The sequence below is a fragment of the Aptenodytes patagonicus genome, chromosome 3, assembly GCF_965638725.1.
Source record: "Aptenodytes patagonicus chromosome 3, bAptPat1.pri.cur, whole genome shotgun sequence".
Classification (NCBI taxonomy): Eukaryota; Metazoa; Chordata; class Aves; order Sphenisciformes; family Spheniscidae; genus Aptenodytes; species Aptenodytes patagonicus.
Genome location: NC_134951.1, coordinates 39,461,935 through 39,750,292, shown reverse-complemented (window position 1 = coordinate 39,750,292; position 288,358 = coordinate 39,461,935). Strand labels below are relative to the sequence as shown.

Genomic DNA, 288,358 nt, shown 5'->3' with positions numbered 1-288,358 from the left:
CTGGGGGATGAAGGGATTGAGAGCAGCCCTGCCGAGAAGGACTTGGGGGTACTGGTGGATGGAAAGCTGGACAGGAGCCAGCAATGTGCGCTCGCAGCCCAGAAGGCCAATGGTATCCTGGGCTGCATCAAAAGAAGCGTGGCCAGTGGGTCAAGGAAGGTGATTCTGCCCCTCGACTCTGCTCTGGTGAGACCCCACCGGGAGTACTGCCTCCAGCTCTGGAGCCCTCAGCATAAGAAAGACATGGACCTGTTGGAGCGGGTGCAGAAGAGGGCCACGAAAATGATCAGGGGAATGGAACACCTCTCCTATGAAGAAAGGCTGAGAGAGTTGGGGTTGTTCAGCCTGGAGAAGAGAAGGCTTTGGGGAGACCTTCTTGCAGCTTTCCAGTACTTAAAGAGGGCTTCTAAAAAAGATGGAGGCAAACTCTTTAGCAGGGCCTGTTGCAACAGGACAAGGGGGAATGGCTTTAAACTAAAAGAGAGTAGATTCAGACTAGATATAAGGAAGAAACTTTTTATGCTGAGGGTGGTGAAACACTGGCACAGGTTGCCCAGAGAGGTGGTGGATGCCCCATCCCCGGAAACATTCCAGGTCAGGTTGGACGGGGCTCTGAGCAACGTGATCTAGTTGAAGATGTCCCTGCCCACGGCAGGGGGGTTGGACTAGATGACCTTTAGAGGTCCCTTCCAACCCAAACTATTCTATGATTCTATGATTCTATGATGAGCAATATCTCTTTTGTGGCTGCAAAATAAAGAAGAACTAGGTCATTTTCTTTACTATAATGCACCAGAAAAATAGTGGTCTCTTAAATACAATAGAGTCTGAAAAGGTTAATGACAGAAGGACCAAGAGGCTTTATTGAGAAATTATCTGTAAAGGCAAAAATAGAATGACTGCAGAAAGAGATCAAAAGCAAGAGCACGGACAAGAGGAACACAGGAAGGCCAGGGAACAGAAAATGTACTGAACTGTAAATACTGAACCAAGGAAAAGAAAATTATCTACAAATGGAAAAGGTAAGAGTGGAGGAGAGCTGACACGTAAAATATTATAAATAAAGTATATTCAAAAGATGATATTTAAAAATATCACATAATAAAGAGGCTTTTGAGAGAAGATGCATTAAAAAACCCAAACACTTAATGAGCAAGAAAACCCATCAAACCGGAGGCCAGAGAGAGATTGAGAAATAGGCGTGTCTGAAGCAATGAATGGTGAGAAAAGACATAAGATAGGTTATGGATAGAGAGAGGGAAAACAGGATTTTAGACAAATACTGGAGGACTTTTACTGTATACAGGGCAAATTACATGACAGGCAAAGGAGCAATTAGTAGAAAATAAGCCTGTCATTTAATCCTGGGAGCTGGTTAGAACCCAAGCGGATGAGAAATGTGGTTTAAGTGGTTTCTCTAAGATCAGCATCCCAGAAGCCCAGCGAAAGAACATAAACAGAAAGATGGTGTCAATCATGCTTGTTGGAAGCGAAATGGCACAGAAATGGTTTAACTTCATCCCTGAGGGTTAAATGTTGATTCCAACTTTGTTTTCAGGTTTCAGCCTACATTTAAGAAAACCCCTCTGTTCCATTTGCTGCCCAGAGCCTTTGACATTTTACTTCTTAACTTTCTTCCTTTTTTCATAACTAAAAGGATCACTGATCAAACCAATTTCAACAAATGTCAAAGGCATTCTTTCAAAGCCAGTATGTGGTCTCAAAACATCTCACTTCTTGGCAATGACTGAGAGCAAGAAGATTGGGCCTGAGACAAGATGTTCATTATTTTTTTTAAGGAAAGGTATTCATATTTAGTCATACATTCCATCTAAGACATCCTATTCAAAGGTTATTTGTAATTCCAGTTGGCTGTGCATCACTAGCTCCCATGGGAACCTCGGAGTTTAAGTGTCATGTTTAGTCACTGGAAAACTCTATTCCACACAGGCATCTGGTGGCCCATGCAACTAAACAAAGGCATAGCTTTTTACTTTTGGGGGAGATATTGTGCCAGAGCTTCAGGCTACAGAGCGTGTCAGGATACTGCTGGCTCGTGTTGGTAAGGATCGCCACAGATAGAGGGCAGAAATGCCTTGATGCCAGCTACTGCTCTGTGAACTCCAACTGTGTTTCATAAAAGCAATTAAAAGTATTTAGTTATAAATTAAAAATAAACAGTAAGACCTTATCTGAAAAGATAATCACAAGTAAGTGTGCATGTACGTAAGAGCACATATACACATGCATACACACACAGTTGTATGTACATCTAGATGTCTGTGATAGATATGCTACGGCATCAGTCAGCACAGTTGTGTCACCACATAGGATTAGCAATTTTATAGGGCTCAGAGCTGTTTATAACCAGTGGTAATCTTCAGGATCAAGAAAAGCAGGAGAAAAAATTTCTTCTCTTTGGAGGTACACTTTCTTAGTGGTAGGGTTGGCTTAATGCAGCTGCATACTGCACCTTATGCTGATTTAGGACTGTATGCAAGACTAGACCAAAAACAATTTTAATGGGATACATGTAAACTATCAACGTGATCTTTCCTCTCATAGAATCATAGAATCATAGAATCATTGAGGTTGGAAAAGACCTCTAAGATCATCGAGTCCAACCGTCAACCCAACACCACTATGTCCACTAAACCATGTCCCTAAGTGCCTCATCTACTCGTCTTTTAAATACCTCCAGGGATGGGGACTCCACCACTTCCCTGGGCAGCCTGTTCCAATGTTTCACCACTCTTTCAGTAAAGAAATTTTTCCTTACATCCAATCTAAACCTCCCCTGGCGCAACTTGAGAAAACACTTGGCTTGAGTGAGGAAGACAGAATAACCCTCCGAAGTAATTTTGAGTCAGGTGTGTTGAAGAACATTTTGGGTGATTGTTTTACTGCAGGGACCTGGGCCATCTGGCTTCATTACTGCTTCATTACAGAGCTTTGGCCAGCACTGTCCCCTGTAGTGGCTGCCTTCTTCATATCACTAAGGACTGCAAAAACAATCTCTACACTTTTTATACATGTCGATCTTTCTACGCCCAGACAAGGTCCAAAAGCCTGACTGCCTGCTGCACCACAGTGCCACGCGCTGTTTTCCACATGTGCAACAGTGCACCCGAAGTAGTTCAGACCCACTGCACAAAGACCTGAGCTTTGTCCGCAGTGAGTACCAAGAGCCTGAAACACCCCAACTCCTGATCCTGGACCTCCACACATCCAGAAAGGCAGGTGAGCTGGTGTCTGCTCCCAAAACCAAAAGAAGGAGGAGACCTGGTCCTGCAGGCAGACTCCTATCTACATCTCAACTAATACAAAGGAGTGATTTTGAGATGTTAGTATCTTGTAAACAAGTCAGTGCAATTAAGACTGAGCCACATTTTTTCACCTTTTCTTATTTCCAGATTTCTATCTCCCATTGCCAGTTTTGCAGTTGTGTACAGTGACTGCTTTCCTGTACAGGGATAGTACCACAAAATCCCTTTGTCTGTACATTTGTTTCTGCAGGCTCACAGAGCTATTTTTTTGTACACATCAGTGACAAATGTAATTTACAAAATGTTTCCTTTTTTTTGCATTATTTATTTCCTAAGTCATTAGTGAATCTTATTTATCTCCACCACCTTAGTAACAACACGACTGAAGCTGACATAGGAAGAGACGGGCAGAAATCCTGCTCTTACCACACAACTTTATTGATGTTTCTGCACCAACTGTGATTCTTGGCAATCCAATCCAGCCTTTCCCAGCCTCGGTCAATGAAGTCATACCCACGACATCAACAAAGAGAGATTCAACTTCTCCTCACTCACGTTAGGTGGGCTCTTCAATGTGCTCTTAAGAGAAGGTGATGCCTCCAGAAACCCTGTGAGAAATAGCTCGAGTTTATTTCCCTTGTCATTGCTAGCATCTGTGTGCCACGTACTCCCCGAAAAGAAGGCAAAGCACTGCTTGGGAGCTTGGGATCCTAAGGGTAGATGTGTTTTACATTTCTCTAGTTCACTGAATGCCACATGACTAGTGCCGATGGTTAGGTTTCCTGGGTAAGTGTGGGAAGCAGGGCTCAGTGCCTTTGTCCCCTCCATCTGCTTTCCCAGAAAAGCTAGGGGGAAGATGGCTGGGATTTCCATGCTGCAAGTTTATTTCTTAAGACTTTTAACACTTCAGTAAGTTTACTACAACAGTTGACAGTCATTGCAACACATAGCAAAGAAAAAAAGTAATCACAAATTACAAAGAACAAGTGTTCTTCTCTGTGTTTATTTTACATTCAACTTGCATGTACTGTGTGCATGTATGTTTGCCCGTCTACTGAGGGACCCACCAGCCCATTCTTCCCCAGTCCAGTAGATTTGAAGCTGTTGGATTGATCTCAGTTAAATTTGACAGAAGACCGGAGCTCCCAGCTCTCTCGCGAGTGTTTCCACAACACATAGGCTAAGCCCTGGTGCCTGGACCAAGCGGTACAGGATAGCTCACATCTGCTCTTACTATAGGGCATGGTCCTCAAGGCCACTTCCTCCCTTCTACATCTCAATTTCTCCTACCCTCTTTGTCCTGGACTGGAGCCTGGCAGTGGATAGAGCACTTTAAAGTGCGGGTGGGTGCCCAGTTATTCAGTTCCTACCAGCTTCCCAGGAGGTGGGTGGAGAGATGCAGTTGGTGTCCTCAGGGAGAGAAAGGCTGCAGGCAATCACACTTCTTCCTGTACCAGGGCACTCAGCTCTCCTCGCTCCAGGCCATCTGCTTCAGAGTCTATTCCTGTTGCCAGCTTTCCCTTACTTTCACCGATGGCCTCTGTCACTGTAAAATATTCATATGTATCCATTTCCCCTTCCTTTCTAAGATGAACAGAAAATAAGTGAGTTCCGCCTTAATATTTTTTAATGCTGCTGGGATTGTCACAGGTCACAGCAAATCAACATTATGCTATTGTAGGTACAAACTTTCAGTGATATTCAAAAAAATGTTCACTGTTCCAGCAAAACCTGCATTTTTATCAAGTATGAAATATTTGGGAGTTAACTTTGACAGCTTACAATGGGAGACAATAAAAATTAATAGTACCAACTCTTCTTTTCTTTTCAGGTGTCAACAAAATTTATTTTATTATGGCAAAATTTTGCCTTTCAACAATTTTTCCATTATTTCATTTTAACTTGTAGATCATAATTTTAGTATTATATTCCTATACATATTTCATTTTTTGTATTGCAGTTTTGACATTATCCGGGTGAAATATTGCAATGTCTCTAAACATAATTTTTTCTGGAACAACAGGCCTATAACTCACTTAGATTCTCTTTATAAACTACATTCTGTAGAGCTCAGCAAATAATAGAGTTTGTAGTCTGGAACTGAACCAAAAAAGTTAAAAAAAAAACTTCATTCAAGCCAAATCAAAACAGAAACTGACATTACAAAAGTAAATGAAAAATGGGATAGGTTATTAGCAGAAATGAAGTTTTTCCTTTTCTTTTAAGGATGTTAATGTCTCTGCCCTTAGATATCTTATTAGCCATTGATTTGCCACGTTCAGCCCAGCATCATAAATGGTTTCTGTCCATGCAAAACCTCATTTTTGGTGGACATAATGGGAAAAGACCTTCCTGGCTCAGACTCCCTTCTCCAGGAGAGGATTTGTCCTATGCCTCCCTTGCCAAGTAAGACCTCTGGTCTTTGGAGGCATTCAAGTATGGGCTAGGATGCTCCTGCTTCCTTTTTTTTTTTTTCCTCATGTTTAAAATTATTTGGGAGCCCTGAGCAGCACTGGTTTTATGTAAGCTTCTGGCCTGCCACCACCTTCATTGCCGTCACCATCCTTGGCTAGAAAAGCCACATCTGCTTAACTTGAAATGACAGATTTTGTGAGTGGGGACACAAGGGGTAGTTATCAGCCATCAGGTCCTGTGAAAAAAAAGAAGGTTTAGGAACTTCCCAGGTCCTAAAACGACTTGCCCATCACCAGAAATCCTTTTGGTCTCTGTAGAGATCAACATGGCACCTTGCTCTAGTTACTAACATTGCTCTGACCAGCTGAAGAGTGGGACTTGCCTGAAAATGAAGTTCTCAAGGGAAAAATAAACAACAGAGGCAAAAATTAAAATGTAAAAGATTTGCCCTCACAGGACAATGTTGCCAATACAACAAAAACAATTAATTCCCTGGGCACTGGTGCTAACGAACACCAGTTTCCCATGTTCTCTTGTCTCAAGACTGAATTCTCTGGTGTCCCCCAAACTCTAAATGCTCCATTAAAATACTGTCCAGTTTGGGAGAGCTGTAATGCTACTTTCTTGTGTGGGCCTCTGGTGTCTAATAAACACAGGTTGACAGAAATGTTGAGGGGTCTTGCTTTCTCCTCCATCTGGCTGCTTATCTTTCGGAAGGTCACAGGAATCTTTTGGAGTTTCCGTTACATTTTGTGAAACTAGCTAGGGAACTGGGCTAAAACCAGCAGCAGATGCCAGAAGCCCTAATTCTGTCCTTTCCTCTGTTTCTATTGTTGGTTAGGCTGCAACATAATACTAAGCACTAAGAGCGAGCTTGAACAGCATCTTTCTGATTCAGGCAATCCTTTTCTTGGTGGGTTTGAAGTCTAATCTTCTTTATTTTGATGTTCTCCATTTCTGGCTTTTCTGGTTCAGATTCTCTGCCTTATACAAGATAGGTCATCTTTCTTCCACTGACCTGCTGGCTGAGCTCCTCATAACTAAAAAAGCAGGCTTTCACATTTGCCATTATCTTATGTGAGACTTTTAGTAAAACTAGGAAGAATTTGGTATTTCCTGGGATGCTGAAATCAAGGGTCAGAGTCTATCTTCTGCAAGACATTCAGATTCAATTCAAATTTTTGTGAATGCTCTCCTTTCTCCTGAGACCCATCTGAACACTGCTTTGAAAAACACCTGCTTTGAATGGTCCTGCAACCAGGTTCTGTTCCCACCAAAATTATTGTAACCTTTTTACTGCTTATTTGACAATGCCCAGGAGGGAGCAAGGTGCTTTAAAATATGGATAAGAAAAGCCAGATTGCTGCCTGCAGCAGTTTGCAAATGTGACGTCGTGATGGGGATGACAATAGAATAGGGAAACTCAGTGGGAAGGAAAAATCAAGTATGAACAGTGAGACTGCACTACTGTTCCCTGAGACTTACTGTGCAGCATGAAGGGGTAGAAAAGCAGGCATTTCTAAACAATTATGATTTAGTATCCCATTTTCTTGGAAGCATCATCATAAAGTCTTGATTTTTAAAGAAGTCTAAATAAAAAGAGAGCAGAGCTCTTGTCATGAGCTCAGAAAAGTATTTTGATTTAGCATTGACTTCAATGGCATCTTGATCACATTAACTCTTATTTTTTTTGCCAGAATGGCAGTAGGTATGGAATAAACTCTGAGCCAATGACTACTCTGGAGATCCTGGCATCAGAAAAGTTTTATTTCTCAAACATTTTACCATTTTGAAATTTAATGACAGCATTGCATTTCTAGAATATGAATACATTACTGAAGTTTTTTCCCCAAATTAATTTTTCTAAAGATATCATTTTCAAATGGAGCTGTTGTTGCTGCTTAGCACACTGTAGACAGAACAAAATAAGAGCACCTTTCTGAAGAAAAATGTTGTGGTTTCAATAGATTTTAACATTATTCTACTAACAAAAGAAGTGTTTGACTGCAGAAACTACTTTAGGCTGGTCACGCCCCTAGCCTGGCTTGGGAAAACAAATCTAGGAAGCTCTTTATTTTCATCTATTTTTCTAAGCGAAAACTGCACCAATGACTCCATAAGATTTAAAACTTGTTGTGGGGTGAGCCACAAGACTTTCTGCAGCTAGTTATAGTGTTATTTCAGTCTGAAACATCACCAAAAATAACTAGTATAAACTCATTATTTTTAAAGAAAACAAACTTATTTTTTTAGAAATTCAGAATACATACATTTTTACATGGACTTGTAATATCAGCTGAAGCCAGTGCTAAAAATTAAACATCCTTTAAAAATATATGCCTTGTTCCTGTAAAGAATTTGATGAATCCATGCAGCAAGCCAGCTTGGACTTCTCCAAAGAATAGCATTCTAATTGTTATTATTCATATAGCAATAGCATCTAGATACTTCAATGATTTTCAAGCCTCAGGGTGTTAAGTAATGTGCAAGAAGACAGACAGTGCTCCAAAGCATTCATGTTTGAGATGAACAAGCAGCACAAAGGATAGGTGATGGGGAAAACAAAAGACACAGAGGGAGGAGTGACCTACACAAGACATGCAACTGAGACAAGATGAAATTAAAATCTTAACCCTCACTGCAATGCCTTGCCCAAGCAGATGTGTTGTCTGTATGGTGATGGCACAATAGCAATGCTGAAATCCTACCCCAGTAAAATCAATGGCAGAATTCCTCACCAGTTTCAGACTAAGAAAATCTCTCGTGAGACCCCTCCTGGAGTACTGTGTCCAGCTCTGGAGTCCTCAGCACAGGAAAGACATGGACCTGTTGGAGCGAGTCCAGAGGAGGGCCACGAAGATGATCAGGGGGCTGAAGCACCTCCCCTGTGAGGACAGGCTGAGAGAGTTGGTGTTGTTTAGCCTGGAGAAGACATGGCTCCGGGGAGACCTTATAGCGGCCTTCCAGTACTTAAAGGGGGCCTGCAGAAAAGATGGGGAGGGACTCTTTATGAGGCAGTGTAGTGATAGGATGAGGGGTAATAGTTTTAAACTGAAAGAAGGTAGATTTAGATTAGCTATTAGGAAGAAATTCTTTACTGTGAGGGTGGTGAGGCACTGGAACAGGTTGCCCAGAGAAGTTGTGGATGCCCCATCCCTGGAAGTGTTCAAGGCTGAGTTGGATGGGGCTTTGAGCAACCTGGTCTCGTGGAAGGTGTCCCTGCCCATGGCAGGGGGGTTGGAACTAGATGATTTTTAAGGTCCTTTCCAACCCAAACCATTCTATGATTCTAAAAGGAATTTTAAGACTGTGACACTTCATCCATCAAAGTCATTGCCAAAGTTCCTATCGACTCAGTGATGGAAGCCTTGTATTTCAACTCTATGCAGCATATGTCAGCTCCCAGCACTTGTTTAATAACTCTTTTTGCAGTTTTCTTCTACAGAGTTACTGAAGAACTTTTATCAATACTCAGTGAGTCTCTCTAATCTCTCAAATTTTCTGCATTTGGAGTTACTGAAAGTTTTGAATACATGGAAGGAAATCTTGTAAGAAGTATGTTTAGTCAGGCTTTCCTAAACATTGAGTTCCTGTGAATTCAACTTCTTAATTTATTACATACTTTAACATGTGTACAATTATGTTTCACTATCCTAAACTGTTGTATTCTGAAGTCTGTGAGGTATATTCTGAACACACCGACACAGATTTTCTAATTCTTTTTCAGTGACACACTCTTTGTGAATACAATATATAACAAAAAACTAAACACAGGTTTAAAATCTCTTGGCAGACACTGCCTTCAGGTTCCAGATTCAGAGAGACGGAGATTCTAGAAGAGTGAAAAACTTGTTACAACCAGAAGTATGTTAAATTTGAACTGATTCAATTATTCATTTGAAAAAATATTGATTGCATATGCAATTATTTCTTTTCACTGTGAACAGCTTATGGACTAACGCACTAGCTCATTATTAAATTGGTTTTTACTCACAAATATTCATAGAATAATCAAGATAATCTTCAGATTCAGAATGTTCACCAGATGTTCACTCTGACCACTTTTCATTGTTATTTGTGCTGTGATTGGCCACTCAAACCATATGGCGTTGTTTCTAATCCCTGAATCAGTAACAAATGCTTAAATCTGGATACTGATGAAAAACAAAAGTTCACTTCCATGATGAATCTTCAAATGAGAAAATCACGTCCCAAAAATCTTTCCTTTTTCATGAATTGTGAATATTTTCACCCATTCCATGTGGACAACCAAATAAAGATGAATAACATAATACATAAATTAATCCTAGGGCATTGCTTTTTCTCACAGTTTGCACAGAACAGTCTTTTCTCATTTGACAAGCTCTTACTTTTCCCCAGGGTCTAAATTTTAATGACAGCTACATTGTTTGGACTTTTGTTACTATCATCATCATCATTATTATTATTAGCCTTTGAACTTGTTATTTCTTCAATGAATTCAATGTATTGATTCAATCAACATATTTACTTTTCAAAACGTGCTTTCAAATAAATATTTCTGGACAAGGCAGATATATTGGCTCTTTTCTTTAAGAAAATAAATACCATTTTAGGAATATTAGAGGAAAAGACATATAAATTGGCACTTTTCTTAAAGATTTCTGCACATAGCAGCACATTTTTTCACAGTTATATAAAAGTCAACTTTACTTGAACATTTCTGAGAAAACTAACACTTTTCTTCAATATCTGGAAATGATTCCTACATAAAACAACGTGTCTTAAACTTCCAAAGTTTAAGACTATTAAAAACATTGTCCACATGGCATATTTCATAATACTAGGCTATTCTATTCATACCCTTACATCAGTCATCATCTTGGTATCTGAATGCACAAAGTTTAAAAAAAAAATGGTTTTCCTATTAAAAAAATTAAAAATTGGCTTCTCAGAGATCACAGAAAGTTAATCCAGATAATGAGCAAGAATTTGCTCTAGTCTCAGCTTTAATCTGTATCTTTAAACATGAACTAAGAGAAAACAGAAAAATATGGCTACTGTTTAAATTTATAATTTTGTTATCTGCAAAATGACAAATAATTTGGGGGACAAAACAGTTAGATCAATTTGGATCTAAACACACTTTAACCCAGAAAAATGAAGGTGATATGCACAGAAGAATGACACAATTCACAGTAATCAAATGAGAGCTGTTTCCCTGAAAACCAGTGACAGGTAGGGTCTTAGGGTCTATGATGTGGAAGAGCTGATTGATGGTCACGGTTGTCCCTTGTTTACATAAAAGTCTGTGAAGCTGCAAAATACAGGAGATCCAATCTGGGCACCAAACAGCAACAAAATCTGGAGTTTGACCAGCCCTTCTGCAGGCAGCAGATTTCTGACATTCATTCATCAAAAGCTCAGCCTTTTTCTTCCATCGTTCTACTGTTTCATAACCAAGATGACATTTCATCATGAGAAACATTTCTGAACAGAAATAGTGTAAGGGAGTCCTGCTCTTCAGCAGTATTTTTCCTTCTTGAACTAGGATCTTGATACTATGCTGTAGTAACATATTTAGAAGGGTTGCACTAGCTACAGTAACTGAGGATTACTTCAGGAATTATCTGCTGTGATTGACAAATCTCAGAGCAGGCTTTGCGTGCATGGCCTCTAGAAAATAAAGCAAAGAGTTTCACATACTTCTGTTCTGTGTTTTCCAGGATTATGAGGAACATCGTGCCACTTAACGAGGTTTCTATTATATCACCAAGCGGTGCATTTGTGTAACAACTACGCACAGACCGCCTGACGTATCCCACCAGAACTGGATTTATTGGACATGAATAATACATACTGATCCATGCATGTATTATGAACTTAACTATGGTTTCCACATATACAGCAGCCGGGCTGGAGCTATTTTACCTGCACTGTAGCATCCAACCTGCTAGAACCTACCAAACATCTGGAGGATCCTAGACAAGAGTAAAGTACCTCCAAAATTCACTCAGACAGAACTTCTGAGTGGAAAAAAAGAATTCAACTAGGAAAACCAGACATAAAGTACATCTAATGTAGAGCACATATTTTGCTGAATTAAGGCCTTCATGCCTTTAAGAGAAGTGATAAATTCCTAAGAGAAGAAGGAGAATACAGCTCCCCTTCTTCCCCTGCTTGTGGGAACAACACTTTACCCACACATTAGTTTAAGTGTGGGAACAACAATTGCAAGAGTAATGTAGAGATACCCCCTGGTCCAGGTGGTCCAGGAAACACCTCAGGCAAGAAAGGAAATTACTGAGTTCCAGGCAAGTTGTTCCCTGCTAACTCTTGAGAAGAAAAGATAGAGAAGAGGATCTGGGCTGGGGCTCCGAGGCAGTTGGAGGTACTTCCTTAGAGCATTGTTTTGGAAGCCCAGCTTTTTCATCAGCTTTGGCCAGCTCTTCACTGGTTAACAGTCCTGCAGTCAACCATGGCCATTTTGGATCATGTTTTCTCTTCTTCATGGTTTTCCCCAAACATTAGATAGGGAGCCTCGATTCTTCACTGGCAGTCCTGAATTTGAGTCCAAAGATCAGCTGCCCATGAGTTAGGCAAAGCTAACACAATCTCTGCATTCTTTTTTTTTTTTTCCAAAAAAGATATTGCAAATGTGTAGGATTGGACACTTTAATGTATAGGAGACACTGATTACTCTGAGCTTTCAGAAAACTTTCTAGACTGCCAATGATAAGGACAGAGAAGAAAAGAAAAGAAAAGAAAAGAAAAGAAGAAAAGAAAAGAAAAGAAAAGAAAAGAAAAGAAAAGAAAAGAAAAGAAAAGAAAAGAAAAGAAAAGAAAAGAAAAGAAAAGAAAAGAAAAGAAAAGAAAAGAAAAGAAAAGAAAAGAAAAGAAAAGAAAAGAAAAGAAAAGAAAAGAAAAGAAAAGAAAAGAAAAGAAAAGAAAAGAAAAGAAAAGAAAAGAAAAGAAAAGAAAAGAAACCTAGTCCTGCACCATAAAACAGATCTTTTCAGGATGGGTGAAAATGGATTATGACATTGTTCATTTGGAAGAACTGTTTCTCATTAGAGCCCAGAGCATTTCTCCTACCACTTCCAATGCTGATTCAGCCTGGTCACTTCACTCTGGAGAGAACCATATGTTTGGGATAAAAACCCACAGTGGTCTTACTGTGCTTTTCACCATTTCTGCAGTATTCCAATCATTTGTTTGTGTTCTCATTTAACTGGCTTCATTCTTCTAGGCCTACTGAGTGCTGTCATAAACCTTTGTTGCATTTAAAATGTGTTTTGAATCTTCAAATAGATGAAGATACTGAGATAAGGCAGTCTGACCTATCTGTCAATAGCATGAAATAAACTTCTTGGTCCCACTTCTGGCTCTCTCCTTGTCTTCCATCTCTTCCAGCCTTTGAGCAGGATATTAATCATACACCTCCTGACTGATCACCATCCAACTTCAGCCCTTGTGGAAGCTCAAGTTTTTATGAAATTGCACCAGAGGATGAAGCTGGCCTGCTACGCAGAGAACATAGAACGAAAGAAGCCAAGAAAAAAACTGGTGAAGAAATGTAATGTGATGTAAGAAAAAATTCCTTAGTGTATACAGTAACATCTACAACTTCATTTCCTATTAGAGTTATGGACATATATAGTACAGAATGATGGTTATTTGTCATTTCTATTGACAGCAATTTTCGTGGTGCTACATTTGCAGTGGCACCAGCCATACTCAGACAGGAGAATATTCAGGTCTCTCAGTGTCAGCCAGGAGGAAGAGCCAGGGAATGTGCATACGCATGAATCTGCAAAATTAAGCTAAAGGAGGCAATGGTGCAGGAGGCTATTGCCTAGATGCATTATTAGGAATACTAGATATGAATACTCTGCTGAAAAGAAAAGGTGATATTTTTTCTTCCAAACCTTGAAGATTCCTAACAACATGTCTCATTCTTCAGATGAAACTGGAGGGCTTCTGCATAGGATCTAAATTTCACCCACAAGATCTGCTTGAAACTAAGGGAGTGGAAGGGGTATATTTATCTTATTTTATGTGTGCCTCTAAACTCAGCTCTAGATGGAAACAGAAAATACTCATAAATACTTGACTGTAACTTATATGAATTTGTGTTACATCACAGAGTCTTTTTAGGAATCACTATCTCATCACTATCTAGTTATATAGATTTCTAAGACAGGAAACTTCCTAGACCAAGGCAACCTACATTCCAGGTTTGGGAGAGGGAGGGAGTTGGCATCCTCATCCATTAGAAAATTATTTAATTTGTAGAAAGACCTCTAAATGATATTTTATGAAATATTGTTGGTTTTTAAAAGTTTTTATTATTATTTTAATGGAAATCCATTTATTAATTGATTTTATTTTCTGCAGGGCACCATGTCAATGACTTGACACCACAAGACAAGTCTACCAACATAGCCACACAAATTTCAAGCAGTTAGCTAGAAATGCCTTAAAACCATTTCAGAGGTTTGATTTCAATTATATCCTTTGGGATTCTCAGGTATCGTTGTAAATTTTGATAAATGAAACTAGCAACTGGAACCCAGCCCTTCCATCTCTGTTTACACATTTTAAAAAATAAGAGCAACAAAATTTGAAAAGGATGGAAAGGGAAAAGGAAAATTACACAAATGAGACTGAAGATAATAACAAAACAAAATCAAACGTCAGAAAAAAGTAGAGCAGGAGGCCAAATTTATGCCTTCAACTTTGCAAAGGATTATTTCCTGATGAATAGCTTCCCACAGAAGTGATTCTGAAAAACAAGAATACCCAGGGCAGTCACTCAGTTTATAAAGTATTATCAAAAAGCCACCATGTCTTGTTACCTTTACAAGATGAAGACTTTTCTATTTGTTGAAGGTGCAAACGAAAAAATTTGAAACTCTGAAAAGTTTCAAATAAAAATAATTATTTCTTGTATCCTGTTTTAAAACAGATGTCAGCCTACAACAAGGTTCAGTTTACTTGTCTCTCCTTCAAGGGTCTCACTGTTTTGCTGCCAGAAAACATCTCATATCTATTCTGTGACCATTCATGATGGAATCGTGAATGGAATCACACCATTAGCTGTATTCAACAAGTGCACAAATGCACCAGACATGGGCCAGTCTCATATCTGTAACACTGTGCCTGGTACACAACAAGGTTTGCTGCAGGGCACTGTTAATGTTTCCGCTAAATTACCAAGGTGCGGTTAGTTTTGTGACAGTTTGGTAAATTTGGTGATGTGGGATATTTAGGCAGGATTTGGAGTTTTCTGTTGGACATTTCATACTGTACTGCTATTATTGGCATATTTGGTGTTTAGACATTTTTTACTGCCTTCTGTAAACCAGTAAGTCTAAATAATTTAATTTTCTGCTGGAATTTTATTTCCAGTGACACTGACCCATGTGCACTCCATCTGATTAAAAAAAACCCAAGCTTTTAACAAAAATAAGCACCAGACTTAAAAAGGAAAAAAATTGCTGGCAATTTTCCTGCTTTGAGGTCTTGTCTGTCTCACGCAAACCCCTTTTCTTCCCCAAGACTTTTGCCTTCCCCACCAAAGAAAGATTTAGACTTTTTTTTTCCTTTGAATTCTTAAGTACTTGGTGTTTATTCATTAGAAAACTATCCTGAGAAATGGACTGCCTTATCTTCACATTTACCTCTCACACTTTTCACAGCATGTAATTCCTGAGAACAGACTCAATGACTTGAGAAACAGAGCAGAGCTCAGGGTCTAACCCCAATCCATTGCAGTCAATGGGCTTTGAGCCTGGTTGAAACCCAGATTACTACAGAATCAGTCATCAACCACTGCATAAGCGAAAGACAGACCAGTTTTTAACACAAATCAGCCCTCTCATGTCAGGAATCCTTCTGTTGAAACAACGATTGCTAACCACGATGTCTGAAACACAGTCTCTGATTTTAGGAAAGCTCCGGACAAAACAAAGCCGTTTATCTTCCAGACACTGGACAACTCAAACCACTAGAATGAAGCAGTACTGTGGTTTCGTGTTGCATGCTCGTAATTAGAGTGCAGATTGATAGTTATTTCATTATTATCCTTCAAATCCTTCCTTAAGCTGTCTTTTGCCAACACAAAAAATAAAAGTGGCAATGCTATTATGACTGCTTATAAAGCTAAGGCATATCTTCTCATTCCTGCTCAGTCTGTATCCATCTATTGCCCCACACCTAGAAGCTCTTTATTCTGTATTTGTAAAGTGTCTATTAAAATGGGATCCAGACCCATTACTGGCTGTCCTGAGCATCACAACAAGATGAAGACGTCAGCATCGGGATTCCCAGGCTCAAAAGGATTATAATCTGAATGCATCTCTTAAGTTTATCTTGAGAAGTGACCCAACTGAGCTTATAAAATAAGTGTTTTTATGTTCTCGTGGAACAAAAAGAGTGTGTGATCCACGGCACTGTTTTTGATGCGTTCAGCGAGCCAAATTCATTATCTCAAATGCGTGATACAATGTCATCATCCATGTTGGGACCGTCTGTGTTAGCAGATTCTGCAATACATAGGTTCCCCCTCTTCGCTACTACCACCACACCCGTGATGAAAGGAGGCAGTCAGCGTTATCAGGTGGCTGTCAGCTGGGACAAGATAACGGCAGAGTCAGTGGAACAAGACCTACATCCTCAGGTCTGCAACACAAGTGGCCCCCAAAACCTCCAGATAAAACACCACCGTTTTCCCTGTCAGCAGCATTTTACCCACATCAGGAGAAGGAAGAAGAGCCTGAGGCCAAGTTTTGCCCATATAATTAGCAAAAATTGAGGAGAACTTGCTGAAGCAAAGGACTTAGCACTCAAGCAATGCTAAGGAGGCTCACGGGATGATTTTCTATGATTTTTGTTAGCAGGAAAAAGCCTACCCTACGCTACTGGTAGTCATCCTGAGTTTGTCCTTCACACCCACTGGAGGTAAAAGACGATGCTCTGGACCTGGTGCTGCTGATACATCATTATCAGCCCTTCCCAACAGAAAGCACTGTTAGCAACTGCTGATGATGGGAATGCTCTGCTTTATTATATTGTGCTTCCCTAACAAACATACTGCTCTCAGAAATTAATTTTCCTCAGTCTCCACAGCTTTCTTCTCCCTGGGAGGTGTGGACTGGTGACTAGCCACAGGAGGAGCTATTGTGGTCGGTGGAACGCCATGTTCCCAAGGTTCGGACCAGCATAACCCAGTGAAAAAAAAAACAGCATCTGGAAAGGGTCTTTCTCTCTCTTCCAGTGCTGGCTTTTCATTCCATTCGATTCTTTTCTGGAAACCACGGTCTCCTGTATATTTTTAAGTCCCAGGGAAAACCAATCCAGCTTGTTCCTGAAATAACTCCAGCTCTATTATGGCAAGGCAAGAAGTCAGGGATTTGTTTTTCTTTCTCTCCTGGTTTGGTGTTTAGTGCTTTTTATGAGACATGCAGGTGGCAAACATCAAATTAAAATACAATCAGTCTCAACACTATATTGACAGTGAAGACAATACTTTCCTTCATACTCATTTGAAAAGTGCTTATGTCTGTAACAATATATGTCTGTCACCTCACTGCATGCAGAGCCGCATGCACTGCCTTTTGAAATATACAGGAAAGGGAATAAAACACTTGTAATCAAGTTTAGTTTCCTCCAAAACTGAAAAATAATATTGGAACAGATGTAACTGTGTATTCAGATGCAGATGTATACAATTAAGCCCTAAAAGAATATTTTAATGAAAAAAGTTGTGGTTGAATCCAACAACAAAGATTTGGAAAACATTGGAGGTCACTCATAATAGACGTATTGGAAATGGCATCTACACTTGAATTACTCTGTGAAAATTTACTCCTTTGTTGAAAAGCTCTAGCTTTGCCTCCCATCCTTGTATCAAAGGCTTGAAATTTGGCAGAAAGACTGCACTAACACTGGCAGGAATGATATGCCCAAGAAAAGCTGCCCAAATCTGGCTAAGGTTCTGAAGAACAAAAAAAGACAAATACAAATACTTGTTAGCGTTTGGCAGCAAAACTATCCCAAAAGGTATTTCACCGAGCATGCTCCATTGTGGATTGATGGGGCTTGGTCAGGTCTTTACATGCAATTGCTCTTACCTCTCACTGGAGGCCACAGCCTCCAGTGGGAACAGACACAGCTGTGGGAACAGACACAAGGAATGACCAGAGGGAGTTGCTCCCTCCTGTTTTCTCCCTGGACACTTATTTTTGCCCTTATCATGCCATTCAGATTTGCTCAAAAAATTAAAACAACCAAATAACCTGAGCCCTGTTCCATCCTACCAAAGGCTCAGCTTTCCAGCAAGTAGAAGAAACTCCTATTTGACTATATTCTGGTAAGAACATGGTTTCAAGTAACTTAACCCCAAATTACAAAGATATTACCTCCACAGCCCATTCTTCTAACAGAAATTTTATTTGGCTAGTGACTCACAGTAAAACCCTCCTTGTTTACGAAATACATTCCTGAAGTAAGAATATCATTTTGCACTCCTTGAAACACAAAACATGGCTCCTAGGGAGGTTTTGTCCATGGCATAAAAGATTAAAAAATGTTATGTTGTTCTGAATCCTTCAAAATCTGCCTTTAGCATAGAAAGATTGGGAAGATAACTTGCACAAATTAATTTGTTTTTAATTTAAATACTCTTTTTCTAATGGGAAGGGGGGGGTCCTCTTTTTTTTTTATGCTAGCTAAATGAAAGTTTGCACTGTGCAAACAGTAAAGATACATATTTGCTTTACTTCTTGAAATAGCAGGGGAATTTTTTATTTCTTGAAGACAGCAGCCAAGCTGAGAAATGGCATTTCCTAAGAGCTGAACTGCAGCTGAACACCAGAACTCTGCTCTGTTCCGGTTCAAGGAAGGCTGTGATTGGAATCAGAGCAAATATATTGGAAAGAGTTTTTTGGACTTTCCTAGTGAGAACAAGTACCTGGCAAGGTTATTCATTTTATTTCAATTCATTATTAAAAAAAATCTTTAGTTTTTCAAGACTCTATGGCAATTTCAACTCATCCAGGACAGATGGAATATTATTGATAAGGGGATGAAGGGGAATGTATGCCAAGATAATTCACATAAGCTGATCTGCAGTTATTTTTCCCAGTAAAGATGAATCAGTTATTTTATATTAAAGGCAGCACAAAGTATGCACAGGTGCTATAGAGCAGAGGACATGCACTGAAATCCCATATTGTCATACCCCAGGGTAATGCACCCGTGTTCCCAAAACTCACATACACGTGCTGCCTCTTGAGCTGTGTGGATTGCTGCAGTTCAGGGAAAGCCCCTGGAAGAGCAATAATTGACCAGAGACAAATTTCTGTCTCTTTCTCCTCCTTCACTGTTGCAGCATGTAGGAACCTGTTTGTTTTGCTTGCCCCAAGCACCTACATTTCCTTAAACCAGCTCCCCTGGAGGACAGACAGTACTCCAAATGGCAACGCTAAAGAATAAGCATTCCTCTTACCAACTGATGAAAACATCTGTGTAGGAAGTTAATAATTAAACCAGAATAATAGAAGCGCACTGTATTAAATCTGAAATGCCCCTGTCCTTGCATTTCTTAAGACGCTGCCAAACACAGCTGGCCAGTATTTATTAGCTGATGAGAGATTAGCCGGTGCAGCTTCAGACGGTTTTCAAAGTGAAATTGATTGTTCTGATTATTTATTTAGCCAAATAGTACCTATCAATATTTATGAGTGACAGGAAAGTAATGCAGACTTACTTTTAAATAAATTAGAGAAGCACTAATCTAGAGTAGTTACATAATGCAGAAATAACCTGCTTAACCTTTACTTACACTTCCCAAACCACTTCCCCAGAGTGAGTAGTCTGTACAGAGAGAGAAAGGAAAATAGGCAGACCTGTAGGACAGTGTACTTTTCCATTATATGGAAGTAATATAATACAAAATACCAGTTTAAACTGAACAAAATAGCATAGTCCATATGAGCTTATGGTCATTTCATATAATAAATTAATTTCAGTCCAAAATGCAATCTAAATTGCTGTGTCTTATATCCCCTTTGCACACAGTGCATTTCAGCAGATGTGATGAAGCAGGGGGAAAGGATCAAACAGCAGCCAAGTTTGCTGCCTACAGACCCCCAGCCCATAGGCACACTGAGGTTCAACAGGCACTGACTGTAAACAAAATAACCAAGATGTGTGTCTGTGGTGGAAGTCATCTCAGTGACTTCTTGAAATCTGAACATTCTTAAGATGCGTTCATGCTTCTGGGAACGTTGCTGAAACTGATACTGTTATCAAAAATTTAGTAGAACTGAATGCTAATGACTCTTTTATGTTTAAACCTCCTCAATAGTTGCTGATTATTCTTTCCATACTTGATAAATTTTTCACCACCTCTTCCAATACATGGACTGAGGAGCATCAGCTGAGAGGAGAAAGGGGCAGGCTGAAGCTAAATAAAAGAAAATATTTATTTGCACAACAGGTCATTCAGCTGCAAAGTCCATTCTGCAATATGTTGAGCGTGCTAAAGCACACATGAGCTTGGCTTTGCTGGGCCAGGTCAAGGGTCTATATAGTGCAGTACCCTGTCTCCAGCAGGGTCTCCAGCCTGAAAAAGGAGTCAGACCCAATATGGCTGTTCTTACCTTCTTACGCAACCCTTCCCTGCTGGCCTGAGTGCTTTTATGTGGACACTTTCATTGAAAATATCTCCAAAGGAGACTTTAGTATGATCTCCTATATACACAAGTCATCACAAATCACCCAAATATCTTTATTAAATCCAGAAACTTCAACTAAGTAATTTCCTTCTTCAAGAAATTAAAAGTAAGATGCATGCAGAAAGTGGGAAAGAGCTTGGAGCCACTGATACACAAGCCGTCTACAAAAGCAAAAAAAACTGATCACAGAAAAGATCAGATCATAACACAAGCTATATTGTACCTTTAGCTACTAAAGAGGTGGAAAATCACATCAAGATCCCTGCCAATGTGCTGAAGGCAGGAGGTAAGATGGCCTGTCAACTTTGGGTGATGAGAAGGTGGAGATGCATCAGTCAGGTAGCGAAGCCAACAGGATTTGCTGCACAGAAGGTTGATGAATCCTGCCCGGTAACCAGACCTTGGTACTCTGGAGAAACATAAAATAGAAAAACAAAACAAAAAAGTCAACAAAGAGAGAACATGTCAACACAACCAGGGCTTCTTGGAGAACGGCTCTTCCTTAGCCTGCTTAAAAAGACCTGAAACTGCTACTTTGCTCCTCAGCATTATTAAAGTTTGCCCTGTGAAACAGTTATTGCTTGACCACCTGCGATAAACGGTTACAAACATTATAACCACAGGCATGCCAGATTTCTGAAACCAAGGACAAACCCTCTCTCACCCTGGTTTACATACCCAGGACTTGTTATCATTCTCCAGCAACAACCAACACAACAGATTTTTTAATATTTGTCTGATTTAAACTTTGCACAACATATGCTCAATCCTTCAGTCCTGAGAGAAGGTGGGAGAGGAATATTCCAGATGCTATGGTTTAGCCCCCATTGAACTGAGAAAAAATCATCTCATTTATTTTTTGGGACCTGGCTTGAAACCTTGGCTATGTTAAATCAGTGAAAACACTGCCGTTGGCTTGAGAGAGGTTACCATCTATGAACATGCTATTCAAAGCTGGGGTTGGGGAAAAAGGCTGTAAAATACAGATGGCAAGCAGCTCTGCAGTATAACTGGACCTGGTTCTCCTAGAAAAAAACAAGTGTGTGTTCACCAGTCTCATAAGGTCCATCAGTCCGGGGTGCTTCATGCGGCAGCCCAGAGCCGGATCTCAGTCCTCCTCCTCCCAGCCCCTGGCTCTCTCTTGCCCTTCCTGTACCATCTCTCACCCAGCCTGTACCACTGCCATCATCCCAAAGGTATGGCCCTCATTCCAGGGAAAAGAGCACAAGATTTCGCCACCCACATCCCTCTGGTAAATCAGTATATTTTCCTCTAGCCTCCTTCCTGGAAACAATTGCCCAGGAATCATGTCAAATTGCTGAAATTTCCAGTTCTTCCTTCACCTCACTATAAAAACAGACAAAAAAAAAACCAAACCAAAAAGCTTGAGGCCAATGCCCAGGGTGGAAAATGTCAGACCAAATGGTTAAAATTTAACAAAATTATTGGTGCCTAAGAACAGGACCTCATAAGAGAGAGCACTAAGGAGCTTCACGCACCACTGAAGTGTGTCCAGGGTTGAGCTGCACTGGAAAAGTCATTTTGAATTGCCAGTGCTATGCAATGGCTTGTAAAGCAAAGGAAGAAAGACGGTCATTTCTGCACGTGAAACTGCTCTATCGGGATAACCTCCATTTGGCAAGGGGCAGCCATGAAATGCCTGACCTTGCCAGAAAGTTGGTGACATAACTGGAGACAGGTTCAAAGACCCTTCCAGGAGACAAGGGGAATATCAGCTGCATCAGGGACCTTGGCTTGGATCAAGCTGTTATTGACCACACATCGAAATCTCCTGCTGAGATTTACAGAGGCTGCTGAATTGATTCATTGCCGGTTGACGGGAATATGACACCCTTCAGTTCCGCAACCCCTTTCAGCATTCCTGACTTTTGTGCTTGGTGGTATTTTGGAATAATTTGGGAGGCAACTGGGATCTGGGCAAAGATCTGGGCAGTTTTCACACCTGCTAAGTGTGGCAAATGATGGCTTTTCTCCATTTCTCTTTTGCCTTCACACACACATGCAGAGAAAGAGTACTGTCTTTGTTTCACCTGAATGTCTTTTATACCATTATCTGCACTTTAAAACACATTCAGGTTAAACAAAGAATGCAAAGCCTACAAAAGAGACTATAGAATACAACTCCTGTGTAATGGATGCATCCAGACTGCATAAAATATCTTCTGCCATCAAGCCTTTTCAGCATTCTTAGAAATTTTAAAAAGGCATCTCTGCAACAGAATAATAACAAATACAGCCCATTTTATTACATAGCAGAAAACAACAAACTTCTAGACACATGTAAGTCAGCAGCAAAGAGTATTTTTTTTTAAAGAAGAACCTTTTCACTTTAAAAATTCAGGATTAAAAAGTTCTTTAGAACGTCAACATAATACTGCTTTGTGATCTCAGATGAAGAAAAACATTCTCTTCTGGGCAATTATTGATAAATATCCATTTTGGCACCCACTTCTGCAGCTACCCAGCCTACCTAGACAGCTTCACCCAGTCTGATGGTGGAAAGGGCTTGTTTCCACATAGAAATGTCTCTTGCCTCTGAGTCAGAGGTTGAACTCTGAGCCAGTTTGAGCCCCCCAATTCCTGGCAGCCCAGAAAGAAGTGAGGATGTAAAGGACTCAGAGACACACTATGATCCTCTCTTGGTCATGATTTGCTCAGATCAGTCAGGTGTGAAACCAAGTTCAGTGCACAAATGACTCCTCCAACGTGACAAGTCATGCCCTCTGAGGTCTCAGATGCCCCAAGGTCCAGCTTTGCTTGCAGCACTTCACTTTCCTGAGCTCTCCTCCTCCTCTTCCCCAGCTCTGGGATGCCATAACTTACCTCCTCAGAAGAGGGGAGCAAGGATGGAGAGGGAGAGGAGTGGTGGGGTGCCAAAACCAAAGCCCGTGCTGGAAGGACAGACTTGTTGAGTGTCGCACCCAAAGGGAAAAGCCCAGGCTGTGAGGGGCAGGGAAGCTGTGTTTGCTGGTGCTGTCACCCCCTGCCCCTGCCAGAGCCAGAGCTGGGGTGGGGGGAGATGCAGTGAATGCTGCCTGGAAGCATTTTAATTTGCTGTCAGAGAGCAACAGGCCGCCTGCTGCCAAGGATAGAACATCATCCGCCGCTTGGAAAGAATTAACGTGCAGTAAGAGGCGAGCTCTGGATGCAAACCTGCGGTGCCTGACCTCGCGCCAAGGCAGAGCCTGGGCTCCATCGGTTATAGGCATGTCTGTGTGGATAGAACGACGATAGGTGAGCCACTGGCCGCAGTCAGTGTGGCAGTCCCTATGGCCCTGTGTTTTCCGAGCTAATATTTAGTTGAGAGGTCTCCAAGGAAAACCCATGGGATGCTGGTGCTGGTGATTCAATAAGTGTCATTCTTCCCTCTGTCTCAGTGCGCAACCACTTCCCATAAATGGGGTTAACAAGTACTCGATGGCTGGAGGGAGCTGTCTTTTAGGCCAGACGTAAAAAACAGAAGTCCTGAACAGTAGTGTGAAAAACATTTGTAACTACAGCAAAGTAAAGGGATTTTCCTAGCTCAGTATAAACAAATGGGTTCACTTCTGCACATTTTGTTAAAGCAGTATCATCAGGCCCATTTTCCATTGAGAGCATGCCAGCTTTAGAGCAAAACTAGTCCTGGTTTAGGGTGAAAATGCCTTTTTTATTATGTACGAACAAGGTGATATTTTTGTCTGGGTTTTGTCCTGCTGTGAGCAACATGGGGTCAGGCAGCGAAGAGGAGATGTTGCACTCAGCACATGAAGGAAGCGATGGTGAGGGGGAAGGACCACCACGGTGGGGATCCGTCCAGTGGGGTGCCTTAGCCTGGGGTTTACCGGGCAGATGCTTGAAACGATGCCCCGGTAAATGCCACCGGTGCCTCCAACCACCGCCGAGCTGAGCAGTGGCGCTGAGCCAGCATGCTGATGTCCCCGGCAGCCAGGGACACACAGCCTCACCGGGCTGCCCCGGCAGAGCTGTGCTTCACTGGCAATAAGCAGAGCTAACTTGCAGCCCTGGTGTTTCACTATTCTTAGGGATGCAGAATCTTCCTGCTGGCAAAAAAAAAATATAAGGCAGGGTTTAGTGGGAAAAAAGTAATTTGGGGTGTATCTAAATCAGAAAGTTATAGTGAAGACATCTCATAAAAAACAAGTTAAAGGCAGGTACAAGCCATGCTGTGCAGTGCTGGCCAGGAGTCGGGCACTCACTCACCGCACCGCACACGGGGCAACAGTCATTTACATTGGCTCCACTACTCAGGCCATGTAGGTGAAATAGATACCTCACATGGCACAAAACTACAGAGCCAGAGAGGTGTGGAAGTTTCTGAAGGTGGTACAAGGTGCCGTAGGGAGGTGAGCTGTTGGCCACAAGCAGCGGAGGAGCTCTCCATTGAGGGGGTTAATCACAGAAGCAGTCACTGCTGTCAGGAGGGGAGGGACAAGGACACTTCCCACACCTGCCAAAACCAAGTAACTGTAGGAACTTATTGCTGTAACCCTGATGTTCCTCACCCTTCCCTCCCATTTCTCTGCTCTTGCCGTGTCCCATGTGCAATTTCAGTATAAGCTCTTCAGAAACACAGCTCATCATTTCACTTTTATTGCCATGTGTGGCTACAGCTATTACTGTATGTTTAAGGATCCTTAAACATGCAATGATAAGAAAATGGACAGCTAATGCGTGTATCTCAGAAGCCAGAACTTGTCCCAATCCCATATGACAGATGAAGGACCTGGTGCTCAGACAGAAGGGATGCTGTGGCATTACTCAACTCACTCTGCACCACAGCACTGGTAATACTCTGTGCTGGTTTTGGCTGGGATAGAGTTAATTTTCTTCACAGTAGCTGGTATGGGGCTGTGTTTTGGATTTGTGCTGAAAACAGTGTTGGTAACACAGGGATGTTTTTGTTACTGCTGAGCAGTGCTTGCACAGAGTCAAGGCCTTTTCTGCTTCTCACATCACCCCACCAGCGAGTAGGCTGGGGGGTGCACAAGAAGTTGGGAGGGGACACGGCTGGGACAGCTGACCCCAACTGACCAAAGGGATATTCCATACCATATGACGTCATGCTCAGCAACATAAAGCTGGGGGAAGAAGAAGGAAGGGGGGGACGTTCAAAGTGATGGCGTTTGTCTTCCCAAGTCACCGTTATGTGTGATGGAGCCCTGCTTTCCTGGAGGTGGCTGAACACCTGCCTGCCGATGGGAAGTAGTGAATGAATTCCTTGTTTTGTTTTGCTTGCATGTGCGGCTTTTGCTTTACCTATTAAACTGTCTTTATCTCAGCCCATGGGTTTTCTCACTTTTACCTTCCGAGTCTCTCCCCCATCCCACGAGGGGGGGGTGAGCGAGTGGCTGTGTGGGGCTTAGTTGCCGGCTGGGGTTAAACCATGACATACTCACTTCTAGTAACCTGCTAGCAGGCTGCGCAAAAACATGACTGCTACCCACTATCCACTGGACTTCACATGGCATAGAAACAACAGCCCTGAAGAGATGCAAACTCTGAAGCCACGTGTGGTTCCAGTCAAAATCAGTGCAGGTGCCCAGTATTTCTGGAAATCCAGTACTTCTTTGTTTTCTCCTTGCAGCCTGAAAACCACCATTCCCTTCTTCTAATCTCACATTACACAGCAGCTTAGAAACCCGCATTGGCTTTTTTCAAAACATTTAGAGGTTTCTTTATTTCTGCTCTCACTTCTTGCGAAGGGAGCCTTGGACAGCCGCACTGGAGAGTTTGGAAGGAACTGGTCTGCTCAGAGAGGCTAAATTATTTGGTTACAGGCAGTCATTAGAAGTCATTATTCATGACAATTATTTCTTCCTGTTGGGCTTTATTTAATTGGTATTTGATTTCACCCCTGGGTGAGCTCAAAGGCATTTTAAAGAGACTGGGAAAAAAGTCTCACTTGCAAGAAGCTGTTTTTTCTCCTACAGGGAATACTTAGGCTAGGATGCAGTTCAAGGTTAAGACACCTAAATTTAAGTGCCTTCTTGTGAAGTAGGTGCCTGAAGTCCCTTTAGAGATGGAGCTTGGAGAGTGACTCAGCTCACTGTAAACAACCTGCAGCTGCACAGCTGAATCACCACGTAGCCTCCACTGACACTTAGGACAGGGTACGGAGCAGACATTTTCGGTGCTTTGGGGTGTCCCCTTTGCCCACTTGCTGCTCCTGCTGTGCATGGAGATGATCGCCTGCCCTGCACGCTGAGCACAGCTGGTGGGACTGCACAAGGCGAGGAGGGAAGACAGGACCCCAGGCACCCACATCTCCACCTGTGTACCCTGGCTCCTGGGCCCTGCTGCCATAAAACTGCCTTTACCATTCAGTAGCAGCACGTTTGGCACCAGCTTTTGGAAAGCTCAGAGTTTATCCTCTGACGCTTGTACAAGCATCTGCCACTTTGCAGATAGTGCTGATTTATTACTTTTATTATTTATACACAGATAGCCATGATTTATTATTTTAAGATATGAGCTCTTTACCATTTGTCAGGAAAATGTGCCCTCTGACGAATTTTGTTTCTCTTTCTTTCCCTTTTTGTGCGGTGATACAGCCACCCCTTTGCTCTGCCATCCATTAGTGTCTCACTGGACCTCTGATGGGACTGTGTGTGTGGGACAACACTTTTTTGATTTGCTTGCCACTTCCAAAAGGGAGCTCATTTCCTAATTTAACCGGTGCTGTACAGAGTGGGGTTGTGGATCATAGTGCAATTGGGAGGTTAAGTTTAATCAGAGCGCTACAGCCTTTTGCACGTATTTCACAGATACCTAAATGCCTCTTCTGTTCTCTCCCACTTCTGCCTGCACTGACAGCCGCTGCCCCTCGGGTAGAGCTGCACAATGCACACACACAAACAGTGTTGCAATCCCCACACGTTTTTAGGAAAGGTGGTTTTTGCTGAAGGCATGAATGCTTCACCGGGTAATGCAGATTGCTTCTGGACACAGACATACTAATGAGGAGCTGCTGATAGGTCTCCCCCTTCTGTGCCTGGTGTTTCTCTTCCAACAAAATTATGAGAGCTGTTCAAGGCGAATGTCTAATTTCCCTGTGAAGGATTAAACAACGACCTACATCCAAACATTTACACTAATGAGCACATTCTCAGAATTTCCTGATTAAAACTTTTTTTTTTTCCTAATTACATGTTCAAAATCTTCCAGGCTGTAATTGAAAATATAGCAGGGATTCAAATGAGAGAGATGGGGGGCTATGGAGACACTTTGGAAATAAACAGCTTGAGAGAGAGCAATATCAATAGCCGTCCTCCCTTCCGTTTTGCTGCACTCCACCTTTCCCATTACGCCACGGGGCAGCGCTGCTCCAAGGAGCAATGGCAGCTCTGGGCTGAGCCCCATGAGACTGGCTCCACCTTGGAGCTGCAGGCAGGGATGCTGGGCAGGTGTCCCTGCATCCTTTGGCGCTGGGCAAATGCTGTACGAGCCCTTTGTCCCAGCTGGGCTTCAAACTCATCCCTCTACCCCTCCCTAAAGTGCAGCCCACGGCAGCCCCAGGGACAGGGGCGCAGTCAGCGTTTCCTCGGATGGAGATTTTTAATATCAGGTGACTGTCTGGACTGTGTTCATAAATGTACATTCATACATCCAAAGCCATTTCATTAGATTCAAGGCTCATCAGACCTAGAATTAAAGCTTAGTTTTATGGGAATGTTTGGCTGTTATACATTTAACTAAGCAGTAATGGTATCTTTGGGTAGATTTACAAGGAAACACATGAAGCACTTCTATAGTTGAAGACATTAATGAAATCAGAGGTGCTGGCAAGAAGCATAAGCACAACTAAATCATCAGGGGAAAGAAAGGACATTTCTGGAGTATCATTCTGACAGCAGTAAAATGCCCATAAATGTAAGCAAAGTTTAGCAGCCTGCTGTTTCCCAGATCGCGCACGCAAATGCCACTGAAACTCACAGTCTGCAGTTAAGCTTTATGCCCATTCCTCCCAGCTGGGGCAAGGCAGAGCCCCAGAAACTGGGATCCCATAAAGTAACCCCACGTGCATTGCATGCGGGGGTCCACTTTCAACCAGCCTCATAAACAACAGGCAGAGGAACATATTTACGAGCAAGAGGAACATACAAAAAGTACAGCAGCTGAGCGCGTGTAGATAGAACAGTGACAACCAGGTAAATAGCCTTTACCTTTGACATTTGGCTCCATAAGGACCTTCCTAAATAGCCAATAGCTCCTCTTTAACTAAAAACAGTAAACAAGGCTCCATGCTGATGATATCTGCCTAGAAAGGATATTTATTTAGTTCATGCCTCAGGTAAATTGCACAAGATCCCTCATTGTATTCTAGTAAATAAGCCAGCATGGTTATGACATTTCCATTTTGCAACACCGTAGTCATGATTGTTTAATAGGAAGTAATGGGATATTTTATCTTGCAACATAATGTTGCCAGCGCTGATTTTATAACACAGGTACTTCAGGTATTCTTTTCTTGTCTAGAGAAGGGGAAAAAATGGACTGAATTTGGCTTGAAATCTGCATTGGCTCCTTGATTTGGAAAAACGCCTGAGAGAGACTCAGCAGAGATTACCAGTCCATTTCCATTTGTGACACTATACAAACATGGATCTCAATCCGGAACTGGCAACCTCACAGTTATCACTAAAACACTAACCGTCTCCCCTGGGGCCAGGCGTTCAGCCCAGGGTGACACTGCTGCCACGGTAATCACAGTGACGCATGCATACAATACTTTGCCATGCCCTCTATCATTTCTTTTCATCCTGAAAAATGCTCAGACTTGCAGCAGCTCCTCAGAACACCAGCCCCGCCAGATGTTTTGATTTAACCCTCGGTGCCCAAAAGAGTGCCAACTTCACAAAACGTCTACTGATGCCAGCAAGCTCCTTTCACTTAAAAACAAAAATGAAACAAAAGTTAATGGGTTAATTACCTACACAATCCCTTATCAAAATTAAATACAATAAATAGTCCCCCAATTTCAGAAAGCCCACTAGGGTAGTGAGTCTATGTCCTAACTCATGAAGACCAGGTATGTAAATGTGCAATGAGTTTGGCTGTGATAAATGCCTCCCAAAAAGGCAGCTCTGGAGGTGGCACTTGCAGCATCCCTCCCACTGACAGGCAGGTTCCAAATCCTGGCTCTTCCTTTGGGACCCAGCACAGGGGATGGGGGATGAGGGACAGGGAATGGGGACGGGGGATGAAACATGCTCTGCTTCCATCATACCGGCAGCATTTAAACCCACAGGGACATCTCCCGCAGCAAACCTACCTTTTATTGACTGTACTCACTAAGGGTAGGGTTAGAAAAATCAGTGAGTAAGTTAATGAGAGATTTCTCTGATGGCAACGACAGCACTAAGGCATCGCTAGAGCTGGTCTGACTCTGTGACTGTTCAGCACGTACTGAAACCACAGTAAACTTCCTTTAACCACCAAGCACCCAAGCTCCGCTGCTGTTGAGTTTCCTGTTGATGCAGAAGTTACAGATGTCTTTTGCTGCCTACAGTAATTGCAACTTTCTGTTTTAAACATGCAGAAAAGAAAGTGTCATAACTCTTTGTTTGCGAAATCATCTAAGTTACAACGCTTACAATGTCACTACAACCTTTAGCATAATTTATGTAACATCATCATGAAGTCTGATAGATAGATAGTGGACGACTTCAGAAAAGAAAAGGATATCTGTTAAAAAAGAAAAGAATCAGGATACTGATCATGACATGTTTAAAACATATACTTGATATTTCTTCAACAACTTGAACCTGGAGCTGAAAATCATAAATGTGTCATGAGAGTCCTCAGCTCAGTATTATTTTCTGATGATATCTGTAAATGAAAGATAAAGTATGTTTTATTACCATGTCAGTACAATCTTCTCAAATGCCCCAGCTTAATAATAAGTAACGAATTATTTTTTTAGGTAACGAATTGCACAAACATGTAGAAATCTCAGGAAAAAAATGTTTCCAGAATAAATAATATTTTGCAACTCTTCATTTAGCTATACAATGTTTTCCAAATTTTTTTAAATTAAAATCATGTCTAAACTATATTTTTAGAGTATACCAGTTAGACACTGCTGTTCCTACAGAGTTAATTCTAAAACGTAGATTTTAATTATTTGAAAAAATATATGCCTTTCTTTTAGTTAAACCTGCAAGAAATAAAATATAGACAAAAATTTTTTATTTTATAGGCTTTTGGTGGCCTTCAGCAGGAGAAACTGTATTTACATTATGAATAAAGGAATTTAGTGATTTTTCTATTGGGAAAACAATTAGGAAAAAGACAATTAGTGCATCATTAAAATTTCATGGAGGAAATCACGCTATGTCACAAGTTACTTTGTAAAAGAAAAACTAAGAAATGCAGCGTAAGCTGCGTGAGCCATATGGCTACACCCGGCGCGATGCATCATGACCCCAGTTCATTAGAGAACAGAAGCGGATGGTGAAGTCCTTCCACACACAAAAGAGTTTAGCGCATGTGTAACACCCCTTAAATCATAAGGGTCATATGTATACGGGTCATATCAAGCGTGCTGAGGTCATGCTTATGACCTCAGCAGGTTTCACAGAATAGGACTTTCCAGCAGCTTCATTTCCAGCAGAGGCAGGTAGGCGCTGGCGGTGCACGAGAAACGTGGGTGGCCATGGAGAGGTTAAGGCCTGGGAACCTCTTTTGTTTTGTGTTCAGCAAAGCTATTTGGGCCTCGTGACTCACTTAAGGACTCTTATGGCTTGATGCTCTTCCACATTTCTTAAGTATATTCTACATTAAATGTGAACTAAAATAGACAGAGAAGCAACTTACCATAGAAACGGTGAGGGCTGCAAGCTGAAAGTAGAAGAAAAGTATTCTTTTTCATCATGCCAAATCTTGCCTACAGCTCTGGAGTTTACCTGAGTTCAAGCTAAAATGATGCTCGCAAACCATCACTGAGGAATAAAAAACCCTGCAGAAAAAAAGCCTTCCACATGAGCTTTTTTAACATTTTCACAGGGACCAGCTTCTCAGGTGTTAATTCAGGGCCTGGGAAGGGGCCAGAGCAACAGCCCCTTACAAATGAAATTGTGGGAAGGGTTTAGACAGGCACCAGAAGTTCTGGGGAGAGAGATGAGAAGGCAGAGGCAGGAACCTCGGGTAAGAAGGAGATGTCCATGAGGACAGGAACGTGTTGGGCAACCAAGAGCTGGGGAGGGTGGGGGTGCGCTCAGAAATCTTCGGCTGGGCTGGTTTCATGGTGAGGGCGCTGTGGACTGTCATGACAGACTGAGATTAAATGAGACTTAATTAAGAGTTGCTTGTTGCTGAACAGAACACAACTGCCCTACAAAGCCATAGTTTCATTCAAACGTACATCAAGAGGTGAGATTAATATTTCTTATAGCTAAAATCAGTGCTGTTGTTTGCCTTGTTTATTTTCACACAGCTTAGGAAAAGCAAGACAGCATGGTGTCCAGAAATGAGACTGGGGACAATCACTGAAGAACTAGCTCTTTAGACATGTTTTTATATCTTGTTGCATTTTTACACATTCTTTAAGCATGTCTTCACCACACTGATCAATGTGTTACAGCAATGTCCTTACTGGTTACAAAAATCATATCCACCAATATGACAATGACACAATAATCAAGACAACAAGATATAGTTACAGTTAGCCTTGGGTCTCATAACTAATTCAAAATAATTAATCAGGCACTACAGACATTCTGACTTTAAAAAAAAAAAAATCTTTGTTATCCTTGCCATCCAGTTCAGAGGGTCCCAGAAGCTGATGAAGGGAATGAAGTACAACCTACTAGCTGTCTCCTCCAAATATTAGTCCAAAGTGTCCTCAGAAGGAAGCAAAAATGTCTTGTGCTGTTGAATGCCCTGGGAGGGAAAGAAGCCGGAGCTGCCTGAGAGCAGCTTGTATCTTCTGCAGGACATTCGTTGCAGCCCCATGTGACTTGCTTTCTGGCTATTCATAAACTGCTCATTTTATGGAGATTTATTGAAGTATGAGCCTGCAGCTCCTTCAGGGAACCTATTGTTTTGCTGTTTCTGAGGGCCTATCAGGAATGAAATCTGACCACTGTTCTCCATCATGCCAGATTGTGTGTCCGTGTCACATAGGATACAACTGCAATGAAACAGCGCAGCAGAGTTATGGGGTCCGAGTTATGGCTTTGGGAGAGGTGTGTGTCATTGCGGGGGAGTGAGGGGGGCTCTTTTATTTCCCAGCAGATAACTGGGGTCCATGGGGTAAAAGGGCAATTTGCATTCTTGCATTTGAAAGCCCTCAGCAGGGAGTAATGGCATGTAGTTGATGTGTGTGCGAATAAAAACACACTTCATGTTGCTGTTTTGATCCCAGGAAATGAGGGAAAAGTGAGTTCTGCAGCTGATGCGTTCTTTGCTCATGTCCAAGACAAAGTGAATGGGAATTTAATCTACAGGTACTTCTCTCAGAAGTGATCAAAGAAGTAATTGAATTAAGCAGACAAACAGCACTGACAACCCCCTAAGCCCAAACATGACTTGATCAAAGAGCAAGTGCTGATAATGCATGAGCTGTGATAAAACTGATGAGGCTGCTGACTGGGAGGAAACTGGTCTTTCTTAGTTGTTGTTATATTGACCAGATCCCCTAAGTCCAATAATTCCTTAGAGCTGTTCTTGGGTAACACTTAGAGCACCACAGAACCTATTCTTTGAGAAATAACCTCAGTAAAGCCACAGATGCAACACACACAGAGATAAATGAAACAGGAATTGGAGCCACACAAGTGGGCTATGTTTCTTCTATCAAAAGTGAGGTGAAAATCATTAACTAGTTCTCAGAGCAAAACTTAAGCAGAAAGCCCAAGGGGGCAGGTAGGGGAAGAGGTGTTCTTTCTAGGCTCATTCATCTCACACCCCAGAGACAGGAGAGCCGCAGCATAGCGCTGCCTGTTTCAGCTGGCTGAAGACCCGTCCCAGCTAGTTTGCTCTATTTTTCATTCGGGAATGATTTAGTTTTGATCCTTTGCTTTCCTTTCCTGATATCTCCTAACCACCACCGAATATGAGTTGTGATCAGTGTAATCTCCACATAGGTGTTTGACAGAAACATGCAGTGACATCCTGAAGACCATCACCAGTTTGAAGTAATCGTCATCCCACTCCTACCCATCTGTGGTTCTTTAGTAGTCCTCAGGAGTCCTGCAAACAATACCCAAACTACACAAACACCATGTCACTTTTCCTTCCTGTATACACGAAAGTATACGTTTGTACAGATAAATTTAGACCAGCTGATTACTGTGGGACTGACCTCCAGCCAGAGGGAGAGAACATCTGGAGGATAATAATTTTAGCCTCAGCTGCCTTCGCTGGGAATGGGAAGAGGCTTTAATGCACTCTTCCAAAAGGCAGAGGACAGAAACTAGCTTTGTTTTGCAGGCATCGGCTTTTTAAGCAGCGTGCTCTGCAAGCAGCTCTGTAAGACCACGGACAAATGAAAATCTGAGCAGAAGTTGTTGGATGCTGAAGGGCAGAGCTAGGGTCTGGAGTATACAGCAGAGGAATATAGAAACGTGGGAGAACTGCTTAATGCACGCTAACCACAGGCCAGGTAGTGCATCCCCTACTCTCTTCTTCTCACTAATCTTTCAGAGGAGCAGTTGCAAAAAAATGGGTTTTCTTTACCATCAGAGCAAAGGATTTTCAAAAGTTCCCCAGGGATACAGGAATAAAGGCGTCACTGGCTTTCAGCAGTTTCCTCCAAGCTTTTGAAATTGCAGCCTGCTTGCCTCACGTACTCACATGGCCTTCATGACTGCAGCATCTGAGCACCTCACCGTCTTTCAGGCATTAATCTTCCCAGCACCTCTGCTAAGCAGCCCAGCTGTAACAGCTCTGGTTTATAGCAAGTGGTGAACGGCAGTACGGAGACCAAAGGCTAGAGCCACAAAAAGACTCAGGCATTGTGTTGCCCAGCGCTATGAAATGCAACATGGATCTGGCAGCATGTACAGCCCAAGGCCAGGTGCTTTTACAGTATACGGGTAGGCTCAGGGGTGTACAGGGACAAACAACTGTCCTTCCAGTGCCCCACAGGGACTGCAATACATGGGGCAGCAGGAGGCACGTCACTGCACCAGGAGGGTTCAAGGACATCTGAGGAATGTGAATGCTCATCCCCAGTGTCACACAAACCTTTCTGTACACATAGCGAGGTCCTGAAGCCATCTCAACTCCTCACTGCTCCGTTTTGTTAGAAGCTCCTTCCAGATGCCATTCCTTGGGTGACTGGACAGTTTCTCATTTCTGACCTAATTTTTTTCAACACCAATTTTTTTCTACTATCAGAATTGCTATTTAACTTGAATAGTTCTTTTCTCTCCCTATGATTTCACATCATTATTTTTTCATGAGTGTCCTGCTTTCTTCATATCATTAAGCCAAACAAATCACTCTCAGTCTCCATGTGGAAGATAGAGTTCCCATTGCCTTGATCAGCCTTAGAGCCTTTCACCACATCTGTTCCAGTTTATCTTTTATTAAAACACAGCTGATCAGAGTTGGAAACAGTTTTCTAAACAAAATCATACATAAAGCCTTGCACAGCAGTGCTAATGCTTCCCATCTCTACTGGGAAGATGTTGTCTGTCTCATCCTAAAACTTGACTAGATCGTTTTAGCCCACATTTTCTCTGCAGCTTCTACCTCTCCTGCAGCTGGGCTCAGTTGCTGTGACTGGTCGAGAGGCACAAGGAGTCCGGCCTGCCTCATGCCTTGCTTCTTGTTGTATGTTTAGCGGTCCCGTGATCAGCACCTACTTCATACTTAACTTTTGGGGCTTTACCCACTGGGGTCTTTTGTGAAAAGTGTCCATGGGCACCATGGGAAGGAAAGGGAGGGAAAGCCACCCCCTCTCTTTTGGCTCTCTTGCCTGTCACCAGGAGCCCAAAATAGCAAAGAGGCTCAAACCTGACTCCCCCAAGTCTGAGGCACTGGGGCTCACGGGCACTCTTCCTTTCTGAAGGCACAAAAGATTTTCTGAGGGCTCGGGAACATCAGAGCTACTTTGCTGCTCCATGAGACCCCACCCCCTCTCCCCTGTCCTCACTTGGTAAGGAAAGTCCTGGGAGGGAATATACGCTTGGCCTTGCTGATTCACTGGATCTTGGTGCCGAAACCAGCGTCTGTATATCTTGGGCAGGTTTCACTGAAGGAGACAAGACAGCCAAGACAGCCAGCCCCACTTGCTTTTTTTTTTCTTAACCGGTGTTATCAGAGCTTTCTGACTAACTAGCAAATAGCAAAGGACAGTCCTGTGCTTTTGAAGTGCATATGGTCTGACACTCAGAGCAATTTCTAGGGTGTAGAGGCAATTACTCCAAGGAATACACCCAAGTGCGATAAGAAACAGCTCCCTGGAGCTCCCCATCGCCTGCTGCATCCACCTGCCTGGGCACTTAGTCTCTCTTTTCATTAATATAATTATCTATGGGAGCCCATAATCCAGTTTTAAATACCTGTCAAAACCTTCTGGAATATGTACCCAAGCGCTTTATGAAACCTAAAAAAACTAAGAAAAGGACTGTATTACAACAGGAATACCGAAGCTGCTGCAGTGCCTGGTGCCAGCCTTCCTGGGCTTCTGAGGTTAAAAGAAAACAAACAAAAAGGAAACACAGCAGAGAGAGCACAAAGTAAAAAGTAATGAACATACTGAGGTACGGTTTGATAGAGGTATCAAGCAAGCACACTGTAATTGTTTGGCTTAGTTCTTAATGTAAGAAACTTCTAACACTGAGAAGTGTCTTTGATCTGAACAAGGGAACAAGTGTCTTTGATATGGAGAAAAATAAGCGAGCCCGGAGAGAGACATATCCTGTGCTTCTTGCATAATTACAAAAATGTAACCAAAATGGAGCTCTTTGGTGAACTACAGGCATCTTTGACGGGATTTGTGCAAAGAAGTGACTGGACAGACTCTGCAAAGTTGTGGGCCGGGAGCTTACTGCACTTGTGAAGAGATGCATTGTGGTCTCTGAACGCCATCAGCGTTTTGGAAAAAGAAGGTCTAGGTCTAAGCAGAGATGATTGTGTAGAAAACACATTTAGAACTTATTTTGAAGTCAGTCCAAGTTATATGTCATAGCATTTCTCGACCACATTCCTAGCATTGCTTTGGAATGACAGTTGAAAAGGAAGCTACCTTTTCTAGTGAAAAGCCAAACTTCTGTTCAGCTGAACTATTTGAAATGACCTGTGAAGGAACCGTGTGCCTTATATTTCTAGGACTGCAGTAACCAGGAACATCCCATGACTGACTGTGTCAAAGATTCATTGGGGATAAAAACAGATCTGACCTCTTCCTATAGGTAAAAGATGTTTTGACAAGACTTTCTGTTCTGCCTGCTGGGGGGAATCCTGAATTTGTCAACTAGACCTGAAGAAACTGAGCCCAGGTAGATCACCGTTACTGTTTCTTCTTCCACTAGTCTTCCTGTGTGTATCATAGGCTTACCGTGGTTGTTGCTGTTACTAGAAATTACAATCACAAGACGTGATATGACACTATCTACACAAACAGGAGGAAAACACTAGCACATCAGAGACCTCCCCCTTTAAGTCAATGAGCATCAGGAGCGATGGAAAACACCAGATCCATCAGTCACGCTGGTATCCCCATCTGCCAGGCACCATGAGGCTATTAGTGACTGAGAAACAGCCAGCATCACGTACTTAAATTACTGTGTCATGGTGGCCTTCAGTAACACCCTGTAAAAGACCCTCAGAAATCTTTCCCCAAATTCTCAGGAATGTGACAGAAAAGGCTTGTTCTTAGCCAGGCTCCAAGCAAGCCCAGCACATCGTAAAAAACACAGTTCATAACTTGCTGCATCCCATTCTGTTACAGATACAGATGCAGCCATGCGCACACATCTGGCCATGAGTGTGTGACAGCTGTCACCTCTCCAGCTATTGCCCTGGGACAAAGCTCTGCGCCACAGTGTGCAGGAATCAGTGGCTTCGTGGGAAAGGAAAGTAGCTGGAGCTGCAACACAGCGGGATTCAGCAAAAGCAACCTGGTGTTGCAATGCTCATCACCACTTCCAGTGTCTCACCGTAAGCATAGTAAATAGATTAAATGAAAGCAAGGGAACAGCCTGAGGTTCCCACGTACACTTAAAATTGCTGGCAACCAGATTCACAGAAGCAGCGATCCAAGTAGTATGAATTAAGCTCACAAGCACTACTCATTTTTCTGGGTGTAAAAAGCCCTATTTTTTGATTCAAATATGGAGGGAATCAGCAATACAGTACATGCAAAATAAATTAGTGGTTCATCCCCGGACCCAGCAGGCCATAACTGTGACTGCCCAGTTCTTGTTCCTATCTGGTTTTGGTCTGTGACTCATAAACCCAGCAGATGATTTCTCCAAAACTGTAGCTGTTGGCCCTTTCATCTTCAGCTGGTTTAGGTCTTTGTTAATATTTTGTTGACACGATGCTCTTGGTCATCCATGGCCTCTCTTTCCAAACATTTTCTGGACGCGTGTTGGCTGCAGGACCCTGCCAGCTTTCCACTTCACTGTGTGCCTGACCTAACCAGCTTTCCTACCATAGATTACTGGCTGTGGTCCAGCTCTCTCAGACATTTCCAGACCCGTAACCCAGTGTGTTCTCTCAGCTCTCATCCTCTGTCAACATTATGAGACAAAGTGAATGGTTTTAACTCTTACCATCCATATTTATTTCCACCAGAAAGCACAGTGCTGGTACTTTGCTGCTTCAGTGTTTTACCTGTTGAAGAGTTTTCACCAGCTTCTCTCCTCGACCTTTCCTCTGGCCTTTCAGTTGTTGCCATACCGTATGGGCTCACCAAGGAAACAAAATTCCTCAGCACTGCCGACCTTTACTTCCTCTTGTTGAGCTGCATCTGCTGTTCTCCTCCAGTGAAAAGCAAACAAGACTTATCCAGGCCTCCTTCCCATCCAGACGCTGCTTGGCACCTTTGCCTGCGTGCCAGGAGTAGGTGCTGCAAGGCGTCTGCTCACCCGCACATCCAGGGCTCCTGCCATCAGCTGACACCACCCCAGCACTGCTGCCTGAGGCGTCTCTTAACCCACCCAAAAAAGAAGAGGTTTTCATCACCTTTGCCCAATTTATGTAATTACCTTAAACCAACCTGCTGGTTTTGGGATGGGGTTTTACACCACGTTCACTGTTGGTGTAGAGTTGCAGTTTTGTTTTTCTATTTCTTCTGACATCTCCCAGGTGCTATAACCTTCCCTGGGCTCTCTCCAAACCACCACAACTATGAGGAGACCATTGCCAAGGCGGTACGGCTCGTGGTCGGCCCTGGCTCTCCAGTGCATTTTCTGGAGTCTCTGCCAGCATCCGTGTTTGCTCCATACACGACCTCCTGTCTCTGAAGCCTTCTCATCTACCTCCATTGGTAGCCACTGTCCCTTCCTATAGAGCCAAGCTTGTCTTGCTGGTTGGAGATCTCACTGGAGTTAAGCATGTAACCAAGACATTCCCAGTTACTATTATTGCAGTCAGCATATGTGCCTCCGGCCTGGCCAAGCCACAGTGCTCTCCACTGCAGAAGACGCCCCTCTGGGACCGACTGTTGTTTTCTTGTTAACTTGCACCATGTTTCCACGAACACGATTTTGCCCAGAGGAGGTCTCAAGAGCAAAAGCTGGTATGTTTTGTACAGGACAACTCACCTCAGCAAACATTTGCGATGAGGATCATGCCTGGAGCACCAGTTTTACCTTTCGTTTATGGCCTTTCTCAGTTTGTATCAAAACGCAAAGTGGGATTGTGGGAGAACACAGTGAAAAATAATACTTTAAAAAAATTTCAGCATGAAAAGGTTGCTACATGTTTCTGGCACAGGGATCTGAATTAGAAAACTTTAAATATGTAAACAATCCCAAAATGCTACAAAAGATCAGCCCAATCAGATCTGCCACATGACTGACTTTATTATAACTGGAAGCCATACAGGTACTGAACTTGGATTTTTTTAATACTTTCAGATATTTTGTGAGCTTCAGAAGGGAATGCTTGGCGTAAATACTGCTTGCAAAAGGGCTTTTCTGCAAATGTATTAATCTTATGGGATCTGCCAAAATGAAAAATCCATCTATCTTTCCATGGATTTCCTGTATCTTTTGGCATGTTCGTGCAATAGGAAAAATTTTTGGGTTTTTAATTATGATTATTATTTTGGAAGCTCAGTAGCGCTCTCGAGACTTTAATCCTGGTAGCTGAATTGTGCAGTGAAAGCACTGACCTGTGTACTAGTTGCAAACTAGAAAACTTACAAAGGGCTTGATAAAAGTTATTTCTCTCTGCAAAGCCCTGAAGGTGCCAGTAGGCTCGGGTCCAGGTGGTGGCCCACGGCTTCCCCTTGAGGACATGGAAAACAAGGAACAGGCTTTGATTTTCACACTGGGACCCTTCCCACGCCGGGAGCCACAGCGGGGGCAGGGGGAGGCTGAGGCTCCCTCGGGGCCAAGCGAGGATCCCGTCCCATCCCCACCACTGCTTCCAGAGCCGACACGCTGCAAACCCCCTTGGCTGGGCTTGTGGCACTGGTTTCCTCTGGTGTGCGAGAGGCGATGCCTGAAGTTTCGTTTCTCAGCAGACCCCGCTCAGTTCAGTGGTAATAACATGTTTGCTGCAGGATGTAAAAATAGAAATGTATGGATATGGTAATCCCTCCCTGAAAGCCCAGCCAGTGTTGCTTAGGGAATGGCTAAACACGCAAGCTAACCCCCATCACACTTTCTTGCATGTTTTTCATCGTCTTTAGCTGTACGTATGCTGCAAGCTGAGGGCGGCCAAGTCTGAGAGACAGTGGCGAGAAAAAAAATAAAACAAGGGCTTTGTTCAAACAGGTTTTTCTGTTACAGAAATTGTGACAATTTGGAAATCTTACATCTGCATGAAAGTATTTTTAGCTACCATTACTACAAGCCCTGCCTTAAGTCTCTGGAGCTAAAACCAGATCCCAGCAAACCAACCAAAGCGTATTCCCTCTCTTCCAATGCATTTACCTGGGTGAATCTCTGGCATTTGGCACACTGGCAGAAACTTGGCGATTTTCTCTCACATGTATTTTTTCACACAAGTAAAAGGAAGAGAACAAAAAGCATTTACAAAAGTGAAAAAACATGATGGTGAAAAAAATGGTTGGCGGGGTTCAGGCTGATACAGCAGAACTTAAACCAGCTTTATTCTTTCAAACACAGATCTGGGTGTCAAGTCCACATCAAAGAATTAATTTAGCTCGTTGCTGGCCAGATTTTTAGATGTTCTCCACATAAATCACTGGAGAAGACTCTTGGTCATTTTTTCCCTTCCAACAATGACATAATAAGCAAGGGAAGGGGAAGTAAAGGAACTAAGCTGAACCTTGGTAATAAGTGCAGACTTCATCCCAGCAAAAAATATAGTCAGTCTGCTAGTATATACCAGGCTGAGTATATATAATACAGACATAGATCAGTATACAGTGTTTACTGACAATACCATGGTAAGCTTGAACTAGAAATGCAAGTGATGAGGTAGTTTTTAAGGTGATAATGCTGACAGCGCTGAGGGAGACGCTCCTCAGCTGTCCCCCGGTGTACCTGTGCCTCCCCCTGCGACAGACCGCCGGCTGTGGGGGTAAGTGAGGATCTCATCCTGCTCATTGCATGTCCCGCAACATTTCCAGTGGCATTGAACCAGTAACAGCAAGTAACCCGGGGACCACGGTTTGGGCTGGATAACGGCCTTTTGTTCCCAGCCCCGTGGCAGACCAGGGCTGCTGCCTGTTCTTGGCACCGCGGCACAGCTTTGCCTGCCTGCTCAGCGCCAGCCCCCGCCCATCAGCCGCGCAAACAACAGCTGCTGCAGGCACTGGCACGTCCCTGTCAGCCCTCCCAAAACACCCTCCACGTGTGCCAGCAACGCTCTGGGCAAGCTGATAGTGCCCCGGTCACAGCCCTCTGTACCCCTGAGCACCCCACCACCACCTTCGGGGAGGTTTGCACTCTTTCATGAGCTGGAACCGGGACCCCTGTGCCCCTGTGGCATGCCCATGGCCGGTTTATTTCCGTGTTTAACATCCCAGCCCTGTGAGGTCCTGCACCAAACCCCGACAGTTCTCCGGTCCAGGAGAAGCCAGACACACAGCCCCGTGGTCCATCTGTCCATCTCACGGCTGCCATCACTGGGCTCTCCCAGGTTTGAAGATAACAGCCAGGACAAGAAAGGTTTCCAGGACTTTCTCCTCCTGTTTATACTGCCTGAAACAATGTTTTTCTCATAGAAATGTGACATCCCCAGACCTCAGCAGTCAAAAGGCAGAGCTGCAGTTACGCTGGGGACAAGAGGAGCCAAACAAGGAGGAAAACAGAGCAGTCTTGAAAACAGGAGTCCGGAAGGAAGACAGGGGCACCGGGCGGGCGGCAGCTTGCTCAAGGATCTGCCCGCACACGCCTCCATCCGCTGCGCTGCGAACACCTCTCTGCCTGGGGTTGGCTCTGACGGCACTCAGGCGGGCAACGGAGGGAACCGTGACTGGCACTTTGGAGTAGGATAATTATAATCTGCGCTCTGCAAGTGTGGGTTAGCTTTCACTGAAATAAACCGCTCGAATCTATGATGAATATCAACACTGTAGGCACAAGGGGCAAGGCAGTAAATTGTAGTAGGATGAAATACCTACATTTAATTATGTCAAATTATATAGAATTTGAGAGTTTTTCTGCTGCATGCTATTTAAAGTTACGCCTAAGTGCACTTCCTTGCCTGAATAAAGCAGTTTTTGTTGCAAGATGTGGGCTTGCTTTGTAGTTTATGATTTACAGTCTTCACCACATTTTGTCACTTTCTTTTTTCTTGACTGAGATGTTTCTGAACATCTCATTTCAGATAATGGGCCACAGCTAGAGTGCTGTACTATATACAGCCTCTTAAAAATGTATGAGCAGTGTTTTGTTGTTTTTTTTTCTCCAAGATACTCAAGTATCTTGAGTATGCTCTTCACCAAAGTGTATATATAACACACGCACACGCAGCCAGTAGTCATTGCTCCACCAGCCTAAAATTCATGCACTTCTACACCAGCTGTATGGGGCCAACCCACCAATCTCCATTGCCGATAATTTTTGATCAAACCAATCAGGAGTGTATAAATAGCCCCAGACCGGCCCAGCTGAGCTCACCCTTCGGCTCCACATCATTAGCAGCCTCCGGGGTCGAGCGCTCCCACACTCGGGAGCCCTGTGCTGCGCCGCCAGGCTTGGCCCACTCCCGTCGTGGTGGGGCTGGCAAATTACAAAGTTAGGAGCCTCCGTCTCGGGGCAGAGGGACACCTAATAGTTTCCACTGTGGGCAGCGGAAACGACCGGCTGGTGAAGCCGAAAGGGTTGCCACCCACACAGTTCAACGGCCCTGGAAAGAAAAGAGGGTTTATGTGGAAATGAAAGCCTGAAATCTTCCCGCCCAATGGGCTTGGCGCACAGGAACCATGCAGAGAGCAAGCCGACAGCCGCGTGCCGGTAAGGATGCACAGCATGTCAGCAAAACAGCTGAAATCTTGTTCAGCCTCGGTAAGCACAACATTTAGCTGGTGGTGGTGTCCCAGACCTGCCTGAACCACTTATTTGCATGCAAACACGAATGGGAACATTTCTGATCTGGTGCTCCTGCCAGCACGCAGCCCTTGGCACCCTCCCCGAGCAGGAGGGAGGCACTGAGGGGTGGCCTGTCCTGCACAAGCACTGTCATCGTCTCAGCTGGCACGGCCGGGGCCTGTCGACAGGGCAGCAAGCGCTGATGTTTTCCAGGTGTACAGGACAATATAGTCATGGCTTTATTTCTCAGATACAGCATCAGGTCTCTGAGTTCCCTGGCAGTGAATGGGGAGTGTTCACAGCCATAACTCACCTTGTTGCAAGGGACTGCGGTGAGGCTTGCCTAGCAGATTTCTCAGCATAGCATCAGAGTTAATGAAAGGATTAAAGAAAGAGCTTCATAAATAAGCAATAAAAGAACAAAGCTCACTTGAATTTAGCTATTCCCCCTGGTTGAAAAATAAGCAAATAAATCCACTTAGAAAATGGGCCCATATTTCATACCTAGATGAAGAATTGTAAGGTTTCATCTATGGATATGAACAGATGTTACCAACACTGCAGAAGGAAATGACTGAAACCCAAGGACTGTTTGTCCTTAAAAATAAAACTAATCAAACTCATTGGGAAAAATACTTTACACTTCAGTCTCAGGGAGCCAGATTCATTCAAGAGCAGCCTCACTCATTTCAGTGAGTGTGTATAGATACAGACACACACAAATATCAGTTTGCTTTTGCAGCTATGCTCCACCGAGATCATTTTAACCATATCAATAACGTGAACATCCTCCTCCCCAAAACAGCAGGCTGAACGCAGGCAGTTCCTGCGCTGCCACAAAACAGTTTTGCAAGAGCAGAGGTAGCATCAACCTGAGGAGAGTGAGCTGGTGCGGCAACAGCAGAAACCCAGACAAATTTGTGCCAGGCTTCACTTAACCCGCAGCACTGTGGTAGCTAACAGCTCGGTTAGCGAAGCTGACAGCAAAACTCTCAGTGATTTCACTGCTCGTAACAGAAGATGAATCACATCAGGTTCTCTGCTGAAAGCTAATTAGATAAAGCACCGTCTCCCAAAGGCTCACGCTGTGTGTAGACAACACCCCTATCACAGCCTGAATGGGTGTTTCAGCCTCATGATGGTCCTGAGCAGTGAATAGCTGTAAGTCACCAAAACTGCCTCCACCTGGGGGAAGAGGAACAAGACCGAATGACAACGGGTGGGACAGGGTGGCAGCAGGCAGGGCACTGCAGGTGGGTAACAGATGCACAGTCGGTGATGGCCAGGCTGGCTCTCTCTCCCAAGGAGCCGGGGCTGGGGCTGGCAGCGGAGAGGAAGCCCAGGGAAGCTGGGATCACTGGTTGAGGGGAAGCAGGGCTATGACCCCACTACGAAATGCTAGTGTCCACCTCACACCTCTTCGCCCTCTCACTCTCATCGCCCTGCGGCAGCAGCAGCCGCCACTGTGGTACCTGCTACACCACCTCCCCTGGCTCAGCCCTGGCCCCTGCCTGGGGGCAGCAAAGTCTCCCCACACCCGGGGAAGCCGTGGGTTGGTTGTGGCATGGGGCAAAGCCGGGAAGGAAAGAACCGAGGGAGAAGGCAAGGGCTTCAGACCGCCTCTGCTCTGCAAGGCAGTTCAACACCCACTTGCCTTTGCTTCAGCCACCTCTAACTCAAGTGTAACAAACACCAAATGAGGAACAGCTCAATAACCTATACTTTGGTTTTATTACAAGCAAGTGAGATAAAAGTCACTTTAAAAGTTTAAAAGTGTTGTAGCTGGAAAAGTAGGTAGGTTGTTGGCAAAAAGGGAGGGGGAAAAACTTTACTGAAGAGACAGGCAGGGGAGTGACAAGAAAAAGTCATTGGAAAGGAGTAACAGTTATGGTTACTCTAACCTTGTCCTTATTCCTTTTTGTTCTCCATGTATTAACATTTGAATGGCAACCTGCTCACACTTTCCTTCCTGAGTTAAATTCTGTTTTGTGAATAAAACGCAGGACCAGTGGGTTACAACATGAGATGCCATGAAGCCATTGGAGCTGCACTTGAACAAGGCTGCGCTTTGTTCCTCCACTGCCTCACTGCTCTCTCGAGGCATCTTTGAAAATCCCTGAGGTTGAGCCAGTAGGCATTAGAGCTTTGTTGTCACAGCAGACACAATATTCCTGGTTTTTAATGGGATAAATAATTACCCAAAAACACTCTAATATGTTACACATACCTCTCAAGCCTCTTCTGCTTTGATTTGAGGCACTGCCCTGCACCAGGCTGGGTGGTAGAGGAAAGCCTACAGCACTACGTTGCAGCTGTGGGTCCTGCCAGAGGCACCTTCCACCTGTCTTCTGCACAAACAAGCCCAAAATTTTAAACATATCTAGGTTGGCCTCTTCCTGCAAAACCCTGGAGTAGCAAATGAAGAGTGTGCGATAGCTGAGCTGCCCAAGCACGTGGAAAGTGCTTGGTGAGTGAGGTGCTGCACTGCAAATGCATGCAGGCTTGGAGTCACGCAGTGCCTCTTGGGTCCCAGGTCGTCACTGAACGGCAATCTCTCTCTAATACCTCCTCTGTGCAACCGCGACTGAGGCCTACCGCCTGGATGTGCTGCCCCAGGCCAGCCAGGCCCCGTCCCCCCGGCTCGCAGGGGTGAGCTGGCTCGTCCATTTGTCTCCCGTCACGGCTTATTTCCTGCCTATCGGGTACCAAACCGTTCTGACTCAGTTGCCGGAGGGAGGCACCGCTGGGTCTGCGCGCCGGCTGCTGCCCGCGCTGCCATCGCCTGTCCTCGCCAGGTTGCTTCTGCAACCCCTTGAAGGTTGCAGTCCCTGTGTCGCCCATGCAGTCCCGCTGCCGCAGCTCGGGCAGAGGCAGGGTTCATGCAAGCGCTCCTGCCCTCGCCCCAGGCCAAACCAAAGGTACTCGGGATCCTGGCGTTGTTCCGCACACCCATGGTGTCCTCCACCAGTTGGACCCTTGGCAAGGGCTGCCTCAAGGTCCTCGGCACAGCCTAAACTGGCAGGGCAGCAGAGGGGAAGGGGGTGTGTCAGCTTTACTACCCGTGCAGCTTATGCCAGAGCCCTGGGAAGCCAAGCAAACCGCATTTGTACACACGGGGCTCTCACTGACCCGCAGGTGCGCGGGTGGAGGTGGCAGTGGGGACTGCTCTCCCTGCCAGCCCCCTGCCAGCCGCCGGAGCAGCCCTGCACCTCCACCATCTTCCTTGTCCTCCAGGTTTTCCCCTGGGAAAGGTGGAACAAGTCCAGGTCAGGCGTGAGCAGCCTGAATTCATAGTGGAAGCTAATCAGAGAGGCTTTGCCCGGAGGGGGAACAACTGTGCTCATCTGCGCTGCTTCATTGCCCAGGCTAAGGGGGGTGCCGGCAAGGGCTGTGGTGGAAAGACTGGAAGGAAACCATCTGCCTGCAGCTCAGGTCACTTACTCAAAACTGCCCAAGACCACATGAAACTGGAACTAGCAGTGGCTCAGGCACGGCAGAGCTCACAAACACTGCAAGAAGAGTGCAACCACAGGCGTCATAAATTCAGACAATTTCTGTTTTCAGCAAGTACTCAGCTGCAAGCAAACAGAGTGCAAGTAAACAGGAATGATTTAATTATCATATAAAAGTAATTAATTAAATGCAGGAATCAACAGGGAGTCCTTCTCAAACACTGGTGACACATTACTGTCAGTTGTGGAATAGTTATCCACAGACCTATATGAGCAAGAACAGACACTAGTTTCTACTCTTAATGTAGTACAATTATTTTGGCTTTTTTTTTCCTCCAAGACAGACAAAAACAGGGTTTAAAAATGTAATCAAAGACTATAAAACACTTTCAAAGCAAGTAACATAAATCCAAAGCTGGGGTTGATTCAGTGTTCCACTTTTAATATGAAATAGGCTAATGATCAAATTAATCAGTATTGTTAATTAGGAGGCTTAGTTCTTTCTGTTAGAGGGCTGTGGGTGACTAACATGATGTTAAGTACGGGTTAGGCCATTGCTGCTTGTAGCAGTTGGACTGAGGGACAGGCCATCTTCTCCCAGCTTCTTGCACCAGTTAGTGTGTGGCCCCAGCATCCACATAACACTTCGTGTGCCACTTCTCCGCTCTCTTTCCCTTCCGTCAAAAGCATGGAATGGGCACTTTCATCTGAAGTTAAGCATCTAACATCCACATTTGGGCTGTGATCCCATGACAGCCACAGAGACTGGAGAATTAGATCCTGTTGCCCACACAAGCATATAGCAATGATGCCCGAGATGACTTAGGGCATGAAAGATATACCTGAGCTAGCAGGTATGACTGAGGACCGATGGGAGATCTGAACCCTTCTAGACTAGCAGCCGAAGGCCAGGCAGGATACCTTCCAGCATCTCATGTGGCACCATGCATAGACAACTCAACCGAGGCAGTCAGTAGAGTCAGTTCAGCCTACAGAATGAGTCAGGTTACCCTAAAGCCACTTACTAGCTAGCTCAACTGCTCTGCTCAGCCATGCACACCTGTATCTCGACACTTAAATTTAGGTGGCTTAATCCTGAGCTGAATCCCACACACAGCTCCTGCAGGAAGCAAGGGGACTGCAGCTCCCTCATCTCCCATTAACTCACCACTGTTGCTCATGGCTTTGGTGAACTTGAACCAGGTCCTGTCCACATGTTAGCTTCAGATATTCATCAGAAACCTTCTGAGATACGGCAACAGACTCCAGTCAGGGGACATTTATTAGGCTGGGGGTTTGCTCTAAATTATTTGCCTCAAGGAATTAACTGTCCAGTTCAGCATCAGCCCATCACCCAGGAGACAATCTTTTCTTTCACACGCACAACATGTCATGTATCCCACCTTATGTACTTACTGGGGATTTGAGCAATTTATTTTGAAAACTGAGGCATGCACCAATCTCAGTGCTAGCATTTTATGCAGGCTCACCGAAAAATAGTCAGACATCAGCTATCCAAGCCCCAGAAAACAAAGGGCTCCATTTAGATGCCTGAACACAGGCATCTAGTGCCATTTGAGACACCCTAAGGCACCCAAGATACACATGAGGTTGGCAGATACCACATAGGACCTATGGAAGCAGCAGCTGGAGATGTGGAGACCATGCAGGATACCCCAGGGTGTCTCAAATGGTACTTGATGCCAAAGCATAAGCAACCAAATTAAGTTCTAAAAATCTTGTTTATATTGAAGTCAGATGTACGTCTCCCACATCTAACAAACACGTATCTTGCAGAGCAGCTAAGCAGCAAAAGAGCTACAAAAGAATTGCATCCTTATTTTGGGTCTACTGAAATCTGGCAGAGCTTACAGACTGTGTCAGCTTATTTTGTTATGAACATATAATGCTCACTGAACCCCATGAGCTGCTGTGATAACTATCTCTGCCAGCTTGCTGAATTGATTCCTTTCATTTGCTGCCTCTGAAGTTATGTGGCTAGAACAGAGCTTCTGCAATATACCAGTGCACCGGGAACACCGTTTTTTAGCTATGGGAGCAAGAGAGCTGTCTGAAAAGATTCATGAGCTCAGAATTGATTATCAGACCGTAGGAGCAGAATGTCATTGTGTCAAGGCTCCTGGCTACTGCAGTGAGAACGTACTACTGGATAATCCTCTTATAAACACGTGCACTTCTGTGAGGGAGAATACCTCTAATGATTTAAATCCAATGTTTATTAATTGGTGCAGTTTATAATGACGAGGTTGTTATGGCACTAGAGTCTTAACTGAGCTAGATGACAGAAGAAGAGTATGCAAGTCTTTCATCTGCAGTTAATAAATCTGGGATCCCATGAAGGCTGTGTATGTCTTTCTTGAATTCCAATCTCAGGATCCAGCATTAAACTATGTACCATAAGTATTTCCAGCAATTAGTGTTAAATGAGCATGACTAGATGGATTACTAATTTTCTGGACTATCAGCAAGGAGAACTGACACGATTTTTGCCTTAGAAGGAGTTACTTAGAGTGAAACAATCAGTGCCCAGGTTAAATCTGAGAATATTCCTCCACACATTTTTTGCCTAATCTGATTAATCTAATTAAGTGACCTAAGTGGTTAAAAACCAGAAAATATGACATGTCTTCGGACTTTATTATTAAGGAATTTAATGAGAAACAGTTATTTTTATGTAAGAGCATACACTTTCCTGTCCAATTTAGAACTCTACATCATTTTTCCATTAACACACACTTTAAACAGCCACCATCCTTGAGCACAGGTTACGTGAGTGGATACTGCCATCTAGGCAGGCTTTTGGGAGCAGCACCTATTTTAGAACATTGTCTTTGCCAGGGAAAAATATTCTACTATCCAAAACGGAGGAGAAAGGAACATTTTTTATATTATTAAAAAAATGACACATCACCACTCACTGAAAATACAAAACCCGTCCCTCAACCAGATTGTAGTAGTTCACATTAAGAGCAAATATTTTCTACATGTTTATTAAGAAATATATTATTCTGCATTTCCATACACGCAACCTGAACTTAAGCTCTGCACTAAATTACAAACTGCTTTTATCTATGAAAACCGCAAATACAAAGTATATAGTATTAAGGCTATTAACTACCAAAGCACGTTTTACTATGGCAGTACTTCCAACTTGAGATATTCTATGACTCTACTATAATTGTATCTATTTTATATGCTTTGAAATATAGCAACAGTACATTTTTAGAAGACAGTTACTAAAATATCTGTTGATTTTCTACAACGAGAGAAATAATTTTTAAAACCATTTTTCTTTATAAAACCAAAATAGTTTCCATCCAGCACAAAAAATATAAAATACATAATGCATCTGTCTTATTTAAAGCAATAAACAAATTCTACACACGGCATTTACAGGAGACTTACAGACAGAAGACTTGACTAATGTTCATTTTGATTAGAAACATTAACAAATAGCTTCATTATCAGTTGTGAGATTCTGTAGGGAAGATATGAACTATGAACGCAGAATCTTACACAAAATGGTAGTAGGACCTGAAAAGATCATTTAGCACCTTCCATCCGTACAAGTCTTTTGAACGTGGCTTTGAGTTGAGTTCTGCTGGAGGGCAAGCATCGCCCCACGTTACAAACAACGAACCACGCTACAAGGATTGCTCCTGAGGTTTGGGACAGTGAGATGAGAGTCGCCTAGGAGCCCTGAGAAGCACACCACTTTGAGATGTGGGCACATGCACTTCGGCACCCATCAAGAATGTTGTCCCAAAGGCCAGATTTCCCTTGGATTTCAGTGGATCTGCTCGATTAACAACCTCCCAGATCATAATGGGTGATGGAGGGGCATGGTGGGGAATACCCACTGACATTCAGAGTGAAGTTATCCTCCTGAGCTTCCTCCCTGGCCTGTTTCAGCCGTCACCTTGAGGACTGCCCTGAGCAGGTTTGTGTACAAAGGTATTCTTCTTTCTCTCTGAAAGAACCCCCTGAATAATAATGGAAATGTGGTTATCTGCTACTGGCATACATCTTCCCAACCCCTCCCCTCCTTCCCCCATATAATAAGAAGCAACGCAGCATGAGATTGGTTTGTACAGAGAGCAAAGCAACCAAAAAGACTAGGAACTGCTGAATTCACACTTAATTTAGGTGGTGGAAAAATGAGCAGAGCTGGTACCAAAGGAATTCAGTAGTAAGCTTTGAAACTACTGTGCTGGATGAAGATCTGCTGCCCTTTGAGCAGTCCTGGAACGTAGGACAAAAGAGGGTAATTTTCACAACATCTTTGCTGCGTCCTTGGCTTGTCATGGAAAAGAAGGGCATTATTAAAAATTAAGCAAACCTCCACTGAGCTCAGAAGCTCTCAGTCTGAAAGGTTGGACTCCTTTTTGCATTTAGGGATGTTCAGTGCCCTTTATAATAGCAGAGGAAAAATAAACATTCAGGTTTAATTTTATAGCAGTCTTTTTGGTAATTTTTTATTTCTGTGTCCTCACCAACAGAAAATGGCATGTGCGCTGCCTCTTCTCCCACCACTGGCATGAATATATCAGGGTACTGTTACCTTTTCTAGACAAATTGGCACATTTTGCACAACTGCTTAGGAGCAGACACGTTCCATATCTAGAGGAAAAATAATTAAACAAAGGTATTGCAGCAAAGATGTACCAATGGAGCCTCTCACCTATAGCAACAAAGCAAAAAAATCTCTCCTCCCTTCTCAAGAAAAATGGAGTTTTCATTTCCCTTGCAGAAAGGAGAATCAGTATTTGGGACTATTTTACATGAAGCCACTCAACTGAAAGACAGCTAATGACACCGGTTAAAGGAGGTCTGGCTGTCTAAGGTTTATTTTGTTGAAAATACAGTCACATTCAAATAACCTCTTTGGGTTTTCCCCAAAAAATAACAAAACCAAGAGACATGTGCATAATATGTTTTATTGAATAAAATCCTGCTTCTAATATTTACACAGTGAAGTTTAGAGATGTAACCTAGTGAAGCATGGCAATGTATAGCATTCATACAACATCTGGATATCTTTAAATACATCTGAAACTACTTATTATAGCAATCAACTGCCCATCACTGATTTCATAATTAAGGAAGATTTGAACTTTCTGAAGAATAGCCAAGATGAATATTAAGGGTAGTTGAGTTCAGAGAAAACAGTCTGCTATGTGAATTCCAAACCCAAAAGATCTGAGTAAAGTGTCAAGAGTTTTGAAGGCAGCTTCTGTATTTCCCTGTTGTTCTTCTCATCCCTGCAGAAGAAGATGACAAAATAAATTACAAATCTTAAGGCTGAAAGTAATATCCACAACTTAAACACACAGCGCCCTCCATGGTAATCTTACTTTTAAAATTTATAAAGTCATCTTAACCTCAAGGTGTGTGAACTATAACAAAACACTTACTTATTATGCATTAAAAATGATATTAAACTTTTAAAGCTGCCAAGATAGACAAACAGAAATTAGAAATGCTGCAACTGATATCCAGCGTCAAGACAACACTAATTACCACCATTTACACAAAAACTTTATGATGAAGTGTCTTCCATCCCACTCTAGCACGTTAAGCAAAGTGTTATGCATTGTTTTTTTTAAAGCTCTACTAGATATACTATCAATCTACTATCACAGTGAAGAAAGGTCTGGTAAAAAGAACTATAGTCAAAGCTTTCCTATTTATAGGGTTTTTTAAAGATAATTTCATTATTCCTGATCTTGCATGAATTCTCAGCAAGGTTTGAATGCAAGTATAGACTTGCAACAGCCATACTAACAGACTAACTCATAGCACTAGTAGACTGTTATCTTATATTTGGACTACTCACTGGTGGTGAATAAGACATGATTCACTGGCCATTTGCATGATTTTTGCCATCCAGCAGGAAAACATTATAAACTAGGAACGTTGCATCCTACTCAAGCCCCTGGAGGTTGTTTATTCTAGTGGGCTACAGACAGCGCATTATAAAAGGCAGGCAGTCTAGCCTGCCACATTTGGGATTCTGTGTTGAAAAAAAACTGGTTGCTCGTCTCAGGTTAAAAGGAAATGATCTTGCACAGTCTCTCATATTTTATTTACCAAACAGGGAGAGGAATTACATTTTTCCTGTGCCTCAAGTTATCCCGTATGAAGCCCTGCCTAATAACCAGGAGTGCAAAGAACAGACAATTACTAACCAAAGTATCTATCAGGTCCCTTCCTGTTTCCCAGCACAACTTACTGGTTGAGAAAGGGAAAGCACTGCTGTCAATTTGCAAGTCTCTCCCAACTGGAGCACTGGTTCTGAGCAAACTGTATTGGATGTTCAAATACAACTTCAAATACATACTTGGAAAGACAAATAGATTTAAATCAACCCCCCATCATCCACTAACATCGCCTAACCTTTAAGCACCAAGATTAAACTTTCCATAAAATAGTTCCATAACGAAGTTCAGTGTGATAACTTTGTATTTTTAGAGAATAAATTTGTAATGGTAACGGTGTCTTTACATACACACACACTCTCATGGAGGTAAGCTGTCACCTGGTAGGGACAGCTTTAAAATTCAGAATTTGACAAGAAAACAGAATATGGACATGCGGTAGAAAAAGCTGCAAAAGATAACAGAAAAGCACTTGGCTATTTGCCATTTCTATGCTACAGCCACCCCTCAATATATTTGTGTATCACAAGAGTATATTTTATAAAATTTGTGGCTGTTTTCTTCTGTTTCTTGTTTTATCTTTTTTTTTGTTCTTTTTCCCCTCCCCAAATGAACAGCCAGACACCATTCCATCTATCCAGGAAATGTATATCCATCCTAATCTCACTGTTCCTTTTCTCTTTATCTTTTTTCCAACCACAAAGAGTTATCTGGAACACAGCTGCCTACCTGGAAGCTATTTCTCTTATAGCTAACATAGCTATAAATTTTAATAACTAAGAAGCTGCTGAAAGATACAGATTTTGCTCTTGCCTGTCTCATCGGTGAGGTATATGGTATGCATTGTGAAACACTGTCTTTGAGCAGGAAAATCATCTGTACTGTCAATCTCAAGATAAGCAACTATGGACGTGTGAGACACTGTCAACACAGGTTGAATAAAACCAAATGTACATTAAGATAATAAGGCTAAGTTTAGAAATGATTGCCTGTAGCATCCAGCTTGAGACCTTGCATTAGCCTCAGACACAAAGTAGTAAGTTAATTCAGGTGCCTGAGAAGAACCTTTCTGGATATGAGGTACCTTTGTACACACAGCCAAACATATTTCAGGGAGGGGTTTGTTTGCCTGTTTTTTAGAGAAGATGCAGATTTATTCTTTGTTAACTGAGAAATACTTACTTGTGTGAACAAGGACAGAAAGATTTCGACACACACTTAAAGAAAAGCATACCGTAACTGGTAAAAATAAGTTTGGAGTTAGCATCCCCATGCTTTAATATAGAATCTGTTTCCAGATCTGAAGAGGACTTTCATACAGCGGTAGACCATGAAACATTATACAACTTGGTGTTATCCAGTTACAAGGGGAGGGAATCATATCACTGCAGACTTCATGAAATGAAGTTGCAGGTAGCTTCTCACTCAAACTACAGAGATTTCAGGCCGTGTTAGAAAGGACAATCTGACATACAACATTGATATATTTGACAATTACCACTTGTTTTTTTTTCCCCCACAGCCTGCCTGAAAGCAATAGATGAAGTAACTTGTCAATTAAGAGGGGAAAAGAAGAAGGTAGCCAGCCATGCCACCAGGTTGTATTTAACAGAAATTACTTGAAACATAGGCCAAGCAACAACTTAGCCAGCTTGGCCATTTCTGTAACTCAAAAGCCAACCCTACATCCCTCTTCACCAGGTGTACTGCTAGCTCCTTTGTCTCTCCAGCAGTAGGACAACAAGGGGCCCAACTTTTCTAACATCCAGAAGACTATGGCTGTGCTCAAATCCATACAAACCATAACATCATTTCTTAGAAAAGATATCCCTGTCTCCCTACACGTGAGGAGGTTTGGAATACATTAACTTCATCAGTTCGGACCGATGGCAAGTAACGTCACTAATACATGTTATACTGAGTACAAAAAGAAGCAACTGTAAAGCAATCCTTCAATTTCTCAGAAACATAAGCGCACTACCTTATATGCAAACTCTGTGGAGTAGATAGCAGGATGGAGATCTACTACAACTGCTGTGACAAGCACGTAAGACCAATTACCTACTATAGCGCACAGAAAAATAAGGGAATACTCCCCTGAAATGTGCCTTACAACAAGGCACGTTAAGGTTCTCTCTTAGAAAAACCTTTGAGCAGCTCATTCTGTAACACTAATATCTAGTCACACCAGCCAAAAGACGTGGTGTTATGGGCCCCACCATCCGGATGTTTTCTTAGACAAACCAGAAAGCAGAGTTTTCTGTGTCTTCACACTGTTTTCCAGACAGCCCCTAATAAACCTGCTCCTTGATATGCTAAATCCATGTTTTCAGCTGGCTGATAACTTCCTCTGATATTTGTGTGTGGTGCAGCCCACAGGAGAAATGTAAATATGAATGCAGATGACTTTTCCACATTTTAGTCCATATTACCTTCACAGAAAGGTTTAGTGTCGACTTCCAGTCTGGAAACTAGATTGTGTGCAAATTCAATGCAATCTCCGAACCCACTTTTTTCACCTCATACCTCCCCCCTCACTTTACCATCCTATGGAGGAATGGGGTTTAAACCAAGTCTCTGAACCACCAAATGTCCTTGGTTTGTCTCCGTTTCCTTACACAGAGGTAAGAATATTTGGTCCTTTGGTTTCCTTTGGAAAGGAACAGATTAGAGGCTACCGAGCATGGCCCAGTAACTTGCCTCAAAGAGCAGACACAACCCATTCTCTTTAGGAAAGCTTCACTGACTTTATTACAGAGGTGCCAAACAAAAAAGAAAATAAGTCTTTAATAAATTTACTTCAACTCCGATAAAAGGCAAGGACAACTGTCATGAAAAAGAGAGCGTTTACCACATACTCTACAAAAAAGGTCACAACATTCTTCAGTTTTAATCCTAAGGAAATGCTCTAGCATGTCAATAACAGGTGATTTTGGGGAAATATTCTAAGTGGAACTACATTATTTTTCGGAGACACCACCTCACTGGTAGCGTCCCCATTTCACATACAGGCACTCCACTGTCAGCTATCGAGAGAAACAGAGAGAGTGAAATGCAAGAAGTCGCCCTGAAAGTAAGTATGCATATAAACGGGATTAACATTAAGGTATTGACAACCTTCCACCCCGGCCCTAAATTTAATTCACAGCTTAACGTACAGGTAAAATGGACACGAGAGGGCGCCCCTAATGCAGGGCCCACCTTGGCCCTCCCATCTGTGGCGTCAACAGCTAAAAATCCCCTGCCTGCCTGTTGCAGGATCTCCCCCTTCCAAAGGAAAACAGGCCTGTTGTTTTCTTCCATTCTTTTTAATTCAGATGTACAAGACTCAATAGCAAAAACTAGGCTACTTGATTCGCTTAATTAAAGGAAGTAGAGAATACAATGCGTTGACACATTTCCTAATTATTAAACTTTGGTCATTAAACACCAGAAGTTCTCTCACAGCAACGCACAATACTGAGTCCCGCTTGGCCACTGCCAGTCTAATGCTACTTAGTATTATATTACAATGAAACAAAGACAAAAGGTGTTACAGACTGCAATTAATAGACATGTAATAGAAATATATATTACTTCACAGACTTGGTGCCTGAAGGGCTCTGCAAACAAATCTTCAAGCATGACCAAATTACATAAAAGATTATAAAGAAAAATTATTTTTAGAATAAATATTAAATATAAGCCTTATAATTATATTTGAACAGAACTGTGAGATACTACAGATACTTCACGTATTTTCAATGCTCTGTGTATGTTTGCAATGCAGTGCCTATATTCGGTGTAAATCGGGCCTTATTAGTACCTCACAGGATTACGGGCCACCCTGAAGAGTGAAAAATTATAAAATTTAACACTATGGTTTGCCTATGAAATACTTGTAAGTCTTCTAATATAGGCAAAAATATATTCTGTGCATTACTATTCCTTTCACCTTTCACTTTACATTCTTTTCACTTCTCAGGATACAAGACATTTAATTTTCAGATTGATTGAGCAAGGTAATTAATTTTAAACACTGACTTCAATGGCACTACTTAAAAATATTCAGTCGCCTTTAAGACTGAAGGCCCAAAGCCATAAGAGGCAATTCTTATTATAAATAAATAACTAAATAAAAAAGCAGTACTTTAGCCCCAAACCTTGCAATCACTCTGTCAGAATCCTTACAGGCAAACTGTCAGTATAAGACATTATTTCTCACCTGTACTACTGCTCAGTAGTTAATCATTTTTCGAAGAGCATCATAGCATTTCCATTTGTCTGGGATGTAGAAAGGCTCAAAGATGTGAGGGAAAGGAGTGTCATAGCCACATACTCTTGAAATAGGAGCTTCTAAATTCAAAAAGCATTCCTCCTATTAACAGAAATACAGAATAAATGTTAGTGAGGCCATTATTTTCAGGAGTCTTACATCACAAATTGAGGTCGAATGAACTTTGCCAGACTGACAGTCCTGGAAACTCAAACCTTCTATTTATATCACAGCATAAGTAGTCCAGACCAGAACAGTGCTTCCTTTTGCCCAAAGGTCCATATTAAAATAACAACTTGTATTAATGTTATTTTCATTTTCTACATGTGTGCTGCATTAAATCATAGGCAGGTTATATTTAGTACATCTGCTATACATCCAGACAAGTGCTGCCAAGAAACAAATATTTTAGGAACAAAGGAGTAAGAGTTTCTTTCCTGTGCCACTTTTAAACATATAGAAAAATTACATAATCTAAGAGAGTGTATTATTTGTTGGATACATGAACATCATATTCAAACTTCTTTGAACCCTTAGATTATTAACACTCTGTCTGAGAAGCATTAAGCAGTTATGGAAATTATTAATTTGTACTCAAGTGGATTTGCGTATCTCCAACCCTTGAGTCACATCCATGCTCTACACAAAACCCCGTAACTTGTGTTCTATTTGGAGATCAGATTTGGCAATGACTGTGAGGGTTTCATTACTCAACCTAGTAGGGCACAAAATATTACAAATACACCATATTAATCTGAAAGTAACCTGTGGAAATATGTGTAACGTTACCAGGTTTAATAACCAAATAAATAGTGGGGTTTCAATCTTCCTGCTCTCAAGTACCAGAGTGATGGCAGGGACCATGAAAATCTGCAAGAAGTAGACGCAGAAATAACTTTGCCAGATCGAACTGATGTTGATGCTAATTATCAGCTCCTTTTCTCCCCATATCTTTAGCATATGTATTTGCTTTCCAGAGCAGACAAATGAAGAGACAAAACATTGTCCTTCTGGCCTCTCCTTTATGGACTGCTGCAACCAAGACATCCTGGCCAACTTCCCTGTACTTGGCTCAGCAAAATGGAAGATGAAGGATTATCTATCAGTCCTTTTCCACCAGGCCCACAAGGAAAACAGTCAAAGAGCTATGCTTTTCTGCAGCAAAGTGCTAAGTATTTTCTCAGACTGATGAACTGTTTTGAATGCACATTGCCTTGCAGTCCATGGCAGCCTAACTCTAACTTACTGTGCTTTTTATACATCACGATATTTGGCAGCATAGAAGGTACTCATAACACACTGAGATTATAACCTTTTGCTCCAGCTACCACTTCAGTGCATTGTGAAGTGGCACATTTCTGGAAGATAGATGGAAGTAAAAAGTCCGAGAGGTTGTGTGATTGCATACAGTGTCATTACATGTAATAGTGAACTAATTCACCTAGAAAACTTCAGAGTCTGAATAGGTCTGAGGTAAAAATATATGCAAACAATATAAAGATTTTTTTGAGCTCCATTTTCAGGCACTCCTGTGCTTTTCTTTGTAAAGTGAAAGATTCACATTAGTACAAAATGCTGGGAAGTAGAGTGTATTAAATCCTTTACCTGTCCATGAGGTAGATCATGATGTCCTACCCCAACCTGCTGGCAAGGATATTTTTGATACTAATCAGTCTTTGGTTCCCATGTTGTGACTGCCCAATAAGACAAAGCAATAGCTTTCGGACCATCCCAAAACTGACTGCCCAGACCACCTGTGAAATTGCATTACACCAAAACATACAAGTATATTCTAGACCCACAGCCTTCCAGTCCTGCGCTGCTGTTTCAGAGTACCCGACACAGGACCACTACCTAGGAGAGACCTTTGGTTTACGTCATAACCAGCTCTGTGATAAGGGCTCATCCCAAATGAAGCTTGGAGAGAAAGTTCATTAGTTTCACTGAAAATATTTACTGCAATATTCCCATACACTGGGCATCCGTGCAGAGAGCAGCACTGCACCTTCAGCAGCCCAAGCAGCAGACAGAGAAATGTTAGCCGCGACTGGCAGGCTGGGTGCTATACTCCCCTGAATGAGCCCCCAGGCCTGGCTGTAAATATAAATCTCAGGTGGTAAACCCAAGCCATATAGAATAGTTGCAAGCATGTGTATTTATTAATGCTATTGCTGTTATATTTAATTCAGAATAAAAATTAAGTCATAAGACTTTCCAAAACTCCACTTAGTATTTTTTTTCCTCAGGGAGAACCCAAATCAACTGTTACAAGCACCCCTTCTGGGGTTTTAAAATTCAGCAGTCGCTTTCAGTTTGACCATACACCTATTGCGTTGAAACTTGAACAGCTTCCAAAGAGTCATGTAGATTCCCTTGCCTCAGTGAGGAATTCAGAGAGTGAAGCTGAGATGAGCAGAGTGTTGTATTGTCAGATACAATCCAAGAATGATGACCCAAGAAAGGTGAAGAACTCTTTAGTCTGAGCTACTCTGTGTGTGTATGTGTATATAGAAAATTACTCTTACTATTATTAAGGGTATGTGCAGATTTTTAACTAAGCTATTGCACTGTATGAGTAAAATACTTCAGAGGCAGTAAAAACAGACCCAAGCCACCAATCAATTCCATGAGGGAAACTCTCTACTTACACATTATTTGACTGAAATCAACACAGTTTCACAAAGGTTCACACCCAAGTGGCTCTGACTGTACTAGTGTCACACACAGAATTTCACATCGTAATAGCTGATCATGGAAAAAGTAATTTTCCTAGCAAACCGATAAAATTTTTATAACGATAGACTGAATAAACTGCTTACGGTTTTTAGAGTACCATCATAGAATGGTTTGTGTTGGAAGGGACCGCCAAAGATCATCTAGTCCACCCCCACACTGTAAGATCATCTTACAATGTATTTTTTACCTTACCGACCATACCTGAAGTCATAGGTAAATCCTATACATATGTATGTGTTATTATGCAGAGGATTGTTAGATTATTGATGCATACATTTTACAGATGCCGGTTTGGGTCAGGTGATGTGTTGGTTATGGAACTTACTGGAGTAAGTCTCTCAATGTCAATGACCACAGTAACAACAGAAATGCTGCAGACCTAGCAAAACGAAGATGATTCAGTTGACATTACTTAATTCACAGATTTACTGACAATATTTGCAAGAATATTGATAAAAGCAAACTGCAAAGAAGAAAAGCTTTTTAAGATTTTTTTTTTTTAATAGAGTGGAAATACAATCATAATCCAGAAGGTGGAGTATAAAGTTATCATCAGAATACGGTATTTGAAAACAATCAAGAAAATGCACTTTTACTTTACAATGTAGAAGTATTGTAAAGAGACAAGAGTCTTGATCTTGCTAAGAGCTTCACAAACATTTGACCTTGGCATCACGGATCTTATTCAAAATGTAATAAAGCTAATGTTTTTATGACTTTCACCATGCTCACAGTAGGATAGCTAGATTTACTCACAGAATCACAGTAATACTACTGCTATATGCTAAGTATTTGGTTCTCAAAAAAAAAATTCATAAATCCACACATTTTACACATAAGCAGTCATAGAAAACAAGCTTAAGGAAATATCTTAATGACTTAGAGAGAAACTATGTCTTTTCTTTTTACAAACATGTAAGGTGGTTTGATAGAAGTTACTACTACTTTAGTAGCGCTGCTTTGGATACATCTAGGTATGCAGCAAGTCTTTTGTAGGACTGAGGTCTTTGCTTATAATGACCTATAATTAGGTTTGGAGCCAGTTTTGTTTAAAATACAAGTAATAAAGTTTACCAGTTCATGGGGTTTTGATTTATCTCTGGAATCAGTTCAATTTATGGGACAATATATTCAGTTGTGTCCTTTAAATGCAAATCAAACCAAACTTTTTCACAAAGTTACAGAATATGAAACTGCCTGCTTGATGGCATTAACTTAATAGCTGTAATGTGAGCAAATGAGATTACATTCTTCATTAGATGGCATTACACTTTGAAAAATCATCGTGTTAGCAAGATTTATATCCCAATATAAAAAAAAAAATGTATAGTCTATGGACATATTTCTAACTCATCTTCCCTTTTGAGCTTGAAGAGCACTTAACTCAAGTGATCAGCCCATCAAATAGCCTATCTTACACGGATTCTTGTTCACACCTGCTGCTAAAAGTTAGACTGAAGGACAAACAAGAGTCCAGCTCATCCCAAATATGATACTGCCATATCTGCTGTACATGTTGCTGTGCCAGATTTTTTGCACCTGCGCAGCCACACTGTAGAGAAACACGACTGAGAATATTAAATACACAACGTCCAGCTCTTTTTAAGACCAGTTAGCAGACATCCATTGTACAAACCTATCAGAACAAGTCTACCGCAGTATTTAAAAGAGTGATAAAAGATCAAAATTTTAAATTAAGTGCATTTACTCCCAACTACTTGGGCATATAAGGGCTGGTACTCGCCCAACACGCTCTTGCACAATAGGGGAATGCAAGCTTACAGTCTTCAGTAAGTCCCTGCATATTTCAAAGAGACTGTTTAAACAATCTGACATCTTTCAAGGAAAGACCTTAGGAAAAAACTTAAAAATTAAATGGTTTTGGAAGTGAAGTAGTAGGCATGGGATTTCTGATTCAGTGTAAAATGTTTTAAATTCAGTTTTGAAAATAGTATGAAAAAGTCATACTTATTTAGTAGAATACCCACTAACTTCCAAAATTCAACTGAAGTAAAAAATTATTGTTTTGTTAGAAAAAAAATTGCTTATAAAGGAACAGATATAGTTATTAGTCTAATATATTCAAATTATCTTAATTTTTAAAAATTCAGACAAAACGTTAAATCATCATTCTTCCTGCTTCCCAACTGCAGAGGTCAAACTCTGGCCTCAGTTATTCAGTATGACCTTTGCCAATTACTTTCATTTGCCTGAATTTCACTTAAAGCCTCCTGGAAAACACATTATTATATTCTATAAAGGCATTTTAACTGGCCACATTATTTCATCTTGACATTTGATGTTTAATACACAATTAGGAAGACTTTTCAAAACAACTTAAGAGCACAGGTTCCACTAAAAATCTGTTCTTGAAATTCATAGCAATCAGTCAAATGTATCACACACACCACTTCAAAACAATCTTATGCCTTGATTTTTAGAATAGATGCTAAAACCAAGGACTTGCTAGATGCTGCATGATCGTATTTGAAATGCATCCTCTAGTACTAGGTACACTCCCTCTATTTCCCCAAATTATAATATTCTAGTATGCTAATATGGAAAACTTTATCCAAGTTTATTTTAGCTTTATTTAAGTGTATATTTTACTCTTATCAGAGATTCAGGTACTCACTGCTAAATCAGGGGTCTGAGTGTAAAACTCTTGAAAACATGTACAAGTGAGAATTGCAGGCATTTCTAGAGATATACAATTGTATAAAAAGGATAAAAGAAGAAAACAAATCCATTTTTGGCCATTACTGAAAGAAAACATTACTCATCCTTCTGCAACATATAGAAAAATAAAGCAATCTGGTCCGCAGTTTAGGGGAAGTACTTTTAGGCATCTGACCAATAAGAAAATAGTTAAAGAGTTTATTGCTCCAGACCTTCCTTCCTCTGAAGAGAATCTCTAGCATTCTATATTCATAGTAAACAAACCTCCATACGCAAACACTTTGGTAAGTACCAGTAAATTAGACTATTTAATGTGTAGCTAGCAAGACAGACAATTCCAAACTGACACTTTTCCCCTTAATTATCCTATTTTGGTCTTATTCTCTTTACTTCCATATCTTTTGGATCTATTTCATTTTTCCCCTCTGACTGACATGGATTAAAATCAGTAAAAAGGAAATTTTTTTTATTTTTAAATTCTACTACTCTATAGAATACTCCCTAAGGTGAGAAAACTTTCCTTTAAAAATCAATTATTTCTGCAACATTTTATGTCCCAGGTGTCTCTCCCATGCTATTCTTACTTTGCAACACTACAGGGACTCAAAAAAATTGAGAGCTACAAGAATATCACATGACTACAGAGTTGCTATATGAGAACACTGATTTTACAACTCCTTTTTTCAGTACGGGAATTTACTTTCTGTAGGATGACAAACAAAAAGTCGATTTTAAAGACTAAGATGAATAGGCAGAGTTTGATAGAAATGTTAATATTTCTTTTGGTATTATAGCTATTATAATAAAAAGAAGACTAAACATAAGGTTAAGGTCCATTACACAAGGCAAACTGTAGGAACATTTTTCATGCAAGACTACTTATTTTTCTGCTGACAATAACTACAAAATTTAGACCCAGGAACTCGGTGACTAGTTGCAAAGGTTTGACTCAATTGTGGTTTCTGTCTGTTAGAACTCTGAATTTTGCCATCTCATCTATAGATTATAAAATTTAAAAAACTACATATATATTCGAAGAACAACTCAGAGAGAAAACTCATCACATTAGAGTTTCACTTTCTGTTCCGATATTTTTATTCTGATTTATTTATGCTGTTGTCATAAATGAAAGTGTGGGTCTCAAACAGTTAAGAAAACTTATTCTAGATCACTCTGTAGATGACTGTTACATTTATATTATCTATTACTTCCCCATATGGATTTTCAACTGTAAATTACCTACTATTGTAAGAATGAGATGAATCTTTCTGTACGTTAATAATGAGCATGATAAGCTCATTTACAACAAAAACTATTTTTTACGTCAAAGCTTAGATAAAGATTTTCAAAAGAAGCTTTCCAAAGAGGTAGCCAATCAAACCCCATTTTATAAAAGGTGGATTTCATGCAATTAAGCTGACACTAAATACAGATTAAAGGTCTTTTTCTTTGGTTTCTGCTTAAAAAAAAAAATCCAATTTGAATAGTTTACTTTCAATAAGAGAAAAGTCAAGCATCTGCAGTTTTCATATGTCTCACTATTGTAGCACAGTATTTTCCTTGACAGCTGCAAGCACCAAGTGCTACAAATTTTAAACAGAATTTGCTTTGATGACATATATATGTTACATTCTTATGAATAGTCACTTCTATGAGCTACGTAAGTACCATACACCCATGAGATGTTTTCATGTTGAGAGAGAGAGAGAGATCTTTTTTTAGAGGGAGTATTTTTTTCCAACAGCTTAGCCATATTCATCTTAAAATACTTTTATAAATCTCTTCCTGATAGTTACAATAGTGATACAATTTTTCCTCAGAGAACTCTGTCGTTATATGTTGTAAACGTTTAACTTCTATCAGAGTTTTCTCCTTTTTGAGATCACTTTAAAACAATCCTTTTATAGCTTAGCACAGCTTGTAATGATTCATTTTATGTTACCAATGCCTTGAATTTACATAATTAATATCTTGACAAATACAGAGAAATAGTTCGCTGCTAAAATTATTTATCTTATGATTGCCAAAAAGATAATATTTTTACTTACAAAATACATCAGCAATTAAAAAATAAAGCACTTAGGGGGGAAAAAAGTCCATTCCGTGTAATTCGTTGGCTTGTTACCATTAAAAAGCAATTAATGGTAAATACTGTCTTTATAGAACTGAATCACATAAAACAATATTTATACATGAAGTCAAATTTACTATATAAAAGATAAAATATTGTAACATAAAATGAACAAAATTATTTCCAAATAATTCACATCCCTCTTAAATCCATCATGCTAAAATAAGAATTTACTTCAGCTATTTTTAATCACGAGCATTTAATCTATTAGCAGTGACTATATTTCTGACCACAGCACTTTTAGAATCCAGACATACACAACATCATGCAACATTTTAATAGTAATACTTATTCCTGGTTTAATACTTAAATACTTTATTACTTAAACCTTTTTTAAATTATCTATGAGATGTTGCATTATGATGTTCATCTCAAAAAAAAAGTTTGAGATACGAATTCTCTGTATTAATATCTTTACTAGAAAAGAAAGGGAGTGCATGTGTGCTTGAGATGTTTTCATCAAAAGAAACACTTAAGATTGGGTGGGGAGGATGGTGAGAGTTAATATAAATTCCTTCTATACGACACACACACACTTTTAGAAAACGTATTTCTACTATATACCATATACTTAAAAGGCTTCCCAATAAATGTTCAAGAATTTGAACAAAAAGATATTTAAATTGCAAGCAATGTAAAATGAAAATAACACAAGTGGAAGTAACCCAGACTTGTAAGAATACAAACATTCCTGTGTACTAAATAAAGTATTTTTGAAATGGCTTTCTTCAGGCAGGATAGAATTTTTGGTGCTATGACCATAACTGCAATCCTATAAGATGACGTTAGGTCACTATAGCAACTATGGGGTGGCTACACACCAGCAGCAGTCTTGCAAGCCAATGCTGTTAATACCGGCTCTTTTTCTGTCATGTGGAAGTAAAGAATCCACAAGTTGACTGAAATATTAAATGCACTTTTTTCTGAAAAATCAGTATCTAGAGCATCCCATATGTTATTTTTCTGTAATCCTGGCTACTCTGTTGACTTTCATTGCAGATATGTATTTGCATGTTTTGCTCCTGGCACATCATTAGCTGATGAAACTAATGACACTGAAAGGATGTTTTAATTCAAGTCACTGAAAAATGTTTATGTTGCATATTTTTCCAGACCACTTGCAATTTCTTTATATTAAAAAATAACCAATTTACTCTGTTAAGCTCATTACTTCCATTTCACAGAAAAGAATGTGCATAATTAGACAAGTAAAACAAATGAGGATAATGTTGTCTTCGTTGTCACTTGTACCTCTGGGAGTTGTAAACACTCTGAAAGACGATTTGACCAGAAATTCAGAACAGACTCCTTGCTATGAGCTGGATTTCATTTGTAAAACCCATATGCATTATTTTTGGGGAGTCATACCTTCTGTGTCTCACACTGCAACGAACTGCTTACAGGCAAAATAACACGACTGCTTATGAAATATTCACTGTGAACTTAAAAGGTTCTGCAATTTCCAAGAGGGAGAACTGAAACTAACTTCTCTAGCTTCAATATTTTATTGCTGACAGGACACACCAAGTGACGTTTACCTATATTAGATTTTACAGAGGGCCTCATCACTATTCATTTACATAACATAACCCTGTTATACATGGATGATTTTTATATGGACTCAAGAGTACTTTATTTCTTACTTATTTTACATCTCTCTTGAGCTTCATTAGTTGCATTGCTTAAGACAACACCAGCTATCTTAGCAATGGCTGCATGATGCAGTTAAGTTCTCATTCATGCACTGGTTAGAAGATTGCCTTCAAATTTCATTTTGGCTAGCTTCACAAATGAATAGTAACAATCTTTAATAACCCAATGCAAGACTGATATTGTTTTTTAAATTCCCTTTATCAAGTTTACAACATAACCACTCCAAAAAACATTCACGGCAACAGCATTAACTTGAAGCTGTTGGGATTAGAGCCTTGGTCAGTGGGTTAGTTGTCTTGGTGGTAAAACTGCACAAAAAAATCAGCACCACATTCCCAAGGTATTTACAAAACAACCCCCCCCCCCCCCAACAAACAAAAAACCCCTCCTGTTGATGTCAAACTGCTTATCCTTCCCACAAGAGGAGGCCAATGAATAAAAAGTAATTTTCATTTCTTCCCATCCCATCCTATGTTTTATGCAAAAAGGCTAAAACTTTCCATGAAAATGTCACACAATTTAAATCCAACCTGGTGGAGTCTAGGACTAGAATTGAAATATATTCAATTCATAATGACACACTGACAGAAATTATGTTCTTCCCAGTAAATTTATAATTTGCATTGTTTAGGGCATGAGGTGCAGCAGCCAGCATGATTCTTCTCCACAAACAAATGGCACAAGACAGATACGCTCCAGGGGATGTAACAGGACTTCCAGATTGCTAGAATATGCTACTGCCTTAAATGAACCATAACAATGCTCTTTGGCAAGTAGAGTTTTTTGATATTTAATTGTATCCACTAGATGATCACTTCCCATCTTTTCACTACAAGTACTAGAAATACTACTTTTTCCTAGGCAATTATTGCTACACCATATCTGAAACAATCTAAGGTCTTTCCTACAAATTACATATGCTATACAGTATATAGCCAAATATGACAAAATTCTTCAAATAGAAGTTATTTATTCTGTAGAGTGGCAAACAACCTTACAGCGTGTTCACTACAAATTATGTTATTCTATAGGATATTCCAAGTTTACTGTGCACTTTCTTGAAGCGGCAATTATGAATATTTGTACCGGGACCCACGTATTTTCTAAAAGCAGGCCCTAAGCTCCACAGACAGTTAGAATGACTTCCCAGGCCCATGAGTATCTGAAGATACTTGCTTTATTTAGTGACTTGGCATTACTAACTCATCTGTCCAGTCAATGATCCTGCAAACTGTTACACATATGTTAACACAGGTGAGTAATCCAAGTGAAATCAACGGAGCTAAAGTGCCTGCGTAAAATTATTCATATGTGAAAATGTTTGCAGATCACAAGTCATTTTTCCACATGAATGAGCAATATAATAAACATTTGTTAAGCTTTTAAAGTGAGGATCATCTTCCTTCTAATTACACCCTACCCCTTTTAATCACGAAGCTAGGAATATCCTACCAATATAATCAATTTTATACTTTTAGATCATCACTTATCACCTACCATTCTAATTACTTATTTAAGTATTTTGCAAAAACATCTCCTGGTTAATTTCAGCATGCCAGAAGTAACTGGAAGGATTTGCTGCTAAGAGGTTTTATAGTCAGTGAGTGGTATTTTTATTTTTACAGCTGTTTAGGCAGCTGAGAGATTCTTGCAAAGACAGCCTTGTCAATCTACGTATCTGGCACAGTAAAATCCTCATAGAAGTACTTCACTCAACACATACTAATGAAGTTAAAAGGAAATGCAATTTCAACTGCTGTTATTAAATAATTTAAAACAGCACGTTTCCCATTTTATACTGAAGCATTTGCATTTTGGGACAGCACGATGAGAACGATGCTGTAACTCTGACTGACCGTCACTGAACACTTCTCCAGTGCAAACCCAGAGCTTGGCCAGGCAGCCAGGGAGAGGCAAGTACAAAGGAAATATCTCGTCCGCCCCTGAAAAGGTTGGGGCTTACCTAGTATTTTTCCACAGCGTTTTTTAACATACTGTCTTTGTAAAATGGACTCGGAGCAGGGGGGAAATATTAGATTACTTGAAACAGATGTATAAGGAATTTTATAGCGTATTCTTTAAACCAAGCTGCCATTTTACTTACATGTTTAATTCATAGGAAGCTGCTTGATGATTCAAACCCACAGGTAGAAGTTTTATAGTACAAAGCTTCAACTCATATATTAAATAACCTCTCATATAATGGCAAAAGTAGCTGTTAGGCAAGCTGACTGGTAAGTATAGAGAAGTAATTTTTATTCTACTGAAAAAGTGTAAAAAATTGAATGGAGAGAAATTCAATGAGGTTTTACAGAAAGTATAAAGGTTTATGCAGAAAAATACTCAGAAACACTGAATGAACCATACTGGACTCTCAGCTTTAGGGTACAGGCTGACTTAAAAAGCATGAAAGAATTCTTTTATCATACAAACTTCAAATTTATATACCAAGTTATGCCCAACTTTCTTACAATAATTAGCTTTTCTTCTTTGCTAGAGAGATGTATTTTTTTTTATAGTTCTGATCATTTTTCACTACATTTCCTAAATTACTTTTCACATAAACAGGCTACATTGCTATTCCACTGTAAAGAAAAATCGGTATTAGTCTCCTCGGTCCAGCCAACAAAACAAAAAAAGCCAAACAAACAAACAAACAAACTAAAAAAACCCAAAACCTCTAAGAAAATAAAAAATTAATACTTCATTAATTTTTCCAGCTATAAAAAGTTAATGCAGTTATGTTACAAAAGACCAAGAAATGTGCTGCAAATTAAACACTTTCATTTTTAAATGTTTAATAAAACTATTAAAACAGTTAGCAAAATATCTCTTAACTTAAAAACTGCTCTAAAAATGAAGACCAGGAATAACATATTTCAGAGGCTATGAAATTTTAGTTTACCTTTATCCCAGAATTAATGGTTCACAACTATTGACCTGATTTTGAAGTGTCAATGAACTGCATGTATAAAAACAAATGCACAGGACCTGTGAAATATCCAGTAACATTTACAAACAGAAATACAGATAACAGGCTTAATTATTTTTATACAATAGAGAAACATAATGATAGAGGTTAACTGTATCTATAGGATACAGTAAGCTACCTACTTAACTGTAGGAGTCTCGCTGAAGTTTTCATTGGATTAAACCCAAGTATTTAACTTGGTCTATGTTTTAGAACTGGCTGTTTAAATAAATTTCATACTTAAAATTATTATGTGAACTTTACTTTTACACTAAATCAATTATGAAATTTTAATTTTCACTCCACTAATGCACTTTCTTCTTTACAGACAAAACTATAAATCTTTTACATAACCTAATCTATCTCTTCCACCAACATTATCAATTGTATAGCAAATTTCTTAATGAAGAAACAGAATAAAAAATAAAATACCTCCACAGCTGCCTTAGTTACCATGAAGCACCTGGTGTAATTTTCTTTTTTTCAGTTACACACGGTTAGCACTCAAAGTACAGTTGCCATGAATGAAATGCAAAAATATGCTATTGATAATATTGCAAAAAGGAAATTGCAACCCAGTTCAAGCTGAGATTTTCTTTTCCCCCATATGACTGCTAAACAGTAAAAAACAAAATGTTTCCCTCACGTAAGTATGTTAGGAAGTTCTTTCTCAGTTTATTCAGTAAGTAAAATTTTTGTTGAGATTAACCTATCAACACAAGCTGCATTCTACAGGAGTGGAGATCACTAACAAATGGGATTCAATATCACAAATATAAAATAGAACTACAGTACGAATGGAGATTATTTTACTATTTACAAGGTCTGATTCTGTGAAGCTAATTAGTAAAAAACAATCCTAATCTGCCTCCCCTGGAAAAAAAAATCCATAGCTATTATATTAAAGCAGGATCATTTAAGAATTAAAGGTCTCTATCTCAACTGATTTTTTCAATATTTAACATATTTTTTGAAGCACATTGGGCTTCTTGTTTTGTCCTGTATCCAGTACTGTAATTATACAGTAGCATAAACTCTAGCCACTTGCAATCACAGAGATGCGCTACATGATATATAAGAGGAAGCATAAAGAGAGAAACCAAAAAGCAGAATTCCGTGGAAGTCTGAGCTTTTATTTAGGTCCGTTTCCTTTGCTGGTGGCCAAAGCCACCTTTATTCAGATCAGATTTCCCGTCACATAAAGTCAGTACTGATGGCAGAAGTCAGGCATTAGGTGCGCTGACACTGATGTGCTCTTCCAGCTGTGCAACCACAAAACCAAAACACATTTTTAAACAATGGTTATCCAGTCAGGGAAACTCCTGCGCCCCCACGAGTCAGATTTCCTCTCAATAAATGAGACCACCAGGCCATGCCCAGCTAAAGTTTTTCTTCCCCGAACTTCTGAGAAAGCGTAAGGACACAAGACTTGACGTCTCAGAATTAAAGTCCAGTCTCTGCCATCACAGAAGGCCACAGTTTCTACCATAAATTGATCATATTTCATTGTATTGTACTGTACTGTGGTGATACTGCAGTTACTGGGGTTTTTTATCCCCAGTCCTTCTGTATGACAGGTGATCTTAAAACCCTTTTTCTAATTTCAAGCCATTCATTTCAAATCCATTCATCTATAATTTTTCCCCAGCATTACTTTAGTATAATAGGTCCTTTTCTGCTGGTTATCTTTGCTCATTTCCCCATTAAATTTATAAACAGGACTTACATTCCTGTAGCCTTCATTTTGATAGTGGGAAGAAGGCAGGCACTGTTAAGCTATTTTCATACAGCAGGCTCTCCACAGCTTCTGATTACCCCAGCAGCTCCTCACTCACATCATCTGGTTTCAATGCTTTTTTCTTAAAACTAGTTGACCACACTTACATACAATATTCCACATGAGATCCTACCGCTACCTTCTACAACATAATAAGTACTTACTATTTCTACTGTAAGGGCCTCTCCAAACGCACTTGTCTTTTTATCCAACTGCATGATGTTGGTGGTACACAACTGAGCAGAAGGTAACTGATATACCAGCTCTTCTTCTTTTGCCCAACTAATAAGCTATAAGCTTATGTAAAAAAAATTATTAGTTATTCGTTCCTAGCTATGCAACCTTGTACTTTATCCGATTAGACTGTACTCTGTTTCTGCTTCTGAGACCCTCAACATCATCCAGGTTCATCACAGGATTCTAATTTTTACTATATTAACAATAGACTGACTTTATGACTCTCAAATTCTGGTTTTTGTAACTAAGAAACTAAAGAGAGTGTTAAGATCTAACCAAGTCTTAAGAAATGCTACTAGTAGCATTCTTCTCTTACAACTTGGTAACATTTTTGAGAGCCCAACATACTAGAATCATAGCATCATAGAATCATTGAGGTTGGAAAAGACCTCTAAGATCATCGAGTCCAACCGTCAACCCAACACCACCATGCCCACTAAACCATGTCACTAAGTGCCTCATCTACATGTCTTTTAAATACCTCCAGGGATGGTGACTCAACCACTTCCCTGGGCAGCCTCTTCCAATGTTTAACCACTACAATCTCCTCATCATATACCTTGCAGTTCTTGTACTGTCAAGATTTTGTAATGTCAGGATCTAATCTGTCAGGTTAATCTGGCAGAACACACACTTGCTATGTAAAGCCCAGCAAATTCAGTAACAAATTAAGTTTCAGAAAACATCAGCCTGACAAAAATTTTTATCAGAATACAATAACTGAAGAAAATTAGTACTTTATGCTTTTAGGAGGGAATTCAGAACTATGAAGATGGAAAACCAGTGCTGAGAAAAACCCAGCTGGTACAGAAGTTGTTATGGGGCTTATCTCACTGTATTTGGTGACTACATTAATTCTGGATTTTTCACGTGTCAGCCAGTAGAAATACAGTCAACCAATTCTGCTAACAACTATAAGAAGGAATCCTGCAGACAGTGCAGGCATGGGTTTATATCACTGAAGATCCAGCTGGTGTTTGACATTTTACTTTGTCTTGATCAAGACAAGAAACATGCTCTCAAATGTCTTCTTTTGTGGTTGGTTAAGAAAAAAAAAAGCCACAGAAATAAAGCTCACATGTAACACATTATTTTCATGGTTTGTATCTGCTATGAATTCAGGGATACTCCAGAAATTATGGGTTTTGTTGGCTGCATAGTTTCCTATCCATCGTAAAATCAATATTATTTTGAACACTCTACAAAAATAGGGGTTTAAGCAGCTTTCTCTGAAAAGTCTATAATTTTTCAAGATATTTCTACTCATTTTAGTAGTCACCACAAATTATATAGAGAAAGAAAAGCTTAGCTTTTAGTGGTTAATAAACAACTTCAGCCTAGAAGACCCTCTGACCAAACAAAGCAATGGCTGTGGTTTACTGTAGCATGGTAACCAAAGCATGCTGAAATTCAAGTTGGTGCTTTGCAGTTTTCTTATTGCGTACAATGGTTTCCAATAGTCAAACATCTTTTGAAGGTTTTCTTACTTATTTGATATAACTTTTCTAAATGATTACTGTTTGCATCTTAAAACAGCTATTTTCAAGACTTCTTTCTGATTTTTCCCCCCAAAAACGGGAATATGAAATATGTATCTGAATTTCTCAGCTCTAACTAGTGTTTAAATACTCTTTTCTGTGCTGTTACATGTCACGTTAAGTTTGTCAGCTTCTCTGAGAACAGAAACAAAAATATTAAGGCAGGCTTTTTTCCTTTACTCTGGGATTTTCCTTCGGGGTGGGTCATTTCAGAGGGTGTGAGTGGTTTTAATTAAGTAAACTGCAGAATATTACTATGGTAATGGACAACTAATAAATCTGAACAACAGAAGAATAAATCTATAAGCTGTTTAAAATTAAAAAAGTAAATACTTCTGGGAGTGAATTGACTTAACTGAAAAACCTCAAAATATTTCATATTAAAACCAAAAGCAAATCAAAACATTAATACTGTTCTTAAAAAAAAACATAAAAGCTATGGTGGTTTAGAATACAGTTTGCAAGGCAATTGCAATCTACCTTGCAGACAGACTGCTAACACTGCAAAACAGCTGAGCAGCTTTAAGGTGGATAATCTCAATTGCCATATATCTGCATTGACAGACTAGAGGCCGGATGGTCAATGCTATTTATGTTCTTGTAAGGGAGATAGTTATTTTAGGAGACATTCAACAGGATCTTTAATTCTCCGTTGCTGCTAAAAAGTTTCAAATCTTTCCATAGGAAGATTTACTCTAAAATGAAGTGTGCCACCCTTTGAAGATGTTTACTCTTACTGACTAGGCAGGAGGCCTGGAGTGAATGGATTAGAGATGTAATTTTTAGATTAATCCTACCCGAGTAATTAAGAAGAAAAATTCAAATCCATGCCACCTCATTGCAGTGGCTGTCTTTACACAGGTAGTTGCACAAATGAGACAAATGCTCACAGTTAAACGGAATTATTGTGGAAGCTATTAAATACCAAACTGGACCAATACAAAATCTGTAGTACCTAGTGAGAGTGTCCATCAATAACAGTAGAAGAGACAATGTTACTTTAAAAATCCATCCATATTTCCCTCTCTTTTCGGTCCTTATCAACTGCCAAAGGTGGTGAAATCTTTACGGACATAAAATACAGGACAACATACGTTGTCAGTACACAGATTGTGAAATGTCTTCAGATCTTCCAAGTTTCTTGACTACCTGCTGGAATTCGAAGTTGGTATAATATCCAGCTTTAAAGGTGAATGAAGATTGCAGGTAATCAAACACATTATAAAAGAAAACAAAATGCCATTCATTAGGTGACTTGATAACTTCTGAAGTTGATCCTATAAATTCATTTCAGCATGTTTTAGGTTAACCTATTGGCTTCTCAAATGAGGCTACTAATGGAAATTACCATTTCCTAAGAAGAGAATCCAGCTAGACAGTATTTCTTAACCTTCCACAAGTAATGAATGTATGCAAATATATAAACTGATAAGGAAAGATGTCTAACAGAATACACTGATCCACATTCATAACACTGCACTTCTAAGCCTGTATATAATGTTACATGTAGTATTTACAAACAGATGTTTCTCTCCAGTAGCTCAAAACTCCATATGAAAATGGGAGAAGTTCAGATCTTTCTACTCAAAGCTAAATCAGAGAACTTCTATCATTAAAGAATAGTAAAAGATTCTTTGAGACTTTTGCAAAGATTGTAACATCCACAGTCACTTAATCCTGTCACTCTTATTTATATGATAAATCCTTTTCTTAGTATTGTGAATATAGACAGTGATTAAATACATAAAGATTAGAAGATTTTGCCTCAAAGGAAATTAGATTTCTCAATTTTGGTTTAACCAAGCAGGATTCCTCTGAAGGGAAGTTGTTAAAATGGTCTTGAAAATGCAACATTGATGATGTAATTTCAGTTTTGAATAACGCTGGATTGCTTCTTCTGTATTACTTACCAGGTTCCTTGCTCATCTGAAGCAATACATTCTGAAGATAAATTGCTTATCTGAAGCATTCGGAATAAATGGGAACAATTTGCTGACAACACATAGCAATATATGGTGTTACAAATCGTATTTCAGAGACATTTTCTCTCCTTTCACTTCTGCCCTTTGGGACTGAATACAGCATAACTCCATCAATATATTTATTAGCATATAATCACATTAAACCCATGAACATCAATATATATTGCGGTTGACTCAGACATAAGCATATGTTGCGGACTTGATCTTGACACCTACAGTATACACAAGAATATTCAATGTTAGCTTTTTATACTCGATCTTTCTTACTCTCGACCAAATAGCATTCCTAAATGTAAGTTTCACCCACATGATCACAGCAGAACAGAGGAAGACATTAGGTCATAACAAGATGTAGCAGCTGCACAGGACATAGCGAGGCACGTTTGTCAGGATTCTTGCTAAGATGACACTGAAGTCTTGCATCACTATGCTAGTGAAAGGAGTATCCTTCTGCAACATATCCTTTGCAAAGATTTTGGTTTACTTTTAACTTCCCATTGGTAGTAACATATAGACTTGGTGACATATTACTGAATGTTTTATTTGTCAACCTGTTGCAGGGAGAAAATCCATGATCAATATAGTTTTGTAGGCAACAATTATGTTTTGCTGTGTAAGAGATACTTCTCTCATTACAAAAAAAAGAAACACAACTCATGGTTTTCTTAGCCTACATAAAGACTTAAATATAGTACCACCAAGTTTTACACATACAGTTAGAAATGCTCGTAACTCCAAGGTATGACAGAGATGAAGGGCAGGCACGCTCAGGGACAGTGGGTGCTATCACCAAAGTCCAGCAACTGTGAGCGGTGGGACAGCACGAGTGAGCCTGACTTTTGGCCTGAGGGTCCCGGGGCCAGCAGAGACCTCCCTGCTGGGGAGGAGAATTGAGAGCAAGCAAATGCAGCACTGTGGGGGGACGAGCAAGTGATGTGTGAGATAGTCGAGTAGGGGAAAAGCTCAAATCTCCTTCATTCTTATACAAGCCCCAGTACCCAGATCCGCTACGGGTGGTTGTTTACTCTGGCCACCCCCTTACGGATTTTTCTTTTCCTCCCTGCTGTGGAAGCACAGTGAGTCAGAGAAACAGCATGAGTGAGGGACCTCCTGAAAGTTAACCTCATCCTCATACTTCCACAGTGAGTTTAAAACCAGCATTATAATAGTAGATAATGTAAAATTAAACACACATTTAAGCTATGCTCAGTTTTACTATCAGAGTGCTCCAAAGATGCTTTCTTCAGTCTGTAAGGTGACAAGCCTATTAATTTATGATCCAGAAACACAAGCCTCAGGTACAAAGAGAAGAACAAACCGGACCAAGAATAAAACCAAAGGTCCTGAATTCTGGAAACCCAGGTTCAAAAAGGTCTCAGGGACCTTAGGAAAATATTACACAGATTCCCCACCTCCAGAGGACCCAGCATGTCTGAGATGCCTGCATGTTGCCTGCGTTACAGGTTATGCAGTGACTGAAAGCTCTGCTTCTCTGCGATCAAAGAACCATTCCCATTTTAGCAGCACTCTCCCTGTCCCACTCCTGATCCTGCTCAGAACCCACAACCTAAATGCTCTGCATCCCAAACCTGATAGGGAGTTGTGCTCTGGGTAAGGCCAGTGAATGGCGCTGCATTAACACCAGAAAGTAGCTCGCAGACACCTTTGTTCAAGGTTGCTTGGTGGCAGCCAGGCCAGCGAGAATCTGATGTTTGGAACCCAACCCCCAGGTAGGGTAGGTGCAGCTATTCTGCAACAAACAAATAAAAAATAAACAAACAAGAAAGACCACCCTGTTCATTACAGAAAGACTAATTTTTGAAGTACTCACATGAATACAGAACTGCCCTAACAACTAGCTACAGAGAGGGGTAAAATTGGGAAGAGGAGCGTTCTCCTTGTGGCACCCCCAAAAGCCGCAGTGCCACCGAACAGCAAAGAAGGGAGCACAAGTATGACACTTCTGCCCCATGGCCAGGGCGCTCACCTCAGGGATGGCAGCTCCTGAATTCCTGTTCCTCCTCATACATACATTTTATCCAACGGCTGCAAACGCAAAACAGAGAAACAGCCCAGGGAAGAAACTCAAACTTCCAGTCAAGAACATCGTTTGTCAGAAATTCCACCTGGAAAGACAGAACTACTCCCTGACAAACCGCCTGGTAAAACTGCAAAAAGATTTGACACTGGCATTTTCTGACAGAACAGTATTTTGTCAAAAAATCCACAGCCAGTCCTAAAATAGAGGCACTTTATCTTTTCTGATAAAGGAAGAAAGCGTTGCATGTAATTAGCTTCCTGCCTGATTGAAATAATAGGTTTGCAGGGACTAAATACTAGCAGCCCCAAAACAGTGGAATTGGATGGTCATTCCTCCTCCAGGTCCTCGGCGATTTTCGTGTGTCTTTCATTATTGCCTTGGATCTAGCCATGACTTACAGACACATTCAAATATAAGAGTCTGCACATCTTTTACAGTTCATCTTAAAGAAAAATACTGAAACTATGTTAGGCAAAGAGACATACATTTTATTTCTACTCGAGTATTTCATAAATGAAACGCGATGCTTGTTTCTCTTGAATAACACCAGTCAATGCTAGCCACCCAAGGGGCCTTCCAGGATTTAATTACCGAAACTTGGGCTTGCAGATAACTTCTTTTCTGTGACAATGCTGAACAGTGTAAGTTTGACTGTATTCAGAGCAGCAGCCAATCTTAAAATACTTTAGAATTCATCCATCTCAGCTGTCCAACAAAAGCATGGAGTTTTCAGATCATAATGCAGGATTTAAGGAGTGGGTTTTTCTGCTGGTTTTTTTTTTTCCCTTTAAGTTTTTGCAGGAACACCACGTGAGTTGTCTTTGGACTCATAAACCCAAAAGCTGTTTCTTGTATGCTTTTTGGATTTCACTGTTACCAGTATTTCTGCCTCCCTGACGGAACATCTTAGGTCTGAGGTTTCATGATTCAAGGCAATTATATTATAAAAATTGAATGTTAAAACAATTCATTTACACATATGTTTATACTGCTCCTAAGATTTTATACACTGAGATCAGATTATAAAGCACATGGAACTAGACTTGCGTTTCAGCTTCAGCTAACAGATGATTCACATTCAGTAAATTGTTTCAAAATAAGATGATTGCACTTCATTATACAGTATGTGTATTTTTATAATTATAATATTATACCCTAATGTATTTTTTGCACTGAATTAATTACTTTATTTGGCAAAAGTACAAATGTAGCCCCATGAAGTTTCCATTGTATTATTCGAAACTGTTCTTGACTGTAAAACCTATGAACAGCTGTAGAAAGGAAAATTTTTACTTTAGTTGTAAAAAAAAAAATTAAAAAATAAAAAATAAAATAATTAAACATGTAGCGTTCCAGACACAATACCATAATTAATATAATAATTTTTACATATGGAAAACTTAGGTTTCAGGTTTACAATGTACTGATCAATGTTTTTTTTAAATAAAAAAATATGTTTTTTTCTGAACAGCTAATGCTAATAATATAGTCAACATTTTTCTGATCTTTAGAATTAAATTTAATAATCTGTTAAAAAGTGATAAATGATAAACAGATCAATTTAGTACAGAAAGAATATATTTAAAATTACAGTCCTGTATTTAAGTTCTGTATTTATGTTCCATAATCTACCGTAAAATCTCATGCTATGAAATAGGCATGCGAATGGCTTTCAGATTTTAAAGCTGTAGTGCTACTACAAACCAGAGCACATGGAAGCAATTAACTCAAATTGCAATCATCTTATGCTGTGTTTATAGAAAATAAAGCTTTAAAAATACCTATTTGAAATGGTGATATTTTGCAAATACAGTTGTATGCATAAAGAGCATTAGAGGTAATTTATTATCTTTTAGTGTCAAGCTATGCAAAGAAATATACTATCTGAGGTAATAAGAAAAGCATACATTTTCTCTAGAATATATTTCATAATTGTTACTAACATTTATATGGAAAGACACCCTAAATTCTTTCATTCTTCCTTTCACTAATTATCATTCTGAATTCTGAATTCTTTCTACTATGTAAATAAAAGGGCTGGCTCAAAATTGTCAAAAAAAGGTTAGTGTTGCAGAGAGATTAACAACTCCAGTCCTGTGAGCTGTGCAATGCTTTCCATGTTTACTTAAACTCTCACACCTCAGTGAGAGATGACAGCAACAAACAACACAAAGGGTTAGGTCTGAATTTTTTTGCGAAAGAAACAGTACAGAATATGTTAATGCACTAAACTGTCTTATTTTTACTTATTTTACTGATCGAACATGTTACAGCCCACTAAACTGTGGATTTAAAGCAAGAAACGTTTCATTTGTAAAACAACTCTCTGCTTTGGGTTTTGTGTCCTTGGGCAGGACTCCAGTTCAACTCCATGGGTATTTTGGCCATAGAGGAAGATAGACATCCACACTGTCAAATATTCGTATTTCTGTGATACCTGGTCAAAAACTGTAAAAGCTAAGACAACTGATTTTGCTTTATACTTATTGTAATTCAATTGATTCGAATATAGCAACCAGTCTGCTTCAACTGCTGGTCTGGAAGTAAGCCCCTGAGAAAAGCGATGGTAGCATGTTCCATTCATCACGAGTTTGCTTCAATAAACTGAATTTTGTGTGCCATCTTCCACATTTATTTCTGAATTCAAGTGGCAAACACCTTCTACGAGTTCACTAGGCAAGCGACTTCCCGACCCAAAACTTCCACCTCGCTCACGACACATTTGAAGAACAAAGTGCACCACCACGGTGACTGGCAAAGCTCCCCAGCGTGGAGCCCCCCCCCCCAAGCTGAGGGGGCATCTCCCACCTCTCCAAGGGGACAGACCCCTCCTCTCCACCGAGCAGGCAGGGGTGGCACAGCGACCACCCTCCAACCTTCGGTGGCACAATTCAGTCCCTGAAGTCGCAGAGCAAGCACTGCACCCCCAGTTTGGCAGGTTTAAGACACCTAAAAGCAGTTTTTGTTACTCAGAAGCCACTGAATAAATCTGTGTTACTGTATTACCCAGAGGGAAATGGCCGCAACCGCAGCTGCGTATTACCTGAAAGAATTTCAAAATGCATTCTGGACAGTAAAATATTTAATTAAAAACTGTTTCGTCAACAAAATGTCTGAAATTGGTCCATTAGAGTGGGCAGTTTCTAACCTCAGTTGGCTATTTTAGAGCCAGCATCTGGTTTAAGCAAGTTCTCTGAAACGTCCTCACAATTTGAGGAAGAAGACAGGCCCCCCCCCCCCCCCCCCCCCCCCGGGGCAAGGCAGTCCCCGGGGAGCTCTTCATGACTGAGACTTCTGCTTTGCGACTGCAGAGGGAGCTTATGGCAGCAAAACTTCCCAGCCCCTTCAGTTAATCTCGCCCAGGCAATTGTCCAGTCAAGCAACAATTAAATAAAAAATTAAGTCCCATTTTTATAAAAAATTATCAACACCAAATTTAAGTTATTCCAGCCATAAAGAACATACAGAACTACATACAGAGTGTACACAACTACCATGAGCCCTGGTCATCCCTACGGTTGCTTACATAGTGAAGTGATATCTTTATTTTTCATACAGTGCAATAAATCAATACATGCTGGTAGATGTCACCATAGGGCATGTCTTAAATCAAGAGAGCCACTGAGGAATAGCTAAAAACTGTCCAGCCAAAGAACTCCAAAGAACCAGTACTAAAAACTCCCACATGCCAAAAAGCACTACAGCATAAAAGGAAAGTATAAAAATACTTTTGTGGTATTGAAATGTTCAACAGATTATACCACTGTAACACACTCGACTATCAGCACGCTTATCTGCACAGCAGTGTCTTTAACTAATTTGGTTTATATCGATGATCAAAACTTTTCCCACTTCTCTAGTGTCAGATGCCAGCTCCAGCACTTCACCATTTTACAGCATCTCTCAGTGCCTAGATGAAATAAGTGAGTCTATCTTGGATTAATGGCTCTCGCCTCGCTTAGTTTAAAACATAAAGACCCACATTTTGCAGCTGAAAATCCTAGTTTTCAGCTCTCTTGCTATGAATATTTAGCACTCCTGAGCTGAAATGAAATTTCCTCTCCTTAATATTCAAGGGTGAAGGCTCGCAGGAGAAACAGGAATAATGGGTCGCTCACCATTTCCCAGCTACGGAATCGAAACCATCAGCGGTTCCAACCGGCTCGAACATTTTGCTCTGCTAAGTCTGCATCAGCTTTTCCAGCGAACTGAGTAGTTAGAGGTTACAGTACATGATCAAATCAAAGCACCAACAGCATTTGCAGAGCAAATTATTGCACATATCTTGATTTTCAAAAATTCAGATACAAAAGATCATTCTTAAGTCTGTTGAATACTGCTCACTTGTAAAATCTGGCACACACGTAGCAGTTTGGATCTTATGAACCTGAGCAAAAAATTAAGAACAGCCTTTACAGTTTTAATCAAGTATGTTTTATTCTTAATCTTATTCTCCAGAAATTGTGTTTCTTAATGAAGAAATAAAAAATTTGAAAGTCCAGAAACTGTCAACGTAATTAACTAATTATAAGCATATGAAACAACTCTCCATAACAAAATATTTGTGAAAAAGCCTGACTGACATGAAAGAATACCCCTCTACAATAGAATATATTTTTCTGATATAGTCATCTTCCATTTTTAAATGTGAATATTTTTACGTACGTAATCCTCTCAGTCTACACAATTACCAAAGCTAGTAAGTCAAGGGCAGAGCCAGTTTTATATCATAGCTTCAATCACACTTATTTATTTTGTTGTGCTTCATATGCTTGTCCTCCAGAATTAACGTCATCTGTCCTTTTCAAGACTGACATCTTGATTGTGTGTCCCCTCCTTTTCTCCTTATGAATTCTGAACTTTGCAAACACTCCTGAGTTCCCCTGAACCCAGTTCTCCTTTTGGACTCCATTCTCAACTCCAATACTATTTCTTTCCAGTAATATTAGTGAGAGAATTAAAATTAGAGTAATTGCTTTGCACATAAATTCAGATTTCTAAGTCACTGTTTCAGGATATCTGAAAACTCAGGCATCCGGCAAATGTACCAGACTAATCAAGCTCATGTTGTTAATGTATTTCTTACTAATATTTAAAGCTTTCAAACAGTAGCTACTTACTTTCATTTGGTAAAGTGTCATTTTGTCCATAGCATTGCACTAAACCAGTCAGATTTTTGACAGACCTATTTGAACTTCTTGTATTATAATTTCTGAGAGAATTATTATTTAACTCAATTTCAAAAACTTTTAATCCCCACATTTCTCAGCTGCATTGTGTAAAACACTACTGCTTATTCTTCATGAATGATTTCAAAACTGTCTTTCATCAAGCAAGTAATGTTTGAAAGGGTACGCTATCCCTTCTGCGAGAATAATTTAAGGTTGGGATTTGAAAATTTAGTTTGAGTTCACTTACAAACTTCCCACTGAGTATTTGTTATTATAGGGTAGGGGCTGTTTTTGCAGTCATCTTCAGAAAAGAAGTTTATCTTTAGCCTTTAATTCTTCCTTTTCACAGACACCATTGCAAGGCGGTCCTACAAGCCAGTGAGCTGTAAGCATATAAAACTAAGGCTTCTAGATACTTAGGAAACTCTGTCTTGCTAGATCACGCAAGATGTAACTTTGTTGAAGATGCTATGGTAGATTAAATAGTAATTTTGATTGGGGTTTGGTCCCATAAATACCTATTCACACACTAATCATATGTGAGAGCGTTTTCCCTCACTGAGTTTTATAACTGTGAGTCTTTATTTTATAGCAATCTAGAGGTACATAGATATATTTAAAGGTGTATATATATTCAAAGGTATATGTATTTAAAGGGTAGCTGCTCCTTCTCCTTCATTTGCATTTTATTAATAGGTTCCTCACGTTGCAGCTCATGTCAAACTATTTGATATTGCCCTCAGTGCAAAATTCTTAATTGCCTCTACATTTTAAAGCTAATCTCCACACCTGGCCTTCAGAGATAAGCATGTTAATCTCTGTTCTAAACACATTCTTTACCTTATTAAAAATATTGAGAGTATCCTAAGTATACAACTGTCCTTTGAAATAGAGCAATAGTCCTCCTTTATTCAGCAACGAATGTCTACTCTGGAGATAAATTGTTCGACTCTAAATGGACAAACCTGAGTGTCTCCAAGTGCTAATTACAAATAATTTACTATTACCATGTCTCCTTTCAACAATAAAACTGAGCAAAATACTTCTGAAAACAATGTGCTGCCTTTTAAATGTTTATGAATTGTCTGAATAGATTAGATTAGCACTTCTTACTCAAAATTAGAGATTTTCAGCATGTAATCCTTACCAGACATGGAATTCGTAAATAGTCTTTTGTGAATGATGTGGTTTGTTCTGTGCTGTTTGTTTACTTCAGCTGCCTGTTATTTCTCCCTTCTAAATGTGGAACTTCTCCCTAACTTCAGTCAGACATCTTAACTAACCTAGCATCAAAGATCTTTAGATAGGAAATCTATGCAGCCTATAAGTACTTAAAGGGGGCTTATAAGAAAGACGGCAGCAAACTTTTTAGCAGGGCCTGTTGCGACAGGACAAGGGGGAATGGCTTTAAACTAAAGGGGGGTAGATTGAGACTAGATAGAAGGAAGAAATTTTTTACACTAAGGGTGGTGAAACACTGGCACAAGTTGCCCAGAAAGGTGGTGGGTGCCCCATCCCTGGAAACCTTCAAGGTCAGGTTGGACGGGGCTCTGAGCAACCTGATGTAGTTGAAGATGTCCCTGCCCACGGCAGGGGGGTTGGACTAGATGACCTATAGAGGTCCCTTCCAACCCAAACTATTCTATGATTCTATGAAATACAAGACACAGCAGAGATTATACACCCTCTGCATATGTCAATCTACTTTAGAAAAGGGTGAGCTGTTCTCCGTAAAAGTCTGTTTCATCTGCTATAAAAAAAACTAGATGAGACAAATCTGACCTTAATCAATTAAAACTCTGACAAAGCGGTTTCTATTAAGAAACTGACTATCCACAATACAACTTTAAACCATTGGCTAACATTCAATTACAGAAGCAGTGCATTTGCCTTTGGAGAACATTCACATTCAAGCATAGATATATGTAGCTTATGAATATAAAACATTCGCAAATAATCAGTTCAACATTTGCTTTGAATGTTATTAAACAATTTTATTTCCATTTTTTAAGTAATGTGAAATGAGCAAATACACCAATCACATCAACACATCTCTGAGCTGAACTATAAAGATCATGTTGTTATCATTTGTAAGCGAAGCTAGCCAGCTTTGTACAACATTTTTATTGATTACATTGATCCCAAATGGAGGTAAATTACATAAGCAGTGGAGCTCAGTTATACAGTAATTCAATACAACTACACAATAATTGTTGATGAGCACCCACCTAAAGCAGCAGTCTCAGCAAGATCAATTAGCTGCTTGTTGATACTGCCAAGGTTTAGGGGACGTATCCTGCATTCTAAGTCACAGCACCTCTGTGACTTCCAGAAACATTTTGTGCTGCATTCTGCAAAATCCCTTATGGAGTGCCCTTGCTTACTCTGCAATTCATCTTAAGACAATAACAGGTTTACTTGCAACTTCAAAACACTTCTCTAATTATTTTTTTTATGGCCTGAGTTAAAAACCAATCAGTTTACCATTATAAGTTTTCCTTAGATCATTTTAAAATATTTTCTTGTAAATGAGACCATATGATTGCTTCCCTTCCAAGAACATTTGAAAGAACTGCTAAAATAAGTGAATAGTGCTGAATTTGAGAAAAGGCAAAAATGAAAATAAGAAAGGTACATTAGAAACAAAAAGAAAACAATATAAAAGCAAATTTTTAATTATGTAACATGGCCATATAACTTGATAGTGTGGAGATCTGAAGCGTTCTTCAGAACATCTAGCCCATTGCCTCATAAAGAACAAGCAATTATGTTTCACAAAGATAGCTTCCAGTAATCCCAAATATAAAATGGATTCAAACACCAAAACTTGCAGAAACTATTTGACACCAAAAAGCAAGAGACTGAGTGAAAACTCTTTGTCAACAGCAGCCAAGGCTCATCCAGCACCAAGGAACTGATGAGGAGAAATATGTACAAGTAATCCCAGATAACAGATGAACATCCAGGCTGCAACACTGAGCTTTTGATGCTAATTATTCCCACACAAACACATCACAGGCTTCCAAACTTTCCAAACGAAAGTTCAGTTTTATCTAAATCAGCCAGCAGTATACAAATCAGGAATCTAGGAGAGAAAATTTTCCAAATTTTATTCAGAGAACCGTTCCATTTGTCCACTTTCTGAGGCAATTCCAACTGTTGCAAAGGAATCCAATGCAAAAAACCTTCAGAGAAATCTGACGCTGAAGACCATGCATCCCTTCAGGATACAAAACCTACTGGACTTCCAAAATAAATACCTTCCTTCTCTCAAAAACAATAAAATATTCATTTAGCTTATCTTTTCCAAATATCTCAAAGTGTCACTGCTTGAACCTTAAAGATAAGTATGTCAGCAGAATGTTCAAACAAAAGCCAAATTGACCTGTTTGATGATGACTGGGCTTGACAGACCAGATGAGAGGCAATTTAGGCAGTGAGAGATGTTAACACAATATGTAGCAAAAGCTTTTCGGTCTTGCATGGTCACTGCAGCTTTTCATACGGACAAAATAACTGCTAGGCACTAGGGTTTTTTTGCAGAAAGGCTATCAGTTTTCCTTTCTTTCCACCATAATATTCTAAATTAATTGGGAAAATTAGTTACGTAAGAACAGACTAGCCAATGCACTTCTGCCAATCCATTCCGTTCAGGCAACTGGGTACTGCATAAAAAAAACCCAGCACGACCTTTAAACTAAATCAGGTGGCTGATACAGGCTTGATTTTTTTCCTTAGAGGGACTCTCCAGTACCAGAGAAAGATTTATAATAGCTGATTTCTTCCTCAACGCCAGTATGATTGCAGGAACAAGACACAGTACGGATGTGACCTGCATAGCAACATAATTAATTCACATTTTTAGGCAGGGCAAGAAGGAGGATCTACAGAAATGTGATTCTGCAACTGTAAGCCAGTCAGCCTAATGTCAAGTTCCTAGAAAGATGGAGCAAGCCATCCTCAATGTCATGTCCAAGAACACCAAGGACCACAAGTTGTTTGGGAACGGCCAACATGAATTTAACAAGTGCAAATCTTGCCTGATCAACCTGATTGCCTTCTAAGATGAGATGTCACACTTAATGGACAAGGGGAGAACAACAGATATTGTTTTACCAGGACTTTAGCAAGGCTATCAACAGCCTCCCATAGTGTCCCTTTAGCCAAGCTGGTGAAACACAGGTTGAAAAAGCGAGCATGGGTGGAAAACTGGCTAGATCAGTCATGCTCAAAGGGTGGTGATCAGCAAGACAAAATCCAATTGGCAGCTGGTTACTAGATGTGTTCCTCAGGGATTAACATTCATCGACATCTTTATTAACAATCTTGATGATGGGATGGAGCACACTCTCAGCAAGATTGCAGGTGATACCTAACTAGGGGGAAAGGACTGGTAAGCTGGAACATGGAGCAGCTATTCAGTGCCACCTCGGCAGCCAGGGAAACGGAACCTCATGAAGCACAAGTGCTGCACCCAAGCTCCAAGCACCCTGCGCACCAGTGCAAGCTGGCTGCAGCCAGCTGGAAAGCAGCCCTGTGGAAAAGAAGCCAGGAATCTTGCTGGGCAACGAGCTGTACATCAGGCAGCAGCAGGCACTTCCAGCAAAGGCAGCGAATGGCATACTGGGCTGTGTTAGTAAGTCCAAGATCAGCCTGGTTTTAAAGACTTTGCTTTCAATGTCTGTCTTTCGTGGTTTTGTAAATCATATTCCTTGTAAGACTCAAATGTAATCCTCATGGGTTAATACTACAACTGACTATGACTTTTTCCTCAGCTCTCACTGTCATTTTGTTCACACTTTTAAACTTTTCATGGATTTTCATTTAAAAAATAAGTAAAAAAGGTAGGAAAAGAAAATGGATACGCCGAAGTCTGACAGACACATTTTTGTCTGATTTTTTTTTGCTTTGAAGGAACACTCTTGTGCTAAAGAATCGTAACACATAACCCCTGTTCATACTATATATTAGTTCAAAAGAGTAAAAGCCAAAAATAATTGGCATCAGCAAGGATTTCAAATTTAAAAAGAGTGAGCACAATACATTCCTTATGTTATTCCTCTCTACTGTACTAGGAACTCTGTAATATTCCACCATTACAGAATGTGCTTGTGAAAGAATATAAAAATAGGCAAACAAAATAAAGACCAAAACACTCAAGGTCAGAACACACAGTGCACAAAGTACATTCCCATTGTATTTACCCAGTCATTAGCTATCTGTTTGCATTGTATATGGGGAAGTGCAAAGTAAACTAGAAAGCCTGCTTGCGTAGTCGCTGACATCAGTATTGTAGGGTTATTAGACACTGGACAACCTTTTGCAAAAAGCTTTTACAATTTGAAATATTTCTAAAATAACAGATATGGATTTGCTGTGAGAACTGAGCTAGTTCTAAGCCCTCATTGCCCTGCTTTCCCTAATTAACACTCTTTGCTACGGTGGGCATGGTCCCTGGCATTGCATGACAGAGGTAGCTAACGTTCATGCCTTCTGCTAACACCCTTGAATTTCAATGTATGATAATTTAAAACCCATAAACACAGAATACAAGACGATGCATTTCCCTGTTAATAAAAAGCCATTATTTGCCTCCCATGTCCATCCCCAAGGCACGCAAAAACGGAAGGAAGAGTGGCCCATGGCTGTGAAAATCATATCCGAGATCTGTTAATGATCTTCTAGAGAGCTGGAGCTCACGTTGCCAAGTGCGGATGAAAAAGTGGAGAAAACGGTTCAATGGGCTATTTGTTTCTTCGGTAGCCTGAAGAATCAGTAGCATGAACACACCCTTTTCAGCCCCAAAGAAACTGTATAGGAATAATTCAATATGATCTTTAGCACCGAACACAGACATGAGTCTGTAGCAGAACGGCTACACTAAACCTCTGGTTTTTGCAAGCATGATAATAAGAGAACAGTATGAAGGCAGCATGCTTTTTCCAAAAAAAAAAATTAGTGTTTCCTATTATTTCTTGTTATCTAAGAAAAGTTTTGTCAAAACATACAGGGGAAAAAAATCACCTATATGCAGCTTAATGCAATGACTGTCATGATTTTCCATGACCAATAGATACCAGCAGTTCAGCACCACTCACGTAACTTAATTCAGCTTGAAATCTTGGGAAGAAAACCTTCCCAAAAAAATAAGGAATCTTTTGACAGTTAAAAAAAAAATTAAGAGGAGTTCTTCCATTTTGGAAGCACATCAAAACAATATTTATTTCACTGTTCATTTTCAGACTTGAAAATTGCCGGTAAAATCTGCAGCCATATTTCTCCATTCTTTTTCCTTCCAACTTGTGTACCCTAAGGTTCCAGAAAACACAAACATTGCCACTTCATTCAGAGGAGAAAAAAGGCATGTTGCAATATGGTTGCTTTTAATCACTTCAGCTGTAAAGCCAAAATTAATAGCAATTTGAAAACTCTTTGCATCAGCCATCTTCCTCAACTGCTTTGTGTTTTTAATATACTTACTGCTAATAAATTATGGCAAAATTAAAAGCGAACACAGATTAAAAAATTTTGCAACTGACTGGGGAAAGCAGTGATAAACATGTAAGACTCCTAAGCAGTGGGGCTGCCTGGAACGCAGCCAGGAATTTGCCTTTATGTCTTTGCATAAACTGTCAGTTACAAGGAATAAAGCTATTGCACAACGCAGCCATTTCCAAGAAAATTGTTAAGGCTCCAGCATTTGAAATGGGTGTAAATGACAGCTCCTAAAGAAAACCAAAGGGTTTCCTTCCAGCCCTCAACAGATATCAAAGGGGGGGAGGGAGAAGATACCACCTTTGTTTTTTGTTCAAAATGATGCTGTTACAAATGTGTTAGCTTGAATAGAGCGCAAGCTTAATATCCAATGTGACTCCATTCTAGCCAATGGATTTGTACCAGAGGAGATTTCCGTTCTGACAGAAGAAGGGTTTGGGGTGTTTTGATACTTTGAACAACCTTTTTTGTCCTGTCATTTGCAGCTGTTCAGGTTCTACTTTCCCTCTCAGGAAGCAGGTGCTTCGCATCATTCCCTATGGATATATTACACATAGATTGAATAAACTTACAGCTATTCGAAGAGGCTTTCCTCCCTTTGCTTGTGATGATGGAGAAAGTAAAGGAAACGTATGTATGTTTAACTCGGCCACCACAAGTCAATAGGTTGCCACCAGCAAAACAATCTGTACCTCCAGTAAACCATGAAACAACAGCCTTTCCTAATGTTATCCTACGCTTTCAGAGCTTTTCAGTCATTCTTCCTGATTGTTTCAGAGCAGCGTTTTAAGAGCTTACTTTCACTGCGATCCTGGCTGTGGATTTAATGTTGTCACATTCAGTCAAGAACAGAAGTAACCTATACATTGGCCCTTACATATTTCACTATTTACTTCAGTCTTGTTTTGAAAGATTGCAATCACCAGCACTATTTATATGTCTCTCAGTGCTACTCAACCTAACTATTGCAGAAGCAGGACTGGATCAAGATTCACATTAGGCAAAGTCTGATAATAAGCACTCATTCCGCTGACTTTTTGAAGTGCCGGACAACTCGTACGGCAGTGAGCGCTGGGCTCCCAACCGAAGCCGGCACAATACCTGTTAGCTTGCAAATAGAGGACTGGGATCGCAGACTTGCGATAAGCTTTTAATATTGCAAAGGGCTTTTCAAGTCAGATAAAGCTGAATTACTTCCACAGGTGTAAGTGATCTTCGTTGTCTTTTTAGCAGAACTCCCGGCTAATGACTCGGAGCAGGACTAACAGTACACAGAACCACATCCCACAGTAAAACACTGGAACATACGCTTTTTTTTTTTCAGAAAGTATTTTAAAATGTCACTGAGGAGGACTTATTTTTAATAGTATAAAATATAGACATAATAATTTAAGGGCTGATTAAAGAGAACTACTTATGTAATTATAAAACTGTGTAGCCTGTAAACTTCAATAACAAACAAAAACTCCATTTTATTTAACACTGTAAAACTGTTTTATTTAAGATATTCTGCGATTTTATTTAACTTCCAGGCTGCAGTCAGATTAGTGAAGAGATTTTCTTTTGCAATACATGTTTGTATGCTTAGAAATACATTTTATTCTGATCATGGTGTCAGTTACTAGCACTGGTATGCAAGTTTCAACAGCAGATTTTTCTTTCTTCTTTAATTCAAATAGTAGCGTGTACTACCACAACTCAGACCAAAAATTCACTTTTGCAATATGAAGTCGCTTGGCTGCAAGAGTTTCAACAGTTTTCATAGCACAACTCTAGTATGTATCACTGTAATTCTGTATTCCACTTTAAAACCAGTATGTGGTATTTTCCTTGAAATTACTAGCAGCTAACTTTCTTATGCTATCTAGAGTGTATTCAGCTGTGGTGTTCAGGAGAAGCAATAATGAGTAATAGCCTCACTATGGGATCAGAGTGGAGCTTTAATTATTTCTGCTTACTTTTTATTAGACTGTTCACACACATTAAATACAAAATATATGACCTGTTTAACAGAAAAAGCATTATTTTATCATAGTGGATATTCCACTGTCCAACAAATGTTATGTGTATGGTAGAGATGATTACGTCTACAATCTTTTAACTAAATCAATTCCTGAAAAAAGCAGTGTTTTTAACCATAGGAGGCCAAAATTACATACTCACATAATCACAGAAGTCAGACAACTTTCTACAAGTTAAGTCATCAAAAGGTGCACATCCTGACATATGAAAACTCAATTTAGTATGGAAAGATGCCTGAAACACAGGCATAATTCTCAGCTATCCTTTTTCACAAGCCATCCTACCTATTAATAATGTTTGCTCTGGGGCAAGTTCAGCCCACGGATGAGGAAATAAATCAGAGAGAAGGAAATGAAAAGTAATTTTTATTCCAAATGTTAATTCTATTCTTATTTCAAAAGAAATTCTCAATATATTAGCGTAATAGATTTCTGTACATATTAGCATAATACACATGCAAGCCAAGTATCAACCTCTGTCCCTGGGAAGCCGAATTTGATCATTTAATTTGTAAACCATCAAACACACCACTGTTAACCATGAGAGTGCTGCTGTCTCAGAAGAAATAAGATACTCCCAAAACTACAATCCATATTAAGAGAATCTTTTAAACAACACAATTTTTTATTTTCTTATTTTTAAAGCACTCTACATTTAAGAGATGTTCTCAAACCAGTAAATAAATGGGCATATATGCACACACCACCTAACTCCTTTTCAGTCACACAGTTATGAGTGCAAAGCCGCTGCGTAAAAACCTGATCTCTCTCAAAAGGTACCTTACTAAAGATTTCAGTTAGTCTGGAAAAGCTTCTTTATACAGTTTTGAAATGCTGGCTCTGCTGAAGTTAACTAATGATTTGTTGATCTCAGTGGTTCAATTACCCTTGAACAGAAAACTTCAATACAGATAGATTAATACCAGTTACTAATGTCACTGGCATAAAGTCATGATGCTTCTTTCCTTTTTCTTTCAGCACTTTCCTATGAAAAAGTATCACTGTGATTATGTCCTTTTTATCTTATTTCTTAAGCAGATGATTTATGGAATATCAACTTTAAAAGTAAGAACCGGCAGATACTCAGATTGCCTTTTTCATATAGCCAATAATCACTCTGTTTTTCATGAATGAGAAGTTCTAAGAGAAAGAAGCCAGCAGGAATGTTTCAGTAAGCTTCAGGACAGACGTGGGTTTTTTAAGTCAGGCCATGTATTTAAGTAACGAAATACAGACTTCTTAGTCTAACTACAGGTACCATATAAAGAAAAAAACCAGACCCCTTTACAAAGAAAGCTACATAGGAGAAGGACTGAAAAAAGGAAAACTGCATAGTCTCACAAATTATTTTTAAGACCAAAGGTTAAAAAAAATAACATGGCTTTTTCTGATTCTCCATGACAGACCCACCATAACTGTGGCCGATTTTTCAGAGGGTTGTACAATGTCCGTAAATGCACTGCATTGCCCTGCATAACTTCCAGCAAGGCAAGTTAACTTCTAGGAGTTAACTTACATTTCTGAAGGACTAATGGATAATGAGTATCCTACTTTCTGCATGTAATTCAAAACCAGGATTCCTCCTTTTCTGCTCCTTCTACCTTTTGATGTGGCATGGGTGCAATTTTCAACTGAATCATTGTGTTGAGGAAACTTGAGTCCTCTAAAAAAACGCACAACATTTTGACTAATATAGCTTAAGATTTATCTCTCCTAATATACAATAAGCTTTGGTTATTCATCTAATATAAAGTACAAAGCCATATAAGATTCTGATGTAACATTGCTGAAATCAACAAAACTAGAGAGAGCAAAAAACAATGAGACATTTCCTTTCTAGAAGACCTGGTGACATTCATTTTTTTTATAATGTATCGATAATATTATTCATAACACTATAATATTAGAGTACTTTCTTGGCATCTTCTTTGCTCAAAGCCACTGCACTTTTCAGATATTTACTTATTGCAAGATTATTCATCAGTGTGCAGTACAACTAATGTTATTGGTTAAACAAAAGAAGGTACAAAAATGCAAAGCACCGTAGTTTTTGCTGTGAAAAAGTCGAGCTTTCCAATTCTACACATGTGCAATCAGTTAAAGAAAAAAATTAACAGGTGACACTTAGGGCCAACCATCCCTTCCACGCACTGACTTGTAAAAGAAATGGAGTACGAAGAAGAAAAAAAAAGGCATTCAGAATGAAATCTTAATTCCACTGACTTCATCGCCTGGGCCTAGGTTTTCGCCCTTGGTGACTTAGAGCCAAGCCCGCAGTGCCAGAGACACATGGGGAGGGAGAGGATACAGTATCCAGACAACGGCTCCGAAATCTCAGCAGCTTGCATTTCCTACCACCTCCCTGCCTAAAAGTTAGGTATTTTTTAATGCTACCTTTAGTAGAGAGACACATTTTATCTATATTCCTTCCTAGTCTGCAGTAGCCTAAATCTAGGAGAGCACTTTCTTTAAAATGTACAGGAGAAATGGTACTTTTTCACCAAGTGATGGGAGAGAGTGAAACGCTTCTGCCGCCCGCTTCTGACTTCCATCCAAGAGGATACTTACACTCCTCGGACGTCAAAGTTACTGCACTGCTAGTCATTTGTTCATGCTTAGTGCTTCAGCAAAACGCAGTTGGGTGATCAGAACTCCACTCGCCATAACACAGACAGAAGGCACTTACTCAGTGATGACAGGGAGCAAAATATTATTTCCAAGCCAATGTATCTTAGGAACAATTCCAGCTACACAGATCAACTTTTCCAGAGTCAGAAACTTCCATATATAGATTAATAAAAGATGGTTTTGGCTCTTTGTAGAGAAACTTTTTCAGTTTTGAAGGGTGTTTTATAAAATGACCGCTTCAATGCTTGGTACAGTGGAAGCAGACCTTCCTTCCTGACTCAGTCACGTCTAACATTAAATCCTCATCGATTTTTGCTCCTTGTGAGAGAACTGTCAATGGAATGATTTGTGCTATGTGTGCCTGTAACTTCATTTCCTTCTTAGATGTTCACTGTTAAGCGTGGTAACAGTAACAAACATTTCCAGTGGGATGCAGAGAGTTGCCTGTACTGCTATTGCTCTTTCATTAAAGCTGCCTTTCAAAATCCCACTGTGATAGCAAACACAGCACAACTACATAAAGCATCACAGGCACTGCCTATATACAGCATATGAATCACATCTACAACTAGGATAGTAACTCATGTTCATTCTCTTATGCTGGTGTTAGAGTATATAATTGAATTTTTTCTCTAGCAGTCTAAAACATTGTCGCAGATAAGGCCATAGGAACAGAGGGACACGCAGGGCTCTCTCAGTGTTGTTATTCTTCTCATGTAACTGACTGAAATTAGCAATTTTGTTTTTCTCAGGAACTAATTCTGGGTTTACATCTGCTACTCAGGAATTCTTACACGGTTTTAATTGCTTTTGTAGCTTTTAATTGTAGCTTTTTACCTGCTACAACCCTACATAATAGCGATGAACATGTGCACACTTACATTCAAAAGGACTATTGGACAAAAAAGACTATTCCAAAATGTCTTCCTCTGTGCCTATCTAAACTATCACACGGAAACTCAGCACTGTCATAACTTACCCTACAATCATATGTCCAGATTTGAGACTTTAAGCCAGGGTGACACTTGGGCACTGACAGGCTGTGTTTGTCCCCAGGGAGAGCAGGCAGTTCCCTTCTCAAAGACGCAGCAGAAGCTGCTAGACTAGGGTTTTTAGGCAGTAAAACTGCAGCCTCCACTTTCTCTTCTGTATTAAAGATCTTAATGTAGCCAACAGCAACAGTATAAAATTCACAGCACTCTGGAAGGGCACAGAAGAGTTCAAGGGGCTCTTTTTACATCCTCTCCTATGAATACATCCAGCATGGAACTGAAATAATTTGGTCTTGTGTGCGTACATAAAAGATCAATAAATACACACTGTTTTACAGGCCTTTTATGTATTAATTAAAGTAAACCTGTAAGAAAAGAAAAAAAAGCAATGTTCCTTATATATAGTATTTTTAAAACTTCAGTGAGCCATTAACATGCAAGCATAGATTTTTCTGTTTTGTACTATATTTTTTCCTCTATTCTGCACAGATTTTTATATGCTACAGACCACTCTTCGCCAGTCATGCTACTCTGAACTATGTCTGTTGCTCTGCTGTTGTGGTGAATGGAGTTCAATCCAGTTGGCGGCCGGTCACGAGCGGTGTTCCCCAGGGCTCAGTTTTGGGGCTGGTCTTGTTCAATATCTTTCTCAATGATCTGGATGAGGGGGTCGAGTGCACCCTCAGTAAGTTTGCAGACGACACCAAGTTGGGCAGGAGTGTTGATCTGCTTGGGGGTAGGAAGGCTCTGCAGAGGGACCTGGACAGGCTGTATGAGGTTCAACAAGGCCAAGGGCCGGGATCCTGCACTTCGGCCACAACAACCCCATGCAGCGCTACAGGCTTGGGGAAGAGTGGCTGGAAAGCTGCCTGTCGGAAAAGGACCTGGGGGTGTTGGTCGACAGCCGGCTGAACATGAGCCGGCAGTGTGCCCAGGCGGCCAAGAAGGCCAATGGCATCCTGGCCTGTATCAGAAATAGTGTGGCCAGCAGGAGCAGGGAAGTGATTGTCCCCCCTGTACTCGGCACTGGTGAGGCCACACCTCAAATACTGTGTTCGGTTTTGGGCCCCTCACTACAAGAAGAACATTGAGGTGCTGGAGCGTGTCCAGAGAAGGGCAACGAGGCTGGTGAAGGGTCTGGAGAACAAGTCTTATGAGGAGCGGCTGAGGGAACTGGGGTTGTTTAGCCTGGAGAAGAGGAGGCTGAGGGGAGACCTCATCGCTCTCTACAACTACCTGACAGGAGGTTGTAGCGAGGTGGGTGTCAGTCTCTTCTCCCAAGTAACAAGCAATAGGACGAGAGGAAATGGCCTCAAGTTGCGGCAGGGGAGGTTTAGATTGGACATGAGGAAAAATGTCTTTACTGAAAGAGTGGTGAAACATTGGAAGAGGCTGCCCAGGGAAGTGGTTGAGTCCCCATCCCTGGAAGTATTTAAAAGACGAGTAGATGAGGCGCTTAGGGACATGGTTTAGTGGGCATGGTGGTGTTGGGTTGACGATTGGACTTGATGATCTTAGAGGTCTTTTCCAACCTTAATGATTCTATGATTCTAAACTGATGGTCCAGCCAGACCATTTCTAATGGCCGTATCAAAATATGAAAGGCCAGGAAAAAACTGAACAATATGCTTTCATGAATCAACACTTTACAACGCCAAACCAACCCACTAAAGTTTTTAAGTAAATAAGACAAAGTACTGAGTGTCTGCTCCAAAGAAGTAAACCTGACATACAGTGCAACTAAAAAACTCCACATTATTCCTTACTCTGGTTTGCCAGGGTGCCTTATTAGGTATTAAGTTGCTATACCTGTGGCTAATAAAGGATTCTAGCATCCCATTGAAGTGTTTTGAGAAATGATGCCAAAGGTCAAGTGACTTCAACCACCCAGTAAGTTTTTTATAGCTCTAAAGCACTGGAAATTGGAAGAAAGGTCATTACCACACTTTTACAGGGGACTCCTGGGCACGCCTTCATAAATTGCTGTTCAAAGCTCCACTTACTTGTAGTTCTAAAGCGACTCATAACTCATTTGGAAGAAAAGAGAATGCCAAACAAAATAAAGCAAGTTAAAACACAGTATTGTTAGGTTTTCAAGCAGAAGAGAAGTTAAATATCCATGAGTTAGTAATTACTTTGCAGAGTTGCCTTATTCTAGGGTCCTGCCACAGATCGTCTTTATCAGACTAGAATCAGAGTTTCACAGCACTGTACAGCCTATTAAAATGGAAGGGATTTTTTTGTATTAATTTGAATTAAGCAACAAGTTGGCGATTTGACATCGTATAATATAAAGGCCTGCTCAGTAACAGCTTTAACATTTACCCAAAATTGCTATAGGAAAGTTCATAGTTTTTATGTCCTCCTAAATCATCATTAGTTATGTTTACACACCCGTTAAAAATGCTGATGTTACTGAACTCTAATATGGTATTAGAGACAAAAATGGAAAAATATCACCACATCACAGACCAGAAAACATAGGATATGCAGTCCATGGAAGGTTTTTTGCCCTCCTCAGTATTTGGAGCAAAACCTTCTTATTTCTATCAGCTCCATGGGCTATCAGAAATGTCATGTTAGAATCACAACATGGTTCTAATCAAAGCAGTCTGAATTAAAATAGTATTCCTGAAAATGCAAACTGTACCTTACAGTAAGTATAAGCACAAACTATTTCCTTCCCCTAGGAGAACAATTTCTAACAGCTAGACATATGTACATGCAAACAGGAGGGGAGTGCACAGCAAAGAGAAAATTTTAATTCTGCCTCAGTGCCTGTATTTTTGGTCTTTTTCAGAATTAGTGTACGGAAGGCCAAACACATTGTTCAAAGTTATAAATCACAATGAATGAACATGGATGCATCAGCAGGACAATCATGCTGGAGTTCAGCCTCAGGCATGTGGACATTTGCATGCCAAATTAAATATCAGAACATGGAAAAAATGTCCTCAGTAAATACACTAAGAGCATACCTAACACTATACACTCGACTGATTAACGTGAATCCACCACTGAACTTGTTCAGTAGCCAAAACTTTTGATTTCACTGAACCACAACGACTCTCAGTGTATTCTGCCACTTCACCACGTTGTATTGTCCTGGGATAAACTCCTTGTGCCTCTTCAAGAATTTGCATAAGAAACAAAAAAGTACTCGGCTGCACACTTGCCTACTCCATCAATACAGGAAAACCAGTTCAGACAGGAGAAGACAAATGGGGTTTGATGCATCTGGAAGAAATGCTGCCCCCTGCCTAACAGACAGCACAGATGAAAATGGACAGGAGAGGGCTATTTTGCTTCAGTGCCAAAAGCATTTATTCGATATATTACTTGAAAATAAGTAACTCTATAGAAAGCATGCAAGTTAATGCCAAGCTTTAAGAATATTCTTTTCTTGGTTGAATGCTTTCCTAAGAAGTGCCTTGACGGGTACTGCCTACCACAAATGCCTGTCTGGAGAAGCAGGCAGTCTCAAGTTGCCCGCTGTCTTGAGCTTCCCCTGCTCCATCCACCACGAGCTGTTTACTGGCACACGCCTGTCATCCTACCCACCCTTTCCCATCTGTGAACTCTGATCCCACAGCAGCAAAGCTGGCATGTGTAGCATGCTCCAAGAGAGCAGGCGTTTATTCTCATACACTGGGAACGGCCCCTCAAAACCTTACTGGTGGCCTTGGTCTCTCGCTTATTAAAGACTCCTAATGAGGCAGTGCTTACTGTCCCTTTCCTTTCAGTGCCTATGGAAACTGCCAAGCTCCTGTCTCATTCTTGCTTCTACCTCCCTAGAGAAAAAAAAGAAACAGCTTTAGCTCCTGCCAGCAGTGAGGATACTCCCATGGTGCATGGTAAAAGCTTACTCCAACCCATAATTTTTAGACAGGACAGATCCAAAGCCGAGTAGGCAGGGTACACTCTCACTGTGTAGAAACCCATGTCCAAATCAGCACCAGTGGGATTCAAGCTTGGGTTAATCATTTGCCATCAGAAGGACGTGCCACGAGTGGCTGGCTGAAACACTGCCTGTAGGCAGGGCAGCCAGGGCATTCGTTTGTGTTCCCTCTCATGCAGGGAATGAGACTGTCCCCAAAAACAAGAGGAGCGAGTGTGCATGAGCAACCTCACAGCTGGGACATCTCTTAGCACGCGTGCCCACTCCTGCGTGGACCTTTTCATGAAGTGTTTCACAGAAGCTGAAGAGACTTCAAGCTGAGCTGCAGATGAATAAGACATTTTGATTTTTGTTGTGTCTAGAGACGGGACTAATTGGACATGTAAACACCCTGTGTTTACAACTTTAGAGAGTGCATTTTGGGGTGGATTTTATAAAAATCCACCACAATCTTTGAGCACTTCATTTTCCAACTTGAATGTTATTTTAGGATTTGGGGGTTGTTTGCTTGTTTTAAGAAACATATTTGGGAGTTTTACACAGTACAGACAGATTATTGTGTGTTCCATTTAATATTTGGCTATATTCAATTCATTAAACCATTTTTCTCTTCTCAGTACTGAATTTATTCCAACCTAGAGGAACACAACACTCCCTTGTAGCCTGAACTGATAACAGAGGCCGCTATTATAATGATTTTTCTGTTTGCATTTTAGAGAGATTTGTTCCTCCCTATGTATGCCCACCAAAAATAAAATAAGCATGCATAAAGTCTCAGCAGTAAATTGGACTTTATGACATGATAACACCAAAGAAAGCTTCTTAGAAGTCCATTCATCTTTTGCTGCATTTCTTATAGTTATGAAACAAGACTTCTTGGTATGGGTCATAGATATCAGAACATGAAACAAGATGAAAATTAAGATAGTTCCACACAGTGAGTCAAACTTTATAAGAAGAGACTTTGGCGTAACATCCAGAACAATTTTGGCCTCAAAAAGTTAGTGTGGAGAAAATACAGGCACTACCCTGAGAACATTCATTGCTTGTTGGATTTTGGTTCCCTTTTGAAAGTGATACAGGTTCAGAAAAATACCACCTCTGCCAGACAAACACAACCACCAAATCCCTACAGCTGGGCTCACAAGCCCCACGTGCTGTGCAGGCACTGTAGCAGAGAATCTCACAAGCAATGAGGGGCAAAGGTCTAGAAGGGGGCACACAGAAGAGTACAAGGCACAAAACTTGTTCTTCTATTTACAAAAGAAAACACAAAATCTCAAATGTTTATTGCTGTATCCAAGCTCTTTAGAAAGCTCTTTAAGATACAGAATAACTCTTAGTTTGATAATTAGTATAAAAGATTCACATTAAATTCCTAAGTCAAATTCCTAATATAAAAGATCATTTTTTTTATATTGATTTTACTGAACTTTTCAGTATCACTGGTGAATCTTACTTTTTTAGCATTTTTTTGTAGTATATAAACTTCAGTTTTTATTGATGACTAATACAGCTTTATTTCCTTTGAGAAATCTTGGGTTTGTAACATTTGTCTATTCACTTTTATTTTCTACATTATTTATCAAAGTATGCTGATGACATTCAATACTATGCAAAACTTCAGACTTGTATAGCAAAAATTGCTTCTAGTTCATGCTGCATCATAAATAGGGGGTTTGCTGAACTGCCTATATTCATATTTTATAAACACAAGGAACATCTTCATGCACCTTTCACATACACCTTTGACTCAAGTCACAAAATGGCAACTTCATGTTGATGGTATTTCCCTTACTACTCCCAACTCCTTACTTAGGAAGTAACATTATTATTTTCCATTATTCTGGCTTATTTCTGTATGTTTTGATTTTCTTTTCCTTCAAGTCACTGCTCTTTTTCTATGGTATTATTATACATTTTATGCCCAACTTGAATTTACTTCCCTGTGTTTATTCCAGCTTTTCTTTATACTCTATACCAGCATTTCCTAGATCATACTCCTAGTGACAGAAACTGATGTTGTGATCTATAAAACCAGGCTCTTATAGCTTGTGATTCTTGCTAGATGGGCTAAAAGAGTGAAAGTGGCAAACAAAGTTAAACAGGGTAGTAAATGAAGGACTACATTGTGTCAATCTTTCATCTCTTCCAATTTTACTGCCTAATGTGACTGTGTCAAAGCAAAGTTAAAAAACATTAATTCAGATTTAATAATTTTCTTATGTCAGTTGAATGGCCATAGTCCTGTACCTGCTTGTTTTAGCATGCCTTTTTTCTTAGGTATCCGTGTTACATTTAAGTCCAGAGCCTCTTTGTTTAGCCATTCCATGAAATGGTACTCAACAGTGAAAAAAGTCTGCGTCCTACGAAAAGCTGTCCAGACTGGCCTGTGCTCAATCATCTTTCTAATCAACTTGGAAAAACATGTTTGAGTCTTCTTTTATTATTTCTCCAACTGAATAGAGAATTATTTCAAATTTCCTTCATTTCTATAATTAAGTAGTTCTAACAATTTGTACCTCAAACTCCTCCAACTTCTTAAGATGTATACATTCCATTATATCTCACTGGTCAGTTCAAAAGGCAATTTGCTTCAACACATATTGTGAGAATGAAATCATTTAACTATAAACGAATAACAATGACAATGGAAGCGTTACTTTCAATAAAGACAGACTTTAACACAGGTTTACAGCCTGTTCATTAAGATTAGATTTTAAGTGGCACCAGCACAAGATTTGATGTTAACTCATCATAATTTCAAAATAAACCCCACAGACCACTTCAAGTTATTAACTGGTTCCTATTGCACTAAGTACAGACACAGATGCATAATCTGAAACTCAAACCTGGTCTTGCAAATGTTTTGGAGTTCTACATTGCAATCACTTCCTCAAAGCACCACAAAGGGCCATGGAGGACTGTCACAGCTTCATTGGGAATAACTTCAGCTCATGAGAAAACTGAAATAATAGGACTGTTTGGAATATCTCAACACCCCAAATTCTAAAGACACATAATGTAATAGTATGAAAAATTATTCAGTTCAAATATTCTGGAAGCATTTTGTTGGAAAGGTAAAATTTTTTTGTTAGGGCTCTGTAAAATAATAGTTATTTAAGACAGTTCCTGTCCAATATCAGACTTAGGGCTATTTTACTTTAAATCGTCATACTGCTGAAATAATTGAAAGTTGTTGTTGTTGTTGTTCAAGGTTTTTTTTTGTTTTGGCAAATTCTTTCTATGGTAATCTGCTTTAGAATAAAATTTCTCTGAAACCCTTACATTCTGAAAAGCATTCTTAGGCATATTCACTTTTCCTTTTCCTGAAGTGCTTCTCACAAAGATAGCTCATCTAATAGTTTCTCCTAATGTCACACACTAGCAGGAAATTACACCACTTACTGGAGAATAAGCCCTATTTTGCAGCAGCAGGAGGAAATCTAAAGCACCACCAGTCCAAATAGACAAAGGTTATTATATCCAATTTTTTAGATACAGAACTGAAGAATTGAAAAAATAAGATCACGTAACTCAATCCTCAGAAACAGGTTATTTCATTGAATTTGTTGGTACCTATCCCCTGATTAATGTCAACCTTTTGTAAGACTGAAACTCCTGTGCAACTCTGAGAAACACACTGAGTCTTCTGGAAGGACTCCTGAGGACTGAGCTCTGTTCACCTGTACATTTCTTTGGTAGCTGACTCAACATCCCCTGTTCTCCAGATCCTCACAAGGTGTAGACAGATGCCCAGGGACAAAGTAGTTACCAGGCAGTAAGAAAAGAAACTGCACTACTAAGACAGAAAACCACAATTAAACCAGAATTGCTCTGCTCTTGCAAGAATGAAGAAAATATGTTCCTTTTTACATCTGTGCGACCCTCTACAAAAAACACTGTGCCATCTTGCTATTTTATAGACAGCAATGATCTTTACCAGGCCAGCTAACACCTTTCTTTAGTCACGTGCATTTCTTGTATTTTAATAACAACATACATTTTCATGGTGTATGCTGTTATGTTATTGATGTACACAAAGATCAAAATTCCTAAATGAAATTTTAAATTCCTTAAATGAAAACATTCAAATTTAGTAAGCATTTTCTATTTTTCAGTAACTTAACTATTATTTGTAGAGAATAGGTAGAAACCACCAAGACCTTCCTGTGACATACATTTTCTGTAGTTGCAAGGTCAGTGTCAGATGGTATGTGCTAATTCCCTACATTTATTTCCGTCCTATCAGAAAATAGTAACCACCATATTATTTTAACCATAATACAACCTTCCCCCCATCTAGTTCTATAGAAAGCAGGAATGGTACAACACATTGGATGTACAAGCCCTAAAAACCAGGAAATGAAAAATCAAGCCACTAGTCAGTGCACACATCCTAATCCTTTCCCAACAAGCACGTCTTCAACAACAACCTATAAATTTCCCCAGCGATCTTAATTCTGCTCTCCTCAATTTCCAATTTCTAAATATATTCTTCACCAAATTGCCTTCCCTTCTTAGAACAGTAGTATAGGTTTTGTAAAAGAGTTTGGATAAAGAAGGACAAGAAAGGTGACTTGAATAACAAGAAAGAACATTACATATTGTACTATGCCAATTCAGTGCAGACAAACTCTTGCGGTCAAGCAGTTGCTATTTATTGGACCCAAATGTACCAGAAATTAAGCAGAATAGCCTCTAATGTTAAAAAGCCCCGAGCCCACTGGCCCCCATGACCCATGCTCTGACTCCAGTGGCTGGCACTGAGGCCTCCATACACACACACATGCACACAGAATAGAAAAAGTCTCACCCAGGAAAACAGTTAGAAACGGAGTTTAATGAGAAAACAGGACACATCATGCTGATCAGGCACAGGGCATGGCCAGTCATACCAACCGGCCTGTTTATATGCAGCCAGTCCTTTTTATCCCCTTATCTCTCAATTTTCCTATATCTATTCCTCCCCAAACCCACCTTGGTCCCCACCTCTCCCCACCTTTGGTTCCTCCTCTGAACATCTCATAAGTCTTGTATGATTCCAAAATGCTCCTCCCTGCATCCCATAAGTCCCAAACTCTGGCAGGCAGCAACCCCGCCTTAGCCTTCAGAGTAGTCCAGAGTGTCCCTGACTCCTGGTGCTGGGTGTCCCTGTCCTGGCCCACAGGGCTGAGGCTGGGGACAGACCTGGCAGGAACTGAGTCAGGGGCTCCATTTCCCAGACTGGGTTATTGGGGTTCCCCTGCCTGCTGCTGTGCCTCTGGGCTCCTTTGCATGTGTACGTGTGTGTGTGTGTGTGTGTGTGTGTGTAGATAAGCTTTTTATCACACAACTTAAGATAATCTACTCCCGTTTCCCTTTTTACTCCCTCTCATCCCTCTTTGAAAACATCCTGTTTCTTTCTTTTTCCCTTTTTCTTTTTCCCTTTTTTTTTTTAAACAGGGACACAAATACTGGATTTACATTCTTTTATATTACAAGTGATTAATGTACTGATGATTTCCACACCCAATGCCTCATTATTTTGGAAGTGACATCTCAGTGGGCCCTTCTCCAAGGCTTCTCAAACTGTGCTCCAACCGTATGCCTTAAGCAAAATTTTAGTCCCCTCTCTGCTGAACGTGACAGTTTTGCAACCTTTTATACAGAACATAATCAATATGAACTGTACCTGTATTGAATTTATCCCCTCATATGTTGCTCATATATGATCTCAACTTCAGAATACCCGTTGAGATCACATATGGAACATCAGTACAAAGGGCAAAGTCATATCACGTAGAGTTTTAACTACACCACTTCATCCTGTTCTTAGTTTTATGTGTTTGAGAAATCAGAGTAAATGACTACTTAATGCAATAACATGTCCCTTTAAAACATTCTGTATTTGACACAGAACAAATCTTATTTAATAAGCTCTCCAAATGCTCCTTTCAATCTCTCATATGCAAAAACTGTTCAATATAGTTTTCTCCTATAGTTCATGAATGCAAGCCATCATTTACATTTGTACTCTTTTCCTTGAAGTGTACATCACCATGAAGTGTTTGTGACAGTTAACTTTTAAAATAACCTATGTACTTTTATTCACCTTATTTCTGTGATGAGAGACGTCACAGCAAGGATGGAATAACAATATGGAAACTAACCATCTAATCCAACTGGACACACTTTATTGAAGTCTTACTACTTCCATGTGTAAGACGAAACTAAAGCCAACTGCAATCCCCAATTTTTGGCATTTTCAGTATGCACTGTATCCAGCAAAAGAGAATTTCACTTTTCGTTTTTATTTTTACAGCACAGTGATATTAGACATATGGACTTAACTTGATAGTTTAGAGATTAAATGTTTTAACTGAATAAAAAAAGCAAGGTCTTTATTATGCCTAAAGCAATACTGTTCTTTAAAAAGTTGTAATGCTTTGTAAATATTATTCTAATCTCCTTTGCAGTATGAATATTCTTAAAAATAACTGGTATCAAAATTTTAGTACGGATGATAAAATCTTCAAGAATGGATATAAAGAGTAATGACAATATGGTTATAACACGGATTCAAGTCAACCAATTTATATGAAAGAAACTCGCCATGGATAAATTCAATGCTGAAGAGTTATATTCCAATTTATTCTGAGGTAGCAAGTGTGATAAATTAACTAATATTTCTCAAGATACAAATACTAGTTTCCTAAAAAATATGAATATCAAGTTATGAGAGCAGCCCTGCCAAGAAGGACTTGGGGGTACTGGTGGATGAAAAGCTGGACAGGAGCCAGCAATGTGCGCTCACAGCCCAGAAGGCCAACCGTATCCTGGGCTGCATCAAAAGACGCGTGGCCAGCAGGTCGAGGGAGGGGATTCTGCCCCTCGACTCTGCTCTGGTGAGACCCCACCGGGAGTACTGCGTCCAGCTCTGGAGCCCTCAGCAGAAGAAAGACACGGACCTGTTGGAGCAGGTCCAGAAGAGGGCCATGAAAATGGTCAGGGGGATGGAACACCTCTCCTGTGAAGAAAGGCTGGGAGAGTTGGGGTTGTTCAGCCTGGAGAAGAGAAGGCTTCGGGGAGACCTTATTGCAGCCTTCCAGTACTTAAAGGGGGCTTATAAGAAAGATGGAGGCAAACTCTTTAGCAGGGCCTGTTGCAACAGGACAAGGGGGAATGGCTTTAAACTAAAGCGGGGTAGATTGAGACTAGATAGACGGAAGAAATTTCTTATGCTGAGGGTGGTGAAACACTGGCCCAGGTTGCCCAGAGAGGTGGTGGATGCCCCATCCCTGGAAACCTTCAAGGTCAGGTTGGACGGGGCTCTGAGCAACCTGCTCTAGTTGAAGATGTCCCTGCTGATTGCAGGGGGGTTGGACTAGGTGACCTTTAGAGGTCCCTTCCAATCCAAACTATTCTATGATTCTACGATACTATCATGAAACAAATATTTGCTTTCAATAATGACAGAAATAAATAGCCCTTTATTAAAGCATTTTAAACTTTGTTTTCTAAGTAAGTGATATTTGGCAAGATACATCTGATATGTAAGATGGATAAATCAGGTAAGTAGCTTTCTTAGTGGAGGTCTGAGGAGATTAAAGACTCATTTTGTAGTTTCAGCAACATATTGAGCATCCCATGCTCTTCCAATAATATTTACTGATAAGCTTTTTTTCAACTCACTTTTTTCTCCAACACATATGCTTTCCTTTGTTATGCCAGTAAATTATGAGATTGCTGCACAGCTTAGAATAGTTTTCTCCTTAAGTGTTAATAATAAAACAAGACACTAAAAGACAGGCTCTTTTGGTTGAGTTTATTTCACATTTTCATAAGAATTTAAGAAAAATCATCACTTTCAACAGTCACGGTTGGCAGTACCTTATGACTTTACTAGACTTATTTTAATCAAAGAGGCTACCTAGAAAAGAAGGGAGGTCAAATACTAATTACTTAGAAGGATGATAAATATTTGGTTCTTAATGGAGACAAAATCTTGGTAGAAAAAATGAATGACCATATAATTATATTAAAATTAAAACAATTACTCTTTAAAAGAAGTTGTATCACAAAGATCAAGAAACACAGTTTTCCGACTCCTTATGCATATTTAATTCAAAATTACGTTCCCAGAACAATTAACTCTATTCCTTCCTACAAAAAGGCTAATTCCCAAGCTTTAACTACTGCCTGGATGGTTTATATTTTGTGAATTTTAGAATCCCATTTCTCTCTAGTCCTATAATTTAACTACTCTAAGAATAGAATAATTGGAAAATAGTAATCAGACGGTGATGGACACAATTAGTTGAGATGTTTCTATAAACCAGTATCACTGATGGGCATAGGAAAGAAATCAAGTTAAGGGGAAAATCTGTATGCAAGTACAGATATAAAACGTGTCAGAAACCTCAAAAGGACTTCCAAAAAAGTTAAAGCCTAATGCTCCACACAACTGATACCGATGTACATCTCAAGCTTTCAAAGCTGTTCTGTGCATACAAGCTCTACACATGCGTGAGCATCACCACAACTATACATGAACCACTTTCACAGATTGCTTTCCTAATGAGGTCTCTGAACACTATGTCTAACACCTCGTTATACTGTACCGGACCTGGGTGCTTTTTCTGTGTCTGATTCCAACATTCCTAGAATGTATTTTTAAGCAGCTTTGGGGATAAAAATATGAGAAAGGTATAAAAAGTACCTTAAAAACAGACTCTACATAAAGATTTTCCCTTTGCATCTGACAGTGCATCCTCCCTGCTTTTCAGTGAAAGTTAAATTTTCTAGATTAGCAGAAGCTATGCACAGTGCCTGATAGGTACATGGTTTCTCAGCTGTTCAGATAAAGTAACACAAAAAATAAAATAAAGATAAAGCATCCACAAAACTGAAAATTAACAAAAAAGTAAAAGAGAGCAACTTAAAAAAATATTAAAAACTCGACTTCTAATGTAGTAATAAATATTCTTTCTATTGGTAAACATATTCAGCCATGCAGAACACTTAAATACAAATAACCTCTGTACCTGAACTGTGGAACTGATTTCAGATGCAAATCCTCCTGTCAAGGGAGCCTCATGGCTAATCAGCAATCGCCCAGTCTTCACCACCGACTGAAAAGGAAAAGCAAACCCCAAAAATGTAATCAAACTACAGCTTTTGTGATTTCTCACTTGTACTACTTGTGGAATATATGAAATATGTGACATTATTAGCAGTGTTAGAATGTAGCTACTTTTCCCCTCCTGAATTTTCACTGAAAGATAAATCATCCTAAAAGTCTAAATTGAGTAATTAATAGGATGTTTTTCTATTGACTATAAAAGTGTTTATATCTTCCACTCCATTTTAAGCAAATATCAAGAATAAAAATTTATTCCATTGCATATGAATTCACCCTATCAATGCAAACTGTAACATTTGTGAAGGAGAATAAGGATTTTAACAAGAAGTCAGTAAAAACTTGGATCCTGAAAATACTAAGAGACACACATGTAAAGAAATCCTTCACTGATACATATCTTTGCACAACCAGATCCTAGGTTAAGTCATGAATCATAGCTATTCAGAAAGTAAAACTATTAAATAAAAATTTTAGCAAGAAAACAATCATGTGGATTAATGCTGCTTATTTAAGTTTTACACAGCAATTAGAAGCAACATTTTCTAATTTTAAATCTCAGTGTGCAGTTTTTATGTATATGATCTACTTTATAAATAATTACATAGCACAATATATACAGAAGGTGATGTAAGCATCTTTTAATCAAAAAACCAAACTTGGTTCATTGTGAAACATAACAGTGAAAGCAAAATTTTTTTAATCTGATGGGAGTATAAAGCTTCACCACGCCCAAATATCTTGAAGTTTATTGCAACTACATGCTAAATTGCCTAGAATCAACAATATCAGATACCTTTGGTCAGAAACATGGCAGCAAAGACTCACTTTTCATAATACACATTTTATAATTTCATAAGGTGCATAAAAAAGTTTCATGAATTTCTAGAGATGCACATCAGGAAAAAAAAATTTGATTAATGTGTATATTAATCTTTCAAGAACAGTTACAGTCTGATTTTTAACATAACTACATAGTGTACTGCTGGTGTACCATTAGTCATCAAGTGGCAAAGCCCAAGACAGGGCTAGCTATCAGCTCAGACTTTCTTAATGCCGTGATCTTCAATTTAATGTCTACACCAGCACATTCTCCAGTCAGGCAGCTCCGTGTTGTCTACATAACAGAATACATATAGGCAATGCCTTAATTATACAGTTTTCCTTCTGATTCAAGTACTTTTCTAATTCTTTTGCTTTTCTAGCAATGACTCAATCAATGGCTCTAAGTAGCTCATCCACAGATGTGCTGGCAAGTCACAGGCTTATAAACAAGATGATCCATATACTGTACTATGAAGTGGTTTGACAACATTCAGAGCTAAACAAGACAGGAAAAGCCATTTCAACAGTTGGAAAGTGATCCACAGTTACGTAGGCTGATTTCTTGAATTTCTTTTGCCAGCAATGGAAACTCGTATCTGAAAAGCAGAGGCATTAACTGCAGTATAAATCTGTTCCTTACATTAAAACGACAGTTCAACGAACAAAATGCACACTCCAGTTTTAAGTTGGTATGATAAAACTGATACAATCAGTTTTAAATTGCTATGGTAAACCTGATACAATTGATCAATTTAAAAGGTTTTTTTCAGAATCCTCTTACTTTTATTTTAAACAAAGATTCTTTTGCATATATTTGTTCCGAGAGGTTCACACTTCAAAACATTACAAGTTATCATTAAGGTTCCAGATTTGGTTTCTCAGAATTTAATAGTATGAAACAGACACTGTTAGAATGCATGTAGGAAAATCCACATGGGATCAGACCAGTAATCCAGCAGTCCAGTATCCTGTCTCCACAATGGAGATAATTTGCTGTTTAGGAAAGAGTAAGCTTAGGGTCTTTAATGTGTTCCTTCACTATTTCTCAGCCTCTGACTATTTTCACATCACACGTTTCCTGAGTCCAATATGGTTTCTTGCTCTGAGTAACTGATAACTTTTCTTGCTTGAATTTATCTGTTCTCAAATTGAACCCATGTAAACAATAAAGAAAAAGGAAAAAAAAGGAAAAAAATCTCATTTTGGAAACCTGCTTCTCCTATACGAGAAATCCTTATTTTTACATATGATTCCCAAGGGCTTCAAGGATTCTTTGCCTGTAGGAGCTTGTTAAGAGCGAGCAAGCAGCTGTGATCACCAAGCATTGCATACAAGCATCTCAGCCCTGCTAAAAAGCACTATATATCTCTCCTGTTGGGAAACCATGCTAGCATAGCTTTGGTGCTCTTAGTACCCATCCTAGCTTGTTCAGGGTCAGCGTGGATACCTGCACCACATTGTGCCATGTAGAAATACCTTAAAAATTCTCCTAATGGTTAAACCAGAATCAAAATGAGCAGAAATTAACCACTATACTGCACTGCAAATAGAGTCCTGGACTTTAAGGAAGGATGTGAATATTGCGATTCCTGAATATTACAGGCTCCCCTGCATCAATTTCTACTTCACATTTAACACTTGTTCCTAAGCTACAGTGAGTCTTTCAGAAAGATATGCAATCTTAATTATGGTATTTCCAGTGTTTGCAAATGCATCACAGCTATTGGTAAGTTGTTCCAGAGTTTAACTGCCTTCCCTGTTAAAATTTTGCACCGTATTTCCAAACTAATTTGGCTGACTTCAACTTCAAGCTGCTGGTTCTTATTTTACTTCTGTTTGCTAGATGGAGAAGCTATCTATTATCACATTTCTGCTCCCCACATGAATACGTTAAGATTGTGATCAAATGATCTCTTAACCACACTTTTGCTAAACTAAGCAAACTGAGCTCTGAATCTTTCACCATGAAGCACACTTCCAATTCCTTCATCATTCTTACAACCCTACCCTGAATCGTCTCCAGTTTTCAATATCCTTCTTGAAGAACACCCATCTGAAACCAGCATTCCAGCCTTTTTCCAGAACAATGCCAAACACAGAGATAACATACCCTCGATACTGCAGCACTTGGATGTATGAGGCCTTTTGGCCAAAGCATAACAACATGAGTCCAGTTTCAACTGATGACTGCGATTCCCTGTTCTTGGGAAAGAGGGTTTTGTCATTAAAGGATAACTGCTTCTTGGAATAAAGATGGAAATATAGTGTGCATTTATTATTTCAAGATACAAAATTTTATTTGGATATGCTGAAAAATATATTATGTGCCTGAACCCAGCTCAGTTAATGAATCTATCTTCTCTTTATCAGTGACTAAGTGTCTATTTTACCATTTCTCCAGCTGTTTGTTACCTCTAACTTATCAGTAACGGATTTAAATGTTTTCCATATCTGTGATAGAAATATTAAAAAACAGGTTAAAAGTCAGACTCTGCAGAACGTCAGTGACTTTACTATTTCCATGCCTTTACATGACATACAGTTAAAGTCAACACAGCACTAATACCTCACTTCTCAACTATGTTAATTTGTTTTTTCAGCACCTAATTATGAATTGTTGATCATATATTTCTAAGTTATTTCTCCCTACTTGCTTCTTCCTTGCTAATTTTTTATAGTTTTATAGATTATTCCTTCTAACTGATTTGGGACACAGTTTTTGGGGGTTTTTTGTTTGTTTGTTTGGGGTTTTTTTGTGGAAAAAACACTCCATAAGGTATCAGATTAATAAATTATTGGTAGAAAGATACTTTGGTTCATCAAACATATTGGGTCTCTGTATGCCCTCTTCATTTTAACTATTATATTGTTTTCTCTATCTTACAGATGACAGTACTATACAGTAACAACAGCAGCCAATAGCACTGGATGTGATTTTGTTAAACAAATTTTTTAAATATGCATTACCATGTAAAAATGTTTCAGACTATATAGCTGAGAAGAAAGCCATAGCCCATGATGAAAAAGTCCAACCTTCTCCTACATTGGTAGTGTTCTAGAATGGCTAACTTACTTAATTTCTGTGTCTTCATATGAAAATTTAATGTTATTTCCTGGAAGTAAAATGGTTAATCAGATAAAAGGGAAAATTTCAAAAGTAACTGCTCTACGATCAATAGGGCACAGTGGACATTGTTAATGATTATTTTCAGATATCAATGCTGTTCTATAAAACATGAACTTCATTTTTAAAATCTACTATAAAACATTAGTCCCTGTCAAAACAAATGAGGAAAGCATTCAACCTCCAGGATAACCAAAGCCCAACATTCAGAAGAGCATTTACAATCCAAATAAATACAGCACGGTAACACCCAGTAATGGGGTCCTCACCCTTCAAACTTAATGGGAAATACCACTGGCATAAAACTGGAGAAGACAGTGGTTAAATCAGCACAGTGTAACAAATTGGCCAGCATAGAATCCTACCATTTTATCACCTTTTAAAAAGGTGGATAGTTGGAGTGTTTGGTTTTTGGTTTTTTTTTTTCTTCATTTGAATTAGCTAGAGAAAAGGATGGCCTTTCAAGGAACAATGTATTTTGTCCCCTCAACCAGAGACTTGTTGCATTTCTATAAGGGCTTGATTCTCCTCCATTTCCCCAACAACCCTGCTCTATCTTCCAAAACCCCAGTCTTTACACTTCTTCTCACCTCAGTAAGAGATTAAAATTTTGAAATGCATGCACATTCTGCAGCTCATGTAGAGTACTTTTAAAAATGCATCTTCAAAAAATATGGTGTGGCTTAGGAGATTGGCACTGATAAAAATGTTCCTTCTTTACATCCACAACCAGAAGGTGTTGTTTGCTGATCTTTAAAGTCCAGAGAGGCTTCTGAGGGTGCTAAGAGATTCTGTAGGTATCTCCTATCTCAAATTAAATGAAAACTTTTTTTTGCCATCTTTAGTAACAGACCATAGAGGAAAGTCAGAAGCAACATCCAAGCTTTTAGAGAGCATAGCTCCTCTTTGTGTCATGGTCACTCTGCACTTTCACAGCCGAGTTCAGCTGATGCAACCCTGGTTGCTCCTGAAAGGGAGAGGTCCTGTTCTACCAAGAACCTCCTGTTTCCAGCCCACCCCTAGCATCTCCTCAAGCACTGAAGGGGCCACAGGGTAAGCCAGCTGAAGGAGATAATCCCATTTATCCTGCAGCAGTGTACAGTTAGCATAAAGCAGCAAACACCACCCCAGAGACAGATTCAGAGTTCAGAGGCATATCAGGATTCACTCACAGAAAGCCTCAGCAGTGCTCCCTCCCTCCAGAGGGCAGCTGAGACCCAGGTCATGGCACACCACTGTCACCTGTGCTTTATCCAGTCATTAGAGAAAAGACTCCAGGGCTTTCAACTACTAAATTAACCCTAAAACAAAACCATAAACCAATATTGACTATACTTTCCCACCTCAATTTCATTGTCAGGACTGTTTTACATCGGTGTCATCCACAAGGATGACAATTGACGTTGCGTCAGAGCAAAAGGCTAGCGGCATGATCCCCCTGATAATGAAAAGTAAAAAAAACCTTAACGCCTTTGCAAGACTAATGCTTTCAGATTGCACTCTGAAGGTTTTCTGAACTGCAGCCCAGTGTTTTCGCAGTGAAGCAGCTAAGCAAATTATTTTCAATCTCCCTGACCACACTCTTTATCCAAGATCCATAATCACTTTTCTGTTCAACTCTCAATTCATCATGTTGGCTGCTTTCTCCCCTCCTACAGGCACTGATGACAGAAGAAAACAACACAAGTCTGGCGCTTCCAAGCAATTTGAAATCTAAGTGCTGACACTACCAATAACGTACTATGCCCTTACTTAGGAGAAAGCAGTCTTAAACCAAAATGAGTTTGATGGTCAACTGCATTTTACCCTATTACTCTACACACATAGCAACAGCATTACTTCCAGTGTAACCAGCTGCTTCACTAACACAACTGCGTTTAAAGAAATGATCAAAGTCAGAATTAGATTATAAATGGCTGTTATTCTGTCACAATGGCAAGTTGCCTATTTTCTTTAAAAAGAAAATCTTGTTCTCAGAATAGAAAGATTCTCCATCTCTTACAGAAAATGAATTATTTCGATGTTCACTTTCACATTTAAAGTTTTGCATACTTTTGATCGTGTTCTTTAGAGACTATAAAAAATTCCTGCATAATTGAAAAAAATAACTTTCCAAAATAATTTTAAAGCTGGCAAAAGTACTGAAATTGTATTTGTATTATATCTCATTTAACACTAAGCATGTATGCAAACAATTATAAAATTGTATAAAAATGAACATTAATAGATACATGCCTTTACTGAAAACCAATCAGAATATGGAAGCTTTAAAAAAAAAAAAACAACAACTTGGTAAAGTTTCAATAAATGCCTTGAAAAACATTTTTTCTTTTTCATTTTTAGATCAGCTTTAACGAATTTGTGCTTGGAAATTGTAAAACCTGAGGGAGGCTACTTTCCCCAACCCATTAGTTCTACTTCCTTTTTAACGTTTCAATAACAAATGAAATTGCATAGCAGCATTCTTGGTACTGAATATCATAAGCATAGGGATAGAAATAAGATCCCAGATTTTTATTCAGCATTTCCCACAGAGAAATGTATAACATAACCTGCCAGATGAATCACTGAGGATTAAATTTACTAAGCATGTGCAGATCCATAGCATGACACATTAGGTCCCATGTACCCCAGATACAATGAACTGTTTGTGCATGTGATATACTGACAATCTTAACAAATGCAGTCACTATGTCCCCAATTTCCAGACATCCCAGAGCCATGTTGGAGTTGTGGAATCTGTGGAAAACCAAATAGATCCTCAAGCACCTTTTTTTTTTTTTTACCAGGGTGCAAAGAGAAGGAATAGAAGGGAAGAGGAATAGGATGTGTCCTAAGAGCCTGGAGATGCAAAAGCCCTATAACGGCCTAATGATCGTGACCTAGTTTGCAAATTATAACTAATCAGTTGCACAGAAGAACTACCTTCCCCTAGAAGTAGTAAAAGCTAGGAATAGTATACACTCTTTAAAGCTCCAACACAGCAGAAAAAATAATTCATAACATCAAAGAAAAAATACTAAATAATTAACCTGAATTAAAAGAAAATAAAATAACACCATTTGGTGTGGTTTTCAACAGTACTAAATTCCCAGAGAAGGAAAATGAGAGAGAGCCTTCAAATCCACTATATCATGTCTACGCTACAATTGCAAGTTAACTGAAACTCATTTATCAGTAAAATCAAGATGCAAAGACAAATAAATGACATGACAAACCATTATTTCATCACACACAGCTCAACAGCCCAAAGTATGAATAAGATTTCTCAATTACTGGTAATGAGACAGTCAGCCTGTTAAGATTCATAAGGCTAGTGTAAGTATAATAAACATATCGGAGTATTGCAATAATATCACAGAGAATCCTAGCTGAACGCTGGCAACAATGTACATAGATCAAAGATAAAACTACTTAGAAAGGAAAAAACATCATTCTTATTCCATCATTTAGGAAGGCCATTGGAGAAAAATCTTAAACAAAACTTTTCAAACAATAAAATGAAGAAACATAGGCAGTTCTGTAATAGACGAGTATGCTGATTAACAGCAGGGAATGAAAAAGAAAATTCACTTTCTTTTTAACTTGACACAAATAGCTAAAATGTTGCCAATCATTTTAACTGATCCACATTAGCAGAGCACAAATCTTTGTCTTGCCGCTAGTAGTTAACCAAAACAGAGGTTTTTAATGCATTACTGCCTGCTCGTTCAGCTGATGCAGCCGAGGTTTGTGCCGTCTGACCTACAAGCCTGGAATTCATTGACTGCAGATGCATGGCCCAAGGCTGCTGCGACAGGCTGTGGCCCGGACAGAGCTTCCCCAAAGCAAAAGGATCTGCGATAAGTAATTTACATGGTGAGGACGAGAAGATCCATTAGGGCTCCCAGACTGCAAAGAGCACAAAGATGAACAGCCATGGATTCTGGTTTCTCACAAAGAGAACCAAAACATGGTCCTTGGAAGGAGACAACAGTAACAGGGACTAGTCAAAGAACAGAGAACAGCCCTCCACTAGTGTTCAATACAGCATGAGACCTTAGCACATTAGGGCGAAGAGGCTGTCCCTGCTGCTCAACCCTCCTCTGACACTACCTGCCTTCTCTGGAGCAAAAGACAAAAACAAACAAAAAATCCAAAACTTAAACCCCAAAACTTGTTAGTCTAGCCTCCTTTCCAATTAATTTCAAATCAGAGTAAAAGACCAGCTATTAGGGAAAACAAAGAAAGATCTAAAAGCATAATGCTTTACAACTCCAAGTATCATAATAATGAAGAAAAAAGGTAGAAAAGTATTAAAAATGTATCTGCTACCCAAGGAGCTGTTTACCTGAAACCAAATTATTAATGCTTCATGAAATAAATTACCAAACATGTAGTAAGGTGTAGCAGGTTGTAGACAACTCTCATACTCTCCATTCAGCTCTCTGAAAGTTGTTACTGTGCATTCAAATATTGATTTCTAATAAGGAGTAAAGCTCCCAGAGAAGAGTTCAAGTTAATTTTACATGAACACTTTAAATCTGTTCTCCCTAAAAGCTCAGTTTTGCTGTACTTCTACCTGGCTACTACTTCCACCAACTCCATAGTATTAGCCCAACATAGTCAGATTAAAATCCTAATGACACCTCGAAGGAAGGGGAAGGAACAATCTGGAACACAGGAAACAGTTGGACTGCATTTTTGACAGCAGCAAAGGCAGAAGCAGGAGGGGATGCTAACAGCAGGATGGGGAAAGAAAAATTATTAAAAAAAACCCCAACACCCATACTTTTATTTATAGCCAGCTACCCATCATAACTCTGACCTCTGACCTTCCGTTGACACTATGTTTAAGAATAAGATTAAGTATCAATAAAGATTTTATATTATAAATACTGTTCTCTGGAGAAAAAAACGAGATGATAACAGTAAAGGCAACATTATTATTATGGGTCTGTGTCCCAAGGAATTTAGATTTTAAAAGACTTTATTTCAAATAAAGTCACATTGATAGACTACACAAAGCAGAGATTCATAATAAATTTGTAAGACTTAACCTTTAATGTAATTCTAGATACATACAGATAGGTATACACAGAGCATATACATGCAGAACTCAGCTGGCTCAAAGACACTAACATTTTTTTTCCCTTTAAGCATTCTTAAGCCCATACATGTGCATTACCTGTTGCTGGAGTTGGTGAGCCCTGTTCCTGTTGTCAGAAAGGTTATGAATAAAATCACTTCCATGATTTCCAGCTACATCTGAGCTGGTGGTCAAGAAATCAACCTTTACATTATGTACAGGAATTTTGTATTCCTACTAGATGAGTTGGAGTGAGGAAACAAGTTAATAGGCTTGCAATAATTCTGAAAACCTATTTTCAGAAAATTCTCCAAGAACTCTGACCCTGTAGTAAAGAGAAAATTACCATAGTAGGTACAATTTCAATTTTTTTTTTAATATATTTTTTTTCTTACTGTGAACAATGTATGGGGACTCAATTAAAAGTTGATAAATTGCTATGGAGACAACCAAGCTTTCAAAAAAAGTTACTTAAAGACTTCTCTGCACTTTCTCAGTTTTAGTATGCATATCTAGCTATCTGCATGCAGATGCATATGTCTATATATTTATTTCCTTTGTTACCAACTGAAATGCAAATATTACATTGATGTCTCAGAAGATCAAGGCCAACACAAATAAAAATCTCTCTGAAGACTGAGATGAATTGCTCAAATTCAGTGTGTCAAAGCAACGAAAATATTTTGCTCAGGAGTCATCATTCACAACTTGCTCTGTCACTCAGTATAAATAACATCTGAGCTGTCTAAAAATAAACAATAACCAACAACCAATTCTCAGTTCTCTTATCAGCTTCACTTAAACAGTTTACTACTGTGCTCCTGTTTAAACCTACACAGCCTCTTATGGCAAAATAAAAACAGTTCCCAGGAAGAAGTATGGTCCTTACACCTCAAATAGTGCTGCATTAAGCAGTTGAGGCTTTACTGCCTCTAACCTCAAGTGAGGTCCCTGCAATGGGTTAGGTCTTCATCCTGACTTCCTCCTGTATGGAATTACATACATTTTCCAAGCAATGGACCTGATTAAGCACCTCCTCTTAATAAGAAGGATTACAAATAAAATCATCAGCATTGGTGTAACTGTTTGCCTGCCCCGTTTATTTACATTAACCATTTATACCCGTTAGACTGTGCCCATCCACCTAAGGGCAAGGGCTCCAGCCCTCAACCAACCTGATGACCTTATCAATATCTTTCTTTTATTGGGGGCCCAAGCCTTGAGTATTGAGTGGAGGGTGGCAATTGCTGCCTTTGAGCACCAGGCCACACTTCTGCTGACACAGCCCAGGATGCTGCTGGCTCTTGTTGCTGCCAGGGCCACTGCATGCTTATGCTCAGCTCGCTGCCCACCAAGGCCCCCAAGGACTTTCCCTGCAGAGCTGCTCCCCAGCCAGGCACTCCTGGTCTCTACCGTCACAAGCTCTTCCTTCCCAGGTGAAAGGCCTGCCATTTGACGTTGCTGAATTTCATAAAGTCACTGTCTGCGCATTCCTTGTCAGCCCATTCCTCCAGTTTGTCTATGCTCCTCCAGACAGCAGCCCTGCCCTCAAGCATATCACTTGTTTCCCCCTCCCCAGAATTTGGTCTCATCTGTTAAGCTTGATGAGGGTGCACTCCATCACCTCCTCCACATCATTGATAGCGATGTTTGAACAGGACAGGTCCCAAGACAGACCCCTGCAGTACTACTCGCTTGTTACTGGCCTCCAGGTAGAATACCATACTCTACCCATTAACCATGACCCTCGAGGCCCAATCATACAAACAGCATTTTACCTATCCAGCTGTCCATCTGATCAGAGCATGACGTCCTAACTTGGATACAGGACTATTCTGGGAGATAGTATCAAAAGCCTTGCCGAAGTCAAGGTAAGTCATCCATTGCTCACCCCTTGTCCACAGATCCAGACACTTTTGTCACAGAAAGCAATCACGTTGGTTCAGCCTGAGTTAGCCTTAGCAAGACCATGCTTACTTTTCCTCATCTTCTCCTTAATATGTTCAGAAATTACGGGAAACTTTCAGTGTGAGTGAAGAACACTAGTTTTAGTGATTAAAAACAGCATCAAAGAACTTACTGATAATTCTTTTATGAAATATACAACATTTTCCTAACTTTGATCACAAAAAAGCAACCACATGCTCACTGAAGCAGGAGACACGCATCTGTAAGCGGTCTGAGTGCTGTCAGTGAGATGACCCACAGTAGGGAGCACCCCAGCAATCTCAGTACACATTTGCAGAACTGTATTCTAAATCATTATTTAGAAAATATTAGTGCAGTTTCCTTTTCAGACAACTCTTCAGTCGCTTCTGGATGATGGGGTAGAATGTACCCTCAGCAAAGTTGCAGATGACACAAAACTGGGAGGAGTGGCTTATAAGCCAGAGGGTTGTGCTGCGATTTGGAGGCACCTGCACAGGCTGGAGAAATGAGCTGACAGGAACCTCATGAAGTTCAAAAAGGGAAGTGCAAAGTCCTGCACCTGGGAAGGAACAACTTCATGCACCAGGACAGGCTGGGGGCCACACAGCTGGAAAGTGGCTTGGCAGGAAAGGGACATGGGCGTCCTGGTGGACACCACATTGACCATGAGCAAGAAGTGTGCCCCTGCAGCAAAGAAGGCTAATGGTATCCTGGGTTGCATTAGGAGGAGTGTTGCCAGGGGGTCAAGGGAGGTGTTCCTTCCCCTTTACTCAGCATTGGTAAGGCCATACCTGGAGTACTGTGTCATGTTCTGGGCTCCTCAGTACAAGAGACATGGACATATTAGAGAGAGTCAACGAAGGGCCACAAAGATGATTAAGGACGACTGGGATTAAGGGATCTCATCAATGTATATACATACCCAAAGGGAGGGTGCAAACAAGACAGAGTCAGGCTCTTTTCGGGGGTGCCCAGTGACAGGACTGCATAGTTTATGCTATTATGCTGATGTTGCATAACACACTGGTTAAACCTCACCACATGAGGATGGATCTTTTCCCCAATTTAAAATGTATGCATGGCAGGAACAGTTCATAAAGAACTAATGTGACCACAGCTGGATGCACATATGAAACATCTTTCAGAGAAATGTTAGCGCAACCATAAAACTTACTGCCTCGACACACCAGGATTTTATTATTCCAATATGTATCATTTTTACACTATAAATGCCAAAAATAATTCTGAAAGACTAACGTGGCTTCTTCCTGCATAGCACGGAAAACATAATGTTGTAGTGTGAAGACAGTGGTGCAGAGTTAATGAGAAATGAAAACAAGCACAGGAGTAATGCAAAGTAACCTGGAAAATTTAAAAAATTACAATCAAAACAAAAAGGGTTGGCTACAGGGCTAGGCAGAACATCCTAAGAAGCAACGAAGAGAGTGGATAATAAAACAGTTATTGCCTTTACACCCTACACAACATTGTCAGCGTATGGCTGAGATGTTCAACAGAGAGATTTATAAGCTTCCTGCAAAGCCAAGAACCAAGGACAGGTTCCCAATGTGTTAGGCACCATAAAAATACAGAGTAGCAGAGAATTCCTCTCCAAAACAACTTTCAATGTAAATAGCTGAGACTGCGAAAAGAGAAAAGAGATACGACACACAGCAGGGTGCATCTCAACACAGTTTGGGCTGCTTGATATAGTTTTTAATAGAAGAGTGCTAAACTAGATTAGAAGGACTGATATTCTATCAACCAGTGAGTAACTTTCTAATGCCTTTCAGTGAACTTCCTCTTGTAAAACAATGCTGCCACAAACCCTCTTGTAATACTTTCATAACACCATTCTACGTACCCTAAAGCAGTTAATTGCTAAGAAAACAGTAGCTGCTAACAATGGTCATAGGATGTGGAGACAACGGAGAAAAGGTACGTTTTGTGCAGATGGATGCTCCTGCTTAACCTAAAAATAATTAGGTACATACTAACTAACTTCAGTAAGAGATAGACAAAGAAAAATTACTTCTGGAATTCCATAGCATGACCTTTTGATAACCTTAACATAAATTGCTACATACACGCTGGAATAAATTGTTTTGGAAAGAAAACTGATTCAGAAATCAAAAGCAAATTTGAAAATAAAACCCACCTGGCTCATTCTTATCACTTCATGTACACTACATTGATTTTATTGCATTCTTGTCCTCCACCTCTTCACATCTCATTTGTTTTCTGATACTGGAAGTTCTCCTTAACAGTGACAATTAATATTTTTAATATACCTTTGGTACAAGGAGTCCCTGTTTAATTCTGAGGACCCCACATACAACCTGGATGACACTACTGAAATAAGTAACATGAATATAAAAAAGCTTCTTTTGACCAAATGCCTCTAAATCTCCCAATCATTGTCTTCTTGTAATAACTATGAACAGATTCCTTAAATAGTCTTTTTAAGTATAAAGACAACTGAACTAATGGAAAATATTCATGAATCTGCTGGACTGGTAACTCATAATTCCTCAATACTTTGAACTATATTTGCCTACTTAACCACAATTAAATACACCTATTCAAACAATCTTTCTGAGTGTGTAGACTAAAACATAAAACTTAATAGTAAAGGTTTCAGAAAACAAGAACTCCAGCAGCAACCTCCAAACTTCACCAGTCTCACCAGTAGTTAATAACGCACCATGGACAAATTTGTCCTTCCTTCCCCCACTAGACTACTTTTTATTTCCCTGTTTATGGAAGCAAAATTAGGAAGTCCTGGCAAAAACAGCAAATACAGATGGACAATGCTGCACCAAAGAGGTCCTTTTCATCCCAGAAATCTTCATGGACACATTATAAGACCATCTTCAAGTTTGTCTGGCACCACCACATTCAGTTGACGTTCCATGGAGAGAAGTCCTTTTCTGAGGCTTTTTATTCCCTTATCGCTTTAATTACACTGTTAAACATACAAAATAGAGTCTTCATAAATTAACTTGCTTCTTCATTTGTTCTATACTCGTGCTCAAAACTAACATTTATTTTAGGTCTCAGAAGTTGTAAGTCTATTAATAAATCAATATTTAAATCTGAGATTAGTTAGCCCTCCTTTTGCCTTTCAGAAATTATGTGCATATTGTTTATTATTAGTCACAGGTTTTGAAAATTTCAGCTGTACCACAAACTCCTGGAATAATCAGGCTGTAATAGTACATATCCTTTTCACTATAATACTTTTCTATTTGGGGGGAAAAAAAAAAAAATCCAAGGTTTTAAGTTTGAGGGTTTTTTGAGGTTCCCCCAAGCCAACTTTTAAGGAAAGACTGCAGTCTTCTACACCCAAAAAGGCAGAGAAAACACCCACATTGCATAGGATGCAAGTCCCAAACTCTGAGAGGCCCCTACCTCAGGACTACCAAGGTACCTAAACTCTTGAGACACTAAGAGGATCTAGCTAGCTTTATTTATCCCCTTCCTCATAACCACCACCTTTCCCTTTTCAGCACCCTAGCTCTTCCAGGTGCTTTAACTCTCATTTAGAGTCATATGGAAAACTCAGACAGCAAAGCTGTTAATTCCACTGCTGAGTCATAAAACATTATGAGGATCAACAGTGGCTCAGCTAGATTCCTACATGCAATTTATTCTTTTATTCTTGAAAAACAGATGAGATCTTGGCCAGTTGTGAAAGAGCTCTCATGGACAATCCAGTTATTTGTAAGATTCATAAATCTTCTTTTAGTCCAAATGTTGTACTACACTTTCTGTACAGAACACCAGATAAACAACCTCTCCAGGTATTTTGGAGGATCCAAGAATCGTCCAACTAATTCACTGCCATACTCACACCCCAATACACATGCAAAAACACTGTCTGGAACAAGTTTTAGCAGTATTCATCCACGAGCAAAACACTGATGCCAGATATGACCCACATAACAGGCCTCCTCAGAATAATTTTATTGAAGTTAACTATAGGTTTGGAGAACTTAGGAAAAAAAGCAAACAATTATTCTTAAAAGAAAAAAAAAAAGAGCATCAGGTCACCAAGAAAATAAGTAAAACAGTCTGAAATTTTATTGCTGAACCCATCATAATAATTTCATTTTCCCCCATAAAATTACTCAGTAGCTTCTAACCCAATTCAAATAACCATGTAGGACAGACAATAGAGTGTCCCAGCAAAAATCCTGCTTTGATCAACCCATGACACAACAATAAAAGATGTACAGAAACTATTTGAACAACCGTCTTTCATCTTTACAATTACATTAAAACTGTAATGAAAAACCTAACAAAATATATGGCAAGTTACACACACCTCCTAATACAAAGGCAACCAGTCAATAAGAAGGTGCAGCATGTGACTGAAAGCCAGTAGGTAGAACAGGGAACAGATACAAGATAGCCTGCAATTGTCATTTACTACCTGGGCACCCTTTCTATTTTCCAAATAGAAAGATTAAAATGAAACTGATGTTTCTTAAAGCTGTTGATGAAGAGAAAGACTATGAGAAGAAGAATATAAGAACTTGAAGGCAGAACAGACAGAAGAAAAACATGAATTCTGGGAAATGAGAAGTGCAGAAATGTAGATGAAGAAAAGAACAGCAAAAAAAAAGAAAAGGCCAAGGTAAGAGAGATGCCAAGCTGCAGAAAGAGAAGACCTGGATTCTGGAAGGTATGGAGAAAGGAACTGAGAAAAGTGTTGGCAGTATCAATTGTGGCATACCACTTGTCTGTTTTTCACTCCAGTTCATATTGGAGTTCTAGCATCACCAGGACAGCAGCAAGACTTTCTTCAGGCCAAGACAGTCCACTATTAGCCTGTTCTATGCAATTTGCTATTTATCCCTATACAGTGGCTTCAAAGATACCCTTCCATCTGCTTCTGTTCCATTCTAAGGCTTAAGCCCCCTGACAGTCTTGCAAACCACAAATGTAATTGTTTACCTTTCTCTTTCAGGAGAAAAAAACCCACCCACAAAGCTCAAAGATCCCTTCTAAGACATAAAGCATCCTCAGGCTACTATGTTGAACTGATCTGACCAAGCACCTCACCAACCTTTCAACAGAAAAAAGAAGATTGAAAGTCAAGTTGTAAGACTAGTGTGAATAGCACATGAAATCTAATAAAACATCATCTATCTGTAAGCTAATCATGCCAGCCCGAACAACTGATAACGCAACTAATTAAGTGTAAAGTTTCAGAACTGGGCAAAGGGGTTTGGTTTTTTGACCAAAAACAAGAACAGGGAAATTCTGTTCTACTCCATACTAAGAAGTTGGCATCGCATGAAAATAAGTCTCCTTGATCAAGGAAGACATTCTATGCTTGAAAACACTTTTGTCCTGAGTCAGAAGTCATCTAAATGTCTCAGCAGGGAAAAACATTCCTAAGTCGATTCCCATTCCCTGCACCTATTTATCTAACCACGGATGGTCCATGCTCTTGAGGCGCTCACAAACAACCCAGACATCTTATCAATTACTCTTATGATGTACACAAATAGCAAGTGAAAGTTAAAAGTAGATTTCTCAACCCAAGACTAATAAGCAGCCTTCTAGAAAGAGACATAGATATTTAAAAAGGTTGTTCTAGATCTTCAAACTTTCATGGATCCAAAGTTTCGCTAAAATAATGAACTCAGCCCTAACTCAGTGTTCTCTAGTTGCCACATGTTCACAAAACATTTTAGACACAGAAGAAGGGAACATCAGTAAGTTTCTAGCCACCAAGAAACACCTGTGAAGATGTCTTTCAAGTGTGTGTGTGGGAGAACCACTTTGTTGACATTCTTCATATCAGCAACTGTCTTTTTCAAGTAATACTGAAAGAATCACATCAAGGAAGACCAGAGTATGCATGCTAAATCTGAAAGCTAGCGCATTTTATAATCTGAATAACCATTCTGGAAAGCTATACTACGCTTCTAAAATAAAATTCACTAAAACTCCATCAGAAGCGGGAGCTTCAGCATCTGTGCATCCAGCACCTGCTTAATTTCTATTTCCTGAACTTAAGTCTAATTCTGATAGCACAAATTCATACAGCTCATCACAAGGCAGATGAATCCATTTCACTGCAGCTGTTGAACCCACTTATGCCTAGGATTCATTGGACTTTGCATCTGAATTACTAACATGGATTATATGGGAAAGCATGAGGCAATACAATGGAAAGATGTGAGCAAAATAATCACTAATTTAAGAAAAATATGAAGTAGACCAAGATGGTCAAGTAGATGTCTGAAAATGAGACCTGTGCCACCTTTGACCCCTTTCAAAAATAAGCATTAGCAGGTGTGTAACGGATGTGATAACTATTTGAATGATACAAACTGTTTACAGAATTTTGTGCCAAATATCTTGCAAACCTATGTTTTAAAAATTACTGTATCCCTTGTTTTTATGTTCTTCTGAATACATTTTTTCTGTATTACTTCCCATTTAAATTAATTTCTCTACAGCAACAACCAATTCCTCTTCTCTTTTCATTCTTTCAGTGCTATATTTTGTCCTATTCTCCATTTTATTTTTTGTGCCCTCTTCATTAAAACCATCTAAGCAATCCTCACCTCACTTCTTTGATCTCCATTCTTTTCTATCAGTTACACACTCTCTGTGTCTGACCTACTTCAGTTTATGGAGGAATGAATAGTCATTTTCAAGGTATATATTCATTTTCAGCCTGTTAGCCAAAGAAATTGGGGTTCTGCGACCTGATCTTATTTTTCTGTCCATTTGTCAGTCTCCTGGTAGCCATTTTGCAGTGAAATGCAAGTCTTAAAGATATTAAGTTCCTGCAAGCTTGGTAAAAATTACTCTCTGGGTGAGGGAGATCAGTACCCCTACTAGCTTAGTAACCCAATACAAGCTGCACTTGACACTATCTTTCCCACAGCTCTTTCAGCAACCAGCAAGCACCAATAAACTGTCTTTACTGCTACTTTTGTCTAGCCAGCCATTTAGAAAGGAACTGAGCAGGTAAATGGAGAATACAGAATGGTGGAAGGTAGGAAATACGGAATCCACAGAAATCCAGGCTTCATTACTCATGCAGTAATTATTTTTCATTCTTTATCATAATTTTGTTACCCAAAGTAAAAAAATAAATTCATTTCTATGCCTTCATAGCATTGCATGGGAAGAGAAAAGATGGTAAGGCCAAATCCAAAATCCATGGAACCTGTATCTGACAGTTCTCTGGGGTTGTTTCAGGCTTCCATTTCATGGAACATTTCTACTATGTTGTTGGGATTTTTAAATCATTAACACAGAGTTATCACTTAGTAATTTGACTGTAACTTTTTAATTTAAATTTCCATTAAAATACCATGAAACATGAAACTAGTTATTTGCTATTTAAGTAACAACTCTGTTGCTTCTACTACAATAGCTTTAGTTTGATCTTTTTGATGCGTCTCACTCAATACAGTAATTTAGATTTCACTTCTTTTTCCCCAGAAAAGTGATTACAGTTGCAATGCTTGGGATAAATATAAAACATTACCTCTCAATATCAACTGATTAAGATTACATCATACAGCTTCAGACTTTTTCGTCACATACAATTGGTCCAGAAAACAGGAAAAGTAAAAACTGCAAATTTATATAGACCGAGTCATCATGTAAACAGAGGTTGAGATTCAGCAATCTTTCCTTTTAGATAAACTTGAGTTTTATAATCTATGACAATCTTCTGGCAAATGCTACTATTAAAATCTTCCAGCGTGTTCCATCAACATCTGTCTTGCATATCCAAGCTAAAACTAATAAAAAGATAAGATTACACTAAAATAAGAACTTCTCCCAATGCTCAAAGACATTAAAAAGGTTGATCATGTGCCTTTTACTTCTATTTGTACTCAACCAAATTCATTCTCCATTTCCATTAAGTTTAATGGTCTTTGTGCACAAGTGACATGCTACTTAAAGCTATAGTAAGCCAATGACATTTGATGGGTTACCACAAGACAATAAAGCAGTAACATACAAAGTGACCTACAAACTGTCACAAAATATATGCATTTTTCATTGACATCAATGGAAATCTCTTCAATGACAAACACCAAATCAAGCCTCATATTTGAGACAGACATTTCTTGACACACAATAGAGCTACATTTAATTGCTACATTGAATCTTTTAACACAAGCGTTAGCCCAAGAATCACTACTTATAGTGATTTTAAAATGTACACAGAAGGTGGTCTATCTATAGACCAAGAAATACATTTTACTTTTAAATAGCCTCTCCTGATGAGCTGAAAAAATCGTGAAAGTAACCTGCGAAAACCAGCCTGCTTCCATTAACTGATATAAATTCTTCCATTGTACTGATCACCATAGCATCAAAATGAGTCAGCAGCATGACCAAGTTATCAGCATTAAGAGTTTATAAATATTCCATATCTATTTAGTGTGTACTCCTCAAAGAACCGACTCTTTGGTTGCTTGTATTCAACATTATACACAGACATTAGCATTTTTCACTTAGATCAACAGCTTAAAAGACGCACTGAACCTTTTACATGCTTATCAACTAAAAGAAGGCAGTCATCTTTGTATGCGACAGAATAAATAATCAAAGCCTGTAAATCATTCACTTCAGAGTTCTGAATATTGCTGAATAATAAAGTCTTTGTTCCTTCCTTTCTGCTTATTAGGTATTATTAACATATCTGAGACAGTGTTTACTCAGACTAAGACTATCATATTTCAAAGTGTTCAAAGTGTCACACGAAGATTTTTCTCCCAAATCACTAAGGCAGTTTTTATGTTCAACGGCAGATATGATGCAGACTGAAAACCATGAAGTTGGTGAAGAACCATGCAAGGCACAAATGAGCACTTAGTGTCTGAAGCTTTGTTTTCCTAATGTAATGCTATTGAATAACACTCATTCCAAGTCAGAAATTAATTCTGCGTCACTGTAATCGTTGAAATGCCTGTAGAGATCTCCTCATTTGCATTCTCTATAGATGCAAGGACCAGAGAAGACAATAAATACGGATCCCTAGAAATACCAAGGAGCTTTGTACATCTCAGAGCATGACAATGAAAGAAGCATAACCAAACTTGTCAAGTGAGCAAAACTATATTGACCAGAATGTCAAATCATTCTTGGAGAGCAGTAATTAGCAGAGCTGTAGATCTGTTATGGATCTTTATAAAACTTGGTTTGATAGTGGAAGGGCCAGAGGGAAGACCAATTACCCAGCATTGCAGGTGGTAAACAAAATGTGGTTGTTTACTAGTTCTCTCCATTTTCCTACTCTGAGCAACATTTGCATTTCCTTACAGAAAACCACTGTACACTCCCTTTCACAGAAGCTCATGAACTTACCGCGCAGTAACAAAATCTGTGTTCTCCGATATTCTTTGGAGCTCTGTTTTTGCAGAAAGCTTTTCATGAGCAGGTTTATCACAGTTTCTAGATTTCCCAGGTAAAATTTTCTAGAATAGAATGTAATCGTTTTAGAGAGAGACTGTTGCTTAGCCTTTGTTGTCACTTATTTTCCTCAAAGGGGAATTGGTAAAGCAGATATTAAACAGCTAGCATGCAGAATTCAGAAAATTGGAAAAAGGGACTAAGTGGTTGTATTGCAGTGCCTTGAAGAAAATTAGACAAAAGATCTAAATCTTTAGAAAGCTACTGGAAGCCCAAAACTATGAACGTATTTACAGTAGACAACACAGAAAAAAAGAGAGATTAATACCTATTTTACAAATGGTAAGACCATGGCACAAAGAAATTAAGTAACTTCCCAAATATCCTAAGTAGTATGTGGCAGAAAGGCTTGTAAGGCACTTGACTAATGCAAGTCACAATCTCTTCCTCTATACTCCTAATTTCTAATAATTTCTAATGATGTTTAGTTATAAAAGCATTGAGCCTCTCAGTTATATAATTTTAGATTGTTCAAAGTCTTTTATTTATTTAAAGATCAGCATTTCTGTATTACCACTAAATATTTTATTTCTTTAGAAGTTTGCCAATGTATACAAGATTCACAATATTTTAAGAATGCATACGGTAAAACCTTAAAACTTCATCGCAACAGCAATTTCCTCGGTCCTTTGCTGAATCATCAGCTTGCTCAATCATGTTGGTTCTGACATTAATTTAGGTGATAATGAAATAAAGATGAAATTAATAAAGAATACAGGAGGGAGGGAATATGAGTCTTGACTTCTACTTTACAGTGACCTTTATTTTGATCTTTTCCCAATACTAAAAAAACCTGGTATTTTATTATAGTGTATTACAGGTCAGAAAACTACTTAATACTATGATGCTTTAAGTAAAACAAGTTACAATCTTATTAAATATTTGACAACTACTGAAGTCACAGGAAAAAAATATATAGCTAAATTTATGTTTTGTAATAAGCAAATTGCAACGTGATACTAAGTCATTTCTGGAATAAGAAAGGTTCCATATATTAGCTTTTCAATTACTCCAAGTAATTGCCCCAAGAAAATCTCTACATTTTGCAATGTTTCATTAGTGCAAGCAAATGTAATTAGGTTAAACAACCAAGATCTTCAAGGTTTAACTTCAAAACAGCTACATCAATCATGATGATACTTTTTAAATCTAGGTGCATACATATCCAGTAACATACGCATTAACTACCTTATATACATTTTGATTGTCCAGTATAAGGGACAATTGACACATGACTAGGTAGACAGATTATTTTGATAGATTTATTTTCTTTCACAGGAAAAACAAAACTATAAAACTACATTAACACAAACTGCTGACAGTATTTTTAAGATCTAAAAATCACATTTTCCTCTAGCCAATCCATTGTTTAAAACATCATTAAGCTCTAAGCCAAAAAAATGACAGCATAAAGAGATTTCTGTAATGTCAACAAAACACTGTAGCTGGTAATTAGAAATTAATTGTTTCCACAGGCTTTTTAAAGTGCAACATTTGTTGCCATCATATTGCAAATAGTTCAACACTAACAAATGGAAAACTAAAAGTCACATTGCTGTGCTTACTAATCCAGATTTCTTTTTTTTCCTCCTCAAATCTAACTCCATTTTCCCTGTAGGAAGAACCAGACAGAAAAGAATCACACCTTCTAAATTTATTAAAGGAATTGAAATTTCTAAGAGAAATCTTTCAAAACTTTGAAAAAATTAATAATTCAACTTTCGCTTTTAGTGCTAAAATAATGAACCAGTTTACCGGCAAATGATAAATAAATGCCACTTACTCTTTAAATTCAAAATAGATTCCCCTTTTGCAGTAAAGCCATTTAAGCCCTTTTTCCTTAAGAAATTTGTAATCTTCCAAACACAGCATCATTGTGAACTTTAAAGTCTAGGTAACATGTCAGTAAATGCACCACAAATGCCAGAGATGATAATATAGTATAGATTAGTACTTAGTTTCAATGTTTGACCACATGCCAAAGGAGTGGTTTTACAGTTTTGTCATTTGCAGACCAAGTAACTTAATAAAACTGGCAATATGGGGGTTTTTAGCTGGATGGAGAAATCATAATGCACACTTACAGCACTAACATTATACTGTAACCAAGTGGTTAGAAATTACCACTTACTGTTTTTCTCATCTGGAAAGTTTGATTAGCATTCTCTGTAAACAATTGCAAATCTTAAGCTACAAGACATAAACCAAAGTACAGTTCCAACTTACAGCAGACTGCACTGCTGATCTAAGTAATGTGACTATAGTTCAAACAGAATATTGCTCAGGCAAGTGGATAAATACCTCACATACGGTTCAAATGGAACAAAAAATGAATTGCATGATCTTAAAATGATATCATTGTAAGCATTTATAATGCTGGCAGCCTCTTCTCTTCGTGAAATTTAGGCCAAATGAACAGTTCCCCTCATATCACCTGATTTTAAAAAGTGATAAAGATTATTCTAATGTTTAATATGGTTATTTTAGATTGCTTCAGATTAAGACCTTCCAGTACTTTACTAATTCAATTTCTGGCTGCTTTTCTTCTCATATGTTATCTTTCATATTCTATCTTCAAAGAGAAGAGAAAATGGCCTGAACTAATTCCTCCTGAAGACTTCTTTGTTGCAATTAAATTTTATAAATAAAAATCTTACCTTTTTTTAAATCAAATAAACTTGCAAAACAACCATATAACACCAGCACCTCTAGTTCACAAGCTGCAACGCTGACTAATGGCAAAAGCATTTGCAGGGTAATCACACGGGTAGAAAAGTAGGGGAGGAAGAACAGTGTGAATGAGAGAATACAGGAAACATGTTTTGTACTAACATTTACCAAAAGCAAAGAGCACCTGATTGCCCTGCATGCTTAGCACTGTAGTGAGATTCATTATGCAATATGTAAAATCACAACATTTCCAGAACTATACAGATGGGTAGTTCTTAGTCAAGTCATGGGCAGAAGACGACATGAATCAAGAATATGACGACATTCTAGCACTGCCAATTGAACCTCCCGCTTCTTCTCAGATGCCACTGGTCGATCCTGCTTGTCCTACTGTTATGGCCCAAATTCTTCCATTCTTCTCAAAGTAATGATGACATATGCCATAGCTCAGAATACTTCCCTTCATTTGGCTCCTTCTTGTCCAGCATTTACGGCTTGAACTAGATTGTACTTCAAGTACAAGGGCTAGAAATTAATATAACATATCCCTGAAAATGGATACCTGAAAGAAGAGAGCAACAAGAGCAGTAGCAAATGTTGCAACAGTAATTCCTCCTGCTCTTTGTGTTTGGAAGAGACAAAGACAACCACTGGAATCAAAGACTATTATTCTTTTTTTCCTTTCTTTTTTTTCCTCAGTGCCTAGGAGAAGAATCAAGTTGAACAACAGCAAAGCTTCCCTCTTTTTCAGCACAGAAAACAGAATACACTCAGGTGCCAATAATGAAGAGGTTCTCCAGAGAAATTAAAGGGCTGATATTAAAGGTAAATTAGCTGAGCATCTTCCAAAAGATGAAGCCACATGGGTGCCACAGCATCACTAATCAGCTGCTCTATCCATTTTCTTCAATTTAAAGCAACTGCAACTTGAAACTTATCCCAGAATATTTTAAAACATTACATAGAAAAAGAAAAGATATCAGTTATTTAAAAAATCATTATTTTCAAGTACTCTTTAATACAAGAATAAAACGCTATCTTATGACTTTCCCACCTTAAGTTATAATTAACAATAAAGTAAATTATGCAAAATCTTGTTGTTTCCCAAAACATCACAGAAACTCATGGTCCCTTTCAGATAAGATTTCTCTGTAACCTGCCCAGGAAACTGTAACCTAAAAACTAAAATTAAACACTCTAGTTGATCATAAATTTGCAAAGGAATACGAAGAGTGGTCCAAAGACATTCCATACTCTCAGTCATTGTAGAGAACTATTAAAACACTGAGTTTAAGCTGAATGTAAGAGCCGTAACAGGTGAGTACAGGTGTTATACAGCAATGATACCTATCAAAGCTACACTGTCACCTAGGTAAGGTTGAGGTGGGCTTTAATGAAAGTTGCTATGTAAAACTTTCAAAGTGAGAAGGGGAGCAAGGTGACTGATATGCTGTTATATGTGCTGCTATATATGAAAATGCTAGTGCAATAGTTCTCTTGCTGCAGCTACTGAAAAGTCTATTAAACCATTTAAATAATACAAGCCTACATTTCCTATACAATGTTATACAATTTGTCTACAGACAGATGACTGCATAAAATGAAGTAGTAGTCTAACCTTCAACTATAATTTCATTATGTGAGAAAATGTAGCACAAGCCTATAACACACATTCTTCTCTGTTTTGGAACCATTTTTTCCATATCCCTAAATTCCTTCCACAAGAGTTTTCCCTCCAGGTGCTGGATGACATCTTTTTCTTTCTTCTCCATCCTTAATATCACTTTTTAAACAGCTTTGCTTCAATATATTCCCAGCCTTGCTTTAGCTTCACTTTTTCAGCATAGGTACAAATGCTTTAAAATAAATGCAGAGGGCTATACAGGTATTTTATTATAATTGCAGGTTCCAGCAATGCCAGTCACACTCATTATACCCCACCAAAAAATAATATAATGCAATCAGAGGCTTCCCAACAATAAAACTAACAAGTCTCCACATAGTAAATCAAACTTGTATAAGTGGTATCCATAATCCATGAGCACCTGCTAACATAGTTAAGCGAACCAATTCAGCCTTGCTGTTCTATCACAACTCATGATGATTGATATGGGCAAGATAACAAACAGCTCAGCCAGCAGATTAGACCATGCTTTGAGATATGGATGAATAATTTTAGCAAATGTAACCCCCCAAGCAAAATCCGCACAAAGAACAAGCAAAAAACCCAGCTTCAAGTTGACACCCAATATGGGAAAGTCTGAGCAATTAAAGTCTAGCAAATTTATAGGGAACTAAATTTTTCATAGGTCTTTTAGACAGTTTTAAGTACAGACAGAGCTACTACATTCCCTTTTAATTAAAAAAATCTATATGCAATTGAGCTGGGAGCAAAATTTCAAGCAGAACAGACTAAGAGCAAAAGGTAAGATCTGCCCCTTGAAATTCTGTCCTGTGTTATCTGCAAAAGGATATTCTGCACAGTAGGCAGCTTCTTGGTTCTGTAGGGTTAGTTCTATATAACAATTGAAATGAAATCAGAGACAAGGGGGAAAAAATTGCTAAAATATTCTGCTGGAATGTAGTACCATAGAAAAATGTGTAATTTTTATTTCTTTTTTTAATTTTATTATTTGTTCTTATGTTAAAAAAAGTCTTCAGGAAGTTCTGAAATATACACATCAGTTTAAGATTCTCAAAAATGCACATCAAATGAAACAATTTCTGAATACTAGAAGTAACAGTTTTAAATACCAAAATCATATTTTGCAAACATAAAGAGCTAGGAAAAAAAATTAGTCTGATTTGTCTCTGGGGGGGGGAACTCCAGACCTGTTTTTTCCATGTTTTAAACCACTGTATTGTCATGCAATAATTAAAGTCCTTGCATCTCATTATAGGACATTTTTCATGACATTACAGGACAGTAATTTTTTTGTTTTCCTATATCCACATGCAAAAGTAAAATGTCCACCAAGCCCACGCAAATTCTGTCCTACTCGATCACATTATTAACTGAAATATTATCATAAATTTCAGGACAGTGCAAGTTACATACAAAGAACAAATAAGCAAATTGCAAGGTTTTCAGATTAGGTCAATCTCCATCTGATAAAAATAGCAGTAAAGAGCTTATTAACATGTATCCAGAAAATCAAACATTTCAACATGGTAAAGGTCTTAATGTGTGTCAGAGCCTTCAAAAGGTGCATAACAAGAAAATATAACACAGGATAAAACACAAGAAAATAATTGTTTTCTATCAAAATGAGTCAATTAGGTAACCAAATATTCAGGATTTCATACATTAGTTCAGCTCACCAGATCTGCAGGGGGAAATAGTCAAACAGGCTAAAAAATTTCAAGAGACTTCAGGGATTTTAGGAGTACCGCATAGTAGTTTAACAGAAAAAGTTACTGTAGAATATATCGAGTTTATTTAGAAGAAACGCTTCAATTTTGGTGAGCGTTGTTGTGTGGCAGACCAAAAATGAAAGTAGTCCATAGTACAGGCTCTTTAGCATAAAACAAAGATAGGAGGGAAGGTAAATGATTTGTCCAGTCCCACATTAGTAGCATTGGAAAAGGTAACAGCATAATGAAAACTAAGTCTAATCAATGTATCTATCAGGTCAGCATTTAGCCTGTCATGCTACCAGGTACAGCTTTAAGACCTTTGGTAAAGATCTTAATGAAAAACAAAGATCTCATTATAAAAAAAAAAAAAAAAAAAAAAAAAAAAAAAATCAAACAACATCTACATTTGGAAATCTCTGCAATCTACATAGTCTATGCAGTCTATGCTTTTACTACAAGCATTTCAGATTGCCTTCACAGAAAGCTCACTGTGAAAAGAAAAATACTTACAATAAGCCAAACACAATGCATTATACTACTAATAAATGCATATGCTATTACACAATAATTCAGTAAAAAGCAGATTAAATCTTAGCATCACAAATTTCAACATTCTCTTAAAAATTACAAAATTATTGCAGAAATAATTAAAACTACATCCTCTCAGGGTAGCAGTTAACAATGTACAAATAGTAAGAATCTATAGCATCTGAATCCTAAAAAGTAGTTTAAAAAAGTAGCTGGCTCAACTAAGTGATAATAGCAGGATAAATAGCTACAGACAGTTAAAGAAAGGCAATACTGTAGAGAAGTAATAATTATCTGTATGGAAGAATGATTCATATGTGATTACCATCGTGGAACTTCATCCCAACTTCCATTAGAATTCAATCAGCACCAGTTGCAATGGAAAAAAAATAAACACATATTGGAGCTATAAAATAGCTTCTAACTATAGACTACGCACCACTACTCATTTATTTACATAAGTGCCTTTAAATCTGAAGCTTGTAATATGGAATGTGGACAAAAGGGAAAAGGTTTTATGAGAAATTCATGGACCATATCATCAGCACTATACTCATCAATGTTAACAGAAACTACACACAAATGCCTTTTCTCTATTTAATCAAGGTTTTCAATAATGGGACTCTTTCTCAAGTCCACTTATCAATACATACGTGAAAACCAGACACAGGAATTTAAAGATTTAGAACTATTTTTATATTGGGAGTAAGAAAGGAGAAAACAGAACTATATATACACAAACACCTCAGCACTGAGGTACTTCCCTGAAACAACAAGATGCATAGGAACAAACAAGGCTTCCATTCAAGGCTTCCTTGAAATATAGAAGGGCAAAAGATGTGAATAACTGGTTTCTAAAATGGTTTTATATATATATATTCTCATAACTTTAAAATGACTGCCTGCAAGCATGGTTCCAGTGTTCTGCTTCTGGAAGCCAAGCAACAGCCCACGGCACGCTCTAGCAACCTGAAACTACAAGACCAAAAGACACAAGTTTCTTATGGAAACAGTGACAAAGTTAACTGTCATCATGCAAGCAGTACAACTTTAATCACTTTTTATAGGTACGAGATCCATTCAGTAAGAAATCCAAGGAGCAACATGTAAAATGGCAAAAGATCAAGAACAGATAGCCAAGAAACATAAATCTGATCCCAGGATACCTGCGCTACAATTGTACAGTTCGATGCCTGGTGAGTGCAGTTAATGCATTAAAAAAACCACATCAGGCTCGCTGATCTTGATTTCCCTTTGTTCACAGTCCAATTAGATGAAGTAAACTTAAAGGAATGGGAACAACAAGCTGGCAGACCAATAGGTCTGCTAGGACATGCTGCCTATTAAGTATAGGACACCAAGGATTTACTGCTGACAATTATTCAATCACTTTGATGACAACAGCTGACAAAAATGCCACCTGTGCATTAAGGAGAAAGCTCTAATACACACTGCAGAAATGGCTCCCATCAACTAGCCTCAATGGAAAACAGGCACAGAGTTTGCCCTAACCTGCTCCCCAGTGCTGTATTACGCACTGGTTCCCACTGTGGCTGCTTTCTCTTTTGCTCAGATTTGGTCTTTCGAATGAGAAGGCAGATGTTTTTTCAGCCTGCCGAGCATTTATGCTGAACTCCGTGGGGAGGTCTGCAGAACCTTTCCTATAGAAGAGCAAAGCAACACCAAGTGCCCAGAAGAACATACACCCCTTCACTTGTCTGTAGTACAGTGTCCTAAAGAAGCAACTTCAGAATCATTATCGTTGATAATGTCAACCCATAAACTAAGTTTCTGCAAAGACACCACTATTTTTTTGCAAAATTCAGTTATCCAGGCTCACAGTAACCCACAAGCCCTTAATACTGCAGTTCAGTTTACAGTGCTTTTATTACTAAGTCATGAAAGAATAATTCTCAGCATTCTCTGTACTACAGTAGCAACAGTTCAGAGAAAGTTCAGATGACTAATTAGGTAATAAATGCAAATCTTCATCACTATGCGTGGCAAACGCCTTCTAAATAATACAAAAGCACAAAAATGTGCATTTGCAAATTTTCACTTGCAAAAGTGAAAATGGCAGATTGATATTAATCAATTTAAAGTTTAAATAACATGCTCGGCTCAATTCAGGGTGAATAAAATACAGTAATTTGCACAATCCCTTAAGAGTACTTAATCCTGAGCTAGATTTCCCACTTCCAGTAACACATGCATTTCAATATAAAAACCACTACAACCACAGGATTTTAACCTGAGTGTGACCAGTGCAGCACTGGGAAGTGTGCCATTGGCTTTTTAATCAATACCACACCACCCAACAGTTCACAGACAGAAAAATCCACACAGCTTAATCTCCTAATCCAAAGCTTCCAAGCAAATCTGTTAAGTATAATGAAGGGGAAAAAAGTTTTGTCTGAAAACTTAATTTCTGAAAGGGAGAAAAAGCATCTTCAAACAGTTTTGTAGGTTATAAAGTAACAAATTTTATAGCTATTTCATATACATCTCATGTTTCAGTTTCTTGAGCAGCAGCCTTCATGATAGCTTAGCCTTCCAATAATAGCACAGCTGATCAATCAAGTAGTAGGAAGGTGATACCTGCCTGGATAGGACCTGACATCTTTGCTGTGGCTGCACTAAATGCAGACATCTGCATGCACATGCAACAGCTGGGGAGTCAGAGGAACATGGTCAAGGCAGAGGTTTCGTTATCAGCAGTGTATGTTGAGAAGCACATTAATTTCATGTGTTCATGTTTACAGTTGAAGGTATAAAGAGGAGAAATCCCTCCTGATCCCAGCTCCCTCATACATGAATAAAACACACAGACGTAGGATGCTGATGTTAGAATAAGCACAGGGTATGCAATCTCTCCCTCAAAAAAAAGTAATCCACTCTATGGGCAGCTAACTCCTCTCTCTTTGAATCATAAAACCACTGTATCACGCATACTCCAGCCCTAGGGAATAAAGCAAGAGCTTTAGTCAGAAATCAGTGAAGACTGTCAAAGTAAACAAGAGTCTTACTAAATATTTCACTGGCCCATGAAATGACATAGTGCTTTGAGAATGTATATGTAGACAAGAGGCTCAGTAATCTAAAGACAGCGTTCGCTGTTACATTTCCTAAGGAAGCAGCAAAGGCAGCACATACTCTTTAAACAAGCTTGTGTCACTTTTCTAACACATAACAACACAACCTTTTATGCTGATCTATTCAGCTCCATATTGGGAGTTGATGCTGGGTTCATTTTCAATCCCCTAGAGGTAAAGCACAAAGAATTGCATCGTGTCTCATTCAGAAGCACTATACCAGAGCTCTACGCACATACAACCTGTACAATCTATTCCAAGGAACAGATCTATAAATAAGGACAGCTGTATGACACTACTGAGATCTTACATTTCTTCCATATGGCTGAAGTAAGTGGCTATGGTGACTGAGCAAAAACGTCCTAAAAAAAAAAATTTTAAAAATAAAATAACTACATGTAACCACCCAGGTATCTCACAGTACATCACATCACACTGCAATGTTATGTAGAGAGAGAAAAAAGCAACCTGACATGGGCACAAAAGCAGATCACAAAGACAGGAGGTTAGGACACTCGTTGCATCAAGCGTGCAGTAGATCAAGGCTTCTCAACTAAGGCATGATGAAAGACTTAAAGAACCTAAACACACAGTTCATACATACAGCCATACTGCCTAAGCAACCACAACAAATTATATCCTTCAGAGACTGAAGTATGCTTTAAGCACGCTGACAATCTGCTAATATTGAACTGACAGCAAAGTAGCATGGCCCTGGGGACAAAAGCTTATGAGCTACTCAGCTCTTCAATTAAAGATGGTGGTAAGGGCACACGTTCAAGAGGAGTAAGACCTGGATTCAATGCCTTGTCAGCACATGGGTTCTCCAATCCAATCTTCCATCTCCCTGGGGTGTGACCTTGTTAACAAATTATAGGACAAACTGGGAGACCAGCCTGCTCATATTCTATTGCTGTTATTACCCTAAAATCGCACAGAATAAGCACCAGACAACAGTAAGCGAGGAAAAAAAAAAGGGAATGTCATCATTCCTGTAAGGAGGGCACTCTCCAAAAGTAAAACGTCCTGGGTTCCCATCTTCATCTTCAGAATGCTGTGTTTTATTAAAAGGCTCTACAGCGCAAAAGTCATCAAAATCTGGCAGATTCAACTAGTGACACTTTCAGTGTGATCTGAATCTTTTGAGAAGAACAGTCGAAGTTTAAGTGATCATGGCATACAAGCAACACTAGCTCAAACCTAAGCATATAACCAGAAAATAAGTGATATATTAAAAACAGTCCTTGCCATCATCAAAAGAGAACAAAAAGGTCAAGCTTTTTAAAAGAAGTTTCTCTGGTACAAACACTTCAGAAAAATAATCACTTCCGAAGTTAGCTTTCTAAGCACATGAAAACTCAGATAAAAAGCTCAGAAGAGACATCACATCAAGCTTTCACAGCATTGAGCCTATCAAACAACATATGCACAGAAGTCACAAATTTCAGCAGTTTGAAATATGTTCAAAATGACAAATTCTGATTGAATATAGACAACTAAGGAATATACTACATTTTATGTAGTTTAACTTTTTTACCTGTCCGGATTTCTGTGAAAAGCAAAAAAAGTATAAAATACAGGTCTAAACTAAATTAAGACACTTAAAATATTTCCTGTACGTCTTTTTAAGCTGTCAGCCTGTAAAAGCAATGATTTCTCTTGATCCAGAGCAAGAATGTTTTGGGTTTTTTTTAAGAATGCTAAATCTTGAAACAGGCTAGATCAACTTTCACGGGCAAGAGACTGTTTGTATCTATTGCCTTTAAGTAAGGAAGGACATCTTTCTTTCACAAGAAGCTTTCCCAAGTTAAATAGTAATGAAGCCTTATGTAAAAAAATATATTTATATAAATATACACACACAGAGATTTTTTGCTTTTATTCTAGCAAAGAGATGTCAGAATTTTTTTCAAACAGGCCAACTACTTATGTCCTTTCTGTGAGCAGTAGGTGTCATCTCTCAGCTATACAATGAGGGTGAGATTTATCTCACCTCATTTTACACTACACTAATCAATCAGGGCTCGCTTAACTTTTTTTTTTTAAACTTTTAAACCAAGACATTTCCAGAGGCCGATTTATCTCATCCTAAAATAGGCTGCTGAAACAGCTGGGATGAATGACGCTTAAGAGACATCCTTTCTCTAGAATAGCTCTATGAGCTACTGTAACTAGCTCTTCAATACTCATTCTTAGACATCTGAAGATTGACAAAAGAAAAATCTAGCCCCTGTTTGCACGTTTACCGACCCCACGAATTGTACCAAAGAGAAGGTTTCAATTACTGCTAGGATCCATTCAAAGCCCATGGCACCAGGCAGGTGCACCTTCACCTCCTTCTCATACAGATGACAAATGGTAACCTATTTCAAAATTGAACTTAATCTCAAAATCTTAAAAATGCAAAGAAAATATCAGTAAAATTAGGCAGCAATTTTTATTTATATTCAGTATATTTATTATTTACATTTATTTATGTCTCACTCAGAGCTATATTTTCATAAACATGCTCATAGGAGCAATGCTAAGTCAAAGCAGCTGCTTAATTTGGCTAAAAAGAGGCCTCTGGTGGCAGTTGTGAATATAACTTCAGTTTCCTGAAATACGTATTTTGATGACATAATTTTCTATATAGAAACAGCTACAGAAAGCAGACTAAGCAGTTAGATTTGCAGTGAAAATTTTGACATATCACTGCTCATCTCCAAAGCACTAACCATTTCAGCCCATTCTTCTTCATGCCTACACCACAGTTGTCAAAGTAGTCTTAAAGTTGCATATATTTCCAGTTAAGTAAACCATCTAATTTTTAAATAGCTGCATTGAAAACTTCAGTTTTAAAGTTATTTTATTTCTTAAGATAGTAACAATTAAGTTAAGGTTGAGGCCTGCTCATTCCCTGACACCAACCATGAAGGCTCCTTGATTTTGTTTAAAAATTACATAGACTGACAAGGAAAATTCACAGAAATATTTCTATATAAAAATGCAGCATTTCTTGCGTAAGCAGAAGAATAAAATAAGCCTGCAGAGTAAAACATAATAAACTGGCAAATGCATACAACTTCTGTAAAATTCAATTCCTTTATTAAAGCTTCATGACACTGACCCACAGGGAACATAGGGAACCCAATCTTTAGGCACATGACTAGGAACAATCACACAGCCTACAAGAAGCTAGATAAGGCTCCCTGCCTTCTAGAAAAAGCCAGACAGGAGAATGATAACAACATGGAGAATTGTAACAAGTATGTTAAGGTTGGTATGAAAGACATGTGAACAGAGATGTGTGTGTGCAGGGACTGGAAGCAGCAGCAGGCCAAGGATTAAAATAACAGCCTATACTGATCACAAAAGACGCCACTCCCAGCAGTAAAACTGAAGGATGTGTTTTTACATCAAAACCCAAAGTCCTGCTCTCGATAAGATCACAGCACAGACTCCCATCTGCAGAGGACCATGCATCTCAGCACCAGCAGAACAGCAATAAGGTTGCAGTGCATCACATGCACCACGCTTTTCCTTTGCATCCAACAGGACAAGGAGATGAGAGACGTATTTCAAACTCATATGTAAGACAAGGAAAAACATAAAAACTTGGCCTGAGATTTATGGAGGCTGACATAAGTAATAGTCTGAGGCAAAGGGCAACCTGTAACAGCTGATGATTTGCTTATTGGTTGGACTGGAGTAAAAGCAATCCCATTATCATTTAAGAGCCCGCAAAGAGGACTTAAGCGGACTAATGGACAGCCAAGAACTTCCTCTGGCATGGCCAACTTTTGTACCGTCTCTTGGTCCTTGACACTGGCATCTCAGGAAGGAAATAACAAGTCCTGTCACCAGAACTGACCCTGTAAGCCACTGTCATCCGCAACAGCTGCACCAAGCAGTTCCTCTTGGGATGAGGCTACAGCAAGCAGCTACAACTATCATTTCCATCCTTCTATTTATTTCGGCAATTATCTTAAAAGCTGTCCAGGATGCAAATTAAGTTTAAAAGTTTCAGTGTTGCAATCCACTATTTATTTTCAGCTGAGCAAAAAAGACGAGATCTACAGAAGATGATAATTTAACATTTCTCCCATCAGACTGGCCAGCTTGCAGCCATACTAACGTAACAGCAATGCTAAAAACATGTACTTTTTTGTATTTATTAAAATAAATAGCTGAACTGCCTAGCCAATGTGCATTATATTTCTCTTGAAATAACTCTCTTTTAATTCTTAATAGCAAACTCATTAACAGATTTAAGCAACAGGTCTATCTGTTCCATATTTTTTTTTATGCCACAGTTACCTTAAAAGACGTTCAGGATGGATCATAAGCTGAAAATCTTCATGCAATATCTATTTTTAAAGTATAGATTTGCAAAACATTGTACAACTAAAGCTCTGCACTTCCTGTGCACAGCTGCATTTTTTCCTGAAAGCGTTTCAGTGCAGGTCCAATCCAACGAAACAGACTTAACTGCTCTTTCAGAGAGCAGCTTTGTTTTCATAGAATGACAGCTCAAATCTTTAAAGAAGGAAAAAAATTTAGCTAAAAAAAAGGAATAATTTTACTTGTCCAGAAGGGATTGTAAAGGATTTATTACTCCCAAAGTTTCTTTTCATATTGATGACAACAACTCAACACATTTCATTTTTTACAGAAAGTACATCCAAGTAACATGAAATACACTGCAAACAAACACTGAAAACACTTCAACTGAGAAGATCAAATTTGTATGAAGCAACACATAGCTATGCGTGTAAGTACACAACTTGTTACACAGCCATAGCCGGACAGCAGGACACTGCCAATAGCGGATGCCCAACACGGCTCTTTCCTCCCATAATCTGCTCCATCCAGTCCCACTGGCAGTCCCTCAGACAAACGTAACAGTAAAATTCATACTGTGGAGAAATACAAGCTTTGCCATAGAGTAGCAGACCAATGGCTCATCTTTCCCATTGTCACGCTTAATCTGTTTATACTTTACCTGACCAAGAGCAAGCCCCTTACTGAGCAACTACAGAATGACAAAACACTTGTCTACACAATTAAGATACTCAAAATAGAGAGAGAGTCAGATAAGGAGGTGTGCCTGATCTGCCCTATTTAAACATCTGTACAATCTGACTTAGCTGTAGATATGATACCATATTGCCTTAAATTAGAAACTGCAGGCAGAGAAGGTACTTGATGGAATCACACACCTTTTTCAAGCGCGTGGCTCTTCTCATCCCTATGGTTATCTTAACTCAGTACACTACAGTTACTAGGCCTGAGTTAACTAAGCTGCAGACATCTCTCAGTGATTTGATCAGCAGCATAAAATGAGCTAGTGTACAGAGACTGAATTAGGACCCCATGAGTTGTTCGCCACAGTCCTGCAGGAGGGTGGATTTGCCAGCTTAAGGAAACTCGCAGCTCTATTAGAAGCAGCAAGCATTCTGCTAACCCACACACCTTGACCAAGCTTAAATCAAGGGAGCCATTACTGTAAAGTGAGCGGTAAACCTTTGGCTTATGCTCTAATTCTTAATGCTGTAAATAATGCAAAGACAAAAACACCTGCAGAACCTTTCGGAGCATTGCAGTCCAAAAGCATGTTCACCAGCATTTGTACTGTTGGATGGCAGTCAGGTAGCAGCTCTTCTCTCATAGTTCTCACATAGCTTGACAAAAAATGATTTCATGGAAGAGACTTCAGACTGATTTTCATGAGGTAGCTATGGAAAAGACCTGTCTATAAAAGTGCTCCCAAAGCAGTAATATTAACATTTATTTTGAAGAATCTAAGTTTATTCATGTATTTATAATGTTAAAAGTACCTCATCAAATGGGTAAGTAAAAAATGAAGGGGGGGAAGAGATTACAGGCACTGTGAATAATGAACACAAAAAATTGCTAATTCAGGACAACAGGAAAAAAATTAGGTAATAATTGGGAGGGGGGAAATAAAGTTTTCCAGATACAAGGTTTCACTTTAATGACCTCCAGGTTGTTTGGTGGTTTTTTTTTTAATTTCCAAAATAGCACTTTTAAAAAGTGTACCTTGGGATTCTTACTTACATTTACAAAGGCTTCTGGGAAATACTACCCCTTCCATTTCCTTTAAGGTCTTTCCTCCCAATAGCTCTTAGCTGCTGAAGAGAAAGCGGTATTGGGGGGGGGAGGGTGCGGGAGGGTGGGAAGGTAAGCAGACCAAGGTATATGTAAGTACAATAACCACTTCCCATGGTTTCTCAGTATATGGAAATTCAAATTCCAGTTTCAGCTGCCCAGTGCTTTGAAAGAAATTCTCTGCAAAATCAAAGACTCCCATAGAGTAGACAAGGACTTCACAGTACCCATGAATTTCAAACCAGACAGTCTGACAATAGTAAATGCTGCCTTTTCTCCCCAGCCCAAGAATCCATATACCTTAAATCAAAAGATATATTTCTAGAAATATGGATAAACGAAACTGAGGCACATAATTGCAGACCTAAAACTAGATAAAGGTCATGGTGTAAAACAGCAGGAAAAAGAAAGATAAAGATTTCACCTGATCTCTTCAGACCCAAAGACAGCAAAGATAAGAGAAAGAGCCAGAAATCACAGAAAAGCAGTTTTCAAGGACAAGTCTGATTAAATCCTGCCCTCTGCTTCAATGCAAAGAACATGTATTCTAACATTATTTTGAACACTGAAACATAATCCTCTTTCAATGCTGAAGCAAATGTTTGGTCCATGTAACGTGCATTTACTCTTCATATATGATACAGAACAATATATAAAATACAGAGCAAAAATGTAGGCCTTTAAAAAAACTTAAAGAACAAAGTCACAATTATTTGCATTTAAATTGTTATTACTAGTGGGGTTTTTTGGTTTGTTGTGTTTTTAAATTAACATGCATCATTTCCTTACCTTGCAAACGGTCTCTGTATCCCAGGGTAAGATGGTCCTCAGATCAATAACTTCACAGGATACACCAAGCTTTTCTTGAGCCATTGCTGCCACCTCTTTGATCACATGTACCTGAAAAGGCAACGTATTGTCACCAAGTAAACATTTAATTTCTGTTTAAGATGTTCTAAATAAGGCATAGTGAATACAAGCAGTGATTTAACATATTACCTGCATGTTTAGCAGAAACCTTTTTGTTCAGTAATCTAATAAGCATTTATTACTCAGTTCATTCTTCTTTACTACTTACATTATTCCTAGTATTTTAGCACCACTTCAAAAACTAACTTCAATGAAGAATCGCTGAAAACAAAACTGTTGCTTTCTAGAAAAGTTATCTTTCAGTGAACAGTATCAGGCCTCACTATTTTATATTTGTAGTCAGTTTGGGGTTTAGGAGAAGGGTTTTTTAGGACTGTAACTAAGCTAAGACCCAAATATATCAGAGTAATGTATTTTGATGTAGCAGTCACATGAAATCCTGCAAGAAGCATTATATGCATTCAAAAATAGTCCTAGTAACTACACTTACTACAATTTACTGAAAGTGCAATAGATTACAAAGTGCTCATCTCTAAAGCATTACCTTATGAACAGTTAGAAGAGATAGTAAGTACCACGTAAAAAATTACCTGTAAACATCCAGTCCTGACCCCCACAATCAAAGCATATGGGTACTAATATGACAATATGACCATTCACTGGTCTTCCAACACAGTTTAATAACAACACTACAAATGTTGCATTATCTGATCATTATAATTAACATTTTACTAAAACAAAAAAGTATTCCCCTCTAGCAAGAGGCTTGTACTGAATTAGAATACATGTTATTCACTATCCACCAGTCAAGGAATGTATTTAGCGGCATATGTAAGTGCATCAAAGTAGATGTAAAACAATCCGCATCTATTAGCATCCTTTTCATAAGGTATGTTATGATATGAACAGAAAAGAAAGCAATACTACATACATTCAAAACTGTATCTTGACATTATGTTATACAACACTGTTAAGCAAAATGTATTGTAAGCATTGGCTTCCCTAAAACAAACATTAGCAAGCAAATGCTCCAACACGGAAAATAACAACTGTTACGACAACAACTCAGATTATCCTCCATAAATATCTCAGCAAAAAATATTTGCTCATGAGATATGAGGGTAAAAATAATTTCTCGATATGATGTTGTCAATAAACTGTTTTCCTTATTGTTAGAATGTTTCATAATACAGGTTTGGACTGAGGGAGATGACCTCCATCGAGCAACTTCTAGGCATAGGTAAGGTGTTGGAGGCCAGGGACCAACCCCAATAAGCAATTCAGATGAGGTCACCTTGGTCTGGAAGGCAACGGAATTTAACAATATGGACACCGTCAGGCAATGTCAGTTGCCTGAGGGTCAGAGAGTGGTCTTAAATTCTACATAGAGAAAAAAAATCTATGCTGAAACAAGATGATTAAGGATTTAAACATGCATCTACATAATGCAAATATGAATAGCTAAACACCAAAGGGCTATTTTAAAAGGTAAATCAATAAAAGTATTGTAATAATAAAAAGAAAATATAGCTTGCAGTGTTTCTGTTTAAACTTCTAATACATCTATGGCTGTAATAAGAGGGTTTGAGAATTTTCAACATGACACATAGGATGGATGTTTTTGCCATTTCTCTGATGTATAAGTGAGAATGTTTACCTAGTTCACGGGGGATAAGGATTAGTTAATGTCCATAAAACACTGAGCACAACTGGAGAGGAACTAAAAGCCTTTACTGCCCCTCATTAGTACCACCCAGGAAAGCAAGCATCAGGCAATCCCACCAGAGCAGCAGCTGCCAAGCAACTACCTAACGTCCAAAATCATACGAGAAGTCATCAGTGAGTACGTGCAATCACTCTGCCTATTGACAATAAACTCTGGATTGGTTGCACATTTAGTAATCAAGTTCCAAGTTTATGTACACAGCCTGCAAACACCCTTAGCACAAACTCACTGAATGTATTTGATCTGCAGAAGCCTGACACATCCAGAACACACTGGATTTACTGCGTATGCGCTAAGCATCTGTCCCCATGCTGTATTATACAGCCACACCCGTGGTTTGGTCAGCTCCTAAATTTGGATTAGGGCTGCACATCTGTCTCATTACTATTCATATCAAAAGAACACTTGGTCTACATTTTCCAAGCTCCAAAGCACATAGCTTTTCGAAGGATGTCACTCCAAGTCCTCTCTGCACTACTGCCTACTGGGTAAACTCAGCCAGCTTTCAAGTCATTACTTTATCAATTCAATTTTTGGGAATATGATGAACACTAAGATTTCATCCAAATGGAGCAAAAATTTGCACTTTCAAAAGGGAACACAAAGAACTATAGAAACTGTTTTCTGCTGGAGAAACAAGTACAAGTAAAGATATTGAAGGAGTCTATAATTTAATACTAGTGCAAAGTATCAAAGACTAGTAGGAATAACCATAGATATAAAGGAGATCAAGTAGTCTGAGGACAAGGGAACTATCACAGAAAAGCACTGAAGATTACAGATTTCAAACAAAAAGAAAAAAAGGTACAACCCCAGAGATCAATTCAATACTCTTGTGATGAAAGTTATAACACTCTCTCCTCTAAAAGCTGCTCAGATATAATTAGGCCAGGAAAATAGTGATTTCTAAATTATAGGTTAAAGGCAATAAAACGTTTTTTCTGGTAATTCCAAACTAGAGTCAAATTTCTTGTCTATAATTCTTGAAAACGAACATGTATTTTCTTACCAGATTTTTCAATATTTGCACATCTTAATTGGGGGGGGAGGGGCGGGGCGGTGTCCAATCACGTTCTTGAACAGCTTTGAAGTATAACTGTTAGAATCAAAACTATATCAATCCCTATTTGTATTAAATGTTCAGTGGATTTTAACTCTCCGTATAAAGGGATCCCCAGACTACACTTTTTTAACTTATGCAGTAAAAATCTGTACTTTTCTTTCAGCATACTACTTTGAACTCTCCTTTCCCATTGCCTTCCTCAGAGTCACATCTCATTGCCCCATTCTTAAATATATCACTTTCATAATCACGGATAGATCATTAGCCTCCTGCACAGGTACCTATTCCACATTTCCAGAGTCAGCTTCAACCGAAAATAAGTACAATCTTACACAATAAAAAGCAGGTTTCATATAAATATAAACACTGGCAATCATTTATTCAAGCATTTAGTGATGGAAGATGCACCCAGTTTATTGTCTGGCACTTGAGCCTGAATGCAACATTATTCAAACATCACCTAACCCTATTCCATTCTATTCCATTCCATTCCATCCCTTAGCCTAGGCTTTGCTGGATGACAAATAGCTTTTAAGAGCCTTACGGACCTGAGTGCCCCAAGCAACCAGTGTCACATCACTGCCCGTCTGCAGCACCTCAGCTTGAGACAGAGGAATGTTGTAGGGCTCCACAGGAACTTGTTCCACTGAATAAATAAAAACAAAGGGAAAAAATAAGCATTAGATACCTTTACTATTCAATATTATCCCATAAAAATATACACTAAAAATTTTCTTCAATGTTAATGCCATCTAAAACAATAGACCAAAATCACATTATTAGCCTTTATTTCAAAGGTTTAGCTGTAATTAAAAATATTTTTAATTATACTGTTAAAAACACATTCAGTGTAGTGTTTAATTTATGTTATATACCACAGCAGTAAGATACACATATACATAACGATAGTAATAAGTCCTGCAGTACCCCAACTCAAAATATCAGCATCAGATTTGGAGATGGACACTGCTACAATTGATAAAAGATCTCAAGTAAACACTGCAGTTAATTCTAATAAGCATCAAGAGAGCCTTGAAATTATACTTTAATACTCAGACGAGAAGGAAAAGCTGTGCCAGCGCCCTCCTGAATCTGCCAAGAACAATGCTCCACAGTTTTATGTATAGAGGGAAAATGTTTTCAGAACCTACACAGAAAGTGTCAGCAAGAACTTGTGATTATAGCAGTTTTAAATTAGTCTAAATATTTTTTCTTTGAAAAAAAAAAAGTTATCTATTCACCAAAAATACATCACAATTAGAGAGAGTAGACAAAAATTAAACAACTTGTCTTCTCTACAACATTTAAGGTCGTTCCACTCAACTTAAGACCCATTTTCTAGTTTTCAGATGGAAACACATTAGGTCAGTTGTGCTAGTTTTGAATCAATGCTTCAATGCATGATACGTTGACTGGTTTAATGATTAAAACTGTGATAAAAGACATCCATATATCATATTTTAAAAGAACTTTTGTTTTGATCTAAAGGTGAACTTGTCTATGCACCAGCAAGTCAAATAATACTTCTTAAAATAAATTCCAGTGATAAGGGGGGTGGGGGGGTGGGGTAATCTTACTCAACTCTTTCTGAATACACAAAACCAATTTATAAAGAAGGGGCTCTACTTTTTTCGTTAACATATTTCATAGTTCATAAAATAGTTATTGAGTTCCTGCTGAACAAAATTGCTTCTTGAAGTTATGATAAAGAATCCTACTGAGTGATACCAGCAGGAGAAATTAAGTGTTTTGTATTTTTCCTTCATTGGTATAGCAGATCCAACACAAGTAGAAGGACCTAGGTTTTTTCCTGGGTTACAATTTATCAACATAACTTTTCAATAAATCAAGTGGGGAATATTTTTTTTTAAATTACAGCAGATTTTTTTTTTTTTTTTTGCCAGTAATGATATATAAATACTACCAATTTCACAGAATCACAGAATGGCTGAGGTAGGAAGCGACCCCTGGAGATCACCTAGTCCAAGCCCCCTGCTCAGAGCAAGGTCACCTAGAGCCGGTCATTCACGTCCATGTCCAGTCAGGTTTTGAGTATTTCCACGGTCAGAGACTCCACAACCTCTCTGGGCAACCTGTTCCTGTGTTTGACCACCCTCACAGTAAAAAAGTTTTTGCCTATGCTTATGTTAGAGGTATCTCACTTCAACTGAATGGGCACAGAGGAGACATACGTATTAACTAAATCATTCTTCCTAAAACAGAACAGGAACTGTTTTTTCAGCATAATTCAAGAACACATGTCCATTCAATCAAGGAAAAAAGAAAAAAAATTGAATTTTAAACACAAGGTGCTTTTAAACATGGCACAATATCAGATCTCTTTGCAAACTATTATTTTTAATGTATTAAAATATCAGTGTCTTCCTGTGATTTCTTTGAATAACAAGTGGCTAAAGGAATACAGGGTGGAGAAAGAAAGAGGGGAAAGGCACATCCAGCCCTTGCTCACTGCACATTACTGGTTGACAGTAAAGCAGACCAGTATTCTATGGATTTTGCACATTGTAAAACTCTCAGGCAAAAAACAGCAGAGATCCTGAATGATAATGAAACTCACAACTATACGAATTGGCATTCCATAACTGTCTTTTTCATGGGATTGTCATCTACATGAAACCTGGAGAACAAGAACCTTATACAGATGCCACGGGACCTTCAAGTGGAAACCCAGGCAACTGACATGAATGAGGAGGTTTTGAAGTGACAGTGGGATGCACCAGAGGAAGAACTGGAAGGTGTACATGATACAAAAAGAGCTCCTCCTCTGCGTAATGGTTTTATCCACTTAGGGAAATTAAATATAACATACAATTACACAAATTAACTGATTTCTTATTATAGCTAAACCATTCTGCAACAGGATGTCCATTGGATGAGCTCATCTAGAATTCCTGACACTTTCAAATGCAAAATTCAGCTTGTCAAAAATTTATAGGGAAGTCCAGATTTGGCAGGATTTTATTCAAATGCCTTTGCAAAAACTCCTCCCTCCACTAACAATGATGAAAAGTAGCATATGAAATTATTCTATGCACGTTCTTCCATAATAATTAACCAAACCAGGACAACGTCTATACAAAGCAGCCCATTCATCTATTACTGAAGATATAAATAAAATATTTTAAATCAAATATTTCAAATACAGATTTCAAATAAAGCAATTAACAAAAAGTTGTAATTATCAGAGAAGAAGGGCCATCACAAGTTAATTTTAAGAGGCTGCACCATCTGTTGCTTTTTCTAAAAGAGCAATCTGAACAGCAGAAGGAAAACACATGTTTTCTCATCTTACCTGTCTTGTCTCTATAACAACCACTGATGCAAGTCGTATTTATTTCTACACCACCAATGTCATATATAGTACAATTAAATGAAACTGAAAAGGTCAAAAAACATCAGAGTAGGTTCTGCACAAGATGTCTAAACCTGATAATGTCAAGGTGACTCATCTTCTCCTTTGATTCATAATCATTAAGTGCTCTTGACACTGCACAGGCTGTTAACTACTTTTTATAAATCGAAGCCTCCTTTTTCTTTTTAATTCAGATATTTTCTTAGTACCTCTGACATTTAGGGGGACTTCACCACGGCACTTTCAATAACATTATAATCTCATAAGTTAACCAGCAACAGAATTCTCTCTCTATATGCGTAGCTGTATATTTAACTCTGTACTTTTACCCAGAAAGGCTTACATTTCTTTGCTCCTTTCTAATTTTATACAAGCCAAATTAACATACACAAAGCTTCTGATGACCACTGTAAGGTTATGTGGACGGAGAGAGAATCTGCTCCCTTAAGGGTGTCTAGACAAGGATCTTTTCAATTCAAAAGGGGATAATAGGAAGAGGGAGAAGCCATAAGGAAGAACATGCAGGGACACAAACCTAACCAAACAATGAGGGAGGCAGTAACAAGAACCAAACCTGCTCAGTCCCACTTATTGATAAGGGTATGGGGAATGTGGGAGTGTTTCTTTCAGTAACATTATCTGATGGAGGACCTTGTCAAATGGGATGATAAAAAAAAGAAGCTATAAACAAAATAGACAGAGACACAAATGTGAAGAGAAACATAACAGAGACAAAAGACAAGAAACAAACCTGGACAGGCACACTGAACGAAGGGCTATCAAGAAACTAAGCGCAAAACAGGACTTTGCAACTGATAAGCATGCAAACTGATAAGCCCAGAGTGTTGGGGGGGGGGTGCATGGAACTACACCAGCTGATGAGGGCATGTGAAGGGGTTTGGGGAGGAACAAGGTGGGGAACAAACAGAAAGGGTTATAGAAGGGGCCAGTTGCACATAAAACAGGGTCAGCATGTCTGTCTGACTGAGCCCTGTGCCTCATCATGGTGGTCAGTACTAGCTTCTTCTGAAATCCTATCCTGTGCAGGGGTATGTGCTGCAAGGACTAAGTGTCAGCTGCTGGTGAGACCAGCATGAGAAGACAAGACACTGGGCCAGCAACAGGAGTCAAACCGGGGTGCAGACGCCCTGGGCCTGTGGTGAGAGCTACAGGAACAAGTGAGGGCCTTGGCCATCAGCTGCTGGGGTGGGAACAGCACGTGTCCCAAACACCAGCTACTGGGAGGGACTCAAGTGAGGCAAGTAAAAGGCTGTCCTGTGGGAACCATGCCGGGCTGCTAGACTGGCTAAGATCCTCCACTCAAGAGTTTTGAAAGGAAAAGAGCTGTCCAGGGGGAGAAACACTGTCATTCCCCACTCCACATATGCACAACCAAGCCGGTGGTGGCACTGCCGTAACTGTCCAAGCAAGTAAACAAAGAGTAAGGGTGAGCATTCCAAAATGCCCAGGCACACTGAGGAACAGCTGAACAAACTGCTAGTAAAGAGGGTGACTGTGCAAGAGAAATAGGCAAGTCCTGCCTGTGGGCTCAGTCACAGATGCGGCACTGTACTGCTTCAGAGTATGGGAAGAAGAAATCTGCAATTACTACCTACAACTATGCATGCTAAGTATACTTCTTCTTTTCTGATCTAGTTACTGCTTTATGATATGTCTTACATACATATGTATCTATATAAACATATATATGCACATAGATAACGTTATATATACCGATACATAAACACATATATCTGTATATAGGGACTATTTCAAATTGGTTGCCGTTAGAGCTAATGCAGAATATGAAATTTAGCAACTGTATTTCATTCAAACAAAATAGATAGTTCTCTTATGTAACTTTTAAAACTATTAACAGACACCCAGGCAAAGCTTAAGGTCTTAGCTTTAAGTCCACTCCCTCCTTTTGGTGTTACTAGGGCTCTTGGATATCTAAAGTGTGAGTTACTTTTTGAATGAACTGGAAAATGTTTTCAAAATGTTCTTGCAAAGCTGTTCCTCACTTTGGAAGTTGCCTTTTCTCCTCGGTTCATCACAGTGTGAATGTAGTGAACGTAATGCAATGCCACTTCGATATCCACCTTTCTCCCAGGGATGACCAAGGTGAATATTTAAGGCCTAATTTTATTCTTGTATCTTGTGTGGGCAAAGGCATGTTTGGATAGCAAATATTCCTATAGAAATGAATGTTCATTTAATAACATGGTTAGTTTTACCTCATGTCTGAATAAGCACACAACATATCTAAATAAGCAAATCTGTGTTCATTTGGGAAGATATCCAGCTAAATTAATTATTCCAAAAAAATAGCAGGCAATCACAATATCCATGTGATAGTCACACTGAAATATTTTGTGCTACAGCTCTGATTTACCTTGGAGACCAGACATGTTTCAAAACACTTACAAAGATTCTTCTTTTTTTTCTTGTACAATGTCTTTACTGTTATGAAAAAAATCTATGTTTGAATCTTGAAAAACCTGCCCTGTCATCAACAAGCCAACACCGCCGCCCCCTCCCCCCCCAAAAAAAAAAAAAAAACAAACTTGAAAGCAATTGGTGGGCCTATATAGCTCCTTGGAGGTACGCATCAGATGCAAAATCACAAGGTTGGTTCTACACAAGAGATTCCATAAAACAGCAATGACCTGGCACCCTGCTTAACGTTCTCAAAAAGCAACTTCAGGTTATACATCCTAAGCTAAATATATATTATCTTCCATCACAAGCATCCAACAGCTAATTTCAACAATAATAGCAACACTTGGGGGCAGAAGCAGAGGACATAGTTTTTTGTTGGTTGGGGTGTAGTGGGTGTGGGGTTTTTGTTGGTTTTTGTTTGGTTTGGTTGTTTGTTTTAAACAAAGCATTAGTAGCTTCAACCCACTCGAACAAGGACAGATATCCTGTGTTTTGAAGACTATCCCATCTACAGCCTATTTTCAGCTGAAATTTCAAAGGTATTAACAACTCAGAACAAAATATCACGGATAGCTATTTACAGGCCTCATAGGGAGAAAGAAAATTCCATTAGAGGAGAATGATGAAGCTCAAATGCCTACACTAATTTTACAGATAGAAAATACTACTTCCCATTATCGTCTTTGACACCTTAATTTTTCAATGAAGTCCTTACACACCCACTGTAACATCACTCATGAAGTTCTCTGCAACAAACATGTCTATTCACATGAAACTAGAACAAAAAAATTTTATGGTAGGGGCAATATAATTTCATTATTCGAAGCCTTAGCCATCATCATGGAAATAAAGAAAATGATTTTTTGTCTGGAACAATGAGGTCCCAAATCTTGGGTGGGGTTTTATACCATATTATGCTATTAATATCCTGTCTTTCTCCTAAAAATGTATCAATGTCAAAGTGGAAGTTTCTGGTAGAAATCAATAACTCCCCTTACCCCGCTCCCCAAAAAAGAAAAAAAATAGAGACAAATAAAGCAACAGAGAACATCTGATACCATTTCGTCTTCTTGTTTTGGAAAGCCTGCGTGTTCCCAGCCTTGGGAAGACCCTGTAGTATTTTGAGACGCTAATGGAAAGAGACAAGAAATACATATATAGTTCAAGCTTACTGTGTAAGCAAATTTCTGAATCTGTACTATGCTCTTTCTCCCACTAGAATCAACAGACTCATATGGGATATCATAAAAATTTGCTCTACTCAAAACACAAGACAGTTGCATTTTAAAATCCTTCTTTCCACCATTTATCCTGTTCTTATTTATCAGGCTTGTCTCTTATTGCTCTTGCCTCTGGACCAAACAAACAAGCATGATGACCCTGGTCCACTTCTGAATTCACCAGGCCACTTCGTTTCTATGGTGGATTACAAGAAACCCTGACCATGGCCAGCAGCATAAGAAGGAATTCTGAGAGAGATTAATTTTCTAGAAGAAACTCCCAGACACCACTCTTCTTCCAGCTGAAGCTGACCAAACCCACAAAGGACAGCTAAACTGTTAAGAAGATGAACTAGCGATGCCAGAGGGAAAGGTTTTCAATGAAAATAAAAGGAACATCGAAACCCTTCCACATAATAAAATATTCCTTCTTTATATTGTAGAAATAATAGAAAGTCCACTCAAAATTGTCTCAAAATGAAAGAAGTTTCCTGTCACAATCATCCCCGTCACATGTTGACACAAATGTACTATAAATTTCAGCCTAGATCACTAAACTGATGTTCTTAGAAATTTTAAGGCAAAAATGTAGGTAATGTCTCTGAAAATGAAGCCATTGCAATATAGGAGGAAATCACAGTCTTTCAGAAACTATCAACATCATCTTGCAGCAACGCTGCGGTTGGTTATTGACCATCACAAACCACATTAACCGCTATTTCAGCACATTTTTACTCAAGATTTCAATCACAAGGCTGATTTATGTTCACTAGGTGATCCAGCAATTGGTTTACAAGTCATTTCCTCAAAAACAAAAACCTCCCTATATTCTCAAAAGCTGTGTGATATTGATGTGCAGCCACTCATTCCACTATGAAAGCAAATATTTTATTAACTCCACAGTCTGTATTTGTGACTTGTAAATACTGAAGGAAAAAAAAAAGACAGACAGGGTTGTTTTAAAGACACAGAATTTTTAAACTTCCATTTTTTTCTTTGTTTAACAGGACTCTAACACTCAAGTTCATTTTCCAAACTACTTCATCTAAATGAAGAGTCAGAGGTCTTTATTGCTAAATTTCAGTAAGCTCTCAAAACACAGTGAACACAGGAAACACAGTGATGTACCCTTTGGGTACATCACACACACCACACTAAAAATAGCTGCACTTTTAAAAATATATTGCTAATGGGAATTCTGGGTCTTTTTTGAAAATCTAAAAGCAAATAAACAGTTTACCCGGTAAATATCCTATTTGTTTCTGAGTTATTCTGCTATTTTTTTGTAGCTTTGATGTCTGCTTTCTAAATCTTTCCCTTGTTATTCTTTGCTTCTCTTCTCTAGGAAGAGGATAGATTTACTAACAGAGTGGATGCACTGATGGAAAAGTGCTGTTAAAAGGTCCAAAGTAAAATATAAACATTTTGTCCTTCACTCAACTTGAGTCCACACACAGAGTCAACTTATAAATTGGATTGACGGATTCAAGCATAGTTGGTATATAAAGCTATATGACATAGAAACACTGAAGGTAAGTGACAGCTTGAGTTCTATTTTATCAGTTGCTCACCCAATTACTCTGCCTATCTCCACATGCAAAATTTGTTTTCATCCATCTGTTCTCAGTCCAGTTTCTCCAGTCCAAAGAAGTAACAAGCTAATTTTTACAACCAACTCAAGCACTATCATTTTCAAATTACTCTGTTCTTATATGTTACGCATAACGATAGCTGTTAAAACTTCTTTGAACCAAAAAGTTCATTGTGACTAAAACAAATTTGAAAAGTAATGGCAATCACACTTCCTTCCACATAAGATTAAAATCTAAGGGGCAGATTTTCAAGATTTTTAGAAATAAAGCACTTCAAAGAAATTTTAACTTTGGGAAAATTATGATGGTGATGTTCAGTTCCTTTGGAAAAATAAAAACTGATCTGGAAACTTATTTTAGTATCTAGAGTTACCAAAAAGAAAGCAGTTTAACTTCTGACAAATTTATATTGCAATTTGATAAAGGATAATGCCTCTTAGTTCTATTTCTTCTTTTTTTTTTTAACCCAAGACTGTACAAAGCATTCTGCTTTGAAAGTTAACTGAGCATGAATCAGACTGTAAATGTTCATTTATCTTTGCAGCCAAATTTAGAGATCTTATTCAGTTTTCACAATTCCTCTAAAAACACAACACCCAAACATAGCTAGAGACAAAACAAGTCAAGATTTCTGCTACAGTATTGTTTTAGCTGTGACTATCAACATATATATGCCAAAAAAAAAAGTGTTGCTTTATTGGAAAATACAGCATATAAATCTTTACCTGCAGCTCTGTAAAGTATTTTAGGTTCAAAGAATATGCATGGGTTTTTGTCCTCTATGCATGACAGCAGCAGTCCTTTGGCCTGAAGAGGACTCCTTGGAATAACAATCTGTAAAAATATTTTTTAAATAGTTTATTTAAACTACAATTCTGCTACAAGCTTCCTCAATTAATATTAAAAACCAAGCAATTATTTGCTTTAAATAAACCTATGTACAGATTGAGCAGTTCTTACAAAGTGAATTAACATCAGTGCTACATTACTAACACGCTCCAAATTTTGAATTTTATTTTGTTCATTGATGAGGCTTGAATAGTTCCCCTCTACACCATGATTTAAATACTAATGGACTCCCCTCCGATAAGGTAGAAATAGCATCTTGAGGTAGAAGGAACAGAATCAAGTCAGTCAGATTTTAAAAAAATATTATATGTTAGTTTAGTAAAATTAATGTAGATGCATGACAAAAAAATTCAGCTGAGTGATCCTCAGTTGCTTGGGTAAAGATTCATCAGAGCAGGCCTGGAAGGTATTCAGATTTAGTCCAGTAAGTTTTGAAGACTAAAAAACGAAATAGCTATTTAAAGTTGACTTCCTTGCTTATGGTAGAAGGCTGAAATTTGTTCATTTTGGAAATGAACAAATACCAAAAAATACCTGAAACTATTATCAAGCAAAGAGAAAACTAAGGAAGGCCTCCAGACATAATCTGAATACTTGGAAGGAAAAAGTATAATTGATTTGCCAACAGAAGAGTTAATTTTGGATGATCTAAGAGAATGTTGATTACAAACAGAAAATTACCAAATTATCACGGTTTAAATGAAAATAGAACCCAAGAGCTCAATTCCCTCAAATCAGAAGGACCAGCTAATTTATATCCCAGAGATCTCAAAGAGCTGGCACATGCAACATGAAGTCTACTAGCAAACATTTTTATAGCTGTGAAGTTAGAAGTGGCCCCCTCTGACTGAAAACATTAGTTGTAGCACTTGTTTAAAGAAAAAAAAAAAATATCCATGTAACTACAGACATGTTACCTTACTGCCTCCAGGAGTTTCCAAGACTTCAAAATATTTTTCGAGAGTAAGAACATTTAATTATATAAAAGTAATAGAAAAGAGTCAAAACACAACCTAAATCTGCTATCACATCAAATTAACTTGATAAGTGATTTTTCTAATCAAGGGAGAAGCAGTCTATTAATATTTCACCGAAGCATTTGGTAACAGACACATGGGAAATTACCCAACTAATGGATGTTACCAGTGCAGCTCCTTAGGGATCATTTTTAGGACAGACTTTATTTACCTTATTCTTTTACGATGTTAAGTCAGAACATGGTAATGAAAACTATTCAAACGCTGAGAGTCACTACCACTACAGAGGACGACACCAAAAAGATCTAGTTCACATTGAGGACATGACTGACAAAAGCAGAAGCAAACTGAACAATACATACTGAAAAGTCACACATTTAAGGACTACATTTTTGTTATAAATTTAAAACTCAGCAGTAGAAATTCAGATCTGAATTTATTATCTGCTCAAAGGATGACTAGGACACTATTCAGTACAGCCCTAAAAAAGCATAATAATATAGCCAAGGAAGTGTTAGTGCTATTGCAAAAATCACTGCTAGAAACTCAGCCTGGAATACTTCATGACTATATAAACTGATTTGAAAGGAAATGAATGAAACACGTGCCAAAAGAGCTTCAGATATTGTTAACATCTCTTTGAGAGTTTGATTTGTTTAGTCTAACAAAAAAAAGACTAAAGGGAAAACAATTGTTCTCTTAGTATGTGAAAGGGAAGATGAAGGACAGATAAGTTAAATATACAAGTTAGTCAGGAACAAATTTAGGCTGGAAATGAAAAGAAAGCTTCTAGCCATGATGGCAAATATCCTGGAGCAGTCTTACAATGGAATGGAGAGAGTCAATACAGTAATTTTGGAAGACAGTCTGATCCATTAAGACATACATCCTCACAACAGTAGACAAAAGATACAACCATCTAGTAATGTCCTCATCATCCCAACAAGCCTTGTCTTAAGTACCGATTACAGTCCTTCCCCTGAACAGTCAAAGTTGTACAAACTCCTTTTTGCTTGGGAAATCCAAACCTCACCTTTCACTTAAGAAATCCAAACCTTACCTTTCACTTAAGAAAAACACAAAATAGAATGTTAAGTCAGGAACCTGCCACAGAGTTTAATAAGAGGGCAGTTTTGAAAACCACTGTCCCCAAAGATCAGTCCTACTCTTCCCAGCTTGTGATACATACCCTTTTCTCCTGTAATTTGGAGAAAATATGCATAGATGTGGGACTTTTGCAAATGCATCTGAACCACAGGTTCATTTGCATTTCTGGATTCATACGTTAAGGGCTGGGTTTGGGTTCATTCAAAAACAGACCTGCAACCTTGAAGATAAAACCTTAAACCTTATTAACTGCATTAATGAACAGCTTTGCAAAAAAATATTAAAGGAACAACATTGTTTTCACAAAGATACAGAATTCAAAAGATAGAGTCTAAAATACTTCTCTGTGCATCAAAAACTAGTATATTGTTCCACCGGTTCCACAGAATTTAATGTGCCCTTTATCTTTAACTGAGATGACAGCTGTTAGTGGTAGCAACCTATTTTAGCACTTTACCCAAGGAAAAGTGAAAGAAAGTGAAAAACCAATGAGAAGAAACATCAGAGATGAGAGAAAAGAAACTAAATTACCTGGAGTGATTAATAAAATTCTGACTTACTAACTTATTCAGAAGACTAAGCACAGTAGTACTAGATTGCTATGAATTAGAAAGAGTTTTAATCACCAGAGTGGACCACTAAATCTCAGCACTTGGTTCAGTATATAAAGATTTGAGATCGACCAACAAGATCAGCATAAATTAGCTAGACCTGGCATCAGCATCTTAATCATATAAGTTATCTTGTGCTTCCATGTGATAATAAACTACTCTAGTTTTTAAACAAGCTCAAGAAACAGTTTGATTCAATTACCTGGCAAAAGACTTTGTAGATTGATTTTGTCTATATCAGGAAATATTTTCAAGTTCAGAATAGGAACACCTCAAAGATCATAAAGAACTGCCAAAGACAAAAATGCATTCCGTTTCTCAAATATCATGGAATAAAATTGAATAATACAAGATTTTTTATTTAAGTAAAGAGAAACAAGTAGGAGAAATGGCTATGGCCTCCCTGTGAATGAGTAATATCTGAAGTTTTAGAACACCAAAATCATATATAGACAAGAGCTTAAACAACAGATAAACAATGAACATGTGTCTTCAGCATACAAACACTGGTTTTGCTTAAGTCTTCCACATTAATCAAGCTATGAGTCACTTCTCAATGGACTAGATGCCAGTTAACCCAGAAGTACAAGTCCATAGACAAAAATTTACTCAGAAAAAATGGAGAGCTGGCAAACAGTGCTCTCTTAATCTGATCCCACCCCTTCCTCTTCTCCAGGAAAGTTATCCATCTAAGAGCTAGGAATCTTAGCTTCAAGGGATGCCACTGTCTCACACAGAAAGCTTGCCTAAAGTTCTCATTCAGAGAATCACAGAACAGTTGAGGTTGGCAGGGACCTCCAGAGGTCATCTGGTCCCACACCCCTGCTCAAGCAGAGCCACCTAGAGCTGGTTGCCCAGGACCATGTGCAGACAACTTCTGAATACCTCCAAACATGGAGATTCCACAACCTCTCTGGGAAACCTGTGCCAAGTGCTTCCTTATGTTCAGATGGAACCTCTTCTGCTTCAGTTTGTACCCATTGCCTGTCACTGTCATTCATATAAATGAATTTGAATATGCACTTAAGAAGGCAGATGCAGAAAGAAAAAAAGGAAAGTACTATTTATTAATGTTAGTTTTTAGTTTCTGTACTATACTGACACAGAACAAATGTAAAATGTATGCTTTTAGAGCAAAAAGCACACAAATACAAAATGCTATGTCTATTAAAGATTGCGTCAGTGATGGCTATAAATTCTCAAACTCTTAACACGGCTTAAGTTTTATAACTTGAAAACTTCTAAAAGAGTTTTTAATTAACATATTCAGATTTTTTGTTGTGGACTTTGACTGCCATTCTTCTTCCCCTGCTTGCACCCAGACTCATTGTTGGTCAGGTTCATTAAAAAAACAAACAAAAAAAACCCAAACAAAAAAAATTAATCTTCATACAATAAGAGTTACCGTACCTTTATTCCTGGACAGTGAGCAAAAAAAGCTTCTGGACTTTGAGAGTGATATAGTGCACCATGACCCACACAGCCCCAGGGGGCTCTGATGGTGAGGCTTCCACAATTAAACAGATCTCCAGAGCGGTAACGATATTTTGCTGCTTCGTTAACAATCTGGGAAGATTTATATACAAAAGTAATATTCAGTCCAATACCTTTAGTTATGCATCATTAAGCCTCTATATTACATGAAATGTATCTACATCATCTGCTCCATGCATGAATTCAGAGGATCAAATTAGAAGCAAAGGAATCCTGTAAGTCAGTGGGAAAGCAAACATTTTCCAAGGCAAACAAGGCGATAATTTAGTGTGTTCAAGTTAGATGCCTATGCCTCAGGAGTAGCCATACAGCCCAGTTGTTTCCCCATTCCCATACTGTTAATGAGCCCAGTTCAAATCTGTAGTTTGTCCTGTGGACACATGGCTGGCTGCAGAAGCATAGAGAAGTGAGAGATGGTGCTGGGAAGACACAGCTGAGGAATTTAAGGCTGCTGAAGCCAACACAGCCACAAAACTAAAAATAAAAACAAACAAAGAGACATTTGCTTCAAACCACATCTTTAATTTCCATTATTTAATCAGCCTTCAAACTGGCCTCAGTACCTTCCCGTTTACTTAAAGCATGCATAAATATTAGTAATACAGCTGTGGATATATTTGCAAAAATTACGTATTCATACCAAATATTAATGCTAACAGAAGAGTAATTTAAACAGTCATGAGATTTCTTTTTACTTCTCTCAAATTTGTTAGTACTAACCTGATCAAATGCTGGAAAAATGTAATCTGCAAACTGAATTTCTGCAATGGCTGTAGCACCTGCAACAGCAACTCCAATACCAAAGCCAACAATTCCTTGTTCACACAAGGGGGTGTTGAAAACTCTATCTTTACCTATTTAAAAAAAAAAAAAAAAAGAAAAGAAAAGAAAAAACAACCAAACAGAAAAAACGCACAACAAACAATTCCTTTAACACACCAGTTTGAAGTGGAAATATTCAGCCCCAGAAATATTCAAGTTACAAACAAATCACCTGCAATTAAGCATATGGCTCTTTAGATGGGGTTTTTTAGACGTAGCAACAATAAACCACCATTACAGATAAAGATATTTTCACTTTAATTTGTAACAGCTCAGAGGAAGACAAGCAGAAACAAAATGAAAGATAAGAACAGTTTCTGTAACTTACAATGTTCTTAACACTTCAAGGAAAATAATTTGTTCTGATGTGTATACAGATAAGCATGCATACCCCTCATGCTTATAGGGGAGGAGTAAAGAATACTTACAAGCATTAAAAAAAGCTTACAATAAAGAAAAGTATTGTTACTTCAATTTTTTTAAGGCAGTCAAAACTAACTGTCCATACTCAAAGGCAGATGGATCTTATGAGAGCATCTGTATGAAAGTATACTGTCTCTTGCCCACACTCCCCATAAGCAGTACACAGTCTTACCAGTCTTCTTTTGTAAGGTAGGGCTGCGCTTACTAAAGAATTTGGTTTGTCTCCAAGGCAAGAGAAAAAAAGCTGTTCCTGCTGTTGGAGGCACAAGACTGGAAATCAAATATTTTGGGTTTTGTATCTTCCCCATGGGAGTGCAAAAGGTCATTTTAGCCCTGACATATTTCTGTACCACAGTAATTTCAGATTCCAAATATGCATCAATCTAATACATAGCTGAAGACAAAATTGCTCAGTTCATGAAATTAAAAACAAGGAGGAAGGAGGAGGGAGATGAAACACCACTACATTATCCTCTATAAGACATATTTACAATATCTGCCAGCAGTACTGTACTTCCTCGGCAGATCAACAGGAGAACCTAGTTATGCTATTAAATTTTCCCTTTAGAACATTGGGAAATAGACAGTAGGTTTCCATAGGAGTCCATCGTGCATGAATATGCTAAGACTTCAAACTGGATGGAAAAAAAATGAGCACAGTGCACACCAGTGGCTATGAAATAAATCAAACAATAACTAAATAACCACGAAATAAATAACTAAAAAGAAAAACTAAACTAATCAATTAATAATTAGGAAAGTTATCATAGAATCATAAAGGTTGGAAAAGACCTCTAAGATCATCGAGTTCAACCGTCAACCCAACACCACCATGCCTGCTAAACCATGTCCCTAAGAGCCTCATCTACACGTCTTTTAAATACTTCCAGGGATGGTGACTCAACCACTTCCCTGGGCAGCCTCTTCCAATATTTCACCACTCTTTCAGTAAAGACATTTTTCCTCATGTCCAAAAAGTTGTTACTATGAAGACTCCTATTTTCAATAGCTGCAAGTTAACAAACTAGAGAAAGGGAAGCTAACAAAAGGTTTTAGAAAGGGATGATAAGAGGAGAACCACTACCCACAGCTGTATTTACGATATTCTAAAAGGAGGCATGTTCTACAAATCTTTCAAGTACGCATCCTTCATCTTCACACATCACCCAGCACAGCATTGTCACTGCTTGTACCCTGTCCACGTGCTTCACCTGGTGTTTTGAGTTTCATACTCCAAGGGTCACTTTGTTTTGGGTTGGTTTATTGGTTTGATTTTTTGTTGTTTGGTTTTGGAGGAATTGTTTTTGATATATCAGTAATTTGTTTTTGGCTCTCCCTCTGCCAGGAACATGACCAAGACACCATTCATTTAAGGCAAGTAAACAAAATGCCATCCAATGATATTACAATGTTGGTGTTGTCAGTGAGGCTGCACAAGCCAACACAAGTCCAAAGGGCTACCACAATTGCAGGACACTCCACAATTTTGCATACAAGACAGAGGAAACATTTTCAAGCACCTGAAAGATCGTCTTTTTGAGGAGAAACACCATTTTCTCAAATTAGTCATTCCAAACTTCTATGACTTCTACTCATTTCTTATAAACCAGTGTTTGAAACAAAAAACCCTGTGACTTACAGTACTTTTAAGATACATGCACACTGGGCTGCTTCTTGTTTAGAAATAAATTTCCAAGAAACTTTTTAAATTCTTATGACTTAGAAGTCCTGCTATTGCTGCAGGAGATAAAAATGTTACCATAGCTAGCTCAGTAATTAAAACTGAATTCCAGATTAACAAAATTATTGCATAGCTTTTGACAGAAAGTAGAGTTTTGTTGTCTGGATGTCAAACATACCCTGATCAACTCTGAATCACAGCAAAGTACCTTGCAGATCAGAGAACATTTTACAACTAGAAAAACATGCTAACTCTCATTTCCAAGGTATAGGAGCGAGCTGATCTCAGTAATTTCCAGATGTGGGTCATCTATACTTCGTTTCGTATCTCCTGGAAGAAAAATAATAATCTCCGCACGTACTGTGCTCAAAAGTCGTTCAGACTAAAAATGGCATAGGAAGTGAGAGTGGCAGTAACTTCGTAGTGCTGCCATTTATTCTTACTGGGCATTTATTTTACCAGCGTGCTGCAGTAACACTACTAGTCTGCATATTTCTATTCTTTCTTTACTAGTACTACCAATGTGTCTGGCAATGCCACTATATAAAAACAGCCCCAGCCCTGAAAGATTTTTCTTCCAAGTAGCAGAAAGACAAAATGCTCTGGGAAACCCAGAACTGGAGAAGATATTTATAGAAGAGGTAACTTGTTTTCATTGTCCTTGTAATTAAGTTATACTCACTTCTGACAGACATCAATTGTGTTGTGGCTTTACTGCCAAGAATTAACAAAAATCAGTTCAAAAAGCTTCACGCAGGAATATTCTCTTCCCTGAAGAGCTGACAAAAGGGGAACACTTCAGTCACATCACTACCATGCTTCTCCCATGCAGAATAAGAAACTTTGGCTTTCAGGGCTATTTAGTCCCATTTCTACAGAGTAAATAGATCAGTAACTAATCCATAGGATGGAGAAGGAAAATAATGCCATGGAAAGATGAAAGAACTTCTATAACAAGAACGCAAGATTACTTTTGAACCTAGAGAAAGTGTACACTGTGTAAATTGTTCTCCTTCCTGAAGGATGGCTGTAGTCTTAGTTCCCAAGCTATACAGCATCCTCTGGTGTGCTCCCTCCGCTGACAGGCAGCATGATCAAGGAAAGAGGAACATAAACCACCCCTGCAAATGTGTAGTTGCCCCAGGCCTTACCACCACCTGTGAAGGTGGGGAAGCCGTGCTTCAGATGCAATCACAAGAGCTGTCCCCCTGTACCCATATCCATCCGTAAAACTATAAACAGTTGGCAAACTTCTCCTTCCCTCCTTTTTATTTAATCTAGGGTGCCGTGAATTAGACATCTTATTTCCCTTCTCTTTCATTGATGCATTTAAATTTTTAATTTAAAACAGCTCATATTTTAATAAACTAAAAATGCATTAACACTACCAAGACATACTACACTTTCCTACTTCTTAAAGGTCTATTGGCAGATCAATATATTTCACTTCATTTGTTTACATGATAATTTGATATAGGATGTGACTAGCAAAGAAAACACCAGAAAAATAAGACTATAGAAGAGACTGGGGGGGGGGGGGGGGGGGGGGGGCGGGGTGAAATTCACAGTAAATTTTAAAACATAGCATTATTATATTGAAATCAAAATATTCAATTGGCCTTCTTTTCTTCATGAGAATTTCTATTCTGTTTTAACACATACTGATTTACTGAAATGCAGTTAAATCTGGTTTAAAACTCTACCACATAGCCTACATAAATAGACCAATGTCTGAGCAGAATAAAAAAACAGATTGTTGAGAAGTGCCTAGAAGTCAGATCATACTAAGCTTACGTAACCTTATTCTTTATTAACAGATTTTTCAGAGTACACTGAAATTGCCTTATACATTAGTTCTATAAATAATTTTATATCATCACACAAAAATTGAAGTGTGTTTGAACAATCCTGTAAAATGAGCTTTCAACTTATAAAAACTTCAAAATTAATTGTTTAATATCAATTTGTGATAGGTGAATGAATTTAAAAGCACGTTAGATCCACCACACTAGCTTGCCTCTCTATGATTTGGAATATAAATGACATCCTAACAGAACTGCTGAAATACTATTGAGATATTAAGTTAGAGGAAGCATGCTGCTATCAGTGGAGTATGATGAAATAAATGAAGTGAGAATCAATAAAAGCAAACGTGAAATACAACATGACAGTTATAACATGATCAGCTTGAAGCACCTAATTCGGACTTTGAGAATTAAAGGCATAATCCTGAAGTACTACGGCTTAAAACAGTGAAGAAAGAGCCAGGTAATTGTCATTGAGTGAGATTCATTACTCAGGAATGGTTTTGATTTTACATGTACAACAATAATATTGTTCCCTTCTTAAAAGCAAAACCTGAAGCATTTTACTATTCATTAGATGGGAAAAGAAGGCTTGGATAGAGTTTCAAGGGTTGGGTTGTTTGGGATTTTTTAATAAAATCTAGCCCTTTAAGACAAAAAGCTACACACATCATTAGGATAAAACAAATTTACTAATTTCCCCAAACATTAAAAATTGTATGGCATGGCTTTAACCTCCTATCTTTATTTATACAATATGAAAATCATTACCAAACTAAATATAAATTATTTAAACACTGAAAATTTAAAGGCATTAAGCCTATGTATTTTTATCTATTTTATTTCACATTTTTTATTTTTCACATTTTTTTCAAAATGTGAAAAGGAAGTCATTTTTGATAAACAGTCATTCACATCATCCTTTGTAAACCATTCACTCAGCTGAAATCTGACTCAAGCGGACAAATAACCCCAAGATACCTTGTCCTTCCATATTTCATTTCCGTACCAGTGAAGAAACATTTCCTAAAATGTACTCTTCTCCTATTACTTGCGTCAGCCACGCAGCTCAAAACAAGCTAACACAAACTCTGCGAGCTGACTTGTCACTCCAGGTGAAAGTAGTACCTCTACGTTATCTGAAACCAGGTGCGTCAGCCTCTGAAGAAAGACATTATGCTGGTGTCCATTTCAATTAACCTGCCTGGCTTTATAAACATCCCTAGTTTCAGCCATCTGAACAGGTTGGTGCCCTTTTCCAAGCAGTGAGGGAAGCAATATGGCAAACAGGGCTATGTGAAAAAAGGATGATTCTTCTCATCTCTCCATCCCAATAACTCAGGAAGAAGATTACATGCAAGTTAAGCAAGTGAATAAATACACTAGAAGTGTTGCCTAATAAGATTAAAATCATTAAGGAAAAAGTACTATTTGATTAAAAGCAATTTTTGAACAATTACTTCATCCTCCCCTGATCTATTTTTACTTAAATAAAAAGAGATTGATCTTTGTGATTTTCAGAACAAAGAGTTAAGCACCCCACAAACATTCAAATTACCGCTGACCCTCTGTCCAAGGGGCAACAGCTTTAAGGCAGTCTTACAGTCATCTTCTCGTCCTCCCAGAATAAAAAGTTTCATAGCAACCTAACAGAACATGTTTACAGACATATGTAGTCGATTATTGTGCATTAATGTTTTGGCCTGCTTCATCTTTATTTGTTCCAAGCCGTCAGAAAAGAAGTATTTCAGATTTCAGTATCTGCAATGAAACATGTTCCTGTCTTAATTTAACTTCAAAAATGAGATATTCAAACAATATCAAATTTCCTATAATGTTAACACACCACCCAAGGCTCCAACTCTGAGTAATTTCATATTGCTCTGTAAGGCCGATTTGAGTGGTTTAAGGAGTACCGCTGGCAATTTAGTCACAGGAGGGTGTTTTGGTTTTAAAATACTTCTACATCACTTGCGTTAAAAAAAAGCATCTTAAAAGATGTCAGTACTGAGTAGTATTAACAATATACCTGGGCAGCATTTTATTTGTCCCCACGATCTCATTAACTTCCATTTAAAACATCCATTAGATGTCAAATAGAAAAGTCCAACAAGATAAGTATATTCTGTCCTCAACTGCAACAACCATGGATGCACGTGGAAAAACAGAGGACTGGAAAGAAAAGGAAGTCCCAGCAGATTAGCTTCTTTGCTACTCACTGGGGACTTCGTGTAGAAAATTCAAATAGAAATGACTGATTTCAAATCAGTCCTGCCTTTGAAGACCTGTTCTAATCCTAGAACGTCTAGGATTTTTCATAGATGCACATCTACATAAGTCTACTAATTCTATGCCTTAACATAATTTAACACAATCTATCCAGCATTCAGACTTTCTTGGTCCCACAATCCCTTTTAAGCCCTGTTTTACAATTGGTGACACTTCTTATCTTCCATTTCTCTGACACTACATGAGAGGGCAGGCATCACAGCAGGTAGTTTGGTAAATTCATACTCAGCTCTTTTAGAGCCCCTGGTTGAGCATGAAACAGTTCTAGTAATTTCTTACTCATTTTAATCAATTTATTCTACCACTTCTTCTGTTGATATCCTAGTCACAGTTCTTCAGCTTTAAAAAAGGGTGTGCAATGGGCACCGCTCCTCTATAGTGAATAGTAAAAACACATTAGCTATCCAGCTGACTATGCAAACTTCAAATCTACTTGTCCAAAGCAGGGCTTCAGTTTCACAGACACAGAGATGGTTTACCTCTCATTCTTGAATCCTTGCACACTAACGTGCCATGCCATTTTAAAAGCTGCTTTTTCCAGAGCTGCCCATGTTAAAATAGATCATTTCACTTACCTAACAGATGAAAAGTAATTACATGAAGTGAAAAGGATTTCATAGGCAAGTAGGTTATAACTTCTTATGATGAATTTTACCTACTGTGTGGTAGCACTACAAAGTGCTAAATGACCAGTAATCTGCAGTAATGAAAAGCATCTTACGAATCTCACTTGTAAGCATGCCTGTCCCTTGATAATGCAAAGCATGTGCATGAGAGAAATCAATAAATTGATCTGTACTTGGTGCTTCCATACAAGTGTGAAAACTCCTTGCCAGGTTTTGAGGATTTAATGTTTGTACAAATTAAAAGGAAAGGAGATCTTTTATAATAAATTACTAGCATGTTATGTCAGCCTGGTCACTGCAAGATGGCTCTGAATCATATTAAATTAAGATTAACCTGCTCCTCAAAGTGCTTCTGTTGCAAAGCTGCTTAGACAATTGACTGGACTGGGGTAGTAGTCTTGACCTTTTTGACCCTTCTAGGCTTCTACCAAATTGCTTCCAAGAAAACTCTGAGTGTTTTACTCCCTGTAATAAAGTCTGCAGCACCTTCTTAAACTGAACTAGTGATAATTACCACACTCTTATCACCAACCTCAGAGGCAGAAAAAACAGCAGACATACTAAATTAGTCCCACTTGACGAGTACAAATGAAACAGAGGGCATACTGATCACAGGACTAACCAAGGAAATTGGGAATCACTAAATTCCACCTAAGGAATAGTAAAGACTTAAAGACTGTCATCTAAAACAAGGTACACAAACTGTGCTTGCAGACCTGGTATTAATACAGGCTGCAAATACTAGTTATGCTCATCGATTTCATCATGTGTCTTTAATACATAAAGTTCCATCCTCCTTGACACTATATTACTAAAATACTACTTTTAAATGTTTCACTGCAAGTATTTTCTGAAGTGGAAAATTCCATTTTTATGAAGTTCAGCAGCACATACTTTTTTGCCCAGCAATGTATCTTGAAATATCGTAAAAATGTCTTAGAACAGCTTTCTTAAGCTCCATACTGAGTACCAAGTTCTATATTAAAAAGTATATCCCTTATCTTTCCCTCAAACAGGTTTACAATGTATAAAAAGAAATGTAATAAATATTATTAAGTCCCAAACAAATAAAATATTGTTTTCACACCAGACACTATCAGAACAATTAAAAAAATAAAAAACCTAAAATAAAATCTATTTAGCTCTGACACAGACTGATTTATATCAATAACCCACAGATACAAAGTGTAAAAGGACATACTACATTGTATCAAGTTCTCAAATAACTTTTTTCCTACTGTACATCTTAATCTTAAATAGCCAATTCTTTTCTTAAAATGAACAAAATGTACTATTGTGTAATGAGTCTGGAACACGTTCTCCAGATGTTACTGTTCAAAGACATTTAAATAAATCAGAACAAAATCCAGATCTTGCCAAACTGCTCTGGAAGAACCAGGCAAGCAAGCTGCAGAATTATCTGCTTAAATCCATCCACAAAGAAACAAGGTTAACCAACCTCCAGACTACCTAAGTTTTACTCAATCTATACACAACTGGTAGTTTTTTAACTCTGAATAAAATGTTCCACCCTCAGCTTAAGTCCACCACGTCAAAAATTCTGAACTACTTCATTCTACCACGTGCAATATGTTAAGAAGGACCAGCACCTACATAAGAGGAAGCACGGTGCTTCTCCAACAAGCTTGCAGTCTGCTTCTGAAGCATCGAGCTAACATTTTCTATCTGTTTATACAATAAAACCCTAACACTTACTTCTTATGCTACTTTAGGCTGAGGTTTTCTCCTCTTTATAATAGCATATTGCTATGTTCTTAAAGCATGCAAAAGACTCCATGATTATTGATTAAAAAACTCACATAAAAACCCCAGAGTGTCTCCCCACCTGTTGAAGTAATACCCAGCCACTAGTAGCTTCTGGGAGGCAGAACACATTACCTTAATACACTGCATTACAGGCCCCAACCAACCCATCCAAACTGTGTTCTTGTACTTCTTGCCCTTGCACTGTAATGCTTGGCACCACGAGAACAGACCCAGAACCTCCATTGACAGATCTCTGCTCCCTCGTCAGTAACATGCTGTGAAGTCTCCACAATAAACAATTTCCTGAAATCACTAACAAAAAAGCATTACAATATAAACATTTTAATGCATTTTATGGATTTTGGAGGCAAATGATTAGAATTTTTTTAAAAAACACACTATATCTACCTCTATTCGCTCAGCTTCAAAAGGTTCTCCCGTTATTTCATGCTACTAAAAGCCGTCAGGAAATTAAGCAATTTTTGTAAGCGTATCCAATCCTTAGCCAAGAAACTTCACCAATTACCATAACAACCTGGGGACAACCTTATCTTCTCACCCATGTTTTCCCTCATAGGCATTTCACTTAACACAGAACTTGCCTTCAGGAGTTTTCTACAGCTCAAGCTCATAAAATAATACTGTGTTCAAGTAAATACTTCTCTTCAGAGAATGACTACCACAACTTTAGAAAAGCTGGTGTCCCTTGGGCATGGCTAGGTACTGCCATCTTCTGGCCAAATAAACAAAAACCCCCGAGTTATTTTACTAGCCTATAAACAAATGACTCATTTACTGAGAATGAAGTGTTCCCTGAAAACTCACACAGGTGTTTACACCGTGGACACAAGCTCTACAGAATAACAACCAGGGATTACAGTGGATCAGACATTGGAAATAAACATTATCGCAGCAAGACAAGCTAGCATTATCATGAGATGTATCAACAGAAAGCTGTAAGCAATCAGGTTTTACTCAGTAAGACCCAGAGTAACGTATCCAGTTTTGGATAGCTCATATCCTTCAGTTAGAGCAACCACAGTCCAGAGAAAACCGATCAAGAAGAAAAAGCTTCAAACCATAAGAATAATCCTGCACTGGGACCGTGTGTGTAGGTAAGCCAGGGAATCTCCATCACTGAAGGCTAAGAACAGCCTTTGCCAGCTGATCTGTCCCAAATCATAGGCTGTGCTTCAGAGATCTAATTCTGTGAGGCAGGCAGAAAGTACAGGAAAACAAATATGGAAGTGATAAATAAAATCATTTTTAAAGCATCCAGCTGATTGCTAATGTGGCTAGGTCATCCTGACATAAGGATGTTATTTTCTTGCTATAACTGTGGTTTCATATGCAGTTCAGTCACTTGCTTTTTGATGTGTTTGAAATTTTCCACAAGGGAAATCTTTGATTCAACTCCCCCCACCCTCACGAGATTCAATACAAGTGTTATTTCTTCTCTTGATTTTCCTTTTCTTCTGTGATTTTCCAATTTGCAAGAAAATATCCTGGACTGATTGAACAGACACTAATTACTGTTTACAATCTGTTCCCCATTCCTTTCACACTTTTTTTTTTTAATATGGTTTGGAAGCAAAAAAAAAAAATCCTACTAATGTTACACTTCTAGCTGCACCAAAATAATAAAACATAGGAAGGATTTATAAAACAAGCCTATATGCTTGAGCAGAATAGGGCAAGAAAAGTTACATGTGCGTACTTATTGCACCGTTTCTACTTCACGTGAGGAAAGCTATTCTAGCTATGAAAAATGAGTAAGGAGGAAAAAATTGAAGCTGCTTATTCCTCGTTTACTACTTTCTGCATGTATGAACATCTCTAGCCATGTATGTAATTCAGAATTACCTGAAAGGAAATGATCTGGGATTGATTTTGCTTTATCCTACACATAGGAGTGACACACAGTTGTTCGTGCTGAGTTTCACTTTATCAAGTTGTCCATCCAGAAAAGAAGCAGTTACTGGCTGCACAGCAGTACAATAGAAAGGACTTAGGGACTAAAGCATGCCACAAACTGACAGTCAACACCACACTGCTAATAAAGGCAGCAAACATCACTCCAGAACATATTAGCAATGTTACACAGAAACCTTATGAAAAGCATTTTGTACTAATTGACTTTGTATGAGAGTACCATAAGCTGCTGTGGGCAGTACATCTCTGTAAGCACTGACAAACAAAAAGAGGAGGACAGCAATAACAGAGAGCAAACAGAACAGCTAAAAGAAACCAGAACAGACAAAAATAAAAGCCATGAGTGAAAGACCCTCCAACCAGTGATGGGACATGAATCCAGAAAGAAGGAAACCTATATTCCTCTTGCTCACCCTGCTACAACACAGAGGATCCCAGACAGTGACAAATTAATCACATGAGCAAAAGACAAATTCATTCCAAAACATTTCAAAACAACTGCTGACAAAACCATTTCTGCTGCACCTCCACAGAGATCAGCTTTGATATCTCAGTCAACTCTTTTGGGAGTACGTTCAGAACTCCTGAGGGACAGAACTGAGGCCAAGTCTCTTCTATCCTGGGCAAGCACTCATTTCTGGTGGGAGACACTACAGTGGCATCCTCCAGGAACTAAGAGAATCTTTGAAATAAAAATTCCCATTCAAAGTGTTCACATTCTACCCGTATTTCCAAATAGTTGCAAGTCAACTAAAATGTCATTATTCAAGAATTCCCTACTGAAAAGTTTAAAAAAAAACCTCATTTACACTACTTTTTCAGTCCAAAAATAATTTACAATAGCTCAAAAACTTAGAAGGTAATCTAATCAGGCATCCAAATATTAGGAATCTAACTTAAGCAGTCACCTAGACTCCCCTGGTGGCAAACAGAAAGACATGCCATGAAAGAGAAATGCAGGCTGCTGTGTGACAGAAGATCAAGCAAGTAAGTTTGCAGACGACACCAAGTTGGGCGGGAGTGTTGATCTGCTCGAGGGTAGGAAGGCTCTGCAGAGGGACCTGGACAGGCTGGATCGATGGGCCCAGGCCAACTGTATGAGGTTCAACAAGGCCAAGTGCCGGGTCCTGCACTTCAGCTACAACAACCCCATGCAATGCTACAGGCTTGGGGAAGAGTGGCTGGAAAGCTGCCTGTCGGAAAAGGACCTGGGGGTGCTGGTCGACAGCCGGCTGAATATGAGCCAGCAGTGTGCCCAGGTGGCCAAGAAGGCCAATAGCATCCTGGCTTGTATCAGAAATAGTGTGGCCAGCAGGAGCAGGGAAGTGATCGTCCCCCCTGTACTCGGCACTGGTGAGGCCACACCTCAAATACTGTGTTCAGTTTTGGGCCCCTCACTACAAGAAGGACATCGAGGTGCTGGAGCGTGTCCAGAGAAGGGCAACAAAGCTGGTGAAGGGTCTAGAGCACAAGTCTTATGAGGAGCGGCTGAGGGAACTGGGGTTGTTTAGCCTGGAGAAAAGGAGGCTGAGGGGAGACCTCATCGCTCTCTACAACTACCTGAAAGGAGGTTGTAGCGAGGTGGGTGTCGGTCTCTTCTCCCATGTAACAAGTGATAGGACAGGAGGAAATGGCCTCAAATTGTGCCAGGGGAGGTTTAGATCGGATATTAGGAAGAATTTCTTCACTGAAAGGGTTGTCAAGCATTGGAAGAGGCTGTCCAGGGAAGTGGTTGAGTCACCATCCCTGGAGGTATTTAAAAGACATATAGACATGGTGCTTAGGGACATGGTTTAGTGGTGGACTTCACAGTGCTAGGTTAACGGTTGGACTCGATGATCTTAAGGGTCTTCTCCAACCTAAATTATTCTGTGATTCTATGAACATAGTTGGTCTTGAATACTCTTGAATAGGCAGCACAAATTATCTGCTAGAACTGATATGGAACCTGGAGGAAGCCTGAACTACTTGCTTATATCAGATCCAGCTTTTAAATAGTGCATTTGCCAAGATTAATCCTACACACATAATATTTAGACTAAAACTTCCCTTACTAAGGATCACATTTTTTCCAATTTCATATTAAAAACCTATTTATGTTGGGTACTGACACATGGATACACTGCATCCATACCAAACTCATAGCTGGCTTTGGAGAAGACTGACGATACTACTAGACACCTTTCTAATTTCTTTAAAGACTTATTCCAAAAATATCACAGAATCACAGAAGTGATTCTTTGAACTTTTAAAATCCTCCAGCACCCTTTGCCTCATGCAACGTCTGGAGCTGTAAAACCTTTAGCAACAGTGCCTATCATTTGTATAATTCACCATTAACTTGCTTAACACTGAACTTATTTATATGTGAAGGTGTTTTACATTATTTGTTTCAGAATCCTACTAGCTACCTGTTTTCAGGCCATCACATCGGAATTACCTTATTCTCTAGAGGTCAGTGATCACCAATACTTCCATTTTTATTCTAATGTGTGAGAGCACTCCCTATAAGCAAGCTCTCATTCCTCTAATTAAATAGAACCTCTTTCCAGTCCAATAACGACCTCTTTCTCCTACCCAAATTCATCATTCACAAAAAGTTCCATCTTACAGGCACTGGTTTAATGCGCCTCCCTTGCCTCACACAACTCCAGAAACATATTTTCTCTTCCCAACATCCTTCTTTCATTCAGACATTGATCAAACGTGATTGCACTTAACCTGCTAGCTCCTGAAGCCACTGTGACCCTCTGCAAGTTGGTCGTCGGGAGAAAGGGATTTTTCACGTTTTCACCTGCTGACCATCTCTCTTCCAACTCCCTTAACCTCTGCTAGGTGGATAATTCAAGACTACTTTCAGAAGACTACACTCAATTTTTTTTTTTTTACTCCAGTCTTTCAGATACATTAACAGGAACTTGAAAAGCTCTAACGAGCTCTAATTAGACATCACATATACCAAGGAAAGCAGTCCCTAAAGCGAACAGCAATCTGCTTAGTTAAAGAGACATAAGGCTCAAACACTACTCCTGTTCTAAAGGGAAATTGCTAGTTCCCTGGCTATCCAAACTTGCATGAAATCTTAGCAACAGAAAAAGTAAATTCTGGTCTTTCACATTTCCTTACTAGGTCAACTTTTTCTCTCTATAGTGCAAACCTTTTGGCAAGCATAACAACTTTCCAGCTTTTGAGTGAAACATAACTTACTGAAACATATTCACCAAACACATACACACAAAGGCACGCATCTGTGCGAGACATCTGCATGTAACTGATAAGACCTACAAACAGCTGTAGTATTGGAAAGCCTGTACATAAATTTGTTAGCACAGAGACAAGAATTACTAAAGATGTATATTACTTTTTGAGATGACAACAAACATGGGCAATAACTCAATCTAAGATTCTAATGTTATAAATGTCTTCAATTCTTCCAATTCTTCCGAGTTTGGTTTCTACCACCTACCCAAATCTCATCTATAAAAGTGAACACAAAAACCCAAAAAAACTCAGTCTCCCCAGAGCAGTGCTATGGGGAAAGACCTGCCAAGCCAATCTTACTTCTGTTGGATTCTCAGAGTTCTGAGCAAGGACTGATCCTATTCCACATTCTCAGAATATCAAGCTTTGAAATAGACAGAAGGCTCTTGATCCTTACCCTCGCTAAGGATAGACTTTTGGCATGGCAGTAAGTGCCCAAGAGAGCCTCCCTTCAAGCGTAGACCAGAATGGTGTTACAGACAAATCTCTACTGAGGCCGATGACTACACAGAGGCACTAGATAAGGAAGCCCTCAAGCCGTAAGTGTTTGGAGGACGGCAGAGAGAGTATTCAAGTATTATATATACTTCACTTCCCCTGTTTATAGACTCTCAAAATCTTCATTTTTGGCCACAGTAGGCTAGAAGGGTCTTTTTTTGGAGTTACCCAGAAAAAAAAACCCTGCTCTGGCATTCTTCTGAGTAGCCCTCCTTGCCAATCACTATTTCTGCTATTCTTGTTTCTCAGTCTTTACTTCTGTCCACTTTCTCTATTTTTACCTTACTCTCTGTTTTTTCCTCCCATTTCTTTACCTCCTGTCATCTAATCCCTACCTCTGATTGTCTCTGTATTTTTGTCATTTGGATGATACTGATCTTTACATGCTGCAACTTTATGTCACACTTCAGGCAGAGCTATAGGACACATGTATTCACACTCCAGGATCATTGTTTCAAATCCATCTGCAGACACAAAGACAAATATACAGCTATTTCATTCAGATAGCGTTTTCTTCAAAAGACCAAAATAATAATGTACTTCCCTTTTAAATAAAAAAATAACATTTGCACACATTACCTAGGCTACAAAAATACAGCAGTCAAGGAAGAAGGCTATCAATCATGCAGTTTACATCTTTGCTTTAGAGACAGGAAACATCTCCAGACAGCAGGACTATGGAACAGCAGACATTCATTACTTCAATAAAGATACTCTAGAGGTTAGAGTATGCAACCTCTGCAAAATGGTGACAGTCCAAAAACTGGCAAGGGGTGATAGGGAAAGAGACAAGAAATAAAACAAGAATATGCCTTCCAGTGTGCAAGACCAGAGGGAGGGGACAAAGGAAAAAAAACTGTACAAGACTTATTTCACTTCCCTTATCTAAAAGGAACTCTCTACATAAAAATTTCAGGGAGTCTCCTCATTTGCAGGGCAGAGGATTATACAGCAACAGATTTCTAAGCATTCAGTTCATGCAAAACTTACTAACACCAATACAGAATCATGAGCAGCAAAGCAATGCCAGAAAACTGGAATCGCCTATTTCAGATGTTGACGTAAGATGTATAGAAACAAACATACCATCCTAAGTCATAGCTATCATGGAAAAGAAACTTCCACATACTGACTTTTTTACATATGATTCCTCAATTAAAAATTTTCAAACAAAATTTTGTAGCATGTCAAAAATTCATCCAATCAAAAATTAGGTTTTATTTCCTTACAAAGTCAATGAGCTTGACTTCTTTCACTTACTAGTATAGGCCTCTAGCTGTGTTTGTATTACAACATTACTCTACACTCAGGCTTAAATGGCTTTCCTGGCAAAAAAAGGTTTTAGATTTGATGACACATTTATTCTAAAAGCAAATTTCTTCTCCTTCTCTCCAGAGAGACTTCAGTAACAGTCTGGATAGCAACCAGCATCTGTATAGTACTACTACTGAGTATATCCTACTATATTATCAGGTGATATTTAGACCTTGACCTCTATAAAAGTGCTTAAAAAGGAACTATCAATTTGTATGAAAATAACTAGTTATAGGCATAGACTGCCACCTAGTGATTTTGATTATCTATGGAAAAAAAATAAACCAGACAAAGAAAAAACCAAACAACCTCCCTCTTCCAGGAGAGGAGAAAAAACACATTCAATTCCTTCATATTTTACATCAACATATAGAAACAACCTCACATTATATCACTTGTAGCTCTTATTATTATGTTGATGGTAAATGTAGGAGGGCAATGGGGAAAGAAGAGTCAGTAAGTGAATGTAATCTTCCTTGTACAGGTAAGATCCATGAGGATGCTTGTTCGCTGATTCTGTCCGGGATTCCTCCTTGTTTTACATGGACTCTAGCCTTCGCATAAAACAAGCAGAGCATCCAGAACTTATTTAATCTCCAAGACAACACTGACAGACAGCCACACCCCTCTCAAAATTTTGGATTCCTTCAATTTTTGCGCTTTCAGTCGTTCCTGGTTCTCCTCAGCATTGTAACTATATTTTCAGTACGTCCTGTAGTTCATCTTTGCCGTTCCCTCTTCAGCCACTGCCTGTTTTCTATAGGATTTCACTATTAGTGAAGAAAGAAGCCAGAAGTTACCTGTATCATCTTAACCGCCTTACAAGGTTGAATTATCATTATGTGAATGACTCCTAAATTCACCTTTTATCTTCAGACTTCTCTTTCTGCCCAAACTCGTATTTCAGATATTGCCTTCATTTACTTAAAGGCACCTCAGCAGCAGCATGAAGAACTCATTTATTTTTCCTGTCAAACCTTCTCCACCCTCTTCTTTCTCAATCACTATCAACATCTTCAGTTCACTTCTCACCTAGACCTAAATCTCAGAATCTGCAAGATAAATGGATCTTAGGAAGATCTTTCTATAATGAATCTGTAAGACAAACTTGGCGGTTTTTTAAGCAGGAAAACAGCAAAAAGCTTTTCAAATTTCTCCTTCTCTTCCAGCTAACACACTTTTCCTCTAGCAAATGCAATCTTTGCAACGCTCTGAATGAATGTGGAGAGTTTCCTACCTTGTTAATTTGATCTCACCAGCACTTTATGTACCCACCCATTTTATTTTACAATCACATGAAACAAGAGCACTACTTAGTTTTTCCTTATCAAATCTATCCTCTTATTCACCATAAAGATGTCAGTACCCTTTTTGATCAAATGGCAATACTAGCTTTCATTAGCCCTTGTTCAATGTTCATACAAGTACTTCCACAATTTCTCATGTTGCCTCTCATGCTTTAAAGGAGTTCTTTTCAAACATTCCCAAAGTCACGTCATATCTTCCTCAAAAATCTCATTAAAAATCTTTGTTGTTATACCCATAAAATACATCTGGTTCTAGCTAGGCTGCTGATGTGCTGTGACTGCTGCTTATCATACTGACTAACACAGTGTAAATAGTTCTTTGCACCCCCTCATCAGTACCCACCTCAGCAGTACCCCTGCACTGTGGGGCAGAGGCTATCACAGAGTCTTTGAACAGCACTGGCACTTCTGAATACACCATCAATAAAATGCTACTACAAGAATTAAATAATGCCTTTCCTTCATTCCAATATTACATGACTTTCTTACATCAAAGAAAACCAACAAGTGACTGTCAAAGCAACACCCTAACAATATAAAATTTGCTCCTTTTGTCTTTTAAACTGGAGATGTTCACTAAAAAACAAGAAGGTTGCTTATGGAGCCATCTGCTGCTGTTGCTTATTTCCCAAATGAAGTCTTCTGTTGCCCATGTTTCCGGCAACAGACTGCTGTCTCAGAGGCTTCATTTTCACATGAAGTCTAGTAAACAGAGTTAACATATCACACCAGAGCACTCTAACTCAACCTCAACGTGCAGCACTAAAGATCATTGCTAATAAAAGTCCTATCCAAACTATTTGAACATTAATGTATAAACCAGAGAGTGAGAAGACATCCACATAATAATTGAAGCAGAGAAACAAGACAACAAAATATGGTTATGTTTCTAAAACTTCTTAAAAGTATAGTCTTCCTCTCCCTTTTTTGGTTCACTCCAAAAAAGTGGATCTTGGTGATCTCCTCCAAGATGGCAGTAACTCATCTCCTCCAGATGAGGAAAATGAAGTAGATTTAATCACTGGCTGCAAGTGGTCCCAGTCATCCTGGTGCCTTGAAGAAAGTAAGCTGCTGAAACTTAACATTTTATAACCTCTTATTCTGTTTAATAGCCCAGTGGGGGAGACAGCAACTGCCAAATTAAAAGCTATCAGGTTACTGTATCCACAACCAGTTTCCAAGACCTGTAAACTGCTATGTACTACCTAGCCTGCCATACGTGGAAACATTGATTCTTTTTTTAGCATTCCAGTAACAGTACTTCTCACAGCAAAATGGGTACTTAATGAAACGACACCAAATGGATAACCAAAGAAGAAACTTAATTGGAAGAACAGTGAAGGACTTTGAAAAGCCATCCAGATTTTCCAACCAGGTATCACTAACTAGGTGGCTAAATTCTATCCATCAAGAACTGTGAACGTGACACATATGCTTGTGCAACAACATACGGTCTGAAAGAAAGTCTTTTCCTTCCCCCCACCTTTCTTAGAAGCCATTGATACTCAGCTGTAGGAGTCTGTCCCCCAGAAATAGTAGAACTAAGTTTCTTCCAAAATAAACACAATACACGGATTAATTTAAATCACAGATCACACAATACATTTTTAAAAGCTGCTGCAAGTTTAAAAGAAATTCCCTATTTAAAACTTACTTAAAAAATAAGTTTTCAATAAAAATTAAAAAGTTCCTTCAAGTAACTATTTTTCCTTGTCCACTGAACTCACCTCAACTGTCTGAGGTACGAGATTATCAAGTACCATCGTATTTTTCATATACTTTTGCAAACCTGTTTTTCCTATCTAGTGATAAAGGCTACTTCTAAGATTCTTTGAGACAAAGGTTGTACCATTCCTCTGAATGCCTTCACATGAGTCTCCCAAACAAGTAAACCAATCGCATTCTAGATGAAGCACAAGCATAGCCATAACACACCATTTCTATATTGGCTTTCCAGGCCATGCTAGAAAATACTATATTTAACAAAGAGTTTAAATCCATTTTAATGTAATTCCTTCACAGTTCTTGACCGACAGATAGGACCAAAATGCATCACCATGTATTGTTGCTAAGAGGCTTTAATTTGATTACAGCAATTAAATGGGGCCACCATGATGAATATCTGGTCCAATTGCAGTTTTAAAAAATGAAGTTATTTTGATAAAGTTAGTTGAAGAAATAGAAGACTCCTGAAATTATGTCAGCAAGTTTCGAAAGCTTTGAAAGCTTACATAAACGGTAACACGTTCAAAATTTTTCTATTTCCAAGGACAGAAAGGAAAACAGAAGTCCATTTACAAGGCTTCTCTCCCACGTGTACTTCTCTTCTCCCACAAACCATAGAGGGGTACAAAAGAAAAGAGATGCTAATACGAAAATAATGTCAGATTTAAAAGTTAACTTACCATATTTGTCTCGCAAGCCAACTGTACACCTGAAGACTCCACCAAAGGCCACATCTTCACCAAATACTACTGAAAAATAATAAAGTAGAGGAGGCTAATGTTACTCCAATGCATCTTATTTTTAATGAATGTGTTTCAAAGGTTTTTATGAGACACTAACATAAGTAGCACCTAACATTTCATTTTACTTCAAGCTTTATCTAGACATTTATTTATCTAAGCGTTTCTCATGCACAGCCTAACTATAACAAATGAAGAACCAAGGTTAATGAGGAATCGGTACAGCAACACAACTATGTCTCAAAGCAGAATTCATGAAACTGATTCAGCTATGCTTTCATTAAACCATCTATTTATTTTTCTGAAATATTCTATAATATCACCATATCTATATCTAAATGAATAAAAGCAATTCCAAGAAACAATTACATTCAACCACTGAAGAGTCACTGAAGTTGTGTGTTCTGCTTCAACTGGTAACCATTGGCATTCTTTATCCACAGATTTCAGTAAATGTAGTGTTTTGAAAAATGTCAAATTGAAGTTTTCTTCAAAATACCAATCCAACATGAAATTTCAAACCTTCTCCAAACATACTTGCCAGATCCCTGAAGAGTGACTTCAGAGGAACTCCTCTACAGAAAAGATGGGTATCTAATAACCAGGACAACTCTCAGTATTCAACACTACTATCCACTACTATCCAGTGTGGGTGATGTAGCCAGTAAAGTTTTATCACTAAAAGTAATTGCCTTTAAAAATTAGCTTCATATCAACTAGTCTGGGGGGGCGGTGTTTCTTTGAATTTATGGAATGATGACGTCTAATTTCTCTTAAAACAGTTTTGTTATTTAATTCACAGAAATAAGTATTGCCTATTTCAATTTTTTTAAGCATGTAAGAGATGTGCAGCAGTATCACCAACAGCAGCTTGCATGAATGGGGGTCAGTTCTGATAACTCCCAAATTCCTCAATACTCTCCATATTCTAAAGGATATGAGATATGATAATGAGTTAGCCTCCTTGCCTTTCAAATATTATTTTTATTTAAATAAAATACATTTCTGATTGGAAGCACTAAAAAGGATTAACACACTTCTGACAATCATATTAATGACAGCACTTAAAGAAAAATAACCTGTATAATAATGTAAAACCCATGCAGTCTTGGAGTACATGGTTGAAGTATGTCCCCAAGATCATCTCTCTAGTTCATTTTTAATATTAATTTGTTTGCTTTCTTATGTACTTAAAATCTTTGTAAGGCCTTTCCATTACCATATGGCTACTCACTTTTGAGCCAGCTGGCACAAAAAAATCCCATTTAATGCTGGTATCAGCAAACTTGCGTGGATTTACTCGTTCTGTTCAGCCACTGAAAATATTTTCCTGGACAGCTTCTAATTCTCAACAACACAAGTATGAGGATTTCCTCTACTTAAACAACAGTTGCTCAATTCCCATACAACTAAAAACATATGAAGGACATGCTTTCTATTGCAAGAAGTGCTAATTAATTCCGTAAGTAGAGTGATACTGACAACTCACACGTCTGGACTGTAGAACTCCAACATGGTCTTGCAAAGGGCTTTGCAAAGATCCAGCCCTGCAAAACTGAGGAGCAAGACTGGAATCTTAGAGCGACTAAATGGCTGAAGACTATATATGAGTTCAGGTTCCTACTGGACTAACATTCTACTTATTTTTATATGGCTGATTCTACAGAAATGGCACTAAAATCTGTTCTTGGCACTAATTTACCCTCAGTTGTCTAAGTTTAATTTAAAAAAGGTGATTATAACACAGCTGTAGATTGAGAGGGAATGTATACAGGCATAGTACTGGACAGACAACATGGAATTTGTCCTAACAAATTAGACGATTAGTCAGACTTCAAGTAATTCAAGCAGTGCCAAAAAGTTACTAACACAAAAAAGAAAAACCAAAATTACACAAGATCATACAGCTTTTGCAGCTGTGTTCATGACATTAAACATCTCTTTCAAATATCTGACCATCTTCACACCTTTGTTATGACAACAGAAGCAACAGACCTCCTGTTATGTACAAGAATTAAAAGTGGAATAAATAGTTTTGTGCAAAAGAGTTTAGGATAAAATCAATTTTAAATCAAGCTATGATGAACTAGCTTCTTCAAAGTTATAGGTTAGCCAGACTGCAAAAGCCTAGAAAATCTTACATTGCCTATGCACAACAATGAACAGAAATCAGTAAAGCTGGAAAGGAATTTTGGAGGGCAGGGAAGGAGAGAAGGGAGAATGGACAGAGCAAGGAATATATAGCCTCTAAAAAATATCACTTTTTGAGCATAGAGAGTTGAAGGAATTAAAAACTAAGATTTACATTTTAAAAACTCCTTTACTTACTGGTGGGACTCAAACTGTCCTTAACTACAGTTCACATCAGTAATACCAGAAGCACGTTAAGCAATGTATCTTTCTGTCCCAACTTTCAAGCAAAATACACCCAGCTAATACAGAAGACACAACTGCACCTTAGATCACATAATCCATTAATAATCTGTTAATACAACACATTTTTAAGTTTTGTTTGAGATCAAAATGTAGAAATAATTTATTAGAAAACTTTAAAGGCCACAAGAAATGCCTTAAATACTGTACACAAATAGGTAAAACAAAATGCAATTTCTACAAAGCAAAACACACTAACATGTATAGTATACCTGCAGTCGGATCTTTGGCTAAAGCATTGTCCAAGGCACTTGTTATGGATTGGAAGAGATTCATCTTCTGAGTTTGCCCTGTGTGAAAGTGATTATTTAGCCATTTAATTTGGTTCAAAACACAAAGTACATTAAAAAACACTGGTACAAAACATGACTAAAAACTTAGTTAACAGTCATAAACAAGATCCCTGTTAGGAGTAACCCAAGACTTATTTGCTGAGTAAACTTAAATTATGGAATAGATGGGATTGAGCATGGTATACTTTGCAATCCCAAGGACTGTAATTCTACTACCCTGCATTCAACCTTTTTTTCAAAAACTATGCTCTTAGCTAGAGCAAATGCAGCTTTGCAATGCTTAGTCAAACACTAGGAACAATGACTAATACAACAGTTTTTCAAAGGAAGAAACCATAGGAAAGTATTATCGTTTTGAGGATTGGGATCCTTTCTGCTAAGATTCACCAGATCTCATTAAGCTTACTTCATCATTCTTCAGTTATTTTTTTTTTAAAGCTCCAGCCTTTCCTCTTTACAGACACCTATTATTATCAGAAGTTTTCTAGACCACTGGCCTGCTCTCTGGACTGCAGTTAGAAAGTGTCAGAAGTATCAAATCCACACTCCAAAGAAAGAAAACTTGATGCTTAACAGCTACACTTAAAATGAGTAAAGCAAATGCACCAGACTGCTGTATTAAAATCTTCTGCAGCACGGATTGAAAGAAAACCTTCAAAATCAAGACAGGCCACCCAAGCGCCCTTGTTCATTCCAGCACCGCAAGGAAAAACAAACAGGCCTGAAAACAATAGCCTAGTCCCCACTACTGTGACCAACTCAGATTCTCCAAGCAAATAAAATAATGCCTTATCAGAAACTCAGTGAATAAGAAATTGCCTGGCTGACATTTGGTAGCTCTTTCACTGGCAAAACCTCTATCTAAGTTATGACTAGGAGCCACAGCCCAGAAGAATACTACCTACCAGCACACACAGCATGTTAAAAACAAAAAAACAAAAAAAAAAAAAAAAAGAAAAGATGGTTAGGTGAAGATCCCAGACAAACAGGAGAACAGGTGTTAGAAATCAGAAAGGAGAACTACAGTCTGTTTCCAGTAGCTACAATATCTCTCAACAACCATTCAGCTTCCCTTCCTCCTAAATTGTTAATTAACATTAGCAGTTTTGTTAAAGACTCATGTCATGCCACACCAGAGCTGAGTCGCTGCATTGCTACACGTTCCTGTGCTTGGTAGCTTCACTTGTTACACTTTACATGACCTTTTAAGAGGAAACAGTAAAAAAAAATTGTTATGGGAACTGTTCAAATTATATGAAAGATGCAAATAATCCACATTTACAAATTCAAGGGAAGGGAAGTTGGGGAACAGCAGTTGTTTCTCTCTTTACTGTCATCCACATTAGTATTTAGGTTATCTTTTCCACAAGATACAATCCTTCCAGTATTTGATATAAATAAATGCCTATTATTCAAGCAACTGTCAGAAACTCATGCTGACTGTTCTGACCTGCTGCTCTTGCTTATAATAAAGGCCTCTGTATCAGCCCTTGTGGGAAAAGAGAAACTAATCGTGCCCTTCAGATTTGAACTGTGGAGTTGGAGATGCGTTATCTTAACAGTATGAGGGTCGGTATTGGCATAACTTTATTTTACTTTCACTATTTTTCCACAGAATTTCAAAGTGTATTTTAAATCGAAGGGAAATCGTTTTCTATCAATGAATGGGAACAAAAACTGTTGCTTCTTCACTATGATCTCAAGCAGGGACCTGCAGCACACAGGCTTTATTCTGTGACACCCTGGATGCCTATACCTCCCAATGACTAACAGAAACAGACGAGAGTTTTGGACTTGGACTTAACGACGAAGCTGGAATACCAAGGTATCCAACTAAGTAGCACCCTTCTAGAAGACAGTGCGGTTCATGTGAGAGAAACAGCTACTCTGCAGCTGGCAGGCTTCTTCCAGGAGAACTCAGCACTAGTCATTTGCAGGAGTGCATCTCAGACATGAAGCCAAAACACCAACTTCATTTCCCACTGATCTGCGTTTACTCTCAGTCGTGTGATCATGAGGATTACCTCAAACCTTTCACTAGACAGCAGTCTTTATTAATCACAGGTTTATTACCACATTCATGACTTAAGCATGCAGTAAAAAAATAGGGATGGATGTAAGTCATTAAGTTACTGCTAGAAGCTTTACCACTGAAACAGGAGAGGGGCAGAGGAAGGGCTTGCAGGTCTGAGCAGACGACGGGTGGTCCTACTGCAACCATTGCACCCACTGCCCAAAAACACTTCATCAAACCCACCCCGAGCGGTACCGGCAAGGCACCGAAGAGGCCTGGGGCACCACCGCCCCCGCTAGCGGCCCACGGGGGCCTTCCCACCCACAGCCCAAGTTTTTCGCGGAAAACCCGCAGGTGGAAGCGCCGCGGACACAGCGGGGGAAGCGCACCCAGGCGGAGGCCGCCGTCCGCCCGGGGTCTCGCCTCCAGCGCTGCGGCTGGCGGCGGCTGCCCCGCCGGGGAGGCCTCGCTCCCGCGGCCACCGCCGGCGCCCCGGCGAGGCAGGGCGGCCCGAGGGCGGAGACGGGAAGCGCCCACCCTTCTCCCTCCCTCCGCCCCACCCTGGCCGGGCGGGGGCCTCCCCCGAGAAGAAAGCGGCGGCGACGGGGCGGACCCGGCAGCAGAGCGAGGGTGAGCCCGGCCCGCGGGGTGGAGCCCGGCCCGGCCCCGCTCTCACCGTACGCGCTGGGCGCCGCGTCCGGCTGGAAAGCGAAGTGCGCCGCGGACCGGCGTGGCGCAGCCGACAGCGGGGGCAGGCGGCTCCAGAGCCCGCCGCGGCGGCGCACCACCGCCGCCGCCCCGCAGGCGAGCGCCCCGCGCAGCGCCAGCCCCGCCGCCGCCATCGCCGCTGCTGTCAGAGGCCGCCGCGGCCGCCGCGCGTTCTAAAGAGGCGGGGTCCTGGGCGGGCTTCCTGACTGGCCAGCAGCGGGTGGAGGACGGGCCAATCAGAAGCCGCCTTGCGGTGGGTGGAGGAGTGGGAGGGGAGAGGCAGTGCTTCCTGCGCGTGCGCGGAAGGCGCGCTGTTAGGGAGCGGGGCCGGTGCTCGGCACGCGGGGACGGCACGCGGGGGCGTGAGGCACGCCCGGAGGGCGGGAGCGGGCGGGGGCGGTGCGCGTGCGCGGTAACGGCAGCGGCAACGGCCGGGGCTGTGGTCGTTGGGGCTTGTTGCCGGGCGCGTGGGGAGGGTGGCGGTTCCTTCAGTCCTCGGGGTGGCTCTGCGTCTGTGTGCCTGGGCCGGGTCAGTGGGTGCTTTCCCCCTCTCGTCGGCGCTGCTGATAACGGGGTGCCGGGCACTGGGCGCATCGGGGAGTGCCGAATTGGGCCTCTCCCTCGGTGCTGTCACAGTCGTGGCTGAAACAAAAGTCTTCACCCTTCCCCTCAAACGTTTTTCTTTTCTTCCACTGGGATTTTCATATTGCCATCCCAGCATCAAGAAATACTGAAATGTCTGAAATCCTCAAATTCTACCCCAGCAGATGGCCCGGAAAGATAGAATTAATAGAGAGACCTGCAGGTATTACCTGTTTCTGTGTCTTTCCAACCCGCTTTGAACTGCACATCCAACCTCTCTCAGCGTCTCTTTTTTTTAATTCTTCTTGTCCAACGTCTTTTTTTCCACACTCGCTCATACCTTCATGACATTTTGTTTAGCAATTGAAATCACCATCTTTCATATGTATGTATTTTCCTTGTCAGGTTTTATAAAATACTCTTTCTAATGTTTTCCTTGCCAAAGTCACCACCTCACATTCCTTCTCCAGATGCTCCCATCACCCAGGTGAATCTTCTTGCTCTACTTTTGCAGCATCTCTTCCTCCGTATGTCCATTGTTGCCACCTTTCATTTGCCTCTGCATCAATCCTTTCCCTTTTACCAGTGCTTCACATCTTGTCCGTACACATGCTTCTCCATCAACCCTTTTCAGGCAGCCTCCAACACATGTGACAAGCCCCTTGGAGTTGTTCTTCCTTGTCTGTGTTGATATGACCTGTAAGACTGACCATATTGGATAGCATTTTTACTCTGCTCCAAGAACTTGCCTCAGAGAAAAAGACTAGAAACTAGAGTGACATATATATGGCATCATCTCTTTTAAATGAGAGGGCTCATGTGTAACCCTGTCTGAACAGGGCCTTGCTTTAAACACTGGAATATGAGATTTCATGTCTAATATGAAATATTTAGCACTATTATGATTAGATACTGTTTTTTTCTATCTGAGTTCCAAGCCATTACTGAATATCCCTGTTAATGACCACCAGACCATTTCAGTGAAGACCATTGTTTCATTACGCATTGTGTGAAAAAATATTTTTCATGTTGATTTTGAATTTCTTAATCATTGGGATTTATGCAAGATAAAAGGCTTAATCCTACTGCTAACTGGGGAGACCGGTCGCTTGCTCTTTAACATGCCCTTTATCCTTAGAGACTGCTGACAAAGCACTCGAGATCATGGTGTCAAACAAGTTCGTCTAACATATCCCAGTATATCCCATGGAAGCAAAATACTGATGAGTATCTAAAGGGGGTGAGAATTTTAATAAACAATAGAAAAGCAATCTCTCCAATGAAAGAGGATTATAAATGTCAAAAATGTTGAGATTGCTTCCAACTCCACTAGAAGGCAAAATGTAAATATTTGAAAAAGTTTAGTACATAGCAAACATTATAACCATCAAATGATATATAACCATTTATTTGTATGGCTAATAGTATAAAAGATTACAAATATCCAAGTTTATTATTCAAATAATTGTATTTCTTTCAGTAAGCAATGTATTCGAGTAGGAGGAATTTAGCTATATTGCACATCGTTGTGGCCAGATCTGCAAAACTTAAAAATGGAGAACAGATAGCGTAGAAAGGTATTACTTTTAAGTCTGTCATCTATTATTAATATGTCAGTTGTTGGACCTGTGAATTGCTAAACTCAAACTATAAACTATGAGACATATTCGGTTTATGTACAGTTAGTATTTGTCATGGTGTATTATTTATAGAATGTGGCAATAACCTTGGTCAGATATTCCAGGAGATGCTTCAGTTTTCAACACAGGCAGATAAAGGATCCTCCTTGCTTTCTTAGTTCGGTGACTGTTGTCTCCTACCTCTGGTGATATATGGAACTTGAAAAGGAAAAGAATGGTCATGCAGCACAGTATCTTACAGAGGAAGTTATGGCATTTATGATGGAAGGGTGGAAAGAAGAAATACCTTCAGTAAGACCCGTTCACCTGCTATTCAGACCTAGGTGAAAGAGAAAAAAGCGTCTGGAGATGAGGCTTGCCACCTAAATTATTATTGCCTTTTGAGTACAAAAGGTAGTTTGTCCACATGGCCTTGGGAATTTGCACTACTACTAAAATGGGAAATGGGCAATCAGAGAGATTTATCCAAATGTACTTTGGCTGACCAATATGTTAGCGGACATGAGTCCTAGCATTCATGTCTTTCCAGCTCTGATGGGGTAATAATTATATCCATGTTGTTCCTGGTATATGTTATGATATTCCAGCAACTTCAATTACATTTTGAAAACAGCTTTCTCATTTGGAAGTTGTTCAGTTACTTAGGGCCACTTCTGTTAAATCTATACACCAGACTTTTAAGAGCTGAAATCAGCTACGTTCCCCATCTGTGTGTATTAGTCATTATGTGCATCTTTAGTGTTGTTGACAACCATTAAAAAACTCTGGCAGTCATTACTATTATTTCTGAATAATGCAGAGCAATTAATGAGGATCTGATGATGACTGCAGACCCTACTGACGTGGGCCAGATTATGCCCATGTTTATGCCAGCATTAATCAGATGTAACTCCTTTGAAGTCCATGTTGTTACCTCTGATTGACATGGATCTAATTGTGAGCACATCGCAAGTATTGGACTGGTACGTGAGCATATGGCTCCATGTCTACTATTCTACTCCAAAATCTCTCAAAATTTGACAATAGCTTGCAGCTGAACCTTAGACTCCTTCTGAGCTTGTCATGTTTCCCAGTAAGTGTTGCTTTATTTAAATTACATCTCTGTAGATGATGAGGCATCCAGGTGATTTCTGTTGCATTCCTTCGAGCATAGTTTCACTGTTGTTTTTGTGTCAGTTCTGTCTGTCATGCTGTAGTGTTGCTCTAAGTTTTCCTTGCTGCTTTGTGGTTCATTGAAGGAATTTTGTAGCATGTTCTCCACCCGAACAGTTGATTAGCTGATTCACCCCCTCTTATAGGAGCTGCTCGTAAGCACTCTTGTCACGCTAATACTACGTCTTGGCTCTACAGCTGTTTTCTTGCTTCCTTTGCTGTCTTCTGTCCTCCTCCTACCCTAATTACAATCATCGGCTTTGTCCTTCTTTTTCTGTAATTTATTGGTACTTTGGAGCTGTTTTCTCGCCTGTCCCTGCTTCCTCACTCACACGAATGGGTTATTTTGCTGTTAGGGATAGTCGCTCTTTCTTGGGTATATATAACTGAGGAACTGTTTTCTGAAGTGTACTGTGGAAGGGAGACGATGTAGCTTTTGGCCTGGCTGGTTTTGTTACCAGGCTTGTATAGATTAGACGTGTGAACAGAAAGGGTAGTCTTACCCCTAGGAACAAGTAAGACAAACTGAACAAGAGCAGAGCAGCAGTGGTTTTGAGCAAAGGGACTTAGAAGTGAATGGTTTCATCTTAGGTAGCATAAATGCCAGGGACCATTTTGCAGTTTAGCAGAGAAATTACTATTTTAGACTTTGATAAAAATCAGACCAGGGGCATCTGGAGCCATCCAAGTTGTAGTCTGGCAGAGAGCAGGAAAAAAAGGAAAAGAAGTTTTAATGGAGTATTTTTGTACTCATTTGCATGTAGGGTCAGAAATCATCCAGTTATTTCTGCCGTATCACCCACTTCTGTGTTAAGACAGTGCTTTCCACTCAGTCTAGAATAGTAACTGTAGCTTTCATCCCCAATTGCTTTTTAGATTTTTAAACACTTCACCAGAATGATCACACTCGAGTTAAAGACAAGCCTATTTTTAAATGATATGAGTAATCCCTAACATTAAGTGAAGCAATGCTAGAAACAGTGGTGTCTGTCCACAGAGACATTATTCAGCTTTTTTTATAAGATGTTTCAGTGTTTCATAATTACGGGAAGAGAATCCCACTCTCCTCTGTTTAATTCAATCAGTTTTAATTGCTTTGAAACCACAGAGCATATTTAACTCTATTTTCTACTGTGACTCAATCTAGAAATACCTGTACAGGGAAATGATTTCTAATAGTTGACAGCTCATGATTCTAATGCAAAAAATGTCATAATGAAATCCAATTTGTACAAGGAATAAGGACCACATTTTTATCTTGAGGATAGTTAAATGTAGGAACAATTTACCTGAGAACATGCTGGATTCTCATCACTTCCATCCTTCAAATAATAACTAGATTTCTTTGTAGAAGATGTACTGTAGCTCAAACAAAAGTTATGATCTTGATACCAAAACTGCTGAGTGAGGTCATACTGAAATAATCATATTAATACCTTCCAGTTGTAAAATACCTGTTGTTGTTCACTAATAAATGAGAATCGCTATTTGACCGATCAGGAAAGTATGCCAAAAAGTCTCAGTCAATCAGATTCAGAAACAAGTGGAGATGGATTCTTCACGTATATATATACAACTGACATTATAAGCAGTGTTCAAAAAGCAAATATACGGAAGTCCTGTATTCAGGATTCTTGGGATAAAACATACCCATCCAGCAAATCATATATAAAACATGCTGGAATGCCTCTTGTTTATTTTGACAATATACTACAGTATACTGGTCAGTTTTGATGCCTGCTTATAGTATAGTCTTGTTCAGTGGAAGTTAAAAAAGTGAGAATAAAAAGGTATGATGGATCAACTTGTGCCAGGAATCCACTGAGACAAAGCCTCGCTGTTTCCCCATAGTTTGTCATTCCCCTAGAGCACGGTGCAGTTCCCATATCTATTTAAATGAGCTACCTTTATGAAGCATTTTGTCATCTAAAGGTAAGTCTGAAGCATAATTCTGTATTTTTGCTGCTATTTTTATTAGAGGACTATCTGCTTATTTTATTCAGACTGATAGCATTAGCTCCAATTTAAATAATAATGAACTGTAAACCTTAATCTCATCACGTGTACAGGTAGAAGTGTGTTACAAAAGGAGACAGAAAGGAAAATCCACTGTCCATGAATTATCTTTTGTCAGAAGATATGGTTTTATTCACTTTAGCTGGCTTTAAGTAACAGTCATGTGATCTAAAGAAGTCGCCTTTGGATCACATGAGTTCCCTACAGGTTTCCACAGTGTTCTGCCTGCTGCTGGCAGGTACTGCTCTAGAGATAACCGTGTACCAAGCAACATGTTCCACAGGCTTAAATAAGTGTTTGAGATTCCGTTTGCCTTGCCGCAGACTGACCTTGCGCTGCTGATCAGAGCGGGAGCTATGATCAGTTACAAAAATAGTAAATCTCTCCCCATAATGTTAATAGTAATTTCTGTAAATTAAACATACAGAATTTGTACTCTGCCAGCGAGTAAACAAGTAAAAGTCATACTCCTGCCATACAATTGTAAAATTTAGACTTTTAAGTATGGGGACACCAATTTCTATGCATCAGTTGTCCATTTGTTGAACTAGTATCAATAGCCAGAGAGGCAATATTGCACAAGTCAGTGCAGTATCCAGGCCCACGTTTCATTGCTCTCCAACATGAGAAGATTGGAAAGAACTGCATTCAGGGTGTGAACAATCAAAGCTACCCAAAAATGGAGCATACTCTAGGGACACCTATGCTAGTAACTTTATAAAAGCAAAACCCCATACTCAGCTGTCAGTTCTCCTAAATTTAATCCAAATGCCATATTTTTTTCCTTCTACGTACCTCTCCCTTTTAGTTTGACCATCTTTGCAGTTAGAGGATGGTCTAGGTATTTTTTTCCTAGGCTAATTTACAAAGGTTTCGGGTATTGGGTCATATTCAGATTCTAATGCTGCAGTCAGTGTGGCACTGGTATCTGCACCAATGCAGACACCCACCTGCAGCCATCTTTGAATTAGGTAGCTGGTTGTGGTATTTATTATTACTTCTTTTTTCCTCCACCCAATCCATTTTCTTCATCCCAGCAAAAAAATGTGTAGGTGCATTTTTAATTTTAACATAAAAAGAGTGTATATCTTTTTATATGCTCTTTTGACTAAAGAGTTTCATCACCACAGAGTACCTGCAAATTCTGTTGGTTACCACTCAAAGCAGGAATGCTTAACGCTCGTGCAATTCATATGGCTCTGGGGAAATCTAAGATTGGTTCAACATTTTTGTGACTCATTCAAAAAAACAACCAGGTTGTGGCAATGCTGTGCATTGATTCTTTCTATTTTTTATATAAAGAATTGTTTCAAGTAGGTATATGACAGACTTCTGCCTAAGTTTAATTTAGATGAACACAATATCTTGTAGCAGGTTTTCAGAGACACCCATAGGCAGCGTAGGCATTTAATGTAGAAATAACAGCTTCACTAACACCAAGAATTTAGACTAAATTAGGCAGCCTGGATCTCACTGAAAGCCAGTAATAGTAACAGTAATAATAATAGTAATTCACATTTTTATCCATAACCTTGATCTTTCTTTATATGTAAATAAATCTATCAAAGTCTATAAGAAATAGCATACCTTGAGAATTGTCTTACTGATTTGTAATTTTTCACGTGCACCATTAGGTGGCAGGAAACAATAACGATTTACTTGATGAAATGTCATACATATGTTGAAATACAGATCTGACAGATTGTTCTCTCCACCCTTTTTGAATCAGAATTATTTCCTACTGTGAACTGTCAAGAGCTTTGTCTAGTTAATTATTAAATGACTTACCAACAAGGCTCACTGCTTTCATCAAGACTGTTTCAGATTTCATTTCTGTGAATCCTTTTGTCAAATGAGAAAAAACAAGGCACATTCATCCTACTAGAAGTTCTCTAAAAATTAAATCTCACCGCAGTTGTATCTCTACTTCTAACCTCCACTTCTGCTTCTGGTCACGCTAAATTTGACTGCTGGAAGTAGCCCCTAGGCCAGGCTAATTCCAGCAGGCTTTAGTGGGAGGCAAGAAACTTTATTATTCTTTTGGGAGCCTTGATTCTAAACTGGTTGTAAGGGCTAGGCTTTTGTCTAGGTCCAGCTATAAATAAGGACTTTTTACATAACATAGGTACAAGAAGATTGAAGTGATGGGGTTTAGATACCCAGGCTGACAGACAGGTGGGTGCGTATAAAAAGATAGGGAATTTATACTGCCAGCAACATTTGTTTCTCTAAATCTAGATGGCTGCTGATTTTAGAATTGCAGTGGATGTCACGGGTGAGAGGGTAGGTGGCAGGAATCACAGAGCAAGACTTGTCTGCTTGGTAACTCACTCAATGATTGATGTATGGGAAGCTAATTCCGCTACTAGTGACTCTGTAGGAGTTAAGGATGCCTTTGCTCAGCATTTCCCAGAGACTTAGAATTAAGTCCCTGGCAGGAGTAGCCCCCAAGAGATTTATTCTTATTCCCTCAAACTCTTCTAGTGCTGTTGGTAGGAACTACGGCACAGATATTGTCACATGTGCTTAACTGGAAAGTCACAGTGCAGATTTTTCCATATGTTTATGTAATAAATTCATGCCAAAAAAGGAAGTAACAATTCCAGAAAATATGATACAGCTGCAGTTTGTCGTACCCAGCAAGTGTTAAGCTAACACTTGAAAGGAGGAAAAGCACAGGAGGGACATTTTGTTGATTTGTTATTGAGTATTCTGATATGCAGAGAAATTCAGCTCAATGCAGTTTTAACGTGACTGACTGAGTGACAGTAGAGAGACTGAAATCCATTATTCACAGAAAAATATGTGGTAGCAACTCACAGAACTTCTACAATGTGTCTCTTTTGTCCCAGGCAATAGCGTCTGGAAGCAAGGAGTCCTTTGTTCCCCCAGTTCAGCCCTGGTGTTGCCTGAGAACACTGGCAGCAAGCACACAGGCTGTAATCAGTATTTGTGAGGTCTACGTGTCTGCTTGGATTTGGGTTCAGTATTTTTCATCTTAGTCCCTGAGTTTCAGTCACTGTGTTGTATCCACCCAGTTCAGACATAGGCAATCCTGTGGGAAACTGTGTATCCGAACAGGAATCTTCAATAGTTAAAAATCCCAAACCCAATAATAATGATGGTACTACAAGATGACTTAAGCAACAGATTCTATTAACTTGGATTGCAGAAAATCAGATTCCTTCCAAATAGAAATACTTACTGCCTGTGCACATCATAGTCCCACGGCCACCATGGCTGTTGGCATAAAAGGCGGGTCATCTTCAACAGCCATTTGTTTCCTTCACAAATAACTCACAGATACAGATTTCAGAAAGCTGTCAAAGAAGACTGAAGTTAATTCAGCATGCTATCAGCCTTAGCATCTGACAGCAGTCTTGTTACTCCAAATGCATTAGTCTTGCGGTCAATCCATAGATCACCCTACCCTATTTCTACTTTCTCTATCTACTCTGTAGATCAGGGATATGCCAGGAAAGATGCAGCATAGCCCTGGAGATCATGGGAGAGGAGCTGCAGTGTGTAAGGAGACTGAACTCGGACCCTGTGTGAAACCCAACAAGCGGTATTTTTTCCGGTGCATTGTGAGCCGTTCAATAGTCAAGAATTGCTGTCTTTGAAAGACTTGATGAAAAACAGGAGTCACTAAGCAAGTGTGTTTCTCTGAGGGGATTGTGTTCGATGGGGCTGTCCAGGCTCTCTGCAGGACAGGCTGCTGGGAACAGGTAGGTGTCATGCAATGCAATATGCAGTGCAAGCTGTGTGCACATTATAATTTGCCCCTGGAGTCCACAGCACACTGTGACCCCTGGCTTGGATTTCACATAAAGTGATCTCTGCTTGTAAATGCTAACGATGCTGCTATGCTCTCACTAGCTTGGTGCCTAACAGCGTATTGGTTAATGCTGTTGACTGGGTCTGGGGCAGAGGTGATTTACTTATCTTTGTGTCAAAGGTCAAGCTGATCACTTATTGTGCCTTATGTTTTTAAAACCGCGGGTAAGTAGTATGAAATATTTGGATCGCCAGAAAGGAAAGGTCTTTTCAGTCTGCATGATTCACATGTGGGTTACCATATGCCTGAAGCTAGGGAAGACTCTTTATCTGTTACCCGACTGTTTTCCATATGATGGTCTTCACAGCTGTATCAGAAATGTCAAGAGCTGCTTACTCAGCTGAAGATTTTCATTAGTGCCTTTGGTCCTTTCATTGTTTTACAATCAGATGTGAAAGTCTGCCCCAGAAGAGGATAAACATGTTCTAAGATATTGTCGTATTTTGAGAATGCAAGGACCTAAACAAGATTCAGTCTCAGTGGATCCTCCTTAGAAGTTATAGTTGTTTGCAAGAATGGTCACAAACACTTTTTTGACTTCTCCTGAGCTGTGTCCAAGAGGACGGAGTTCAGCCCCCTTTGCAGGATTTTGTATCTTCCATCTACTTTCTGAGGTAATAAAGACAAGAACACAACAAATTACCTGCTTCAGCACAAAAAAACCCATTATTAATTTTTATTGCTATTCTGCCTCATCTCCTTTTACAGAGAGCATCAAACAGTTTGTTTTTGGTTTTCTTGAACTGTCTAGGTAATAAACTGTAAATTTGTACTTTCCAGTACTTTCTTTTGAGGAGCCCCCAGTAAACGAAAACATATTTCAGAATGAAAAGAAGGGATAACATTTCACTGTAAGATAGGAGGAAAACGCTTGGTCTGAACTAACTCAAATTAATGAAAGAGTTTCCTTTGTAAGGGGGATCTCGGGCAGGACAGTAGAAGCTGGTTAGCTGGACAAGTCAAAAAATTCAGGAGAGCAGCAAGAAAAAGTGTATTTCCTAGGCATATGATGACTCTGTGAAGACTCATGCTCTATACCATCTTGCTCTGTCTTCTCACATCACCCAGAAATGAGATTAGTGGAAAGAAAGAAGTTTGCTTTCTTAGTACGCTTTTCCTAGCATGCTGAGAAGATGATAACAGGAAGTAGGGTGAGATAGAAAACAGGAGTGGTTTTGTTCGGGTCTGCAAGATACTGGGATGATTTGAATTGCAGTAGATGAATGCCTAGGGTTGTTTTCCTTCAAATGTGCCAGGAGGTGGTACAAGACCTACTGATGGTTTCATATGTACTGTCAAATCTACTGCCTACGACCGCACACATTCAGCTTCTTGTGAAAGACTATTACAGACAAGACCAAAGGAAAAACTACTCTTGCAAGCAATGCTTTACCTGCCCAAAACAAACAACAGCAAGGGTGGTTTGTGTACCAATTTGTAGGAGGAGGTCTGAGGATTTTCATCCTTTCCTTAAGGCTGGGATCTAGGAAAAGAACCTGAAGGGTAAGAGAGGAAGAAGGATGCAGTTGCAAAACAAAAAGACTAACTGACAGAGAAGAATAAGTTGAGAAATGAATTTGCAGTAATGGAAAGGGATGTGAAAAAGCAGGCAGATGATGGAATGGCAAAAGAGAAAATTAGGGAAGCCAGTTGCAACAGAGGAGAGGAAGATGTGATTGAGATAGCTAAGAGGTGGAGCCTATGACAGAGCAATGAGGCTGTACGTGAGACTATGACATAGAACAGGAAACAAAATGACCTCCAGGTGAAGAAAGGAACAGATGGGAGCAAATCTGAGAGTCACCTCTGTACCAGAGAGACTCATCCTCTGACTCAAGCAGATCAAGTGAACATAATGTTAGGCCATCAGTCAAAAACAAGAGAAGGAGATATGGACCAGAAGTTGAAAACTGTCAGAGTAGGGATGGCAGGAGGGGCTGACAGAGGCCGATGGATAGGGGACATAACTGTTGTCTTGGATGAACACCTTGGAGTGAGAAAAGCTGTTTGAATTGAATGACAATATTGGTACAAGAAAGAATGCGCATATATTAGTCGTTAATAATCTAGAATTGGAATTAGAAAGTTCCTAACCATCAGATCAGAAGGCTCTGGGTGCTGTCCCATTAGGAATAGAGCATTCAAACACATCCTAGATTATCTTCAGGTGGAGCTTGATAAGTGTGGGGATGTAATCATATAGAAGATTGATATCCACGATGAGAGACACCAGACTGGATGTTGTAGGAGGACCTTCCTAGTCCCTGCCCTAATCTTATTTTCCTAATAATGATGCTGTTGACTCATATATATTGACCAGGACAGGTGCAGACAGACACATATTTGCCTCACTCGCTTTCCAAGCCAACTGGATGCCACCCACCTCTGGAATCTGTGTAGCTGGAGTGGCCCAGGGCTCTGCCCAAGTTGTTAAATCTGTACAAATACATGACTTTCAGATCTGAACTGGCTTGCTTTTGCCTAACTTGGAGTGTGGGTGAGGGAGTCCACACCTATCGATACACCTTCAGAAGGCTGTGCAGGGCTCGCATGTTCAGTGCCTCAGAGGAGTGTGAAAACTACTTAGATTAGGGGTGCAGGGACTGTACAAGCTGATGTAGCAGGGCTGAGGGGACTCGAGATCCCAGAGGAAACGTAGTAGCAACATTTACTAATCCAGGGTACCACAGCAGCACGCTCGGTAGCCGTGTGCAACATCTCTCTCCTCACTTCTGTCAGTGTGATGTTTGGTGGCAGACTAGAAGTCTGATTCACCAACATTGTGTATGACATGTCACCAGTAACGAAGACTTGGTCTTATATCTTTGCTTGCCCTCCCAGTTGTGCTGAGTTCCTAGACAACACTGCGCAGTGGAGATGATGCCACTGTTCCTCCTAGTTAAAGCATCCCTTCCTTATCTGTTGTTATACTTCGCGTCATGCTCCCAGAAGTTGCATTGCTCCTCAACAAATGTACAACCCCTTGCTCATGCTGCAGTGACCACAGCCATCTACCGCATCAAGTTATCTTCCAGTGCACTCACTGATATTTGTATGTTTGGAAGCAAATGTTTGTATATTATAGGCATATGACAGATGATTTTTAATTGCTAATAAGATCCTGGTGGGGAAAGATTTTTAGACCCTTCACTGCGTGGTCATCTGCATAAACAAGACCTTTATTTTGCATATTCTCTCCTGCCATCCTGACTGCTGTCTCAACCACACTAAATGTTCATTTTGCCCTCCTAGTAAACATCTATGCTTATGTGAGTGTGCATGGCTTGCACTGTTTCCGCTGTGACTGAAATGGGACCATTCCCACGCTACTTGAAGCTTTGCATTCTTGGCTCCTGAGATTATCTGCTAGCAGATAGCTGTGGCCATGTCTTCCTTTGATGAAGAAGTTCTTATCTTAGGTGAGACGTGGAGTGCTTCATCTTGCAACATTTCTGCTACCCCCCCAGGCAGAGAGAGAGAGCACACAGGAAGAATGACAACTTGTACTTTCAAAATCACAACCTCACCTAGGACAACAGTTGATAACAAGCCCAAGCAAAACTGAACTACTGACTCACCCTCCCCTCTCCTGGCCCACTGGAAAAGATTGAGGATTTCTGTACAATTAGTACAATTAGGCTTCAGTGAGATCCCTTTTTGTCATTAAAAGAATTTGAGCTTCTTTAGCCTATACTTTTATTATAGAAACTTGTCTCCAGCTTTTTTTCCCTGAGTTAGGCTGCTTTTATCAGTGGACTTGTGATGGAAATGTGGCATATGTTTCCTTGTGTGACTACTTTAATATGAAGTACAGCACCACATTTTTCACATATCTGTACCCTACAATAGCTGGCTCAGCTGCAAATAAAATTACATCCAAGATTGAAATTGTGACTTGCAAGTGCCTTCTAGCAAAAGTGAAATTTTAGGTTTTGAATGAAATTCCTTCGTTTCTACAAAAGAGGTACTAAAGGCATTCCACAGAAAAGAAACATAGAAATACTGATATAGATAAGGACACAAATATACGAGTGTGATGTCCCGTGTGACCTTGAAATCTGGTATTACTTAAACAAAATAGATTAATGTTTTCTCAGAGAAATAGTGTGTCTTCTTAGTCCTTCTTAGCCTGGGCAGGCAAATAAAATCACTGAATTATCTTTGTTTCCAAGCCTATATCAGATATCTGTTGTTTATTAGAAATACACGTTTAGCTGGAAGCATAAGTCTAAAACCTACTGTTTAAAGAAGATCAGGACTGCAAAGCCGAACATGCTAACATTAGAAGACGTTAAAGTTAATGTTGCATGTGCAAACCGGATCCAGACCACTTCTGTGTATGTTGTAGAGGTGGGATTAATCTCACTTTTACCATCTGAAAGTTAGGCAATGAATCTCAAATGGTCAGGCAGGCTCCTTAGCTGCATCAGTAGGCAGAGGTAAAGCACTTAGTGTGATTCATCCAAACCTAAGACAGGTATCTAAGAGAAGGGAGGCATACCTCCCTCGGAGCACGCACATCTCTCTGTGCTCGTGGAAGTGACTCGCTTGCAAGGTGGATCCCACCGTAGCCAATGGCATGTTATTTTTGCCACAGGATCACTGCCTTACTCAGTGCTTACTGAATCTTACTCTTCAGTATCTTCTCTTTTTATCCTTTCCCTGTAATGTGTAGGCCTCTGCATTATTTTACTGTGTGCTATTGAATATAGCATAGAACACAGAATTATTCATTTTCAGTGGGACTTTCTAAGGTGCTTGGGTATAGCATTTGTTAGCTCTTTATAAACACTGATTAATACCTTCAAAGATCTGGCATGAAAAGAGGCAGTATTATTATGACTTCTTTTTACAAAGGAGGAATGAAAGCCGCAAGATTAGAGCCATTGAAAGCTTCCCTGCACTTAGGGTGTGCACAGACTGGTTTTTCAGTGCTTACAGCACTACACATCATTTTGGAAGTGTGAGACACAGTTTGTTGTGACCTGGATTGCAGCTGTGAGAACCTACTGACTTCTGCAAACCGCACTTCCCCAGGCCCAATGTTTGCCACTATGAAAAAAAAAACCTTTTATTCCAGTTAACACTGTTAGTAGCAGCTTTATTCTGGGACACATACCACTCTGGAGTGCCTGGAATAATGCCACTTGAGTTTACGTGGTTGCCCCACAGTCTGTAAGGTGTCATTCGTTCATTTTAACTGTAAGAGCATTTTTTCTGTCACTGCAGACCCATTTTAATCCAGGTTCTGCAATGTTGGTGCTGCAACGAAAGCAGCTGAGCCTTAGCAGACAGTGGCCTCCCCCATTGCACAGTCAGAACAAATTCCCACAGCACAGGCCATTCTTTGCCCCACGTAAGGTAGGGAGTCCTGAGAGGAAACCACAGGAGCTTGTAATCGTGTCATTAAAAGAGCTTATGATAATATTCAGAAGGAGGCTGGAGTAAGGTTTCACAAGCAAATTGAATTTACTTTGTCATTCTTGATTTTGCAAATGTAGGTTTCTTCTAACAATTTAAAAATATTGTCATACAGTATTTTGAAAAACTCAGCAAAGTGAACCAGTGAAAGCTCCGCCTGGGTCAACAGCGCTAGGTACTTTATTTGGCAGGTCTCCATCAGCTAAGCTCTCATTCTAGATTGTGGCAATACTGTCATCTCCTGGGCCCTAGAGGGGGATGGATACACATACTTTGCTGGTGGATTTCATAGCCAGAGAAACAGTGCTTCTGCTTCTGGTTTCAATTCCAGAAGCTAAAGGAAGTGGTGACAAACCTTTCTTGCCTCGTTGTTTTTTTCTCCCTTTTTTTTTTTTTGGGGGGGGACACACGCAATTTTCCCTTATCTTCCTCTTGTCTTCTGTTCATTTCTGCCTCTGCTTCTCCATTCCAATGCATTATTTCCCTTGACTTCTAAAGGCTGTCTTGTGCTGTGCCTTTCCTCCTTCCAGAGAGAGCTCCTGCTTTTGCTCCTAACCTCTGCTCATGATCCCTCTCCTCTCCTGTTCCTGCCTGCCTCTTGTACCTTCACAGCCCCCACCTTCATATGCAGCTTAATTACATTAGATACGGATTCTTACTCTGTCCTCAGCAAGACAATAATATCTCTTTGAATAGGATATCAAGCAAATGATTATTAACATTCATGCTCTTTCTGTGATCGGGTCTGTGAGACGGGGAATGTTTGGCTACATAGAGCTTTAGCTCAAGGTTGTTGAGTTTTTTAATTGCGTACATACTAAAGATGTGTTTTGTTAAAGACCTGTTGAAGGACTGAATCTTGTATTCAGAGCACAGTGAGGTGAGGTCCATGAGTATCAGATCTTGTGGGAGTTCCCCTTGAAGCCTAGTATTTGCCTTCATGGTAGAAGGTAACGCCATCTTGAAAACCCAAGATGTTGACCATGATCTTCACTGTGGAGCGCTAGGCATTCTTTTCAGACAGCTGGTTACATAGACACCCATCAGGCTAAAAGAGTAGTCAGCAAATATAGCATTGTCTTCCAGGTGAGCCAAGCCTTGGGAACTTGTTGGCATTGTGCCCTCCAATTCAAAGAAAGTTGAATTGAAACCGTTGTATACCTTGAAGATAAAGTCAAAGACCTTGAAGCAGATTTCAGTTAGAAGTAAAACTGCGAGCAGAGACTGTCTGATGTGCTCTCAGTAGCCTGAAATTCAGGCTACTGAATCGTGAACCCTGTCCTGGGTTCGGGTTGTTGGTGAGTCACTGAGCAGGCTTTTGGCTTATGAAGGTAAGCTAGACACTACACAGAAATTAGCTCTATTAATAAGCTGCTTCTGTCCCCCTCTCCTGCTTTTTTTGATCTCCCTTTTTGCTCCTGTCTCTAACCACCCATGACTCATTTTACAAGTTTCCTGTACTTTTTACCTGTATTCAAAATTCCTCACTGTTCCCACTGAGCTGAGGGTGCTTCTTCCCCTCTCTGCTCTCTTCACACCAGCAGCGGGAGCACTGAGATCAGAGCAGGGATCTTCTTCCCATTCTCCTTGCAGAAGCTGCTGCATGTGCAAGGCCAGCTGGGTCCCACCCCTGCAGCCCTGGCCTGCGCTGCACTGTCACCTGTGCAAGTGGAGCATTTGTAGTAGCCAGAAGGTAGAAGCTGTTAGGACTTGGGAGGTGTTTGAGAGAGAGAAACTCCTATGTCTACTACAATATGATATTGTCGATACCAAATGTACAAATACAATTTTTGGATGTATACTGCTTGGGTAAATCTTAAAAAGAACAGACAAAAAGCAAATCTCTGGAACTAATGGTTCCATTCACTAACATAAACAACTGGCCATGGAATATCCTGTTACCACGCACCACTTGATCTGTGGCAGTACTGTTGAACCGTTTTAACAAGAACCTGCTGAAAACTGCTAGCCTGAAAGCTTTCCATGGAAAACATCAGTCCAAAAAGCTTAATTTCTGAAAGGTTTGGTTAGCTTGTAACATAGGAAGGTGAGTTGTGTTTACTGTAGAGGTTGTTACTTCCATGATCACTAGCGCCCAGGGGCTTAGTTGGTTTGTCTTGTTTGGGGTTTGCTTTTTTCCCCTTATTTTTACAATTTATTCCTCAATTACCAAAGTGGGGGAAAAAGTGTGGTATTTAGTTAAAACTGGTAGGTAGTAACCTCTTCTTATTATTTAAACTTCTTTTTTCCTTGACTGACTTTCTTTTAAAGTCCTTTGAACATCCATCTCTGTACGTAAATATATGTTGATGTGTGTGTGTATATATATTTGAGTTCTTTTTCTTACGATTTTAGCTTGACTTTCTAAGGAAGCATGGATTAACCTATCATACTCTTTGTCCTCCTGTCTGTCTACCTGCCTGTCAGTGCCCATTTGGTGAATCTGAGCCGTCTTGCCAAACAAAACTAGATTGGACTCTCTACTGAAAAAACTCGGAAATTAATTCCTCTAAGTTTCATGGAAACCACTGGGAGAGGAATGGGACAGGAGATACAAATAGCTTCCCTTACTGCAGCTGAAGTATGAGCTCAATTTTTTTTTATCCTGACGGATGACCAGTCAGCACACACACAGCTCAGCGCCAACCCCAACATGTGCTACCTCTTCTCTAGCCAGACAGATAGGAGACTGCGAGATGTTGCGGGACATGCCATAGAACACTTAGAGGTGGAGACATGGAACTCTTGCAGTGAGAGATGGAGGAGCAGATTGTACACATCTGTAGGAAACCATATTTCAGCATTTCTGCTGTCCAAGGAACATCTGCTATCTGTTTGAAGGGAAATGAGGGTAATTATAAAAGAGTGCAGGGAGGGCTAAAGGGGAAAGGTCTTAAATATGTAGGAAACTGGGCTGCATTAGTTCTGCTGCTTATGGCATAACACAGTAGCTTTCAGCCTTTGTTATCCCCATCCTGGAAACAATCCTGAACCATGGCTTTTTGTCTAGTTAAGAAATTTTTGAAACGTATGGTTCAGTTTCTTAGTCAGGAAAGGACTTTGTGAATAATGGGAGAGGGATTTAATGCCCACAGTTTACTGCAAGACTTAGAAAAGGAAGCTGTAAGAAAGCAGTTAGTAGGGGGGAGCTCCATCAAGCAATTACAGCCAAGGACTAGAGTTCTCAGTGGAACAGAAAATGGGTTGGGATCAGGGAATGACATCCCAGGAACAGGAAGGATTTATACTGATTTTACCATTGATCAGCCTTTTATGTATCTATTCATCTTCAATTGGTGATGCACTGAATAAAATTTACCACTGCCCCTTTTCCTGAAAGCAAAAACTTCTGGAAAGCCAAAAGCATATAGTATAGTTTTAAACAGCTATAAAAATGCTCACTAGAAATAATACTTTTGAACCTAGCACAACTGGAAAGTATGCTGGTTCTCCTAGATAGTCTTTGAATACATTAGACTAAAGGTTTTTGAAAGCACACAGAATCATGAAATGCTTAGATTTCTCTGCTTTTAATTCTAAAATGTTACAAAATTCCTTCATCATACAAAAAATATATACAGCTTACAAAAATGCAACAATGATTTGTTTGAAATGTGTATAGCTCATAAAATCCTCTCATCTCTTCAAAAATAGGTATTTGAGAGCACAGATGTCATCTATTTTCAAAGCCAGTCTGGCTTGATATGTAGGGTTTTTAGAAGTAATACATTTAAGGTGGCCTCTCCTAGAATGAGCTCTTCAATAGCATCTGCATCAATGTCTCAAAGAGAGGCAATTAGCTGAAGAATCCAAGCAAACCTGCCTAGGTTTCTGTGGAACATTGTTGAGATAAACTCCATCAAGGCTTGCTAAGCTTCCTGCTGCAGTGTTTGTACATAGGGGAGACATTTTAGGACATGGCATCCTGTCAAAACAAAAAGTAAAATAATAAATCTTGAGTAAACACTTTAGTTCTGTGCCCTTCATAATGATGGGTGTCTGGCTTTCTAGCTTATAGTGCTACTTTCTCTAGAAAACAATAAAAACTTTCTAAACATACTTTTTGGAAAAAGAAGATATGCGTAGTTCAATAATTTGAAGGAATACTGAGCAGCATTGTAAGCACATTGGAATCTAGCCCGTTACATTAAATCCAGCTTTGAAATGGTAACAGGAGGTAACTTTGACTCAGTACAGATGGAGAAGAAGCTTTATAGTGTTGTCTACCCACCAAATGATGCTGAGACCATAGTCTGAGTAGGTGGAAACATTCCAGCTCTAATCTAAAATAGGTAGGTAACATGAAGATGGAGGCGGTGGTTTGGAGCAGAGAGCAGGCTGGTAGTCTGAAGACATAGGTTTCCAGTCTACCAGCCCCATCTCCCTCCTGTGTTGCCTCTGCTTGCTAGACTAAGCTGGGGCACTATGGTTCACCATGCTATCTAGTCTATAGATACAGATATAGATATAGATACAGATATCTATATAGACTTCATTTGCAGTCTAAAAAGAGCATAAAGGTTCTCCGTGAGATGTATCATGACCCACAGGAGTAGGATAGATGATTGTATTTCCTGTTTTTGTGCTCCCTTTCCCCAGCCATTTCTGAAGAGGGAGAGGTCTCTGCCCTATGGAGTCATGGTCTTGAGCCTCCCAATCACATACTTCCCATAGCGCGTGACTTCAAACCTGCTGGCTCACTGAGGGTCTTTGTGGGTGCCAGGGCTCAGTTCAAAGGACACCTGGTGTTTATCCTTTGCCTCTGGTGGGATTGCCTTGTCATGTAGCTCTCAGCAACCTGTTGCCTCCTGTCTTCACTGCCTGAGGATAACACCATCTTTTCTTTCCTAGAATTGCTGCAGCCTGGACAGGGGTAGCATGAATCCCCAAGTTTTGATTTCTGTCTCTCCTGCCTCCCACGTCTTATTTTAACCTATCACCCAGCACACACTCCAGGCCCGTTTAGCATCTTTTACAGTGACTGACTCCGTACCTCCCTGGGATGGGATCTGAATAGCTTAGATAGGGGAGTGTTTCACACAGGACCATTCATGTAAGTGTGGGAGGTTCTGCCTTCTTACCTAGTGCACTGTACTACGGCAAAACAAACCTGGTTGGTTTTTTTCAGTCTGTGGCTGGCTGCCCTTTGTCAGTCTTCAGCAGCTCTCTTCTCTCTGGACATCACTGCCAGAGGAGAAGAAGCCTCAGCAAAGCCTGCAACCAGGCTAGCCAGAAATTAAGGGTTTGAAAAAGTCACCTTCTCCCCCAGTATTACCACCAGCTGCAAGCTGTGAGGATGGTTCCAAGTGTTAGATTTTTCATGGAAAGAAAGTTGTCAGGATTTTGTATATTCAGGGTGAAATTGCAATGTTTATATCCCTCCAAATTTGCTTAATTTCCCCATTTGTTATTCTTTTATGCATAATCAAACACTGGTTTTAATTTACAAAAAATGAGAAACTTTGTGTTCTGAGATCTGTTGTAATAATATTCAGTCAAACACATGTTTCCAGCTGAACTGTAAACCTCTCCAAAGCATCTTTTTTAACAGAAGTGCTGTCACAGCCTTGATGGAGTTTTTTTTTTATTTTTATATATATATATATATATATATAAAAAAAAAAACCTCCATAAATATATATATGGCACTGATACAACAACAGCACTGTTTTTCACGATTCCCATCTCTTCACTGCGCAGTTCCCATTGCTTTTCAGACAATTGTCAAAAGCAGCAAGAGCAGTTTCACCTCGCTCTGTGCTGCTCTGCGTGGTGGGACAGTCCTACCTGCTCCTTCCTTTGACTTACTGCCTGGGTCCTAGAGAAGGCCTTGCAGCTGGACCCTTCACCCATACACCCTTTGACCTCTCTGAAGCCACCTAGCCAAAGCACCCCTGCGAAGAGCAGGGATGGCAATATTTTCTGGAGAGTCTGGATTCAGTTGATGCAAGGCTGCCTATTTCTCCTCAGGGGCTGGGCTCATGCTTTCTCCTTTGCAGGTTCTTGCTGGCCCAGATGTGGTCAATCAGTAACCCAAGCCAGAGCCTCACACACAGAAGTACTGCGCAGATTGTGCTTTAGTGGGAGTACCTACACTCCATGCTGCCTGCCACCCTGTCCCCAAAGGGATTTTTTTATGATAGTAAGCACAATCTCTACGCCACAAGAGATAGCTTAGAGCACAAGCAAAGCTCTGCCATACTTGTTTGTCATGCTTCTTGCCCAAGCACTGGCCTAGCTGTGCTCCTTCAGCTGCATTTCTGGGTGCCCTGTTGAACTCCAACTCATAACCCAGCTCTGGACTGCTCCTTTGCCTAAGCCAGTTTTGGTGGTCCTACAGGAATAAAACATTCAGGGTGGGAGCCCACACAAGGTACTCCATGATCCAGGAGAGGGCTTAATGTTGTCGCTGCTGGGGGCTGCCTGAAATCCTTTTAGAACTGAGGTCTGCACAATATTAAAACTTGGCCAAACATCAAGCCAAAACTAAGAGGGCAGCTGAAAATGTGCTGCATGTATGTAGAAAACATTTTCTGAGTTTGGTGGAAAGTGTTCAAAAACTATTAAAAATAGTAATTGTGAAACGATAGCTGTACAGATTTGTTTGCAGCAAAACAGGTAGAGAAAGGGTGGTTTGGGCTGTGTATAAGACCTGAGTACCTGTTTCAGCCCAGGGTTAGACTGTGACTCTTTGTTTCATCTGGAGTCAATCTAGGCTTAACTGAAGTCCTCCCAGCTGCCTTCTGCAGCCCGTTGAGAATGGCACCTCCAGAGAACAGGGTCATCCCACCTAAGAACTAGGGAGTCCCCCTGAAACTCTGGACGGTGTCTGCAGACAGCATGAAGGGCTGCTGGGCCTCTCATATGGCACCCCGGGGAAGCAGCAGGCGTTAGAAGGCACGAATCCAGAACATAACACTGCTTCTGCTGCTTTTTCCTTAAGTGAAAATCACATTTTATCCACAGAGATAATGAAAATGCCTGCTAGTTAAACTGTTTAAGCCACTGCAGGTGAGGGATTTCTCCTCTTATCATCACCCTGGATATAAGCGGTGGTTTCTTTCAGCCTGATTTTATTGTGAAAAACTGAGAAAATAACTTGCACTGAAACGAACTCCACTGGTTTGATGCTGAAGCATAGACACACAAGACAATACCAAACATCTGGATGACATTACATCTCAAGAATCAGAATCTGAATCCCATTGGAAACAAATACAAAGTCACTACAGCCTTTGAGCAGCCTATAAACCATTCACCGCAAGAAATATCATGGAATAACTGAAGCATTCAAGTATCCTTTTGGTGCAGTCCCAAGTATAGCACACTGCTGACAGTGCAGCCAACAGCAGTGATTGCTGTGGAAGGAGTCGGGGATCTGAGCCAGAGCAGGCTGGAGTCAATAAGTCTTTCCATTTACTTTAGTGGACTTAGAGCTCAGCTTTTAATGACTCACGCACTCCGTGGTGCTGACCTAGGCAACCTTCCTTCCTAAAGAGGCTGAACTTGGCACCAGAAGTGAGAGGATGCAATCACTAGTCTGAGTTTGCTCCGTGACTGCTGCCCCAGGCTTTGAATGTAGAGATACTAAAGGATAAATAAATAAAAGCTGTGTAACCTCAATGCAGTATCCTTTTGCCTCATTGATGAAAATCAGATGGTATAGATTATTTTATCTTCTCCGGTGTTCTTGCTACAGAGAAAGTCTTTGTTAAAATACTTCTAGTACTCACATCACATACCCATGTACCATCTCTCCTTTGCTGTACTACGGGTGAGGCTGCTGTATTACCTTTGAACTGGAAATCAGCTTGAAGTGACACGGTTAATTCTTTATGACTTAAAATTTGTCTATATAGAAGTTGTTTTGGCTTACAGTGGGTGACCTACTGCACACATCCAAGGAACCTAAATAAACTACTTCAAGCAGAAAATCATTAAATCTAGAATATAGATTTTTGAGAACATTTAGCTATATTCATAGAAAAGAGTAAAACTAAACATTTGTCTATACGCAAATGAAAATGCCAAATGTCCTTCTAGGCACATAATCATCTGTGTAATTTCCAGGAGGACTTATCAGAATTAAAAAGAATAATTCCTTTAAGATAGGCATATTCTTCTGCGCTTATGTCCAGGTCCCAGAATTTCCACAACAAATGCTTCATCTTCTTAACTTCTGCTAAAGATGCTCCCAGTGACAAGCTACCCAGTTCATTGCTAGCTGTCAAAGACTGATTGAGGAGGATTTTCTTTCAATAAACTAGGGGCTGAAATCTCTCTCAGGTCAAAATCCACCCCTTCTTGTGCCATGCCCAGGACAAAAAGAGGGGCCCGTTCTGCTGTATAAGGACAAGCTGATCCTCCCAAGGCACATGATAAAAAGAAGGCAAGTTTCTAATAAAAGTTAAAGTCTTCAAGAGCACTTCAGAAGCTCTTCTGCGCGTGGCTTCTGGCGTTTTCAGGACAACTCTTCTCCTGTCTGTACAAGAGCACCCCTTGCTTCCCAAGGAGCGGTGGGGACTGCGATACTGCTGGTACCACTTGGTCTCACTTCCATGCTCTTTGTTAAGGATCTGGTACAGGATGCTCTTAGCATGATGTGTCTCACACTGACATTTCCCAAATTTCTCAGCTGGGACCTTGGTAGCCATAGAGCCGAAGTACCCTGTGGCAGGAAACAGTGCACGTGGAGCACTGGGGGAGAGCCTTTCTGCCACACAGCAAGGCATTGTGTGCTTTTTGTACACACGGGCGGTTGAAAAGTAATACGACCCTGATCTGTAAAGTTACCTTGAACTTTATTTGCACCAGTCTGTTTCGAACGAGGCGGGGCTGCAGGCTGCCGGTGTCGCACAGGGCTGCCGTAGCCCCGGGGGAGCAGTAGGGCTCGCGCCCGCCAGCAACACGGGCGCTGCTCACCGCTGTGCCCTGGTGCAGGCAGGCTGTGCCTGGCCTTCCGCCGCCATGCCAGTGGCTCTGTGCTGCTGCCACCAGCAGTGGCATTTTTGCAAAGACCAACTATAAAACACGTACAACCTGCCCCTGAGGGGAAGCCCAGTGAAAACTATGACACCATAAGTGGAGAAGGAACAAGTTGTCTATATTTTTATTGATACACTGACCTTGCCCACTAGCTAATGCTCTGGAGTGCACAGAAATACATTTATACTGATGAATGATGCTGTGGTAGCAGTCCCTTGAGTAGACTCTTTTATTTCTTGTTAAAAGGAGCCACCTGAAGACGCTGTGGATGTCTACCATTACTTTTCACAAAGCACTTAACAGTGTTCATACTTTACACTGTAGCTAAAAGGGTGTGACACCTATGTCAAGGAGCTCACAGATGAAAGTCCTGGGGATGGAAATCCCATGTATAGGACTTATTTCACATTCCTGGGAGATTTGAGAGAAACTTCAGAGAAAGTCAGCTGCTCAACCTCATGACAATCTTATCTCCTGCATTTCACATATGATAATTTCAAACACAGAAGATGCAGACTTCTCCCAGACTTGCTGTGTAATTAAATATTCTTCATACAAGCTGTGGAAATAAAATTGATGAAGAAAGAGAGCAAAATGGCAATTCGTACTGTAGAATGTGTGAACTTTTGCAGCAGAGCAAGAGCTGAATGATAGAATTGTCAGAACTCTTCAGGGAACATTAAGTAGCAGGTATGCAAGGAACTCAGCCTTAATAAGAATAAATTGATACTTCAAGTTTTTGTTACTTTGCACTCTCTTGCTTGCTCTTATATAGGGGAAGAGGTACTAAGTTTTTTCACCAAGCATAATGTTTATGCATTCCTACCATCTGGGCTCTTAGCATGTCTTAACAAAAAATGAGCATTAAAAACAACAGCTCCAAGAGCTACTTCTGTTAGCCTTAGGCGTGTAAAGGCCATCCCATCAGATGCATAGCCGCAAATTTGTCCTTTGCTACAACTGTTTGTTTTTTCCATGCTGGGCCATTTTAAAATTTCCATTTATTTACCTCTCCATGATATTTATGTTGCAAAATTTTCCCCTTCCGAGGAGATAAAAAGCAGAAGAAGAGATGACTGCTCTGAAGTTGAGCAATCTAGGCGTGTAGTGCTGCTGAGGTGCAACTGCCACTAACTGCACTGAAGGTCAAGGGGACCCAGAACACTGAACACCTACTGCAATTTGCTTGTCCACCTCTCCATCCATTCAACAGCTCTCTACTGTTGTCCATTGCTGGGGTACCAAAGAGCTTTTTAAGTTAAATGGCACAGCAACAGAGAAGTCCTCAGAAAGTCCCATTCTTCTTATTCTCACCGTAAAATTCTAGCTTGGCTGAGGTACAGTGGAATGAACTCCAGTTGCAGCGCTAATGCCATCTGAGGTTCTGCATGAGTTACATAGATTGGCTAATGGCTGTACGAGAAAGAGAGACTGAGCTTGCTAAAATCATTCTTACACAGAGTTTGCTTGTGAAAAGAAGTTCTGTCTCCTAATTGCTGGTGACCATGGTGGTGTTTCAGTAATCTAGGTAGGAGAGTGAGCTCTGATAAACCCAAGGCCTCTACTCCAAGGAAAAAAATCTTTGACTTCAGCTGAAATCAGCACCATTTCACAGTTCACCATCATTTCACCCTCATGGTTCATGTCATCATTTCACAGTTCGTATTAACTGTGCTTATTAAAGTTCTTCTCCAGATTAAATTGGTTCCTTTCCAACTTTTTTTTTTCTGAGATCTGCATCAGTCATACGCAGAGAGTCCTGATGTCAGTAACACATGGTATTGGACACCATTTCTATTTATCATAATTGATTTCCTTTGATTGTGTATAGTTCTAAGAGGCAGAAGCAAATTATATTTGTCTAACAGGAATTCCTGGTATATTATAATAGCTTTGTGACTGTTTACAAAAAAAAATACAGAGTAAAGGTTACTGCCTCAGTATAACTGCTAAGGACACATCATCAGCTTTTCCTGAGAGAATGATTACTTAGAATTATGAGTCAGTGTTGAATTGCAGGTGAAACTGATCCTGGTGGTCCTGATTCAAAATTGTCTGAAATGAGCTCTCTGTGTGACCTGATTTTCTCAAATGTAGAGGACCAGCAGCTAAATTTAGCTCTATGCTCATAAATTAGACAATAGCTATTCTTTCTTTCTAAATCTTAGCTATAGAATGGCTGAAGCCACATGCACCTAGATATCAAGCATCCACAGCCTTCTTGCTACAGTAGCAATGCTTCTTACTTTCAAATGTTAAGAAAGTATACTGTACAAAAACCAATTTTGTGATATGAGAAATCCCCACGAACTTTTATCTATTTTAGCTGTTTCTAGCATGATGGTTTGAGAACAGTAAGACACAGTGACATCAGTGTTATTTTTTCTGTTTTGCATTTATATACTTTTTCAATCAACAAAGCACACCCACCCACAAATACTCGCCGCCACCACATTCTCTCTGCAACCATCAGAATTGCTCGTTGGGCACAAGTGCCACCATTTGGACCACAAAAAAATGTATCCTAAGTCCACACACAAAATTGCTACAGACAGCTTGTGGATATTCACACCACTGCTGGGAATTCTTCTGCTCCGAGCACGGCTGCCATCTCCATCTCTCCCATGAGTAATGTTTTGCATGCCTGTATATTACTGTTACAGGTAATATATACTTAATATAGCTCTTCATCTTTGTTGTTTAGGGGATTCACACGTGAGGCAACCTTTTTCCTAAAATCCCTGGATTTCTCAGGTTTCCAAAAACTGCCTGCTAGGTATAGATGGTCCCAGGCTTCTACCCTTTCTGACCAGGGTGCAACAGCAGGGTCAGTGTAATGAAGTCAGCAGGAGCTGAGGGATATTTGTTACTATTAAATATCCAATGACTTATGCGCGTTCTTAAATATCCTATTGGGTCCAAAAGTATAAGGCATGTAGTATTTTTGGCTCTTAGTCCATAGCCTTAATTCGCCTAATAGAATACTTGGAAGGCTGAAGAGTCTTGTCAGATAATATAGGAGCTTAAGTGGCCATCTCATCCTTACCTTGGCAGTAGCCAAACGTGAGTCCTTCAGGAAGAGTGTAAGATATATACCACTCTTCTCATGAGTACTTCTCTTGCCTTCAATCATTTGCAGCTTAGGGAATTCCTGAACCAGAGTGATTTTATGCATTTAATAACTCTCAATTAATTTCTACCCTATGATCTCATGCAGTCTGCTCCCGAAGCCACATGAACGTCCACATCAGCCTATCTCAAGGAACTCTGTGGATGCTGTATGTGAGACAAAACTTGATCAAACATGACATTCATTGGATTTGGTGCCTTCTTGTTCTTGTACTGGGGGAAAAAAGGGAATCAGTCAATCGCTATTCACCCTCTCTATAGTTTGCTTTATTTTATAAATCTCAGTAAGACTCTCACAGTCATCCTTTGTCCAAACTAAAGAGATGTAGCTTCCAAAATTATTCTTTCTTTAGAGTGGTACCATGCCTTTGATCATCTTGTTACCCTTCTTTGAACCTTTCTTAGACCTGTATTTTTTCTAAGATACTCTTTAAGGGGAAGTGGGGAAAGTATCAGAACAGGACATGGTACCTAGGACTTAGGAGAGCATGGATTTATACAGGGACAGAATGAAGTTCTCTGTTTTGTCTTTCCCAGAAGTCACTCCTGAACACTGAGCTGTTGTTGTCATGAAACTGTTACAGCCCCCCAAGTTTACTCCTGAGTGATAGTCATTAGTTCAGAGGCTCTCATCTTAGTCAGGAGTGGAGTCAGGAGTGTTTTATCTTATGTGCATCTTTTGCCGTATATATATACACTGAATTATCATTTAACACCTAGTTGATGATTTTCATAAAGTCCTTCTGCAGTTCTTCTGACAGCCCTAGTCTTCCTCTGAATAATTTTTTTATCATCAGCAAACATTCATATTCTGAAACTTTGAAGGCACTGCTTTTCAGAATAGTTCACTCAATGCTGTGAGTTGATTAAAAGGCTATCATAATTTAACTATGGGGCAGAAAATCTGATGTTGTCCTTGCAGTAGAGTGTCTATATATACAAGTACATATATGTTGGACTGTATGTACTGGTGCACAATGTATATAGTAACTAAGTTATTACTAAGCAGTGATGCGAGCTCTCCTACTTTCCTAAAAGGTGAGACTGGAGGCAGATGCATTTCTGGAGGAGAAGAATCTTCCACTATTATTTCATATGGGCTACAAGAAGGAAACACCTTCCTAGGAAGCTGACAGCAGCCTTTTTGAGGTCATCCTGTCACACCAGTCTGATAGATGCACGTATTCCTTGATTCAGGGATGTCTTACCTCTCTGGTCTTCTGTACAAACATTTAATTGGCCTATAAACATCTATATGAATTCAGAACAGGATTTTCTCTAGGAATTTTATATATTTTGTTTTCTGGGAGGAGTTGGGTGAATCTTGTGTCACTGGTACTTTTGAGGACACCTGACTTCACTAAAACAGCCTTAATGATGACAAAAGGAGCCAGTAATAAAACCAGTATCTTTCTAGGTTTCCATCTCCTCCTTGTCCCATGGTGCACACCATCTTTCTTGAGCAATAAACTTACTTGTTTTGCAACTAGAGGAACCGAGAGCTACCATTCAGACTGCCTACTTTGGCTAGGCAGATAGTGGGAAGTATCATCCCGAAGTTAAAGCTTGCTCAGTGTTGAAACAAGCTCTGAAACAGTGCCTTTAGCTTATGCTCCAACAGGTAATGCCATGGCAAACTAGGATTTGGCCCTTATATCTGAAGGAAGGGTACGTAAATTATAAATCCAGTTAATTTAAGCACGTTTAGCTTATCTTGAAGGTCAGTGGGTGAACTTCTCAAGTGATTGAAGTTAAGCATGTGCTTAAAATACTTTGCTTGATTAGGTCTGGTAAGATCAGCATCTTTTTGATGACAACCATTTGAATAGAGGTAGCAAATTAATAGAGAGGCAGCTGCCCCAGGAGGCCGTGCAGTAAAATGTTGGCTATCACTGAAACTAGGCCTGTTTTAAACTTGCCTCTAGTGACCGAGTTAGAGAAAAGGCAAATGCCTCTGAACTTCTGCCCCACATCTTGACGTGAAGTAGGAGCTCTGAGAAGCCCCCTTCATAAAAACCTACCCCGGGCATCTGTGTTTAACTTATGTTCTGCTGTTCTTTGTTTCCAAACACACTAGAGTAGCATTTAAAGTGACTTTTTGGCAGGTGCTGATCACTGGCTGAAGAAGGGAGAGTGTTTGTCTTCATTTTATACTGAGGATATTTTGTTAGAGACTTTATGCTGCCCGACCATACTTTAGCTGTTGCAAATGTGAATGCAAACACATGCCATCTGGAGCTATAACCAAATCTGAGACTAAAATATTAGTACAGAAAGTAAATAATCAGCTCAGCAATGCTCCTCAGGCAGAAGATGGGGTGACACAGGAACATATTTCTGAACCCTTCAGCTTCTTATGAATCTAAGGCAGCAATGGATTTCCATGTATGCAAATGCATGAATAAACCCAAAAGGGCTTTCATGGTAGAAAGACAGACAGACAGAAAGACAGACAGAAAGAAAGAAAGACAGAAAGAAAGAAAGACAGAAAGAAAGACAGAAAGAAAGAAAGAAAGAAAGACAGAAAGAAAGAAAGAAAGACAGAAAGAAAGACAGAAAGACAGAAAGACAGAAAGAAAGAAAGAAAGAAAGAAACCCCAGCTGCACAAGTAAACTCTTTCCATGATTTTTGAACAGCTTTATCCTGCCTCTCGGTAACATGGGGTCAGAGCCTTCCTCAGCTAAAAACCCAACCAGCAGAGCTGTGCCCGCCATAGCAGACGTGCTGCTACTGGGCCATTTCTCCCTTGGTTAAAGGTAAGCGTTTGTTTTAAGCAATGTATGGAAAGGGGCATGAATCTGGAGACATGAGTAGGTTTTAAGCTGCCCAACATCAATTGTTTGCTTTCTTCATGCTAGAAAAATTGGTGAATTTTTATAAGGGTAAATTGGCAAATTTTTATAAGGGCATACCCTGGGGGTGGGGGGGTGGGGGGGTGTAGAGGTTGTAAAATAAACCAGAAATGACCTCGTACCAGATTGTGCCGTTTTTCTACAGCTCCCCCACCAAGGAGACGGTATTTGTACAGTCACCTTTATCAGCAGTGGGACAGGCACTATCTGTCATTTTAAATATAGATAGATACACCACTTATTATTGCTCAGCAAGTGGAAAATGCTGGAAAGCAAGGTAGAAAATGGGCACAGTTTTGAAAAAGCAGAGTTAGAAAATGCTCCTGGCTAGAAATGCCATCTGCAGAGTGGCACTGAAAAGGTGACTCCTCCCTTCAGCCCCCTCCCCTGCTGAGAAGAGTGGTTGAAATGAGAAACATTTTAACGTAGTATGGAGCCCACCAGCATATTAAACTTAAATCTGTCTTATATCATTGAAGATAAATACCTAATCTAGTGATTAGCACTCTATAAATACCACAGATTAGCGAGTGAAGGTTAGGTGGCAGCTATGTGGTGTTGTGCTGGGTTTGGCTGGGGTAGAGCTAATTTTCTTCACAGTAGCTAGTATGGGGCTGTGTTTTGGATTTGTGCTGGAAACAGTGTTGGTAACACAGGGATGTTTTCGTTACTCTGAGCAGTGCTTACACAGAGTCAAGGCCTTTTCTGCTTCTCACCCCACCCCACCAGTGAGTAGGCTGGGGGTGCACAAGAAGTTGGGAGGGGACACGGCTGGCACAGCTGACCCCAACTGACCAAAGGGATATTCCATACAATATGACGTCATGCTCAGCATATAAAGCTGGGGGAAGAAGGAGGAAGGGGGGGACGTTCGGAGTGATGGTGTTTGTCTTCCCACGTAACCGTTACGCGTGATGGAGCCCTGCTTTCCTGGGGATGGCTGAACACCTGCCTGCCCATGGGAAGCGGTGAATGAATTCCTTGTTTTGCTTTGCTTGCGTGCACAGCTTTTGCTTTACCTATTAAACTGTCTTTATCTCAACCCACGAGTTTTCTCACTTTTACTCTTCCAATTCTCTCCCCCATCCCATGGAGGGGGAGTTAGTGAGCGGCTGTGTGGGGCTTAGTTGCTGGCTGGGGTTAAACCACGACAGTCCTTTTTGACGCCCAACGTTGGGCGCTCGCTCACCCTCCCCACCCTGGTGGGATGGGGGAGAGAATTGGAAGAGCAAAAGTAAGAAAACTCATGGGTTGAGATAAGAACAGTTTAATACTTGAAATAAAATAATAATGATGATGATGATGAAGAAGAAGAAAAGTAAAACAGAGAGAGAGAGGGAGAAACAAAACCCGGGGGGGGGGGGGAAACAAGTGATGCAACCGCTCACCACCTGTCGACTGATGCCCAGTCAGTCCCTGAGCAGCAATCACTGCCCCCCGGCCAACTCCTCCCAGCTTATATACTGAGCATGACGTCATATGGTATGGAATATCCCTTGTTGGTCAAAAAAACTAAATCCCAAGCACTTCCATTTTATTTTGAAATATACGAGGAGCAACTAACTTCTATCAGAGGTATAGGACTAATGCATTGAGTTTTCCCTGTGACAAAATTAACATGCCCAGACTTCCCTCACTGTTTGCCATAGGATAACTTCTCTATCAGTAACTCTTAAATTAAATATCTATCTATTCAGATTGGGGGAAAAAAAGGAAGAAAGTTCTATCGCAAAATTGGGATTTTCTTAGAGCTCAGACTACTTAAAAACTGATAGAAAAATCTACATTATTTGAGTTTGATTCTTCATAATCAGTTACTGATTATGAGTCATGGAGCCTGTATGTACAAATCTCCAAGTGTTCACCCAAACCCAGAGAGATTCTTCATCTGATATTTCCTCACCACAGTTTACCCAGAAGAGCCCCATTTCTTCTATCTGTCTTTGACCATCTCCCCACCTTGATTGCTGTGACTTTTTTCTACCACACCCCTGCAAGGAAGGAGATACCTGTTCCATTCTCTTGCAGCTGGTTTCCCATCTGATTTGAAGTAAGGCTGGGAAGAGTTCAGACACAGCTGTGGTAGGATCTTATTGCAGCTCTATTTCCTTACTATTTTCCTACTATTTCCCAAAGGGGCAGGGACAGAGCAGTTCACAAACCCACCGCATCTGGGGACTAGGACATCAGGGATCCCTGGAAATGAGAGGAGTAACAAAACCCAGTCCACTTTTGGAGCTTAAACATCTTTGCAAAAGCTGTACGTCCAAGTCTAAGCACATCCTCGATTGCATGAGCTTGTATTACTTAAGATTTTAGAGATTCTCTGGTGTTACATACAAATGATACTCAATCTGTTTAAATATTTACCTAACTGGACCAATAAGGGCAAGAGTCTGCCAACCTTTAGGCAATCATTCCTTTAGGAATAGGTTGGTCTGACAAAACTGGGGAGGAAGAAAAGATGTTGAGTCGTATACACGTTGGAAATTGTAAAGGGAATCCTTCTATCTGCATGTGTGAGGCTCTATTGTCAAGATACTTTGGGGAAAGAGCCAGCTTTCTGATAACTAGAAGTAGTGATGAAGAAAGGCTGTGAAAACCTTGCCAAAGAGCAGCATGGTTTTGAGCAAATGGGATTAGGAAACCAAGGCTAAGAAAATGAATTTTGAGTGCTCAAACCCAGAGTAAGATAGTCGCAGTGTCTCTGTGTAGAAAGAATCAGGATGCTGAGAGAGAAGATCCTGAAACTTTTAAATAGTACAGGTTAAAAACTGAAGGGAAGGAAAGGAGGAAAAGATAAACCTGAGCACATGTAATAAGAGCAGATTATGACAGCATAAATGTTATTTGCAAACATTTATATGAAGATGTGAGTTGCCCATGGAGTCAAAGGTGGCCGTAAGACACAAGCACTTCCATGCTGTTCACTGGTAGTTTGAAAGACATTCAGACCTTCTTCTGGACCTATTTCTGTATGCAGTAAATGAATGCTTTGCTCATTCAGTAATGAGATTTCAGCGTTGTGAGATCAACTGCTGTTTACTCTGGCATTTATGTTATTCCTGTCATTCTGAAAAACAGCTCTGAGATTTTTAGAAGCAAGCACATTTGCAAAAATCATATTTTTTAAAGAGAAGTCTGGCTCTGTTTGCCTCATAAAAGTCTGCACTTAACCACTTTTTAAAAAATACTATTATTTTAAGGTCAGTGGAAACTCCATTAAAGCGTTTCAAGAAATCGTCAGATCATTAGAGCAATGGAAATTGAAACATATGCAATGTACAGATTTCAAACACATTATAAAACAGTGGGCAAGAAATCAAGTGTGTTCTCTAGTCTTAGCGTAACATTCTTCTTTGGGACCCACACAATTTGGGAGTGAGTTTATCATACTATATGCCAGTGACTGCTCCTAGCTTGCAGTGGCTACCAAAAGGTATTTTTCCTTCAGAGATGCCTGCATTGCCACCTCTTAAACTGGCCTCTGAAACTAAGTGGAGACATACCTTTTTCTCCTTTAGCTACCGTGGGAAACACATGTATGAGGAGCATTGTCCTTGAGAGAGTGTCTGATACCTAGAACTACCACCCTGAAGGGAACAGACGCCTTAGGGTCCGGCCATGCCCTTGAAATCATGTTCAGAAAGGCAAGATTCGTCTGAAAGCAACTGAGAGTGTTGGAGAATCCAGATCAGTCAGTAGAGTTGCAAGGCTTGTGTGAACACGTAAAAAGAAACAAAAGACCAAGAGAAGCACGTGTCTGCAGAGTGCTTAGGTTAGTGCTCAACAGTCCTTTCACCCTCCCTAATTCCCGTGACAAGATGGTAAGAGCTTCGCAGCAGTCCTGTAGGAGGGTACATCCAAACTCAGATGGACTGAAGCATTTATACCTTCAGGACCTGCTTCCCTTTATAGCTCAGATCCAACAGTGGGGGTCATTCTGGCCCAAAGCTCTCCCCCTTTCCCTCCCTCCTCGTGCCCTGATTACTTCCTGTTCGTTAGGTCAAGCAGGAAAGGCTCTAGCACTTCCTTCCATTAAGCCAGTACTTGATACCGTCTGTTGTGGAGATGTCAGTCTCCTTTGGACAGGGCTGGAGGGTTTGTCCTCGCTCAGACAGGTCACAGCTACTCCCGTAACTGGCCAAGACCCTTAACAAGCTCTCAGCTCATTGTGAAGTAGAGCTGAGCTGGGAAACGCCCAAATCCCGATATGAATATTTCATATTAAACCTCCTATTCTGTACCCACACCATGTACGCCGCTAATCATGTTTTATACCATCTCATGTGTGAACAAATGACACAGCTCATTACTTGGTCTCATTTGAGACTAGAGTTGATGGCAACCACACACGTGGAGTTGACAGTATTTTGGAGGGTACCTCAACCCAGTTCCCAGCTCAGTGTTCAGAGAGGCTGCTGGGACAAGATGTACCAAGGTGACCCAACAGGTCCCATCCTGTGGTAGGAGGCCACCCCCTGGGAGCTCTGTGCTCCTTCTGGGTCCCACACACCTCTACGCCCATCAGACTCCTCAGAGTGTCTTACCTGCTTTGGAAAGCAGGAGAAGTCATCTGCAGAGAGAAGAAAATGACCTTGAGCTGGTTCATTAGTGGAAAAGGACAGCAGAGCTGGTCTGAGGGATGGGCAAAAACCTTGTCTCTGGTTCAGCAGAAGGAGAGTCTCACCAGCTCGAGTTAGACTCTAACCAGGACCTTTGGGGCAGGACTCCCTCCAACACTTCAGGTTATGCGGGACATGGAAACGATGACTGTGTCCGGCACGGGTATTTCAGCAAAGACAGATAACTCCTCTTACTGCATTTTTCCAGACATGAGAAATTATGATCCACAGCAAAAGTCGTGGCAGTAATAATGACTTTTGTTGCATCTTAACCTGACTAATTAGGTCCTGCATACCTTTACACGTGTCAGGACCTGCAGGAGGTGGCTGGGAGGGAAGATCCTGCTGCAGCTTCCCCGTCTGCTCCGCCTCACTCACAGGCAGCAGCAGCGGCGTTTCCCATTCCGGGACACGCACCAGTGATTTTGTTTGCCACGCAGTCGTCCTGAGCGTTGGAGCCAGGGTCTGCGACCCGTTCAGTAACAAAAGCGGTGTTTGGAAGGGCAGCATTCACGTTTGCTCTGTTTGCTATCACGCATGCTTACGTTACTTTACTAATAAACTACGAACTATGGAAAAAGAATAGATTTGTTTTTCAGATCAAATATAAGAATGGAACACCCAGTAGAAAACAAACCTGTGAAAATTTTGATTTCACACACATTTTCTTTTCAGCAACTATCAACATGAGATGTTCAGTTTATTGTGACTTCAAGTGTCACCTTTAAACCCCCAAAATCTGGAGCAAAAATGAAGTCAAACAAATGGGGAAAAAAGTAATTCTGTTTTTATTTTAAATGTCAAAACAAAATGCCACTTTAAACACTTTTAAAGTTAAAACAAATAATATAGAATATATTAAAAATGCCACATGGATTAGCTAAAAATATTTTTGCAAGAACTTTTTTTCCCCCCCCCTAAATTCATGTGTCCACAGCAAGCTGTATGGTTTGAAAAAACACCAAGCAGAGGTTTAGCTGTTTCATTAGCTAGCCTTCCTCACCTTCTGTTTGAATTTGTGTTTCAGTGTGCGCAGAGGATTAGCAGATTGTTAATATAGCATCAAAAACCACATGTCTAGACCCAAAATGTCATTTCAGGCAGCAAGAGACCAGAAAAAATGAGTAGAACATAGAATATCCCACCCCACTAAATAATCATAATAACAGGAGAGGAGGTGGTCTCTGGAAGATCAAACTTTCTTCTGAAAAATATTACTGAGGACATTTTGACAAAAGAGTGGGTGCATAAGTATTGATGTCATCAAAGTGAATGACTTCACCAGTGCAGTAGCACTGAAGTGCTCCCGATCCTGTTTTATTACACCTCTGCCATTTACAGTAGACCCACGGAAACGACTCAGATGCCACATGGTCACACAACCACTTTGGTGCTGAAAAGGATAAGGGAGAGATGGAGAGTGAGGTCTTTGTACGATCTGTTCCATATTGAATCCCGACACCGAAATCTCAACAGATGGAGGCGTTTAGAAGAAGGGAAAAACTGAGGAAGCAAACTAAGCAAGCAAATAAAAGAAAATTATTGGGGAAGAAAATTACTGGTTATTGTTGTTCATTGTTATTGTTTATTAAGAAATTGACACTTCGCTGTCTGAGCTAGGAGTTTACTATGAAAGTTTTAATCTCAAAGAAGATGAAAAACAGGAATGCAGGAAGATTTTTTTTCTCTTTAATTTTCTTTTCTAACATCAAAATAATTTTTCCCTGCAAATAAAGCATTTCTAGCACTGATGTCCACAAGAAACCACACAAGTGGTTGGGTTTGGATGTGCCTTAGCTGCACATAGCTGATATTATGATTCAAAAATGCTAAAAGAAACAATAGCACGTGAAGATACATTAAAATGTGCATTAACTTCCTTTATAATCAAACGTTTTCCGCTAGCCCTTTCTTTCCTGCCTTCTGTTTTGTGCGCTTGTTTGTCACTGGGTGTTTGCAGAGCAGGTAAAACAATTGGACCTTGACCTTCTTTGGAGTCATCACAAAACAAATTAAATAAGAAGTAAACATGCTCTAGCAACTTACAGGTGCATCCTAGCTCATTTCTCTCAAAAAACCCAGAACATATCTAAATGTGAAAGTAAAAACGGAAGGCAGATTAACCCTGATTACCATATATCATTATTTCTAATATACTTGCTGGGATATCCCCTCGTGTATGGGTATCACATGTAACATGCTATTTATGGTAATACAAATAGCAAGAGCAGCAGTGATGGAAAAATACTTCCCTGTTTATAGATTATTATGAAGCTTTGCTCTGTCGCTCTATTTCCAAGACTTCTTTTTCCTCATTCCATCATTTGACAAATCCAGGTACACTTCTGAGTCCCTGAACGTGCAGATGGATTAGCTACGAACAGGACGGTGACCACACACCTGGTACTTCTACGCATGAACCCACTTCCTTTTGATCTGACAATGATCTCCATGAGTCTATTATTTATTTTCACTCTAACCGTCTTAAAGGTAAATCAAACTACCCAGACGTAATTGCAAAATCCAAGGAGAGAGAATTATATGCAGATTGACTTGACAGATAGAAAACAACTGATAAGAGACCAATATGACAGCTGACTGTAGTTAACCTTTAATTGCAATCCAGCAGCAGCACATTCTTGCTAAATATGCTGTTTCAAAAGCAAAAACACACATAATCCCATCTTGTTTACGCAACCAGTAAAATTAATGGAAAACGTTAATCTCTGGTCTGACATGACCACGTTTACATTATAAAGCCACAATGCAGTGAGCACCATTTGACACCAAGCCTCAAGTAGGATTCCTTTGATTTTGTCTTTCCTTCACACTGTGAAACCAGTGCTTTAACGTCAACTTTGCAAAGACACCAAAGTTGTTGGTTTTTTTTTAAATAAAATCATTTACACGTACATGTATTTAAGCACAAGCAGGCCTCTTGAATCAGGTTTTTGCATATGCTTTGCTGTGTTTTAGAGCAGTCCAAGAGAAAGCCCAGGGGCAGGTTTCCCCAGCTAACGTCACCTATGACTGATCCCTTCTTGCTGCACCTCTCTCCAGTGATGTAATTCTCATACTAATTTCCCAGTTTATATTCACAAGAGACATAGGGCAGAAAAAACCAAAAAGGGCAAGCTGTGTATCCCCACCATTTATTGACATCCCCACCATTTATTGACAGAGTCCTTCACACCTTCATCCCTATGTTCCACTGCATGTAGATATTTCAGTCAGTTTGAATGACTAGGATTTCCATGTGGAATGAAAACAGGGGAGCAAAGGTTATTTTAGGCAGTGCTGCCATACAAGATAGAGCTAGAAATACAAAACAGGTTTGCAATGACCGCTCTGCAGCGACACACGTGGAATCTGTATCTCAGCGCATCAGAGATGGTGGCCAGGAGGACCACCTGTGATAAAGTAAGAACTTATATGAAAAATGGGCACTGGAGAAGACGAGGCATAAAGGTACTAGAGGCTACCGAGCTAATGGATTTATGCAAAAGAAAACAAGGGGCGAGAGGGATTCGCAGGTAACCACTCCTCGTGGCACGGATGGAGTAATTGGGCAGGAAGGGAAAGGAGCTGAAGACTGAGAAACAAAGCTGAGCTACCCAGCACCTCAAAGGGAGAGTGCAGAGTTCACAGACAACCGGAGGAGAGCCTACAGGCCGCTGAAGGTGGTAGAAACAGCCCCCAAAAAACATACAGTCAAGCCTATTTCTCAACGCCTTTTTGAACTGGGCAGGTGCCTGTTAAATAGTCATCTCTTAGATGCTGGTGAACAGGAACCATTTTCCTCTGACACCTATACCAAACTGCTTTGAAAGGGTGACTCAGAAATGTTCCTGGAGTCAATGGACACAGTTCATAGTTCTGACTTCTTTACAGGAAATCGGTTGATTAGCTGGCCTGACCGAGGAAGGGGATAACGGACACAACGACTTGTGGAGTTGATCCCCGGGCTTTCAAACCACACGTTGACTCAGAGTATGTGAAGCAAGAGACAGTCCAGCCACCGTGGGCTGACCGGGGTGGTGGGAGACCCTTGCACAGCTCTCCCACTGCGACAGCTCTGCGAAGGGGAGATATCTGGGTTCTCGCCGTGATAAGCCAGGGAATTATATCTATCGATATTCCTTCTCCAAACAGTTCATAAAAATCAGCCGTCATCCAATTTGCAGCCTCTGTGGAGAGTGCGGGCTGCACCTCGCCCCCGATGGGCACAAGCTCACCAGAATGACTGGCAGTCCCAAATCTCACAGCCTGATCACCAACCTCATTCAACAAAGCTAAAATCTCAGAGAGATAAATGTTTGGCGAGCAAGCAGCTGACCCAGTGACAAGAGGCATTCATCTTTCCCACCCCTTAGACCAATGCCAGCCTGCATAAAGCCTTTTATCCGGGTGAAATTTCATCTGTTGCAGAGGAGCTCTGGAAGAGATGAGTCACTGAGAAAGATAAGGTCCTCAACGAGGCCGTAAATAACAAAAGCAAATCTAGACAGCAATGTCACCCTTACATTTTAGGCCATTGAATTTGAGCATAATTAAATGCAGCGTGCAGCTTAGTGAAGCTGAGGCTCAGAGAGGCCACGCAGTTTGTCACAGAACCCGGCAGAGACTCAAAACCATTTTTCCTGATTCTTGGCCTGGTGCCCTGCCAGCCAGGGCCCTTTGGAGTCCCAGGCCGAGCCACAAATTAAATCTACTCATGCTTTTTCTCGCTTTGTAGGACAGATCTCTCCTACTGAAGCTTTATGCATTTGGGACCCTGTTCTTGTGCTGACAAGCCTGAAGTGGCCCAGCCTCTGAAACACTTTTGGGGCACAACTCCAAGGCCCACAGCACTTGCCAGAGAAGCGCACACCTTCTTTTTGTTCATCCAAGGGAATAAGCTTAAATTCAAAGTACCCCTCGGCAAGTTTCCCCAGGCAGCTCTTCGCAGTGCTTTGAAGCACTCCTGCGTGGTTAACAATTGTCCCTAGCAGGAGCAGACCACCCTTTTGTCCTTTCCAGTTTAGTCAGACCGTCAGTCAACCCTCTCTGCCAAAATTCAGAAACCCCCTAAAACCAGCAAGTAACCGTCCATCAGCCACTGTCAGCATCGCCCTCCTTCGAGCGACAAAGCCAAGACACCGCATCTTTGAGTGGACACAGGGCAACTCAAGGCCGCTTGGGTCCTGGGGCTTGCTCAGCCTCTGCTGCTCTCAGGAGCTGTGTGATACCAGGCAGACCTGCTTAGCCACATGAAGGTGACCTTCTTGTATAAGGGACTCTCTACTGAGCGAATGCAGCTGTACTCAAATCCGGACTTGCCCCTGCCTGCAGGGGATATTGCAGAGGGTAATAAGAAACATGACCGCGTTAGCCTGGTTGTGGCTGGAAACGTCAGAGGCTGAGATTAAAGCAGTGCGTGAAGGGAGAGGAAGGATGGGAAGCAGGCACGGGAGGGAGAAGGGAAGGAAGTTCAGCACCTCAGTGGAGGAGGCTTTGCCTGCTGGAGCAATGGTGCAGGGGTGCTGCACGCCTGGCCCGCCCGCGATGCTGGGCACAGCGGCTGCCTTCGGCTTTCAGGTCCTTCTCAAATAAATGAGTTGTCAATGCCCTGGCTTTCCAAGCAAAGGTCATATCTCACAAGAGCTCAGAGCTAAATTACTAGTTATTTTCTCTCCATTTGAGTCTGTTCATCCACAAAGCTCATATCCCTGTTTGTTACTGAAAGGGTTGGTATAAAATGCGTACCGCAATAGAGGGTCTTGTATGCTAGGGCAAGATGCCCATAATCCGGGGGAAGATAAAACAGATCAGAAATAGGCATTCTTACAAGACAGTGGTGGTTTTAAATAAACTAAGCAATTTCTTTTTTCTAAAAGATTCCTTTAAAATGCAGGAAACGATCCACCGTGCAGTTAGCAAAAACTCTGCTATCAGCAATACTATGGTGCCCTCAAGTGGATGCAAACCACTCAGAAATGTGCTACAGCCCACCCACCACTCACGTCCTCCTCGTGAGTGTGGTCTGTGCTCCCTGGTTTGCAACCCTAGACTGCAAACACAGCGTGTGCCCACCCTAAAAGCCCTTTGCAATACCAGAGGAATAAACACGCTTCAACATTAAAAAGAGTACCAGACCAAAAGCCTCTGACAGCTAAGAGTAGTGGAGCCACATTTGGGAACAGTACAGCTAAAAACATACTTTCTTTTATTTAACAGCATTTCTGGCTGTATGGATGCTCCTTCCTCTCTCTCTGTAACTTGCCTGCCCTGGAGCGCTAGAGCTTGCTGTGATACAAAAGCTTTTTCAAGGAATTATTTCATTTAGGGAAAAGAAGAAAAGCCTTGGTTGCAGCATTACCTTCCTGATGTTTCCGAGGGGTAAGAGGAAAATTGAGGGGCTTTTGGGCCCAACCACAGACCAAATGCCATTGAACTCGATTCCCTTCCCAGATGCAGTATTGTTTTCCTTCCTCCGCAAATCAGCAGTTGATGCCGAATTGCCTAACACCAGCCCTTGCTGATGTGCCATCCAGTTACCTCGCTGTCCCAGTAGTTGTGAAATACTGTTTTGGCCCCCAGCAGAAGACCTCCCAGCCATGACTCCAGGGCTGGCCTGACCTTCTGCAAAAGCCAGCCCTTTCCTGCCCAGCAAACTTTGAAAACAACCAGTCTCAGAACTACTGAGACACAAGGTGACAGAGGTGCAACCACTGGCAACAAACTCTCATCCCCTTCCTCCAGAGACTGGGATGAGGAAGAGTGGGTTCAAGACAGGTCCTGCAGAGACCTTCATACTAGCAAGTCAGGCCAGCACCCTGGCTGGAGAGCTGGTTCACAGCCAGCCCTACTGTTTCACTAGGGGCAAACTACCTCCTGCCAGAAGTTTTGCCTGAGCCAACTAGTCCCTTCCCAGAAAATTCAAGGGGCAGCAAGAGCTCAGGAGAGGCAGTTTGGGTGAGAAGACCCTCGTCTGGGACAGAAGCAAGTTCAGGACTATGGATGTGAGCCACGCAGTGCCCCAGCCCTCAGGGGTGGGGAAGGGGCGCGGGTCTGCTCTACCTACCAGAGCAGACACAGCTACCGAGGCAGAGGGAAAGATGCTCCTCTGGGAGGTGTGTGTCACATAAAAAGGGTGAAGGTGCAACCTGGGCACTGCACGAAGCAGATCTGTGAAACCAGCACGAGTCATGAGCCAGGCGTGCTGCTAGTCATCAAGAGATACTCCAACATTTAACTGGAAACCGATGCCAGAATCACCGCTCTTCACAGCAACATCAGTGTCAGAGCAGATGGACAGAAAGCAACAATAAAGATATTACCATAAAGATAATCAGCAATGAACTGGACCTATAGGTTAACTGCACATTAGAAAAGACACAGGCCCCATTTATGGCTTCCTCCTTCCCATGTTTATGTTATAAATGTATTGTGCTCATTGTCATACCAGAAAGATATAGGGGCAGCACAGGCTCCAACAGACACCCTTAAAGACGACAGGGAAAATCTTGAGGGATGGAGTAGAAATAAAAAGGCTCTCACATCCAGTTCACATAATTTTTAAAAAAATCCCTCATTTTTAAGACTATGCAGTGAGCCTGACTGAGCTTACTGCTCAGAGGTCATAGGGCAAGTCATGCTACTACTAGAGAGGACTTGAATCATGGTGGGTGATGTAAAACTTAAATTAGGTAAGCATAGCTGTTAAATTATCTCAGCTAAACACTCCATGGGCAGATGTCTGTTAGAAGAGCAATGCAAGTGCTGATGCACGTTCACGCACATGTTCATCTTGCTGCCTGTCATGGCCTTTTCTGCAGAGCTGCTCCCCAGCCAGGCAGTCCCAGCCTGTTCCAGTGCCCAAGGCTCTTCCTCCCCAGGGCAGGGCTTGGAATTTGTCCTTGCTGAATTTTATGGGGTTCCTGTTGGCCCATTCCTCCAGCCTGCCCAGGAAAGGCAGCCCTGCCCTCAAGCATTTGTCATCTGCAAGTTTGATGAGGGTGCATTGCATCGCCTCCTCGAGGCCACTGAAGATGTTGAAGATGATGATGATGTTGAATAGGACACACCCCGGTGACAAGTAGAGAACTGCAGGGGTCTGTAAAGCACAACCCATTAGCCACTGGCCTCCGAGACCAATCATTCAACCAGCGTTTCACCCATCTTCTATCTGTCTGTCCATCCACCCAGTCCCTGATACCCTGCCTTGGATACAAGAGTATTGTGGGAGGCAGTGTCAAAAACCTTGCTGAAGTAAGGTAAACGTCATCCATTGCTCTCCCCTCGTCCACAGATCCAGCCATTTCATCACAGAAGGCAATCAGGTTGGGCGAGCATGACTTAACCTTCTGAGCAGCTTTGGAAATAACTGGCATTGGAAGACTAGAGCTACAGCAAACTCCATTTATTAGAAGGAGCATTCCTAGGAATACAGTGAAACCATGGTAAATAGGAGTCAACTGGAAACAGCTGTCTGGCAGAGCAGGAAGGAATACAAACTTCCTTAAAACAGTAAGCTAAGTTCAGAAATGGGCACCTAATTTAGCTGTCCGAATCAGCTGCTTTAGAGTATTCCCACGCAAAATTTTCCAACACACCAACACAAACCTTAGTAAAGATGGTGGGAAACCTGAAGGAGTTAAAGAACTTGATTACAGTAAACGTGAGGCCTTGAAGGGGTGCATGGGCATTGAACTCTTAAAAAAACAGCAGCACATGGTTCAGCCCAAGGGGCTGGTAGTATGTGCACCAGGCACCAACAGATAGCAGTAACCACCATGTTTGAGCAGAAACAGGAGATTTGGTCACAGTGTATAGTCCTAACAATTTTGTTATGGCAGACCAGTGTTGTTGGACTCCGGACAAAAATCCATTTACGATCAACGGCCTCAAGAAACATGCCTTTCAGATGCTACCAAAAGGCTCTGTGTGTTTGAAGTCAACACATGTAATTTGCAAATCAAACGCCAACTGGGGAGAGATTTGGTGAGTGCAGGAATCCTTCATCTATCAGAATTGAGCTAAAATATAGTCCAGACCCAGTAGCGTGTCAGTAAAGTATTGTACAGCTCAGACAAGAATTACAAGTGCTGTAACTCAAACCAAAATAACACAAAAAAAAAAGGTAGAGCTACGAATACAAAAGATTATGAGCAACCTCTTACTGGCGTATGAGGAAACTGTTGGTACAGGTAGAAATCTGTTTAAAGGCACCTAGACTTTGACTAATAAAATTATTTTATAGATATAGAGATCCAAGAAGGCTAAAAGACATTTCATTTTAGCTTGAAATAAATAGGTGGATTGAAGACACTGTCAAGACCTGCCAGTTATATGCCAAAAATACAGGCCCGTTCAAAGAAGAGAAGGGACTGGCGACACTGGTATACCAGCTCTTATACTAACGCTCTTATACCAATTTGACATTTACTGGACAATGATGTATTGCCCTAGAACATCATCGCTGATGATAACATACCCCAGGACAGTACCTGACAACAGTACGAAGAGAAAACCACCCCACACACCGGCACTGCTTTGTTCTGACCGTGACACTTTGGGACAGTTGAATAACCACAAAAGAAGCAAACGTACTCTGGCTGTCGCTGGTACGGATCCAATTTTCATACAGTCACAACGCACATTAGAAGCTGGTAGTCATTAATGCAAGGACAACCAGGAAGCAGCAGTTACAGCAGAAACGCAACATTAAGCAATTAAAAGACAATGTTATGATCAGGGCAAGTAGTTGAGCTCGGGGTGCAGAAGATACAGCAAAACATCTCTTCTAGTCAGTTCCTCAGCGCTCACCAAGCACCGGTCCTGACCCCAGCTGAAATGATCTTCCCAGGGCAGACCTGTGGCCACGCCGTACCGGCAGCACGAGGAGGGCACTGATTTACAGCCTTGCCTCAGGCCAAGCTCCTCAGGTTTCCGATTCCTTTCTGACCATTCTGACCAGCAGGCAACATCCACGTCTGCCACCCTGGGCAGCAGTACCGCCTACAGGAAAGGACTGCTGTCCAGAGACCACAGGGGCTAAACCAGAGACTAAATATTACAATATGCTATACCCTTATGGGAGGTTGGCATCCTCAAAAAAATAGGAGAAAAAAACCATTCGAGAGAGAACCTGGAGAGGGACATTTCTCTTTACCAAATAGCCCCTACATCTGTAAAAGCAAAAGCCAATCGATTTCATTTTGTTAAACAAGGAGGATAGAAGGGTTGCAAGATTTTCATTTAGAAATAACAAGTGATGACAGAATAAAATAAAGTGGCAGGACAAATACACCAAAGCAGATCTAAGAATAAGGCTTTTGATTTTTAAAATCTGAAAGAGCATGAATTCCAGACACAAAAAATTTGAGAACCTTAAAAAAAAAAAGGGGGGGGAACATCTCAAAAAAAATCATTTCTAATCTAAAAGGTAAGCTAAGATTGACCTTGCAAAAGGATATTAAAACAAATAGGATGTTCTCTCATACATAAAAGGTAACAAGGAAAAGTGAGGACCATATACAGATAACTATATTTACATATAACCCTAAAAGAAATCAATTCTCTGCCTCATTTTTCAGTGAGGACCATAATGTCTCCATGGAGCAAAGGCAGGACAGCTACTGAAACTGAGCATGGTGTTGCACAACTCCCTCATTTTGGAATTGGAAGGGCTACTTCATTTGCACTCAAGGGAAGGCACCGATCGCCATCTCAGAAGCATCCCTGCACACTTTTTGCATCCAGTATTGGTCAGGCAAGATACCAGGCTACACGGGCCTTAATTCTGACCCTACCAGCTGCTCTTCTGTAATTCTGAAAGGACTGGCATATGAAACTGGAGGTGAGCTAGACTCATTTTAGAGTGAAGGTAATGTTTGAAGATTACCAAGATTTTTAACAAAGGCAAAAAGGTGCTGATCTACGCAAGACCGATTAGCTTGATCTCAAAAGTATGTCTAGACTTAAAAAGAAATGTAACGATAACCATGTAGAAAGTGACACAAAATGCAGCTTGGGTTTATTAGTGGCAAATCAAAGCATACTAAACAATTTCTTTCCTCCCGACAGTCAGGAGGTCAGGATGCATTGCATATATCTTCACATACAGCTTTTGGCACAACAGCCTCTTACCGGTTGAAATGGGGGAACAAGCGAACCATTAAGACAGATGACAACATAGAGTACTAATGCTGGTCTTGCTCATCGTGTGAATTTGGATGTCATCCTGCTGGTCAGAAAGAAATCAGAAGCCTGAGGAGCTCGGTGCAAAGCAAGACCAGTTTCAGTAGGCTGAAAAGAGGCTCTTAGAGCTCCTTCAAAGATTAACGATCACAATTAATATTTTCATTAATGACAAAAACAGCATTCTAATTAAATTTGTCATTACCTCTGCCTTTATCATCCTCAATTCAAGATCAGTAATTCAGGTCTAGGTCCTTCACAGGTAGGGGTAAAAGCTCAATCATAGAAAGAGCAGGTCAAGCACCTAGAACCAAAGCATTTCACCTGCGTGCTGTGAGCTTAGCAGTTGGAGGTGAAAGAAGGGGAGAAAAACCAAAAACCGGAAGAGTTCTGTATTAGTCGGGTTTTTTATGAGTTACCAATCACAACTACTTAAGCCAACAAAAAGGATGCAGCCTAGGGATTGTACTCAGAGAAGTATTCCCTGAAAAGACAAAGTAGCATTAATATTTCCCTCTAAAAGGCACCTGGTGAGACTCCTGAAATAGTTTCATTTTCAATTTGTCTTCTCTGAATGTAGCTAAGCAGGATGGGCAAAAGGGCAAAGACAGGTTACTAGGTGGGTCAGGAAAACGCCGTACAGAAAAGCCTGACTCAGCCAAGCAGAAGGAAGGCTGGGAGAAAACAGGAGGGCCCCAGTTTCTCACCATTCCAGAGAAGCTCTTGACAGCTCACAAGGCAGAACAGTGGAGACAGAGCACCTCCCCGTTCCTGGTTGGGCTTTTTTGTTTGTTTTGTTGCGTGCTTTTTTTTTTTTTTAAATTGGATCCATTCACACCAGGAACTACAGTATGTTTTTGCTGCAGAGGGAAGTGGATGCTTCATCTAGTCCTGTGTTAATATCTTCATCTTTCTTTTATGCTTGGCCTGTCTTAGGGAAAGGAAATTCTTCATTATTAGGCTATGATGTTCTAAGAGATGCTTAAGATGAAAATCAATTAACCTCTGTGATACCTTATCTCAATATAGACTTCAAGTTATTATTTTAATTACAAAATTAAGAGAGAAAGATAGGATATTTTGGTTAATAAGAATGAGCAAGTCTTCACTTGTAATGACTCCGTTTACTGTAAGCAAGTAAGATGAATAAGCTGTTATGGAAAATATGCTTGGATGTATTAGCAATGTTTATGGATTAACTCATTACACAACCAGTCTTTATGCACATCCCTTCTGGGAACATAGAGGTTTCCAGACATAGTCAAAAGCAGGATGTCTGATATCCAGGAAAGTTTATTTTTCACTAGTCTTCCATAAACCAGAACCTCCCTGAACTCAAAAATATCCTTGACCAGTGGCTGAAGGGGCAAGATTTCATGCTCTGATACGGTGACAGACCACAGAAGTGAACAGCAAATGCTGTGGGGCTCCTTATCTTCCAGCAGGCTTTCAGGATCCTTTCCAGATCCTGAAAGGACCTCAACTCCAGGACATGGAGGCCTTATGCTGGGAACTATGGCAGGAGTCCACCCAAATGATACTGGGCACCTGTTCAAAAGTGAAACCCAGAAGAATTTGAAAGGAAGATTGTGAACTCCTTGAACTGGCATTTCCCCATGAAACCACCACTGGAAAGCTTCCAGCTATCGCCCTAAACCAGGGAGTAAGTACATGCATATAGCAAAGTGTGAGGCAAGGTGCTGTGAGAAGGCTGAGCACACGGTGAACTGTGCGAAGGAAGGGCTCGTTAAACAAGTTTTGCAGGACTGGTTATAGACCTGCCCATGTAGAAGAAAACCCACCAGTGTGCCAAAGTGGTTATTGGAGCATCGCCACCTGCACCGACCTAAGCTGCCAGCAGGAATTGCTGCTGGCATTATCAGCAGGCTACGTACAAAATGTGACCTAGTGCCAACTAGGTCAGTATGTGGTTACAAGCTGAGTCGAGAAAGTTATAGCGCATATGCAGGACCTAAATGTGAGCCTGTAAGACCAAACCTGAAGACCAAACCTCTAACAAGCAGACCTGAACCCTGCTCCTACCACAAAGTGCTGTAGTTGACTACTCTGCTGCTTGCTTTCCTGTAGCCTTGCTCCCAGCTCGCATCCAGGCTAAAGTCTTTGCCATGATCCCAGCTTCCAGGTGCCCTTCTGAGGCACGGCGTACGATCTCAGCGGGGAAGTTACAGCGAAGTCACAAAACCTGCATGACTACTCGAGGCAGTGGCTCAGGTAGAAGGCGAAGGTGGGATGCCAGATAACGTTCTACAGATATGGTCAAGCCGTTGCTGGTACACAAAATGCCTGCTAAAACATGATTGTTTTTCAGCCGACACTGATGTATCTTATCAAATACATTTGAATGCTGCTTGTGAAAATTGTCTTGTTGACAGGCATGGAGATTGAAATCAAGTATCTAGTACCCAAAGAAACCCAAACATAGGGCTCCAATTAAGGAATCTAACTGTTGCCACAGTGGGTCAGAGCAAGAGGGAGTGTGGTCTGAGATTCTTTTCCAACATAAACCCTTTCAGCAAGGTAAGTGATTCCATCTCTGGCAAAACGTCCCAGACGCTTGGAATCAGAGGTTTAAAGGGAATTCCCAAGCCAGAGATTACATCCATACCGCTTATATTCAGTGCCAAGGATCATCCTAACCTCCCTGAATGCGTCTAATCTCTTTTTGAACATGCTTATACCTTTGGCTTCCACAATATCCCCCACTAGCCTCATTTTGAACATAATTACATTTTGCATACTAAACCCCAGTCTCTTCCTCTCACCTCTTAGAAAATTCTGATCATTTCATCAGCTCCTAGCCCTATGCAATGCTGACTTCTCCCCTCCAGCACCCTGCCAGATGGATCGTTTCCTGAGTGAGTCATACAGCTTGCAGTCTTGTATGGAGTTGTTCCAACTCTTTGGACTCATTCACTGGTTCTCTCCATATTCTCTAGTTTTGCTAGATCCTTTTCAAGGACTGCAGACAGCATTCAAACCAAACACATTTATATAGCAGCACATCAATATTTTGTTTTGTTCTCTTCCTTTCCCAATAATTAATATTCTCATTGGCTCCTTCAGTACAAGGGTTGGGCAGACATTTTCAGAGAAATATGCATAATGCAGAAGAACCTTCCCCACATACCACTCCGAAGCCCCTTGCGTTATATGCATATATTAGGATACTTTCCTCCCATGTGAATGCCTTTGTGTTCTGTCAGTATAGGCTTTCCTCTGCCATTTCATCAATTACATGAGATTCTTCTACCTGTTTTCCCACCAGAAGCTCCAAGTTTTATTTTTCTGAATACTCCTGTATCAACAATCAATCTGCTATATAACCCTAAGATCACTTGGGAACATGCATTACCACAACTCCTTGACGCCCCTTACTGGTAATCTTCCTTAGGTGGGAATGACTGACTAGTTACTCCATAGCTTTCTCCCACCCATTTACCCTTGAGATTTTTCTCCTTGTCTTGGCATATTAGCTTAAGAGCTGTTGAATGACCTTGCATTAGTAGCTTTCGGAAAAATCCAAATATGCCATATATGAGCATCATGCTCGTGGACTCATTGGAAAGAACTAAGTAGATTTGTAAGCATTATTTCTCTGCAAAAGATTCTCGGTAGTTTATAGTCATTCATTCATCCCCTCATTCCGCTCTTTAATGTATTTTCTCCCTTTGATTTATTTATTATGGAAGTCATACTTGGTAGTCTAATTTACCAGCTCCAACATTCTCGAAGACCAGTATCGCATTTACTACCTTCCATTTCTGTGTTCCTAAGGATAATTTAAAAATCACACAGTACAACATCTAGCACAGCTATTGCAAATTCCTTTAGACTCCTTCAGTCAATACCACCTGGGCCTGGAGAGCTGTTAGTGCTCATTTTATCAACTGCTCTAAAAAGCTGCTACTGGCACATCAATTTCAAATAGTTCCTTGGACTAATATCTTACAAAACAAGGCTCTGACATGAAAACTTCCGAGTCCCTCTGCTCTGAACATGGATGCAGGTAACGTTACTTTGCTTTGCTGTCACAGTCTTCTCTTCCCAGCGGAGATGAGAAGCAAAAGCAGCAACAGGAGCATTCCCTAACTCAAAGCGAACAATGTGCTGAAAGCCAGGATTTCTTTGAATCTTCATCTGCTCTCCCTAAAATGAATTCTTTGTTCAGGTTTGCATTGCCCAGCACCCATCACCACAGTTAGGAAGTGTCTTTACCTTTGCAGTGCTGGACCTCTGCTAAGTCCCAAGATCAGACTGAAAGAGATTTAGGCAGACACCTTTGAGTCAGGTACCCAAGTCCTGCTCAAGACTCAAAACTCCTGCTTGTCGCATTGCTGAGGTACTTATTGTCTGGGGGTACTTTCAGCTGTAAAACTCACTGAAGCACTGCAGTGCCACCGCTGCACATGCCAACAGGCATCGCTGGCTTGGTGGAAAGGAGCACCTGGCTGCCTTTTACCCAAGCCATCGTGAGTTTGGAAACCTGAGTCAGCAGCTAAGTTCCTTGAAGGGCGCAGGCCACTAGATATGTCCAAATCATATGTAGCAGCGGCGGCCATGGAAGTTTTGTTTTGCATTACAGCGCAATAGCTAGCACATTCATCAAGTGAAACACGTAGGCTGCAGGCCTTCCTCCGCCTAAGGCGCAGATTTTGGTCAGTGCTTCCTGGTGGATGGCTCAGGAGTCCCTCCACCGCGTAGTAGCTGCTGCGGCGCCCAGCGCTCCTCAGCCACCGTGGAGGCAACATCACTGCCTTCTGCTGCACAGAACTGTGCATCCGTAAATCAGACCCCATTGTACGAACATCCAAGCACCGTGTGGATGACAAATTTTACCCCCGTTAAGAATATTTCAAAGTATGATGCCACTCTGCAATAGCAGCATCAAGAGCTCTATCCCCCAGAGAGTCACCAAATGCAACAAGCATTGTACAGACTCGGGGTACGAAACAGCTTTCTGCCAAACCATAAGCAGACAAGTAATGTAAAGAGCAGACTCACAGAAATATTTTATCCAAGACCACACAGGAAACAAGTATCAATGCTAAGAATCTAATTCATATTTCCTTAAATATAGTTACTTAATTGTATTTTTAATTAGTTTCCAACAGCTACGTAAAATAGGGAAAAAACTTGAGACAGAGATAGACAAAGCATGTAACAAGCAGGTATTCAAAGTTTACTTGCACTTACCACATAATGTGCACATTAAGTGGGTACAGAGACAAGCCAGAGGTCTTTACAATACTGTAAGAGTCAAGACCCATGGGCTGATGCTGTTTAATCATTGACCTTTTCCTTGTGTTTATTAAGGGTTCAAAACAGTGGCACCACTATTCCTCATTAAATTAGTCATCTCTTTCATTGCAAAACCTGCCTGGATTTTAGTAATTCATCCGATTACAGCTGGCATCTTGGAATTGCATCACTGTTTAGCTGTGGATATTCCACCTGCCAACGGGAAGAATTGAGGTGAGGAGTCAGATCTTTATCTCAGGTTTCATTTCAGCAACTCCCATGAAAGTGTATGGGCAAGCTGTACAAAGACTCCTTCTGTTTCCATACAGGTGTACACCTCTATATCCTACAAGTAATCACACTACATTGCCTCCTCCGTTCTTTATAGCCTTTATCTTGCAAGAAGATTTCTCTCTTAATTACTTTATGTGGAGCAGTGAGCAAACAAGGGCATACTCGCAAGCTCACTGACAGACAGACGGGCTTTGTGCTCTTGGCAGGTGGGCACAGATAACTGAGTTGGGAGACGATATATGCATTGAGCAGGAAGGGAATACTTTTGTATTAGCAGTTTATACAAAGATGTCTTAGCCATGAGAGTGTCTAAGATACAAATATGATAAACAGTAGAATTTGTTTTATCCTTGCTGCTGAGAACTCGCGCAAACTGAAGGAGCAGCAAGGCAATATGAGAGTGTAGACAATGGGAAGGAAGCAGCAACTTACTTGCCATAACTGGCACCTGCAAGGATTAGCCTGTGATCCTTGCTGAGGAGCTCAGGAATAAGCTAGGCTTCAGAGATGGACTAGAACTCAAGTTTACTTCAACTGTTTAATTTTTAATTTGATACTTATCACCACTCCCAGAATGAGTTATCTGTTTAGCATGAAACCACTATCAGGTGCTTAAAGAAAGAGCAGAAACCCATAGGAGGGACCAAAATAGAGTGACAATTTGACCACTTACCTTCAGACTAACTCATACCCTGCTCTGCACTCTCTACTGTTCGGGATTTAACCATTCCCTTCCTGCCCAGCTACACATTCAGCAGCAGGAGCTTAGAGTGCCTTCCACAAAACCAGATGAGAAGCAGAAGTCTGACTCCTCCAGGGCCATTGAGATAGACCTGTCTTGCTCCTTGGACAAGTGTCCTGAGAGCAGGGAGTTATGCAAGAGAACAGCCTCCTCTTATATTTGTCAAGGACTCAATTCTGGGTATTGGCACACCAAGACAGACTATAAAAGCAGAGCCTTCAAAACTTCAACTCCATTTAGTCTTTGAATTCTAACTACACATACAACTGTTCAGGCTGAGTAGTGCTATACCCATCCATAAATAAAAAAGGAAATCACTCTTCTGCAGTTAGGCTTTTCTTAGTGTTAGCTGCTGAAGTAAAAGTTTTTTGGACCACAATATTAGATTTAAAGGTCCTAAGTTTTCAGACCCATTTTTCAAACAAGAATTACTAAAGGGAACTTACTGAAGCGTTCTCATTTACCTTTCTACTCTTCATGTAGTTGTGGTATCCCAATATTAGCTGATACAGCATGATACTATACATGTATCCAGTAACAGTGATTGCAAACAGACATACTCTGGTTTAGTCAGCCATCTTCTCTCCCCATTTTATACATACACAATGTCCTGAACTGTAGCCTCGAGGGACACAGTAACACATGATGGGCATTTTGAGAAATCTTCAGGCAGCAACCTGTTACCCAACATTTAAGACTGGTATTTTCTGTCCTTTAAAGCTACTCATGCATAGCTATTCTGTACTTCACACACACTTTTAAGAATCCAGCAGAATCTGAAAAGGGAGATGGTTGTCTGTAAAGCAAAAAAACAATAGGAATAGACTGAGGGCCAGTAAGTGGCAACTGCCAAGGTAGGCAGACATCTTATAGCTTGTCACTGAGGCAGGGAAGGAGTATAAATCAATTACCCATTTGCAATGGAAAATTTTTATTTAAAAGGGATGACTGATAAACAACCCACTGCCTCTCATCAGCCCCAGTCCTCTTTCATAAGCTCCCTCTCATGCCAGCTATATTTCCTGTGGGTTCTTTAGCAGTCATAGAATGAGAGAAAGGATTGATAAACCATACACTACAACAGAAAAAAAATAAGGCATGTAACACTGCTTCTCTACATATTCAACACTAACCAGAGACGCAAAACAGTGAAAGTTAACAATTACAACATTAGAATAATTATGCAAAAATATTTCAAGATCTGTAATCTAGAAAAGTAGTTGGAAGACATTTCAATAACTCTTTGTGAAGAGATGTTTCTGCAGAGTAAAGATTTTCTTCACAAGTTTTCCTCTGAAGAGGCTGATACTTCTTTTCGCCCTCTCCAGAGAAAGCCAGAGATAGTGTTTCAGTTCCCACACCGTAAGTAGTCTCCCAAACTGTCTAGAACATGAAAGGTGCAGAACATTAACATTTTTTCCTTCAGTAACTTCAAGCTTTATAACTTTAACATTTATATAACAGACAAGCAGAGTACAATTAGCATATGTACTCATTATGCTTGAAATACCACTGAACTTCTGCAGGAGTACTAGGGTCTGGGATTAAAAAAAAAAATCAGAAAGAATAGGACTGTTACAGGGAACAAGTCTAACTTTTTCTCTAGAAATATGGGATAGCTGCCCCTGTCCCCGCAGATGCCTAATTAAGGCTCCACAATCTGTTTCATATAATAACAATTAGATCAACAATAAAGTTAAGTTTATCATTCCGAGTTTGCCCTTAAAAGAGAGACATGCTGTTCCTGCATGTGCCCCATCACTGGGGTGAGCACACATTCTCTGCCCCCTGCTTCAGCCCTCCTCCCAGGCCAGGCTGAGGGGAGAAGGGATGGTATCAGGAGTAGTTCCCGCTCCTAATCACTCTCCCTGTGTAATCCAGAGAATCACTGTTAACCAGAAACAAAGGAGGGCAGGTGTTGAACAGACACAGGATCACCACACCCCAGAATAATTAATGCTCTTTTACAAGCACTTGCTCTGTCACAGCAGGATAGTCCTAACTGGCATATGAAGGCGGTGAGGGCTGAGAGTTTTGAAACACAGACACATTAAGCAGAAGCCTGGTAAAATTACAGAAACACCGTTCTTCATTAAAGAACTTTTTTAATTAGTTATTTGAAGGATTGTTTTGCTGCTTTGAATATGAGAGAGTTAAGAACAAAGTTTCCCGCCTATCAAGGGGAGCTTTTATTATATTAGTAAGCTCTGAAAACCTCATTTAAAAATCAAAGCTACTGAAGTTTGGGGAAAAAATACAATACTTCGAGTTTCATGTACCATTTGAAATCAAAGTGTGTGCTATTCTTTCCTCTCATTCTTCAGTTCTTATAGGGCTATAAAGTCATCAAAAAACTGATAAATCAATGTCAGGAAAGATAGCAAGAACATATTGAAATAAGGTCTTTCCTCCAATATTGCTCTTAAGATAAGTATTTACAACCCGCTATCTCTTTTCTTTGCTAGTAACTTCAGATCAAGACATTATGACAGTGCTCCGAGTGATACCAGTAAAGCTACTTCTGCTCAGTGTGCAAGCATGGAAAAAAGTTACATTGTGAGCTGAAGAATCATGCGAAGTACAGCTGCCAGTCTGCATCTGGATCACTGCAGAAATAGCTGCGTCTTCCAGGGATAAAAGGTAACACATTTTCTTTAACTGAAGTTGTCAGTAAAGAATGATCCCCCATAAACACTAAGGGAAAGTAGAATAGAGCATGCAGTACAATATGCCTACTCCTATAGGGGTAAGATATGCTTATCTAAACAAAGAAAAGATAAAGGTATCTCAGCCCTGATAATACACATGGCAAAGGCAGTGGGAACTCTCCTTTTATAGGGTCAAACTGAAAGTTTTCAAGAACAATACCCACATCCTCAGAACATCAAAAACAACTACCCAGTATTTGGCGATGCTCAAAGTCATATGTAAAAATTCTCTGGACTCCAGCCTCAGCTTCCCAAGGCAGCAAGATGTATTGGCTTAAGTAAGCCTCCAGCAGCAAGAATGACCAGTTTCCCACCACCAGAGACAGCTGACCTAATCGACCTGCCAGATGGCATGCAGATGACAGAAGTGCTATGAACGTGCACTTCCACCACAGAGGCAGAAAGAGTTCCCAGGCACTTGATTTGCTCTCCAGTACTTGGATGCATAAGTCATACTTCTGTCAGGTCGTAAAACCTGGCAGTTTAAACTAGACTACCTCCCTTCTTCAGAGGCTTTATGGAGATTTCACAGTACTGTTACAGGTTCAGGTTAACAGGTAACCAGCAGCACCATGCCATTCAGATTTTTGATCCTCTAAATCTTTCGAGAGTCATGGAAATGAAAGCTACAGAAATCAACTGGTAGTAAGACATCAGTGAAACCTAACGTTCCAAGATGAAAAAGAAAACAAATCCTGTGAATCCAGGCAATCTGAAGAAAAAGTACTCATAAGGGGGGGAAGTGAATATTTAAATATGCTTACAATGAAAGACAAACCTCCCTCAACTTAGGCCTTTGTGAAGCATTACATTACGGCATCTTTTCCCAATATGAGTTATCCAAACTTAAACACAAAATACAAAAACTACCACAGAGACTTTAAAATATTTCAATGCTCTTCTGAAGCTAAGAAAACATGAACTCAGTAATCTAACATGCAGAAATTGTCAAGGAACACTTCCCTAGTGCTGACCTTCAACTTTTTCCATCACTGATCAGGGAGTATGGCATACTCTCAATTCATGCAGGTAAACAAGGAAAGAGACACTTTAATAATGAAGTTGGGATCTTTATATGCAGGGCTATTATGAAGGAAAGGCAAAACAGACTAATTCAAAATGCTTGATCAAGATAGAGAGCTGGCAAGCTCCATGTTTTAGAAGGTATCCAAGGACAGCATGGCAGTTGTCATGAAACAAAGCAAGATTTTTTTTTTCCAATTTAAAACTATTAGATATTATTTTAACATCTTTCAATGATTTAAGTAAATTTATAATTCATACACTTGCACCAAAAATGTAACTCAGTTAAACCAAAACCTGATCAATCCACTAACAATCGTGTAAAAAACAGTCCTGCTTCATTCAGTGCATTTTAAAGAGTTCTTAGTATTAATGCTTTTAAAAATCCAAATTAGTGATTTCTGAACATCATGAATCTTCATGGGTTTTCTATTATTTTGAAATTTGAAAAGCATATTGGATTTATAGTAGCATTTTTAGTAGAACAAAAGCCATTTTATTCATATAACTCTTCAGAACAGTACTGATGCTTCCACCATGTCACTTAACCACAAGAACAGCTCAAAAACCGGGTGACATTTACATGTATCTACCAGTATTGTAACTGATCACTTATATCAACAGAGTGCTTATTTCCTTAGTCATAATCAAAACTGGACACAAGAGGTATTTGTTGGCAAAGGACAGAACAGCGTAATACTCTGTGTTCATGTCATAGGAGATATTTCAAGAGATATTTGCATGTTTTTCCATGTACACCAATTGGCATTTTAGGAACTTTTTTTGTTTTAGCTTCAGGGGGATAAAAGAGCTTAAAGATTCTCATACAAGTTTTTGTACTCCAAACGCTGTAGTTCTTTGTAAGTAACAAAGACCATCATCACCAACCAGCAATTTTCATTGTTAATTCAAGTGGCATGCAAAGAGTGAAACAGCCCACAGTGAAAAGCATTCAATTAAATTCTTTTTAATGATCTGCAAGCATTATCAGAAGACACAAAGAACATTTTAAAATGTGAACTTTATGCTGAGTGTCCTTTTAAAAGCTAGCAGCACAAAATATTTTTTGAACAGACCAGACATCTCTGTTGCATCCTGAACAATAGTACATCATTTTGTTGTCCATGATTTTTGACTCCCAAGTTTTGCAAACGCTGATACATCAAGACTTTTACCACTGTTGCACTGTTCATATAAAGTCTGAAAGTTAATAAAAACACAGGTATTGAGGTGAACACAGTTGTATTGCACATGAATTCAAACTATATCCTTATAACAAACTTTAGCACTTGAATTAAGTCATCACATACTGAAATATTCCAAATTCCATACTAAAATTTCTCTCTCAAATCAGAAAATAAAGATACACTTAAGACAGCATAGTTGTACCAGTTGTAATGCAATGTAGCACCTAAAAGAAACCACATACACTGACTTAGCAGCATGAGCAAAGGTATAGAGCTTCACAAGTTGGCAGAGAACAAACTAATTACCAAGATTTAAGATCAAGTTTACTCCATTAATTGCCTCTGATGTGGAAACACCAGTACGGAAGAGCGGGGTATTTGCATACTCAGGGTGAGCAAGCTTTATATGAGAGAGGAAAATCAGCGGCCACAAACATAGCCACATCACAATATTGTTAAAAGGATAATCTCTTGTTCACCCCCATATTTAAAAAAAAAATCAGGTATAACTAGGAGTGTAAATGTAAATAAACTTATTGAGATTTACTTTATGCATACTGAATTTGCTTTCTTCCCCATGAAAGCAGCTTAGCATTCCATCTCAACTTATTATATATTTGACCATCATCACCTCTTCTGAGAGACAGGTGGAAAGAACCGAGCTGGCGAAGAGTTACCAAGCTTCTCTTTCAGTCAGTAAACCGAGAGGCTGGAATCATAATACCTCAACATACAGGGACTAATTTACACATAGTGATGCATTAACAGTTCAGCAACTTCCAGGAAGTAGGAACAGTTGCCGTCCAAAAGCTTGCACACTTGACAGATCGATTTAGATCATTTTTCCATAATGATGGTTCTTAAATTAGAAGACCTACTACAGTTTTTGGGCAGCTTAAAAGCAAAGCAGCACAGTAAGGACTGTTTTAGAGAGGAGATGCTGGGGCAGTGGGGGATTTGGAAATAAAGCAATACAGATATACTGGGAGGTGGAAAGGAAAGAAAAAGCTAAAAATCAAGATTACCATCATCCTTTCAACCCTTCCCATTCAGAAGGATGTGGAGAGATTCTGCACACTTGCAAACAAAAGCACTACAATGTGTAATGTTTTTCCAGCTGTGGTTAAAGCTTTGATATATGTATCCTTTCAGCTTTCACTGCCAAACATTCTAACCTTTGTTTGCATGAACATGTGCTACCAAAGAAAACAGAAAAGAACATTTACTTACCCTAGCAGCTCTAGAAATAGAGTTGGGAGAATTCAAACCAACAAGCTGGCCAAGGATACGTTTCATTTCCTCTGTTGTTCCTTTTGCATTTGGAACACCTGCAGTTAATTTAGAATTATGCTAAAGTTGTATACAACTATGTATAAATTACCAGTGCAGTTTGCAAGAGGTATACAAAAAGTCAGTTTTGAAATGAAGAGTTTAAGAATTAAAATACCAAAGTCTTTTCTGAAACATACATAGGCACCAAGCAAAATAGATTGTTACGCCAGCAAGTGGAAAGTACATGTAAGAGTAAAGCATTTTGTTTTCTTAAACAGAATTATAAATACTATTTAATAAAAATGTATTTTAAAATAAGTGTACCTGTTTGACAATGACTTTGAATTTGAACATAGGGATGTATCAGCAACTCGGAAACAGATATTCTTTGTTTAGGATTTCTTATTAAACAGCGCTGCAAATGAAAAAAAAGAAGAATGCTTTGCCTATAAATTAAGAATTTTCCTAAGAATTAACAGTGAGGATATTTAAAAGACCCTATAGATGCACGTCAGAACTTCTTACTGCCAAACTACATACTCAGAAAGACTCAATGCAAAATACAGTAGCAGATTAACCTAACGGCCTTCATTAGCAATTATCTTCAGAGTGAAGTTTGGCATCCTGTTTTACTCAAGCAACAACGTCTGAAGAGGCGAAGACCAGAATCTACAACATTCTTTTACTCTGAATGACACAAAATGACACTGAAATGTGAAAGTTAAGGGGGATAAGTGTTTCTGGATTTCAGTTTGTTACCTGCTGAACAACACAGTTAGGGCTTGAGTAAAAGCATAGGCCAAGTTTCAAAAGCAGACAAATATGCAGGGTGAGGAAAAGGGATGGCGAGTACAGAAGTTACTGTATTTACTTTGGGTTTTTCAGCCAAAGGAGTTATGCCAGACTGCTTTCAGTATTTACTTGTTTATTTGCTACTAAGCTGAAAATAGACTTTTACTATGGAAACTATATGAGGTAGCTCTAGCTTCATTAAGTCTTCTTTTGGAATAAGGCCTGTTACTACAAGTAGCAGTGAGCATTTATTTGTGAAAAAAGTTTCTCAAGTACAACTCATTCAGTTTAAGAAAATATGCTTTAAATAAAGAAGTTGCCATTATTTGAATCAAGATGAATCTTAAGCAACAATTACCTTTAGCACATCTTGAAGATCCTTCTCAGCAATATCTGGAAATTCTATTTCATAACTAGGATCAACGATAGCATGCATTTTATTAATTGGATTTGTTATATGTTGAAATGGAGTCCTTCCATATGTCATACAGTACAAAATGCATCCCAAAGACCACACATCACTTTTGGGACTTATCTAATATAAAAACAAAGCAATTAAGATTACTCCTTATTTGAGGAACTGTCCCTTCAGTCAATTTATCATATAATTGTACAGTCATTTCATTTAACAGTATATCTATTTTACATTGGATAACAGATCTTAGTAACTATCACACAAAATCACCAAGACAGCATGCCATTATCTACTAAGACAGTGATGTGGCTTCATTCAGTAATATTCCGTAAGAAAGCTACTTTTATTAATTATCTTTGAAAATCAAATTACTTGAACAACTAACTTAAAATAAAATTAAAGGTAGTCCTCAATAAGTTGAGCAGCAGGATTCTAGTATCGGATTTATGAGTAAATACAAATAAAAGCATACTAAATTAATTCAATCCAGAAACCAGTGAGACATCACAGCTATGTCCCCAAAGTGGGAAGCCATAGTTCAGTTCCTCTGGGTTTAAAGGATTCAGATCCAGATTTCAACCACCACACCTGGGCTGTTCCTTACAGGAGGAGTTTCCACTTCTCCTGTTGAAGCTGAAACACTTTAAGAAAAGCACCTTAGGTTGGGGGAGTAGGGGAGAGGGGGGAGGTGGGGAAAGAGGCACACAGAGCGCCTGACTCCCAGCACAATGGTTAGATTTTTGCTTAGATGAGTGAGCTCCAGAACAAGTCTGCACTTTGCATGCAATTTTTAAAAATGTAAAGGTAAAACTTTTAAAGGTAAAAAGTATCAGCCTTAACAAAAGAAATCCATCTATAAAACATTCTATTCTGTGTTTAGAAAGACAAGATTGTGTTCCACTACATCATAATACTTCCATTCAACTGTTAAAAAGTCACAATCTTTAGTGTGTATATGCACATACATATGAATATGGATTATTATTTTTAATACCTTTCCACAAAACTATGTACCCCTTAACTGAAGTTTGACTGCCAATGTGAAATTGCTTTCCTTCAGTACTTTCCTCATCATTCACATTCCATTGCCTGGTGAAGTTATAAAAAGTTCTACAATACACAGTACTCTGTAGCATAGAAAAATTAATAGGATACACAGAACTCATCCATGTGTCCCCTAAAATACTAGACTTCATTGTATCACTTTTAAAATACCTTATTAGGTTTCACATTTCTTGCAAAACCTGCCTCTCACTTAAAAGAATTCAAAAATATGACAATGACGCAAGCATCATCATATCTTGTTTAAGCAAACATACTAACAATGGATTATATCAAAAAGCAAATTCTCTTCCTTTCAGAAAAAGATTTCTAAGCCAGAGTTATTTACGCAGAATGTAGCTGTGTAGCAGCTAGCAGCACCATAAGAGCTCCACCAGTTTTTGGCAGAACGAAGCTAAAACAAAAGGGCATAAGCAGCACAATAGGCAACCAAGAAGTGACTGAGGAATGATTCTCTCACTCGACTCCATGGAAGATCCTCCCAGAAACACCCCCTGAAAGCTCTAGCCTGGAGTGATTTCAGTGCAAAGAAGGACTTGTCAGAGATGCACAGTGTGGTGGACTCTTAACATGCTCAAAAGACTTTTGTAACATTAGTCATCAGTACAGCCTCTGATACGTGAAAGACTGCATGCATTTCACTGTGCTCTATATTGCTGTTCAATGCCATTCACACTGATAACATAGTGGAAGACTTTTATATTTCTCCATAAAAATGGATTTAAAAATATTTTTACATTTATTATCAGTTTAGATATCATTATTGTTACTATCAGCTTCTCCAACGCCCAAGCCTGTGCATCTGTTCTGCTTTCAAATTTACTCATTAATTCAGCACTTACATTTTTCTAAACACCATCTGCAAAATACTTTTAGGTTGTTGAGGTTAACCTTCAATCTCTGCCCACCTTCATTGTGGCACAACGGATTTCCTTGTGTTCTAGTTTCAGTGGAAGATTTTGAGAAAACTAAGACTTCAGATAGATGCCTGAATTACCTTCTTTTTAACATGAAGGGAATAAGAGAAAAAAGATCATGTTACCTTAGATCGAGATTTCCCATTTTCTCCATAGGAAGACATATCTTTTATTGCTTCGGGAGGCATATAATTCATTGTGCCAACCTAGCCATAAAAATGTAAAAATATTCCTTTAAGTGAAGCATGCACTTAATTTAACTCACTTGATAAAAAGTTAGATTTTTGTCTCAAAGCACTGAAAAGCATCTTGAAAATTTGTTTCTATTAAGGCTGAAGGCCACTGTTATTCCGTTCAATAAAAACATCTAAAAATTCATATATATGAATATTTATATATACATATAAAACCATTCAGCATAAAATTCCAGTATTCATTTAAGTTACTACATTAATCAACATAATCAGCAAGTACTATAGCACTTCACAGAAAAATGCACATCAATTTTCCAGAAGTATTTCACCTGAGAATCTTTAATGATGCTTGTCACATCTGGCTGCATTTGGTTTGCAATGCCAAAGTCAATTAGTTTTAACATTCCATCAACTATCAGAAAGTTTGCTGGCTTCAGATCACTGTGAATAATGCCTGTAAAATAGAGTTTAAAATCAATCCAGGTTTAGTCAATCCAAGTTACTACTGAAGTATGGGGGGTTTATTGCTCAATTCCCATAACCCTTGCACAGAGAGAAGGTGCAGATCAGCTTTACCTGGCCAAAACCCAATTATTCTTTGTGGATTTCATAAAAGTATTTCCATTTCTTTTTAAACAGTTAAGACTTGCATGAGTTTATAGTTTGAATTACCACTTATTCAAATCTGCAGGCACCCCAAAATAGCTCCAAGAGACTTGAGTTGCATAGTTTCTCTCAGTTAGGGATAGGCCCTCTAGCTGTATGAGCACACTACCGTACTGAACTGCTGTTCTGGATCATTTCAATGGCCTGTCCACTCCTGTAGCAATCTCTTAAAGAATTAGCTAAGCAGGTACTTAAAATAAAAGAATTATATTGCTTAGTCTGATGTTTTCTGCTTCCTAATCTCAAAGGTACCATTCACTGAGGATTACATACGACTGACCTCTCACAAACCCTACTTACATGATTTATTATGAATTTTGGTTATTATCCATCTAATTAACCATTCCATCTTTATATTTTGCAAAATTGTTTGTTTCAAGGACACATCACGTAGTATGTAGCCTGGGTTTTAGTAGATTTTGCTGTCTTTCTATGTTATTGAATGTTCTAGCGTTCTTGTGCTGTGAAGAGGTGATACTCTGCTACACGTACAGGTCTCTCCACTTTTTCTTAAATAGGAAAAAGATCCAAATCTGCTCTCTCCTTTATGCTATACAGCCAAACAGAATACAGATGCATGCGCTTCAATTACATAGGTAAAGATGAAAGGAAGGCCTGAAGAACTATGAGAAAAAGCTGAAACACTATGTCAAAGTAAAGACGACAAAGCTGTGTAAAAGCTGTCTTTAATGTCAAGGCTTCTTTGAGGAGGTTAAGTGGCTGAAATTTGAGTCTAACGGAGAACAAGCAGTATCGGGAATATACAACGTAGTCTAATACAGAAAAGATGATTTTCTGGCTGTTGCAAGTAAATAGAAAGTATTATATGACAGTGATACTTGGAGATTCCTTTGAGTTAGCAAAGTAAGTCTACCTCTGCATCAAGATTTACTCATCTTTCATTTCACTGAAAATTTTTTTCACAATACAGTAAATACCCATCTTTGAAGATCACTACGCTTGCATCAAAACTAAGAGCAGTACCACCTCCAAAATTTAAAGACATTCATATTATATCTCTGCCATATAACCTATACAAATACCTAGAATTATTTTAGAATACCATATTCATGGATTGTGTGAACAGCTTCCAGCATATTTTTCCAATAGCTCTTTCGTTCCAATGGATCAATGTTTTTTTTCTTTTTGAGCCAGCTATTGAGATCAATATTTCCGCACTCCATTACCATGTAGATATGATGATCAGTAATTTCACTAAAAATAAATGAATACACTTAAGTTAAATTTTAAGGCAACTTCTTTATATGAAAAGATACCGGTTTAATAAAATTAGTGTTTACTCACTAGCCATAGAGGCGGATGATCTTATCACTATGTTGCTGCAGTTTACTCAAATGAGCAATTTCATTCTTATAGCTCTCAACAGTCTGTTGGTCAGCTTCCTCTAGATTCACATATTTGACAGCATACAGCTGCTTCTTTTCATTCAGTACTTGAAACACCTGCAAAACAGTATCGGGTAATAACTTCATTCAATCCTAATTCTGATTTACTATGGTCCTTCATCTCACCACAGCCAGAATTTCAAAGAAAAAGTGTACCTTTCCAAAAGGAAGTAGCAACACTAAATTTACAAAGAAGTTCATACAAGTCAGCATGAAGAAAAATTAAGAAGCCACCAGTTACAACAGAAACAATCCTCTATCAGAAACCATCTTGGTACCACACTGTATTTCACTAGATGTATTTGATCACAAGTCTGAACTGTTCCTAAGATAAAGAATGCAAAATAACACCTCCCACAGATATAAGAGTTTGACCCGCCACTGCACATCCATTTCATCACACCAAGATGATATGGAGGTTAGACCACATGGCACATGAGAAGAGGCTGAGAGCACCGAGTCTGTTCAGTTTTAAGATGAGAAGGCTACAGCTGTCTTCAGCTATTTAAAAGGGAAGGTATGAAAAAGATAGACTCCTCTTGAACCATCAAAGTATGAGAGGCAACAGGCATAGCTAACAAGGAAAATTCCAATTAGGTATCAGGAAACTTTTTTCATCATCATGTAGTCAAACAGGGAAACAGGCTGTCCAGAGAGGCTGTGAAATCTCCATCCTTGGTGATACTCAAAACTTGACTGCAAGAGACCACAAGCAACCTGCTCTATTTTGGTCTTGCTTTAAGTAGACCATTGGACCAAGTAACATGCAGAGGCCCCTTCCATCCTACCTCATTCTATGATTGTATGCTGCCAACACAGGAAGCTTTTCTTCCTGGAGGTCCCTGCTGACTGGAAGCTAGCCAGTGTTATTCCAATTTACAAGAAGGGTGTGAGGGAAGACCCAGGAAACTACAGACCTGTTAGTCTAACCTCGGCTCCTGGAAAAATTACAAAGATCACACTGAGCACTATTGAAGGGCATTTAACGGACAACACAATCATCAGGCACAGTCAACATGGGTTCAACAAAGGGAAAGTTCCGTTTAACCAATTTGATATCCTTCCATAAGGTCACCCACCTAGTGGATGAAGGGAAGACATTAGATGTAGTTTTTCTGGATTTTAGTAAGGCTTTTGATACTGTCCCTCACAGCATCCTTCTGGACAAGTTGTCCAGCTGTGAGATGAGCAGGTTCACTGTGCTCATCAGTGAAGAACTGGCTGAAGGGCAAAGCTCAAAGGGTTGTAGTGAATGGGACTACATCTGACTGGCAACCGGTCACCAGAGGCGTTCCTCAGGGTTCAATTCTAGGGCCAGTCCTGTTCGATATATTTATCAATGACCTGGATGCAGGAGTTGAATGCACCATAAGGAAGTTTGCTTTGATGATACCAAACTGGGAGGTGCTGTTGACTGTCTTGAGGGACAAGGGGCCTTGCAGAGGGATCTAGATAGACTGGAGCATTGGGCAATCAATAGCATGAAATCTAACAAGTCCAAATGCCGGATTCTGCACCTGTGATGGCATAACACCAGGCACAAGTATAAATTGGGAGAGGAGTGGCTGGAGAACAGCCCTGCAGAAAGGGATATGGGGCTGCTGGTTGACAGCAGGCTCAATATGATTCAGCAGTATGCCCTGGCAGCCAAGAGGGGCAAACCGCATCCTGGTGTGCATCAAACACAGCATGACCAGCCAGTCAAAAGAGGTGATTATCCCGCTGTATTTAGCATTGGTGCGGCCTCACCTTGAGTACTGTGTGAGGTTCTGGGCCCCACAATTTAAGAAGGATGTTAAGACACTTGAATGCAAGGAGAGCAACAAAGCTGGTGATAGGGCTGGAAGGAATGTCCTATGAGGAGTGGCTAAGGACGTTGGATTTGTCTAGTTTGGAGAAAAGGAGGCTGAGGGGCGACCTCATTGCTCTCTATGGCTTCCTGAGGAGGAGAAGTGGAGAGGGAGGTGCTTATCTCTTCTCCCTGGTATCCAGTGATAGGACGCGTGGGAACGGTCCAAAGCTGCGCCGGGGGGGTTCAGACTGGACATTAGGAAGCTTTTCTTTACCGAGAGGGTGGTCAAACACTGGACCAGGCTTCCTAGAGAGGTGGTCAATGCCCCAAGCCTGTCAGTGTTTAAGAGGCATTTGGACAATGCCCTCAATAACACACTAACTTTTGGTGAGCCCTCAAGTGGTCAGGCAGTTGGACTAGATGATTGTTGTAGGTCCCTTCCAATTGAAATACTCCATTGTTATTCTATTCTGTTATTCTTTTTGATTTATTACCCTCTGAATTATAGAATCATGTAAGATATGCAACATTTAAAGCCAATTTCCCATCTCTTATGACACATCCGTACTGTTTCTTCTATTACTAGAAAACACACAGCTTGATTGCTCAGTACCACTTTGGTTCTGTCAGTTCCTGCATATGCAAACATGAAACCAAAATAAAAAGTAGGCTTATATTTATGACCCTTTGTGCCAAGTCTAAATAAATATGATTAAATAGATGTGTTTAAAATTTTGAAATCTAGACATACAGGGATTTTTGAACAAAGTTCTAGTCCTATTTTCCATGACTATTTACTGGATTGTAAGACACCTGAAAACCAATAAAGTACACATGCTGTTGACAATACTTGTCACTTAAGATGGCACCTCTGCACTCCTCAGTTTTGCGGAAGAGGAAGTCTATTTTAAGTAAGCATGGTAATTGCAACATGACAGCTTGAGCATATTCCATTCAATTAAGCTACTGATGAAACAACAACTATCAATTATTTTTCATTAAAAAAACTGAAAAGCTATAAAACAAAGTCAATCTTAAGTACCATCTCAGGCACTTAAAGCCAGTTCGGGAAAATCCATGCATTTAACATGGATTGTTAAATAATTTAACAGAGGATTTAGCGGACTGAACTTAAGGATAAGATTAGAAATACTCAGTTCTAAAACTAGGATACTTAAAAAAAGTTTTAAATAGAAATGCTACCATTTAACTTAAGTATCCAATTTATATTTCACTGCAGGCCTCAGTTTAACTAAAAGTAACCATTTCACTTTCATGTGCTGCAGACTGTAAGTACTACATAGGCTGTTACTAAGGATTAACCAATATGTGCATGTATCAAATTTCCCTTACACAAATTCTTAGGCTGTCCCTGTGACTAGTAATACAGTCTTCAGACAGAAGCATACAGGTGAAGGAGAGGCGTGGGAGACAGAAGAAAGCAGGCAGAAGATAAATCTAACTCACGCAAAACTGCTTATGTTGTTTTTGTTATAATTCTTTATCTTCTGAACAAGAGATTTTGCCAAAACTGTTTCTCAAGCTCCCATGACCCCAATTTTCCTCATAAAAAGCAGCTCACTCACCACTTCAGTTATACCTACACTCCACTTCTCGCACAAGTTACAGAAGACTTCAGTAATAAGGGATGGTCTGTCCACTTCAGGAACTTTCAATCAACCCTACAAGCCACACATTTCCCAACAATCTAATCACACTGCCCTAAACAATAGCCTCTCAAATTCAGATGTACAATAATACTGCAGCACATCTCTTATAACAGAAAAGCTGATTTTCTTAGGAATTTTAATACTCACTCCACCATAGAAACTGTTACCTTCAAGAGCATACACCATCTACCTTCAGGCCTTTACGTAGAAACCAAAAGGAAGTGGGCTCCCACCATTGTTTACTAATTTAAGTGATATTTTTAGATGCTCATGAGAGTTGGCTCATCACTTTTTCCTATTTCTGTAACTTCTCTTCAATGTTCTGACCACATCTGTTCAGAATTTCTGTTCACTGTTTATTACTTCAACACCCCCCTTTATCTACCCACTGTTTTTATTTTATTTCTCCACTAAAATGAACAGTACTGTGCTTAACATCCTGTAATAATTGAGACATCATTTTCATAGTAAGACATTAATTCAGTTATTATTGCTTGCTACCTGAGGACTCAGATAAAACAGCATTGTACCAAATCTAACCTGTGCGCTACGTTTCTTCTGCATCCGTGAGGGATAAAGTCTAAGCCTAGCATTAAAACAACAAATTTCTAGATTCTCTGGGTCACTCAAACACTTTATACATGTTAGTACTAGGCACTCCTTATTAGACAACTTCAACATGTATGTTTACAATACAACTACTACTGTGTAAATGTTTAAAAGGACAAAAGAGCATCTTACCTTACTTGAGCCTCCACTACCTATTTGCTTTAATATGGTATAAACCTTGCCTTTGATGGCAAGACATTCGTGTGAAGGTATAGAAGCTGGAACCTGTGTACATACAAAAAAAGTTAAGAAAATAACTATTGGTATGCATGCAGCGGAATGTGGTAAAGCTCTGCTTTTTAATTTTTAATTTAATAATTTAATTTTAATGTTTTTAAGTTAACATGCTTTAAGTTGTCTTGGTCTTTCTGAACAAGATAAAGTGTGGTAAAGCTAAACTTTAAATATGTTTGTCTTGAAAGCTGAATATCCCCATAGCAAAAGTATTTGTATAGTGATCATCACTTGGCATGTGACATCATTGAACTCTTATAAAAAGATACCAATGCTCCACATGGGAAATCAAGAACAGGGTGTTCTTTAATAAGGCTTCTCAGATCATTAGAGACACCTCCCTCTTTACAGATAATGTTGGAAACTAGACTAATTTCAGTCACAGCATGCAACTAACTTAGAGCTGTACTCAAATCACTTACTATTTTATTTGACACTAACTACTAGCTAGCAGACTTCAGTGCTGTGAAGCTGAAACAGCCTGTGTTGCCTGTACCTGCTACACCAGGTAGAACAGCCACAAATTTTAAATATTAATCCTCTGGTAGGAAGCTTAAACCTATCCCCCAATTCTATCCACAATTGGGAAGATTCCTACCTGAATGTGCAACCCATCTAAGGTAATCCATTTTTACATGATTTCAGGCAAATGCATCAAAAACTTGTGAAATCTAACAAAATGGAGGAGGAATGTAATTCTTCATTCTTTTACCTCCCTCAGACTCTTATGGTTTCTAAGACACACTGTTTCTTTTTCTGGGTACTCCACCGTAGTGGGTAGCACCACTATAAAACCATAGCAGAACAAAAATAGTGACTAGTTCTTGCCTCTGTCATGAAGTAGGATCTGAAAAGGCTTAGATTTCAGACATAAAGGCTTCAGGATTTTGACACAACTGAACTGATTTTTTCAAGAGCTGACTTATTTTACCTAAATTCAGACATACATATGAAAAAACAGTTATTTTGAGAAGAAGCAATACAGAGTACTTGGCATTACTCATCCAGAAAGATGAACAGCAACTTTAGATTAAAACAAATATATACATACATATATTTAACCTAACGTAGTCTCCAAGGAAAATATGTACTGAAAAATGGCAGAAGACAGCCTAAAATTGTTACCTGCAAGCCAACTTGATTTTGAAATGGAGTTGCTGGAGTATGGGGTAGGAAATATGGGAGCTGGCTGTAGGGAGTAGAAATTTGACATCCTGGTAGAAAGTTGTTCTTTACAACTGGTGTTCTGAAACTAAAGGAAATTATGAACAATATCTGCATTTAGTTATATTTTTTTAAAGATTATTCTAACAAAGTTGAAATCTTCAGTGCTTCTTGAAAGTTAAACCCTACTGATTAGCAAAAGCGCGAGTCTCTGCTACATTCAATAATTACCATTAAGATCACTTCAACTTCTTGACTTAGAAGTCCTTTAGAAGTACACTTAAACTCTAATATACTTAGGAAATATTTCTTAAAACAGTAACTAATTAAATCCCCATCTTCAGATACTAGCTGGCACTCCCCCCACAAACTGGAAAATGAAAGCACCATATAACTAGAAGAGCTGACAATAAGACAGCAAGATAGTCTGAGCCACAGTTAGCTTTCTTTAGCTTATTGTTCTTTATTAAAAACCTTTTTAGATGAAGAGGCTTTTTTTAAAGTGAGCATATTGAGACAAATAACTTCAAGGCAATCATGATGTTCAAGAGCTTTAGCTACACTGTGTATGAGCAGAAAGAGCACGTATTTAAGAAAACTAAAGATTGCAAGAAAGCCTGTATGTTTTTTGATTTGTTCCCTTGATGTGTCTACCATATATTTAGTTATATTACCAAATATACTTTTTTCCCCACAGTATTTACAGAAATTGATGCTAAGATCAGAACTGGAAAAGAATTTATATACCTAGGACTTTTTTGTAGAAAATAAAATGACAAAAGTTTGGGAAAAAAAAAAAAGTCAAAACCAGTCAAAAGCACTGTTCTCACTGAACACAAAAGCACTCAACAATTCTTATTGGATGCGGGGGGGAACATTGTCACTGAGGATGAGGAAAAGGCTGAGGTACTCAATGCCTTCTTTGCCTCAGTCTTTAACAGGCAGACCAGTTATCCTCAGAGTACTTGGCCCCCCGAGCTGGAAGACAGGGACAGCGAGCAGGATGAACCCCCCATGATCCAAGAGGAAGCAGTCAACAACCTGCTACGCCACCTGGATGCTCACAAGTCTATGGGGCCAGATGGGATCCACCTGAGGGTGCTGAGAGAGCTGCTGGTGGAGAAGCTTGCCAAGCCACTCTCCATCATTTATCAGCAGTCCTGGTTAACAGGGGAGGTCCCGGACGACTGGAGGCTTGCCAGTGTGACGCCCATCTACAAGAAGGGCCGGAAGGAGGATCCGGGGAACTACAGGCCTGTCAGCCTGACCTCGGTGCCGGGGAAGATTATGGAGCGGTTCATCTTGAGGGCACTCACAAGGCATGAGCGGGACAACCAGGGGATCAGGCCCAGTCAGCACGGGTTCATGAAAGGCAGGTCCTGCTTGACCAACCTGACCTCCTTCTATGACCAGGTGACCCGCCTAGTGGACGAGGGAAAGGCTGTGGATGTGGTCTACCTGGACTTCAGTAAGGCCTTTGACACCATCTTCCCCAAACCCACAGACACTTGCATCATGGGAACCAGACTGATATACAGTTATCAATCTAAAAAGCTTGTCAGCCACAAAAACCAAGGCATCCGAAAGAAAGTGTCATGTAGCAGGGATCAGAGAAAGATGTAAATGCTGTAATAAGGACTTAGTGATTTGATGGTGTACTTCTAAATGCTGAAAAGCTGACAGGGAAGACAAAGTTCCCTAAACGCAATCTGAATCTTCAAGTCAGGCACTTTACATCAAGTGTTGGAAGCGCTCTCAAATCTTGTTTGCTATCTGAACAGAAAAGCTTAAGAAACCCTGTTGGAAACTGCTGATGTCTTTCCAGAGATTGACTACCGTTCATAAGTGTGCAGCTCAAAGACGTGGCTTACCAGTCCATATAGTCATTATAGGTGGTGCTTGGTGTTCCACAAACATGTGATGGATCACGTTTCTTAGAAACAGCATCTGATGGTGATAAACCTCTTGAAACAGGATAACCAGATTGTTCAAGGCTCGATTGTTTTCCCTACAGAGGGCAAAGCAAGATATTATTCCACACAAGGAACCACAATTAAGAACACAGAAATAACTTTTTCAACATGTGAAAGCTGCTGCAGCTAGAAAACCACTACATATTCCTGTTACTTTACCTCTCTATAGCAGCTTTTCTGTGTCACTTCTTGAATTGGCCATTTTTTTCTGGCATTAACACAGTTTAGTTTAATCTGATCCAACTGCTTTCTATAGCTTTCACCAGAACTAGACTGTTGCTGTTGACTTTCCAGACTCCTTGGCTCTGGTATCTTCAGCTTCTGATGCTGGACTTTTTCTGAAAAAAATCATATTATTAAAGAGGCTTGATATTTAGTACTTGAAAGTTTCTGGCAGATTTATCCCACCATTTCTAGAAGAATTTTACCTCATTTTCTGTATCAGAATAAGTGAACACAGTTGCCTTACTGTAATCAGGCATTAATGTCATCTTCAGGATTCATATTCAGTTCAGTGTAGTAACATGGCAACTTTCTTCAAAATCTTAGGATACCACCATAACAGTAACAGAGATACAACTGTTTCCTTCACCAACACACAGAACAAGATCATATTCATCGTTTGTACTACCACATACTGGGACACTGAGCAGGTTTATAAAGCATTTAAGATAAGCTTATTGCAATACTTCAAATTAGAAGTGTGTTGTCTGTGACAATAGGCAACCTATAATCCAGTGGAATGACTGAAGCCAGAGGCATAAAGGGACAAGGCATACTCCATCTCATGGTTCCTTTTGCAGAGGTAATAGGACATTGAATTGATGGAAGACTGCAGGACAGGCTGCAAATAGCACAGCCTAAGAGTGTTCCTTCACGTGCTCATTCGGTTTTCTTTTCAAATGACTAGAAAGCAGTGTCTCATGCTAAGCAGAAGTTGAGTGCAGTTCAGCCATTGAAGGACTGAGCTACTACAACCAGCATCTCATTTGGAAGCTTGAATGAAGCACAAACAAAGTATGACCTGAAACCCAAACTGTTCCCCATGCAAGTCAATGGGAAAGGTTTCGCTGTGGGGTTGAGGGGTGACTGAAGTTGAAAAAAGTCACCATTTTTCAAATTAAATCTTTTTCTTTCCTACAATAGGTAGGTATGTATATAATCCTAAATCCAACTCTTGCAATATTATTAGACATTTTCACCTAATTTCTTCAGCAGGATCAGAAATCAGAAAGTCATTTAGGGAACTAGATTTCTGATGAAACACAGAAGTAGCAAGTAAGAGATTAGTACACATATTCCATGGCGTTGGTGCTAAGTCATCAGTAGTAACCTCCTAAATTTTACCAGCCCTGAAATACTTGCTATAAATCTGAGTTGTTTATAACATTACCCAGAAAGACCACCATGTAAAGTAGTCTCACGCCACCCCTATTTCTATGTCTTGAGGTGACTTCACACGACAGTCAAACTCCATGCATTAAATGAATACTTAAGTAGAGCTTAGGTTATTTCTGGAATACACCAAAAATGTCTGTTTCTAAAATAAGTTAAAAGTCATTCCCCAAAAATATGTTAATAATGCAATAAGAATCTCAGCCATTCAAATAATAGCAAAACTTAGATTTCTTTAAAAAATGAAATCTCTAAAAATTAGACAGAAGCATCATCATGTGCTATCTTTACAGATAATCAAGGAGCACAAGGAACAATACAGTTAAGACTGAAACACCATGTTTAAAGCAAGAGCATTTACAGTAATCAAAAGTGTAACAGTGCATTTGATTAATACTGAAATGTAATAAGCCTCTAAAGAGTACACGTTTATTTAGTACAAGTGTCTTTCACACAAACAAAGGATCCCTGCAGCACAAGTTCATAAAATGGATTACACTCAGTATGTGGAAAGAACAGTGAAAATAATTCAGGGGTTTTTGCAGGACATAGGAGAAAAGGGGCAAACAATTTGCCTTTTGACAAAGCGTTTTCATACTTTTGGGAAACCTCATCAGAAAATAACCATGACATTAGAGAAACTTATTTATTTGATACTTTGCCCAAAGGTTAAGATGCATGCATATGCTGTGGTAAAACTCAGGTGAGGAAAACACTATATTACAAGTTAAGAAATGCCCAAAGTGACATAAATTTAACATTTAGAAGTAAATGTGCATGGGGCAGTGAAGCTGACCAAAGACAACAGATACTTAACAGAGTAAAGTATACTTAACCAAGAAAAAGACAAGAGAAGAAAGCTTCTGACCAAAGCAGAAGCCGGTAATTCAGATATGTGAACAATCCTAATATGAGAAATAGTCTGTGATACATAAACAGCAGCAGAAAAAGCTACATAGAGTTTCATGTACTAATGGGTAAACAGGATAGAAAGCAGAATGCTGAAAGCAACAGATGACACGGATGTTCTGCATTCAGAGAAAACTGTAGGAGTGAAAGACAATGTCATGGTCTCACCTTTTTAAGTTTACTTCAGCCAAAGCAATCTCAGAGTAAACTTCAACAAAAGAAATTAGAGCTCTGGCATCTATAGGGTAAGCTAGGAGTATATACAAGGAAAGTGACAGGAGAAGCAAACTACTATAATTTGAGTCTTGTCAAAATCTAAACAGACTACCCCTCAAGAGCATTATAATCCTTAGTTTGAATTTCTCTCAGCCAACATCCACCTTTTCTTTTTCATATAAACTAGCGCCGTTATCTGATATTCTCGCAACATTTTTCTACGCTCAGTCTGGCAAGTCTTAAACTGAAACCTTGCACTGTTGCTATTTCAATGCCTATTTATGTTATGTGTATTGTAAGAGCTAAGCAGATAATGAATTAGCACTATACATTGGCATTTTACTTCAAGCCCAGCACTCCACACTTTTGGGCAGTGTTGCAGTGGGGATTTTTGTGGGGTTTTTGAGTTTGTTTTGGTTTGTTTGTTTTGGGTTTGTTGGGGTTTTTTTTCTCCTTACATTCACAGGTACCACTCAAAAGCCAGATTTTAATTAAATGGTCCTCAATTCCAAGCAGACCAACTTTTTCACTTTTTGAAGAATATTTTATTTAGCAATGCATTTTTTTTTAAAAAAACAGAACAGCAAATTTTCAGTGCTTATTCTATTTCAAATTACTAAAAAATCACATATTAATAGTTACCTTCTCTTTTCATCGCAAGACTTGTATCCATTTTGTTTTTGAGAGTTACAGTTGAATTGGTAGCCGTTTCTAAGCTGTTCTCATCCAACATCTGCAACTGTAAAGAATTTTTTTCTTGTAAGGACTAAAGAAAACAAAAAGCATCTTAAAAAGAATCAAAGGAGATCCCAAGCATAGTACCCAACAGACATTTCCTTATGATAATTAATGATCAATACACCACAAAGCAAATATGCTTCAGAAAACAGTGCAGGGTACACAGACAAGTATTACTGATACTATTTTTAAATCCATCAACACTCTGAATTTCCATCATACAGTTTCTATAACAAAGACCTAAATGCTTTCTATTCTTGAATTTTCTTTCGGGGGATGGGGACACAGGACATGAAAATGCAAGCATAGCTTGAAATTAACCTCTATCGAAAGCCATAATTTACAGCACCATAGAGCACTTAATGAACTCAATTAAATGGACTTCACTGAATAGGGCACTTCCCATGATAAAACGCATGACTACAGCTGAAAGAGCTCCTGTAGGCAAGATGAAGTCTGTTTATCCCGTCTTCATAAATCATACGACAGATTTTTAATACCCCCCCATTTCTCCCATCAGATGTATTGTTCAGAGAAAGCTCTTTCTTCATGCCTGATTATGCATAACAATTTTCAAATTTAAAAGCTACAATGAACGTTTCTATTCACAACTGATTACTTAACATAAAGGAAAATTCTAGCTTATTTCTTTCTTGAATTGAAAAAAGTGTTATTCTTTTCCTTTCTAATACCATAGGACAGCCAGGTAGAGTTCCTTATATCTACTTTAAAAAGATTTAAGTTACCTGTAAGTCTCCCAGGTCATATGAATCACCCCCACTAGATTTTGGTTCTGATTGTGGAAAAGGTGCAATGAAGGCTGTACATCTGGAGTTGGATATTTGCCTGTTGAAATAACATTGTTAATTACATAACATGCCAACATATAACATAATGATTGCCTTCTGTGAACCAGTTGAAAAAGGCAGTTGTGTGAAGACTTTTGGCTATAAGTTTCAAATATACAGAAAAGCAGGTCCACTCTGACAGCCAAGTGAGAAACAATACAAAAAAATCTGTCACAATGCCACCATCATCCTATGAAATGACAGGTGACTTAATCAGTTGTCTTCCATAGAAAACAGTAATAAGCTACGGCTAGGATCCTAAACCCCAATGGTGTGTTCCAAAGTAAATTTTGAAATACTTACAGAACAATGCTATTAAGTGAAATAACTTATCCCATTACTTTCACAGATTCAGAGTATTGGGCTTTAACTAACTTCTGAGAGGCTAAGTATGCAGTTTTTACTCCTTGGTTACGTATTTCTCCGCAAAGTTCCCATTTCTGCATGAATTTAATCACACAGCAGTAAGGGAGGAAAAAAGTTAGCATAACAGACTTGATTGGGTGACAGCCGGGGGAGCTTTCTCCTCTGTTTACTTTCAAACTATGCTCCAGTCAGGTAACATGTAGCAGAGTGCTATTTTAGTTGGCAGATTCTTCCAACTGCTGAACAGTTAAATGAGCATTTATTCACAATAAAATGAGCATAACCACTTTCTTAATATAATCATTATCATATGGATTACGTTAAAAATGAGGATTTAAAAATCTCTTGGAAGTTACAAGACTGCCTTATATCTCACTTTAGAAACTGGAATACACAGATGTAAAGGTATTTTGAACAAAATTTATTTTTGCCTTAGTCTCCATTTCTTTTGAGCCTACTGATTAGCCAGAACAAGAAATTGATCTTTGCATGCTCTCATACAAAGAATCTGAGTAGTAAGGTAGGAAGTAGGTTATTGCAATGCCTATTGCAATGACAATGACTATTTGTCAATAATCTTTAAATCAATTTTAACATTCTTAACATCTGACATTTCCACTATCCAATAAAAACACTGTTGAAAAGGAGTATTAAAATCTGTTGTGCTGTAGTAAACCAAATAACCATACCTCTTCATGACACCAGCTGTAAGTGGGACATCTGTCTTCTTCACATCATCACCAGCATCAGTTACTAGTTTAACAGGAACCCTCCCAAAGGGGCAGGCCTAAGAGTAAATGGAAAGTTATCAGGTGTGTAAAGCAAAATGAAAAGTTTAAGATTTTGAAGCAAAATGTTACATGTTCTACCTGGTTAGATTTGTTTAGTGGTCTTAATGGATTGTGGTAATTAACTAGAGCATCAAGTTCCTGTGACTTCTCCTCCCTGAAGGCAAGAGAAAAAAAACCAAAAACCAACACTGTAGTGTGTGTTTGGTTTTGGTTTAAATGACATTTTAAGCAATTAAATAAGAAATCAAGCCGTTACCCAAGCAAAAGTCTGGTAACAGTAGAAGAATTTTCACCAGAATCATTCCTTTTTATGCTTCTGTGATTTCCAGCTATGCTCTGAAGTCCAGACTCTTGTGTACTTGATACTGTAGGTAAATTAATTAGAATTATTCAGATAATACTACAGATTGCATTTGTTTCAAAAGAAAAAAAATGTTTCCATAATACATGAAATTTAAAAATACATACATTTGCAGTAATCTAGTATCAATGACATATCACTATTTTCTACTGAATGACAGACATTTTATATAATTACATAAGATATGGTAATTCAGATAAAAAAAGAAAAAACCCAACCGCAGACTTACAACCAGAAGGAGCTTTCCAGGATAAGCACAAAATGGCCTGTAACAATTAGCTAAATATATTAGCTACTTGTTTTCTATGCAGCTATTGTTGTAAACTATGTTTAAACACATAAAAGGGAGATTTGAGATGTCCAAAGACTATCCAAGCAATTTAACTTCTAACGGAAAAACCTCACTGTTAATCTTATCCTATATGTAGAAGGAGAAACACAAGCACCAAACACACTGGTTTAAATAGTATCTTGGGGGAGTGACGAAGAAACCCACACTTTCAGAGCAAGACTATTTTCCAAATCTACATTCTGAGAATAAACCTCCACTCTAAAACAGCATCATCCGAGGGATGCTTCCAAAGCTTGCTCCATGAGGACTCCTCAGAAGATTTAAAACTGCTTACATTTGGATTCTTTTGTTGTTCATTCCAATTATTTATCAGCACACGTGATGATGACACCCACACCTAAATAACTATAATAAAACCTAAATTAAGCATCAAAACCCAGCTTGTTTCAGAGGTAGTATCTCAAAGGTACAACTGTCTAGACAATCCTTACAAACTCCCTGCTACTGCAGAGACCCAAGATATTGATAATAGCCCTGACCTGTCCTGTTCTCCTCCTGCTGAACACCTGCTTTTGGGCTCTGACTTCATTTATGTGGTATTTAATTTTGATACAACATTTTTGTGCTACCTCAGTTATGTTTCTGTAGATCCATGTGGATTTAAAGCATTTAACGGGTGCCTGCAATTGCAAAAGCATGCAGTCTTTTCAGTTCTAGTGAGTTATAAAAAAGTAGCAATCACAACATAAATAGGTAAGTCTTTCACAGGCATACCTTCTCCTTTAGGTTTTTCAGCACAATTGGTGGAAGGCTGCATACTAAATCCCTAGAACTACCTACTGTGTCAGAAGTAGAAGACAGGAATCAGGACATCAGAATTACCAATCATCAATTAAACACTTGTTTTTCTCCCTCAGATTCTCCTTCCCCCTCTTAGAAAAAGAGGCACTTTAAATACAGTTTTAGTCATTAGAACCCTAAGAAGCTTCCCAATTTCAGTTACTGCACATGGTTTTCATACTGACAAATCCTAGGCTGAAAGAAATTTCAAAGTCACCTCCAAACCTCCTGACAGAGTTAGGCCACAGGCACATTCCCTTCTAGAGCCAACTCTACTATAACCAGTTGAAGAATTCACTAGCTTAGTGACTTGTTACCAAAGACCTTTTGCTGGTCCCTCCACCTCAATGACCTGCCAACACAGCACTTACGAGAGTAATCCCCAATTCATATCAGGTAAATTCAACTGAATTAGTCTAAGCAATTAGTTGTGTTAAATTAAACCAGTTGATTTCACCGACAGCAAATTTGAGAGTGGTCTTATAAGCTGTGCTCTACTGCCAGGTCAGGGAAGATCAAGGCAGACAATAGCAAACAGCTCATTCACCAGCCCCACCTTCATCCAGCAGAGAATCTTGCTCAGTTATTGAGGATCTGGCAGAAGTTATATGAAGTTGTACATTAATCTTAAAATGAAGTATCAAGTCAACTCCTAGTTACATTATTAATAAGCTTTGTGAAAATAAAGTATATATTTCAGATGTACTTTACAGTAAGCAGAACCAGAAATCAAGTTATTTGAAAAGTCATTCTAGAACCTCAAAACCACAAATAAACAGCTCAGAACAACATGGTCATCATCCAAACTATTTTTGCCTAGAGGTGAAGAAGGCAGGGTCATTTCTCAGATGAACAAGTGACCATGAGAAGTCAGAACACACTAATGCAGATACATCAACACTTTAGTAACTGCCCATGAACACGTGTTGATGTGTTACGATATAGAAAAGGTAGCTTAATTCTTTATTAAGGAACATTGTGGAGTACAAGCTATTTTAAGACCTTTCAGATATACACTAACCTCTTAAATTCAGTTATTTTCCTGACAAACCCTTTTAAAAATTGAAATTAATATCTGATTATGCAGATAGAAAGATCTCTTCCACAGTATTATATTTTTTTATAAGACAATCAGACACCAAGGAACATATATTTTAAAAAAAAAATCAAAGACAACTAAGATACTATATAATATGATCTTCTACATCACATAGGCCTGGTTTTCCTCAGTATAGGAAATTGTTTGCTTGACCAATAAACAGAAGAATTCATGGCTATCCACAGCCTCTCAAGAAATCATAATTTAATAACTTTTTTATATACCATTTCTCTTAACATTTTTAAATTCTGGATCAGTTCATTAAAATTAATTTGATTTTTATTTTGAATCTTCCCATGTCCCCCCTTCTACCTTCAGCCAGCAGAAGCCAGACTTCTGGCAGATGAATATTGCAGTATTAGCTATTTCTAGTCCTTTTTTTTTTATAAACTACTTATGTCAATAGACCGAAATACTCAGTTAAATAAAAAAAAGAACAAGTACCTCAATGTATAATGTAGTTCTAAGTTTTTCTTTACATAACACTGAACGCAGTTTTGAATTAGCAGTTTACCGATCCGGTACCATCACCACCTCACACCCACATCCCACAATTTTTTTCTTTTTTTCATATACACAGAAAGATTTTTTTTGCCCAAGCTTACCACTGGACTCTCACATTCAGTTGGTGATCTACAATACTTTTATTCCTTCACAGTCTGAGACAGCCTATCTGCCTCATACTACTCGTGACTACGGTCGGACTCTATGATCTTAAGGCTCTTTTCCAACCTAAATTATTCTAAAATGATTCTATGACCTACATTTTTTTTTTTAAGTATAAATTATTTTTTCCCAACTAAACATGTTTGATTGCACCTGGTATGTCAAATACTTTAGATTGCTGTGCATGAATGAAAGAGGGGAAAAAGGAATTAAACCAAAGGCTTCTAGACTTGCTGCACAGTTTTTATATTTGCATCACTACACTATAACTGCATATAACTCATCAAAAGCTTTCTGAACAATCTTTTGAAGCTGTGAAGAAATGTATTTACATATACAGCATTCCTGTTTTCAAATAAAAAGCTTTCAAAAGCAGCTCTTTAAATGGAAATACAAAACAGACAAGACTTAAATGCCTATACATTAAAACAGTCTCTATTGCTCCAGAAGGACCATACAAATTCACTTAAAGCCAAGTTCAGTGATTTAGGCCACGTACATCCCTGAGTTTGAGATATTTCAGGTCTAGTATTATTTGCCTTTTAAACTTTTATCTTTAAATAGCTGAATTAATACTTAGCATTTTTCAAATATCTAATGTTACAAGTTCATATAAATGAAAAACTAAATGAGCCTACTCTTCCCTCCAAGTTCACTGCTTCCTAAATGGCAGACGGGCTTTTGCCACGTATTCTCTCATAGGTATTCCCTTAGCTTTGCAGCAAGTAAAGCCAATAATATCAGATAGAAATTGTACAATCCATGAATAATATTCCACAGGATATTCTCCTGTGGCGCAGCACATCAGCTGTGGCACTCACGATGTCTATATCTGATTAATGGTAAACAGAATAGGACCAAAAATAAAGTTTATTAAAAAAATTAATACCATAACTGAATATTATTGCAAGTGTTGCCAAATGTTTGGGGTTCCCCCCCAACTAGTGTTTCACACAAAGGTTGATTCAACAGGAGCCAGCCAAATCTCAAACTACATTCCTGAAGACATATCTCTACGGAAATGAAATCAGACCTAGTTTGCACTAATTCTGTCCCTATACAAAGCAAAAATATGGAAGTGTTAGACACCACTCTTGGAAAAGTTGGTTACATGCACTTCAATATTTAAGTCGAACCACGTTTTTTTTGCTCAATTCCACTCCAAACAAATTTATCTCTTGAAAGCTTCATGAGGTAACTGTTCCCTTATTGAAGTTATATACCCAGCAACCAGTACCAGTTATGTTTTATGATATAGCCAAGCACTTCAATTTTGTACTGATAAATACCTGGGTTTTGTCCATTTGTGAAATAAATACAAAGTTCAAATGGATTATTTTTCCTAGATTTGATTTCACTGAAGTGACTGCCAGAACTTCACCAGCCTGTCACAAGATACACCTCAAAGTAAGCTATCTGTATAGTTTAGTCTGTACATTTCAGTTCTAATTCTTCTCTACAACCAGTAGCTCTTACTTCACACAAGTCTCTACTACAAAGTGCAAATACCTAATGGCAGTCAGAGGAACATCCTCTGCAGAATTAAAGAATCGACCATCCTATGGCTCCTGCAAACTACAGTCACTGTATTGAAGATGGAACCAAATATTGAAGGAGTAAGATTGATAATATAGATAAATGTTTATTAAACAATAGCAGATTATGAGTTCGTATCTAGAAGGGACAAACATTAGAAAGATTTTTTTCAATCTAGAATTACAACATATATAAACTCAACCAACATTTTAAGAAATTGCAATTACCTGCTAAGTTCTCCTTCTCCTCATCTGAAAGCAACTGCTTTTTTTGTGAATGAAAGTTTTGTAGAGCAGTTTCCAACATTTCCAGTGGAACAGCAGAGCACTCTACAGCTTTCTGAAGGAGCTGCTTACACTTCTTCACATTTCCTAAGTAGCAAGGAACACAGAGTTAGAAATCAAGAAATAGAAAACAATTACACTGGGGCAATGTGGTGGTTTTTTTAAGATGTGATTACATTCATGCTGTCTTATGTTCACTTTGCATCATTCTCTGAAGCCATTATTCATCAGGCACTTCCCCCCTTAGATATCCACTTTAAGGATATTGCCTGAAACTAGTTACAAGTGAATCATGTAAGCCAATTTTTCATATGAAGTTCAACACCAACTCACAAAATATGCTTTATGAACTCACAAAACTGCATTCTCAGTATTTGTTTAGTCTTATAGGAACTGTAAGGCAATACAACACAAATTCTAAAATCCATTTTTTTCTATAGTACCAGCAAGGAAAGACAACCTTTATGGACTTTCATTTAGATCTGACCAGATACAAACTTTATTACATATGCATTATAAAACATCTTTAATGCACTTAATAGAAATCAAAGTTAAAAGCAACTGTCATCAAACATCACTACTCCAGAAAGCACTACAGTTAAGAAGAGAGGAGTGAAAAGGAAGGATATTGTTTCATTACAGGTTTACACATTACTAAATGCCATAAACAGAGATTGAAGAGAACTAAGGGGGAAGAGGGGGTGTCGTAACAAAACATATTGAAAGCAATCAGTTTACATATATAAGCATGTGCACATATAGCTATTAAAAAAACATGAGTCAGATAAGGAAAGAAGTGTACTGCAACCAAAATCTTCTCCTTGGTTTAGAGACCATCAGGGCAAACTGTTTTGTTACAGCTGTTAATGCCCTTGAAGTCCCAAATGCCCTTCTTCCTTGGTTCCAAAGCAGCAAAATGTAAACCACTTTGTTCTTATAGGTGCCACATACATATATAATTAAGTAGTTCTTATACTATATAATAGCATATTTCAGAGCTCTGAGGTCTCCAGCACTCAGAACTCCACCGATAACTGAAGTTAGATGTCAATGTTGCCTGCAGTTCAGACCGGGGGGGGGGGTGGGGTGTATATATTAGGGGGAGTGGAGTGTATATATTAGGAACTTATGCTTAAGTAACCTATTTTAAGAATATCAAATGGGTGATGTTGGACATTGAAGCAAGGAAATGCCAAAATAAGATAGACTTAAATGAAATCATAGCCAATTTTGTGCATATTTGTTATGACTTGGTTTTTAACCATATAATCAAATACTATTTTTCTCCAAATCCTTAGCAAGTGGATAGGCTTAGTATTTCTTTTTAAGAATCCTTAACCAGCATTCTACCTTTGGCTATATTTAGTAACCACACATTGCTTCAACAAGACCTGCTACTCAAAATGAAAAGTAATTCCTCCTAGTATTATGTGCCTGTCCTGGTTTTGGCAGGAATAAAGTTAATTTTCTTCACAGTAGCTGGTACAGTGCTGTGTTTTGGATTTAGGGTGAGAACAATGTTGATAACACACCGATGTTTTAGTTGTTGCTAAGCAGTGCTTACACTAGCCAAGGACTTTTCAGCTTCCCATGCTCTACTGACTGAGAAGGCTAGAGGTGCACAAGAAGCTGGGAGGGGGCACAGCCAGGACAGCTGACCCAAACTGGCCAAAGGGACATTCCATACCATGTGACGTCATGCTCAGTACATAAAGCTGGGGGAAGAAGGAATGAAGGGGGGACGTTCGGAGTGATGGTGTTTGTCTTCCCAAGTCACCGTTACGCGTGATGGAGCCCTGCTTTCCTGGAGATGGCTGAACACCTGCCTGCCGATGGGAAGGAGTGAATGAATTCCTTGTTTTGCTTTGCTTGCGTGCACAGCTTTTGCTTTACCTATTAAACTGTCTTTATCTCAATCCACGAGTTTTCTCACTTTTACCCTTCCGATTCTCTCCCCCATCCCACTGAGGGGGGAGTGAGCGAGCGGCTGTGTGGTGCTTAGTTGCCGGCTGAGGTTAAACCACGACAGTGCCTCATTGAATAAGAAATAACATGATACCAAAACACCTATGTGAAAAATGAACTGGTCCATCCCCCTTAACAGATGAGGAACCAAGGTACAAAAGCAAAAAGCCAGAAGTATCTGTGAGTTTCAATCAGTCCACTTCATCACATACAAAAAGCCTGACTGATCCACCTAGGCATAACATTCTATATAGCCAAAGGAGTTTTATTTATGGTCATGAGTTCCAAGCAAGTCACAGCAAATCTTGTTTCAAGCACACTACCCAAGGCACACCAAAAGTAAGGAAGAGACAGCTCCTCATCTGACCTATTTAAATGAAGTTGTATTCAGCATTTAAATAAAAACAAAACAGAATGCCACCTTTATTGTGTCACTCCATTTTCAGGTCATGAATATTCAATTTATAAGGAACTCAATATCAATGTGCCAACCATAATTTCAGAATTTTGACTTGAGCTTTAGCTCACAATTTTGCTCAAGACAGGACACTGAATGTATAATTAACTTTTTCTTCTTAATACAAAGGGAAATACATATTAATCAAGAAGCAATTGGCAGGTGTGCCAAAGCACTGCTGAAATGATTGGGATGAGGAGGTAACAAGGCACCACCCTCCTCGTTTCCCTCTAGCCTAAGCTGGACACACTCAGTGAAAAAGTAACAGCACTTTTAAAGTAACAATATACAACTCACATGTTACATTAATCCTCTTTGAAGCACCCCGCAGGGACATTATAGCTCCGTACACATTACCAAATGTCAAATAGACCAGCTCAAGGGTAACAGATACAAATCAGACAGCACACTGGAGATAAAACAAAGCCAATCATAAATGACTTATTCCTTTGGAATTAGGATTTCATTTCAGGTTGACTATTTGCTGTCAAAGTAAAAGAAACTATTGCATTAACACATCCCATAGCTACACAGTAATTAAATTCACAAGTGATTGTGATAGAAGGATGAATTTAGTCAGTGGTAACCACTAGTAACATTTCTACACTTTACTTAAATTACAAAATAGGTTTTCTTTATTACACTTTGACAATATTTTTATTATTGAAGTATTACTGTTTTATTATCTTTTTTAATAAGCATACAGTGCTCACTAAACATTTTTGGGTAGGCAGCCCAACCCTGCTACCAAGTACCCAGGCCACCTCCCCTACCCACAATAGGAAAGAAGTGACATAAGCCAAGGTGAACTTTGTGGACTACTGGCCCAAAGTTTTGAGGACCTATTGTTCTAGATATATCAGAGCATAATTTACATAGTCTAGAATAGTCTAGAGAACTGGAAGAGCAAAAGCAAGAAAAAAAATCATAAATAGTTTAATAAGTGAAGGAAAAAGGAAAAAAAAAAAAAATCCAAGTGATGCAAAGGCAATCATTCATCACCTCCTACCAGCAGACAGATGCCCAGCCAGGCTCTAAGCAACTGCTACTGTGGAAAGACTATCCCCCAGTTTTTTATTGCTGAGCATGATGCTTTATGGCATGGAATATCCCTTTGGTCAATTCAGGTCAGCTGTCCCAGCTGTGTCCCCTGCCAACCTCTTGCCCACCCCCAGCCTTTGGGCAGAGGAGAGGCCAAGCAAGAAACAGAAATCCTTGACACTGTGCAAGCACTGTTCAGCAACAGCCAAGACATCGGTGTGTTATCAACACTGTTGTAGTCACAGATCTAAAACCCAGCATCATATGAGCTGCTAAGAAAATTAACCCCACCCAAGCCAGATCTAGTACACCAAGGAACAGGATAAATTAATTTAGAAAGTTTGCTCTCAGTGCAACTACCCCTACCAAGGGCAGACAGTTCAGGCACCCCTTAAAGAAGGGAACCAGAGTTTTTAAAAGACATTATCACTCTCATATCAGAATGGCTTGCCTAGAACACTGCTGTATGGCACCACATGACAAAGAGTACCATTCTATTTTGAATACTGACAAGCGCCACCGCCCCTCTCCCCCGCAACTGACTGGAATATGGCACCTATGATACTATCACCAAAAAAAAAATCAGTCCATGCCATTTATGAAGCAACAGAAGATATCAACCATCTCCACTGTCCCACCGTGGATGTTCAACAATGGAACAGGAAACAGAAGAATCAATTAAAATCCAACTGGTAGCTACTTAAGAACCTGAGTGGCAGAGGGGAAAATTTAGTTGGACCAAATTGCACATTTACAGTGTATTTTGGTTTAATAAAAAAAAAAACCTACAAAGAATCTACAGCTGCTTTTTGGAAGGAGCCAAAATTTCTTCCACAAGCAAGCTGAAAGTATCTAAAGGGAAATTACCACCCAAATCTCAGCATCATTTTTCAACGCAGCAAGAGCCTTATTAATACCTCCCACTGTAAGATCTAAGCTTAAAAAACTCAAACAGAAATCACTGTTAATTTTCATCTTGTTTGAAAGTTATTTCTAAAAAGGAAAAAGCCTATTAAGAACTATGCACATATTTTCATTAAAATTGAGCACACATGTTCTCATTAAATTTCAATTAAAAAAAGAAAATCCAGATTTTTCTTTTTCTGATTTACTACCTATCAGTTTCCTTGCAAGTTATGTAACAGAGCAGAAGTTTAGAACAACAAAACCTAGAATAACACAGAACAGCAACACCAAACAAGTTTTTCTACACACCTTGCGATAGTTCAAACTGTGCGAAAGCCACATGCACAAAAGCAAATTTCTTGCAGTTCAGTCTGGCCAGATGAAATTGGTCCCGTGCCTCCTCCGGATCTTGAATACTGTAAAGACAGCATATCAGTAGTTACACAAGGTGAAGAGCCTGAGTAACAAGGATGAATTTCCATGTGCTGGGTCATGGCTTTAGATAATTCTGGAAAAGCAATCCATCTGTAGCTGAAGTTTTTTCCTCTTCCTTAGAGCCATTAGTGAAGTACAAATATGCAAAGCATCTTAAAAAGCTAATAATCAAAAGATATCAAGCTGATCCTTTCAAAAACCAGAATGTGCTCAAACCTGAGAGAAAAATTAAGGACTCATTCTTTGTCACTGCTTATATTATTCCTCAGAATATGTAGATATTTTCCCTCAGAACACCCACTAACCTGTACAGAACATCCACCTGTAGCCCATGGAGAAAAATCTCCATTCTTCCAGATGCATCCACTCCTATACGAAGGAGGTTGCAAGGCAGGGGGACAGGGAGGAGATTGCTTTAGAAACACCAAGTGTGGAAAAATGTATGTATTAATCAAGTCAGAAGAATGTTATATACACTATTAGTTATATTCTGCAGCAATATGGTCAAAAAGTTTCCAATCCATTACATTAAAGCAATACTGAACTCCAAAATTTTGCTAGAGGTTGAGCTTTTCTACATTGAAGAGCTTCTGCAACTGCACCCAAGTTGTCAGATCCCCTTAGCAGATATGTAGGTCACTGAAGGAATTTGTCTCTGTTGGTACATCTATAACACCAAACCTATAGAAAACTAGGACACAACAAGAGCATTTATCCAATAGCTACCTCTATCAAGGGTTCTATGGGAACATCGACTCCTTACAAGATGTAGGGAATTCATTCCATTTCCCCCATACTCCTAGGCAACACAGTCTTATCAGTTAAATTTGGTAACACAAGGTGGATTTAAGTCCGTTTTCTGCAGACACACTGGAAGCAGCAATGGCAAACGTAGTATACTTCAAAAGCATAGAGATTGTGCCACAAAGTCCAGACAAGATACTTCACATTTAATAGTTTCTTTACTTTTACAAAATTTTAATCCTAGTTTTACATTCAGCCATAGATTGCTAAGTAGGACAACTGAGATGCTTGCATGCAGTACACCAACATTTAAATATTCCAGAGGATCTACAGCTTAAGTAAATACTTGTCAAGATAGAAAAGGCCCAAATCTATATCACTATGAAATAAATTAACATCACATTCCAATGGACTCTCTCCCCCTTTTTAATATTAAAAAAAGTTCTTTTAACACTTTTATTAGCAAAATCCACAATCAAGAAATAAAGGAATTTCTTCCAAAATTCCACCCTGGTTCAACAGATAAGCAAAGGTAGTACTTAGAAGTGGGGACGGTGAAAAATTTATGATGATGGCTTAAAAAATAAGTACAGAAAAATACAACACAAAGCTAAAAAGAACATATTTCCAGTAGAATTAAGAAGGAGAAAAGTCTCTATCATAGTTTAGGCACGTTACTGGACTCCAGTAAGTTTATTAAACTCAGCTCTGGTCATACAAAGCAATAGGACAGGCACAGAATAACCCATCTGCAGGCAAAGTCGGAGTAACAAATTAAGCTGTAACATCTGAATTACATTCACTTTCAAAAAGCACGTTAAAATTTAAGTTCCTGTAGAAAGCAGCAACGACTTGAATAGCAATATGCAGAACAAGACCTAACGTTAGCAACAGGCATCAAGTGCCACGCACTTGGTGGCACTGTGCTACAGCCGCATTACATGAAAGCAGGCCTGGCATGGTTAATGTGCGATACAGATAATGAATCACAGATGCACCTGGCTGTTCACCTTTGTCTGTTTTAGCGTACATTCAAGGGTTCTTCAAACAACCTCAGTATCATAATAGGTGAAAAGGTTTTGGCATAGTCAGGCTCCAGCTAGAGAAGATACCAAGACAAGACAGGTCCAGGGCCAAGAACGGAATAATCCGGCTTAATCAGAAGAAAAGGATGTTGATGCCAATAGACACTAAAATCTTAAGCCATTGTCACTGCTTCTGAAGTTTGTGATGCTCTGACTTGCTTTTCCTGTTAGGTGGAACATTTGGGAGAACAGCAAACAGAACTCCACTGAAGAGCACCTTTCTTCTCCCCACCAAAGGCAGTATCATCAGAGCACCTATGTATCAAAGTGTTACTTTACTTGCAATAGCTAAAAAAAAAAAAAAAAATAAATCAGAAGCACTCTAAAGAAAATCCTCTTATCTCATGACTTCCTAGCAGAAGCTAAAATTGAGCAGAGAGACAAAATAGATAGTACTAGACAAACTGACAGCCACGAACAGAGGAGGCGAGTCTGAAACACCAGGGAAATCTCAAATGCCAAGAAAATTGCGAGCATTGAGTCAACGTGCCAAACGCAAGAAATCCAAATAACCACTCACTGATTAACCTAACATTAGTCTCCAAAAACTACAGACAAGAAACGTTGTTGGTTTTTTAGATCTGATCAGTCAAAAGCAATTTCATGTTCTAGTGAGGTTACACATGTAGTTCATAGAAGTAGTTTCATATAAATAATTGACTTTTTATTATACACCACAATACATAAGAAAGCATTAGCTTATAATAAATTATTAAGAACTGGCTAATCTCTGAAAGTAATTTTCAGATTTAGGGAGATACTGACAGCAAAATTCCATTGGGATTGATGCTATGTCAGATTTTGGTGGGTACATTTTTTAAGAGGGGTTTGGGAGTGGGTTGTTCATCTTTTTTTAAAAATAATTTTCATTAGCAAGTCAGGAAACATATGACTGATGGTATTTGCCAATTAAAAATATGAAGCAGAAGGCAAAAAGAGCAGGTCTGAACTACCCAGGGAGCTAAGTAGATTCTACAGTAATGTTGGTTACCAAAGCAGAAGGTATTTTAGTATAGCTATAGATCATGCATTTTAATAGCGAAACAAGATAGGCTACTCTCCCAAGAGGGTCCCTAAAGGCTGTAGCAGTGAAGCAGCTAAAGACATTTCAGTGGGACACCACGACAAAAACTGTTAATAATATTCATGCGTTCTAGCATTAACAGGCTACTGACAGTGCCTTCAGTTTTGCTTTCTGCAATACAATACACAGAATACTGAACACAGCTCTAGTATCCATTTAAGAAGTATCCACCTTTGAAAGCATGTGGAAAGAAGTCCAAAAGTTTTAAAGTTATTAAGGAGGTAGGAAATAATATTTCTGAACTTAAACTCCTACTGTCCGTAAGGAGATAACAGATGTGATTTGATAATAGCATCCAATCACCATTCTGGAAAAGAAATTCCGGAAAGTATGAGCTGGAAACCTATGTTGCACAATTTCTGTTCTGAGGAAAAGCAACTAACCTTTAAACAAGAACACTAGCTCTCAGTATCTTCAAAGACGGGAGGTCCTTCTGGAACATATGCTTTACTCCACTTACACAAAAACACCTTACCTCTTCAAGATACTAAGGATTCACAGCAGGTCATTATTCACTCCTGCTTGTTTCTCAACAGTAGATTCAACAGATTACTTCCGTTGTATGCTTTTAGTAAATAGTGATGCAGCAAGATCCATGCAAATGACAGTACAGACAAAGAAGTAGACCATATCATACTGCAAGATCAAGCCACCTGCCAAAAAGCCAAATGGAAGGACATACAAGAAACAGAAAAAGACTAACTGGAAGACCATCTGCTTCAACTCTAATTGTTAAGGATTGCCACATGTTAAAACGCAGCTCTTCATCAAAATACTCACTGTCATGGTATTTCAAGTGACAAAAGAACTCCTTAAGAAAAAAAAATCAAATTACAACCCTGTCCCAAATTATGTCTGAAAACATCCGAACAACCACACTGTTCAAATTAGGATTGAATAAAGCAATAAATGGCCACAATCAAAACTAATTTCATAAGTATGAAAGTACAGAATGATGTTCCGAGACATTCTTCCTACCCTAAGGCAGCTATTTAATGTAGCTGGGATGCATCTTTCCTAGCAAGGGAGAAAGCAGACTAGACAGGGATAGACCACTATGGTTTGACTAGATGGATTAGATAATAGCAAATTGTCTACGTCACAGACAAATCAGTTATAGAAGTCCACAGGGAAATTAATCCTAACTTACAACATACACAGTTTAATACACAGATTGGAGTTACCCAAAGTTATATCAGATTTCACCCATGCAGCTTCTTTTGAGCTGAAGTATAAAGCTGAAGGAAAAAAAAAGTCTCATGCTATTTCCTCAGGTACCTTACACATAGAAGCCAGAAAAAAGTGCGTTCACATTTCTAAATTAAATAGCTCTGAACAATCATGTTTACTAGCATATACAAAAAAATGCAACTACTGTGGAGGCAACAGATAAGCTGACTAGCCGAAGCTGCTCAGTTTCAAGGAGTCGATATGAAGATATCCCTACTCAAAATGATAATTTGTTGCAGAAACTAATGAAAGCAAACTATTATTATCAACATTCAAATTCAGAATTCTGAATGATGAGTTCTTATATTGAAAACTGAAAATTTATACTTACGCTTTCAACTCAGCAAATCTCACAAGGATGCGAGCATAGCTCTCATCTTGACTATGCTTTTCGGCAGGTAATGCAGTCACCGCTTGACTGTAACGACCAATGAGTCTATTCAGTAGGCTAACATCCATTTGAGGAATACCCTTTTTCTCTAGCCTAAGCAAAAAACACAGCCAATCTTCTGGATTATTTGTTGTCATCATTATTTGATTAACAGTTCCAGAGTTATCTGACAGAAAAATAACAAAGGAGATTGATTAAAACTGCAGCAAACATGAACAGAAGAAAACACTTTTTACAAGCTTTCATGTAAGACGACTAGTGAGGGGGGTTTTTTGTTTGGTTTGGGTTTTTTTGGGGGGGTGTTTTGTTTTGTTTTTTACACACAAGATTAGAGCAACACAGTTAACTAAAGAAACAAGGAGAGATTAAAAGTATTTTGTGGTCATTAATATTGAAGACACGCTAAACCTTACATCCTTTCAGTTAACGTAGACTAAGAGTGAAAGAGCCATTAAGATCAGCTGCATAAGCAACAACAGAATAACAAAAACACATACCTGTTGTATCAGCTGAGATTTTAGTACAGTTAAGTTCATCTGTGATATTGTCTTCATTTCTGTATTTGTTTTTCAAGTCTCTAACTCTATTCATGATTGAAGCAATTTGTGGCAATCCTCTTTCGCTTAGGTCCTCCTCCTCCATCTGCAGTGAAAAGGTTAAAAAACAGTGAAGTTACTGAAGAACCCTGTTGTAGCTCACCTTAAGTGGAATTATACACGAGCGGCTTTCCCCATGGTATTTTGCAGATTAATTGAGACTCAACCACATTATGTAACATAAATACTCTATTAAGCCTTTGTCAATGTAGTTGCACAAGTAAACTCCTTAGCAGAAGCCAATGTAGATGAGCAAAAGGAATTGGTACTTAACTGATCTGCCCAAATACTAGTCCATGCTTCACAGTAGCCCTTTCCAATAAGGTATATCCAGTGTTTCAATAAAATGAGGGGTGAGATATGTTGCCTGAATAGCTATGAGTCTATTGTATTAAATCACATCCTGAATCCATAGATTAGGATAGTGTGCTGGTTTTTGCTGGGGTAGAGTTATTTTCTTCACAGTAGCTAGTATGGGGCTGTGTTTTGGATTTGTGCTGAAAACAGTGTTGATAACACAGGGATGTTTTCGTTACTCTGAGCAGTGCTTACACAGAGTCAAGGCCTTTTCTGCTTCTCACACCACCCCACCAGCAAGTAGGCTGGGGGTGCACAAGAAGTTGGGAGGGGACACAGCTGGGACAGCTGACCCCAACTGACCAAAGGGATATTCCATACCATATGACGTCATGCTCAGCATATAAAGCTAGGGGAAGAAGGAGGAAGCGGACGACGTTCAAAGTGATGGCATTTGTCTTCCCGAGCCACCGTTACACATGATGGAGCCCTGCTTTCCTGGGGATGGCTGAACACCTGCCTGCCCATGGGAAGCGGTGAATGAATTCCTTGTTTTGCTTGTGCATGTGGCTTTCGCTTTACCTACTAAACTGTCTTTATCTCAACCCACAAGTTTTCTCACTTTTATTCTTCTGATTCTTTCCCCCTTCCCACTGGGGGGAGTGAGCGAGCAGCTGTGTGGGGGCTTAGTTACCGGCTGGGGTTAAACCACAACAGATGGCTAAGAGGCAGTCCTCCTCCTAGCCATACACTCCTGCCACTTCTCTTGAATAAACAGCAATGGAACAAGTATTTGTCAGACTTCATGGTGACCTGGATCAGGGAGAAAACTACATAAAAAAACGGGGGAGAGCTTTTATCTTTTTGCTTGATGTTTTTCCTGCACTCTCAACTGTGTCACCATATGGACAAGAGAAAGGAAAGGCAGAGAGTAGAAACTTTCATTTGATGACACCTGTAAGGCTTGGTTAGACTACCTTAGATGTGTCACCCCACACATACACCTCCCTTAAACGTAAACATTTTTCATATGGAAAGAAAACTCGACACTATAAACTTGAAGTTTTAACAATATTACTCTTTTCCATCACAGGTATAACTTACAGTAGAAATAATAAGTTTCAAGACATGAGATACTTACAACCCATCTTTTAGCATTACTTCCTCTCTGTAATGGGCATGATATTTTTTGATTTAACATACTATATGTGTAGTTGGACAGTGAGATGTGCTCTGAAAAATACCAGATTATTCTTGTTGTGCCTCAATTTTAACATTATCCTTCTCTAAAGCAGCACTTAATTGAAACGTGGTGCACTTATTTATACCACTGAGATTCTAAATCAAACATTTTGAAATAGTTCCTTGTCCTAGTTCTCACTAAGTTTTGCTGCTGCAAAATTTTACCGCCTAGATGTCTATCCAAAAGGATTCATTCTAAGACATTACACAAACCACTGAATACAAGTGAACCAGTAAGGGATATGTAACAAATTACTGTACTACATCGCTTGGAATGAATAATATTCAACTTTTGTATTAATTCCTGGCTAGAACGTCTGCTTTATTAAGGAATACAATCTAACACAAACTAAAAACTGATGGTGGAGGGGAGGGCTAGCCAGGAGACACTAATCAGAAGATGAGGAAAGTTCACAGATGAAACACCAAAGACATCTGCACAGAGTTTCACAGCCTCTGTGGAGGCTGGGAGAATCCTAAAGCAAATTTGTGTACTTCGTCAGCTACTAAGAATTATCTCCACATAACTGGAGTAATTTGAGGCTTACAAAAGTAAGTATTAGGAACATTATTGAGACAAAGCTATGTATGTTTAACCTTTCTATAGTCTCTCTGTTCAGGAAGGGCAAACTCTTGTGCATGTTCCCAAAGAACAAGCCATATTACTTTTTCAAAGGATGTGATAGCATCACTGATGTGGGTGGCAGCTTACTAACAAAAGATACAGAGTCTTCTTTACTCAGAGGTATGCTATACAAACCTGTCTCTGTATGCCTACATTTGACTCTAACACCTTGCAAATTCATTCACTATAATTCAATCTGAAAACTGAATTACAAAGCTTCTTTGCAACTAACATTGTGTTGGAGAAGCATGAACAAAATTGGCTAAAAGTGGGCAAAGGCATAGATAAATGAATTTAACTCCAATCTCTGCTCTCACGGTTAGCAGTGAAGACAGGAAAATATTTGACAATTACCACTGCTTTTACATGTAAACTAAACCAAACAATGAATAATTCTGGGGAAGCCTTAGCAGAATTAAGGCTGTGATGAGACAGGGATGAGTTATGCATCTCTGCCTGAAAAGAGCACAGGAGAAATACACCATATCAGTAAGAAAACAAATATAAACCTTAAAAGATACACTATGAATCTACAGCATTATTTTGCACAGCTTGTGACAGTAAGAGGACAATCTTCTCACCACAAGGAGAGATAGTCACGATCTTGGAAGTTTAATAGACACATAGAAGTGTGAAAAGATATTATAGGTGAAAAGGAAAGTCCAGCAGAGGTAGAATTCTTTCTAAAGAACAAGCTAACTAGGTAAGAGCTTACAAGTTCCTAAATACAAATGTGGGCAGAATGCACACAGGTTCGTTAGAGTGCATTGAAAGAGAAGAAAGAAAGAATGTAGGGAAAAATGTAAAAACAAAGTTAAGGTAAAAGTGAGTATCACTGAACTTGGTATTTTGGAAAAGTTAAAAGATTTTTTTTTAATCTTTCGTAAGAGTAGCTTAGCTATTAAATGCTATATGTAAGTGTTTGCAATCATTTATTAAGCTGGTAATTTAAATCTAGGTTTGCAGTTGATAACATGTCTAAATAAATGTAAGAAGTGTTATGCCCCTCACCCTAAAGTCTCAGCGCAGTGGTACTCAAGACTGATCTGTGTCTAACTTTCAGATCAACACAGAGCAGCAAAGACATAGCAAATTAAACTATACTGAAATTATAACTGTCCAGCACTTCATTAGCAGATTTAAGAGCTCCACCAATCAGTAAATGCTGAAAACCACTGCTACAGTAAAAGGTCTCTTGGGGATACACAAAAAGCTTGGAGGTTTTTTCCAGCAGAGCTAGTGAACACACAAGCACACTCGGCAATTTCAACAAATGCAGCACAGGCAAGCGCTTGTGAGGAAAATGGCATTTTTTCTTCTTATTTGATACTTTCACATTTCAGCCACCTTCCCAGCTCACATCCCCTTCCCATCACAATAATCAATTAATATTCTAAAAAATATTAACACAAGTTTCCATAGTCCTTACTGTATATGCACATCTGAATCTATTACAGAGTTGTAGTTACTTCTTACATTATGTAGCCAAATCTGTCCACCAAAAGCAAACAAACTTCTAGATCCTCCCTGTTTAGCACAAGCTTATCCCATCCTGATGATCCCCTTCCTCCAGGAGATTCCTCTACTGCTTTAACAAGTGGTACATGCCCAATATACAGCAAGTAGCCAAAGTTCAGACTACAACAAAAGCCAGGGGCTCAAATTCTAACAGCTCCAGAACAAAAAGCCTCACAGAAAGAGATCCTTGCAGGTTTTATCTCTCACAAAATTAGTCTTCTCTTCCTCTTCACAGCCCCTGTTCCTCCCCTGGAGTTGCTATAGGCAATTCACAAAAAGGGGAAAGACACCTAAAACCAGAAGTGTCCTGCACGTACATATCCATAAAGCCAACATGAGCTATGATCCCATTACCATCCTCCTTTTATTCTGTCTAAAAGTTTAGCACACAATGTTAATCTAAGCTCCTTGCCACAGGTTACAGCAATTAGTTTTCACAACAGGTAAGTGGAAAAGAACTCACATGCTCCTTTGTTCAAAGGGGTATTGCCAAAGACAAGTGACACCTATTTTTAAGTTTCTAAAAGGATGTGGATTTAGAAGTTTAAAGACTTTTTTTAAAGGAACTTATGCCAAATCCTCAGTGCTATATCAGTTTATTATCAGCTAAAATATAATACATGGATATAGCTGAGAGATAATCACCTAGGCAATCTGAGCAGAGCGAGCGTGCTAAAATAAACTGAAGAAAAACTGATTATTTCTTCTTTTTTCACCTACAACAAAGATCTTTTACATTTTCATGAAACACACCGATCACACCTTTTCCCACATTAATCAATGTTCCATGCATCTAATGAACAGAATTTTAATATTAAAAACTGTGGTGAATTAAGTGCATATCCAGGGGATTTGACTTCCCTGAAGCTGGGCCCAGCTTCACAGGGAAGGTAATGCACTCTGGACAGATTAAATAGGTTCAAAGAAAGACAAAGTTTATTTTTACAGTGAATTGTTGGTCTTTGTTCCTTTTGTACTCAGGTATAACAAGTCAATGAAAAGTTGCTGGAAGGCCCAGAGAGATTAGATCTATTTTACATTAATTATTGATGGAGATGTAATTGAATGGGATAAAGTAAGTTCATCTACCTCTAATTCCACTATCTAAAAAATAAACCTGGCACCACTTTCAGGAAGCCTCACAATTAATTTTTAGAGCACTAGTTGTCACAAGTTTGCATTTCTTTAAAAGCAGCAGACTCTCAGCCTTCCCCAAGCAGAGACCATAAACCAGAAAGATTTTCATGTTTACAGGGCTTGCTTATACAGCAGAAGTAGGCATATTTCATGTTCTTCCTGCATTAGCAATGGCCCACCAAGAATATTGTCTACTCTTGTCTACACAGAAGTGTTGTTTTAGTAGGTTCAACACACGGGGGTTTTGTGTAAACTCCAAGATTTAGTCTGGCAAAAGCACCATGTACATTACCACTATCAAAAGGTCTTAGCATCACTTTAACAACTCTTGGAGCCTGGTGAGACGTTCAACACATGACTGCATAATATCTTTGCAGAAAAGCAAACAAAGCACTAAGTTCTGAAAATGGTTCCTTCCTTCATTTACAAAATGAAATATTTTCAGTGGTCTAAGAAAAGTATAAGCAAGCATCCCCCAAATAGGGCTGTAAGCAAGACCTATACAGAAGAAAAACTATGAAAGCTAGAGACAGCATGCTAAATCAGTGCTATCTGAAAAACAATTTTTGTTTCACTGAGCTGAGACTAAATAAAAAAGAACCCTCCCTTAATTTTTCTTAAAAAAAGTAGTACATTGAATAAATTCTAATTTCAGTGCTTGTTTGGAACTTCCTTTAATACCTGTTTCTCCCTAAAGCGCATTGGGAAAAATCTTAGGTTGTTCTGAGACTGGCTCTGTAAACTGTCCCATCTTTTGGAGATTATGTTGCTAAAAATTATATAGGTGATTACTGTAGCAAAGACTGTTCATGTGCCATTCTAAAGATGATACTTATTTACTTCATAGGGAAAAAAACATTTGTCTCTTCAGAGGGAAGATTTTGGTACATATTGCAGTTTTGCCTTTGATAAATACAGTAGAGGGGGCTACAGGAACTCAATACTCCAAATCTCCTCTTTATGGGTGAGAATATCCTTAAAGATCTGTCCTTGAACTGTACCCATTCCCTCAAACTATGGATGAAGTTAGCTTCTCCAAAACCTGAAGCACCAAGAAGATCAAAAGAAACTTATCTCAGGTTTAGTAATATCGTGATCTCTCATTACAACTGTAATTGCCAGCAATTCCCAGATGGATTTTTTTTAAAACCCAATACTTACTTTTTCCTCACCAATGTAAAAGGTTCATTATTCTTTTTACAGTGATAGCATGCCAATGTAGTAGACCAAAAAAAAAATTATTTTCTGCATAAATTTGATCTTAACTCTCATCAATACATGTCAAACTTACATTTCTGGTGTGCCGCTTAACTGTTCAAGGTTCAACGTGTACTATATGGAGAGAACCTCTCCTGAAGGAAGGATATGCCTTGTCAAAAAGATAACATGGATGAGGGTCAGACTATCTCAGATGATCCCAAGAATCCAGCAGAAGCAAGAAATGTAGCTCTCCATCCTGAAGAAGTTCCTGTGTATCAAAAATTGAATGGTTAGACATTGAAAAGTAAACGAGTATCAGTATACCCTGTAAGCTTGCCTCATCTTCATGACATCCCAGAAATATAGTTTTCATTAAATCAATAAAACTATTCCTAGTTAGTAATAAAACAGTAAAAAAAAGCTCAAAGATTGCTTTTGGACTAAGGGCAAGCACTTCCAAATGTGTCAGCTTGTTATGACGTTTACAGATAAAAAATACACTAAGGGCATAATCACCTGTGTATTGTCATGATTTGCAACTAATCTTTCTAGTCATGCCAAAGTTCAACCGTAAGCAAGTATTCAGTCTCATTTTGGCTTAATCTGCTTCATGATTACTTTTAAAGAAAGCATTTGCCATTTATTTCTCTGTGTGAAGTGCGTTCAAAATCTGACAAGAGAGCAAAGACCTAAAGTAGCAACATGCTGTTACACATGCACTCAGTAGGAACTGAGCTTTTAACTGCCATGGCTACATGGCAGCACATTTGAGACCCAGAAAAGCCATACAGGAGAGGACATTAGAGACAGGGAAGCAAAGAATAGGGAGAACATGAATGCAGAGATCAGGAAGATACAGAACAACCTTTAAAAAAGCATAGTAAAGTAGCCTCAACCCCTCATAAAGACCCACTAAATAAGGAGCCACGGGACAGAGACTAAAAGAACAGTATATGTTGTAAATGGATGAAGTGGCAGTACCGATTATCCATAGGATTTCATGTGTAATACACCCAACAATATTTATTGATACTAAAGAGAAATAATAGCATCCAGTCTTAAATACTGGATTTGCTGTGTTACATTATTTGTTCAGTTTCTGAATGGAGCCAGATGCAGTTTTTCCTCAAATGCAAACTTTGAGAAAGTATGAAAATACTTGTTAATTATTGAACAAAAAGGTACACTCTTCCTACCCCTGGAATCTACTGGAATATTGCATCTGTTTATCTGAGGAGGTGTAGAGTGCAGAAAAAGATTTAAGCAAGTACCCAAGAGCTTGCCTGGCTTTTTTCCTCCAAGTGAATTGATCAGCCTAGTAAAATATAGTTATGTTATCCTATTACCTATATTTTCCTTATACCCCCAGACCATTGCGGCTACAACTGTTATGTTAAATATTTGTTTAGCTCTGTTCCTATGGTCTGATTAAAGTGTCTACTAGTGTCAAAAGACTATACGTTGAAGAACTTTGAGTTAAGTCCTCTACTCTGTGTAGAAGAGGTAAAATTGCCACCTCTAAATGAGGAACTTGATCCATGCATATGTTTTCTGGTGCCTTCCTTTCCTATGCAGAAAGATGATACACAAACAAGAAGGGAAAACTAACTGTAGCCTTCATTGTCTACAGTATTTGCATTGTTCTGCTGATGTATTCAGTTCATTATTTAATAGTGCTCACCATTTAAGCAAAGACTCACGTGCTTGCTGGTAGTACAGCAAATGCTGTCAGTTACAGAAAGTAGAACTATCTCCAAGTGCAGTTACATCAACTTTGCCAAAACACACTACAGTACTACCAAGGACCCTTCCTGAACTTTGGGATCTATTACACAGACATTTAAGCGATTAAAAGTTCCTGTCTTTGAGATCTTGCTACCTTGGTTCAAGGCAAGTATGGATGGAAACATGTGATAACAACACACAACCATCTTCAGAAACACATGGCATTATCTGTCATTCATCCAGTTATCAATTATTGTTCTGTAGATACTATAGCAGAAGTTAGTCTTTGTTACTCCTTTGAAGGAGCAGATACCAGCTTTCATAGAATCAGAGTCATTTAGGTTAGAAAAGACCTTTAAGATCATCGAGTCCAACCATTAACCTAACACTGCCGTGTCCACCACTAAACCATGTCTTACGAGTTTCTCTAAAACCCATGGGAAAGCAGATCTGCTTGCTGAACGATACAAGCTTTTAGGTTAAAGTCTAAAGAGCAAATTGCAATAGTAGGAACATGAAAGAAATCCTGCGACTTTTGCTTGCTCCAGACAGATGTTAAAAAATTGCTGTTACTAGAAAGCATCAAGCTGGATTGTTCCATAAGCAGTCACCAAAACCTGAACTCAGATGAGTGGCAAAGCCCTCCAAATACTCTCCAACTTCAGCTCCCTTCACATACCATATGACACCCTGATTACAAGACTGGGTTAAAAGATTATTAATTAGCTATCCAACTAGACAGACTTGTTAACTCACTTCTAACCCGTTCCCTAGTGCAGCCACTAGTAGAAGCCTTTACCCAGCCACTATTTCCCAAAATACATAGAAATGTGGTGTTTTTGAAGCATCTGCCTAGGCTTTAAAAAAAACTATATGCACACATAATCTTTGTTTGTTTGTTTTTACAAGTCCTAAAGCCTAAATCAGGATTTTCTTAAAGGGAAACAAAAACGCCCGACATTAAAAAAAAGATTCATAATTTTAAACAGTTAGCAACATTAACTATGAATATAAACAGGAAAAATAGAAATTCTAGTGTTAGCTACAAAAAAAAAAGACACTCAAAGATAGAAAACAGGGCTAATCAGAAAAAGGCTCGACAGCAGAGAATCAGGTGAGCTACTGTAGCATAAACAAACCAGAGGCTGTCGGGCATGTAAAAGTTACCAAGGGGCAGCAGAGAACAGAGCAGCACACAAAACCACTGAGACACAATTTTAAGTTCTGAAGGACATAGCCAAGCAGTAACAAGGGACATAACAGAGTAGTTTTAATTTAGGGTATCATTTCAGGAATAGCTATTGCTTTATCACCTGCACTAGCCAGAGCTGAATGGATACACGTTCCAAGATCCTCCTCTCCTTTTCCTTCTCATTGCCCGCATACACCTTCTTGTTTCCAAACCAATTTGAGTAAACTAGTATCAAGCACGGGTCTGCTATTTCTAGAAAGTACTACTCCTCAGCCTAACTGAAGATAACTTGCACGATGGATTGATATCCTCACCCAATTACATCTTATTATCCGTTGCCAAGTCTGCAGCCAGCTGCATTATCCAGGATTTCTTTTTCCCTTAGTTTCATAATATACCAGACTTAAATAAGAAAAAAAAAAAAAAACAACCAAACCCAACACCACTCTCGAAATCCCTCATCAAATTCAGGTTAAAAAACAAAATCACAAAGGAGGAAGACAGTGAGAAAAGGCGGTGAGGGAGACGAGGAGAGACACCAGGTTTCCTCACCCGCCGGGGCGGCAGCCCAGCGGAGCCGCAGGCCCCGTTCTCCGCCGAGCGCCCCGCCGCAGCCCAGCCCGCAGGGCCGGAGAGCCGAGGAGCCCGCCCCACGCACTGCCGTTTCCCGCAGGCGTGCGCCGGGCAGCGCTCGCCTCCCGGCCGCGGCGGGGAGGGGAGGGCGGGGCCGGCGGGAGGCGAGCCCCGCCGCCACACGCAGCCCGGGGCGCGCGGGCTCCGCCGCTCAGCAGCTTTACCGCCAGACGCGCACCCCGCTATCGCCCGGCTGGCCCCGGGGCCCGGCCCGGCCGCACTCACCCTCACCGCCTGCTTCTGCTTCAGGGCCGGGACGAGGCTCCGGCCGGGCAAGGGCGCCCGCGCCGCGCCGCTCTCGGTTTGAATATCAGTGACGCCCAAAGAGCCCGCTTCCCATTGGCCAGAACGGCTCACGGGGCAGGGGAGGAAGCGAGCGCTGATTGGCCAGAGGAGGGAAAAACAGCGGAGCCCGCCTGTCTATTGGAGGGGAGTCGCGGCGGCAGCAGCGCTATTCATAACAGTCATGGCGCCTTCCCGCTCCCCTCCCCAGCGCCTCATGGGGGCCCCCGATGCTCGCGCCGCGCCCTGCTGCCCTGGAGCGGGAGGGGGGCTTGTGCGCAGGCGCGCTGTGGACGGGCGGGCGGTGGGGCCGTTAAAGCCGCCCGAGCTGCTGAGGGGGCGCTGGGACTCCCACCCTCTCGTCCTCCCGCCCGGCCCTGTAGCCCTTTCCCCCTAGAGCTGAGAGGAGAGGGTCGGCGCGCTGCTCGGCAGGGAGAAGGCAGCTCCTCGCTGTCCGGCTGGAGCGACGGGAACGCGGGAAGGCTTTCCCTCGGCGGCGGTGGCGGGTTTTTGCTGGTGGGCTGGCTCGCCGCAGGCGTCTCTTCCCTGACGGGCTGTGGGGAGCGGTGAGGGGAGGCTCCCGCCCGAGCGCTGGTCAGGGGCGGTCGAAGTAGGTTCCCTGCCGCCCGGGGCGCTGGCATGGCTCCAGTCGACATTCCCGATTCCCACAGAGACGGAAAGGGAAATGTGAGCTGCCCGGGTTCAGTTCTTGATTACAAAGTGCAGAGCAGAGAAACGAGATAATGCAAACTTACTTAAAATACATCTGAAAATATTTTCCTCTTTAAGCGATAACTGGTTATTTTTTTTGAAGCTTCATTTAGCTGTAACGGAACCGTGGGGCTCTGTGTCCTGACCAGCTCTTTAAGATTACATCTTTCCTCTAGCTTTTTCTCAGACGGATTCTTCATAAGCTGATCCCGTATCTGCAGTGTGCCTGAGGCTGCTAAAAGCAGCTCTTTCTCTGAGCTGTCCCTTTCTTCTTGGAGTCGGATTATAATGATGCAAATGCACTAAGTAGAACAGTTCAGCCTCCCTCAGTTTACATTCTGGCTGTATGTATTAATTAGTATTCTCTATAGCAGGTATGGTTCTTCCATTGCTTATAATACTGTCAAGACTGTTAACACACTATAAAAAAACAGTGAGACGTGTGTGTGTATATATATATGCGCCTTATTAATTTGATAAGTTACTAATCATTAGCTTTCCATAGACACCATGCATGATGTATTAATGTGATACCTAAAGTGGCTTATCATTGAAATTCATCTTATTCATCTTTATTGTATCTTGTCT

At 39.6% G+C, this 288,358-nt stretch overlaps 3 protein-coding genes across 5 annotated transcripts; all 3 read right to left on the bottom strand.

Annotated features, from left to right (window-relative positions):
- Nucleotides 1-51,444: 51,444 nt before the first annotated feature.
- Nucleotides 51,445-186,223, bottom strand: BCKDHB (branched chain keto acid dehydrogenase E1 subunit beta). 2 transcript variants are annotated; one of them, XM_076333130.1, is made up of 11 exons: nucleotides 186,101-186,223; nucleotides 183,330-183,407; nucleotides 180,625-180,693; nucleotides 161,215-161,348; nucleotides 160,411-160,566; nucleotides 156,182-156,290; nucleotides 147,378-147,475; nucleotides 143,960-144,070; nucleotides 106,913-106,999; nucleotides 56,886-57,038; nucleotides 51,445-51,784 (listed from the first exon to the last, which is right to left on the bottom strand). In XM_076333130.1, exons 2-10 carry the CDS (start codon nucleotides 183,391-183,393, stop codon nucleotides 56,898-56,900), a joined length of 969 nt encoding a protein of 322 aa, XP_076189245.1. In that variant the 5' UTR covers nucleotides 183,394-183,407; nucleotides 186,101-186,223; the 3' UTR covers nucleotides 51,445-51,784; nucleotides 56,886-56,897. The 2 variants fall into 2 exon arrangements, with proteins under 2 accessions (XP_076189245.1, XP_076189246.1); XM_076333131.1 differs by lacking the exon at nucleotides 186,101-186,223 and having other exon boundaries at nucleotides 180,625-180,690.
- A 22,609-nt stretch (nucleotides 186,224-208,832) lies between these two features.
- LOC143158860 (nuclear receptor subfamily 0 group B member 2-like) lies at nucleotides 208,833-209,435 on the bottom strand. Its single transcript, XM_076335314.1, is given in 3 exon segments — nucleotides 208,833-209,036; nucleotides 209,038-209,120; nucleotides 209,123-209,435. Coding segments are annotated over 3 exon segments (600 nt in total).
- Nucleotides 209,436-242,539: 33,104 nt separating this feature from the next.
- On the bottom strand, nucleotides 242,540-283,489 carry TTK (TTK protein kinase). 2 transcript variants are annotated; one of them, XM_076335449.1, is made up of 22 exons: nucleotides 283,319-283,489; nucleotides 277,110-277,254; nucleotides 276,553-276,778; nucleotides 271,953-272,059; nucleotides 267,218-267,361; nucleotides 262,453-262,561; nucleotides 262,275-262,350; nucleotides 262,095-262,192; nucleotides 260,938-261,037; nucleotides 260,096-260,219; nucleotides 257,093-257,271; nucleotides 256,832-256,968; nucleotides 254,922-255,048; nucleotides 253,695-253,787; nucleotides 249,391-249,548; nucleotides 249,149-249,300; nucleotides 247,749-247,873; nucleotides 247,351-247,431; nucleotides 245,190-245,366; nucleotides 244,364-244,454; nucleotides 243,998-244,095; nucleotides 242,540-242,780 (listed from the first exon to the last, which is right to left on the bottom strand). In XM_076335449.1, the coding sequence occupies exons 2-22, from the start codon at nucleotides 277,252-277,254 to the stop codon at nucleotides 242,691-242,693; spliced, it is 2,637 nt and encodes an 878-aa protein (XP_076191564.1). In that variant the 5' UTR covers nucleotides 283,319-283,489; the 3' UTR covers nucleotides 242,540-242,690. The 2 variants fall into 2 exon arrangements, with proteins under 2 accessions (XP_076191564.1, XP_076191566.1); XM_076335451.1 differs by having other exon boundaries at nucleotides 260,096-260,192.
- Between the last annotated feature and the right edge of the window lie 4,869 nt (nucleotides 283,490-288,358).

Coding starts and splice junctions, on each gene's coding strand:
- BCKDHB (XM_076333130.1), bottom strand. CDS start 183,393: ATGAATCTCTTCCAATCCATAACAAGTGCCTTGGACAATGCTTTAGCC. Junction 180,694..183,329: donor AGCCAAAGATCCGACTGCAG/GTATACTATACA, acceptor ATTATTTTTCAG/TAGTATTTGGTGAAGATGTG. Junction 160,567..161,214: donor TTTTTCCAGCATTTGATCAG/GTTAGTACTAAC, acceptor AAATCTTCCCAG/ATTGTTAACGAAGCAGCAAA.
- TTK (XM_076335449.1), bottom strand. CDS start 277,254: ATGGAGGAGGAGGACCTAAGCGAAAGAGGATTGCCACAAATTGCTTCA. Junction 253,788..254,921: donor AAAATCAAGTTGGCTTGCAG/GTAACAATTTTA, acceptor GTATGTACACAG/GTTCCAGCTTCTATACCTTC. Junction 249,549..253,694: donor GTAGTGGAGGCTCAAGTAAG/GTAAGATGCTCT, acceptor ACTGTTTTGCAG/GTGTTTCAAGTACTGAATGA.